The 223,342-nt window shown below is 53.4% G+C and overlaps 6 protein-coding genes and 1 long non-coding RNA gene across 15 annotated transcripts; 2 read left to right on the forward strand and 5 right to left on the reverse strand.

Annotated features, from left to right (window-relative positions):
• Nucleotides 1–16,888: 16,888 nt before the first annotated feature.
• On the reverse strand, nt 16,889–174,010 carry UBR4 (ubiquitin protein ligase E3 component n-recognin 4). 8 transcript variants are annotated; one of them, XM_064172123.1, is made up of 107 exons: nt 173,868–174,010; nt 166,120–166,217; nt 165,345–165,448; nt 163,696–163,825; nt 163,451–163,590; nt 163,150–163,252; nt 161,818–161,959; nt 159,870–159,994; nt 157,880–158,004; nt 156,489–156,548; nt 156,129–156,319; nt 155,574–155,673; nt 155,350–155,487; nt 154,455–154,572; nt 153,268–153,455; nt 151,484–151,643; nt 151,285–151,370; nt 149,151–149,320; nt 147,576–147,858; nt 145,061–145,193; nt 143,700–143,779; nt 142,699–142,827; nt 140,912–141,094; nt 140,096–140,218; nt 139,775–140,004; nt 139,034–139,158; nt 137,214–137,311; nt 136,939–137,096; nt 135,642–135,851; nt 132,647–132,748; nt 131,443–131,543; nt 130,710–130,908; nt 130,320–130,508; nt 129,244–129,307; nt 128,344–128,535; nt 127,523–127,593; nt 126,484–126,631; nt 124,768–124,995; nt 123,282–123,452; nt 122,412–122,594; nt 120,561–120,719; nt 119,243–119,395; nt 117,592–117,819; nt 116,040–116,197; nt 114,373–114,544; nt 114,007–114,208; nt 111,959–112,122; nt 110,633–110,849; nt 109,298–109,514; nt 107,839–107,871; nt 105,665–105,728; nt 105,064–105,198; nt 104,008–104,182; nt 102,982–103,119; nt 102,671–102,792; nt 101,413–101,524; nt 100,760–100,890; nt 100,447–100,624; nt 99,436–99,540; nt 98,210–98,341; nt 95,975–96,143; nt 94,977–95,073; nt 93,774–93,881; nt 93,170–93,286; nt 88,968–89,177; nt 87,036–87,185; nt 85,304–85,531; nt 85,124–85,202; nt 83,517–83,759; nt 80,957–81,125; nt 80,030–80,174; nt 79,044–79,129; nt 77,812–77,899; nt 77,497–77,690; nt 74,639–74,878; nt 70,416–70,554; nt 68,496–68,621; nt 67,577–67,735; nt 66,091–66,434; nt 64,674–64,764; nt 64,230–64,314; nt 61,696–61,823; nt 60,121–60,253; nt 59,066–59,223; nt 58,057–58,166; nt 55,928–56,069; nt 55,121–55,202; nt 53,394–53,567; nt 52,880–53,001; nt 51,385–51,582; nt 51,203–51,283; nt 45,424–45,511; nt 43,522–43,649; nt 42,255–42,362; nt 41,912–42,031; nt 39,926–40,116; nt 39,392–39,565; nt 38,678–38,777; nt 36,448–36,666; nt 36,071–36,184; nt 35,690–35,832; nt 35,022–35,147; nt 34,619–34,813; nt 31,699–31,923; nt 24,331–24,421; nt 21,767–21,929; nt 16,889–19,446 (listed from the first exon to the last, which is right to left on the reverse strand). In XM_064172123.1, exons 1-107 carry the CDS (start codon nt 173,996–173,998, stop codon nt 19,382–19,384), a joined length of 15,549 nt encoding a protein of 5,182 aa, XP_064028193.1. In that variant the 5' UTR covers nt 173,999–174,010; the 3' UTR covers nt 16,889–19,381. The 8 variants fall into 8 exon arrangements, with proteins under 8 accessions (XP_064028193.1, XP_064028192.1, XP_064028195.1 ...); XM_064172122.1 differs by having other exon boundaries at nt 98,210–98,347; XM_064172125.1 differs by having other exon boundaries at nt 60,124–60,253; nt 67,577–67,705; nt 98,210–98,365.
• A 136-nt stretch (nt 174,011–174,146) lies between these two features.
• LOC135190400 (nascent polypeptide-associated complex subunit alpha, muscle-specific form-like) lies at nt 174,147–175,679 on the reverse strand. Its single transcript, XM_064171752.1, has one exon. It carries the CDS (start codon nt 175,677–175,679, stop codon nt 174,147–174,149), a length of 1,533 nt encoding a protein of 510 aa, XP_064027822.1.
• Nucleotides 175,680–176,524: 845 nt separating this feature from the next.
• Nucleotides 176,525–199,911, reverse strand: EMC1 (ER membrane protein complex subunit 1). 2 transcript variants are annotated; one of them, XM_064171908.1, is made up of 23 exons: nt 199,798–199,911; nt 199,523–199,647; nt 199,208–199,273; nt 198,229–198,322; nt 197,674–197,802; nt 196,404–196,530; nt 195,595–195,744; nt 194,357–194,524; nt 193,507–193,578; nt 190,841–190,900; nt 190,125–190,247; nt 189,805–189,901; nt 189,291–189,407; nt 186,626–186,825; nt 185,974–186,123; nt 184,208–184,369; nt 183,409–183,528; nt 182,837–182,974; nt 181,554–181,727; nt 180,190–180,400; nt 179,279–179,363; nt 177,666–177,795; nt 176,525–177,047 (listed from the first exon to the last, which is right to left on the reverse strand). In XM_064171908.1, exons 1-23 carry the CDS (start codon nt 199,881–199,883, stop codon nt 176,868–176,870), a joined length of 2,964 nt encoding a protein of 987 aa, XP_064027978.1. In that variant the 5' UTR covers nt 199,884–199,911; the 3' UTR covers nt 176,525–176,867. The 2 variants fall into 2 exon arrangements, with proteins under 2 accessions (XP_064027978.1, XP_064027979.1); XM_064171909.1 differs by lacking the exon at nt 190,841–190,900.
• A 78-nt stretch (nt 199,912–199,989) lies between these two features.
• MRTO4 (MRT4 homolog, ribosome maturation factor) lies at nt 199,990–204,402 on the forward strand. Its single transcript, XM_064172025.1, has 8 exons — nt 199,990–200,072; nt 200,170–200,228; nt 200,308–200,411; nt 200,500–200,581; nt 201,421–201,488; nt 201,709–201,860; nt 202,706–202,782; nt 204,072–204,402. Exons 1-8 carry the CDS (start codon nt 200,045–200,047, stop codon nt 204,234–204,236), a joined length of 735 nt encoding a protein of 244 aa, XP_064028095.1. The 5' UTR covers nt 199,990–200,044; the 3' UTR covers nt 204,237–204,402.
• AKR7A2 (aldo-keto reductase family 7 member A2) lies at nt 204,243–214,296 on the reverse strand. The gene is made up of 7 exons (XM_064172027.1): nt 214,071–214,296; nt 208,227–208,414; nt 207,643–207,747; nt 206,629–206,725; nt 206,430–206,526; nt 205,981–206,110; nt 204,243–205,124 (listed from the first exon to the last, which is right to left on the reverse strand). Exons 1-7 carry the CDS (start codon nt 214,285–214,287, stop codon nt 204,963–204,965), a joined length of 996 nt encoding a protein of 331 aa, XP_064028097.1. The 5' UTR covers nt 214,288–214,296; the 3' UTR covers nt 204,243–204,962.
• Nucleotides 214,297–214,837: 541 nt separating this feature from the next.
• Nucleotides 214,838–220,381, forward strand: SLC66A1 (solute carrier family 66 member 1). The gene is made up of 8 exons (XM_064172028.1): nt 214,838–214,918; nt 215,630–215,867; nt 216,508–216,637; nt 216,844–216,928; nt 218,589–218,743; nt 218,928–219,020; nt 219,375–219,560; nt 220,087–220,381. The coding sequence occupies exons 2-8, from the start codon at nt 215,698–215,700 to the stop codon at nt 220,162–220,164; spliced, it is 897 nt and encodes a 298-aa protein (XP_064028098.1). The 5' UTR covers nt 214,838–214,918; nt 215,630–215,697; the 3' UTR covers nt 220,165–220,381.
• On the reverse strand, nt 215,951–217,307 carry LOC135190563 (uncharacterized). Its single transcript, XR_010308564.1, has 2 exons — nt 217,220–217,307; nt 215,951–216,397 (listed from the first exon to the last, which is right to left on the reverse strand). It is a non-coding gene; the product is annotated as an uncharacterized LOC135190563 (long non-coding RNA).
• Nucleotides 220,382–223,342: the final 2,961 nt, after the last annotated feature.

Consider the following 223,342-nt stretch of genomic DNA (forward strand, 5'->3'; position numbering starts at 1 on the left):
GGGATCCCCGGCGGTGGCTGGGGACATTCCTGCAGGGATTCCTCCAATTCCTGCCGTGGAAAGCTCTCTGCTGCCTGCCAATTGAAGATATAAATAATGAGGCACTGATCAGCCCTTTCCTATTTGGAGAGGCAGGAAAAGGGATGGGAAATGAGGCTATTTCTGACCTCAGGAGCCAGCCGGCGGTCGAATAAGAGTGTCCCACCCCCAGCCATGGCTGCAATAAAGCAGCTGGATTTATTTTGGCTCTCAGTTGCTTCCCCCAAATGCAGGCTGAGGAATCTGGACCCTCGGAGTTGATTTTTCATAGGGTGATCAAATGGGTTGGGGTGGAAGCGACCTTAAAGCTCATCCAGTTCCAACCCTCCCATCACGAGCAGGGACACCTCCTGCCAGCCCAGGTTGCTCAGGGCCTCATCCAACCTGGCATGGAACACCTCCAGGGAGGGGGCAGCCACAACCTCCATGGGCATCCTGGGCCAGTGTCTCACCACCCTCACTGGAGAGAATTTCTTCCTTGTCTCGTCTCAATCTCCCCTCTCCAGCTACATAGAATCACAGAATCAGCCAGGCTGGCACAGAGCTCCAAGCTCATCCAGCCCAACCTAGCACCCAGCCCTGCCCAGCCAACCAGACCCTGGCACTCAGTGCCCCAGCCAGCCTTGGCTGCAACACCTCCAGCCACACAGACTCCACCACCTCCCTGGGCAGCCCATTCCAATGCCAATCACACTCTGACAACAACTTCCTCCTAACACCCAGCCTCAACCTGCCCTGCCACAACTTGAGGCTGTGTCCCCTTGTTCTGTTGCTGGCTGCCTGGCAGCAGAGCCCAACCCCACCTGGCTACAGCCTCCCTGCAGGTAGCTGCAGACAGCAATGAGCTCTGCCCTGAGCCTCCTCTTCTGCACCCCTTGCCCCTCACCCTGTCACCACACAATTAACAAGTTTCACCCATTTTCACCCTCACTCTCAGCCCTCAGTGGCTATTTTCCTGCAGAGCTTGCTTTAATATTCACTTTCCTGGATTTTGGTTATAAATAGTGAAGCTTTTTTTTTTCCCCCTCCAATCTGGCACTCATGGAAAGTTCTTCTTTGTTTTTTTCCCTTCTAAAGAATCACTGCCCAGCCAAACCAAACCAAACTCCACACCCTCATCAGTAAAAAACAGTGCTGGGTTGAGTAGTTGATGCTCTCCAGGGCTGGAATGCATCACCCCTGTGTTATGGTTTGTGTGGTTGAAGCACATCATTGCCCCCCACTCACCCTAAACCAAGCCAGCAAAAAAATCCTTTGGCTTAACATCCCTGGAATTCCCCAGCCCTCTGAAATGCCACACTGGGGAATCTCAGTGGGAAGAGGGAACCCCCTCCTTGGCTCTGACTTTCCAGCATCACCTCCAAAGCTCTCAGGGACCCCAGCATCATAGAATCAAGCAGGTTGGCAGAGAGCTCCAAACTCAGCCAGTCCAACCTAGCACCCAGCCCTGCCCAACCAACCAGACCATGGCACTAAGTGCCTCATCCAGGCTCCAGGCACGGTGACTCCACCACCTCCCTGGGCAGCCCATTCCAATGCCAATCACTCTCTCTGACAACAACTTCCTCCTAACATCCAGCCTCAACCTGCCCTGCCACAACTTGAGGCTCTGTCCCCTTGTTCTGTCCCTGGCTGCCTGGGAAAAGAAACCAACCCCACCTGGCTACAGCCTCATCCTTCCCTCATCCTCCTTCCTGCTCCTTTGGGCTGTGGTAACACCAGAGCCTGATCTTCACTGACCTCAGAGATGGCAAAGTGGGGCTGAAAGGGGATTTGCCCACCCCCAAACTCTGCAGCAACAAGAAGCAGCTTCTTGCTGAGGCTGCCACTTCACAACCAGTGGTTAAACTGGGATTAGTGTCACTCAGCTGCGGCTCTTCCCCTGGCACTGCCTGAAGTGAGGCTTTGTGCAACCCAAAAGCTGCTGAAAGAAGCAGAATTTCTCACAGTGCCTGCCCCAGAACGCTTGGGTTTTAACCTAGAGCTGTGTGATGGTGCCTGAGCAGCAGCAGGGTGATAGGATCAGCAGCTGAGCAGCTGCTGCAGTCTGCCTCACCAGCTCTTGGGCTGCAGTTTTGTTCAGCAAAGTGTCTCCAGCTCTGGTCAAGCCTTTCCCCCTGTTTGCTTTCACCTCTGCACCAGCACTGGGGCTTGCCCTTGAGAGTTTAGAACAGAATCATCTCTGTGCCCAGTAAGATCATGGAGCAGATCCTCCTGGAGGCATTACTGAGAGAGGAGAATAGTGAAGAGGTGATTGGGTACAACCAGCATGGCTGCACCAAGGGCACATCCTGCCTGACAAACCTGGTGGCCTTCTAGGAACAGATCACACCATGAAGAGATGAAGGGAGAGCAACTGGTGGCATTGACCTGGCCCTGAGCAAGGCCTTGGACACTGTCCTGCACCACATCCTGCTCTCCAAGCTCAATCTCCCCTCTTCCAGCTTCATAGAATCATGGAATCAAGCAGGTTGGAAGAGAGCTCTAAGCTCAGCCAGCCCAACCTAGCACCCAGCCCTGCCCAACCAACCAGACCATGGCACTCAGTGCCCCAGCACATGGGTTTGAGGGTTAGACCACAGGATGGATACAGAACTGGCTTGATGACTGCCCCCAAAGAGTGGCTGCCAATGGCTCCATGTCCAAGTGGAGGCCAGTGACAAGTGGAGTCCCTCAGGGATCAGTCCTGGGACCAGTCTTTGTGGGTGCCATGGACACAATTACAGGCTAAGAGGAGATCTCATTGCTCTCTGTAAGTACCTGAAAGGTGCTAGAATCATAGAATCAGGCAGGTTGCAAGAGACCTCTAAGCTCATCCAGTCCCACCTAGCACCCAGCCCTGTCCAATCATAGAATGAAGCAGGTTGGAAGAGAGCTCCAAGCTCAGCCAGCCCAACCTAGCACCCAGCTCTGCCCAACCAACCAGACCATGGCACTCAGTGCCCCAGCCAGCCTTGGCTGCAACACCTCCAGCCACACAGACTCCACCACCTCCCTGGGCAGCCCATTCCAATGCCAATCACTCTCTCTGACAACAACTTCCTCCTAACACCAAGCCTCAACCTGCCCTGGCACAACTTGAGGCTGTGTCCCCTTGTTCTGGTGCTGGGTGCCTGGCAGCAGAGCCCAACCCCACCTGGCTACAGCCTCCCTGCAGGCAGCTGCAGCCAGCAATGAGTCAGAACAAGAGGGAATGGCCTCAAACTGCAACAGGGTAGGTTTTGACTGTAGATAAACAGTTTTTTCACAGCAGGAGTGGTCAGGCATTGGAATGAGCTGCCCAGGGAGGTGATTGAGTCACCAACCCTGGATGCATGTAAAAGTCATTTAGATGTGGTGCTTGGGCATGTGGTTCAGGGGTGAACTTCGTAGAGCAGGGTCAAAGGTTGGGCTTGATGACCCCAGGGGTCCTTTCCAAGGTGAGTGCTTGTGTGATTGTACTGTACAAACCACCTCTGGAATCACAGAGGCATTTGGGTTGGAGAAGCCCTCCAAGCTCACCCAGCCCAACACCACCATGCCCACTAAACCATGGCCCCAAGTGCCATCTCCACCCCCAGGGATGGGGACTCCACCACCTCCCTGGGCAGCCTGTGCCAAGCCCTGACCACTCCTTCAGGCAAGAAATTTCTTCTGCTATCCAACCCAAACCTCCCCTGTTGCATTTTGAGGCTGTTACCTCTCACTCTATCACTTGCTCCTAGGCAGAAGGCAGGCACCAAGGCAGGCAAGAAGCCTTCGGCTGCCCTGGTGACTCCCGGCGGTGACTCAGACCCCACCAAAGTGCCCCCGTGGGTGGCTGAGGACACACAAAGGCTGCACCTCTGCACATCACCCAGGTGTTGCCCGGTGGAGAAAGGGTTGGGTTAGTCAGCAGGGGGTTGTGTCCTTCCCAGCCCTGTAAGGGAAGCCTTTGGAGCCCCTGGGGGATTGCATCACTGGGAGCCTGCCGGTGGGGAGGCAGAAAAGCTTTGGCAGGTTGGGCTGCTGTTGATAATGTGAGAGGAATGAGTGACATCAGTGCTTACAAAAGCAGCAGCTCTCCCTCCCTGCAGGTTCCTCCTCGCCTTTAAAGGAAGTTTCTCCTTCTCAAACTGCAGAGTTTTCCCCGCTCTGTGTTTTCTATGCTTTGGCCACAACAACCCCAAGCAGCACTGCAGGCTGGGGACGGAGTGGCTGAGAGCAGCCAGGCAGAGAGGGAGCTGGGGGTGCTGGTAGAGAGGAGCTGAAGAGGAAGCAGCAGTGCCCAGGTGGGCAGCAGAGCCAATGGCATCCTGGGCTGGCTGAGGAGCAGTGTGGGCAGCAGGACAAGGGAGGTTCTTGTGCCCCTGTGCTCAGCACTGCTCAGGACGCCCCTGCAGTGCTGTGTCCAGTTCTGGGCTCCTGAATTGCAGAGAGATGTTGAGGTGCTGGAAGGTGTTTGGAGAATGGCAGCAAGGCTGGGGGGGGCCTGGAGCACAGAGTTAGAGGGTGGTTGGTCCCCATGATCTTAAAGGTCTTCCAAGCAAAGTGACTCTACCATCCATGCCATGCCCAAGAGCTCCATTTGTCCCCATCCCACCAGCAGAGCAGTGTGGATGCAGAGGATGGCCCCAGGCTGGCTGTCTCCAAGACATCCTCACCCCCTCTCACCCAAGCTGGGCATGATTCTCTAGGAGAAACCAACAATATTTTGGAAACAAAACCTTCTGCACCAGGTCCAGCCCAAAAAGGTGGGAGGTGAGAGGTGGGAGAGCTCAGGAGATGCAGCAGGAGATAAAGATGCTGTGAAGCAGCCATCCCCTAAGCTGGAGCAGTTGAGACCTGCCCCAGCATTTCCTTGGAGACTGTGGCAATGCTCTCTGCTTCCTTAGCAACCAAATATTTGCATCTGTATGGAGTAGTGCAGCAAATATGCATCGACAAACCCCTGCAGGCCACCGCAGCTGTGTTCCAGGACAGGGTGGCTGCTTTGGCAGCTCCAGGAGGGTAATTGCAGGCTGCTCCAGCGCTGCTGCTGAACTGCTCTGCTGAGTTCATCCAGGACTACTGTGCCCAGGTCTGGTGCCCCCAGCATAAGAAGGGCATTGAACTGCTGGAGCAGGTCCAGAGGAGGGCAGGAAGATGGGCAGAGGACTGCAGCATCTCTGCTATGGGCATAGGCTGAGAGAGTTGGGGCTGTTCAGCCTGGAGAAGGCTCCAGGGAGACCTTGGAGCAGGTTTCCAATACCTGAAGGAGCTACAGGAGAGCTGGGGAGGGACTTCTGACAAGGGCTGGGAGTGACAGGATGAGGATTAATGGCTTTGAGCTGGGAGAGGGGAGATGGAGACTGGAGATGAGGAAGAAATTCTTCACAGTGAGGGTGGGGGGACACTGGCACAGGTTGCTCAGAGAGCTTGTTGCTGCCCCCTCCATGGTTCAAGGTGAGGTTGGATGAGGCCTTGAGCCACCTGGGCTCAAGAGAGGTGTCCCTGCCCATGGCAGAAGGTTGGGACTAGTCCCATCTTTGAAGTCCCTTCCAACCCAAACCATTCTGTGATTCTATGAGCTCAAAGTCCTTCTCCAGCCAAACCAATTCTGTGCTCTGTGCCCAGCTCCAGCCCCACCAGGGGTGAAGGTTTTCACCCTGCAGACTGCTTTGCTGCCAGTGCTGCCCTCAACAGCAGTCACAGCTCGGGGAGGGGGAACTGGGAGATACTTTCAGCTCCCTACCTAAATCTCTCTTCCAGAAGCCATTCACTTGAGTATTTCCCTAGAATCATCAAGTGCTGCAGCTGGAAAAGGCTTCTAAGATCACCCAGCCCAACACCACCATGGCCACTAAACCATGTCCCCAAGTGCCACCTCCACATGCTTCTTGAACACCTCCAGGGCTGGGGACTCCACCACCACCACCACCTCCCTGGGCAGCCTGCTCCAGTGCCTGAGCACTCTTGCAGGGAAAAAATTATTCCTCTTACCCAAACTAAACCTCCCCTGCTGCAGCTTGAGGTTGTTTTCTCTTGTCCCATCACTTGTTCCTGGGGAGAAGAGACCAACCCCTACCTCCCTCCAGCCTCCTTTCAAGGCAGTTGTAGAGGCAGAAAGTCTCTCCTCAGCCTCCTCTTCTCCAGAGTGAGCGACCCCAGGTCCCTCAGCTGCTCCTTTCATTCCTTGCACTGCAATATTTTCAGTCCCTGAGATGCTTTGCACAACACAGGGTGAAGAAAAGCTGGGGGGAGCTGCTGGAGGGTGCTGCTGGGGGGAGCTGCTGGGGGTGCTGCTGGAGGTGCTGCTGGGGGGTGCTGCTGGAGGGGGTGCTGCTGGGGGGAGCTGCTGGGGGTGCTGCTGGGGGGTGCTGCTGGGAGGTGCTGCTGGTGAGAGCTGCTGGGGGGTGCTGCTGGGAGGTGCTGCTGGGGGTGCTGCTGGGGGTGCTGCTGGGGGGTGCTGCTGGGGGGTGCTGCTGGGAGGTGCTGCTGGTGAGAGCTGCTGGGGGGTGCTGCTGGGGGGAGCTGCTGGGGGTGCTGCTGGGAGGTGCTGCTGGGGGGAGCTGCTGTGGGTGCTGCTGGGGGGTGCTGCTGGGGGTGCTGCTGGGGGTGCTGCTGGGGGGTGCTGCTGGGGGGTGCCGCTGGGGGTGCTGCTGGGGGTGCTGCTGGGGGGTGCTGCTGGGAGGTGCTGCTGGGAGGTGCTGCTGGGGGGAGCTGCTGGGGGGTGCTGCTGGGGGGAGCTGCTGGGGGTGCTGCTGGGAGGTGCTGCTGGGGGGAGCTGCTGTGGGTGCTGCTGGGGGGTGCTGCTGGGGGTGCTGCTGGGGGGTGCTGCTGGGGGGTGCTGCTGGGGGTGCTGCTGGGGGTGCTGCTGGGGGGAGCTGCTGGGAGGTGCTGCTGGGGGTGCTGCTGGTAGGAGCTGCTGGGGGGAGCTGCTGGGGGGAGCTGCTGATAGGAGCTGCTGGGGGGAGCTGCTGGGGGTGCTGCTGGGGGGTGCTGCTGGGGGGTGCTGCTGGGAGGAGTTGCTGGGGGTTGCTGCTGGGGGTGCTGCTGGGGGTGCTGCTGGGGGGAGCTGCTGGGGGTGCTGCTGGGAGGTGCTGCTGGGGGTGCTGCTGGGGGGTGCTGCTGGAGGGAGCTGCTGGGGGTGCTGCTGGGGGTGCTGCTGGGGGTGCTGCTGGGGGTGCTGCTGGGGGTGCTGCTGGGGGGTGCTGCTGGAGGGAGCTGCTGGAGGGAGCTGCTGGGGGGTGCTGCTGGGAGGAGTTGCTGGGGGTTGCTGCTGGGGGTGCTGCTGGGGGTGCTGCTGGTGAGAGCTGCTGGGGGGTGCTGCTGGGGGGAGCTGCTGGGAGGTGCTGCTGGGAGGTGCTGCTGGGGGGAGCTGCTGGGGGGAGCTGCTGGTAGGAGCTGCTGGGGGGTGCTGCTGGGGGAGCTGCTGGTGAGAGCTGCTGGGGGGATCCCTGGACCACTGCTTCCTCCCCTGCTGAACGCAGAGGGATGCTGATGGCACCAGCCAGAAGAGCTGGTGTCAGCAGAGCGAGGGGATGAGCTGAAGCTGTCAGAACAGCTCCCGTTTTGGATTTCCCAACGTCCTGGGGTGTTTCCGAGGGAGAGGTGCTCGGGTGGAGCACCCTGGCAGCCAGACGCCCAGTTTGCACTGGTTCCCAGCCCATACCACGAGCTGGTGGCCTCTGGCTGGTGAATGCCTTTGCTCTGTGCCAGCTGATGCAGTCACCCAGCTCCTTGCATCAAAAGTGCTTAGAGCAGGCAGAAAATGGGCTGGGAGGAGAGCGATGCCCTGAGCCAGCAGGCAGGAGATGTGCCTTTCATGGCTGATGTCACCAGCTGGGAATGGGTTCGGTGTCATCAAACACCAGGAGTAATTAAAGGCTGGTTCCTGGGTGAAGAGCAGCAGGCTCCTGTGTGCTCGTTAAAGGAGATGAGAACCCAGCAGCCTGGGAGATGCTGCGGGCATCAAACGCCCCACGGAGCGCTTGTGGGAGGTGTCCTGACATGCAGGGGCTCAGCTGCGGGGGGGCTGTGGCAAGATCCGAGGTCAGCACCACAGGGAACCAGAGGCACCAGGACCAGAGGGAAGCAGATAGCACCAAAGGGGACACAGACACCAGCCCCACGGGGGACACAGACACCAGCCCCACGGGGGACACAGACACCAGCCCCACGGGGGACACAGACACCAGCCCCACAGGGAGCACAGACACCAGCCCCACAGGGGACAGAGACACCAGCCCCACAGGGGACAGAGACACCAGCCCCACAGGGGACACAGACACCAGCCCCACAGGGAGCACAGACACCAGCCCCACAGGGGACACAGACACCAGCCCCACAGGGGACACAGACACCAGCCCCACAGGGGACACAGACACCAGCCCCACAGGGAGCACAGACACCAGCCCCACAGGGAGCACAGGCACCAGCCCCACAGGGGACACAGGCACCAGCCCCACAGGGGACACAGACACCAGCCCCACAGGGAGCACAGACACCAGCCCCACAGGGGACACAGACACCAGCCCCACAGGGAGCACAGGCACCAGCCCCACGGGGAGCACAGACACCAGCCCCACAGGGAGCACAGGCACCAGCCCCACAGGGGACACAGACACCAGCCCCACAGGGAGCACAGACACCAGCCCCACGGGGAGCACAGACACCAGCCCCACAGGGAGCACAGGCACCAGCCCCACAGGGGACACAGACACCAGCCCCACAGGGAGCACAGACACCAGCCCCACGGGGAGCACAGACACCAGCCCCACAGGGAGCACAGACACCAGCCCCACAGGGAGCACAGACACCAGCCCCACGGGGGACACAGACACCAGCCCCACGGGGGACACAGGCACCAGCCCCACAGGGGACACAGGCACCAGCCCCACAGGGAAGCAGATAGCACCAGAGACAAGCAGATAGCACCAGAGACAAGCAGATAGCACCAGAGACAAGCAGATAGCACCAGAGACAAGCAGATAGCACCAGAGGGAAGCAGATAGCACCAGAGGGAAGCAGATAGCACCAGAGGGAAGCAGATAGCACCAGAGAGAAGCAGATAGCACCAGAGAGAAGCAGATAGCACCAGAGACAAGCAGATAGCACCAGAGACAAGCAGATAGCACCAGAGAGAAGCAGATAGCACCAGAGAGAAGCAGACAGCACCAGAGAGAAGCAGATAGCACCAGAGACAAGCAGATAGCACCAGAGAGAAGCAGATAGCACCAGAGAGAAGCAGATAGCACCACAGGGAAGCAGATAGCACCAGAGAGAAGCAGATAGCACCAGAGAGAAGCAGATAGCACCAGAGAGAAGCAGATAGCACCAGAGAGAAGCAGATAGCACCAGAGAGAAGCAGATAGCACCAGAGAGAAGCAGATAGCACCACAGGGAAGCAGATAGCACCACAGGGAAGCAGATAGCACCACAGGGAAGCAGATAGCACCAGAGAGAAGCAGATAGCACCAGAGAGAAGCAGATAGCACCAGAGAGAAGCAGATAGCACCAGAGGGAAGCAGATAGCACCAGAGAGAAGCAGATAGCACCAGAGAGAAGCAGACAGCACCACAGGGAAGCAGATAGCACCAGAGAGAAGCAGATAGCACCAGAGGGAAGCAGATAGCACCAGAGAGAAGCAGATAGCACCAGAGGGAAGCAGACAGCACCAGAGAGAAGCAGATAGCACCAGAGACAAGCAGATAGCACCACAGGGAAGCAGATAGCACCAGAGAGAAGCAGATAGCACCAGAGAGAAGCAGATAGCACCAGAGAGAAGCAGATAGCACCACAGGGAAGCAGATAGCACCACAGGGAAGCAGATAGCACCAGAGAGAAGCAGATAGCACCAGAGAGAAGCAGATAGCACCAGAGAGAAGCAGATAGCACCACAGGGAAGCAGATAGCACCACAGAGACCAAAGTCACCACTTCTGCTAAGCCACTGCCACCAACCCACAGCCCTCAGCACCACATCCACGCAGCTTTCCAACACCTCACAGCTGGGCACTCCACCACCTCCCTGGGCAGTCTGTTCCAGTGCCTGAGAACCCTTTCTGGGAAGAACTTTTTTCCCCATTATCCAACCTGAACCTTCCTTGACACGAGTGGGATCAGCATCACAGGTAACCAGGGGGATCAGCACCACAGGTAACAAGGGGGATCAGCACCACAGGTAACCAGGGGGATCAGCACCACAGGTAACCAGGGGGATCAGCATCACAGGTAACCAGGGGGATCAGCACCACAGGTGACCAGGGGGATCAGCACCACAGGGAAGCAGTGGGATCAGCACCACAGGTGACCAGGGGGATCAGCACCACAGGGAAGCAGAGGCTCCCACCCCAGGGAGCCACAGACACCCCTTAGGGGCTGCAAGGGGATTTCATGGGCCGGGCACACGTTGCTGCCCTGGGCACCTGGGTTTGGCTTCCACTGCTACCCAGGTCCTGACCTCCCTTCCAGCCCCAGAGCACTTCCACCTTTGCAGGAGCATCCTCAGCCCTTTCCCACCCCAGTTTCCCCATCCCGCGGTGAGGACAGCACTCGCTGGCCCCAGGGGCAGGAGGGTGACTGAGGTCTTGTTGCCACAACGCTTGGGAAAGCACCGAGTGGGATTATCGTTAATGAGAGTGATTAGTGGCGTTGCCCCCAAGCCCTTGAAGCTGTTTTGCACTGAATCCATCCCAGCAGCTTTTCCAGCAGTCCCTGGAAGCTGCAGAGTTTGTTTTTCCCTGGCTCTGTAGCTGTGAATCATCCCAGCCTGGGCTGATAACGTGGCCAGGCTGTGCCCCAGCCACGTGCAGCAAACAAGTCAAGGCCAATCTCGAGTTTCTCCTCTGGAGTTGGGCAAGGAACCAGCAGGACCCAGAGATGACTTCTAAATAAGCTCACACAGCCCACGGGAGGGCTCCTGGGATGTGCTGGCAGGCTGGTTGTGCTCCAGAGCAGCTGAAAAGTGTGCCAGGCTTCACTTGTGAGTTGAAAGACACTTGGAGAGCCTGAACTTGATGCTGCCTGCACTTATTTACATCCCTTACCTGCCCAGAGAAGGTCCAGCCTGCTCCTCCAGCTTGGTGGGGCATCAGTTGGGGAGGATCGAGTCCTGAAGTGAAAACAGGGCAAGGCTGGGGCAGGGAGGGCATCTCCCAGAAGATTTGCTTTACTGTGCTCAAGGTAAGAAAAAGAAGCATTGAAGTTCACTGCCAGCAGCTTTCTAACCTGAGCAACCATCCAGTGAGGAGCCTGATGTGCTCTGAGATCCCCTCTGTAGGGAGGTTGGACTGGGTTGACCTTCCCAGGTCCCTTCCAGCCCCTGACAGGCTGTGGTGGTGTGACAGTGTCAGCAGCAGATGGCAAGAGCAGCCTGGCAGTGCCTGCTGCCTGCACAGCGAGGGCTGTGCTCAGCGCCTGCTGAGGGTGCTTATTGCTCTGATGGGGAAGCAAAAGGCTGGGCTGGTGGAGGAAAAGCTGCTCAGCAGGCAAAGGAAGCCTGTGGGGCTTGAGGGACAAGCAGCTGAGACTCATCCCAGGCGAGGGATGGTGCTGGCAGCAGCCAAGAGCAAGGTGGGAGAAGATCACAGAATCGTTTGGGTGGAAGAGTTCCTTAAGCTCATCCAGTCCAAGGGCACCAAGGCTGGGGCTGAATCATGGCTCCCAGCACCACATCTCTGCAGCTTTTGAACACCTGATGAGGTCTGCACAGCCACAAGGTGAGGAGGGGCAGCAGTAGCTCAGGAAGCTGCAGCAGCAGGGACCAGCCAGCCCTGTGCTATGCCCTTCGAGATGAGCAAACCTGGGGGGGGTCCTTGGGTCTTTCCCTGGGAATTAGCCACCCAGCATGGAGAGAAGCATCTGTGCTTCCCACAGCCAGCACTTTGGGCACCTCAGGAGACATTTTGCTGACATTAGATCCTGTTTCAGCAAACATTTCTGCCAGGGTAAGCTCCAGTCTGGCCCAAGGAGCTGTTTTGAGTGGCCAGTGGCACACATCTGGAGTCTGCTCTCTTTGCTGTAGGCTCCTTGGGCAACAGCTCAATGTTCTCTTGGCATACACTGGAGGTGGCTTTTGTATCAAAGGGGTCCTTGCTGCTCAGTACCAAGGTGCCAGCTGTGTTCACACAGCTATAGCTCCCCCACAGCTTGGGAGCAAGGCAGAAGAGGCTCTTGCTGCAAAGGGAGCAAGGCAGAAGAGGCTCTTGTTGCAAAGTGAGCAAGGCAGAAGAGGCTCTTGCTGCAAAGGGAGCAAGGCAGAAGAGGCTCCTGCTGCAAAGGGAGCAAGGCAGAAGAGGCTCCTGCTGCAAAGGGAGCAAGGCAGAAGAGGCTCTTGCTGCAAAGGGAGCAAGGCAGAAGAGGCTCCTGATGAAAAGGGACCAAGGCAGAAGAGGCTCTTGCTGCAGAGGGAGCAAGGCAGAAGAGGCTCCTGCTGCAAAGGGAGCAAGGCAGAAGAGGCTCTTGCTGCAAAGGGAGCAAGGCAGAAGAGGCTCCTGCTGCAAAGGGACCAAGGCAGAAGAGGCTCCGGCTGCAAAGGGAACAAGGCAGAAGAGGCTCCTGCTGCAAAGGGACCAAGGCAGAAGAGGCTCTTGCTGCAAAGGGAACAAGGCAGAAGAGGCTCCGGCTGCAAAGGGAACAAGGCAGAAGAGGCTCCTGCTGCAAAGGGAGCAAGGCAGAAGAGGCTCTGGCTGCAAAGGGAGCAAGGCAGAAGAGGCTCTGGCTGCAAAGGGAGCAAGGCAGAAGAGGCTCTTGTTGCAAAGGGAACAAGGCAGAAGAGGCTCTGGCTGCAAAGGGACCAAGGCAGAAGAGGCTCTTGCTGCAAAGGGAGCAAGGCAGAAGAGGCTCTTGCTGCAAAGGGAGCAAGGCAGAAGAGGCTCTGGCTGCAAAGGGAGCAAGGCAGAAGAGGCTCTTGCTGCAAAGGGAGCAAGGCAGAAGAGGCTCTTGCTGCAAAGGGAGCAAGGCAGAAGAGGCTCTGGCTGCAAAGGGAGCAAGGCAGAAGAGGTTCCTGCTGCAAAGGGAGCAAGGCAGAAGAGGCTCTGGCTGCAAAGGGAGCAAGGCAGAAGAGGTTCCTGCTGCAAAGGGACCAAGGCAGAAGAGGCTCCTGCTGCAAAGGGAGCAAGGCAGAAGAGGCTCTGGCTGCAAAGGGAGCAAGGCAGAAGAGGTTCCTGCTGCAAATTTCTGCACTGAAGGCTGCAAGCCCCAGAAGATGAAGCCACATTGAAGCTCCACCACGGTCCCACTGGACACACATGAGCCATGTGGCCTTCCCCAGGCTGTGTGGAGCTGTCCAGGGAGATAAATCACTTCTTCCTGCCTCAGAAAAAGTCCAGGGAGTCTCCTCTGGCAGCTCAGCCTGTGCTTGTGCTCAGCAGCCCTAACCCACTGCCGCTTTGGAAACGCTCCAGCTGCTTGCAGAGACAAACACAGAGGAGAGAAACTTGGATGGAGAGATGGTAGCAGGGCAGGGAGGAGCAGGAGGAAGGCTTCCCACTGCAGCAGGGCTGCTGCTGGGTAGAGCAAGCAACGTGCAGAGAGCTTCCAGAAGGGCTTGGAAAAGGACTGCAAAGGAAACAGGGATCGAGTCAGTCATCAGCAAGTGTGCAGGTGACACCAAGCTGAGGGCAGATGTGGCTGGGTTGGAGGGCAGAAGGGCTCTGCAGCAGGACCTTGACCGCCTGCACAGATGGGCACAGTCCAAGGGGATGGCTTCAATAGCTCCAAGTGCAGGGTGCTGCACTTTGGCCACAGCAACCCCATGCAGAGATACAGGCTGGGGTGGGAGTGGCTGAGAGCAGCCAAACAGAGAGGGATCTGGGGGTGCTGATTGATACCTGCCTGAACATGAGCCAGCAGTGTGCCCAGGTGGCCAAGAGAGCCAGTGGCATCCTGGCCTGCATCAGGAATGGTGTGGCCAGCAGGAGCAGGGAGGTCATTCTGCCCCTGGACTCTGCACTGGTTAGACCTCACCTTGAGTGCTGTGTTCAGTTCTGGGCCCCCCAGTTTAGGAGGGACATTGAGATGCTTGAGTGTGTCCAGAGAAGGGCGACGAGGCTGGGGAGAGGCCTTGAGCACAGCCCTACGAGGAGAGGCTGAGGGAGCTGGGATTGGTTAGCCTGGAGAAGAGGAGGCTCAGGGCAGACCTTATTGCTGTCTACAACTACCTGAGGGGAGGTTGTGGCCAGGAGGAGGTTGCTCTCTTCTCTCAGGTGGCCAGCACCAGAACAAGAGGACACAGCCTCAGGCTGTGCCAGGGGAGATTTAGGCTGGAGGTGAGGAGAAAGTTCTTCCCTGAGAGAGTCATTGGGCACTGGAATGGGCTGCCTGGGGAGGTGGTGGAGTCGCCGTCCCTGGAGCTGTTCAAGGCAGGACTGGACGTGGCACTTGGTGCCATGGTCTGGCCTTGAGCTCTGTGCTAAAGGGTTGGACTTGATGAGCTGTGAGGTCTCTTCCAACCTTGGTGATACTGTGAGACTGTGATACTGTGAGACTGTGATGCTGTGACACTGTGATGCTGTGACACTGTGATACTGTGATACTGTGATCAGGACAAAGGAAAGAGCTGGAAGGGATCGTGGAGTCTCAGCTTCCCCGGGCAGGTCACACAGGAGCACAACCAGGCAAGGTCTGGGATGCTTCCACAGCCTGCTCCAGCTCTCCAGCACCCTCACACCAAACAAGTTCCTCCTCCCGCTGAGGTGACACTGCCCGTGGGGAGCTATGGTCCCCCAGGGGCCTGCAGCACGCCTCGGCAGGGCTGCTTTGTGCCTGGGCTGCAGCAGGAGGGGGCTGGGGCGCGGAGCTGCAGCACATGGGCGAGGGGCACAGACCTTGCCCGCGCCCCCACGGCCCTCTGCAGGGCAACTGACAGGCTCGCTCCAAAGCGGCGCCTCCCGTGGCCCCGTGGGGGCTGTGCAGAGGCTCCATTGTCCCCGTGGGGGCTGTGCAGCGGCTCCCATGTCCCCGTGGGGGCTGTGCAGCGGCTCCCATGTCCCCGTGGGGGCTGTGCAGCAGCTGTGATGTCCCCGTGGGGGCTGTGCAGAGGCTCCACTGTCCCCGTGGGTGCTGTGCAGTGGCTCCACTGTCCCCGTGGGTGCTGTGCAGAGGCTCCGATGTCCCCGTGGGTGCTGTGCAGAGGCTCCACTGTCCCCGTGGGTGCTGTGCAGTGGCTCCACTGTCCCCGTGGGTGCTGTGCAGAGGCTCCGATGTCCCCGTGGGTGCTGTGCAGAGGCTCCGATGTCCCCGTGGGTGCTGTGCAGCAGCTCCATTGTCCCCGTGGGTGCTGTGCAGCAGCTCCATTGTCCCCGTGGGTGCTGTGCAGAGGCTCTGATGTCCCCGTGGGTGCTGTGCAGCAGCTCCATTGTCCCCGTGGGTGCTGTGCAGCGGCTCCATTGTCCCCGTGGGTGCTGTGCAGCAGCTCCATTGTCCCCGTGGGTGCTGTGCAGAGGCTCCCATGTCCCCGTGGGTGCTGTGCAGAGGCTCCATTGTCCCCGTGGGTGCTGTGCAGCGGCTCCATTGTCCCCGTGGGTGCTGTGCAGAGGCTCTGATGTCCCCGTGGGGGCTGTGCAGCGGCTCCATTGTCCCCGTGGGTGCTGTGCAGCGGCTCCATTGTCCCCGTGGGTGCTGTGCAGAGGCTCCCATGTCCCCGTGGGTGCTGTGCAGAGGCTCCATTGTCCCCGTGGGTGCTGTGCAGCGGCTCCATTGTCCCCGTGGGTGCTGTGCAGCAGCTCCATTGTCCCCGTGGGTGCTGTGCAGCGGCTCCATTGTCCCCGTGGGTGCTGTGCAGAGGCTCTGATGTCCCCGTGGGTGCTGTGCGGCAGCTATGATGTCCCCGTGGGGGCTGTGCAGCAGCTCCATTGTCCCCGTGGGTGCTGTGCAGAGGCTCCATTGTCCCCGTGGGGGCTGTGCAGTGGCTCCATTGTCCCCGTGGGGGCTGTGCAGCGGCTCCATTGTCCCCGTGGGTGCTGTGCAGAGGCTCCAATGGCCCCGTGGGTGCTGTGCAGAGGCTCCAATGGCCCCGTGGGTGCTGTGCAGAGGCTCCATTGTCCCCGTGGGTGCTGTGTAGAGGCTCCATTGTCCCCGTGGGTGCTGTGCAGCAGCTATGATGTCCCCATGGGTGCTGTGCAGAGGCTCCATTGTCCCCGTGGGTGCTGCGGGGTGGCTATGATGCCCCCGTGGGTGCTGCGCAGCAGCTTGGGAGGGGATCCATAGCTGCACAGATTCTCCCCCACCATTCATTCTGGGACTCTCAGGGTGGTTTTCTCGTCCATGCTGCTCCCTAGAGCCACAAACCACTGTGCCTCCAGCCAGCTGCTAAGCGCCAACTCCTCAGCAGCAGGAAGCCAGTGGGGTTGTCTGGTTAGGGAATGACAGAACCTTAGAGGTTGGAAGAGACCTCCAGAGATCACTGAGTCCAACCTCCCTGCCAAGGCAGCATCACCCAGGGCAGTTCACACAGGAATGCATCCAGGTGGGTTTGGAAAGCCTCCAGAGGAGGAGACTCCACAGCCTCTCTGGGCAGCCTGCTCCAGGGCTCTGTCAGCCTCACCTTAAAGAAGTTCCTCCTCATGTTGAGCTGAAACCTTCTCTGTTCTAGTTTGTAGCTGTTGCTCCTTGGCTTACTGCTGACGACCACCAGAAGGAGCTTGGCCCCAGGCACTTGACCCCCACCCCTCATTGACAGACATTGATCAGATCCCCTCTCAGCCTTCTCTTCTCCAGACTAAACAGCCCCAGGGCTCTCAGTCTCACTCCACAGGGGAGCACTCAAGTCCCCCAGTCACCTTCGTGGCTCTCCACTGGACTCCCTCCAGCAGGTCCCTGTCTCTGCAAGAACTCAGCCTCTGAAAGAATGATGCTTTGTGGGATAGGAACTGCGTCAGGGTTGTGGAAATTCAAGTCCAAACAGAACCGAGGAGGACAGGGAAAGCTTTATTAGATTCCAGCTTCAGGAGGTGTCAGCTGGCTTACAGGACAAGAGGAGTGGTGGGAAAGGTAAGCAACCAGCATGCACGACTGGGAGAGAAGAGGCAAGGCTGTATTCGAAGCAGGTCCTTGGCTTCAGCTTTGGGGCATGCACACCGAAATGGAAGCTATGGAAAGGGCTCAGGATGTGTGCAGTGCCTGTTTGTTTCCCATGCAGTTTGCTGAAGCTGGATTTTTTCCCAGAGAGAGAGAAAGAGAGAGAGAGAAGTGGGATGTCAGCAGCACCCCTCTGGGAGCTAAGGTGGCCAACATGCGCCCGCGCTTCGGATACAGCCTCAGAGAGTCAGCTCAGGAGAGGCAGCGTGCCTGGGAGAGGGGGAGCAGGAGAAGGGGCCAGCTGCCCGCACCCAGCTGGAGAAGGGGTGAAGGAAAGGCTGTCCTGGCAGCCACAACTGCCTACAGCTCAGGGCCCAGGAGTGGGGACCTGCTCTGCGTGTCCAGTCAGTGAGGGTGGCACCGCTCCGCGTCCTGGCTGCTGCCAGCCTTTGGTGTCCTGCCTCCTCCTGCAGGCTGCGGGGCCAGGAGCAGCAGCAGCAGCTCTGAGCCCCCAACAAGGAGCTCAGGGAACGCAGGAGAAGGAACTTGGGTGGTCAGGCTGCTGCGTGGGCAGAGGACTAGTCAAGCCCTGGGCAAAGGGCTAGGTGGGCACATGAGTAAAGGACTAGTCAGCCCCCTAAGGAAAGGCCAGTCAGAGCCCCGAGTTCACACCTGGGCAAAGGACTAGTCAAACCCCTGGGCAAAGGACTAGTTAAACCTATAGGGAAAGAACTAATCAAACCCATGAGTAAAGGACTAGTCAAACCCCTGGGTAAAGGACTAGTTAAACCTATAGGGAAAGAACTAATCAAACCCATGAGTAAAGGACTAGTCAAACCCCTGGGTAAAGGACTAGTTAAACCTATAGGGGAAGAACTAATCAAACCCATGAGTAAAGGACTAGTCAAACCCCTAGGCAAAGGACTAGTCAAACCCATGACTAGTCAAACCCCTAGGCAAAGGACTAGTCAAACCCATGGGCAAAGGAGTAGTCAGACCCATAAGTAAAGACCAGTCAGATCCATGAGTAAATGACTGTTCAGACCTGGGCAAAGGACTAGTCAAATCCCTGGGTAAAGGGCTAGGTAAACCCATGAGTAAAGGACAAGTGAACCCCTGGGTAAAGGACTAGTTAAACCTATAGGCAAAGAACTAGTCAACCCCATGAGTAAAGGACTAGTCAACTCCCTGGGCACAGGACTGGTCAGACCCTTGGGCACAGGACTGGCCAAGCCCCCTGGGCACAGAACTGGTCAAGCCCCCTGGGCACAGAACTGGTCAGACCCCTTGGCACAGGACTGGTCAGACCCCTTGGGGACAGGACTGGTCAGCCCCCTGGGCACAGGACTGGTCAGCCCCCTTGGGGACAGGACTGGTCAGCCCCCTGGGCACAGGACTGGTCAGCCCCCTTGGGGACAGGACTGGTCAGCCCCCTGGGCACAGGACTGGTCAGACACCTTGGGGACAGAACTGGTCAGCCCCCTAGGCATAGGACTGGCCAAGCTCCCTGGGCACAGGACTGGCCAAGCCCCCTGGGCACAGGACTGGCCAAGCTCCCTGGGCACAGGACTGGTCAGCCCCCTTGGGCACAGGACTGGTCAGTCCCCTTGGGCATAGGACTGGTCAGCCCCCTGGGCACAGGACTGGCCAGGCTCCCTGGGCACAGGACTGGCCAAGCTCCCTGGGCACAGGACTGGTCAGCCCCCTTGGGCACAGGACTGGTCAGCCCCCTGGGCATAGGACTGGTCAGACCCCTTGGGGACAGGACTGGTCAGCCCCCTGGGCACAGGACTGGTCAGCCCCCTGGGCACAGGACTGGCCAAGCCCCCTGGGCACAGGACTGGCCAAGCCCCCTGGGCACAGGACTGGCCAAGCTCCCTGGGCACAGGACTGGTCATCCCCCTTGGGGACAGGACTGGTCAGCCCCCTTGGGCACAGGACTGGCCAAGCCCCCTGGGCACAGGACTGGCCAAGCCCACCTTACCCATCAGTTGGGCTGCATTTCACTTCCAAGAGCTGCACACTTAAAGCATTTCAGATTTACTGGTTTGGACTCCTCTCTGCCCAAGCCCTTGCCCCCAGCTGGCACACACAGAAGGCTTTACAGACAGAAGCACTGAAATACAGGATAAAACAAACCTAAACTTCAAATCACTCCAAAGAAGGTAGTGGTGGTGGTGGTGGTGGGGGGGGGGAAATGGTAGAAAATAAAAACCCCAAACAACAAAAAAAAGTCTCCTCCTTCCCCCCCACCCCCCCCCAAAAAAAAATAACCCCAACTGCAGCACTCCTCAGGGAAGGGACAGACTGCACAAGGAGGTACACGAAGGGGTGGAAGGCAAACTAAGTGGAGTCTCTGCCCGGTGCTCCTCTGTGCTGCTGGCTCAGGGGATGGAGTTCAAAAGATCCTTGAGGAAGCTGTCAGGATCGTTGATTTCCGACAAGAGGCCTTTAAAGAGGAGGAGAGAAGAGAGAACAATCAGCCCCCAGGGCATCACAGAGTGGCAGGGGCTGGAAGGGACCTCCAAAGCTCAGCCAGTCCAACCCAGCCCAACCCCCCTGCCAGAGCAGCATCACCCAGAGCAGGTCACACAGAACACATCCAGGCAGCTCTTGAGTATCTCCAGAGAGGGAGACTGCACAGCCCCCCTGGGCAGCCTGTGCCAGGGCTCTGGCACCCTCACAGGGGAAAAATTCCTCCTCATGTTTAAATGAAGCTTCCTATGGCTCAGCTTCCACCCAGTGCCCCTTGTGCTGTCCCTGGGCATCACCCAGCAGAGCCTGGCCCCAGCCTCCTGCCACTCACCTTTACCTCCTTAAACCATTGCTGAGGTCACCTCTCAGTCTCCTCTCCCAGCAGCAGAGCTCAGCTCCCTCAGGCTCTCCTCGCAGCAGAGCTGTTCCATTCCCTTCAGCACCTTTGTGGCTCACTGCTGGACTCTCTCCAGCAGTTCTATGTCCCTCCTGACCTGGGGGGCCCACAACTGGAGCTAGAGGGCTCAGAACTGGACTGTTCCTGCTGCCCACATTCATGATGGGCCACATGCAGTGCCTGCTGACAGTCATGGTGCTATTGTCACACAATCACACAACATCAGGGGCTGGGACCTCCAAAGCTCAGCCAGTCCAACCCCCCTGCCAGAGCAGCATCACCCAGAGCAGATCACACAGAACACATCCAGGTGGGGTTTGAATATCTCCAGAGAGGGAGACCCCACAGCCCCCCTGGGCAGCCTGTGCCAGGGCTCTGCCACCCTCACAGGGAAAAAATTCCTCCTCATGTTAAAATGAAGCTTCCTATGGCTCAGCTTCCACCCAGTGCCCCTTGTGCTGTCCCTGGGCATCACCCAGCAGAGCCTGGCTTCATCCAGGCTGTGGAGGCAAATGTCCATTCCCAGCTAGCTGGGGGTAAAAATCCAGCAATGATTTTGGTCAGTTTTGGCTCCTGAGGGAGCACATCAAGCTCAGTGCCCTGAGAACCACCAAGCAAAGCTAAAGCTGAGCTGTTCTGGAGGAGCTGTGTCCTTGTCACCAGCCTGGAGTATTCTTTCCCTCCACAGTTCAACTCTTGACTGTGTGCATGGAGACCTCTCCTCTGCCTCAGCTTCCACCCAGTGCCCCTGGTGCTGTCCCTGGGCATCACCCAGCAGAGCCTGGCTGCAGCCTCCTGGCACTCACCTTTACGTCTTTATAACCACTGATGAGGTCACCCCTCAGTCTCCTCCAAGCTAAAGAGCCCAGCTCCCTTAGGTGTGGACAAGAGCAGGATAAGCCCCCACTGGGTGCAGGTCCCTGCTCTGGACTAGATGACCTTCAGAGGTCCCTTCCAACCCATTCTGTGATTCCAAGCACGCAGGGAGCAAAGCATCTGCATGAGCTCTGCAGGGCTCCCATGCAACAGAGCTAGCAGAGAGAGCCTGCTTGGCAGCTCTGTGCCCTGGACAGGGAGCTGTGCCCCAAGGCCAGGCTCTGACGTGTGCCAGGAGTCAGAGTGGTTCTCTGCATGGTAACTGTCAGCATCTCCTGGGGAGAGCAAAATGCCTACAGCAGCAGCTCTCTGCCTGCGCTGCTGCCACATCCACTTAGCATCACAGAACGGGCTGGGGTAGAAGGGACCTTCAAGATCATCCAGTTCCAACTCTCTGCCACAGGCAGGGACAGCTCCCACAAGAGCAGGTGAACCTGGCCTTGAACACCTCCAGGGAGGAGGCATCCACAACATACCTGGGCAACCTGGGCCAGTCTCTCCCCACCCTCACTGGAAAGAATTTCTTCCTCATCTCCAGCCCCAACCTCTCCTCTCCCAGCCCAAAGCAATTCCTGCTCATTCTGCCACTATCAGCCCTTCTCCAAAGTCCCTCCCCAGCTCTCCTCTAGACTTCAGGTACTGGAAGGCAGCTCTTCAAGCCACACATACCCCAACCCACCCCTCAGCTGCCACGTTTAAGAGAGCTGGAGGAGGCTGCCCAAGATGTGGTTGGGTCTCCATCCCTGGAGACATTCAAGGTCAAACTCGACGGGAGCCCTGAGCAACCTGATCTAGCAGGAGACATCTCTGCTCACTGCAGATGGGTTGGACAAGATGACCTCTGAGGGTCCCTCCTTCTGTGAGCATCCAGAGGAGCAGGTGAGAGAAGTTTTGCTGCCAGGGGAGGTTCAGTGTTCCGGAGCACACCAGGAGGGCGCCGAGGGCTGGCGCAAGCAAGCGGCGTCAGGAATGCTGCTGTCTGCCACCAGGCAGCCTACAAAAGGGAAAGCAAAGCACTTACCAGCCACATCCAGAAACTCAGCAAAGGTTTCCACTGGCATGAACTCCTCCTGGAAGGTTTTCAGGGCCTTGTCGGCCACCTCGTGTATCGGCATGTCGTTGTGGCGGATGAACTCGGCCAGAGAGTAGGACCAGCCCCCCTCGGTGTTACTGGTAGGCACCTTCTGGCAGAGGGGAAAAGAGGAGCACATCAGCCCCCAGACCTGACTGTTCTGGTTGGAAAACAGGCTCACAGGAGGTTAGGGGTTGGAAGGGACCTCCACAGATCACAGGAGGTTAGGGGTTGGAAGGGACCTCCACAGATCACAGGAGGTTAGGGGTTGGAAGGGACCTTCACAGACCACAGGAGGTTAGGGGTTGGAAGGGACCTCCACAGATCACAGGAGGTTAGGGGTTGGAAGGGACCTCCACAGATCACAGGAGGTTAGGGGTTGGAAGGGACCTTCACAGACCACAGGAGGTTAGGGGTTGGAAGGGACCTCCACAGACCACAGGAGGTTAGGGGCTGGAAGGGACCTCCACAGATCACAGGAGGTTAGGGGTTGGAAGGGACCTCCACAGACCACAGGAGGTTAGGGGCTGGAAGGGACCTCCACAGACCACAGGAGGTTAGGGGTTGGAAGGGACCTCCACAGACCACAGGAGGTTAGGGGTTGGAAGGGACCTCCACAGATCACAGGAGGTTAGGGGTTGGAAGGGACCTCCACAGACCACAGGAGGTTAGGGGTTGGAAGGGACCTCCACAGATCACAGGAGGTTAGGGGTTGGAAGGGACCTCCACAGACCACAGGAGGTTAGGGGCTGGAAGGGACCTCCACAGGCCACAGGCTCACAGGATGTTGGGGGCCATGTTGAGGTGGAACCTCCTGGGTTCCAGATTGCAGCCATTATTCCCTGTCCCAGCACCAAAGAGAGCCTGGCACATGCATCTTGACACCCACCCCTGAGGTATTGATAGCCATTGATCAGATGCCCTCTCAGGTTGCTCCTCTCCAGAGGAGCCCCAGGTCTCTCAGCCCTTCTTCACAGGAGAGATGACCAAGCTCACAGGCTCACAGATGTCAGGGGTTGGAAGGCACCCAAAGAGATCATCCAGTCCAACCCCTCTGCCAGAGCAGGACCACACAATCCAGCTCAGGGCACACAGGAACACATCCAGACAGGGCTGGAAAGGCTCCAGGGAAGGAGACTCCACAACCTCTCTGGGCAGCCTGTGCCAGGGCTCTAGGAGCCTTCCAGCAAAGAAGTTCCCCCTTGTGCTGAGCTGGAACCTCCTGTGCTGCAGCTTCCATCCACTGCTGCTTGTCCTGTGCCAGGGAGCAGTGAGCAGAGCCTGTCCCCCCCTCCTGACCCCCAGCCCTCAGATACTTATAAACATTGATTCAATCCCCTCTCAGTCTTCTCTTCTCCAGACTAAGCAGCCCCAGGGCCCTCAGCCTCTCCTCACCAGGCACTGCTCCAGTCCCCTCAGCATCCTCATAGCTCTCTGCGGGACTCTCTCCAGCAGATCCCTGTCCCTCTGCAACTGGGGAGCCCCAAACTGAAGGCAATGCTCAAGATGAGGTCTCAGCAGGGCAGAGTAGAGAGGCAGGAGAACCTCCCTTGATCTGCTGCACACACTCAGCTTAATGCCCCCCAGGACCCCATTGCCCCTCTTGGCCCCCAGGGCACATTGCTGCCCCATGGATGCTCTCCCCCAGCACTCCCAGCTCCCTCTCCACAGAGCTGCTCTCCAGCAGTCACCTCCCAGCCTGAACTGCTGCAGTTTATTATCCCTCCCCAGGTGCAGGACTCTGCACTGTCCTTGTTGAACCTCATCTGGTTCCTCTGTGCCCAGCTCTGCCTGTCCAGGTCTCTCTGGATGGCAGCACAGCCTGCAGCTGTCTCAGCCAAGCCTCTCAGTTTGGTGTTAACAGCAAACCTGCCGAGCAGACTCTGTCTGTCTGTGCCCTTATCAGTGTCACTGATGAAGATGTTGAAGAGCACCAGACCCAGCACTGATCCCTAGGGGACTCCACTGGTTACAGCTCTCCAGCTGGCCCACCCTGGCCATTAAACCATGCCCCACAGTGCCATGCCCACACATTTCATGAACACCTCCAGGGATGCTGCCCAGGGAGGGAGGCTCCATCACCACTTTGGGCAGCCTGTTCCAGTCCCTGACCACTCTTGCAGCAAAGAAAATGCTTCTAATCTCCAACCTAAACCTCCCCTGGCATGGACGTGGCACTTGGTGCCATGGTCTAGCCTTGAGCTCTGTGGTAAAGGGTTGGACTTGATGATCTGTGAGGTCTCTTCCAACCCTGATAATACTGTGATATCCTCTCTTCTACCACCTGATATCAGGGAGAAGAGACCAACCCCACCTCACTCAGACCTCCTTTCAGGGAGCTGTAGAACAGCAGCGACGCATTTTGATCCCCACCTCGCTCCAAGCTGCATGACAGCCCCAAGAAAGCAAAGGCTTGCTACAGAGGGGACCTCAAAGCCCATCAGGCTCCTCATTGGATGGTTGCTCAGGTTAGAAAGCTGCTGGCAGTGAACTTCAACGTTTGTTTTTCTTACCTTGAACATGCTGTAAATGAGATCTACCAGGGCCCAGAAGAGAAGACCGGAGCGGTACGTGGCGTAATCCTTCACTGCCTTATCTGCCAGTCTGGGAAGAGAATGAAATCAACCTTGGAGTTAAACCACTGCACTCTGTGTGTGTGAGCAGCTTGATGAATAGCCTGAGAGCTGCAAGAGCCAGAAAGCCCATCAAGAATACACATGGGGAAGGGCTGGGTGTAAGCTTTGGGCACAACAGCCTTGATCTCTCCGCTGGGATTCCTGCGGCTGGGAGGTTGCTTTAGCAGCTCTGCTCAAAGGGAAGCCAAAGCAGTTCAGGCAATGAAGTCACAGAATCAGTCAGGGTTGGAAGGGACCACAAGGATCATCTAGTTCCAACCCTCTGCCATGGGCAGGGACACCTCACACTAGATCAGGCTGGCCAGAGCCTGATCCAGCCTGGCCTTAAACTCTTGCAGCAATGAAACTGTTCCTCATGTCCAAGCTAAGCCTCCCCTGGCACAATCCCAGGCCATTTCCTCTCCTCCTGTCATACACTCACAGAATTGTCAGGGCTGGAAGGGACCTCGAGGCTCATCCAGTTCCAACCTCCCTGCCATGGGCAGGGACACTTCACACTAGATCAGGCTGCTCAGAGCCTCACCCAGCCTGGCTTTAAAACATCCTCCAGGGATGAGGCTTCCACCACCTCCCTGGGCAACCCATTCCAGACTCTCACCACCCTCATGCTGAAGAACTTCTTCCCAGTATCCAATCTGCATCTCCCCATTTCCAGCTTTGTTCCATCCCCCTCAGTCCTATCCCTACCTGGCAGCCTAGAAACTCCCTCCCCAGCTTTCTTGTAGCCCCCTTCAGATACTGAATCTTCTTTCTCAGGAGGAAAAACCTGCTGAGAGGTAAGTGGGCTGCTAAGGTGAGGCAGGGAGTCAACAGCAAAGGGGGAACAAAGAAGGGAAAGCTCCTGCTGGAACACTGAGTGCTGGGAGAGCAGCAGGTGCCTGGAGCAACACCTCAAGGCTCACAGGACACAGTTTTGTTTCTAACTCCCAAAAGCATTACTGAAAGCTCCTGAGGGACACTGCTCAGAGCCTGTCAGAGGATCCTCTCTTCTTCCAGAAGCTCCAAGAAGATCCTGTCCTTGAAGGAATTTCACAGAACCACAGGCAAGTGAGAAGTACCCAAAAAAGCAGCTACAAATGAAGCCAATTCCACAGCTGCTTTCACTCACAGAATGGGAAGGGTTGGAAGTGACCTCTGAAGATCACTGAGTCCATCTCCCCCCCTTGCCAAGGCAGGGGCACCTAGAGGTCACACAGGTGGGTTCTCAATGTCTCCAGAGATGGAGACTCCTCCAACCTCTCTGGCAGTCTGCTCCAGTGCTCCACTACTCTTAGATTAAAGAAGTTCCTCCTCATGTTTATGCTCCAGTTTGTGCCCATTACCCCTTGTCCTGTCACTGGGCACCACTGAAAAAAGCCTGATCCCAGCCTGCTGACACTCACCCTTGAAGTACTGATCAGCACTGATGAGCTCCCTCCTCAGTCTGCTCTCTTCCAGACTAAGAAGCCCAAATTCTCTCAGCCTCTCTTCATAAGAGATGTTCCAATGCCCTGAGCACCTTCCACAGCTTCACAGATTGTACTGAGTTGAAAGGGACCCTCAGAGGTCTTCCTGTCCAATCCCCCTGCACTCAGCAAGGACACCTCCAATGAGATCAGGCTGCACAGGGCCACATCAAAGCTGATCTTGAACCTCTCCAGGGATGGGGCCTCAACCACAGCCCTGAGCAGCCTGTTCCAGTGTCTCATTGTGCAGAACTCACTCCTTAGTCCAGCCCTGACTTCCCCTGCTCCTGTTTCAAACCACTGCCCGTTGTCCTATCCTCACAGGCCCTTCTGAACAGCCCCTCCCCAGCCTGCCTGGAGGTGTCCTTTGTACATTGAAATGCTGCTCTAAGGTCTCCCTGAAGCCTTCTCCTCTCCAGGCTGAACCATAGAATCCCAGAATGTCAGGGGCTGGAAGGGACCTCCAAAGCTCATCCAGTCAATCCCCCTGCCAGAGCAGGACCAGCTACACCAGAGCACACAGGAACCTCACTTTGTCAGCCTGTCCCCATAGCAGAGGTTCTCCAGCAGCTTTGTGGCCTCCTCTGGACCCTCTTCAGCAGGAGATTCTGTCTTGAGTTGGACACAGCAGTGCAGGTGAGGTCTCAGCAGAGCAGAGCAGAGGGGCAGAATCCCCTCTCTCCCTCTGCTGACCTTTTCCTTTCCATATCATCTTGCTCACTCTAGCACCATCCAAGGACTTCCTTGGGCAACTCAGCACCTGGCTGAAGCTCTGCTCTAAACCCCAAAGCTCTCAGCTGTGCTGGGATAACAGCTCCCAAAGTTTACAGGATTAATCACCAACAGGTTCTGGCAAGGCACAACCTCCTGCCAGCAACTCTAATGGCATTGGAATTTTCTTGCCTGTGTTTCTCAGGTACATCTGCTTCCATCACATGCTGCTTCCTGCTCACCACTTAAAAGCTTTGGGAAGAAAGGAAGGAAAAAACCAAACCCAAACAAAGCCCTTTTATGGAACAAGCTCAGCTGCCACTGCTGCAAGTCAGCAAGACAAGAGGGAATGGTGTGGTCATGGCCCCAAGTCAGCAAGACAAGAGGGAATGGAGTGATGATGGCCCCAAGTCAGCAAGACAAGAGAGAATGGAGTGATGATGGCCCCAAGTCAGCAAGACGAGGGAATGGTGTGGTCATGGCCCCAAGTCAGCAAGACAAGAGGGAATGGTGTGGTCATGGCCCCAGGTGAGCAAGACAAGAGGGAATGGAGTGATGATGGCCCCAGGTGAGCAAGACAAGAGGGAATGGAGTGATGATGGCCCCAGGTGAGCAAGACAAGAGGGAATGGAGTGATGATGGCCCCAAGTCAGCAAGACAAGAGGGAATGGAGTGATGATGGCCCCAAGTCAGCAAGACAAGAGGGAATGGAGTGATGATGGCCCCAAGTCAGCAAGACAAGAGAGAATGGAGTGATGATGGCCCCAAGTCAGCAAGACAAGAGGGAATGGAGTGATGATGGCCCCAAGTCAGCAAGACAAGAAGGAATGGAGTGATGATGGCCCCAAGTCAGCAAGACAAGAGGGAATGGAGTGATGATGGCCCCAGGTGAGCAAGACAAGAGGGAATGGAGTGATGATGGCCCCAAGTCAGCAAGACAAGAGGGAATGGAGTGATGATGGCCCCAAGTCAGCAAGACAAGAGGGAATGGAGTGATGATGGCCCCAAGTCAGCAAGACAAGAGGGAATGGAGTGATGATGGCCCCAGGTGAGCAAGACAAGAGGGAATGGAGTGATGATGGCCCCAAGTCAGCAAGACAAGAGGGAATGGAGTGATGATGGCCCCAAGTCAGCAAGACAAGAGGGAATGGAGTGATGATGGCCCCAAGTCAGCAAGACAAGAGGGAATGGAGTGGTCATGGCCTCAACATCAACCTGCCACAAGCTGGGGTTTCTTTGGGGGGTGACAGTGACCATTTTGTCCCTCTCCTAAAAGGCTACATTGGTGTCTCTGCCCTTAGAGCAGCCAGCTTGGCAGGTGGCAGCATGCTTGGGCACCTGGGCTTAATTACTAGAGGAAAACCAATTAGTGAAGGTGACTGAACTTGGTCAGGAGGAAGAGCAAGCTAAGAGCCAGGCTAATTGCAGCCTCCCAACTACTGCAGAGGCAGAGTTGCCTTTGAGTTCTTATTGGGAGTATGTAAGTGGGTTTGATCTAATTGGAGTCTGCTCCTTTAATTGAAAACTAAAAGGCCCTTGTGGGTTAAGGCTGGTAGCTACCTTCTGGAACAGCTACTTCCTTGTCTTGAGTGGAAGCTGCTGCAGGCTCATCAGCCAGGCCTGGGCTGCCAGCAGAAGGTTGGACAGGAACACTCCAGGAGCTTTTAGGAAGGTCACAGCCAGCAGCAAAGGGGGAAAGCATGAAAACCAAAAGGATGTTTTCCTCCCAAACTCCAGGTGAAAGCTGCACTGCAAGGCTTTGGCAGTGTTTTGGGGAACCAATGTGGTTTGGATTTCCTGGGGTTGAAATCCATGGGAATAAATTCATGACCAGCAAGTGAGGGTTTGTGCAGCCCTGAGGAACAGGACCTGGGGGTCTGGGGTGATGCAAAGCTCGAGATGCTGAGGAACAGGACTTGGGGGGCTGGGGGGATGAGAAGCTCAACATGAGCCTGCAGACAGCAACCCTGTGCTGGGCTGCAGCCAGAGCAGTGTGGGCACAGGGCAAAGGAGGGGATTCTGCCCCTTGGCTCTGCTCTCCTCAGACCCCACCTGCACTCCTGGGGGCAGTTCTGGAGCCCCCAGCACAAGCAGGACATGGAAGTGTTGGAGCCAGTCCAGAGGAGGCCACCAAGATGCTGAGAGGGCTGCAGCAGCTCTGCTCTGAGCACAGGCTGAGAGAGCTGGGGCTGTGCAGCCTGGAGAGGAGAAGGCTTGGAGGAGAGCTTGGAGTGGCCTTGCAGGGTCTGAAGTGGGCTCCAGGAGGGCTGGGGAGGGACTATTGACAAGGTCTAGTACTGACAGGAGGAGGAGGAATGAAACTGGATGTTAGGAAAGGGATTTTTACAGTCAGGGTGGTGAGACACTGGCACAGGTTGAAGGTGGTGAGACACTGGCACAGGTTGCCCAGGAAGGTTGTGGAGCACAGAATCACCCAATGTGATCTTTGACCTAACATCCAGCCTAGACCTCCCCTGGCACAGCTTGAGGCTGTGTCCCCTTCTTCTGTCCCTGGCTGCCTGGCAGCAGAGCCCAACCCCACCTGGCTACAGCCTCCCTGCAGGCAGCTGCAGGCAGCAATGAGCTCTGCCCTGAGCCTCCTCTGCTGCAGGCTGCACCCCCCCAGCTCCCTCAGCCTCTCCTCACAGGGCTGTGCTCCAGTGTGTCTCTAACCTCCACTCCAGTGCACTCTGCTAACACCCTTGTAGTGCACCCAACCTGGAATGCTGACTTCCACCCTCTGTTTGCAGACAGATCACTGTTGTGAGAGGCTCTGCCTCCCTCTTTGCCATACCCTACCAACGCCAGGCAGTGACCTGCAGAGTGCCTCCCTCACCCTGCTCCTGTTTGTCCACAAGCCCTTGGCAACAAAGCACTGCCACACTGCTGGTGCTGAGAGCTTTGTCAGCAGAGGCCTTTGTGCTCTCTTAGGGATTAAAGAAAGCCCTGGAATAAACCTTGACAGGACTCCTGAGGACTATTTCTTGAGTGCTTTCCCTTCCCATTCCACAGATTGGAAGTTTCTGGCTCCAGCTCCATGAGTTGGGAAGGAAACAGAATCGTTTGCTCAGGGTTTTAAACCCCACCCAAGACTCACAGCAAACCCACTCAGGGGCTTTGCTTGTTTATCCCCCTGCCCTCCAGGATGTGTCTCCTGTAACTCCTTTTCCCAGAGCTCAGGCAGGGTGGTGGAAACAGGAGACAGGAAGCCAAGAGCAAGCTGAGCTCAAACAGCAAAAGCAAGCAGAGAAATCAATCCAGGAGCCCCTTTCAGGCCTCTCTCCCCTTTTGATGCCTCTAATAGCACTTGGTGCATGCTGTGGTGTGTGTTACCACAACGTGATGACTTTATCAGACACATAATTAATGTCATCAGACCCAGAATGCTCCTGAAGGAGACTTAAGACTCATAATGAATCTATTCCTAATTATGACAGCTATTTAAAATCATCTTTTCAGGAGCTGGAATTTCCCTTTCCCTCTCTGGCAATTTGTGCCTTTGTCAGGCAGGCAGAGCCATTTATTCTGGTGCCTCAAGTGCCTGACAGCTGCTATTGATCTCCCTCTTTTAAAAGCATTTGATTTCTATTTCTATTTCTCTATTTCAGGAAGCTGCTGCACTGATCAGGAGAGCACAGAAGCAGCCTGCTTCAGACAGGCAGGCAGAGAGCACAGCACCAGCTCCCAAACAGCATGCTAAGAAGTTACTACAGCTTTTCACTGCAGAAGCTGAGAGAGGAATAAAGGAGATGCTTTAATTTCATGGCATATCAGGATCACATCATAGAATCATATCATAGAATCAATCAGGTTGGAAGAGACCTCCAAGATCATCCAGTCCAACCTAGCACCCAGCCCTAGCCAGTCAACCAGACCAGGATCAGTTTGATTGGAAAAGACCTTTAAGATCATTTGAGTCCAACCATGAGGCTGGAATCCAATCTTCCCCATTTGGGAAAGGGATCACAGAATCAAGCAGGATTCCTCCAAGCTCAGCCAGCCCAACCTAGCACCCAGCCCTGCCCAACCAACCACACCATGGCACTCAGTGCCCCAGCCAGCCTTGGCTGCAACACCTCCAGCCACACAGACTCCACCACCTCCCTGGGCAGCCCATTCCAATGCCAATCACTCTCTCTGACAACAACTTCCTCCTAAGGAAGCCTCTTCCCCCTTGCTGCTTGAGCTGTGCTCTCAGGAAAAGCTTTGTCTCCACGGAGCAGCTCATGGATCTGCTCCAAAAAACATCCAGGATGGAATCAGAGAATGGCTCAGGTCGAAAGGGACCTCAGAGATTATCTGCTCCAACCTCCTTGCTACAGGCAGGGACAGCTCTCAACTCGAATTGGTTGCCCAGGGCCTCATCCAGCCTGGCCCTGAGCAGCCCCAGGAAGGAGGCATCCTGCTCATCACAGAGCCACAGCCTGGTGGGGGTTGGAAGGGACCTCTGGAATCATCCAGTCCAACCCCCCCCGCTAGAGCAGGATCACCTGGAGTACATCACCTGGGATCACAGCATCCAGCTGCATTTGGGATGCCTCTGGCAATGGAGCCTCCACAGCCTGCCTGGGCAGCCTGATCAGCTCACACAGCCTCAGCTGGGCACAGAGCTGCCCGGGAGGGTTAATGCCTGCTGCCCAACAGGGACACCTCTCCTCTGTGTCCCAAAGGCTCTGTGTCGCCCTGTCTGCTCTGGCACTGCCCTGGCTGCTCTGGCACTGCTCTGGCACAGCCATGACTTCCGTGGCATGGCCATGACTGCTGTGGCAGTGCCCTGACTGCTGTGGCATGGCTCTGACTGCTGTGGCATGGCTCTGACTGCTGTGGCATGGCCATGACTGCTCTGCCAGCGCCCTGACTGCCGTGGCAGGGCCCTGACTGCTGTGGCACTGCCCTGACTGCTGTGGCAGGGCCACGACTGGTGTGGCAGGGCTCTGATTGCCGTGGCAGGGCTCTGACTGCTGTGGCATGGCCATGACTGCTCTGCCAGTGCCCTGACTGCCATGGCAGGGCCCTGACTGCCGTGGCACTGCCCTGACTCCCGCAGTGCCAGCAGCAAGCTGGCAGCAGCAGCGGGGTGGTGACCAACCTGCTGGCTCCCCCTGGCGCCACCACTCGTGCGTGGGAGGTGACGAGGAGCCTCTTGAGGATCTCCACTCGCATGGTTTTCCACTTCTCGGGGGGAGAGATGTGCAGTGCCAGCACGGTGTAGTAGTGGGGCCCATCCACCTCGTAGGCACTCTCCACCCACTTCTCTTTGGGGTGCTCCATGAAGCTCTGGAGGTTCTTCTCCTCTCTCGACGTCGCTCGAGTTCTGAAACACAAGGACAGCTCCAGTGGCTCTCCTGCCTCCTGCACGCTGATGTGCTGCAGCTCAGCAGCTCTCAGCTGCTGCACCACACACTTCTACCTGGGCAAAAGCAGGCCTTAGCTTGGCCCTTCCCAAAGTCAGCCCCTGGGTTTGTGTCTCTGCTGGCAGCAAAGCACACAGGCCTGGCAAACTCACTTCTCCTGGGAGCTGGGTGGGCTGCTCAGGGGTCTGCAAGGCAGCTGGCACTGCCCCAGCAGGGGACAGGAGGTGTAGAACTATTTCCCTCTTCTTTCAGACAACCCAGTCCAGGCTCTCACCACTCTCCTGCTCAACAACTTCCTCCTCACATCCAGCCTCACTCTCCCCACCTCCAGCTTGGATCCATTCCCCCCACACCTGCCACTCCCTCACAGTCTCAAAAGTCCCTCCCTAGCTTTTTTGATGGCCCCTTCAGATGCTGTCAGGCCACAAGAAGGTCACCTGGGAGCCTCCTCTGCTCCAGCCTGCACAGCCCCAACTCTTTCAGGCTGTTCTCACAGCAGAGCTGCTGCAGCCTCTGAGCATCCTCCTGGCTCTGCTCTGGACACTCTCCAGCATCTCCACAGCCCTCTTGTCCCAGGGGCTCCAGAGATGGATGCAGGATTCCAGGCGGGGTCTCAGCAGAGCAGAGCAGAGCAGAGCAGAGCAAAGCAGAGCAAAGCAGAGCAAAGCAGAGCAAAGCAGAGCAAAGCAGAGCAAAGCAGAGCAAAGCAGAGCAAAGCAGAGCAAAGCAGAGCAAAGCAGAGCAAAGCAGGAGAATCCCCTCCCTGGCCCTGCTGCCCACACTTCTGCTGCTGCAGCCCAGGCTCTGCTTGGCTTTCTGGGCTGCAGGTGCACACTGCTGGCTCCTGCTGAGCTTCTCCTCCAGCAGCACCCCCAGGTCCCTCTGCTCAGGGCTGCTCTCCAGCCTGGCACTGCCCAGCCTGCATTTGTGCTTGGCATTGCCTCCACCCAGCTGCAGGACCTTGCCCTTGCTCTTGTTGAACCTCCTGAGCTTGGCTTGTGCCCACCTCTGCAGCCTGCCCAGCTCCCTCTGGATAGATTCTGCCCTCCAGCCTGGCTGCTGCACCACACAGCTTGGTGTGGGCAGCAAACCTGCTGAGGCTGCACTCAGTGCCTCTGCCCATGGCACCCACAAGAAGAGTACAGGAGAATTCCAGTGTGGCAAAACTGGGCACAGAAAGGGATTGTGCAATTCTAGCATCAGATAACCAGGGCTGAGTTTTCAGCTCACAACAATTGCTTCATCCTAATGTTCCTCTCCTGTCTGTTCCAGAGAAAACGAAGCTGGCAGTGCTTCTTAAAAACCTAATAACCCTGTTGCTCATCCCAGAGGTAATAATTACATCTAGAATGGAAAGAAAAGCTAATTCCCAATTGTTTTTCCTCAATAGGTTCCCTCTTATCCTGCGTGTTCAGGCGGCAGCACCTTAACTCCAAACGATGTGAACCTCTGGCAGGCTGCTTCAGAGAGGCAAGTTGGTTCCTCCTAAAACTTTGCTGTGATTTCACAGACTCACAGGAAGGGACATCTGGAGATTATCTAGTTCAACCCTGCTGCCAAAGCAGCATCACCTAGGGCAGGTCACACAGGATCAGAGGCTATTAGGGGTTGGAAGGGACCAAAGGAGATCATCGAGTCCAACTCCCCTGCCAGAGCAGGACAATCCTAACACAGATCACACAGGAACACATCCAGACAGGCCTGGAAAGGCTCCAGAGAAGGAGACTCCACAGCCTCTCTGGGCAGCCTGTGCCAGGGCTCTGGGACCCTTCCAGCAAAGAAGTTCCCCCTTGTGTTGAGCTGGAACCTCCTGTGCTGCAGCTTCCATCCACTGCTGCTTGTCCTATCCCAGGGAGCAGTGAGCAGAGCCTGTCCCACCCCTCCTGACCCCCAGCCCTCAGATATGTATAGACATTGATTCAATCCCCTCTCAGTCTTCTCTTCTCCAGGCTAAACAGCCCCAGGGCCCTCAGCCTTTCTTCACAGAAGAGATGTTCAAGCTCTCTTCATCACCCTCACAGCCCTCTGCTGGACGTTTCCCCACTAGATCCCTACCCCTCTTGAATTAGGGAGCTCAAAACTGCACACAGCATCGCAGGTGTGGTCTCAGCAGGGCCACAAAGATCAGACTTCAGCCTTTCTACACCTTTTGGGGAGCAAGTGAAAGGCAGAGGCAGGAAGGTACTGACTGAAGAGGGCCAACAGGAAGGCTGGGGAGGGACTATGGGCAAGGTCTTGTAATAACAGGACAAGGGTTTGAAGTGGCAGAGGGGAGATTGAAACTGGATGTTAGGAAAGGGTTCTTTGCAGTGAGGGTGGTGAGACACTGGCACAGGTTGAGGGTGCTGAGACACTGGCACAGGTTGAGGGTGGTGAGACACTGGCACACGTTTCCCAGGGAGGTTGTGGAGCACAGAATCACCCAATGTGATCAAAGATCACATTGGGTGATTCTGTGCTCCACAACCTCCCTGGAGGTGTTCCAAGGCCAGGTTGGCTGAGGCCTTGAGCAACCTGTTCTACTGGGAGGTGTCCCTGCCTATGGCAGTGGAGTTGGAACTGGCTGAGCTTTGAGGTCCCTTCCAACCTAAACCATTCTATGATGTGCTGGGGCCAGAGAGCACCACAGGGGTAACATGAGAGGAAGGTACTGACGTGTTGAGGACATAGAGCACTGTGTGGATGATGTATGGGATGAGATGGATGTTGCTCTCCCTCCCTCCTCCTCCAGTATCGACGCTGAACGACTGCTCCATGGCGAAGCGGAGGAAGAGCAGTTTGATGTCATGGACATTCAGCTGGTAGGTAGGTTCCCTCTGTCCTGTGCACTCCTGGAGGTATGTGTTGTGTCTGAAACAAAAGAGCAGCTCAGAGTCAGTTGATTATAAAGCCTTTCAGAACTGCAAGGTGGTTTCTTCTTCCACACCACCACAACTATCTCAGATTTGGCTCCCATCAGCATTGATTCCAGGGTTTGAAGCTTGGATGCCTCTGTGCTAACCTAATGACTCACCTACCCAGATGCAAAACAGCTCAAGGAGTAGCATTATCTACTCACCTTGCTAAGCAAGTAGCAAAAGCAGACTCTGGCACATGAGGTCCCCAGACTGGCAGGAGCCCATTACACTTGGTGTTGGCATTCTGCAGGGCTGCACTCTCCCATTCTTCACGGCCGCGAGCAAGCCTGGGTTGAGAAAGCAAACCACACCCAGGCAAGTTAGAAGCATCCAAGCTTGTGCCTAAGAAACCAGCAAAAAGCCCCAGACAATTCCACAGCTTCTCTACATCACAGAATGGTAGGGCTTGGAAGGGACCTCTGCAGATCACTGAGTCCCATCCCCTTGTCAAAGCTGGATCACCCAGGGCAGGTCACACAGGAACACATCCAGGTGGCTCCTGAAAGCCTCCAGACAAGGACACTCTACAGCCTCTCTGGGCAGCCTGCTCCAGGCCTCCAGCAGCCTCACAGCAGAGTTTCTCCTCATGCTGAGGTGGAACCTCCTGTGTTCTGTCCTGGTAGACTTCACTGCTCAGTGTCCAGGCCCTGAGCTCTAGCTGGGACATGCCAGCAAAGCTCAACAGAGAAGCCTGTGGCTGTCTGCAGGCTGCAAAGTGATCACCTCACAAGCAAACCCACCATGGGTTAGGAGGCCAAGTGCTGCCCTCACAAAGGCCCTTGGAAGGTGGCACTGAGGCAGCACTGTGCAGTGTGTGAGCAGGACTCACCTGACAGCTGCCAGGTGGCAGTCGTAGTGGACGATGTTGAAGTGGGAGACGGTGCTGTAGCCCTGCTGCTTGCGGGGCTTGTTCTCAAACTCCTCCAGTGCCACACGCTTGGTGAAGGTGTAAATGCCCAGCACCTTGGTGGGCTGCAAGCAGACAACAGCTCCCCTCAGGATCATTCATGCTGTGCCACCCCCTCTGTGCCCCTGCTCTGCCATGCCACCTCTCCCGCTCCCAACATCGAACTTACGCTGAGCTTCCGCTGAAACAAAACACTTCCCCTTCCCAGCTGCCTCTGGAACTGCTGACCCCAGGAACCAAACCTGACACTTCCTAACCTCCTGATCCTCCTTGTGCCAGGTGCCCTCAGCTCTCTCACTGTACCTGAAACTTGTATCCTTCCCGGCAGATGCAGCAGGTCAGCCCTGGCTCTTCTATAAGCTCCTCCATCTGTTTAAGCAGCGCTGTCTTGGTCACTACCTGACCCTTCTCGTTTGTCTGAAAGAGAGAAGACCTCAAGCAGCTTAAAACCACCACGATGGGCACAGCACCAACCCCACCACTCCAACAGCAATGCCCAACCCATTTCCCAGGCTGGTATTAACAACCACATTTACTCCCCCCAGCAGCAGCAGCGGGCAAAGCGTGGGCCCGAGCTCGGCGCTGTTCATCCCTAAAGCATCTGCACACAATTCCTCAGGTGCCACCAAGAGAAAAAGGGAGGGGACCAGAGGTGTGCTGTGAGGGCAAGCAGCCATTACCGTCATGCCCAGGGTGCCCAAGGCTTTCTGCCTCATGGCCATGGCCATTCTCTTCTTCTCTGCCCGGGTCTCCTTGCGGGCAGCGTCGATCTTCTTGTTCACCTCTGGGTGTTCCCTCAGCGCCTCCAGCAGGTTCTCTGCCAGTGTCCCGATCCCCTCATCGCTAGACACCTGCTCCAGTTTGTGCAGGTTGGTGATGGAGTCTGTGCCTATCAGCACCTAAGAGGGAGTGGAAGACAGCACCTTCCTCAAAGGCTGCCCGTGACAGTGACTGTCCCCTCCGAGCCTGCCCGCGACAGCCCTGCGACAACTGCTGCCAGCTGCCTTCTCTGATGCTCTACCACATGCAGCCTGCAGCCCAGCTCACGCTGGATCACCCAGGGCAGGTCACACAGGAACACATCCAGGTGGCTCCTGAAAGCCTCCAGACAAGGACACTCCACAGCCTCTCTGGGCAGCCTGCACCATGGCTCCAGCAGCCTCACAGCAGAGTTTCTCCTCATGTTGAGGTGGAACCTCCTGTGTTCTGTCCTGGTAGACTTCACTGCTCAGTGTCCAGGCCCTGACCTCTAGTTGGGACATGCCAGCAAAGCTCAACAGAGAAGCCTGTGGCTGTCTGCAGGCTGCAAAGTGATCACCTCACAAGCAAACCCACCATGGGTTAGGAGGCCAAGTGCTGCCCTCACAAAGGCCCTTGGAAGGTGGCACTGAGGCAGTACTGTGCAGTGTGTGAGCAGGACTCACCTGACAGCTGCCAGGTGACAACTGTAGTGGTAATTCTCCCCCACAGACCATCACCAAGATGTGCATGTTGGATAAAAAGCTTGCTCAAAACAACATTCATGTCCTGAGAAGCCTACCCACAGCACAGAGTTCAGTCCTGAAGTACCTTCACCTCACCTGGGTGTGTAAATCCCACACCATAAAGAGTGAGAAGATATCCAAGTCAAAAATCTCTGCTCTCCAAGCTTTCTCCAGGCACTACCTGAAGCTGCTGTGTCCCTCCTAGCCCAAGAAAACCAGCACAGAACGAACTGCTACAGAAATAACTGCTTCTTATTAACTGAAAGGCAGCAAAGCTGGGGAAGAATTTGGGGAGGAGCAGCTGAGGGACCTGGGGTTGTGCAGCCTGAGAAAGGGAGGCTGAGGGGAGACCACCTGGCTCTCTACAGCTCCCTGAATGGAGGCTGAAGCCAGGTGGGAGTTGTCTCCTCCCCAGTAACAAGTGATAGGATGAGAGAAAACTGCCTCAGGTTGCACCAGGGGAAGTCCAGGTTGGATATTAGAAGAAAGTTCTTGACTGAAAGGATTCTTAAAGACAACACCAGGCTGCCCAGGGAGGTGGTTTAATCTCCATGCCTGGAGGGGTTAAAAGCCAGAGATGTGGTGCTGAGGGCCATGGTTTAGCCCCAGGCTTGGCAGAGTTAGAGAGTGGTTGGAGTGGCTGAGCTTACAGGTCCTGTTACAGGGGCTGGAAGGGACCTCGAAAGATCATCTGGTCCAGCCCCCCTGCCAGAGCAGCACCACACTGGAACAGAATCACAGATCACAGAACTGCTTAGGCAGGAAAAGAGCTTCAAGCTCACTGAGTCCAATCCTTAGTTTCACACTGACAGGTCCTTGACTCAACCAAATCCCTCAGCACAACATCTCATCACTGTGAATTGCTGTGGTTGCAAAGGACCACCAGGATCAGCCAGTCCAACCTTCATCCCAGCAGCCTTCATCACCAGACCATAGCCTCAAGCACCACATCCACTCTCCTCTTAAACACCTCCAGGCATGGTGACTCCACCACCTCCCAGGGCAGCCTGTTCCAGTGCCTGACCACCTGCTCAGCAAAGAACTTCCAACATCCAACCTAAACCTGCCCTGATGCAACTTGAGGCCATTTCCTCTTGTCCTATCATTAGTAACTGGGGAGAAGAGACAGCTCCAGCCTCACTACAACCTCCTTTTAGGTAGCTGTAGAGGGCACTAAGGTCCCCTCTCAGCCTCCCCTTCTCCAGACTAAACACCCCCAGCTCCCTCAGCTGCTCCTCACAGGCCATGTTCTCCAGACCTCTCCCCAGCCTCATCGCCCTCCTCTGCACCTGCTCCAGCACCTCAGTGTCCCTCCTGTACTGTGGTGAATGCATCCAACCCAAAGATTCTGTGATCCACAGCCCCAGAAAAGCAGCATTAAGGAAGGCAGCCAGGTGCTGCTTGGCTCTCAGGCCAGTCTCCTTACCTGTGTGGCAGGGTGCTGGGTGGCAAGGCCTCGGAGCAGGCGCAGGATAAAAGGAAGTGCAGGTCGGGACAAGAACTTCTTCCATATGTCTGCATCCAAACTGCACAGCAAACACAAGAGGCAGCAGCTGAAGGGCAGTAGCCCATTCCCAAAGGACACCTGGCAGCCAGCAGCACAGCTTGCAGGCTGCAGGCACGACCAGCACCCTTCTCCACCCTGTCCCTCCTCCTTTAATTAAGTGATGTTCACACCCCCACTGCCATGCTGTGAGCTACAGTGGCAGCTCTCAGCCCTGGGCTTTGCTTTGTGCTCCTGAGCTCTGTGACAGTGCAGCAGGTAAGGAACAGCTTGGAAGAACAAGCACCCTGATATCATAGAATCAAGCAGGTTGGAAGAGACCTCCAAGCTCATCCAGTCCAACCCTGGCCAATCAACCAGACCATGGCACTAAGTGCCCCAGCCAGGCTTGGCTTCAACACCTCCAGGGATGGCAACTCCACCACATACCCAAGAAATCAGCTCAGATGGGTATCAAATGGGAAGATTCCAGGCTTTGCAGCCCATCCCAGTCTCACCCCTCTGTTACCACAGCTGTAGCAAGTCTAAATGCTCCTGCACACAGACTTGTGAGCAGCTTTCTTGGGAGGCTGTGCTGGTGATGAGATGAGAGAAGGATGATCAGGATTACAGCAGCCATTAAGCAGAGACTCTTACTTCTTTGCACTGGGAATGTGCTTTTTCATGTAGTCAAGGGCATTCTGTGTAATTCCTTTCTGAAGGATGAGATCTTTCAGCTGATGGCCATTGCTGTTGTTCTTTATTCCTGCTGCTATCTTACAGAAGCAGTCTAGGAAGACTTTATCATCTCCACTGTGCTCCTCATCGTACCTGAAGGAAGAGAAGAAAGGCTGACACCAAAGCTCTCCGCGCAGCTGCCTCTAATTCCCGCCGCATTATCATGGAATCCACATCCCTGACTCCAGCTCACAGCCTCAGCAAAGCTGTTCAGGCCCTTGTCACCTCAGAATACACTCCAAAGCCCTATTTCTCCAGCTACAAGCTCACATATTTCTTTTCTTCTTCCTTTTTAAATGGCTTAGAAGCGAAATGGGAAACTAAGCTTCTGCCTCGGGAATCTCTGAAGCTTTGCATCGCATCAATGAGGAAGGGGGAGGGGGGAAGAAGGTGATAAAGGCTTGTCAGGGCAACTGATTTCATGTGCTTGTAGCTGGAATGAAGGCAACTCACTTATCAAAGTTACAGTAGGGCTTGAATCGCTCCACCAGGATCTGCATCTTCTCCATCTCCCCGAAGGACAGGTAAGGGATGATGCGCAGCAGGCCCTGCAGGACGCTGAGGTTGGAACGCACAAAGGTGCTGTTGATCTGATCCAGCAGCATCATCAGCTGGTCTTTGTCACCAGTGAGGAGGAGGTTACCCTGCAGAGAGGAAGGAGAGCTTGCATTGATGATCAAGCATGGTGGGTTAGGAACTCTTCCCACCTCGCTGCTGGACATGTCCCAGACTAGATCTGGCGGTAAGATGAAGTTGCGAAGGGCCACAAAGATGCTCAGGGGGCTGCAGCACCTCTCCCATGAGGACAGGCTGCCAGAGTTGGGGGTTTCAGCCTGGAGAAGGCTTCCAGGAGGTTTTGTAGTAGCCTTCCACTATCTGAGGGGGGCCTACAGGAGGGCTGGGGAGGAACTATTTCATATATACAGAATCACAGAATCAAGCAGGTTGGAAGAGAGCTCCAAGCTCAGCCAGCCCAACCTAGCACCCAGCCCTGCCCAACCAACCAGACCATGGCACTCAGTGCCCCAGCCAGCCTTGGCTGCAACACCTCCAGGCACACAGACTCCACCACCTCCCTGGGCAGCCCATTCCAATGCTAAGCACTCTCTCTGGGAACAACTTCCTAACAACATCCAGCCTCAACCTGTCCTGACACAGCTTCAGCCTCTGTCCCCTTGTTCAGTTGGTGGGTGCCTGGCAGCAGAGCCCAACCCCACCTGGCTACAGCCTCCCTGCAGGCAGCTGCAGACAGCAATGAGCTCTGCCCTCAGCCTCCTCTGCTGCAGGCTGCACCCCCACAGCTCCCTCAGCCTCTCCTCACAGGGCTGTGCTCCAGGCCCCTCCCCAGCCTTGCTGCCCTTCTCTCAACACCTTCCAGCACCTCAACATCTCTCTTCAATTCAGGAGCCCAGAACTGGACACAGCACTCAAGGTGTGGCCTGAGCAGTGCTGAATACTGGAAATCATAGAATCAACCAGGTTGGAAGAGACCTCCAAGCTCATCCAGCCCAACCTAGCACCTAGCCCTAGCCAGTCAACTAGACCATGGCACCAAGTGCCTCATGCAGTCCTTTCTTGAACACCTCCAGGGATGGTGACTCCACCACCTCCCTGGGCAGCTCATTCCAATGGCAAATGACTCTCTCTGTGGCAGAGGTGGTTTAGGCTGGAGATTAGGAACAATTCCTGTACTGCAAGAGTGGTCAGGCACTGCAATAGGCTGCCCAGGGAGGTGATAGAGATGCCATCTCTGGAGGTGTTCAAGAAATATGTGGACATGGCACTTTGGTTTCATGGCCATGGTGGTGTTGGGTTGATGGTTGGACTGGATGACCTTAGAGGGCTTTTCCAACCCAAACAGTTCTATGGTTCCATGGTTCTAACTCCTCTAGCTGACAACTGACTTCTTCCATTTACTATTAAATGACTTTTTTTAGCCCAAAGTTCTAACAATTCTGGCCCCAAGGACCTCAGATTCCCATACAGCAGCAGCTGTAAGATGACCAAGAAACTCTTCTCGTTCTCAGCATAGCTGAGATGTTGTTTTCACCCTCAATTAGCTGGGGAAAAAATAAATCAATCATGTTTTCAACATGTACCAAAACCACTCCAAAAACAAAGGCAGAGCTGTGCCTTTTCTTGTCTCTCTCTGGCCTGTGGCCCACAGCAGCAAGGAAAGGATCCAAGCAGTGCCTAATAACCCCCACCCCGACTGTGCGAGATCATCCCAAAGAAGCCTCACAGTGCTTTTGGTGCAAGGCACTCCTCTTGCTCTGCCTCCAGAGCCTGCCAAGACATGCCAGCCAGCGTAACAAGGGTTAGACTGTCACTTAGCACAGCCCTGCAGCTCCTGGAGCTCAGCACCACTGCAAGGAGACATCTGCAAGCCTTGAACACCAGTCAGCATTTCCATCGGCGCGCCGAGCCCCCGGCACTCACCTTGTCCTCGCTCAGAGGTTCTGCATTGGACTCATCCAGGATGATCTCCATGATACTCAGCACTTGTTCTGCCACTGCTGCTCCTCCACTGTCTTTACTTTCCTGCTCAGCCACCAGAGCCTGCATAAGATGGCAGCAGTTATTGTAAGCCCAGCAGCAAGCGGCTGAACCGATCCCCACGCTCCCGCTCGCTAACAGCTAGGGAATGGCCAACACTTTGCAGTGCCAGGCCAGCAGCACCTCAGAGCTCCTGCAGTGTCACAAGGCAGTCTGACAGGAAGAAGCAATTTCAAGTCATTGGAATTCATGGGTACCATTTGAGTTGAGTCCAGGTTCTCCTTACCAAGTTCAGAGTTCCCAGCATGACGTTCAAAGTGTTCATCTCTGGCTTGACCAGCTGCTGGCGATTTACTTTCACCTTCACACAGTAGCTGAACAGCTTCAGCAGCACCTACAACACACAGAGAATGTCTCCTCTGCAGGGCCCTCACCATCAGCAGGAGGAGTTTCATAGAGTCACAGAATCAAGCAGGTTGGAAGAGAGCTCCAAGCTCAGCCAGCCCAACCTAGCACCCAGCCCTAACCAACCAACCAGACCATGGCACTCAGTGCCCCAGCCAGCCTTGGCTGCAACACCTCCAGCCACACAGACTCCACCACCTCCCTGGGCAGCCCATTCCAGTGCCAAGCACTCTCTCTGACAACAACTTCCAAACAACAGCCAGACTGAACCTGCCCTGCAACAGCTTCAGGCTGTGTCCCCTTGTTCTGTTGCTGGTTGCCTGGCAGCAGAGCCCAACCCCACCTGGCTACAGCCTCCCTGCAGGCAGCTGCAGACAGCAATGAGCTCTGCCCTCAGCCTCCTCTGCTGCAGGCTGCACCCCCCCAGCTCCCTCAGCCTCTCCTCACAGGGCTGTGCTCCAGGCCCCTCCCCAGCCTTGCAGCCCTTCTCTCAACACCTTCCAGCACCTCAACATCTCTCTTGAGTTGAGAAGCCCAGAACTGGACACAGCACTCCAGGGGTGGCCTGAGCAGTGCTGAGCACAGGGGCAGAACATCCTCCCTTGTCTTACTGCTTGCTGAAACTAAAAGCACCTGAGATAACAAAGGGTAATTTGCAGAGTTCTGGGGTAAAGCACAAACTGGCTTTTCAGACCAATATTGAGGGAGTGGACTACATGGCCTTTAAAGGTCCTTTCCAGCCCAAACCAGTCTGGAATCCTACGATTAGGGCAGCTTTGGTTTTCACAGTAAGGTCAAGGCAGCAAACAATCACTGCAGGAAGGCAGAATTTAGTCTTACCACCTCCTCAGCTTCTTCAAAGCCTTTGTAAGGAACTGTTAACCATGAAGGATGAGAGAGGGAGAGAATCATAGAATCAAGGAGGTTGGAAGAGAGCTCCAAGCTCATCCAGTCCAACCTAGCACCCAGCCCTAGCCAATTAACCAGTGTGCACTAAGAAGGAATTACTCAGCTTTTATTCAATCACTGAACTGAAACCTCTGCTCCAACCTTGCAACACAAGGAGGCAGACAACTAAGTATCAGTAGCAGCTGGGGCATTGCCCATCCCATAACTCCTGATCCCAAGGAAGTGAAGCTGAGACTCACAGTTAGGAGGTGCCGGCCTTGTTTGAAGTCCTTGATTCCAGTCAGCCTGTTGAGCATGCACTCGAGGCCTCCACACTGGGCCATGACACCTGCCATCTTGTAAACCTCCTCCTCATCCTCCTCTTCATCTACAGGGCAGAGACAGATGGTGAGGAGAGGGAGGAACCACAATGTGGCAAGGTGACAAAGCAGTGAAGGGAAATGGAGGGTAGAGTGGGATACAGGATGCCAGGACGTTAGGGGTTGGAAGGGACCTCTGGAGGTCTTCAAAGTCCATCCCCCCTGCCAGAGCAGGACCACACAATCTAGCTCAGGGCACACAGGAACACATCCAGACAGGCACTGAAAGGCTCCAGAGAAGGAGACTCCACAACCTCTCTGGGCAGCCTGCTCCAGGGCTCTGAGACCCTTACAGTAAAGAGGTTCTTGCTCATGTTGAGGTGGAACTTCCTGTGCTGTAGTTTCCATCTATTGCTCCTTGACCTGTGCCAGGGCACAAGTGAGCAGAGCCTGTCCCTGTCCCTTCCTGCCTCACCCCCAGCCCTCAGATATTGATAGACATTGATTAGAGCCCCTCTCAGCCTTCTCCTCTCCAAAGAGCCCCATGTTGCTCAGCCTCTCCTCATCAGGCAGTGCTCCAGCCCCTGCAGCTCTCTCTGTCCCTCTTGGGATCCCAGAACTGGAGGCAATATTCCAGGTGGGGCCTCACTAGGGCAGAGTAGAGGGGGAAGAGAACCTCCCTCCATCTGCTGGCCACACTCTTCCTGATGCACCCCAGGAGACCTACTGACCACAAGGACACATTTCTGTGCCATGGAGAACTTGGGCACCAGCACTCCCAGGTCCTTCTTCACTGAGCTGTTCTCTAGCAGACCAGCTCCTGACCTCTACATATTTTCCATCAGCTCAAATCACTTCAGCTGTGCTGAATAGGAGAAGAATTCTGAGCAGGAACAGGGAGAAGGGGCAGGCAGAATGGTCCCTGTGGCATCTGAGCAGGAACAGGGAGAAGGGGCAGGCAGAATGGTGCCTGTGCCACCTGAGCAGGAACAGGGAGAAGGGGCAGGCAGAATGATGCCTGTGCCACCTGAGCAGGAACAAGGAGAAGGGGCAGGCAGAATGATGCCTGTGCCACCTGAGCAGGAACAGGGAGAAGGGGCAGGCAGAATGGTCCCTGTGCCACCTGAGCAGGAACAGGGAGAAGGGGCAGGCAGAATGGTGCCTGTGCCACCTGAGCAGGAACAGGGAGAAGGGGCAGGCAGAATGGTCCCTGTGGCATCTGAGCAGGAACAAGGAGAAGGGGCAGGCAGAATGGTCCCTGTGGCATCTGAGCAGGAACACGGAGAAGGGGCAGGCAGAATGGTGCCTGTGCCACCTGAGCAGGAACAGGGAGAAGGGGCAAGCAGAATGGTGCCTGTGCCACTTGAGCAGGAACAGGGAGAAGGGGCAGGCAGAATGGTGCCTGTGCCACCTGAGCAGGAACAGGGAGAAGGGGCAGGCAGAATGGTGCCTGTGCCACCTGAGCAGGAACAGGGAGAAGGGGCAGGCAGAATGGTGCCTGTGCCACCTGAGCAGGAACAGGGAGAAGGGGCAGGCAGAATGGTGCCTGTGCCACCTGAGCAGGAACAGGGAGAAGGGGCAGGCAGAATGGTGCCTGTGCCACCTGAGCAGGAACAGGGAGAAGGGGCAGGCAGAATAGTCCCTGTGCCATGCCAGCATTGCCAGACTTAAAGGGCTGTGAAAATCCTCCTCCTCCTCCACTCTAGGTGAAGCAGGCAAAGGTAGCAAAAGCAAAGTCAATCAAGTTTAAGCTCCCTGTTGTCAGGATAATGGTGGCAGGGCTCTGCTCAAAGCTCAGATCTCCAATCTAATCCCACTTTCAGCAGCCAAAGGCATCCTCACCAGTGGTGGAGTCGAGAGATTCGATGAACTCCTCGGTGGCATCTCCCAGTAACCCTCGCATGCGGTAAATGATCCTCATGGGCTCCCCCTGCAAGAGAGCAAAGCACTTCATGGTCTCCACCTCTGTGGGCACCTCCAGCCCAGCCCAGCTCATGGTACAGTGTGTAACAGCCAACTCCAGCCTCAGTTCTCCTCTAGGCTGTCCAGCTGCAGACGGTACCACAGAGAAATCTTTGGCTCCTTCATTCTCCCCTTCCTGAGATGAATAAACAGCAGCAGTGAAGCCACCACCTGCAGAAACATCAGCAGCTCATCCTCTGGGCTGGCACCTTGTGCTGGCACTGCTCTCTAGATGGGCAGGCTGGTAAGAGAGTCTCTTCCTCCTTACATCTCTTCCCCCACTGAAAGAGGTAGCCAAGGAATCCTGCAATGCCTCAGGTTGGAAGAGACCTCAGAGATCATCCAGCGCCAACCTCCCTGCCATGGGCAGGGACACCTCTCAACTAGACTCAGCTGCTCAAGGCCTCACCCAACTTGCCCCTGAACACCTCCAGGGAGGGGACATCCACAACCTCTCTGAGCAGCCTGTTCCAGTGTCTCACCACCCTCCTACTGAAGAACTTCTTCCTCAGCTCCAGTTTAACCCTGCTCTCCCTCAGCTCCAAACCATTCCCCCCTGTCCTCTCTCCAGACACCCTCAGCAGAAGTCTCTCCACAGCCTTCCTGCAGGATCCCTTCAGGTATTGGAAGGCAGCTCCAAGGTCCCCTCAGGAGCCTGCTCTACTCCAGGCTGCACACCCCCAGCTCCCTCAGCCTGTGCTCACAGCAGAGCTGCTCCAGCCCTTGGATGATCTTCCTGGCCTCTCTCCACCAGCTCTGGGTCACAGGCTCACAGGATGCCAGGGGCTGGAAGGGACCAAAGGAGGTCATCGAGTTCAACCCCCCTGCCAGAGCAGGACCACACAATCTAGCTCAGATCACAGAGGAGCACATCCAGGCAGGCCTGGAAAGGCTCCAGAGAAGGAGACTCCACAACCTCTCTGGGCAGCCTGTGCCAGGGCTCTGGGACCCTTCCAGTCAAGAAGTTCCCCCTCGTGTCCTTATGCTGGGGACACCAGAACTGGACTCAGTGTCCATGCTGGAAAGCACATCCACCTTGCCTTCCCCAGCAGCCCTTCCCTCTGGGGCCACTGCACACTGTTCCCAAGGGATACAGGGAGCAGGCACAAGCCAGGAGAAGGAGCAGGAGAGGCCAAGTGGCTGAGTGCTCTCAAACAGATTAGATGCAGAGTGATGGCAAGGGGGGAAGGAGGAGCAGAAGGCAGCTCATGAGCTTTCAGTAAGCCTCTGCAGGACTACCACGATGGAGCCAAACCCAGGGGAAAGCCAAACCCAGGGAAAGGCCAAACCCAGGCAAAAGCCAAACCCAGGCAAAAGCCAAACCCAAGGAAAGACCAAACCCAGGGAAAGGCCAAACCCAGGCAAAAGCCAAACCCAGGCAAAAGCCAAATCCAGGGGAAAGCCAAACCCAAGGAAAGCCAAACCCAGGGAAAAGCCAAACCCAGGGAAAGGCCAAACCCAGGGAAAGGCCAAACCCAGGGAAAGGCCAAACCCAAGGAAAAGCCAAACCCAGGGAAAAGCCAAATCCAGGGGAAAGCCAAACCCAAGGAAAGCCAAACCCAAGGAAAGCCAAACCCAAGGAAAGCCAAACCCAGGGGAAAGGCCAAAGCCAGGGAAAAGCCAAACCTAGGGAAAGGCTAAACATAGGCAAAAGCCAAACCCAGGGAAAGGCCAAACCCAGGGAAAGGCTAAACACATGGAAAAGCTAAACACGTGGAAAGACCAAGCCCATGGAAAGGCCAAACCCCTGGACAAGCCAAACCCACCTGTGCTTTCCCCCCCCTCCCTCCCAGGGGAAAAGGTGACTTTTCCAGACGTGTTTCCAAGTGGCAAATCCTGCCAGCTCATCACTAAACTTTCCATTTTAATCCATGGGTTTGCATAATAATGACATGGAAAAAAAAAAAAAGGCAAAAAAAAATCCCAGATTTGGGAGCAGGAGACCTTGGGAGAGAAAACCTGTCAGGGAGCTCGCTAAGCCTAACGTGCACTAAGCAGTGCTTAATGTCACAGCAAAGAGAGAAGCAGAGGGAAAGCCCCCGGGGGAAGAGCTGCTCAAAGGCCACGCTAGAGCCCAGCAATTAACACCACAGGGGCCCTGGTAAAACGGCAGATGAACAAAGCACAGACAAGGGACACAAAAAGGGGCCTGAGGTTGCTTTCTTGTGAGCCTGTCTATTTCCCAGGGAACGCTGAGCTGCAGCTTCAGGAGAGCTTCGCCGAGGTGCAGACAAAAGGAGAGAGATGAAAGCTGCTCAGAGGCAGAATGCTGAGCGAGCTCTGCCTTCCAGCCTCGGCTCTGCAGCTGCAAGGGCTGGAAGTGACAGGAGCAGAGGAGCAGACAATCAGGCAGGGCTGCACCAGAAGGAGCAGGCAGTTCCAACCCCCCCTGCCATGCCCAGGGACACCCTACCCTAGAATAGCCTGCCCAGAGCCTAGAATCATAGAATCAGGCAGGGTTGCACCACAAGAAGCAGCCAGTTCCAACCCCCCCTGCCATTCCCAGGGACAACCAGAGCCTAGAATCATAGAATCAGTCAGAGTTGGAAGGGAGCACAAGGAGCAGCCAGTGCCAACCCCCTGCCATGCCCAGGGACACCCTACCCTAGAGCAGGCTGCACACAGCCTCAGCCAGCCTGGCCTCAAACACCTCCAGCCATGGGGCCTCAACCCCCTCCCTGGGCAACCCATTCCAGCCTCTCACCACTCTCCTGCTCAACAACTTCCTCCTCACCTCCAGCCTCACTCTCCCCACCTCCAGCTTGGATCCATCCCCCCCCCGGTCCTGCCACTCCCTCACAGTCTCAGAAGTCCCTCCCCAGCTTTTTTTAGGCCCCCTTCAGATCCTGGAAGGCCACAATGAGGTTGAGGGAATGGATGGAAGGGAGAAATTCTTTAGAGTGAAGGTGGTGAGATACTGGCACAGGTTGCCCAGGGAGGCTGTGGATGCTCCTTCCCTGGAGGTGTTTGAGGCCAAGCTGGATGAGGCCTTGAGCAAGCTGGGTTAGTGGGAGGTGTCCCTGCCTATGGCAGAGGGTTGGAACTGGATGATCTCAAAGGTCTCTTCCAATCCAACCCATTCTCTGAATGTCACAGGACTGGCACCTTGCTGCTCCAAGCAGGCAGGGGCAGCACTTACCACCACGTCCCTCAGTACTGTCCTCAGAGTTCAAATCAGAGGGCACAGACTCAGGTCAGTACCTCACTTCTCCTACCTAGGTTGCTACCCTGCTGAAGAACAATCTCTGCCACCTAGCTCTGGGCTTGATTTGGCAGTGCAGAAGGCTTCCTGGACTTGGAAGCTTGAGAAGAAGCACTCCTCATATCACAGCCCACTGGCAAGAGACACTGCTTGAATCCCTCCCTGCAAGCACAGCAAGCAAACGGCTCCAGGAAACTGAAGCATCACTCAAAGGTCACCACAACCCCATGGGAAATGAGGAGATGGGCAGGGGGGTCTGGAAGTAGATGATCCTGAAGGTCCTTTCCAGCTCAAGCCATTCCATGATGCCATGAAATCAGTGTTCATTTGGGATCTCAAGTGCTGCTTGCTGTGCCTTTGGAGAGTGTGTTTGTCACACACGAGGCTCAGCCTGATGTTTGGACTTGAGGAACCACTTTTAACCCAAAAGGGTTATCAAGCCTTGGAGAAGCCTGCCCAGGGGAGTGTCTGGGTCATCACAGAAGCATGGAATCAAGCAGGTTGGAAGAGACCTCCAAGCTCATCCAGTCCAACTATCACTCAGCCCTATCCAATTGACTAGACCATGGCACTAAGCCCCTGGAGAGGTTTAAGAGCCATGCAGATGTGGAGCTGAGGAACATGGTTTAGGACCAGATGTGTTATTGTTGGGCTAATGGTTGGATCTTGAAGGCCTTCCCCAGCCTAAAGGGTTCTATGACTGTCAATGAGAATTTATTTTGGTGGCTAGAAGAAAACGAAGGGGAAAGCTTGGTCTGGACCACATCCCACTCTGGAACAAACTCACTGTGATGTGGTGGATGAGAATCACAGAATCAAGCAGGTTGGCAGAGAGCTCCAAGCTCAGCCAGCCCAGCCTAGCACCCAGCCCTGCCCAACCAACCAGACCATGGCACTCAGTGCCCCAGCCAGCCTTGGCTGCAACACCTCCAGCCACACAGACTCCACCACCTCCCTGGGCAGCCCATTCCAGTGCCAATCACTCTCTCTGACAACAACTTCCTAACAACAGCCAGCCTCAACCTGCCCTGACACAGCTTCAGCCTGGGTCCCCTTCTTCTGGTGCTGGCTGCCTGGCAGCAGAGCCCAACCCCACCTGGCCACAGCCTCCCTTCAGGTAGCTGCAGACAGCAATGAGCTCTGCCCTGAGCCTCCTCTGCTGCAGGCTGCACCCCCCCAGCTCCCTCAGCCTCTCCTCACAGGGCTGTGCTCCAGGTCCCTCACCACCAGTCCCTTAATTTCATCATCTCAAACCCAGGCAATAGGTGACCCTGCTTTAGCAGGGGATTTGGACTAGATGACCTCCAGAGGTCCAACCCCCCAGCAGTCTGTGCTTCTGTAGCACACAGGATTAAAAGCAGAGTGGGAAGTTGAAATCTGTCAGGCTCTGAAGAGTCCTACAGGAAAAGCAGAGGAACAGAAGAACAGTGAAAAGGAGAAGTGCTGGATACTGATGCAGGGAGAGCAGCTTGGGTTCCTCTCTGGAGCACAGACTGCTGCAGCCAATGTGGTGTCCCTGTCTGTACAGCACTCACCTAAGTGGCACATGCCACTGTGTGAAATGTGTTCTGAAAGCAGAGCCATGAGGCTCAGCTCTATCCCCAGAGGAATGGAAGAAGGTTTGGTGCTCAAGAAAGCAGCTCAGGTTATCTTGGTGACTACACAGCTAACTCAAACACACTCACCTGGGACACCAGGATGTGCTTTTCAACCCTTTGTGTCACAGAACTGAGCAAAGATCTGCTCTAAGAGAGCACAAAAAGGTCCTCAGCAATTGTATGCCAGAAAATAAACCCTGACCTGGGTGACATTTTCAGTCTCTTGTCTTTGCTGCTGTTAAGGGCAGGTGCTTTGTGCTGCCCACACCTCTGAAGGTGAGGGGGAGGTGATTCTGCCTTTCTGCTTCACTCTGGTGAGACCCCAGCTGCAGTATCACATCTAGTTTTGGAGTCCCTCTTACAGGAAGGATGTGGACATGCTGGAATGTGGCCAGAGAAGGGCCACAAGGATGATGAGAGGGTTGGAGCTGCTCTGCTATGAGGACAGGCTGAGAGAGTTGGGGCTGCTCAGTCTGGAGAAGAGAAGGCTCCAAGGAGACCTCATTATGGCCTTGCAGTATCTGAAGGGGGTTACAAGAAAGATGGGGAGGGACTTTTTAGGGTGTTGGGTAGTGATAAGACCAGGAGGAATGGACCTAAAGTAGAAGTGGGGAGATTCAGATTGGATGTTAGGAAGGAGTTCTTCACCATGAGGGTGGTGAGACACTGGAACAGGTTTGCCCAGGGAGGTGGTGGAAGCTTCATCCATGGAGGTGTTTAAGGCCAGGCTGGATGTGGCTGTGAGCAACCTGCTCTAGTGTGAGGTGTCCCTGCCCACGGCAGGGGGGTTGGGACTGGCTGATCCTTGTGGTCCCTTCCAGCCCTGACAACTCTATGATTCTGTGAAGGTCACACCTACCTCATTGGTGGGACACCAGACCTTCTTGTAGACCTCAGCCACAGGCAGATCCAAACTGATGATCTTATTGTTCACCAAAAGCTGAAAGGGAGAATACAAAAGGTCAAGAACAAGCTCAGGTTGCATCACCACTCCAGCTACCATCAGCTACCTGCTGTGCTGCCACACTCGTGCATTCTCACCTCCATGCCACTGTCATCCTCCAGCAGAGCCACCAGGTCACAGTCCTGGCAGATCTTGTTCTTGATGTCCCTCATGAGTGGCCCAATGCCAGGCTCGTTACTGCTGTAGGGATTTCCTGGCATCCTGCCCTGTAAGAAGTCCTCCTGCTGGGGATCTTTCTCCAGAGTCACAAAGAACTCAGTCACTTCGTTCTCCTCCTAAAGAACAGCAGCACAAACACTGTCAGCTCTTCCCCAGCCACGCTCCCAGCCCTGCACTTGTACTGTGGCAAGTGACAAGATGGCCCTAAGCACTCAGTCCTCTCCTCACTGGTGCATTCTGCTGCTCAGAGGATCCTAGAATGGAAGGAACCTCAGAGATCATCCAGTCCAACCCCCTCTGCCATGGGCCAACACCTCTTGGGTGCTCAAGGTCTCATCCAGCCTGGCCTCGAACACTTCCAGGGAGGGGACACCCACAACCTTCCTGGGCAACACATTCCAGAATCTCACCACCCTCACACTGCATTTCTTCCTGAATAACTTCTTTCCTGCTCTCCCTGAGCTCCAAACCACTCCCCCTTGTCCTGTCTCCAGACACTCTCAGCAAAAGTCCCTCTGCAGCCTCCCTGCAGGATCCCTTCACGTATTGGAAGGCAGCTCCCAGGTCCCCCCAGCAGCCTTCTCCTACCCAGGCTGCACCCCCCCAGCTCCCTCAGCCTCTCCTCACAGGGCTCTGCTCCAGGGCCCTCCCCAGCCTTGCTGCCATTCTCTCAACACCTTCCAGCACCTCAACAGCTCTCTCAAATTCAGGAGCCCAGACCTGGACACAGCACTCAAGGGGTGGCCTGAGCAGTGCTGAGCACAGGGGCACAAGAACCTCCCTTGTCCTGCTGCCCACACTGCTCCTGAGCCAGCCCAGGATGCCATTGGCTCTGCTGCCCACCTGGGCACTGCTGCCTCCTCTGCAGCTCCTCTCTCCCAGCACCCCCAGCTCCCTCTCTGCCTGGCTGCTCTCAGCCACTCTGGCCCCAGCCTGTAGTGCTGCTTGGGGTTGTTGTGGCCAAAGTGCAGAACCCTGTACTTGGCCTTGTTCAATCTCATCCCCTTGGTCTCTGCCCACCCATCCAGCCTGGCCAGGTCCCTCTGCAGGGCTCTCCTACCCTCCAGCAGCTCCACAGCTGCTCCTAGCTTGGTGTCATCTGCAAACTTTACTGCTGCTGGACTCAATGCCCTGCTCCAGATCATCAATAAAGACACTGAACAGGACTGTGCCCAGCACTGATCCCTGGGGCACACCACCAGTGCCAGCTGGATGTGGCACCATTCACCAGCACTCTCTGGGCTCAGCCCTCCAGCCACTTCTTGACCCATACCAGAGTTTCAGACAGGGCTGGGTGCTAGGTTGGACTGGATGATCTTGGAGGTCTCCTCCAACCTGGTTGATTCCATGATTCTTGGAGCCTGCTGGAGAATTGAGCTCCACAGACCATGCTACAGCCCCCTCTGTACTCACAGGGTAGATGATGCTGCAGAGTCTCTCAAAGATGAAGACTGGAGTCCTGTAGTCATCAAGGCTGTAACGTTTAGCAGTCTCTATACACACTGCCATAAAGGCTTTGGTTTCAGACTCTGTGCCTGCCAAGAAACAGAAGGATTAAACTAAAAGGACAAGAGTCACTTTTCCAGGTTCCACTTTGAACTCAGGAGCACAACAAATCCCTCACAGCAAGCAGCACACTTTGGTGCCTTCTTCTTTTGCCTATTCTCTACTTAAAAGATGAAAGGCTGCTTAATGTTGTGCTTCTAGGGAGAAGCCTTAAGCAATTCCCTAAAAAGAGAGGGTTTAAATTCCTGGGAGACAGAGACAGCTCCAGGAATGTCATTGACCTTCTCTGTGGCAAATGGAAACACCGAAAGGTCCAAGCCACACAAAAAACCTCTTCAGCCCTTTCCAAGCAGCTCTACCTATCTGCTTTTCACCTTGGCTCAGCCAGACTCTAATTCAATGGCACCAAAGTGGTTTTTACCTGTGGTCATATCCTCCAGCATCTCCAGCAGCATGTCCTGGGTTTCATCAATCAGCTTTGTTCTCTGTACCACCAACTTCCTCAAGCAGAGGTAACCATTCAGGACCGTACCCACCAGGCGGCTCTTGAAGTGCCGCTTGATGGACTCCACCTCCACGAAGGAAGAGAGCAGACCTAGAAAGCAAGGAGACAGTCAGGGAGAGAGTCTGAGTTGTCAGCTCTGAACTTCATGTGGCCAGCAGGCAGGGCACACTGACATCAAAGCAGCACTCATTTGGAGAAGCTCATGGAAGAAGCTCACTTCTAGGAGCTGAAAGGTTGGAAGCAAAACCTCTTCATAGCATCAGAGAGTCGAGCAGGTGGGAAGAGAGCTCCAAGCTCAGCCAGCCCAACCTAGCACCCAGCCCTGCCCAACCAACCACACCATGGCACTCAGTGCCCCAGCCAGCCTTGGCTGCAACACCTCCAGCCACACAGACTCCACCACCTCCCTGGGCAGCCCATTCCAATGCCAAGCACTCTCTCTGACAACAACTTCCTAACAACATCCAGCCTCAACCTGCCCTGACACAGCTTCAGCCTGGGGCCCCTTGTTCTGTTGCTGGCTGCCTGGCAGCAGAGCCCAACCCCACCTGGCTACAGCCTCCCTGCAGGCAGCTGCAGGCAGCAATGAGCTCTGCCCTCAGCCTCCTCTGCTGCAGGCTGCACCCCCCCAGCTCCCTCAGCCTCTCCTCACAGGGCTGTGCTCCAGGCCCCTCCCCAGCCTTGCTGCCCTTCTCTCAACACCTTCCAGCACCTCAACATCTCCCTGGAATTCAGGAGCCCAGAACTGGACACAGCACTCCAAGGGGTGGCCTGAGCAGTGCTGAGCACAGGGGCACAAGAACCTCCCTTGTCCTGTTGCCCACACTGCTCCTCAGCCAGCCCAGGATGCCATTGGCTCTGCTGCCCACCTGGGCACTGCTGCCTCCTCTTCAGCTCCTCTCTCCCAGCACCCCCAGCTCCCTCTCTGCCTGGCTGCTCTCAGCCACTCTGGCCCCAGCCTGTAGTGCTGCTTGGGGTTGTTGTGGCCAAAGTGTAAAACTCTGCACTTGGCCTTGTTCAATCTCATCCCATTGGCCCCTGCCCACCCATCCAGCCTGGCCAGGTCCCTCTGGGCCCTCTGGAGAGCTCTCCTACCCTCCTTGAATTTAACCATGGCATTGTGGTGAGGGGACAAGGAAAGGTACAAGTTGCTTTCTAAGCACTTGACCCTTTTCCAGGATGCACCTCTCAGGATGCTTTTTCCTGTAAAAAGCCAGGCTGTAGGAACTTGGGAATGTGGAAGAGGCTACAGAAGGGAACATCCCAGCTAATGATCTGCTTCCCTGCCAGAGCAGGACCACACAATCTAGCTCAGGGCACACAGGAACACATCCAGACAGGGCTGGAAAGGCTCCAGGGAAGGAGACTCCACAACCTCTCTGGGCAGCCTGTGCCAGGGCTCTGGGACCCTCACAGTAAATAAGTTCTCCCTTGTGCTGAGCTGGAACCTCCTGTGCTGCAGCTTCCATCCACTGCTGCTTGTCCTGTCCCAGGGAGCAGTGAGCAGAGCCTGTCCCCCCCTCCTGGCAGCCCTCAGACACTTATAAACATTTATCAAATCCCCTCTCAGTCCTCTCTTCTCCAGACTAAGCAGGGCCCTCAGCCTCTCCACATATGGGACTTCAGTTGATGCCACCCAGTACCTGTGAGACTCTTCAAGGCATATCCCTGCTGCAGATCAGTGCTGAGTGTGGCCTCCTCCAGGGCAAGCAAACGAGCTATTTCCTGGAAGTAATGAACAGGCCTATTAGGACAAGAAACTGCAATGCCAGTGGCTGGTGTCTGCCACAGGCTGCAAAGGGACACAGCAAAGAAACAAGAGAAAGCAGAATTGCAATGCAGCAGCTTGGAAGAAGGAGGGAAAAGAGAGAACTGCTCCAAATTCCTCCTTGTTTTCTCCCCACACCTACACCTATCACCACAGCTCTGCTCTGGTAGCCCTCCACAATGGATTCAAGGCCACCATTAACATGGGAGAGTCTCACCTGCCTCTTTGGAGTGCAGCAGGGACCACTACAAAACACTCCTAAGTCCTAACACTCCAAAGATTGCAACTTCAACGTGGTGCTTCTGCAACAGGCTGCAGTTCCCACTCAAGCAGTGGTAGCAAACCTAATCCTCCCTTGGCATTAAGGGCCTTGGGAGTTCAGCTTGGCAGCTTCCAACTTGGAGCTGGTGCCAAGTCAGCATAGTAGCACTTCTACCCCTGAGCATAGCTGCCCCCAGAGCAGTTCACTGATGTGTACCAGGCAGTTTGCACCGAGGAATGCTACTGCTGGGGCTAAAACCACTGTAGCTGCTTCTGCTCAGAGATGACAGAGCAGAAGAGTGAACTTCATAAAGCTGCCAAAGGTCAGCAGTGAGGCAAAGAGATAAAGATTCCAAGGCAGAACACTGGCAGGTGAGGGATAAGCTCTCTGCTGACCCTGAGCTCCTCCAGACACCCATACCTTGGTGATGAGGCTGCCAACGTAGGGCAGAACCCCCCGGGCTGCCAGGTAGACCTTCCAGTGGGCTGGTTTGATGAGCTTCTGATACAGTGCCAGGTACTCTGCAGCACACTCTCCAGCAATGCTCAGCTCATCCAGGTAGCTGGTGAAGAGAGGCACAAGCTGACAAGCACTTCAGTGACAAGAGGGGTTCACAGCTTAGAGATGCCATGGGAAGAGAGAAGAGAGGACAAAAGGAGGGAAGGAAAGAGAAGAGAGGAGAGAGGGCAAAAGGAGGAAAGAGAAGAGAGAGGGCAAAAGGAGGAGAGAGAGGAGAGAGGCCAAAAGGAGGAGAGAGGGGAGAGAGGGCAAAAGGAGGAAAGAGGGGAGAGAGGGGAAAAGGAGGAGAGAGAGGAGAGGGCAAAAGGAGGAAAGGAAAGGGAAGACAGGAGAAAAAGGAGGAAAGGAGAGAGGACAAAAGGAGAGAGGACAAAAGGAGAGAGGACAAAAGGAGAGAGGACAAAAGGAGAGAGGACAAAAGGAGAGAGGACAAAAGGAGAGAGGACAAAAGGAGAGAGGACAAAAGGAGAGAGGACGAGAGAGGAGGAGAGAGGAGGAGAGAGGAGGAGAGAGGAGGAGAGAGGAGGAGAGAGGAGGAGAGAGGAGGAGAGAGGAGGAGAGAGGAGGAGAGAGGAGGAGAGAGGAGGAGAGAGGAGGAGAGAGGAGGAGAGAGGAGGAGAGAGGAGGAGAGAGGAGGAGAGAGGAGGAGAGAGGAGGAGAGAGGAGGAGAGAGGAGGAGAGAGGAGGAGAGAGGAGGAGAGAGGAGGAGAGAGGAGGAGAGAGGAGGAGAGAGGAGGAGAGAGGAGGAGAGAGGAGGAGAGAGGAGAAGAGAGAGAGGAGAAGAGAGAGAGGAGAAGAGAGAGAGGAGAAGAGAGAGAGGAGAAGAGAGAGAGGAGAAGAGAGAGAGGAGAAGAGAGAGAGGAGAAGAGAGAGAGGAGAAGAGAGAGAGGAGAAGAGAGGAGAAGAGAGGAGAAGAGAGGAGAAGAGAGGAGAAGAGAGGAGAAGAGAGGAGGAGAGAGGAGGAGAGAGGAGAAGAGAGAGAGGAGAAGAGAGGAGAAGAGAGAGAGGAGAAGAGAGGAGAAGAGAGGAGAAGAGAGGAGAAGAGAGGAGAAGAGAGAGAGGAGAAGAGAAGAGAGGAGAAGAGAAGAGAGGCGAAGAGAGGCGAAGAGAGGCGAAGAGAGGCGAAGAGAGGCGAAGAGAGGCGAAGAGAGGCGAAGAGAGGCGAAGAGAGGCGAAGAGAGGCGAAGAGAGGCGAAGAGAGGCGAAGAGAGGCGAAGAGAGGCGAAGAGAGGCGAAGAGAGGCGAAGAGAAGAGAAGAGAGGCGAAGAGAAGAGAAGAGAAGAGAAGAGAAGAGAAGAGAAGAGAAGAGAAGAGAAGAGAAGAGAAGAGAAGAGAAGAGAAGAGAAGAGAAGAGAAGAGAAGAGAAGAGAAGAGAAGAGAAGAGAAGAGAAGAGAAGAGAAGAGAAAAAAAAGAAAGGAAAGAGAAAAGAGAGGGCAAAAGGAGGAAAGGAAAGAGAAAAAAGGAGAGAGCACAAAAGGGGGAAAGAGAAAAGAGGGCAAAAGGGGGAAAGGGAAGAGAGGAGAGAGGGGAAAAGGGGGAAGGAAAGAGAGGAAAGAGGAAGGGGGAAATGAAAGAGGAGAGAGAGAAGAGAAGGAGGAAAGAAAAGACAAACTCTCCAGAAGTCTCCCTGTTATTCTTCACCCAATGGCTGAAGTGGGGGTTAGTCCCAAAAACGAGGTCCCTAACTGTGCTGCTAGTGTCAGCTGGGGTTAAGCTATGTCAGAGGTGTTGGAAGAAGGTTCACACTGGTGGATTCTGCTGTCTAAGAGAAAGGCAAAACGTCCTCACAGCTGAGCATTATCTGCTTACCTCTGGGCAAAGAACAGAACTGCAATTACTGCTAGGCAGTAAAAAGAAAGGTCTCCCTAAATCTACACCACCCCAGCCGATTAAGTTTGAGAATCCAGCCCCAAAAGCCCTGTGAATCAGAGGTCTAGAAGGGAGAGGTGTGAGAAACTCTGCAAGAAGGGAGAGATTCTCATGGGAATGAAAGGGAAAACAATTGCCAAGTGTGGCAACACAGAAATACCTTGTCAGGAGATCAAGGACCTGCTGCTTGCGGCTGGGGATGGTAGTCAGAGCTTCCACGATGGTACAGGCAGCTTGTCTGGCAGCTTGAGTGGCAGGAGTAAAGAGCACCTAGGGCAAGAGCAGGCAAAGATGCAGCACTTGATGTGCACAGATAAAGCAATGATGTAACTCTGATGGCTGAAGTTCAGCAAGACCAAGTGCGAGGTCCTGCAGCTGGGTCGAGGCAATGCCAAGCACCTGATATAGGCTGGGCAGTGCCTGGCTGGAAAGCAGCCCTGAGGGGTGGCATCTGGGGGTGCTGCTGGATGAGAAGCTCAAAAAGAGCTGTTAGTGTGGTCTTGCAGTCCAGAGAGCCAAGCAGAGCCTGGGCTGTAGCAGCAGAAGTGTGGCCAGCAGGGCCAGGGAAGTGATCCTGCCTCTCTGCTTTGCACTGCTGAGACCCCACCTGGAGTCCTGCATCCAGCTCTGGAGCCCCTGGGACAAGAGGGATGTGGAGGTGCTGGAAGGTGTCCAAGCAGGGCCAGGAGGATGAGCAGAGTGCTGGAGCTGCTCTGCTGTGAGCACAGACTGAAAGAGTTGGGGCTGTGCAGGCTGGAGAGGAGAAAGCTCCCAGGTGACCTTCTCGTGGCCCTTCAGTATCTTAAGAGGCCTATGAGAAAGCTGGGGAGGGACTTTTGAAGCTGTCAGGTAGGGATAGGACTGGAGGGGATGGAGCAAAGCTGGAAATGGGGAGATTCAGACTGAGTGTTAGGAAGAACACTCAGTCTGAATCAGCATGAGAGTGGTGAGAGGCTGGAATGGGTTGCCCAGGGAGGTGGTTCAGGCCTCATCCCTGGAGGTGCTTAAGGCCAGGCTGGCTGAGGCTGTGTGCAGCCTGCTCTAGTGTGAGGTGTCCTTGCCCATGGCAGGGGGGTTGGGACTGGCTGATCCTTGTGTTCCCTTCCAACCCTGCCTGCTTCTATGCCTCTGCCCCACTGCACCCCACTGGAGTTTTCAGGCAGGGTTACCTGTCTCAGCCAATTGTTGTGTCCCAGCTTGAGGTCCAGGGGGCAGGTCCTCTTCCCTCGGCGACTCAGGAACTGCTTCCACTTCCAGACATACTTTTCTGACAAGTAGAGCTGGTGAATCTCAGCTTTGCTGAGGGATTTACCACTGGCATCTATACCTGCAGTGTTGACCAGAGAGAACCATCAGCAGCTATTAGCTGCCAGCTGCCACTGTAGGGTTTTTGTCTCCAGCTGAGAAGCTGAGCAGCTTCCCATTCCTTTCTGCTGCCGTTTTCACTCTGTGAAGCAATGTTCACTTCCTTTCCAATGTTCACTTTCCTTTCCAATCACCTTTTCAGTTGGCTGAAAGTTGGCAGCAAGTCTCATTTGTTACATCTCCCCCCCTGGATATCTACAGGCACAGAGTATTTTCTGCTCACCACTCAGCAACACAGCCTAGAAAAGGCAGAGCTACAGGGACTATGCAGCTGGTGAAGAGGGACATCAGCTGGCAACCACTTCACAGTGACAAGAGGTATTCAGAGCTTAAGGGCTCCATAGGGAGAGAGAAGGAAGGGAGGGAGAGAGAAGGAAGGAAGGGAGGGAGAGAGAAGGAAGGAAGGGAGGGAGAGAGAAGGAAGGAAGGGAGGGAGAGAGAAGGAAGGAAGGGAGGGAGAGAGAAGGAAGGAAGGGAGGGAGGGAGAGAGAAGGAAGGAAGGGAGGGAGGGAGAGAGAAGGAAGGAAGGGAGGGAGAGAGAGAGGGAGGGAGGGAGGGAGGGAGGGAGGGAGGGAGGGAGGGAGGGAGGAAGGGAGAGAAAAGGAAGGAAGGAAGGGAGAGAAAAGGAAGGAAGGAAGGGAGAGAAAAGGAAGGAAGGAAGGGAGAGAGAAGGAAGGGAAAGAGAAGGAGGGAAGGAAGGGAGAGAGAAGGAAGGGAGTAACTTTTCTCTAAGGACTCTGCAGCTGGCTGGGAAGATCACAGAACCATCCAGGTAGGAGAAGACATCCCAGGCCAGAAGCCAACACAACTCTGGAGAGTACATTCCTTAGTCAACCCTGGAGGGAAGCAAGCACAGGACTACCTCTGGCAGGGAGGCACTTTTTCCAAGCTTCATAGGATGCTTTGGGGTCCCTCTTGAGCCACAGCTGAGCTTGTGCATGGATTTCGTTGCTGTAAGGCTTCACAGTGGTGAGAGCATCCAGAGGCACATCCTAAGACACAAAAAAAAGCTCTGTGACTCTTCAGAAAGCAGCAGCCTGTTCCCTTGGAGTAACTCCTGCAGGCCAATCACGGGTTACAGCTGCTCCATCGGCTGCTACCTGCAGCTCTACGAGAGCATAGAATCAGTCAGGGCTGGAAGGGAGCACAAGGAGCAGCCAGTGCCAACCCCCCTGCCATACCCAGGCACACCTTACCCTAGAGCAGGCTGCACACAGCCTCAGCCAGCCTGGCCTCAAACACCTCCAGCCATGGGGCCTCAACCCCCTCCCTGGGCAACCCATTCCAGCCTCTCACCACTCTCCTGCTCAACAACTTCCTCCTCACCTCCAGCCTCACTCTCCCCACCTCCAGCTTTGCTCCATCCCCCCCGGTCCTGCCACTCCCTCACAGCCTCAAAAGTCCCTCCACAGCTTTTTTGGAGCCCCCTTCAGATCCTGGCAGGCCACAAGAAGGTCACCTGGGAGCCTCCTCTGCTCCAGCCTGCACAGCCCCAACTCTTTCACTCTGTGTTCACAGCAGAGCTGCTGCAGCCCTCTCAGCATCCTCCTGGCCCTGCTCTGGACACTCTCCAGCATCTCCACATCCCTCTTGTCCCAGGGGCTCCAGAACTGGATGCAGGACTCCAGGTGGGGTCTCAGTAGAGCAGAGCAGAGAATCCCCTCCCTGGCCCTGCTGGCCACACTGCTGCTGCTGCAGCCTAGGCTCTGCTTGGCTTTCTGGGCTGCAAGTGCACACTGCTGGCTCCTGCTGAGCTTCTCCTCCACCAGCACCCCCAAGTCCCTCTCCTCAGGGCAGCTCTCCAGCCTGGCACTGCCCAGCCTGCATTTGTGCTTGGCCTTGCCTCGACCCAGCTGCAGGTTAAACAGTTTGTGTTCATGAGGAGCTGAGAGAGCTGCCCTGTTCCAGGTGCTACTGAGATATCAGTAAACCCATCTCTGACATCCACCTATGATTAGATCAAAGCAGAAGCTGTCTTCCCTCTTGCAAATGCCATCCTTAATTACCATAAAGGAGCAGCTAATTAATACCTCTGCATTTAAAGTGGGAGCTCTGCATTTAAAAATGGGAGCCAGAAGTGCTCGATTCCTCGAAGCTGATGAAAGCAGCAAAAGCCTACCCAAATTAACCAAGCTGTAGCTCTGCTGCACCTCTTTCCCCAAGCCTCAAATCTGAGAGGACCCAAACCAAAACCCAGAAGCAAAGCCCTGTGCTGAACAGCAGAGGTCAAAGCCACCAAAGGGCAGCAGAACACGGGAAGTGGTTTGCAGCCTGCAGAGCCAAGAGCGAGGGGACTGGACTTGCACCTGCCCAGCTGTTGTGAGCAGGAAAAGCAAGGCCTGGCTTCCACACAGAGTTATTTGTGACTGAGATCAGCGTGGCAGGCTTGAAGCAGCAGGTTTTGAGTTGCTTTGCTCAGCATCCAAGGCACTACCTTGTTTTTCTTGCTGGTTGGAGCAGGAGGCTTGATGAGCTTTTGAAGGATGCGCAGGCACATGAGGGTGATGTTCTCAACAACCACTGGAGTCTTGATGTTCACTGCCATCAGGAAGAGGCTGAGAGCTGAAAGAGAGCAGACAGAAATCTTCATGCCACTGTAAGGTATGCAGGCAGGACACCTCCACAGCTCCACACAGCACATGAGAAGTGTTTAGAGTCAGGCAAGACCTCACGCTCTCAAGGCAACCTATCAAGTTCTACTGCAGCCGTGGATGGTGCAGGATTGCTTTCAACTGCTGCTCAGTCTGGAGAGGAGAAGGCTTCCAGGGGACCTTACTGTGGCCTGCCAGGATCTGAAGGGGCTTACAAGAAAGCTGGGGAGGGACTTTTGAGGCTGTGAGGGAGTGGCAGGACTGGGGGGGATGGAGCAAAGCTGGAGGTGGGGAGGAAGTTGTTGAGTAGGAGAGTGGTGAGATGCTGGAATGGGTTGCCCAGGGAGGGGGTTGAGGCTCCATGGCTGGAGGTGTTTGAGGCCAGGCTGGCTGAGGCTGTGTGCAGCCTGCTCTAGGGTAGGGTGTCCCTGGGCATGGCAGGGAGGTTGGAACTGGCTGCTCCTTGTGGTGCCTTCCAACCCTGACTGATTCTATGAATTACCTTCCACAGGACAAGGGGCAATGGGTGCAAGCTGCAGCAGAGGAGGTTCTACATGAAGATAAGGATAAACTTTTTCACTGTGAGGGTGACAGAACCCTGCAGCAGGCTGCCCAGAGAGGTTGTGAAGTCTCCTTCTCTGGAGACATTCAAAATCCACCTGGATGTGTTCCTGTGTGACCTGCCCTGGGTGATCCTGCTCTGGTAGAGCAGTTGGACTCAGTGACCTCCAGAAGTTCTTTCCAACCCCTAACATTCTGTGATTCCAGCAGGAGAGTGCTGCCAAACTTCCCTTTCCATCTCCATGTTTCTATTTCTCAGCATGGATTCTTGATACAATACTCCCAACACAAAAGGGTAGGCCACAAACATGAGCAGAGTGCTGGAGCATCCCTGCTATGGGGACAGGCAGGGAGAGTTTGGGCTGCTCAGCCTGGAGAAGACTCCAAGGAGACCTTAGAGCAGCATTTCAGTATCTGAAAGATGCTACAGGAGAGCTGGGGATGGACTGTTCAGAAGGGTCTCTGGGGACAGGATTAGGAGGAATGGTTTGACACTGGAGCAGGAGAGGTTTAGGGTGGACATCAGGAGGAAGTTCTGCACAGGGAGGGTGGGGAGACACTGGAACAGGCTACCCAGGGCTGTGCTTGAGGCCTCATCCCTGGAGATATTCAAGTTCAGGATTGCTGTGTCCCTGTGTAGCCTGCTCTGGTTAGAGGTGTCCCTGCTGAGCGCAAGGGGAGTTGGCCAAGATGACCTTTGAGAGTCCTTTCCAACCCCAATGCAGTCTGTGAAATGCACCACTCCAAGACAAAGCCACCAGGGGCTAACTCCACTTGGGGCTCTCATCAGAATCACAGAATCAACCAGGTTGGAAGAGAGCTCCAAGCTCATCCACCCCAACCTATAACCAACCCTATCCAATCAACCAGACCATGGCACTAAGTGCCTCATCCAGTCTTTTCACAGTATCACCACCAAGGTTGGAAGAGACCTCACAGATCATCAAGTCCAACCCTTTAGCACAGAGCTCAAGGCCAGACCATGGCACCAAGTGCCACGTCCAGTCCTGCCTTGAACAGCTCCAGGGACGGCGACTCCACCACCTCCCCGGGCAGCCCATTCCAGTGTCCAATGACTCTCTCAGGGAAGAACTTTCTCCTCACCTCCAGCCTAAATCTCCCCTGGCACAGCCTGAGGCTGTGTCCTCTCGTTCTGGTGCTGGCCACCTGAGAGAAGAGAGCAACCTCCTCCTGGCCACAACCTCCCCTCAGGTAGTTGTAGACAGCAATAAGGTCTGCCCTGAGCCTCCTCTTCTCCAGGCTAACCAATCCCAGCTCCCTCAGCCTCTCCTCGTAGGGCTGTGCTCAAGGCCTCTCCCCAGCCTCGTTGCCCTTCTCTGGACACGCTCAAGCATCTCAATGTCCCTCCTAAACTGGGGGGCCCAGAACTGAACACAGCACTCAAGGTGAGGTCTAACCAGTGCAGAGTACAAGGGCAGGATGACCTCCCTGCTCCTGCTGGCCACACCATTCCTGATGCAGGCCAGGATGCCACTGGCTCCCTTGGCCACCTGGGCACACTGCTGGCTCATGTTCAGGCAGGTATCAATCAGTACCCCCAGATCCCTCTCTGTTTGGCTGCTCTCAGCCACTCCGACCCCAGCCTGTATCTCTGCATGGGGTTGTTGTGGCCAAAGTGCAGCACCCTGCACTTGGAGCTATTGAATGCCATCCTATTGGCCTCTGCCCATCTGCCCATCTGTCCAGATGGGGACTCCACCAGCTCCCTGGGCAGCCCATTCCAATGGCAAAGGCAGCTCCTCTCCACAGAACCTGAGTGAAGTGCATGGAGCTGGGCAGAGCACTCTGAACTCACCGCAGCGCAGCCTCAGCTCCCAGCAGCTGTCTTCTTTGGAGATGGAATCTGTGAGCAGCAGCATTTCATACTGGAGGCTGCTGGCCTGTAACACACAGACAGGTTCAAAGCCTTCACAAGTCTTGGTGATGGCAGCAGTGGGCTTATATTTTTTTTTCTCTTGCCTTCTGACATTACAAAAACACAGGTTGAAAACAGCAATCTAAGTAAACTGAGTCCCACACTCTGGAGAGAGCTGCAAGCAACACTCAGCAGAGGCAGAAGTGCCTGAGGAGACTTAGGCAGTGACCTCACCACATCACTCTGTGCTTTACTCTTGATGTTTTTCTGCTGCATGGCACCTTCCAGATTACGATGGCAGAGAAGATGCCAGGATTAGAACACAGCAAGAGCTGCAAAGGAGCAACAGAAAGAAAAAAACAGGAGAACACTGAAGTCTCTCACCAAGTCTGGATTTGCCCAGTGGCCCTTCAGAGCTGCAGACACCTTCCCAATGATTAAGTCATTCATTTGCTGTGTGGCCTCTGGATTGTCCCTGGTTGCAGAGAAGAAAAAGAGACCTCTGTTATTCACAGAGCTGCTTAGATTGGAAAAGAGCTTCAAGCTCACAGAGTCCAATCCTTAGTTTCACACTGACAAGTCCTTGACTAACCCAAATCCCTCATCACTGTGAATCGCTCTGGTTGGAAAGGACCACCAGGATCAGCCAGTCCAACCTTCATCCCAGCAGCCTTCATCACCAGACCACAGCCTCATGCACCACAGCCACTCTCCTCTTAAACACCTCCAGGGATGGTGACTCCACCACCTCCCGGGGCAGCCTGTGCCAGTGCCTGACCATCTGCTCAGGAAACAACTTCCAACATCCAACCTAAACCTCCCCTGATGCAACTTGAGGCCATTTCCTCTCGTCCTAGCATTAGTAACTGGGGAGAAGAGACAGCTCCAGCCTCACTACAACCTCCTTTTAGGTACTTTCTTCTTCCCTTTCCACTCTTTCTTCCTCCCTTTCTACTCTTTCTTCATAGGATCATAGGACATTAGTGGTTGGAAGGGACCCAAAGAGATCATCCAGTCCAACCTCCCCTGCCAGAGCAGGACAATCCTATCTAACACAGATCACACAGGAACACATCCAGACAGGCCTTGAAAGGCTCCACAGAAGGAGACTCCACAGCCTCTCTGGGCAGCCTGTGCCAGGGCTCTGGGACCCTTCCAGCAAAGAAGTTCACCCTTGTGTTGAGGCAGAAACTCTTCTTCCTCCCTTTCTTCCTCCCTTTCTCCTCTTTCTTCCTCCCTTTCTCCTCTTTCTTCCTTTTCTTCTCTTTCTTCCTCCTTTTCTCCTCTTTCCTCCCTTTCTTCCTCCTTTTCTCCTCTTTCTTCCTCCTTTTCTCCTCTCTCCTCCCTTTCTTCCTCCTTTTCTCCTCTTTCTTCCTCCTTTTCTCCTCTTTCTTCCTCCTTTTCTCCTCTCTCCTCCCTTTCTTCCTCCTTTTCTCCTCTTTCTTCCTCCTTTTCTCCTCTTTCCTCCCTTTCTTCCTCCTTTTCTCTACTTTCTTCCTCCCTTTCTCCACTTTCTTCCTCCCTTTCTCCTCTTTCTTCCTCCCTTTCTCCCTCCCTTTCTCCTCTTTCTTCCTCCCTTTCTCCTCTTTCTTCCTCCTTTTCTCCTCCTTCTTCCTCCCTTTCTCCTCTTTCCTCCTCCCTTTCCATCCTTGCCTCCTTTCCAAAGCGGGTAGAGGGGAAGGCATCCTCTCACTGTACTGCTCCTGCCAGCTGTATTTTGATTCTCTGGGGAGCTTAACCCAGCAGCAGTAGGAGCAGTAGGAGCAGGAGCAGCAGGAGCAGCAGCAGCAGCAGCGCTCACCTGGTCAGAAGGCACATGAGCTGCCGCACCTCCTCCCGCATGCTGGCTGCGCCGCGCCGCAGGTTGTAGTCGAAGAGCTCTCGGATGAGCCCCTGGGCCACCAGGATGTGCCTGATGGCAGAGTTGGTGGCCAAAGCTCGCAGCAGGGTGATGCAGTGCTCGGTGACGGCCGAGGCGCAGCCGTAGCACTTGGTGGAGGAAGTGTGGCCGCAGCCCAGCACGGAGAGGGCGCGGTACTGGCTGGCGGTGAAGGTCGGCTGCGCCGCGCTGCGCGACGACTTGGTCGCTGCCTCTCTCTGCTGCAGGTCATATTCCAGCAGCTCCTTCCGAGAGGCAAACACTTTCTGGAATGACAGGACAGGAGAAATCAAGAAGAGAAGAGGAGGCTGAGGGGTGACCTCACTGCTGTCTACAGCTACCTGAAGGGAGGTTGTAGCCAGGTGGGGTTGGGCTCTGCTGCCAGGCAAGCAGCAACAGAAGAAGGGGACACAGTCTCAAGCTGTGCTGGGGGAAGTCTAGGCTGGATGTTAGGAGGAAGTTCTTCCCAGAGAGAGTGATTGGCATTGGAATGGGCTGCCCAGGGAGGTGGTGGAGTCACCATCCCTGGAGGTGTTCAAGAAAGGACTTAGTGCCATGGTCTAGTTGAGTGGATAGGGCTGGGTGCTAGGTTGGATTGGATGATCTTGGAGGTCTCTTCCAACCTGGTTGATTCTATGATTCAGATTCATAGAAGAGGTTGGGTTAGAAGGGATTTTAAAGAGCATCCAGTTCTAAGCCCCCTGCTATGAGCAAGGACACCTCACACCAGCCCAGGCTGCTCAAGGCTTCATCCAACTTGGCGCTGAACATCTCCAGGGTGAGTAGAGCAAAGAGGAAGAATCACTTCTCTTAAAGCTTCCCCTGCTCTTCATGATGGTTCTCACAGAATGGGTTAGGTTGGAAGGGACCACAAAGCTCAGCCAGTTCCAACCCCCCTGCCACAGGCAGGGACACCTCTCACTAGAACAGGTCTAACAAGGTCTCGTCCAACCTGGCCTTGAACACCTCCAGGGAGGTTGTGGAGCACAGAAGCACCCAATGTGATCTTTGATCACATTCTGTGCTTCTGTGCCCCACAGCCTCCCTGGGAAACCTATGCCAGTGTCTCACCACCCTCAGCCTGTGCCAGTGTCTCACCACCCTCCCTGCAAACAACTTCTTCCTAACACCCAGCTTCAATGTCCCCTCTGTCAGTTTAAACCCATTCCTCCTCCTCCTGTCATTACCAGACCTTGTCAATAGTCCCTCCCCAGCCCTCCTGTAGCCCCTTCAGATACAGGGAGACCACTCCAAGGTCTCCTGGAAGCCTTCCCCTGCAAACAAACATCAACTGATGACTGGCTCCTGATCTCACTGAAGGCAGAGTGGCTACACCTCACTTGTTTCTGATGTGCACTGCTATCAACCACATCACCCAAACCCAAAGCAAAGCACAATCATAACATACCTGGATGATTTTAGAAAGCTCATCAAAAGAGTTCTTGCAGTCCCCACAGTACTCTTGGGCCAACTGGAGGATGTATCTATTCACACTGGCTGAGGTAGAACTGATCCCTCCACCGCTCCCAGATTCATCCTGGAACAGAGGGGAAAACAAAAAGGAATCCTGTGTGGAGGGTACAGACAAGTTAAAGAGTGCAGAGCAGAATCTGAAGCAAGGATCAGAGAATCACAGAATCATTTTGCTTGGAACAGACTTTTAAGCTCATCCAATCCAACCATTCTCTAACTCTACCAAGGCTGGGGCTAAACCATGGCCCTCAGCACCACATCTGAAGCTTTCACACCTCCAGGGATGGGGATTCAACCACCTCCCTGAGCAGCCTGTTCCAGTCTTTCAGACCCAAACAGCCCTTTGAGCACAGCCTCAACGAACTTCCCAAGGCTTCAGAAGCAAGAGGCCTTCCCTTCCCACACCTTAGGTTAGCAGATTTAGGCAGAACTCTGGGCAAAATCCACCTGGAAGTGTGAAGTCCCAAAGGAAACTCCCTCAGCTGTCTTCTCATGGCCACACTCTGCCTCTATCTACTTGCTTCTACTGTGAGACCATCTCAGAGCATGGAGATCCAAGCTTCAGGATGGTCCCCACTCTGTGCCTATCTCCTTGATGTCCATGCCCAGAGCTGTCCAGGGAACCATCTGGATCTTTATCTGGTTTGGGTGGTATAAAAGCTCAGTGTCTCCTCCCCAGCCTGGGGTTCTGTGCAAGACCACAGGATCATAGAATGGGTTGGGTTGGAAGAGACCTTAAAGATCATCTAGTTCCAACCCTCTTGCTATGGGCAGCTCCCACTAGCCCAAGTTGCCCAAGGTCCCATCCAATCTAGCCTTGAACACTTCCAGGGGGTGGAATCCATCCTTGTTACCTGTGGTTTTTCAGGAGCTGCCTCATTGACTTTACAGAGAAGGTTCTCCAGCTGGGGTCGGTGTCCCATGAGCTGGTGGTAGACTCTGTCAGCCTTGTCCAGCAGGGTGTTGATATTTGTCACTGCCTGAGAAGAGCAAAGGAAAGGAAAATGTCTTCTGTCCAGCCAAGATGTTTAATTCTACAACTCCCAACCTCCAAGCCTTCAGCCTCTTCTGTAAATGATGTCTTCTGAAGAGTTACTCATTTGGTGGAGCAAGAAAGGAAGTGACAGTCACTGAGAAGCCTTGACTGAGCCCTGCCTGTCATGTTACTCCCAAGGAGGGAATTCTGATGTCTCTGTTGACCTGGCCAAGAGAGTCACAGATTGCATTGGGTTGGAAGGTCTGAACTCTCAAAGTTTATCTTGTCCAACCCCATCCCTGCACTCAGCAAAGACATCTCCAACGAGATCAGGCTGCACAGGGACACATCAAAGCTGATCTGGAATGTCTTCCAGGCATGGGGCCTCAACCACATCCCTGGGCAACCTCTCCCAGCATTTCACCACTCTCACTGTGCAGAACTTCCTCCTGGTGCCCAATCTAAATCTGCCCTGCTCCAGTTTCACACCTGCCTCTCATCCTGGCACTACAAGGCCTTGCAAAACTACCTCCTCAGCTCTCCTGTAGCCCCCTTCAGACACTGAAATACTGCTCTAGGATCTCCCTGGAGCTTTCTCTTCTCCAGGCTGAACAGCCCCAGGTCTCCCAACCACATCCCTGGGCAACCTCTTCCAACATTTCACCACTCTCACTGTGCAGAACTTCCTCCTGGTGCCCAACCTAAATCTGCCCTGCTCCAGTTTCACACCTGCCTCTTGTCCTAGCACTATAAGCTCTTGCAAAACTACCTCCCCAGCTCTCCTGTAGATCCTTTAGGTACTGAAATACTGCTCTAGGGTCTCCCTGGAGCTTTCTCTTCTCCAGGCTGAACAGCCCCAGGTCTCCCAACCACATCCCTGGGCAACCTCTTCCAGTATTTCACCACTCTCATTGTGCAGAACTTCCTCCTGATGCCCAACCTAAATCTGCTCTGCTCCACTTTCACAGCCATCTCTCGTCCTACCACTAAAAGCCCTTCTAAAACTACCTCTCCAGCTCTCCTGTAACCCCTTTAGGTACTAAATGCTGCTCTCAGAGCAGCTGGCTCCCGGCATGCTGCCCTGGAACCTTCTCTTCTCCAAGCTGAACAGCCCAAACTCTCTCAGCCACATCCCTGGGCAACCTCTCCCAGCATTTCACCACTCTCATTGTGCAGAACTTCCTCCTGGTGCCCAACCTAAATCTGCCCTGCTCCAGTTTCACACCTGCCTCTTGTCCTAGCACTACAAGCTCTTGCAAAACTACCTCCCCAGCTCTCCTGTAGCTCCTTCAGGTACTGAAATACTGTTCTAGGTTCTCCCTGGAGCTTTCTCTTCTCCAGGCTGAACAGCCCCAGGTCTCCCAACCACATCCCTGGGCAACCTCTTCCAACATTTCACCACTCTCATTGTGCAGAACTTCCTCCTGATGCCCAACATAAATCTGCCCTGCTCCAGTTTCACACCTGCCTCTTGCCCTACCACTAAAAGCCCTTCTAAAACTACCTCCCCAGCTCTCCTGTAACCCCTTTAGGTACTGAAATGCTGCTCCAGGAGCAGCTGACTCCTGCCATGCTACCCTGGAGCCTTCTCTTCTCCAAGCTGCACAGCCCCAACTCTCTCAGCCTGTCCTTCGTAAGAGAAGTTCTCCACCCCTCTGACCATGGTTGTGACCTCCTCTGCACCCGCTCCACCAGGTCCACGTCCCTCTTGTGCTGGGAGTGCCATAGCTGGATGCAGCAGTGCAGGTGAGGCCTGTGTGGAGGAGCATGTGAGGGGTGCAGCTGCTGCTGGCCTCACCTTCTTGCGGTCCTCCTCGTTCTCGATGGGGTCGACGGCGCAGCAGGGCTTGGCGTAGAGCATGAAGTCGAAGCGAGCGTACTTGCAGAAGCCGCAGGCGTTGCACAGGAAAGGATCCTTCTCGTCGTAGTTGATGGACCTGAAGGGCAAGCCAGAGAGGTCAAAGAGTGCAGCTCAGCTTCAGCAAGGAGACTGAGGCTGTGTGCAGAGCAGGAGAAGGAGAAGGGAGGCCTCTTTAGGAACCTAACCTACCGCTGCCGCCTTCTAAGCTGCCTGCTGCGCCACACTGTGAGCTTTAGGCCAGGAGCAGATGCAATGAGAGCAGTGCTCTGGAGCCCCTGGGGCAAGAGGGATGTGGAGATGCTGGAGAGTGTCCAGAGCAGGGCCAGGAGGATGCTGAGAGGGCTGCAGCAGCTCTGCTGTGAGCACAGACTGAAAGAGTTGGGGCTGTGCAGGCTGGAGCAGAGGAGGCTCCCAGGGGACCTTCTTGTGGCCTGCCAGGAGCTGAAGAGGGATACAAAAAAGCTGGGGAGGGACTTCTGAGGCTGTGAGGGAGTGGCAGGAGGGGGGGGAATGGAGCAGAGCTGGAGGTGGGGAGAGTGAAGCTGGAGGTGAGGAGGAAGTTGTTGAGCAGGAGAGTGGTGAGAGGCTGGAATGGGTTGCCCAGGGAGGGGGTTGAGGCCCCATGGCTGGAGGTGTTTGAGGCCAGGCTGGCTGAGGCTGTGTGCAGCCTGCTCTAGGGTAGGGTGTCCCTGGGCATGGCAGGGGGGTTGGAACTGGCTGCTCCTTGTGGTCCCTTCCACCTCTTACTGATTCTATGATTCTACAGTTGCCTCTGGAAGCAGCTCAGCCCTACTCAAACCTCTCAGCTGTGTCCCCTTTCTCTCTGGTGTGATTCCCCATCTGGGAACTGCTGATTCAAACCATGACACAGACACACAGAATGCTCTGGGTTGAAGGAGACCTTAAAAACCATCCAGCTCCAACCCCCTGCCATGGGCAGGGACACCTCTCACTAGCCCAGACTGACCAAGGCCTGATCCAACCTGGCACTGAACACCAACCACATCCCTGGGCAACTTGTTCCAGTGTCTCTCCACTCTCACTCTATAGAATTTCTTCCTCACCTCCAGTCTCAATCTCCCCTCTTCCAGCTCAAAGCCATTGTTCCTCATTGAAATTCCCTCCCCAGCTCTCCTGGAACTCTTTTGGGTACTGTAAGGCTGCTGTAAGCTCAGACTGGAGCCTTCTCTTCTCCAGGCTGATCAGCCCCAACTCTCCCAGCCTGTCCCCACAGGTGAGGTGCTGCAGCTCCTCATATTCTTGACCCACTGCAGCAGTGCCAAGTCTGTCTTGTGCTGAGAATCAAACCTGAAACTGGCAACCACAATAAAATCCTTACAGACATGATGCCACAGTCTGGCTTGGGAAAAGCCAGAGATGGGAATTTGTCCCTCACAACTCCACTTCAACTCCAGCAGAACCTCAGAGAGGACACTGTGCCCTTTCCAAGCAGGCAGAGAAAAGGGAAGCATTTGGTTTGCTAAGGTCCAGGCTCTCAATAGCTCTCATTCCTTCCCCAGGTGCAGTGGCACTCCCTTACAGCATACTTATTAACCACCTGCAGAGTGATGCAGCAGAACACAAACGTTTCCAGCTCCCCTAATTCAAAAGGAGCTGTGGAAACCTTTCCATCTGATCTGGGGAAAGAATCTGCTAAACGTCTGGAATGACAAAGGGATTAGAGAGGAATATGAGAGAAAAAGGGGAGAAGAGAGTCATAGAATCAAGCAGGTTGGCAGAGAGCTCCAAGCTCAGCCAGCACAACCTAGCACCCAGCCCTGCCCAACCAACCAGACCATGGCACTCAGTGCCCCAGCCAGGCTTGGCTTCAACACCTCCAGCCACACAGACTCCACCACCTCCCTGGGCAGCCCATTCCAGTGCCAATCACTCTCTCTGACAACAACTTCCTAACAACATCCAGCCTCAACCTGCCCTGACACAGCTGCAGCCTGGGGCCCCTTCTTCTCTTGCTGGCTGCCTGGCAGCAGAGCCCAACCCCACCTGGCTACAGCCTCCCTGCAGGCAGCTGCAGACAGCAATGAGCTCTGCCCTGAGCCTCCTCTGCTGCAAGATGCACCCCCCCAGCTCCCTCAGCCTCTCCTCACAGGGCTGTGCTCCAGGACCCTCCCCAGCCTTGCTGCCCTTCTCCAAACACCTTCCAGCACCTCAACCTCTCTCTTGAATTGAGGAGCCCAGAGCTGGACACAACTCTCAAGCTGTGGGCAGTGTTGAGTACAATGAAGAATAACCTCCCTGGTCCTGCTGCCCACACTGCTCCTGAGCCAGCCCAGGATGCCATTGGCTCTGCTGCCCACCTGGGCACTGCTGCCTCAGCTTCAGCTCCTCTCTCCCAGCACCCCCAGCTCCCTCTCTGCCTGGCTGCTCTCAGCCACTCTGGCCCCAGCATGTAGTGCTGCTTGGGGTTGCTGTGGCCAAAGTGTAGCACCCTGCACTTGGCCTTGTTCAATCTCACCCCGTTGGCCTCTGCAGAGACAAAGCTCACAAAGGAACAGGATTTACAGCAGTGCAGAGCAAGCCTGAATAGCACACAGTAAATTGCACCCTGAGCCCTGCTCTGAATGAGGAGAGCACAACAAAAGCTCCCACAGACAAGCAGGCAGTGTTGAGCCAGGGGGCTGAGGGCTGTGAGGAAACTCCTCCCCACTTTGCCATCCCCAAACTGAACTCCAGCCTCATGCCCTTCAGCAGGCAGCCCAAAAACAACCTCCCCCCCTGGGAATTGGCTCTTGTTGAAACTTCAGAGGGCTTGATCTGAGAGTTGAGTGTTGTGGGATCAGGTTTCCTTTGTGAGGCTGCATTAACTGCAAATCCCTGTAAGCCTGTTTTATACTTCCTGCCTAATTTGATTGTGTGCTTGTAGGAACCACAATCAGGGATTTTCAAGAGCAGGCTGTTTTGGTGAGCATCCAACATGGGCAACAGCACAAGGGCTCTGTAAACCCCCACTGCTGGCTCTGCAGGGAGGAAGCAGAGGATTGTTTGGGTTGAAAAACAGCTCAAGGCAACGACCCAACACCACCATGGCCATTAAAACATGTCCCAGAGTGTCACAGCCATATGCTTCCTGCACAGCTCCAGGGATGGGGACTCCACCACCTCCCTGGGCAGCCTGATCAAATGCCTCATCACTCTTGCAGCAATGAAATTGTTCCTCGTGTCCAACCCAAGCCTACCCTGGCAGATTTCAGGCCATTTCCTCTCCTCCTGTCACAGACTCATTGAAGTGTCAGGACTGGAAGGGACCTCAAGGATCATCCAGTTCCAACCTCCCTAACATGGGCAGGGACACCTCACACTCGATCAGGCTGGCCAGAGCCTGATCCAGTCTGGCCTTAAACTCTTGCAGCAATGAAACTGTTCCTCATGTCCAATCTAAGCCTCCCCCAGCACAATTCCAGGCCATTTCCTCTCCTCCTGTCATACACTCAAAGAATTGTCAGGGCTGGAAGGCACCCCAAAAATCATCCATCTCCAACACCCTGCCAAGGGCAGGGACACCTCACACTAGACCAGGTCGCTCAGAGCCACATCCAGCCTGGCCTTGAAGGCTGCCAGGGATGAGGCTTCCATACCTGCACTTGTGGCACTGGGAGACATTTTCCCCACAGTTAGTGCAGACCCCCAGGTTGGCTCAGCCAGCCCAACCTAGCACCCAGCCCAACCTAGCACCCAGCCCTATCCATTTAACCAGACCATAGAATCAAGCAGGTTGGAAGAGAGCTCCAAGCTCTGCCAGAACAACCTAGCACCCAGCCCTGCCCAACCAACCAGACCATGGCACTCAGTGCCCCAGCCAGCCTTGGCTGCAACACCTCCAGCCACACAGACTCCACCACCTCCCTGGGCAGCCCATTCCAATGCCAATCACTCTCTCTGACAACAACTTCCTAACAACATCCAGCCTCAACCTGCCCTGACACAGCTTCAGCCTGGGGCCCCTTCTTCTGGCCCTGGCTGCCTGGCAGCAGAGCCCAACCCCACCTGGCTACAGCCTCCCTGCAGACAGCTGCAGACAGCAATGAGCTCTGCCCTCAGCTTCCTCTGCTGCAGGCTGCACCCCCCCAGCTCCCTCAGCCTCTCCTCACAGGGCTGTGCTCCAGGCCCCCCCAGCCCCCTGCAGCCCTGGGCTGCCATACCTGCACTTGTGGCACTGGTAGACGTTCTCCCCGCAGTTGCCGCAGACGCCAGGGTTGGCAGGGACGGAGGCGCTGCAGCGAGGGCACTGCAGGGTCTCGGTGGAGGCTTGGTAGTTCTCATAGAAGTCTGCAAACTCAATCATCAGGTTGGAGGCCACGATGGGCAGGGGCAGATCAATCTTCACCTCCGTCTGGCCCGGGGTCAGTTGGACTTTCTTAGCTTTGTGCCAACGAGCTGGCCTGGGGAGGGGAAAGAATCATAGAATCAGGCAGGGCTGGAAGGGAGCACAAGGAGCAGGCAGTGCCAACCCCCCTGCCATGCCCAGGGACACCCTACCCTAGAGCAGCCTGACCACAGCCTCAGCCAGCCTGGCCTCAAACACCTCCAGCCATGGGGCCTCAACCCCCTCCCTGGGCAACCCATTCCAGCCTCTCACCACTCTCCTGCTCAACAACTTCCTCCTCACCTCCAGCCTCACTCCCCCCACCTCCAGCTTTGCTCCATTCCCTCCAGTCCTGGCACTTCCTGACAGCCTCAAAAGTCCCTCCCCAGCTTTTTGAAAGCCCCCTTCAGACCCTGAAAGGCCACAGAAGGGAAGGGAAGGGAAGTAGGGGTGGTTATCTCCAGCAGGGGAGCACCCTCCCTGCCCACGCAGCTCCCAGCTCCAAATCCACTTGAAGCAGGCTGCCTGGAAAGCAGTTGCAGGCTTGGCTTCCTTAGCTTCTGCACTGACATGATATGTAGCCAGAAATACATTTTAAGCCTTTATCCTCTTCATAAGAGAGAGACTGTTTGGGATTAAAGAGCTGTTGATGCCTCATGGTAAAAAAAAGAAAACCCCAACCCAACTTGAATTCCACAGACATTTTCCAGGGATTTTCCCCCTCCATTCTGGAGGTTTTTAGTCAGTGAGGACATCTGCATGACAAGAGGATATTGACTGCTAAAGATCTCATCTGCTCCCACTGCTTCTTCTCAACCTGAAGTCAGAATCCTCTCTTTGTGACATCATAATCCTCTCCCCAGCAGCCACTTGTGATGTCACACAGTTGATTAAGACTTCAAATAAGCAATAAGCAGGCAGAGATTAATCCTTAAGGCAAAGAGATCTGATTCTGGTGTGAACATCTCAAGGAGTAAGAGGGGGGAAAACATAGTAAGAGGACTGGCTCCAGACTGAGCTCTTTTTCATAGGCAGGAGCTGGACCATCCAACTTCTAATGGTGCTGTGGCTTCAAACAAGCCCTGTTAACACTTGCTGCATTTCTGGAAGTGCTGTGAGCTCCAAACCCCTTCCAAGATCCAAACCTCCAGGAGGTGTTTTGGTGTTGATGTTGGTTCCCACATAATTAAAGTTAGGTGCTTAAAAACTGAGCCTGCACAAAGTTGGCACACAAGGATTTGACAGGAGCCTTTTTAAGAGCCAGGTGGAATTTGGATCTTCATTCAGCTGTTCCTTGGAGGAGATTCAGAACAATCTCTCCTCTCAGCATGGGATGGTAGCCATGAGGAACAGTCCAAGAAGGAATGTTGGCTAAAAGAAGCAGTCAAACACCTCAGGAGAAATCCACACTGTGAAATTCACAGAAGCACAGAACTGGTTTGGTTGGAAAAGAGCTTTCATGGTCAGGAGGAAGTTTGCCCACAGTTGGTGGTGTCCTCATGAGAGCTAAGCTCCCTCTTCATGTCCATGTCACAGAGTAGAAACACAGAAGTGTTTGGGTTGGCAAAGGCCTTTGAGCTCATCCAGACCATTCTCTAACTCTACTGAGCCTGGGGCTAAACCATGGCCCTCAGCACCACATCTCTGTGGCTCTGAAACACCTCCAGGGATGAGGATTCAATCACCTCCCTGGGCAGCCTGCTCCAGTCTTTGAGAACCCTTCCAAGGGAAGAATTGTCTTCTATTCATAGAACCATAGAATCAGGCAGGTTGGCAGAGAGCTCCAAGCTCAGCCAGCCCAACCTAGCACCCAGCCCTGCCCAACCAACCAGACCATGGCACTCAGTGCCCCAGCCAGCCTTGGCTGCAACACCTCCAGCCACACAGACTCCACCATCTCCCTGGGCAGCCCATTCCAATGCCAATCACTCTCTCTGACAACAACTTCCTAACAACATCCAGCCTCAACCTGCCCTGCCACAGCTTCAGACTGGGGCCCCTTCTTCTCTTGCTGGCTGCCTGGCAGCAGAGCCCAACCCCACCTGGCTACAGCCTCCTGCAGGCAGCTGCAGGCAGCAATGAGCTCTGCCCTCAGCCTCCTCTGCTGCAGGCTGCACACCCCCAGCTCCCTCAGCCTCTCCTCACAGGGCTGTGCTCCAGGCCCCTCCCCAGCCTTGCTGCCCTTCTCTCAACACCTTCCAGCACCTCAACAGCTCTCTCAAATTCAGGAGCCCAGAACTGGACACAGCACTCCAGGGGTGGCCTGAGCAGTGCTGAGCACAGGGGCACAAGAACCTCCCTTGTCCTGCTGCCCACACTGCTCCTGAGCCAGCCCAGGATGCCATTGGCTCTGCTGCCCACCTGGGCACTGCTGCCTCAGCTTCAGCTCCTCTCTCCCAGCACCCCCAGCTCCCTCTCTGCCTGGCTGCTCTCAGCCACTTAGTTCCCAGCCTGTAGCACTGCTTGGTGTTGTGGCCAAAGTGCAGAACCCTGCACTCAGCCTTCCCTACAGAACCCTCAACCTTTTAACTACATTAATTTGCCACTGCCTCAGACCTTCCCTCACCCACAAACCCTACTCCCATAGTACCAGGATACCTAAACCTCCCCTGATTCAACTTGAGGCCACTTCCTCTTGTCCTATCCCCTGTTGCTACAGAGGTTTGCCCACACAAGCCCCCTGGCCATGCTTACTTGTTTTTCAGCTCCACTATGGCTTGCACTGTCCTGTTGTTGTAGTAGAGGTTGATGGTTCGGACCATTTTGGTTCGTTTCAGGTCTCCTATCTTCACTGTCACCTTGCTGATGGTGTGGCTGCCAATCAGCTTCACCACCTGCTGGGTGGTAGTGTACCTCGTGTCCACTTTGATGGAGGAGAGCTTGATGTACTGAGGACACAAACAAGGACACAGCTCCTAGATAATGACATCCCCAAACCTCAGAAGCACAGCAAGCTGTGCTGCTGGGATCCCTGTAACTGCAAAGGGTGCAGGAGCTGCTGTTACTTACACAGAAGGGCACCTCTGGATTGTTGCAGACAAGACAAGGATCACTCTCCAGGTAATAGCCATCAAATTCCACCAGGCCAGACAATGTGCTGCAATCACAGAATCAAGAGAATTGGTTGGCTGAAGAACACCTCCAAGCTCAGCCAGTCCAAGCAGCACCACTATGGCCACTAAACCATGGCCCCATAGCCACAGGTTTCTTAACACCTCCCGGCACAGTGACTCCACCACCTCCCTGGGCAGCCCATTCCAATGCCAAGCACTCTCTCTGGGAACAGCTTCCTAACAACATCCAGCCTCAACCTCCCCTGGCACAGCTTGAGGCTGTGTCCCCTTCTTCTGGTGCTGGCTGCCTGGCAGCAGAGCCCAACCCCACCTGGCTACAGCCTCCCTGCAGGCAGCTGCAGACAGCAATGAGCTCTGCCCTGAGCCTCCTCTGCTGCAGGCTGCACACCCCCAGCTCCTTCAGCCTCTCCTCACAGGGCTGTGCTCCAGGCCCCTCCCCAGCCTTGCTGCCCTTCTCTCAACACCTTCCACCGCCTCAACATCTCTCTGCTATTCAGGAACCCAGAACTGGACACAGCACTCCAGATGTGGCCTGAGCAGTGCTGAGCACAGGGGCAGAAGGACTCCCCTTGGACCAGGCAGGCATAACAGCTGGGGACAGCAAGGGAAAGTGCTCTCCATCCCAGATGACACACTAGGAGACAAGGGCAGCACAAGCAAGACAACCCAGATCTCCTCTTCTCCAGACTAAGCAATCCCAGAGCCCTCAGCTGCTCCTCATTCTCCACACCCCTCCCCAGCCTTGCTGCCCTTAACAGATGAGTGAAGACCACTGACATATCAAGCTGGGCATTCACTGCTCATTCTCCAAGTCTCCACTCTCTAAGTAGTCCTAATATTTTTTAACAGGGATCAAAAAGGAAAAGGTAAAAAAGCCAAATCCAAGCTGCTGCTGACAGCAGAGAGAATCATAGAATCAACCAGGTTGGAAGAGACCTCCAAGATCATCCAGTCCAACCTGGCACCCAGCCCCATCCAGTCAACCAGACCATGGCACTAAGAGTGTCCTCTTTCTGGGATGGCAGAACTGAATTCTGCTCTTCTGCCCAGAGCAGCTGCAGCAAGCAGAGACTCTCAGTAGGGTCCTTCCTCCATCACCATTTTATTAGAGTGGATTGCAGCTGCAGAGCTCTTCAGTGAAACAGCTGCAAGCCAGGAGTAACTCACTTGTAAATGTTGGAGTTGGGGTGGTTGGTCAGAATGTGGTTCTGGGTCCTGAGGATCTCCACAGCCTTTTGGGAATATTCCTTCAGCTGAAATACAATGAGGAAAACATTGTCTTCTCAAGGCTCCTCATCTTAGAGTCACAGCATCAAGCAGGTTGGCAGAGAGCTCCAAGCTCAGCCAGCACAACCTAGCACCCAGCCCTGCCCAACCAACCACACCATGGCACTCAGTGCCCCAGCCAGCCTTGGCTGCAACACCTCCAGCCACACAGACTCCACCACCTCCCTGGGCAGCCCATTCCAATGCCAAGCACTCTCTCTGACAACAACTTCCTAACAACATCCAGCCTGGATCTCCCCTGCCACAGCTTCAGACTGGGTCCCTTCTTCTGGTGCTGGCTGCCTGGCAGCAGAGCCCAACCCCACCTGGCTGCAGCCTCCCTGCAGGCAGCTGCAGGCAGCAATGAGCTCTGCCCTGAGCCTCCTCTGCTGCAGGCTGCACACCCCCAGCTCCCTCAGCCTCTCCTCACAGGGCTCTGCTCCAGGCCCCTCCCCAACCTCGCTGCCCTTCTCTCAACACCTTCTAGCACCTCAACATCTCTCTGCAATTCAGGAGCCCACAGCTGGACACAGCACTCCAGGGGTGTCCTGAGCAGTGCTGAGCATGGGGAGTTCCTTGTCCTGCTGGCCACATTGCTTCTGAAATCAAAAAACCCAACAACCCCCAACCCCCAACAGCCTCCCACTGAAATAAAACCACCCAAACCCCTTAAATATTGAAACAAAAAAAACAAATCCACACTGCCCAGATGTTTAAGGACCCTTTTAGGAACCTCTGTTTGCATTTCAAATTTAGGACCAAAAGACATTTCCACCAGAAACTCTTCTGCCATAAATCCTGTCCCAGCTGTACCACCAAGGAGCAGTGACCCAGCTGAGAGGCAGCAGCAGGATGCTGTTACCTCCTGTCCACAATGACACTGTTACCTTTTTCTCAGTCTGCTGGGTTTTCAGAGAGAAGTATCCCAGGAGATCTACAAACTGGGCAGCCTTTCTTCCATAAGCTGGAAGTTCTGGCCAGATTGACCACATGAGATCCAACAGCAATTCCTGCTGAGACTTGTTGGAGTTCCTGTGGAATGGATTACAGATCACAGGTTTGTGTTGGAAAGGACTCTAAAGATCACAGGATCAAAGGGGTTGGAAGAGACCCAATGAGGTCATCCAGTCCAACCTCCTGCCAGAGCAGGACCATACAAACTAGCTCAGGTCACACAGGAACACATCCAGACAGGTCTTGAGAGGCTCCAGAGAAGGAACCTTCCAGCACCTCAACATCTCCCTTGAATGGAGGAGCCCAGAACTGGACACAGCACTCCAGGGGTGGCCTGAGCAGTGCTGAGCACAGGGGCACAAGAACCTCCCTTGTCCTGCTGCCCACACTGCTCCTCAGCCAGCCCAGGATGCCATTGGCTCTGCTGCCCACCTGGGCACTGCTGCCTCCTCTTCAGCTCCTCTCTACCAGCACTCCCAGGACCCTCTCTGCCTGGCTGCTCTCAGCCACTTTGTTCCCAGCCTGTAGTGCTGCTTGGGGTTGTTGTGGCCAAAGTGCAGAACCCTGCACTGAGCCTTCCCTACACAACTCTCAACCTTTTAACTACATTAATTTGCCTCTGCCTCAGACCTTCCCTCACCCACAGACCCTACTCCCATATTATCAGGAGCCAGATTCTGCAGTCAGAGCTCAAATGCTCCTTGAAGATAACAATGAGTTAAGTCACAACTTCTCCCTCCAGCCCAAAGAGCTGCAGCAGTGTGTCAGTGACTGAGGGGGATGCAGCCTGCAGGACAGAGGCTGCTGCACAGCCTCTTAGCTCCCCATCACTGAGGTGAGGGTGGCTCAGAGCAGCTCACCTGTAGATGTGGAGGGCGAGGCAGTGAGCCTGCCACCTGACAGAGGACGAGTTGGACTCCAGCAGGAAGCAACGCAGGAACTGAATGAGGGTCTCCTTATCAGCAAACTTGTTCAGCTGGTTCACCAGAGCTGTGCACAGCTGATCCTCCTGACTGCCCAGACTCTCACCTAAGGCACAGCAGGAGGTAGAAGAAGAGACTTGAGAAAGCAGATTACATGGAGCACCTCAGAGCTTTCCAGTTCAGGTCAGGATAATGGGGACAGATTGGTGTGTTCCAGGCAAGTTTACCACTCCTTTGTCTTTCACATCCTGAGTACTACTGGTTAACACTCCTTTGTAAGTACTCCTGGTTAGCATTCCTTTGTCTTTCACATCCTGAGTGCTCCTGATTAACACTCCTTTGTAAGTACTCCTGGTTAGCATTCCTTTGTCTTTCACATCCTGAGTGCTCCTGATTAACACTCCTTTGTAAGTACTCCTGGTTAACACTCCTTTGTAAGTACTCCTGGTTAGCATTCCTTTGTCTTTCACATCCTGAGTGCTCCTGATTAACACTCCTTTGTAAGTACTCCTGATTAACACTCCTTTGTAAGTATTCCTGGTTAGCATTCCTTTGTCTTTCACATCCTGAGTGCTCCTGATTAACACTCCTTTGTAAGTACTCCTGGTTAACACTCCTTTGTAAGTACTCCTGGTTAGCATTCCTTTGTCTTTCACATCCTAAGTACTCCTGATTAACACTCCTTTGTAAGTACTCCTGGTTAACACTCCTTTCTCTTTCACATCCTAAGTACCCCTGATTAACACTCCTTTCCCTTTCACACCCTAAGTACTCCTGGTTAACACTCCTTTGTAAGTACTCCTGATTAACACTCCTTTGTAAGTTCTCCTGATTAACACTCCTTTTCTTTCACATCCTAAGTACTCCTGGTTAACACTCCTTTGTAAGTACTCCTGATTAACACTCCTTTCTCTTTCACATCCTAAGTACTCCTGATTAACACTTCTTTCCCTTTCACAACCTAAGTACTCCTGACTAACACTCCTTTGTAAGTACATCTGGTTAACACTCATTTGTAAGTACCCCTGATTAACACTCCTTTCCATTTCACATCCTAAGTACTCCTGGTTAACAGTCCTTTGTAAGTATTCCTGATTAACACTTCTTTCCCTTTCACATCCTAAGTACTCCTGGTTAACACTCCTTTGTAAGTACTCCTGGTTAACACTCCTTTGTAAGTACTCCTGATTAACACTCCTTTGTAAGTACTCCTGATTAACACTCCTTTCCCTTTCACAGCCTAAGTACTCCTGATTAACACTCCTTTGTAAGTACTCCTGGTTAATACTCCTTTGTAAGTATTCCTGATTAACACTCCTTTCCCTTTCACATCCTAACTACTCCTGATTAACACAGGGTGGGGGGAAGTTACTGGAATGCCTGCCAGCATGGACATGAGAAAATATGCTGCACAGCCTGGCTGAGAGAAAAGGATCAACCAGTGGGCAGTGGAAAGAGTCCCAGAGAATCATCTGACAGAGAAAGCCAAATGGGTTCCTTGAAGAAAAGCCAAGAGGGAATTCATGCCCATGACTTCCAGAGGAAAGCTTGGGTAGTTTCCCAGGCCTTTGGACAGCCACTACGCAGCAGCTCTGCCTCCAACCCTGCTCACAAGTCAGGCAGAGAAAAACAAGTCTGGATACCCAACTGGGTGTGCACCTTCAGTGCTCGTTTGGATCTCTGCGACCCTTCCAACCTCCTACAACCCAAAAATGGGCAGGTCATGTAGGAGCTTCTTCACTCTGAGAAGAGATCACTTCCATCAGACAACTCACAGCACACTCCAGTGGATAAATGCAGTGGGTTTGGGATGTACTCAGCATTTTATTCCAGCCCCAGCTCTCAAGATTTTGTCCCCTCCACTCCCTGCTCTCAGGATTTCAGACCCAACTCAGGGTTTTGGCTTCAGCTCTTAGGATTTTGGTTCCAGCTCTTAGGATTTTGGTTCCAGCTCTTAGGATTTCAGACCCAGCTCAGGATTTTGACCCCAGCTCGTAGGATTTTGGCTCCAACTTTTAGGATTTCAGACCCAGCTCAGGGATTTTGGCCCCAGCCTTTAGGATTTCAGACCCAGTTCAGGATTTTGGTTTCAGCTCTTAGGATTTCAGACCCAACTCTTAGAATTTCAGACCCAACTCTTAGGATTTCAGACCCAACTCACTCAGGATTTTGGCTCCAGCTTTAAGGACTTTGTCCTCAGCTCTTAGGTCATATTGCTTCACAGAACCACAGAAGGTTTTGGGTTGGAAGGGATCTTTGAAGGTCTTTTTAAGGTCATCTCTTCCATCTTTGCCCCTTTCCAACCTGCCAAATTGCTCTTCTCTCCTAGCTGCTGCTGTAGCCTGCAAGTGCCCTTGCCAGGATCCACAACCCTTTCACAGGAGTGGTGTTTATCACCCAAGCAACAAACAGTTCTCTCTAAACAGAGTAAGAAAGGCTAAGAGGAGAAGACTTCATTCCTAAACCCAGCACAGAACAGGGCACAACCACAGCTCACCCTCTCTCTCCTTCTCCTTTTCTTCTTTCTTGCTCTTCTTAGTGGAGGATTTGCTCTGTGTTGTTGGCTGCCCAGAGCCTGATGCTGCAGGAGCAGAGGTGGAAGAGGTGCTTGAAGATCCAGAGGAGGAGGCCACAGATAGCACTTTGCTGCCACACAGAGCACAGGAGAGCAGCTGCAGGAGAACTGGTGACACTCCTTCATCCACCAGGAAGCTGACTTGCAGGAGGAAATAGAGAACAGCTGCAGAGAGAAGAGGGAAAACCTTTGAAGCCTGAATGGAAAAAAACAAAACACACCAAAAACAACCCCCAAAATCCAACCAACCTCAGCTTAGATAAAACATACACTTTGAATGTGACAGGGATCATCCCCCAAGCTCACAGAACCTTCCAGCTCTATGCTACAGAAGGGTAACATTTGGCTATGCCAGGCAGGACATTTGGGCATACAGAATCAGCCAGGTTGGAAGAGACCTCCAGGATCAGAGTCCAACCTAGCAACTAACCCTTCTAATTAACTAACCCCTGGCACTAAGTGCCTCATGCAGCCTCCTCTTCAACACCTCCAGGCACACAGACTCTACCACCTCCCTGGGCAGCCCATTCCAATGCCAATCACTCTCTCTGACAACAACTTCCTAACAACAGCCAGCCTAGACCTGCCCTGGCACAGCTTGAGGCTGTGTCCCCTTCTTCTGGTGCTGGCTGCCTGGCAGCAGAGTCCAACCCCACCTGGCTACAGCCTCCCTGCAGGCAGCTGCAGACAGCAATCAGCTCTGCCCTGAGCCTCCTCTGCTGCAGGCTGCACCCCCCCCAGCTCCCTCAGCCTCTCCTCACAGGGCTCTGCTCCAGGCCCCTCCCCAGCCTTGCTGCCCTGCTCTTAACACCTTCCAGCACCTCAACATCTCTCTGCAATTCAGGAGCCCAGAACTGGACACAGCACCCAAGGGGTGGCCTGAGCAGTGCTGAGCACAGGGGCAGAAGGACTCCCCTTGGACCAGGCATAACAGCTGGGGACAGCAAGGGAAAGTGCTCTCCATCCCAGATGACACACTAGGAGACAAGGGTAGCACAAGCAAGACAACTCAGATCTCCTCTTCTCCAGACTAAGCAGTTCAGTCCTACTCAAAGCTCTCAGCTGTGTCCCCTTCTTCTCTGCTGAGCTTCCCCATCTGAGGAGTCTTGATTCAAACCATGGCACACAGAATGCTTTGGGTTGGAAGGGACCTTCAAGATCATCCAGTTCCAATCCCCTGCTGCAGGCAGGGACACTTTCCACTAGCCCAGCTTGCTCAAGGTCTTACCCATCCTGGCCATCAACACCTCCAGTGAGAGGGCCTGAACCACATCCTTGGGCAACCTTCTCCAGTGTCTCCCCACCCTCACTGGATAGAATTTCTTCCTCATCTCCAGTCTCAATCTGCCCTCCTCCAAGCTTCACACCATTCCCTCTCATTCTGTCACTCCAAGCACTTGACAGAAGCCCCTCCCCAGCTCTCCTGTAGCCCACTTCAGGTACTGGCAGGCTGCTCTAAGGTGTCTCTGGAGCCTCCTCCTCCAGGCTGAGCAGCCTCTCTGCTCCTTCCAAATGCTCTCAGAACTCACAGTCATCTTTGATGCAGAACTTCTGCCAGTTGACTGTCCTCTGTGTGGCAATCTCTGCACAAGCCTTCAGATGTTCCATCTGAAAGGGACAAGGGGAGAAGAGCAAGCACCAGGTGAGTATTGCTCTTACTGACAGCTCACATCCACACCACACACACACACTTTGCTCCTCATCCTTACCAAGCTGATCAAGGTATCATACTGCAGGGCAGAGCCTGAGCTTGCTGTGACCACACTGGCACGAAGGAAGATGCCTTGTTCCTCCAGGAGCTTTTTGATGCCACGGACGTGGGAGTCCAGGGTGTGGAGGTCTCTCAGCTGCCTGTATTTGTCCTTTGAGCCACAGATGAAGAGCAGCAGCTTGCGGACTTGGCGGCGCACGAACGGCGTCTGCTGGATCATCAGGTACTAGGCAGAGAAAAGCCTGTGAGGTCAGCACCCTGAGCCCACCAGCAGGCATCCTGCAGCCACTGAAAATGGGGTTTCTTCCAAGAAAATAGATGTGATCACAGGGTCACAGAGTGGCAGGGGCTGGAAGGGACCTCCAAAGCTCAGCCAGTCCAACCCCTCTGCCAGAGCAGCATCACCCAGAGCAGATCACACAGAACACATCCAGGTGAGGTTTGAGTATCCCCAGAGAGGGAAACTCCACAGCCCCCCTGGGCAGCCTGTGCCAGGGCTCTGGCACCCTCACAGGGAAAAAATTCCTCCTCATGTTTCCATGGAACTTACTCTGCCTCAGCTTCCACCCAGTGCCCCTTGTGCTGTCCCTGGGCATCACCCAGCAGAGCCTGGCCCCAGCCTCCTGGCACTCACCTTTACCTACTTAAACCATTGCTGAGGTCACCTCTCAGTCTCCTCTCCCAGCAGCACAGCCCAGCTCCCTCAGGCTCTCCTCCCAACAGAGCTGTTCCATTCCCTTCAGCATCTTTGTGGCTCTGTGCTGGACTCTCCCAAGCAGTTCTATGTCCCTCTTGAATTGGAGGGCCCAGAACTGGACATAATGCTCCAAATGTGGTTTCAGCAGGGCAGAGTAGAGGGGCAGGAGAACCTCTCTCTACCTACTAACCACAGCCCTTCTAATCCACCCCAGAATGGCACTGGCCCTGCTGGCCACAAGAGCACACTGCTGGCTCAGGGAGATGCATCCAGGCAGCTGGCACCCATGGCAGTAAGGCACTTGTTAAGTCAAGCAGGGAGCTCTACAATCAAAGCAACTGAAAAGAAATGCTCCAACATCTTATTGACTTCTGAAGGAGTAAATTAAGGACCAACAGCCCAGAACCATCTGAGAGAACCACAGAAAAGACCTTTAAGATCATCCAATCCAACCACTAACCCAGCACCACTGAGTCTGCTGCTAGGCCATGTCCCTCAGCACCACATCTACACAACTTCCATCTCCCTCCAGGGATGGGGATTCCACCACAGCCTTGGGCAGCCTGGGCCAGGTCTTGCCAACCCTTTCAAAGGAGAAACTGCTCTTTGTGTGCAGCCTGAACCTCCCCTGGGGCAACTTGAGGCTGCTTTCTCTTGTCCTCCCTTGAGAGGAAAGACCAAGCCCCAGCTGGCTCCAAGCTCCTTTCAGGGAGCTGTAGAGAGCCAAGAGGTCTACATGTCCCTCAGCACCACATCTACACAACTTCCATCTCTCTCCAGGGATGGGGATTCCACCACAGCCTTGGGCAGCCTGGGCCAGGCCCTGCCAACCCTTTCAAAGGAGAAACTGCTCTTTGTGTGCGGCCTGAACCTCCCCTGGGGCAACTTGAGGCTGTTTTCTCTTGTCCTTCCTTGAGAGGAAAAGACCAACCCAAACTTGGCTCCAAGCTCCTTTGATGGAGCTGTAGAGAGCCAAGAGGGCTGCCCTCAGCCTCCTCTTCTCCAGATGAAGCAATCTGAGGTTCTCACTCACCTCAGACAAGAAGTAGAACCAGGAGTGATCAAAGATGGGAGGTGGGATGCGGGAGTTGGTGTCTGCAATCTTCTTGATCTGGTAGGGCAGCCTCAGCACCATCTCTGTCAGGAGCTGAGTGTAGGCCTCAAACACATCTGCAGCATGGCCCTGAGAGGAAGAGCAATCAGTCAGGCTCTGGCAGCAAGGAGTGTGGCTCTGCCTGGGCAGTGTGGCAGCATGGCAAGCCCCAGGGTGCATCTCTTGACTGCCTAAACCCCAAACACTTCCTCTGCAGCTCTGCAGCCATAAATCCAGCTGCTGAACAAGAAGATGTCTTCAAACCTGCAGGAGGGCTTCAGCTAGATTCAGAGAGGCACAGAATGGTTTGGGTTGGAAGGGACCTTTGATATCATCCCCTCCCAGCTGCCTCCCACCAGCCCAGGTTGCTCAAGGCTTCATCCAGCCTGGCCTTAAACACCTCCAGGCAGGGGCAGCCACAACCCCCCTGGGCAACCTGGAAAGAATTCCTTCCTAATCTCCAGTCTAAATCTCCCCTCCTCAAGCTTCAACTTGATGTCAACCAGATGGCAACTATGAGGATGCTGTGAGTTAACCTGGAGTAGTAAAGCATCTAAACATTGGAGCTCTCATCTCAGGAGACATCCTTACTCATCTGTGAGGATGCAGTGAGTTAACCTGGAGTAGTAAAGCATCTAAACATTGGAGCTCTCATCTCAGGAGACATTCTTACTCAGCTATGAGGATGCAATGAGTTAACCTGGAGTAGTAAAGCATCTAAACATTGGAGCTCTCATCTCAGGAGACATCCTTACTCATCTGTGAGGATGCAGTGAGTTAACCTGGAGTAGTAAAGCATCTAAACATTGGAGCTCTCATCTCAGGAGACATCCTTACTCAGCTATGAGGATGCAGTGAGTTAACCTGGAGTAGTAAAGCATCTAAACGTTGGAGCTCTCATCTCAGGAGACATCCTTACTTTGCACAGGGCTTTTTTCACTGCACCTCTGCATACATCAAAGCCATCCCTGCCCCAGCAGCATCTTAGCATAAAGGCACCATTGGTGGTTGAACAAGTGCAGGATTTAGGGTGGAAATCTCCATCAACTCCTTGCCAGAGCAAGGAGCTGTGGCTCAGAAGTCCTACCTGCCAAGCCACAGGAGTCAGGAGCTGCTGGAGCAGCTCCCCTTCAAGATTCAACAGCTCAGCCACAACACAGTGAGAGCAGCTCTGCAGAGCGGCCTGGCTGAGGAGTGCACTGATGGGAACAGCTGCTCTGGGGGACCTCAGAGCAATCACAGAATCAGGCAGGGTTGGAAGGCATTGCAAGGAGCAGCCAGTCCCAACCCCCCTGCCATGCCCAGGGACACCTCACACTAGAGCAGGCTGCACACAGCCTCAGCCAGCCTGGCCTCAAACACCTCCAGGGAAGGGGCTTCAACCACCTCCCTGGGCAACCCATTCCAGCCTCTCACCACTCTCCTGCTCAACAACTTTCTCCTCACCTCCAGCCTCACTCTCCTCACCTCCAGCTTTGCTCCATTCCCCCCACTCCTGTCACTCCCTCACAGCCTCAAAAGTCCCTCCCCAGCTTTCTTGTAGCCCCCTTCCCTTCAGATTCTGGAAGGTCACAAGAAGGTCACCTGGGAGCCTTCTCCTCTCCAGACTGCACAGCCCCAACTCCCTCAGTCTGTGCTCACAGCAGAGCAGCTCCAGCCCCCTGCTCATCCTCCTGGCCCTGCTCTGGACACCCCCCAAGCCCTCTTGTACCAGGGGCTATCACAATCCTAGCTGCAGCTAGGTGCTAAGGGAAGGGATTTTAACTGCTCTGCTAAAGGCAAAGCAGTTGTGCAAGGAGGTTTCCACTCCCTTCTGCACAGCAGCCTCTAGTGCAGGTGGTGCAAAGCTACCAAGCACAGGGTGGGACTCACCTTCACGTACTGGCGGAGGAAGAAAGGGCTCATGTCAGGTGGAGATGAAGTAGTGTGAGGCTTCAGGAGCTGGCTGGTGGCTACAGGCTCCTCATCATTCTGCTGGCTTTTCCAGTACTCTAGCAAAGACTTCAGCACATGCAGACAGTAGTCAACAGCACCAGAGCTCAGCAGTGCAGCGGCGGTGGCACTAGAGATGAGGGAGGAAGACTGAAACAAAGAGGAGATGAATTACTAAAGCATCTGAGAACCAGAAGGAAGAGCAGGGGAAGCTGTGAGAGAGGTGATTCTTCCCTTAGCTCTGCTCTGCTGAGACCTCACCACTAAAGCACCTGAGAACCAGCAGGGGAAGCTGTGAGAGAGGTGATTCTTCCCCTAGCTCTGCTCTGCTGAGACCTCACCACTAAGGCACCTGAGAACCAGCAGGGGAAGCTGTGAGAGAGGTGATTCTTCCCTTAGCTCTGCTCTGCTGAGACCTCACCACTAAAGCACCTGAGAACCAGCAGGGGAAGCTGTGAGAGAGGTGATTCTTCCCCTAGCTCTGCTCTGCTGAGACCTCACCACTAAGGCACCTGAGAACCAGCAGGGGAAGCTGTGAGAGAGGTGATTCTTCCCCTAGCTCTGCTCTGCTGAGACCTCACCACTAAGGCACCTGAGAACCAGCAGGGGAAGCTATGAGAGAGGTGATTCTTCCCTTTGCTCTGCTCCGCTGAGACCTCACCACTAAAGCACCTGAGAACCAGCAGGGGAAGCTGTGAGAGAGGTGATTCTTCCCCTAGCTCTGCTCTGCTGAGACCTCACCACTAAGGCACCTGAGAACCAGCAGGGGAAGCTGTGAGAGAGGTGATTCTTCCCCTAGCTCTGCTCTGCTGAGACCTCACCACTAAGGCACCTGAGAACCAGCAGGGGAAGCTGTGAGAGAGGTGATTCTTCCCTTTGCTCTGCTCCGCTGAGACCTCACCACTAAAGCACCTGAGATCCACGAGGAAGAGCAAGGGAAGCTGTGAGAGAGGTGATGCTTCTCCTTTGCTCTTGTGGTCCCCACCATTACAGCACCTGAGAACTCATGTGCTGACTGTCAACTGCTACCCCCAGGTTCTTGCTTGAATTGGAGAATCCTTCTGACCCCCTGTCCTGGTTTGAGCTGGGACAGGAAGTGTTTTACCCAAAGGAGTAACCAAACACATCTGCACAGAGTTGGAGGTTAAGTAGAAATGCTGCCCACCAAGATGCTGAGAGGGCTGCAGCAGCTCTGCTCTGAGGACAGGCTGAGAAAGTTGGGGCTGTGCAGCCTGGAGAAGAGAAGGAAACCTTGGAGTGGCCTTCCAGGATCTGAAGAGGGTTCCAGAAGGGCTGGGGAGGGACTACTGACAAGGTCTGGTACTGACAGGAGGAGGAGGAATGGGTTTGAAGTGGCAGAGGGGAGATTGAAAGTGGATGTTAGGAAAGAGTTCTTGACAGTGAGAGTGGTGAGACACTGGCACAGGCTGCCCAGGGAGCATTCTGTGCTCCTGTGATCCACAGCCTCCCTGGAGGTGTTCAAGGCCAGGCTGGATGAGGCCTTGAGCAACCTGTTCTAGTGAGAGGTGTCCCTGCCTATGGCAGGGGGGTTGGAACTGGATGAGCTTTGAGGTCCCTTCTAACCTACACCATTCTGTGATTCTATGAGAAGCAGCATGGAGAGCAGGGGAAGCTGGGAAAGAGCTGATTCTTCCCTTTGCTCTACTCTGATGAGACCCCCACCACCAAGGCACCTGAGATCCAGCACCCTGTGGAAGCTGTGACCATCAAGAGATACCAGGATGGATAGCAGAGAGCAGGTCTGGGATGCAGCTCCCACCAAGACAGCAGCTGGCACCAGGATGGATAGCAGGTCTGGGATGCAGCACCCTGTGGGATGGGAGCTGTGACCATCAAGACAGCAGCTGGTACCAGCATGGAGAGCAGAGAGCAGGTCTGGGATGCAGCACCGACCAGGACAGCAGCTGGTACCAGCATGGAGAGCAGAGAGCAGGTCTGGGATGCAGCACCCTGTGGGAGCTGTGACCATCAGGACAGCAGCTGGTACCAGCATGGATAGCAGAGAGCAGGTCTGGGATGCAGCTCCCACCAAGACAGCAGCTGGTACCAGGATGGATAGCATAGAGCAGGTCTGGGATGCAGCTCCCACCAAGACAGCAGCTGGCACCAGGATGGATAGCAGAGAGCAGGTCTGGGATGCAGCACCCTGTGGGAGCTGTGACCATCAGGACAGCAGCTGGTACCAGCATGGATAGCAGAGAGCAGGTCTGGGATGCAGCACCGATCAGGACAGCAGCTGGTACCAGCATGGAGAGCAGAGAGCAGGTCTGGGATGCAGCTCCCACCAAGACAGCAGCTGGTACCAGGATGGATAGCAGAGAGCAGGTCTGGGATGCAGCTCCCACCAAGACAGCAGCTGGCACCAGGATGGATAGCAGAGAGCAGGTCTGGGATGCAGCTCCCACCAAGACAGCAGCTGGTACCAGGATAGATAGCAGAGAGCAGGTCTGGGATGCAGCTCCCACCAAGACAGCAGCTGGTACCAGCATGGATAGCAGAGAGGAGGTCTGGGATGCAGCACCCTGTGGGAGCTGTGACCATCAGGACAGCAGCTGGTACCAGGATGGGTAGCAGAGAGCAGGTCTGAGTTTGGTTTTGGGTTGTCTTTTTTCCACTCTGGAAACTTTCCAGGCAGCTTTTAAGTTTGGGGTTTCTTTGAGGTTGGGTTTTTTTGGGGGGAGTTGATGAAAAGCAACTCCAATATTTACAGAGACTTCTTTTGAACAAGGGCTTAGTAAAGGGAAACAAATAAAATCTCCTCTTAAGTCTAATCTCCCCTCGACACATGTGCCAGAGGCCACTCTGCTGTGGATTAGCCAACTAGGGGCTTTTTTTTTCCCCCCTCTTCCCTTTCCCCCCCTCCCTCCCTTAAAACTAAAAAAGAGTTGGGATTTCTCTTTGTTTCTCTGGGGATTTGGCCAGCTGGGAGTGAATCCTGGTAGAGAAAGAGTCCCTGTTTGCAGACACCCCCGAGAGGCTCTGCTCCACCCAGGTATTGCTCCACCTGCGTTCTGCAAGAGGATGAAGCTTTGATTTTCTGTGGGAAGCTCAAGTGAATAACAAAGGCTGGAGAAGGGATAGGGGGGGGGGGGGGGGGGAAGAAAAGCAGCAGCTACTGTAAATAAAACTATTAAAGCAGGGCTGTAAATCCAAACAAACCCCACAGCTCATAAGCTCATTAAAATTTGATGCAGTTCAGACTAAATTTTTTAACCTCTATGCTTTTTTTTATTAATCTCCTTCCCACCACACAGGCTGCTTTTTATGCCTTATTACTGCACCTTTTAGCCACAAATATCTAAGGAATCCTCTTAGCGACTTTTGGGTTGACACAGCAGCATATTGCTTTCCAATAATCACATTACACATCCTCTGTAACCCCTTCAGCACCAGGGAGGTGCTCAAGGGGTTGAAGTTAGCATCGTTCGGGTGCTGCTCAGGCAGCAGCCAGGAGCTAAACCAAGCGAAGCCACTTGTCCTCACCAGAGAACCAGGCAGGGTTGGAAGGGACCACAAGGAGCAGCCAGTGCCAACCCCCCTGCCATGCCCAGGGACACCCTACCCTAGAGCAGGCTGCACACAGCCTCAGCCAGCCTGGCCTCAAACACCTCCAGCCATGGGGCCTCAACCCCCTCCCTGGGCAACCCATTCCAGCCTCTCACCACTCTCACGAATGAGGTCACCTCTCAGTCTCCTGCTCTCCAAGCAGCACAGCCCCAGCTCCCTCAGGCTCTCCTCCTAAGGAAGATTTCCACTCCCTTAAGAGTGCTGGACTCTCTCAAGCACTTCTCTGAGGTCCTTCCTGAGCTGAGTGGCCCAGAAGCAGACACACTGGAATGGGCTGCCCGGGGAGGTGGTGGAGTCGCCGTCCCTGGAGCTGTTCAAGGCAGGACTGGACGTGGCACTTGGTGCCATGGTCTGGCCTTGAGCTCTGTGGTAAAGGGTTGGACTTGATGATCTGTGAGGTCTCTTCCAACCCTGATGATGCTGTGATACAATATTCCACAGGCAGCCTCACCAGGGCCAGCTACTTCCGTTGGCAGCTTTTTTAGACCATCTCCAATGAACAACCCCCCCCAACCCACACCCTCTCCCTTGACAAAGCAGTGTGAAGAATGTACCTCACAAATGGAAGACTTGGATCCTGACTTAGTTCTGGACATGAACACACTCAGCAGCCTCATGACCACCAGGTGCACTTCATTGACCGGAGAGCGCTCGTTTTTCTTAGACACATCCTGCAAGGAGACAGCTTCCTTGTTACAGAGCTGAGCACAAGGTCCTAAGCATCTCAGGTCTGTGCTCTGCTCCTCCTGAAGCATTTCTAACTGAAGCTCAAGCAGTAATGCAGCACAAATTCCTCAATGGCAGGGTAGAAAGTGGCCTGGATGCCAGGGAAGAGCCTGCCACACGTGCCAAGCTGTGTCTATCATGCATTAACTGATCCTGGCTGGGTTAAGCTGTGTCAATCATGCATTAACTGATCCTGGCTGGGTTAGGAGTTGAGTTCAAGCAGAACAAGCTGCCATGCTCACACGTGGATGCTAGACCCAGGGAACAGCAACAGCTCCACTCACGTCACTTTTCACCCTATGTGAAGTGAAGCAAGAGCAATAAACTGCCTTGGACACATCCCCACAGCGATGTGTGGATGTGACTCACCCATGGGAAGAAGCTCTGCCTAGGAGGAGCCACCCCAAATGTGTGCACACACTGCAGCTTTACCTTTTTGTCCATGCAGAGCTCTGCAATCAGCTGGGACAGGAGGTTATCTAAAGCTCCTTTATCTTTCTCATCATCTCCATCCAGGTCTGTTGTAAGCATCAGGATAACCTGGGAAGAGAAGTCAGAGGATTAACAGAAGGCAGGTTCCATGTTTTCAAGAGAAACAGAGATTATCTTTCACAAAACATCACAGATTTGATCTTGATTAAGCTCTGTTCTTGCCCAAATTCTTCCTGTGCCATCAAATCCTACTATGAACATTCAGTATAAACCCAAGAGAAGGCAAACAGTATCCTAGGCTGTGTCCCAGGGCAGCAGGGCAAAAGAGGGGATTCTACTCTGCTCTGCTGAGACCTCCCCTCCAATCCTGCCTCCAGTTCTGCTGTCCCCAGCACAAGAAGGACACAGATGCTGGAGTGAGGCCAGAGGAGGGTCACAAAGATAACCCAAGGGCTGGAGCAGCTCTGCTGTGAGGATAGGCTGAAGGAGCTGGAGAGGAGATAACTCTGGAGGGGACCTTAGAGCTGCCTTCCAATACCTGAAGAGATCCTGCAGGAAGGCTGCAGAGGGACTTTTCATGAGGGTGTCTGGAGACAGGACAAGGGGGAATGGTTTGAAGTTGAGGCAGAGCAGGGCCAGACTGGAGCTGAGGAGGAAGTTCTTCAGTATGAGAGTGGTGAGACTCTGAAATAGGCTGCTCAGGAAGGTTGTGGATGCCTCCTCTCTGGAGGTGTTCAAGGCCAGCTTGGAAGAGTCCTTGAGCACCCAAGTCCAGCTGAGAGGTGTCCCTGCCCATGACAAGGGCATTGGAGCAGATATCCCTGAGGTCCCTTCCAATCTAAGCCATTCTAGGATTTCCAAATACATCAGAGCTGAAGCATTTTACCCCTGCAGCTCAGCAGCCAGACTCAGGGTACAATACATCAGAGCTGAAGCATTTTACCCCTGCAGCTCAGCAGCCAGACTCAGGGTACAATACATCAGAGCTGAAGCATTTTACCCCTGCAGCTCAGCAGCCAGACTCAGGGTACAGGCCCAGCAGAAATCTAGGTGCAGGGAATGCTGTGCAACAGATCAAACACTTAGAGATGGACCCACAGACTGTGACTGGGCAGGAAAGGGAAAGGGAGAAGCCTGTGCAAAGAGAAAGCAGTAGCAGCAGTGATTAGTGTTTGCTTAAGCTCCTGAGCCACCCTCCCTCACCTGCATGTAAGGGATGGCTCGGACTCCTCCCACATTCCTCAGCTGAGGTAAGTTCTGCAGCAGCCTCTCCAGCAACATCAGCCTGACCATGTGCAGCCTGGAAGTCAGAAGCCAAGAATCAGACACAGAGGACTTCAGACACACCACAAAAGAACACCAGAGCCAGCAGGATCACTGTGATTCACCACGGATGTTCCAAGCATGAGGAAATCCTGAGGGCATCAAACCTGCACAGACTCCCTGAGACCTCACAGTGAGATGCAGAGCAGCTCTGAGAACAGCTGAGTCCTCAACTCCAGACCTACCCTGCCCAGCACAACCACCTGCAGGATTCAGCTGTCTAGAAACTGATCCTACAAAGCAGTTCCTAAGTGCTCTGTAAAAGAGACTGAGCAGAATGAAACCCAAACCTTTCCCCAGGTGCTCAGCACTCCTGCAGATGCTTCTTTCCTAACACTGCAATTCCCAAACTCCCCAGCTGGAGATTTTAGTGATTCTTGCTCTTGTTTGCCAGACTCACATAAGGTTTTTTCAGCACTTGGCATGGGCAGCAGATTTGGAGGACACACATTAGGTGTGTGGGAGGTGTTAGATGCTGACTGCACAGAGGGAGGCATTTTGCACTGCCACTTTGCTGTGTTTTGTGTTCCTGGCTTTTGATTGTTACTATCCAAGGGTCACAAACTGTGCTCCATGAAGTGAGGAGGAAGTTGTTGAGCAGGAGAGTGGTGAGAGGCTGGACTGGGTTGCCCAGGGAGGGGGTTGAGGCCCCATGGCTGGAGGTGTTTGAGGCCAGGCTGGCTGAGGCTGTGTGCAGCCTGCTCTAGGGTAGGGTGTCCCTGGGCATGGCAGGGGGGTTGGAACTGGCTGCTCCTTGTGATCCCTTCCAACCCTGCCTGATTCTCTGCTTCTAAGTTCAGCAGGCATAGTCCCTCCCACCTCTGACCACTGAGTAACACAAATAGGCTACTCCTGAAGAGTGAAACAAAGCCCCTTGCCTGTTGCTGGTGTGGACATCTCCCTCTGCTTCTCCTTCTCCTTCTGAACCATCTCCCTCTTGCTGGCCTGTGGTAGTGCTGATGGCTCCTGTGCTGGAGCTGACGCTGCCCGGGCCGGCAGGGTGCCCCTCAGCCGCTGTGTCCCCATAGGCGCTGCTGCGGCCAGACACTGCAGGAGGAAACACAGCAAGGGTCAGGCAATGGCAGCACAACTCAACAGTGTCACTTAACTGGCTGGCTGGGGCTGGACTCAGCCAGTCCAACCACTCTAACTCTACCAAGGCTGGGGCTAAGTCATGGCCCTCAGCACCACACCTCTCCGTGGCTTTTAAGGCACTCAAGACGCAAGGATCCAACCACCTCCCTGAGCAGCCTGGTCCAATCTCTGGGAGTCCTTTCAGTGAAGAAGTTTCTCCTCAGGTCAAACCTAAGCCTTCCCTGGTACAACCTGAGGATAGTTATCCTTGTCCTGTCCCTTGTTTCTTGGGAGAAGAGACCAACCCCAACCTAGATCCAGTCTCTTTTCAGGTAGTTGGAGAGAGTCAGAAGGTCTCCCCTCAGTTTGCCCTTCTCTGCACTGAACAACCAGAGGTCCCTCAGCTGCCTCTCACCAGCCCTGTTCTCCAGAGCCTCAACCAGATTGGTTGCCCTTCTCTGGCTCTGCTCCAGCCCCTCAATGTCCTTAGAGTGAGAGACCCAAAACTTAGCCCAGGACTCAAGGTGTGGCCTTATCAGCGCCCAGTACAGTGGAGTCAAGCACTGCCCTCCTCCTGCTGGCCACACTCTTGCTGATCCAGGCCAGGATGCTGGTGGCCTTCATGATCACCTGTGCACACACTGGCTCACCTTCAACATGCAGACATTCACTCTGCACAGCACTTTGGCAGCAACCACCAAACGAGGCACAGCATCACCAAAAGACTGAGAGACCTGAGGCTGCTCAGCCTGGAGAGGAGAAGGCTGAGAGGGGAGATCTGATCAACGTCTATGAAGACCTGAAGGTCAGGAAGGAAGGGACAGGGACAGGCTCTGCTCACTTGTGCCCTGGGCTAGGACAAGGAGCAATGGATGGAAACTACAGCACAGGAGGTTCCAGCTCAACACGAGGAAGCACTTCTTTGCTGTTAGGGACCCAGAGCACTGAAACAGGCTCCTGGGGGGCATTAAGAAGAGTGGGGCCAGCAGATCAAAGGAGGCTCTGCTCCCCCTCTACTCTGCCCTGGTGAGGCCACATCTGGAATGTTGCATTCAGTTCTGTGATCCCCAGTTCAAGAGGGACAGGGATCTGCTGGAGAGAGTCCAAGGGAGTGCTGCAAGGATGATGAAGGGACTGGAGCACTGCCTGATGAGGAAAGCCTGAGAGCCCTGGGGCTCTTTGGAGAGGAGAAGGCTGAGAGGGGCTCTAATCAATGTCTACCAATATCTGAGGGTTGGGGGTGAGGAAGGAAGGGACAGGGACAGGCTTTGCTTACTTGTGCCCTGGCACAGGACAAGGAGCAATAGATGGAAACTACAGCACAGGAAGTTCCACCTCAACATGAGCAAGAACCTCTTTACTGTAAGAGTCTTAGAGCCCTGGAGCAGGCTGCCCAGAGAGGTTGTGGAGTCTCCTTCTCTGGAGCCTTTCCAGCACTGTCCAGATGTGTTCCTGTGTGCCCTGACATAGATTGGATGGTCCTTCTGTGGCAGGAGGGTTGGACTTGATCATCAATTTGGGTCCCTTCCAACCCCTGTGATCCTGAGGTCTTTTCCAACACAAACCTAGGTTCTGTGATCCTGCTGTGGCAAGGGGGGAGGTGGACTCAATGATCTCCAGAGGTCCCTTCCTGTGGTTTTTAGAGTCTTCTCCAACACAAACCTACATTCTATGATCCTGCTGTAGGAAAGGGGGAGTTGAACTCAGTGATCTTCAGAGGTCCCTTCCTGTGGTTTTTAGAGTCTTCTCCAACACAAACCTACATTCTATGATCCTGCTGTAGCAAAGAGGGGGTTGAACTCAGTGATCTCCAGAGGACCCTTCCTGTGATTTTGTGATCTTTGGAGTCTTTTCCAACACAAACCTAAGTTCTATGATCCTGCTGTAGCAAGGGGGGAGTTGGACTCAGTGATCTCCAGAGGTCCCTTCCTGTGATGCTGTGACTCCAACCTGCGACTCCTCCCTCGCCAGGCATCACTCAAGAGCACAAACCAGAGGTGACCAGAGGTGGAGCCCCCGCTGCAGGCAGAGCTACTCACCGCTGTGCTCGCCAGCTACCGAGTCCACGGCGCTGCCTCCGCTCTCCGAGCCCACGCTGCCGCCGTGCTCCGCGGGGGAGGTCCGCAGGGTGGAGCCGTCGGTCGCGGCCGTGCTGCCCTCGTCGTCAGACGCTGGAGCTAAGAGAATGAAGAGAGCTGTTACAAGTAAAAACACTGCCTTGAAGGAACCTCAAAAGGCACATGTCAAAACAAACCCAACCCAAAAGCCTCAAATCGTCGGGGTTTGAGTCAGTTCTCCACTACAAGTCAGAAGGGAACAGAACAGGTTGCCCAGGGAGGATGCTTCATCCCTGGAGCTGTTCATGGCCAGGTTGGATGAGGCCTTGGGAAAAATGGGCTAGTGGAAGGTGTCCTTGCCCATGGTAGGGAGTTGGAACTGGATGATTTCTCAGCTCTCTTCCCACACAACCCATTCTATGACACTTAGAAATATCCATCAATACTCTGAAGCCTGCTAACAGCAGCTGAGGGGAGATACCCCAAGAAGGAAACCTTCAAAGCCAGGTTGGATGAGGCCTTGAGCAAAATGGGCTAGTGGAAGGTGTCCTTGCCCATGGTAGGGGGTTGGAACTGGATGATTTCTCAGCTCTCTTCCAACCCAACCCATTCTATGACACTTAGAAATATCCATCAATACTCTGAGGTCTGCTAACAGCAGCTGAGGGCAGATACCTCAAGAAGGAAACCTTCAAGGCCAGGTTGGATGAGGCCTTGAGCAAAATGGGGTAGTGGGAGGTGTCCCTGCCCATGGTAGGGGGTTGGAACTGGATGATTTCTCAGCTCTCTTCCCACCCAACCCATTCTATGACACTTAGCAATATCCATCAATACTCTGAAGCCTGCTAACAGCAGCTGAGGGGAGATAACCCTGAGAAAGAAACCTTCTCATCAAGCAGTCATGCAAGTTACTTGAAGAACAATGTCAGGTTGGGTATAAATACCCAAGAGAAGCTGTGTATGGTTTCTTTTATCAGCAGATTAGATTTTATCTTATCTTTAACTTATTTTATCATTTTAAGGAAAGAACTCCCTCAGAAGCCTACAGGGAAAGCCTATCAAAGCAAGAAAAGCCCATAAACACACTGCCAAAACCACATCAAGCCAACAGCACTAATTGGGTCTTCAAGGCCATCTCTCCAAACAAGTGCTGTGCCATTATTTAGGTCAGAAGGAGAAGAGAGTGAGAGCTTGCAGTGAACAGTTACCTGATGCTGTCGTATCCGAGAGCGTGCCGGCATCGAGGGAGGAGGAGCTGGGTGCTTGGCCAGACAGCCCTAAGCTCTGGAGTCCAAGGGCACTGCTGCTGCTCCCTGCAGGAAGAACACAAACTCTGAGTGTCCTACAGAGAGTGACTTCAGCTCTGGCCTCGTCTGTGCTTCAGCACCTCCAGCCACACAGACTCCACCACCTCCCTGGGCAGCCCATTCCAATGCCAATCACTCTCTCTGACCACAACTTCCTAACAACATCCAGCCAAGACCTGCCCTGACACAGCTTCAGCCTGGGGCCCCTTCTTCTGGCCCTGGGGGCCTGGCAGCAGAGCCCAACCCCACCTGGCTACAGCCTCCCTGCAGGCAGCTGCAGGCAGCAATGAGCTCTGCCCTGAGCCTCCTCTGCTGCAGGCTGCACCCCCCCAGCTCCCTCAGCCTCTCCTCACAGGGCTGTGCTCCAGGCCCCTCCCCAGCCTTGCTGCCCTTCTCTCAATACCTCCCAGCACCTCAACAGCTCTCTGCAATTCAGGAGCCCACAACTGGACACAGCACTCAAGGGGTGGCCTGAGCAGTGCTGAGCACAGGGGCACAAGAACCTCCCTTGTCCTGCTGCCCACACTGCTCCTCAGCCAGCCCAGGATGCCATTGGCTCTGCTGCCCACCTGGGCACTGCTGCCTCCTCTTCAGCAACTCTCTCCCAGCACCCCCAGCTCCTTCTCTGCCTGGCTGCTCTCAGCCACTCTGGCCCCAGCCTGTAGTACTCTTTGGGGTTGTTATGGCCAAAGTGCAGAACCCTGCACTTGGCCTTGTTCAGTCTCATCCCCTTGGCCTCTGCCTACCCATCCAGCCTGGCCAGGTCCCTCTGCAGGGCTCTCCTACCCTCCAACAGCTCCACAGCTGCTCCTAGCTTGGTGTCATCTGCAAACTCACTGCTGCTGGACTCAATCCATTCTTATCATCCCATTCTATTTACCTTTTTGCCCATCAGCAACGCCTACGTCTTACCTTGCTGATCTTGTTGCAGGCTCAGGGCAATAGCCAATTCCACCATTGTTTCATCATCTGCATCTGGAGGAATATCCAGCATAGGAGGGAATCCCTCTGCTCCAGCCAGAAGAGCCTCCAAGGGAGAAGGGTTCCCATTATTCACATTCTCAGAAGTTTCCAGAACCATGGATTCAGACTATGGAGAGGGAACACAGTGAGAGCTTACACCAAACCACCACCAGCTGATGGAGCACTACAACTTGATTCATCACAACTAAATCATTAAACCCAAGTACTTGGAAGGCTCCAAAGAGAAGCAGCTTGGACTTACCACCATCTCAAAGTCCCCATGATCAACTTCACTCTGCTCCTGGCTCTCCTGCCGGATGTGCTCCCCATTGGCTATCCCAGAGCTCTGCAGCTTGTCTTCCGCATCGTCATCATCATCATCATCCTTATCTCCTGAGGCAGAAAGGATTCATTCACAAATCCACTCATTCCTCATCACAACCATAAGTAATTAATGCTGGAAACCCCCTGAGCTATCCTCAGTTTCTGCTCCCTCCCCTCCAGCCACTAGGAGATTCCACAACAACTACAACTCAGTGCTAAGGATCTCTCGGATGGAGATCTGATACCCTAATTGTGGCTGCACAGATATTTAGGGCTGATTTATGAGGATTTGGAAGTAGCTACAGAAATCCTAAGGCAGTCTGGATTACTACAGACAATAATCAGATTTCCCTGCCCCTGAAAGGAGAGAGTATCTCAGAGAGATCTCTTTCCACTCCAGAATATCAAAGGTGAACGCTTGTCTGAAAAAAAAGGGGTTAGGAGGACAAGAGAAGAGCAAAAGGAATGAGAAAGAGTAGGATTAGTCTTTTTAAAGTCCCCACTTAGAAGGCTGCCTTCTTTTCTTGTCTTTTGTGCCAAAGAAAGGAGGTGGTGCTCATTGGAAGGTAAAGCTGAGTGGATGTTGCATACCCATAGGGGTGTTGCTGCGGGGGGAGGATGGCAAGGTGACATGGCGCCGCTTGTTCCTCGGCCTCAGCACTCTGATCAGAGCTTGCTTGCAAGAAAAGCTCACTGCAGGATCCTAAAGGGTTAAGAGTGAATCAGCAAACTTCTGAAGCTTGGCCAGTATTTGGAAAGACAGCTAAAAATCATAGAATCAAGCAGGTTCAAGAGAGCTCCAAGCTCAGCCAGTCCAATCTAGCACCCAGCCCTGGTCAATCAACCAGACCATGGCACTCAGTGCCCCAGCCAGCCTTGGCTGCAACACCTCCAGCCACACAGACTCCACCACCTCCCTGGGCAAATAGCCTTACAATCTTCTGCTGGATGTGATTCAAGTAAGGCATATGGCACTGCCTAGATCCCAGACTCCCTCTTGCCTCCCCCAGCCATAAAGCAAGACCTAGCACTGCACATACAGAACATGATGAACGTTGCTGAAACACAACAGAGAGAAACTTCTCCTTCATAGAATTATAGAACCAAGCAGGCTGAAAGAGAACTCCAAGCTCAGCCAGCACAACCTAGCACCCAGCCCTGCCCAACCAACCACACCATGGCACTCAGTGCCCCAGCCAGCCTTGGCTGCAACACCTCCAGCCACACAGACTCCACCACCTCCCTGGGCAGCCCATTCCAGTGCCAATCACTCTCTCTGACAACAACTTCCTAACAACATCCAGCCTCAACCTGCTCTGCCACAGCTTCAGCCTGGGGCCCCTGGTTCTGTTGCTGCTTGCCTGGCAGCAGAGCCCAACCCCACCTGGCTACAGCCTCCCTGCAGGCAGCTGCAGACAGCAATGAGCTCTGCCCTGAGCCTCCTCTGCTGCAGGCTGCACCCCCGCAGCTCCCTCAGCCTCTCCTCACAGGGCTGTGCTCCAGGTCCCTCGCCAGCTTCATTCACTTCTGGCTGAGTGATTTTGCCTGTCTGCCTCTCTTTTATAGCTGTGCCTGTGTTTAATTCTCTCTACATTATAGAACCATGGAAAAGACCTTTAAGGTCATCAAGTCCAAACATTATCGCAGCACTGCCAGGTCACCACTAAAGCATGTCCCTCAGTGTCACATCAACACAGCTCTTCAATCCCTGCAGGAATGGGGACTCCACCACTGCCCTGGGCAGCCTGATTTAGGCCTTGACAACCCTACCAGTGAAGAAATTGTTTCTCATGTCCAACCTAAACCTCCCTTGTCAGAGGCTGAAGCAGAGCAAAGCCAGACGACCTACCGGGCAAAGCAACATCTGCATGTAGATCTTGGATGCTGTATGGATACAATCCAGCTCACACGTGCAGTATCCATGGATAATATCCACCAAAGCATTGACTGTGGCTTCAACATGAGTGAGACCTAAGGAGGAACAAAAGCAGGAACACAGTCAGCCATTTTAGCACAGAGTGAGACCCTGTGGGAAGCCTCTTTAGTTTGTAGACTTCAAAGCGCAATCTTAGCACCGCAAACATGTCAAAGTTTCTCCTTTCCCTGTTTCCAAGGTTAAAAGAGAACCCTTCAAACCAGAGAAGTGAAGAGCTAGCACACCTGGCAGGCAGGCAGGGGCAAGGAAGGCATTCTTGGGCTTTGATGCATGCAGCTTCCAGAAGTGGTTAACCAGCTGGGTAATGAAGGTGCAGCCCTCTCCTTCGGTGTGCTTCTGGGCCTCCTGCCCTTCTTCACCCTCTGCAGAGATTCAACCACAGTGGTCAGGCAGGGAAAGATCACAGAAACATTCTGGTTGGAAAACCCCCTCGAGATCACCAACCAAGAACCCTACTCTGCAAGGTTCACCTTAAACCATATTGAGCACTGCCTTCAGTTTTGGGCTCCCCAGTTTCACAGGGACAGGGGATCTGCTGGACAGAGTCCAGCAGAGGGCTACGAGGTTGATGAGGGGATTGGAGCACTGCCTGGTGAGGAGAGGCTGAGAGACCTGGGGCTGAGAGTCTGGAGAAGACTGAGAGGGGATTGAATCAATGTTTATAAACATCTGAGAGATGGGGGTCAGGAGCAGAGGGACAGGCTCTGCTCACTGCTCCCTGGGACAGGACAAGGAGCAATGGAAGCTGCAGCACAGGAGGTTCCAGCTCAACACAAGGGGGAACTTCTCTCCTGGAAGGATCCCAGAGCACTGGCACAGGCTGCCCAGAGAGGTTGTGGAGTCTCCTTCTCTGGAGCCTTTCAAGGCCTGTTTGGGTATGTTCCTGTGTGCCCTGAGCTAGACTGTGTGGTCCTGCTCTGGCAGGGGGGGGTTGGTCTCGTTGAGCTCCTCGGATCCTTTCCAACCCCTGTGGTCTCTCTAAGCACCACATCCAAACGACTTTTAAACACATGTAGGGTTGGTGACTCAACCACCTCCCTGAGCACTCATTTCAGTACCTGACCACTCTTACTGGGGAAAAAGAAATCCTGATGTAGATGGAACAAGAAGGATGACACCAGGCTTTTGTCACAGGCTCCCATGTGTCTACAAGTGTGTCAGACACAGCTCCTGCCACCCAGAACCAGATATCCCCAAGAGATCTTCAATTATCAGAGCAGGAAGGTGAAGTAAATAACAGACTCCTCTACCTGCTTCCAACTGTGGCAGTTTAGATTCTGTGTAATGGACCAGATTGTTTGGTCTCATAATAGCAATGGATCTAGCAGTGATGACCAGCCTCTGAAACACTTCAGGATCAAGATCCTTTCCTTCTTTGGTTGAGGAACTCAGGTACTGAATGGCTTTACTTAGCAATGCTTGATCCTGTGAAGTGAAAGATTAACATAGGCAATAAAAACCAACAGACAGCAGCACAACAAAGCAGCTGAAGCAGAACTGCAGGGACAGGTCCTGGGGAAATGTGGCATCTGCTGCTTTAAATCTCACACAAAGTCATCTAGGAAGGACCACTAATGTTAAAAAGTCAACCTGGAGCAGAAGAAATCAGGCTCAGGAATGGATTTTCACATTTAAACACAGTATATAAACACAACACAACCCTCAAGGGGTTAGCAAAGGCTCTCTGCAGGCATCTTGTGCACCTACTGCAACCATGTCAGCGTTGGGCTAACCACTGCTGGATTCTCCTAGCACCCTGAGCCAGAAGTCTGTGGAGATGCAAACCACAGCTACAGTTTGCAGACAACCTTCCTATGTTTCCAGACCTTGATTTCTTCAGGTTAACTGCCATCATTTCCCCCTCCCTCCCCCAAAATAGTCAAGAAGCATTTTGAGTAGCTAAGTTCTGGTGAAACACAGAAGGTAGCAATGCAGGCAGCAGGAGCTGAAGGACACTCAGCCAGCAGGTTTATGTGGTGTGGAGGAAAAGCTTTCTAGGGGCATGTTGACCCTCAACCACGACCTGGCAAGTTAGGAGGAGACACTGAAATCATCACAGAATGGGTTGAGTTGGAAGAGATCCTCAAGATCATCCAAGTTCCAACTCCCCTGCCATGGGTAGGGACACCTCCCACCAGCCCGGGCTGCTCAAGGCCTCATGCAACTTTGGTGCTGAACACTTCCAGGGAGGGAGCACTCACAGCCTCCCTGGACAACCTGTTCCAGTGTCTCACCCCCCTCACTATCAAGGATTTCTTCCTCATCTGCAGTGTAGCTCTGCCCCCTGCCAGCCTGCAGTGCGTTACCTTGTGGTTGTGGTAGGCGGAGCGGCTGGTGTGCAAGCTGGCCAGGAGGCTCTTGGTTTGCTGCTGGACACTGGAAGGAGCTGGCATGGAGAGCAGCATAGTGGCCAGTTCCTGAGCTGCCACCTTATTCTTCTCCTGCTCCCAAGAACAGACAAAGAGGATTCTTCAGTATTAAGGTGAGGCATGAGATTCATTTCTCAGTGTACCTGCGGCTCCCTCCCCTCCTTGCACTGCTCCTGCCTTTCTCTCCAGCACCGCTTCGACAGCCTCCTCCGTTCACTACGTGACATTTAAAGAGCATTCCCCAGGTCTACAGAAGAAAAGTCCTTTTCTGGAGATCTGTGGGTTTCTTCCACCCTGCTGTTTTAGTAAACGAGGTCAGTCTGCAGCACTCAAATCCCAGCAGCGCTAAATGCAAATGCCAATTGTCATTCCAAACTACTTTGGGCTCTTCTTTGCTAAGTCAACTTCCAGATCAGCGCCCAGAGCCAAAGGGATGCGGCTCTCTCTCTTCGGTATCAGGCCCCCGGGGCTGCAGGAGGTGCTTGCTGATCTCACCCCTCCTCCTCCAGCTCAAGAATGTATTCAGAAAGTTACTTGCCTTCTCGTTGACTGGTCCTACAGCAAAGCAGCTTTCCAGCGCTTCTAAAGAACTCACTACTAGCCTGGAGGGAGGAAAGGAAAGCAGGCTTGAGTACAGCAACCCTTCTCCCTCCTTAGCACTTTGCTTTATGCAGGCTCCAGTCATGAGTAGCTCAGAGACAGCTAACGAATGCCAAGTACAAAATCAAAGCATGATAAAACCTGCCACAGGCACCATGCATATCATTTCATTGTGTTACAGACCAGAGTTAAACCTGGCTCACGCTCACAGACAAACTTAGGACTGCTTTAATAATCCACAGCTGAAAGACAGGGGCTTTTCTCTCCCAAAGAGGATAAAACACTTCCTCACGCAGCCTGCAGCAGGGATAACTTGGATTGTCTTGACAGTACCAATTCACCATGGCCCACAGACGTGCAGATGACTGCAGATCAAGGCTGGGGATGACACATGGGGGAAAAAGCGGAACCGACTTCTCCAAGGGAGCAAGATTCTACTCACTTGCTCTCTTTTCACACACACACACACAGGTTGCTTCTTTCCAATTTGGTGGAGTTTCAACTCCAAAAATATGCCAGAGGGAAAAAAACAATTAACCCAAGGCAGAGATGCTGAGGTGCAAACAGGGGGTAAAGGTAGGTTAAGTGAAATACTTGCCCCGAGGGGAAAAAGTTATTGATAGCTTCTGGGTAAAGTGCTGAGCTTGCCCTGCAGCACCAATTCGTGCCTTGTGAGCTCCTGGAGTGTGTCTGGGGAAGGGCACCGAGGATGATGAGGGGTCTGGAGTGCAGTGAGGCTGGTGAAGGGTCTAGAGGATGTCTGGAGCAGCTGAGGGAACTGGGGTGGATTAGTTGGGAGAAGAGGAGGCTGAGAGGAGACTTCATTGCTCTCTACAGCTCCCTGAAAGGAGGCTGGAGTGAGGTAGGAGTTGGTCTCTTCTCCCAAGGAACCAGTGATAGGAGGAGAGGAAATGGAATGAAATGGAGTGAGGTAGGAGTTGGTCTCTTCTCCCAAGGAATCAGTGATAGGATGAAGGGAAATGGCCTGAAATGGAGTGAGGTAGGAGTTGGTCTCTTCTCCCAAGGAACCAGTGTTAGGATGAGGGGAAATGGCCTGAAATGGAGTGAGGTAGGAGTTGGTCTCTTCTCCCAAGGAACCAGTGATAGGATGAAGGGAAATGGGCTGAAATGGAGTGAGGTAGGAGTTGGTCTCTTCTCCCAAGGAACCAGAGATAAAGGAGAGGAAATGGCCTGAAATGGAGTGAGGTAGGAGTTGGTCTCTTCTCCCAAGGAACCAGAGATAAAGGAGAGGAAATGGCCTGAAATGGAGTGAGGTAGGAGTTGGTCTCTTCTCCCAGAAAACCAGAGATAGGAGGAGAGGAAATGGCCTGAAACTGTGCCAGAGGAGGTTTAGGTTGGCCACGAGGAACAATTTAATCCCTGCAAGAGTGGTTACAGATTGGAGCAGGCTGCCTCAGGGAGTGCTGGAGTCACCTGGAGGTGCTCGAGAAACAAGCAGATGTGGTGCTTCGGGATAGACTTCAGTGGTCATGGTAGTTGGGTTATGGTTGGACTCCATCATCTTAGAGGTCTTTTTCCAACCTCGATTCTCTGACTCTATGAAATGCCACCTGACACACCAGAGGAGCAGTGCAAGAAGAACAGAGGGAAAAGGAGGGAGCAGAGAGCATTAAGGGGAGAAATAACAGCACAGGATTGGATGTGAGGTAAGAGAAACAACACTTGTCTGGTCTGGCGGTGGAGGTAAGTAACAAGACATTCCCCTCTACCCACAGCCACCCTCCTTAAAGCTGGTAGGGGAATAAAAGAGGGAGAAAAGAGAGGCAAGGAAGGAACAAAGCCAAACGAGGAGCCTGTCAAACAAGCAACAGTTACACAGTGTGCAGCAGGAAGCCACAAACCAACTCATCTTGACATCTCTTTACACCATCTGCCATGCAACGACCAGAATGCAAAGAAGCAAAATGGCACTTGGAAAACAACAGCAACACCACCAACACTAAAAAACCAAACAACTCAACCCCCTCCCCCCCCCCAAAGAAAAAAAGCCACCAACATAAGAAGGAAAACAGTCAGCAAAAGCCACACATCATCTCTTCTGGCTCTCTGACACACACTCACTCGTGCAGAGAAAAAGGATGCCATACTAACCGGTCCAGGGTGGTTAAGGACTCAGTTTCAGAACTTTGGAAGGAGCAAAGGAAAAGAAAAAAAAAGAAACAAAACAAAAACAAAACAAACAAAAGAAAGAAAAAAAAAAAAAATGTGTAAAGCTCACAGAGAGGAAAAAAAAAAAACAGAACCAACAACAAAACCAAAACCAAACCAAACTCCCTGGAAACGCAATTCTAAGCGACAGGCAAATTAAATGGGGGAGATCAGGAGGGTGGCAGAGAGCTGGGATCTGAGCGTGGTTCTTGCTACCTTGGGCAGCAGGCACTTGCCTAAAAGCACAACAAAGAAAGGAGAACCAGGCCACCCAGCACAGAGAAGCCAAGCACACTGCTTAAAGCACCACTGAAAGGGAAATCTGAAGTGCAGACACCGAACTGCTTCTTGCCTGCTGTTAGTTGTTGCTACTCAAGAGCCCTTTCTAAGGTGCTGCATTCTTTGACACTTCCATCCAAATCCAATCAATCATTTTGTTGCTTCTGAGTTTTTAATCTGCTCTAATCCTCCTGCTTTGGGAAACCAGACAGGATGTCTGTGCAGAGAGGGACATCTTGTGGAGATGGCACAGTAGAGGAAGGGTGAATAGAGAAAATAAGGACAGGGGGAAAATGTCCCAGGAACTGCTAGACAAAGGACTAAAAGATGGGCAAAAGGGGGCCTGCAGCTGGACTTCACTGCCACTTCAAGCCCTGAGCCTTTCACTAAGACAAAACCATCATTTACTCACAGCCAAGCAGCCTACCCTTTAACATGCTCATTTTTCAGCAGTTCTAGGTCCTCTGTGATCTATTTCTGTGCTGTCCTCGCTAGCTTGAGAGGCTTTCTACACTCCTGCAGGCTGGATGAGCTCAGAGAAAGAACACAGGGTGGATGTAACACCAACAAAGTTCTCTCTCTCTCCTGCTAAATACTCACCCTTGTGGTTAGATTCTCTCTCCTGCCCATCTCACCCTTGTGGTTAGATTCTTACTAGGGATATGGGGCCCAAAAAAACCCAACACTTTCTCCACCACAGCAGTTAAACCTGAGACAAGTTGGGGGGAACCAGCTGGCCTACAGCAAGGTCACACACAAAGACCTTCTAACAACACTGAGTTTAACTTCAGAAAGGTCTGACTTTGTGAGCTCTGGAGGATGAAAGAAAGACCAGCTTGAAATGAGGAAATGTACCAAGGAAGCAGAAATCTTTTAGCTCTTCAAGACTGCTGTCACAAATGAACTTGGCAAGACAAAGCATGCACACAGATCTACCCAGCTACTCCAGCAGGTCAACCACGAGTCAGCGCAAAGCCCTCCTTAGAAGCCCATTGGTGACTTGTTACTAGCTTGTGTGGCAGTGACAGGGACTCACCACTCCCAGTTAGCAAAGCCACACAAGGGTACTTAGGTCCCCTCTGGCCAGTGGCAAGGAGAAACAAAAGCAAGGCTGCAGAAATACCTCTCCAGGACGGTGCCGCTGGCAGCAGTGGGGGCAGCAGACTCGGTGTCCCCAGCGCCGTTCCCTTGGTTCAGGTTTGGGGGACAAACGTTGCTGACTGAGGCAGATGGGAAGTCCTCAGGGGGCTCATCAGGCCATCCAAACTGCTCCTTGGTTTTGCCATAGATTTTGATGGAATCCATCATGGTGACTCCAGCAGGATCCACAGAAGCTCCAACTGCAGTGGGGAGAGAATGGTCTTAAAAACCAACAGAGCAGCTTCCTCTGCATGCAAACAAGCAGCACCTCACAAGGTCAGGAGAGCCACCATGCTGCAGCCACTCTGAGAGCTCCAGTTCCCTTTCAAGGCCACTTTAGTCTCCCATTAGCTCACCACAAAACTCTTAGCTGTGTTGGAAGGAAGGAGGAAGATCCTTACAATGAGAGTGGTGAAACACTGGAGCAGGTTGCTCAGGGATGTGATTGAGGTCTCAGCCCTGGAGACATTAAAGGTTAAACTTGATAGGGTCACGAGCAAGCAGTCCAGCTGGAGATGTCCCTGCTTGCTGCAGGAGGGGTTGGATAAGAAGGCTCTGAGGACACCATAGAGTGGCCTTCCAGTACCTGAGAGGCCTACATGAAAGCTAGGAAGAGACTTTTTACAAGGGCTTGTTGTGATGGGACAAGAGGGAATGGATTAAAGCTTGAGGAGGGCAGATTGGAGTGGAGATTAGGAACAAGTTCTTTCCAGCAAGGGTGGTCATAGAACGAGTCATAGAATGATTAAGGTTGGAAGGGACCTCAAAGCTCAGCCAGTTCCAACCCCCTGCCATAGGCAGTGACACCTCCCACCAGAACAGGTCGCTCAAGGCCTCATCCAAGCTGGCCTTGAACACCTCCAGGGAGGTGAGACACTGGCATAGGTTGCCCAAGAAGGATGTGGATGCCACTTCCCTGGAGGTGTTCAAGACCAGGTCGGATGAGGTCTTGAGCAATCTGGGCTAGTGGGAGGTGTCCCTGCCCATGGCAGGAGGTTTAGAACTAGAGGATCTTCCAACCCAAACCATTCTGTGACGCTATGAATCCATGACCCTGCTGACTGCAGGGCCAAGATGACCTTTTGAGGGTCCCTTCCAGCCTGATGCACTCATTGCACATTCATCCACTGCAGCAAGAAACTGAGCCACAAGTGAAGTTCTTAAACGCTCCAGATCTGCCCCTGAAGCTATTTCCACAGCTGGCTCAAGCAAGCAGATTACGGCAACCTTGACGGCGAGGTGGAACCTCCTTGCTGCGAGCTTCAACCCACCCAAGCAAAAACCAAGCAGGCAAAGCCAACAGCTAACAAAGACTCACTGAAGATGGTCAGTTTCTTGTCAGCCTGCAAGGCTTCCTCACGGGTGAAGGGGAAGTCAAACCAGCGAGCTCTGGTCATGTTGAGCTGCATGGTGCGGCCGAAGATCTCCAGGTAGGAGGGGGCGCGCTCGATCGCCTGCGTCCCGATCTGGATCCTCATGCCTGTCATCACCATCGTGCTGTTGTTGTTGGTCACTTCGATGGTGAAACCTCCAGGCTGCAGAACAGACACCCCAGAGGTCAGGAAAATCAAGTCAGTGTTCTGCTCCTAAGCTGTGAATTCATTGCTTGAGGGCTGGAGCATCTCTCCTACAAGGACAGGCTGGGGTTGTTCAGAGTGCACAAGAGGAAGCTCCTGGGAGACTTTCTTGTGGCCTTTCAGTGCTTAAAGGGGTAGGAAGTTCTCCACAGAGAGAGTGATTGGCATTGGAATGGGCTGCCCAGGGAGGTGGTGGAGTTGCCATGCCTGGAGGTGTTGAAGCAAAGCCTGGCTGGGGCACTTAGTGCCATGGTCTGGTTGGTTGGCCAGGGCTGGGTGCTAGGTTGGACTGGATGAGCTTGGAGGTCTCCTCCAGCCTGGGTGATTCTATGATTCCATGATAAGAAAGATGGGAACAGACCTTTTAACAGGGCCTGTTATAACAGGACAAGGGGTGATGGTCTGAAACTAAAAGAAGACTTTTAGACTACATAAAAGGAACAATTTTTTGATGCTGAGGGTGGTGAGATCCTGTCCCAGGTTGCCCAGAGAGGTGGCAGACATCTCAATCCTGGAATCATTCCAGGTCAGGTTGTATGGGTGTAAGTTGCAGCACAAGAGGTTCCACCTCAACACAAGGGGGAACTTCTTTACTGTAAGGGTCCCAGAGCCCTGGCACAGGCTGTCCAGAAAGGCTGTGAAGTCTCCTTCTCTGGAGCCTTTCAAGGCCTGCCTGGATGCATTCCTCTGTGATCTGTGTTAGGTAGCATTGTCCTGCTCTGGCAGGGGGGTTGGACTTGATGATCGCCTTAGGTCTCTTCCAACCCCTAACAGGTGTTATCCTGTTTGAGGCTCTGAGCAACCTGCTTTGGTTGCAGATGTCTGCTGACTGCAGGAGGAGCTGGACTGGATGAGCTCTACAGGTCCCTTCCCACCCAAACTGTTCCCTGACTCTAAGCTAAGACACCGAAGTCTGCACGCAGGTACCCCCCCAGTTACCTACCAGTGTCACAGGACTTGTACAGGACCAGTGGGACAAAGCAGACATCTGAGCCAAGACATGCAGCCAACCCAGACAATAATGTCACTAAGAAGCCCAAGAGAAGCCCCCCAGCTGCCCCATTTACCTTTGTGTTGGCCACATACATGCCGGTGGAATTGAGGCGGTGCTTGATCTGCTGAGCGTTGTACACCTGCAGCAGGTCGTTGCCTCCAAACTCCACATCTGTGAGCTGCTGGTTGTGCTCAAAGAAGTCAATGGGGAAGTTCACCTGGCTGGATGTGCGAGTTGCTGGAGGAGGAGGAGAGGCATGGCTTTAACAAAAGGCATTCTGAAGGGGCAAAGCTTTGGTGCAAAAGCTGCAGGATGAGCTTCCTTCCCTTGGCAATGCCTGCGTGAGCCAGGCAGGGCTGGATTTAGACACACATCTATGGCTCAGCCAGCAGCCAGCACTCAGGTCAGCACTGCCACAAGTGAGCAGCTCAAGTATCTCCCCAGTGCTGATCAAACCCTTCTAGCTCCATTTGCCACCTGGCACTCCATGAGGGCACTGAGGCAGTGAACCAGTTGCACAAAGAAGTTGTAGAGGCTCCAAGCCTGGAGGTGTTCAAAGCCAGGCTGGATGAGGCCTTGAGCAACCTGGGCTAGTGGGAGGGGTTCCTGCCTATGGCAAGGGGCTGGAACTAGATGACCTGTAAGGTCCCTTCTTCCAACCTCTTCCATGACCTGTGTGCTTCAATGCTGTAGGCCAGTCTCACCTGGAGCTCACAAAACAACTCCTGAGGGTCACCTTCTCAACTATGTGGTGCAGGCTGGGGTAAAAACACCAGGTTAAATGTGAACAGGTTTTAAACTCGCCCCCAAGCCTGCAGAGCTGCTACTGAGCAGAAAACAAAGGCTCACTCTACCCCTGCAGCCTCCCCAGCAGTGCTAAGTAGTGTTGCCCACTCTGCTTGCTGCACCTCTGCAGCACCTTGCTCTGAGACCAGCATCATCCTGAAGCCATCTCCCTGCTGAGAGATGCTGCTGGGCACAACTCCAGGCCAGGCAGGGCAAGCATGTTCCAGCCTCTAGGTGAAAGGGGTTTAATGTGCACCCCACCTCCCTTCACTGTGAGGTTGGTTCTCTTTAGGGAGTGGCCAGGCACACATATAGACGGTGCAACCTTTGCATCCCCATCTGCCACCTCAAGCAATCTTGGCATCCCCATTTGCATCATTTACAACATTTGCACCCTCATCTGCCACCTTGAACAACCTTGGCATCTCCACCTGCCACCCTGATCAACCTTTGCACCCCTATTTGCCATCTCGATCAACCTTTGCATCCCATCTGCCACCTCAATCAACCTTGCATCTCCATCTGCCACCCTGATCAACCTTGGCATCCCCTTTTGCCACCCTGATCAACCTTTGCATCCCATCTGCCACCTCAATCAACCTTTGCATGCCCATTTGCCACCTCAATCAACCTTTGCACGCCCATCTGCCACCTCAATCAACCTTTGCACGCCCATCTGCCACCTCAATCAATCTTTGCATGCCCATTTGCCACCTCAATCAACCTCTGCATGCCCATCTGTCACCTCAATCAACCTTTGCACGCCCATCTGCCACCTCAATCAACCTTTGCATGCCCATTTGCCACCTCAATCAACCTTTGCATGCCCATTTGCCACCTCAACCAACCTTTCCATGCCCATCTGCCACCTCAATCAACCTTTGCATGCCCATTTGCCACCTCAATCAACCTTTGCATGCCCATTTGCCACCTCAACCAACCTTTCCATGCCCATCTGCCACCTCAATCAACCTTTGCATGCCCATTTGCCACCTCAATCAACCTCTGCATGCCCATCTGCCACCTCAATCAACCTTTGCATGCCCATCTGCCACCTCAATCAACCTTTGCATGCCCATTTGCCACCTCAATCAACCTTAGCATGCCCATTTGCCACCTCAATCAACCTTAGCATGCCCATTTGCCACCTCAATCAACCTTTGCATGCCCATTTGCCACCTCAACCAACCTTTCCATGCCCATCTGCCACCTCAATCAATCTTTGCATGCCCATTTGCCACCTCAATCAACCTCTGCATGCCCATCTGCCACCTCAATCAACCTTAGCATGCCCATTTGCCACCCTGCAGAAGACAGCTGTGAGCAGCCCCTTACTGATAGCAGCTGCCTTGCGCTTCCGGACCGGCTTCATGATGCTGATGACGCTGCTGGGCTGGAGGGAGGGCTGGAGCCAGTAGGATGTATTCTCTACATTGGCCATGTAGATCCTCAGGCTGCCATCTTCACACAGCAGGATCATGGTGGTCCTCTGCTGCTCATTGCAGGCTGTGTGACGGATGGCAACCATGTCCTGGATCTGCAAAGGTGAGCAAATGCCAAGTGAAGGAACTGCTGCTCAAAGAAGCAACCTCTCTGAATCAGCAAAGCCCAGAGAACTTGTGGATGGAAACAACACATTTAAGGGCCAAAACCAGAGGGGATTAACTTCTTAGTGAGTTATATACTACCTGGCAGACTAACCTTTGCTTTAGCTGGCAAGGTTTTTATCTCCTGGATGAGAAAGGTGTCTGGCTTCACCATCACAACCAGTGGGACGCCTGTGGTCTGCTGCACACAGCACACCAAGCCAGGATGGTTCATCACCTCAGACCACTGGCAGAGTGCTGGTGAAGTCTTACTGCCACCATTTGAGCTGCAAGAAATGAAAGGCAGAAAGGCACTCAGGCATTCCTTTCAGAGGGAACACAAGCAAAAACCACTCTGAATTCCTCACAGTGGTTGAAGGGACAGGGAACTGCTGGAAAGAGTCCAGCAGAGGGCTACGAGGATGATGAGGGGACTGGAGGGCATGGCTGATGAGAGGCTGAGACTTAGGACTTTTTAGTCTGGAGAAGGCTTAGAGGGAAGTTGATAGATGTTTGTAAGTATCTGAAAGCTGGCCAGGAGGTGTGGGACAGGATCTGCTCACTGCTCCCTGGGATAGGACAAGGAGCAGTGGGTGTAAATTGCAGCAAAAGAGGTTCTGCCTCAGCACAAGAGGGAGCTTCCTTCCTGGAAGGGTCACAGAGCACTGGCACAGGCTCCCCAGAGAGGTTGTGGAGTCTCCTTCTCTGGAGCCTTTCCAGGCCTGTCTGGATGTGTTCCACTGTGATCTGTGTTAGGTAGCATTGTCCTGCTCTGGCAGGGGGGCTGGACTCAATGATCTCCTTGGGTCCCTTCCAACCCCTAACATCCTCTGAGCCTGTGAGCAGCCAGGAAAAGATCAGTGCTTAGTAGACAGCTAAACAGCTTAATTAACAGCTGAGGCACCTGGGACAGTCACTTGAGTGGGCAGAAGGCACAAGAAGCCCAATTCACAGCCTTGACAACTTCAGGAATGAGACTTCCTTATTAGTATTTTATACCCTAAACCAGGGAAGTGATTTTAAAATGGCTTTCAGCTCTCTTTTTATCTGACCAGATGCACAGTTCCACATTTTAACACACCCAGCAGCACCAGCCAAGGCCACTGGAGGTGAATCTCTGTGGCTCTGCTCACACAGACTCTGGAACTAAACAATAAAGCTGTAAAAAGGCAAAACCAAACTCAGCTCTTGGAACCTGACTCTTCTACAGAGCCTACTCACAGGGGAGGCTTTGTGGCAGGTGAGTGAAGAGTCTGGGGCCTAAATGCCCAGTTCTGCTTGTCAGAATATGACAGAACATCTCTTTTGGTTGCCACATTCATAGCATAAGAGATTGGTTTCCCTAAGGGAGTCTGAAAATAAGCCTCCAGATGCACAACGCACAAAGTCCACTGCAGTACTGGTGGCGAAAGGAAACAAAGACTTCCTGCTCTGCAGCCTCCATCAGGGTGGGATAATCTCATCAGTTCCAGCTGCTGCACCAGCAGCAGCTCTGCACTGTGCAGCAAGGCTGCTCTGAAACCACCTTTCTGTTGTCAAAGCCTAGTGGCAAGGGAAACAAAAAAATGCATGCCAGGTTCAGGGCTGAACCAACCAGCAGTGGCTGGGAATTATTCTGTTGTTAGGGCAAAAAGCATCACAGGAAGAAATCATCATTCAAAATGGGGATCTTCACCTCAAGTTTCAGCTGTGCAGAGCTGAGGTGTGAAGGACAATTAGGAATATTTACTAGCAAGGAACAGAAACAGAAACTGCAGGGGGAGTCTTCCAGGGGAGGCTCACCTCTTGATGTTAATGGGGAACAGCCGCTGCACCTCCAGGCTGGCCCTGCTAATGGTGGCTGCAAAGGATTTGCCCTGGCAGTAACTGAAGAACAACATCTGCAGCACGTGGGAGTAATACACTGACACTCCACCTCCTGCCACTTGGCCATTGCTGTCCTGCAGGGGCAGAGAGCAAAACAGCAGCGTTTCAGACGAGCAGACCCTCCAAAACACTGCCAGGCTTTTCATCACCTCAGGAGGGAATGGTTCCTGCCCCCTCCCCACCACTGAGAGGACACAGCCCTAAATGACAGCTTCCTAAGCTCAGCTCCTTGGTAAACTCCTCCAGCAGCTGATTCAAAGGCTCCTGAAGGGGGTGCTGAGATTGCATCCCCTGGGCTGCAGGTAGTGCCCTCAGATACTGCAATGTGTGATCGCAGCCCATCCCCAAGCACATCCTGGGCTGATCCCCAGCAGTGTGGGCAGCAGAGGCAGGGAGGGGATTCTGTCCTGCTGGACTCTGCTGAGACTCTCCTGCAGTGCTGGGGCCAGCCCTGGAGTCCTCAGCACAGACAGGGACCTGTTGGAAAGTGATCAGAGGAGGCCACAGCAATGCTGGCAGGGCTGGAAGGCATCTGCTAGGAGGCCAGGCTGAGAGAGTTGGGGTTGTTCATCCTGGAGAAGAGAAGGCTCCAGGAAGACCTTAGAGCAGCCTGCCAGTGTTAGAAGAGGGCTACAGGAGATCAGGAGAGGAACACCTGACTAAGCTGGGGAGTGACAGGAGGAGGTATGATGGCTTCAAACTGGAAGAAGTGAGATTTAGATGAGACATGAGAAATTCATCCTTCTCCATGAGGGCAGTGAGGCAGTGAACCAGTTGCACAAAGAAGTTGTAGAGGCTCCAAGCCTGGAGGTGTTCAGATGAGGCCTTGAGCAACCTGGGCTAGTGGGAGGGGTTCCTGCCTATGGCAGGGGGCTGGAACTAGATGACCTGTAAGGTCCCTTCCAACCCCTTCCATGACCTGTGTGCTTGAATGCTGTAGGCCAGTCTCACCTGGAGCTCACAAAACAACTCCTGAGGGTCACCTTCTCAACTATTTGGTGCAGGCTGGGGTAAAAACACCAGGTTGAATGTGAACAGGTTTTAAAACTCACCCCCAAGCCTACAGAGCTGCTACTGAGCAGAAAACAAAGGCTCACTCCACCCCTGCAGCCTCCCCAGCAGTGCTCAGTGATATTGCCCACTCTGCTTGCTGCACCTCTGCAGCACCTTGCTCTGAGACCAGCATCATCCTGAAGCCATCTCCCTGCTGAGAGATGCTGCTGGGCACAACTCCAGGCCAGGCAGGGCAAGCATGTTCCAGCCTCTAGGTGAAAGGGGTTTAATTTGCACCCCACCTCCCTTCACTGTGAGGTTGGTTCTCTTTAGGGAGTGGCAGCAAACTCACTGACCTAGATCTGAGGGGCTTAAAAGGAGGGAAAAAAGGAAACTTTTGCCTTCAAATGTAAGACACAAAACAAGAGAGAAAACCACTTCAAGCCCTGCTACAAGAGCAAGCAGTCAATGGTACCTTCAAGTCCTCATGGTTGACTTCAAGCACATTGGTGACGTAGAATGGTCCATGCTGGGCACTGCTGGCTTCTTCCATGAGCTGTGTGTAGATGTAGCCAGCAGAGGACATGATCACTATGATGTTCTTCCCCTCCTCGTTGAAAAGGAAAGTGACATCCCTGATTTTGGAACTTGGCAGAAGGAAATAGAAGGTTGGACTCAAGGCATCTACAGAGAGGTCGTAAATCTGTGGGAAGCAGCAAGGAAATCATTAAGTAATTACAGCAATCAAAACCAGGGCAGAAGGCCAAGTGTAGAGACAATGGAAGCCTTGTCAGATGTTGCAGCTCATTAGTTTGTCCTTTGGGTTTGCTTTCTGTTGTAACAGCAGCCAAAGACTCCAAAAGACCTGGCCCTGAGCAAGGCCTTTGACACTGTCCCACACCACATCCTGGTCTCCAAGCTGGTGACAGATGGGTTTGAGGGATGGAGCATGAGATGGATACAGAACTGGCTTGATGGCTGCGCCCAAAGAGTGGCTGTCAGTGGCTCCATGGCCAAGTGGAGGCCAGTGACAAGTGGAGACCCTCAGGGATCAGTCCTGGGACCAGTCTTGTTCAACATCTCTGTGGGTGCCATGGACAGAGGCACTGAGTGCAGCCTCAGCAAGTTTGCTGCCCACACCAAGCTGTGTGCTGCAGCAGCCAGGCTGGAGGGCAGGATCCATGCAGATGGAGCTGGGCAGGCTGCAGAGGTGGGCACAAGCCAAGCTCAGGAGGTTCAACAAGAGCAAGGACAAGGTCCTGCAGCTGGGTGGAGGCAATGCCAAGCACAAATGCAGGCTGGGCAGTGCCAGACTGGAGAGCAGCCCTGAGGAGAGGGACTTGGGGGTGCTGGTGGAGGAGAAGCTCAGCAGGAGCCAGCAGTGTGCATTTGCAGCCCAGAAAGCCAAGCAGAGCCTGGGCTGCAGCAGCAGCAGTGTGGCCAGCAGGGCCAGGGAGGGAATTCTCCCCCTCTGCTCTGCTCTGACTCCACCTGGAGTCCTGCATCCAGTTCTGGAGCCCCTGGGACAAGAGGGCTGTGGAGATGCTCGAGAGTGTCCAGAGCAGGGCCAGGAGGATGCTCAGAGGCTGCAGCAGCTCTGCTGTGAGCACAGACTGAAAGAGTTGAGGCTGTGCAGGCTGGAGCAGAGGAGGCTCCCAGGGGACCTTCTTGTGGCCTGCCAGCATCTGAAGGAGGCTACAAGAAAGCTGGGGAGGGACTTCTGAGGCTGTGAGGGAGTGTCAGGAGTGGGGGGAATGGAGCAAAGCTGGAGGTGAGGAGAGTGAGGCTGGAGGTGAGGAAGTTGTTGAGCAGAAGAGTGGTGAGAGGCTGGAATGGGTTGCCCAGGGAGGGGGTTGAGGCCCCATGGCTGGAGGTGTTTGAGGCCAGGCTGGCTGAGGCTGTGTGCAGCCTGCTCTAGGGTAGGGTGTCCCTGGGCATGGCAGGGGGGTTGGAACTGGATGATCCTTGTGGTCCTTTCCAACCCTGCCTGATTCTCTGACTCTAAATGTGTATCTGCAACTTAACCCTAAGAATATTACCAAATTCTTCCTTATGCAACTCCACAAAGCTCCAGGCTCTAATGTCTGAAAGAACAGAGATCACCAAGAGTTTAGGACCAAACTTACCTTCACAAAATCTGCAGTCACAATAGCAAGCTCTGTTTGAGATCCTGGCAGCCACACAGCTTTAATGATGAAATTGCCAGTGGCTAGCTGGGGATGAAGCACCAAATGATCTGAGACTGAGCCAGAGCTGCTGAAGGTCAACACGTGGCAGTCCTGCAGCAAGGAAAACAACTGCTAAACACTACAACTAAATGCTTAGAAACATTTCAAGCCAAGGATGGGTTCAACCCCAGGACTCCTTAGTGCCAACAGTGATTTGTAAGGTTCAGGATCAAAATTTCCTCTGTTTAAGATGAGAAATATCAAAGTGTGTGGGAAAAAAACCCTCAACCCCAGACTAATCCCAAAGCACAACCACAGAGTCCAGCTGCTTCTCAACTACACACCAGATGCATGCATTCTGCACTCTGACAGCTGACAGACAAGATCTGCCACACTCAGGTGACTGCAATGGCAGTGAGTGAGGTGATTCTGCCCCTCTGCTCTCATGAGACCACATCTGCAGCACCATGTCCAGTTCTGGAGCCCCCAGCACATGGAACTGTTGGGTTGGGGTCCAGAGGAGGCCATGAAGATGATCAGAGGGCTGGAGAACCTGCACTATGGGGACAGGATGGAGAGTTGGGGCTGTACAGTCTAGAGAAGAAAAGGCTCCAGGGAGACCTTAGAGCAGTCTTTCAGTACCTGAAGGAGGCTACAGGAGAGCTGGGGAGGGACTTTCCACGAGGGCTTGGAGTGAGAGGATGAGGAGGAATGGCTTTGAGCTGGGATAGGGGGGATTGAGATTGGAGATGAAGAAGAAATTCTTGAGGGCTTGGAGTGAGAGGATGAGGGGGAATGGCTTTGAGCTGGGATAGGGGGGATTGAGATTGGAGATGAAGAAGAAATTCTATAGAGTGAGGGTGGGGAGACACTGGCACAGGTTGCCCAGGGAGGTTGTGGATGCTCCCTCCCTGGAGGTGTTCCAGGCCAGGCTGGATGAAGCCTTGAGCAAGCTGGGCTGGTGAGAGGTGTCCCTGCCCATGGCTGATCTTGAAGGTCCTTTCCAACCCAACCCATTCTAGGATTCCATAATACCTTGACTGATCTGAAAAGAAAATTGCCTTAAGGACTCTTTTGAGGCACTCTCTCATTTCTTACACTCTTCCTCTAGGTCCTGATTCTTTTACTTCATGAATCCATCAGGAAAGCAACTGATGAGCTAAAGGCAGCGACAGAGCCTGCAGCCAGCTCTGTGCTAGCTCCTCAGAGGCAAGGAACACAGCTGGTTTGAACTGATGCTTCCAACTGCCCAGAAGAGGGTTTGTCAGGCACTTACTTTCAGCCCACACACAGCCAGGTAGTCTTCCTTGCAGGGATTTCCAGTCAGGCTCAGCACCGTGAAGGGGACAGGCGCAGAGGCGAGGCGAGTGAGGGTCAGCTTCCTTTTGCTGGAGTCTGCTTGTTTCAGCAGTGCTGAAAGCTGGAGGACTGTGATCTGCAGAGCAAAATCAACTTAAGACACCCAGCCTGAGGAGTCAGGTGAAAAAGGCATTTCTGGTTCATGTCTATGAAATCTAGAAGGGTTGGACCAGGTGGCCCTGGAGCAGCAGATGGGCTGCAGCACCTCTCCTATGACAACAGGCTGAAAGAGTTGGGGTTGTTCAGCCTGGACAGGCTCCAAGGAGACCTTAGAGCTGCATTTCAATATCTGAAGGGGGCTACAGGCACAGGACGAGGGCAATGGTTTGGAACTGAAGCAGAGGAGATTTAGGTTGGACACTGGGAGGAAATTCTGCACAGTGAGGGTGGAACAGGTTGCCCAGGGCTGTGGCTGAAGAACCACCTCTGGAGACATTCAAGGTCAGACTCGATGTGGCAGTAGGCAGCCTGACCTAATTGGAAGTGTCCCTGCTGAGTGCAGAGGGGTTGGATATGATGAGCTTTGGGGGTCCCTTCCAACTCAGTGCAATCTGTGCAGCTGATTTTTTCCCCTGTGAGATTGACAGAGCCCTGGCACAGGCTGCCCAGAGGGGTTGTGGAGTCTCCCTCTCTGGAGATATTCAAAACCCACCTGGATGTGTTCTGTGTGATCTGCTCTGGGTGATGCTGCTCTGGCAGGGGGGTTGGACTGGCTGAGCTTTAGAGGTCCCTTCCAGCCCCTCACATTCTGTGATTCTATGAACCTCTTCCAGTGTCTCCCCACACTCACTGGAAAGAATTTCTTCCTAATCTCAAGACTCAGCCTTCCCTCTTCCAGCTTCTCTCCACTCCCCCTCATCCTATCCCCCTCTACAACTACCTGAAAGGAGCTTCTCTCCCTTCCAACTCTACAACTACCTTAAAGGAGGTTGTAGGCAGGTGGGGGTTGGTTGGTCCAAGAAAGTCCTTCTGCCCCTGTATTCGGTGCTGCTCAGGCCACACCTTGAGTACCGTGTCCAGGTCTGGGCCCCTCAATGTAACAAAGGTGCTAATGTGCTTGAACATGTCCTGAGAAGGGCAGCAAGGCTGGGGAGGGGCCTGGAGCACAGCCCTGTGAGGAGAGGCTGAGGGAGCTGGGGAGGTGCAGCCTGCAGCAGAGGAGGCTCAGGACAGAGCTCATTGCTGTCTGCAGCTGCCTGCAGGGAGGCTGTAGCCAGGTGGGGTTGGGCTCTGCTGCCAGGCACCCAGCAACAGAACCAGAGGACACAGCCTCAAGCTGTGGCAGGGCAGGTTGAGGCTGGATGTTGTTAGGAAGTTGTTGTCAGAGAGAGTGCTTGGCATTGGAATGGGCTGCCCAGGGAGGTGGTGGAGTCTGTGTGGCTGGAGGTGTTGCAGCCAAGGCTGGCTGGGGCACTGAGTGCCATGGTCTGGTTGGTTGGGCAGGGCTGGGTGCTAGGTTGGGCTGGATGAGCTTGGAGCTCTCTTCCAACCTGCTTGATTCTATCATTCTAAGCTGTGCCAGAAAGAGAGACTGGCATTGGAATGGACTGCCCAGGGAGGTGGTGACATCCCCATCCCTGGAGGTGTTTAAAGGAGGCTGCATGAGGCACTTGGTGCCATGGGTCAGTGAATGAGGAGGCTCAGGTGAGGAGTTGGATTCAACGACCTTAGAGATCTTTTCTAACCTGCTTAATTCTGTCACAAGCCCTTAGGAAAAGTCCCTCTCCAGGTTACCTGCAGGCCCCTTCTGGAGAGTTTAAGGGCTCACCTTGCCCTTCTCGTGGCTGACAGCCAGGTGCTGGCGCCGGCCGTGGGGGGAGGACAGCACACACATGGCCACCCTGCGCAGCACATGGGCGCTGATCAGCTGCCGGATGGTCTGGCCCTGGTCACCGCTGTAGTTCATGCGGACGTTCTCAAAAGCACCTTCCTGAGAGCCCAGAGTTGGCACCTGAGAAGCAGACAAAAGTGAGTGCTGTGCCCAGTGCTGGGCCCCTCAATTTAAGAAGGACATTGAGATGCTTGAGCGTGTCCAGAGAAGGGCAACGAGGCTGGGGAGAGGCCTTGAGCACAGCCCTACGAGGAGAGGCTGAGGGAGCTGGGATTGGTTAGCCTGGAGAAGAGGAGGCTCAGGGCAGACCTCATTGCTGTCTGCAACTACCTGAAGGGAGGTTGTGGCCAGGAGGAGGTTGCTCTCTTCTCTCAGGTGGCCAGCACCAGAACAAGAGGACACAGCCTCAGGCTGTGCCAGGGGAGATTTAGGCTGGAGGTGAGGAGAAAGTTCTTCCCTGAGAGAGTCATTGGACACTGGAATGGGCTGCCCGGGGAGGTGGTGGAGTCGCCGTCCCTGGAGCTGTTCAAGGCAGGACTGGACGTGGCACTTGGTGCCATGGTCTGGCCTTGAGCTCTGTGCTAAAGGGTTGGACGTGATGATCTGTGAGGTCTCTTCCAACCCTGATGATACTGTGAGACTGTGATACTGACGTGGCACTTGGTGCCATGGTCTAGCCTTGAGCTCTGTGGTAAAGGGTTGGACTTGATGATCTATGAGGTCTCTTCCAACCTTGGTGATACTGTGAAATGCCTCTGTTTGAAAGGGATCCCCTCCCACCCTCCAAGCACTGCTCTAGGACCATACCATCAACTGATCTGTCATCTCGACCGACTTGTCCAAAGTGTGGAGCTCGTTGAGCGCTTGCTGCGCGCGGCTGCTGCTGCCCATGGCTGAAGCTTGCTGGAAGTTGATCTGAATGGCATCCATCAGGAAATTCAGCATCTCCAGTACCAAAGGGGCAAAGGAGAAGTTGGCCTACAAAGAAATACAGAAGGCAATTGAGATATGAGATGCTCCTGCTGGGGAGTTTTAGAATCATAGAATGGTTTAGGTTGGAAGGGAGCTCAAAGCTCAGCCAGTTCCAACCTCCTGACGTAGGCAGGGACACCTCCCATTAGAACACATCACTCAAGGCCTCATCCAACCTGGTCCTGAACACCTCCAGGGAGGTTGTGGAGCACAGAAGCACCCAATGTGATCAAAGATCACATTGGGTGCTTCTGTGCTCCACAACCTCCCTGGGCAACCTGTGCCAGTGTCTCACCACCCTCACTGCAAAGAACCCTTTCCTAACATCCACTTTCAATCTCCCCTCTGCCACTTCAAACCCATTCCTCTTCCTCCTCTCATTACCACACCTTGTCAATAGTCCCTCCCCAGCCCTCTTGTAGCCTCCTGCAGATACTGCAAGGCCACTCCAAGGTCTCCTCCAAGCCTTCTCTTCTCCAGCCTGCACAGCCCCAACTCTCTCAGCCTGTGCTCAGAGCAGAGCTGCTGCAGCCCTCTCAGCATCTTGGTGGTCTCCTCTGCACTGCCTCCAGCACTTCCATGTCCTGCTTGTGCTGAGGGCTCCAGAACTGTACACAGCACTCCAGGTCTTCACAAAAGCTGCATGTCAACTGCTTCTCAAAGCCTGACATCACCATGACAAACCCTCTTAGCACAAAGAAGAGCACAAAATACCAAGTAACTTGGTTGATAACTTGTCAGCTCAGCACTGGTGAGGCCACACCTTAAGCACTGGGTTCAGTTTTGGATCCCTTGCTCCAAGAAGGACATTGAAGGGCTGCAGCATGTCCAAAGAAAGGCTGGTGAAGGCTCTGGAGAACAGAGCTGGTGAGGAGCAGCTGAAGGACCTTTGGTTATTTAGTCTGGAGAAAAGGAGCCTGAGAGGAGACCTTCTGGCTCTCTACAACTGAGAGCAGGCTGCAGCCAGGTGGGGGTTGGTCTCTTCTGCCAAGGAACAGGTGATAGGATGAGAGAAAATGACCTCATGTTGCAGCAGGGAAGGTTTAGGTTGGGTATCAGAAGCATCTTCTTCCCTCAAAGGTTGGAGCAGGCTGCCCAGGGAGGTGTTCAAATCCCCATGCCTGAGATGTTTAAAAGCCAGGGAGATGTGATGCTGAGGGCCATGGCTCAGCCCCAGCCTCAGCAGAGTTAGAGAACAGTTGGACTCCACGACCTTAAAGGCCTTTTCCAACCAAAAATCCAACCATCCTATGACCAGCACAATCTGCCCAGGCCTTCCTCACCACCCACCTCCCTCTAGCAGCCTCCCTGATGGACATACCTGGGACTGCAGCTCCTCTCGACACCCCTCGACGTTCCTACACAGGCTGCTCTTCTTGGGCTTCTCTTCATCAGGGCCCTTGCCCTCACTGATGGTCACCTTGGCTTTCTCTGCAGGAGAGGTGCTTGCATGCCTAATGACACTCTCAGGCACTCTGGGCTCGCTCTGGAAGGCAGATTCTTTCATGGTAGAGCTCATACCACTGCTGGGAGTTCTCTTCACCAAAGCCTAGCAACGAGAAAGTGTGCTGGTTTGAGCCTAGCTGGGATGCTGTGGTGAGAAGGGTTAGATGCTGGGCTGTGAAAAGGACACAATGCTGATGGCTACTGCAAGAACAAGAACACAAACATAGGTAACAGAGTCCCCCTAGGCTTTTGGGCTGCATGCACTTCCCTAACCTGCCTGACTCATCCTTCTGCTTCCTAACCCCCCTGGCTGACCCTCCAGACTCACCTTGAACATAAGGTAAAGTCTGGGCTAAGGTAGAGGGGTGGGGAGAAGGTGGAAGGGTGGTTGGGAGCCCCTCCTGGGGGCTGTTGTGTTTTTGGATTACTTTTAACTTGTCTATTGCTGTCTACAGCTGTAGAGATTGTAAATATCTGCTTGGATCCTGTGCTAAGCTGTAAACATAAAGCTTCATTCTTCCAATTTCCAGATCCACTGAGTCCAGTCTGAGTGAGATTCTTCAGTGGGAAGAGGACAGGGAACACCCAAACCATCACAGTCTGAGTGAGATTCTTCAGTGGGAAGGGGGCAGGGAACACCCAAACCATCACAGTCTGAGTGAGATTCTTCAGTGGGAAGGGGGCAGGGAACACACAAACCATCACAGTCTGAGCTTCTTCAGTGGGAAGGGGACAGGGAACACACAAACCATCACAGTCTGAGCTTCTTCAGTGGGAAGGGGACAGGGAACACCCAAACCATCACAGTCTGAGTTTCTTCAGTGGGAAGGGGGCAGGGAACACACAAACCATCACAGTCTGAGCTTCTTCAGTGGGAAGGGGGCAGGGAACACCCAAACCATCACAGTCTGAGTTTCTTCAGTGGGAAGGGGGCAGGGAACACACAAACCATCACAGTCTGAGCTTCTTCAGTGGGAAGGGGGCAGGGAACACACAAACCATCACAGTCTGAGTGAGATTCCTCAGTGGGAAGGGGGCAGGGAACACCCAAACCATCACAGTCTGAGTGAGATTCTTCAGTGGGAAGGGGACAGGAAACACCCAAACCATCACAGAAGCAATGCTGAAAGCTCAAAACCAACTCTATTTCACCACTGACTGAATGCAGACTGCACCAGCAGCAAGATTAAGTTCAAAGCAAGCCTGCCCTCCTCTTCAGCTGCATTTTCAAGCTGTGCTCAGCATGCCACTCTCCACTCAAGGATCAGAAAAGCTTCCATATTTCAGCCAAGGTGGAAAAGATGGGCAAAGGTAACATCTACCTGCTCTATAGCTTCCAGGTCTCCTGCAAAATCTGAAAGGTGGAATCCCAGCACAAGCTGGGACACAGATTTGACTTATTTGCTGCAAAGCTAACAAAGCTCCAAGCAAGCTGTGAATGAAGAGGCTCATTAGAGAGCCAAGGCCTTCAAGCCTTAGGATTCTTGTGCCCTCTCATCATGCCAAGCACTCACTGCAGAACAGAAACCTCTGTCAAAGACTTGAACAGCTCAGGAAAGCACAGCTGTGTGCTGAAAGGGAGACACTTTACCAGGCAACTGCCATCTTCCTTGGCTCCACAGTCACAGAAGAATGATCCATATTTGGCATAGGAGATCTCATGATCCTTGTGACAGACTTTAGCACAAACTGTGCAAACACCAACCCCGTCCACCATCTTGCAAGTGTGGCAGTGATACCTGCACAAAACAAACCACAATGGGTTGGGTTGCAAAGCACCTCAAAGATCAGCCAGTTCCAAACCCACCCCCCCTGCCATGAGCAGGGACACCTCCCACCAGCCCAGGTTGTTCAAGATCTCATCCAAACTGGCTTTGAACACCTCCAGGCAGGGGGCAGTCACAAGCTCCCTGGGCAACCTGTGCCAGTGTCTCACCACTCTCACTGTGAAGAGTTCCTTCCTCATCTTCAGTCTAAATCTCCCCTCCTCAAGCTTCAATCTATTTCCCCCTCCTCCTATCACTCCAAGCCCCAAGGGCCACGAGGATGAGCAGAGAGGTGGAGCATCTCCTCCTATGAGGAGGGACTGAGGAGTTGGGGCTGTGCAGTCTGGAGAGGAGAAAGCTCTGAGGTGAGTTTACTGAGGCCTTTCAGTATCTCAAGAGAGCTACAAGAAAGCTGGGGAGGGACTTTTTAGGCTGTCAGGTAGGGATAGGACTGGGGGGAATGGAATTAAGCTAGAAATGGGGAGATTCAGACTGGGTGTTGGGAAGAAGTTCTTCAGCATGAGGGTGGTGAGAGGCTGGAATGGGTTGCCCAGAGAGGTGGTGGAAGCCTCATCCCTAGAGGTGTTTAAGGCCAGGCTGGATGAGGCTCTGGGTAGCCTGATCTAATGTGAGGTGTCCCTGCCCATGGCAAGGGGGTTGGAACTGGCTGCTCCTTGTGGTCCCTTCCAACCCTGACTGATTCTATCATTTTCTGATTCCATGAAAAAACTCCTCCCCATCTTTCTTGCAGACTCCCTTCATGTCCTGGCAAGGCTCATGTACTGCACTCCATGGACTGTTTCCTTCTCAATGCCCAGAACCATGGTTCTGCAATCCTGACCCCAAGTTTGATGAGATTCTTACCAGTGCTGATTCATGAATTCCTTCTGTGTGATGGTGAAGGTACAGAGTTTATTACAAAGAGAATCTTCATCCTGTCAAGAAGAAAGTTGTTTTGGAAAGGTGTTAGCACTGGAGGTCCTCTGGAGGTCACCTCCAACCCCTAACATTCAGTGAACTGCAGCTACAGTAAAGCCACAGGGTACAGAGCATGGTCCTCAGGGTACAGAGCATGGTCCTCAGGGTACAGAGCATGACCCTCAGGGTACAGAGCATGACCCTCAGGGTACAGAGCATGACCCTCAGGGTACAGAGCATGATCCTCAGGGTACAGAGCATGACCCTCAGCCATGAAATGGTTATTTGGAGGCAGCAGCTCACTATAAAAGAAGGCAGCTGCTATCTAAGAACAAGGGAAGAGGGAATGGTGACATTTAATAACCACTCAAGAGACTGAATCAAGAAGGCAGCAGCAGAAAGAATGCACTGGGATGATAGATTTTGAAGAGTGCTTTAGCAACAGCTTCAATTTCCTACTTTAAAGCATGATGTGAGCTGCAGGTTGATATGAAAGCCAGCACTAGACAAACAAACCAGTAGGAGCAAACCAATCTTAGTTCATTACTTCCTTTTTGCTGTCTAAACAAACACCCAAGCCACTTTTTGTTGACATCACAAAGTCACCAGCCCTGCACACAAACGACAGAGCTGCCAACCAGGGCTCCTCACTCAAGTCCCACACCAGGAATAAATCCCAACAGCAAAAGCTTTTGTTTATAACCTGAGCAGTTCTCATTTGGAAGCTCCAAAATGGATCTGCAGCACAAACTGAGATCGTTGCCTACCGAATCTTCAGCCTGAGAGTCCTCCTCCTCCACTGCCAACTCTTCAACCCAGTCAGAATCCACCTCGATGGCTCGTTCCTCTCCATCAACAGAAAGGTGACTTGGTCCTTGGCCACTGCTCTGGCTCAGGGCATTAGTGACATCAGCCAGGTATGAGACAATGTGGCAGGTACACTCCAGGATAGTCACATGCTGTGGAGTTGAGATGAAGGAAAATGAGAGGCAATAAAGGTCCCCAAACAGCCTCTGGAAGGCAAGGAAATAGATCAACTCCTGCTTAAAACCTCCTGCTGAGAAAGCAAGCCAGGAATGCTGACACAGCTCAGGCCTGAGATCTTCTCCAGCAGCAGCCACACAGAATCAACCAGCGTGGAAGAGAGCTCCAAGCTCAGCCAGCACAACCTAGCACCCAGCCCTGCCCAACCAACCACACCATGGCACTCAGTGCCCCAGCCAGCCTTGGCTGCAACACCTCCAGCCACACAGACTCCACCACCTCCCTGGGCAGCCCATTCCAATGCCAATCACTCTCTCTGACAACAACTTCCTAACAACATCCAGCCTCAACCTGCCCTGCCACAGCTTCAGGCTGTGTCCCCTTCTTCTGTTGCTGGCTGCCTGGCAGCAGAGCCCAACCCCACCTGGCTACAGCCTCCCTGCAGGCAGCTGCAGGCAGCAATGAGCTCTGCCCTGAGCCTCCTCTGCTGCAGGCTGCACCCCCCCAGCTCCCTCAGCCTCTCCTCACAGGGCTGTGGCTCCAGGCCCCTCCCCAGCCTTGCTGCCCTTCTCTCAACACCTTCCAGCACCTCAACATCTCTTTTGAGTTGAGGAGCCCAGAACTGGACACAGCACTCAAGGGGTGGCCTGAGCAGTGCTGAGCACAGGGGCAGAATGTCCTACCTTCCCTTGCATCACGTTGGCATTCATCTTTTCCACCACATTCTTCTGGGACAGGTATTTCTTGCTGCAACACAAAGCAGTGGAGAAGAGCATCACACCTTTGGCAAGTGGAAACTCAGTCCTCACCAACCAATCTCCTCCCCAACAATCTCAAGCGTGTAGCTTGCTTAAGATGAACGACAGGAAAGGTATAAATGCAATGATGAAACCAGGGAGAATGGAGGACTTGTGGCTGCTCTGAACAGGGGGGACACAGAGCAGCTTCTCTCAGACAGTTTATCTTCCAAACAACAAATTAAAACCCCAACATCTAACAGCAAACATCAGATCAGAATCATAAATCAGAGAGTGACAGGGGTTGAGAGGGATCTCTAGTGACTGTCAAGTCCAAGCCCCCTCTCAAAGCAGGATCACCCAGGATGGGTCACATAGGAACACATCCAGGTGGGCTTGGAATCTCTCCACAGGAGATTCCACAACCTCTCTGGGCAGCCTGCTCCAGGCCTGCAGCACCCCCACAGTAAAGAAGTTTCTTCTCATGTTGAGGTGGAACTTCCTGGGTTCCAGCTTATAGCCACTGTCCTATGACAGGGCACCAGTGAAATGAGCTTGGCACCTTTGTCTTGGCACCCACCCTCAGGTATTTATAGGCATAGAATCATAGAATCAGGCAAGGTTGGAAGGGACCACAAGGAGCAGCCAGTTCCAACCCCCCTGCCATGCCCAGGGACACCCTACCCTGCACACAGCCTCAACCAGCCTGGCCTCAAATACCTCCAGCCATGGGGCCTCAACCCCCTCCCTGGGCACCCCATTCCAGCCTCTCACCACTCTCCTGCTCAACAACTTCCTCCTCATGTCCAGGCTGACTCTCCCCACTTCCAGCTTTGCTCCACTCCCTCCAATCCTGTCACTACCTGAATTGATCGGTTCCCTCTCAGCCTTCTCTTCTCCAGTCTAAACTGCCCCAGGGTCCAGCTCTTCCTCACAGCAGAGATGTTCAACAGGAACAACAACCAAGTAATTCAGTCCAAGTGATGCAGACGAGCAAGCAGCAGCACAGAGCTGTCTCTTACCATCTGCCAAGCCAGTCGACAGCAGCACCGTGGAGCTGGAGGTGTCCTGCACCTTGTCCTGCACTAGCCAAGGTTGCCATTACCACCATCAGCTCAGGGAAGCCTGTGCCATCACCGTTGGCCAGCATTTCAGTTGCCATGGGTATCAGAGTGCTCAGCAGGACGGTGCAGACACCTTCTCCGACTTGGCTAAACAAATGGAAAGGAGCTTCAGAGAACAAACACAGCTGAGCCCCACCGGGGAAGAGCAGGGACACAGCAACGCCTCCCAAACACACAACCACATCCTCATCACTTCATCTGAAAGCTGAAGACCAGAAGCCATCAGCAACTCATCCAGAGAACAAAAGGAGCATCACAAAGGGCTTGGTAAGGAGCAGGCTGCGGTACCTGTTTTCCCGAACAATGTAGGTGGTCAAGAGCTGCAGCAGCTGCCTGTTCTCCTGCACCACCTCCAGCTGGTCTGAATCTTTGGGTGGGGACATGGTCATCCTGGTTAACCAGGCCTGCAGACGTACAGGCTCCACACAAGCCAGCTGAGCCAGAGAGCCACAAAGTCTCAAGAGGCTGGGGTTGGGACTCTTCTCAGCTGGGGGAGAAAACGTCCAGTGAGTGAGAGAAGCTACAGGGAAGGTCTTGGGAGGTGGTTTTCTATCAGAAGTGTCAAGCTGTCACTCCACCTCCCCTTACAGCTTTTCTGATCACAGGGGTTGGAAGGGAACCAAAGAGATCATCCAATCCAACCCCTCTGCCAGAGCAGGACCACACAATCTAGCTCAGCTCACACAGGAACACATCCAGACAGGCCTGGAAAGGCTCCAGAGAAGGAGACTCCACAACCTCTCTGGGCAGCCTGTGCCAGGGCTCTGGGACCTTTCCAGGAAAGAAGTTCCCCCTTGTGTTGAGCTGGAACCTCCTGTGCTGCAGCTTCCATCCATTGCTGCTTGTCCTGTCCCAGGGAGCAGTGAGCAGAGCCTGTCCCCCCCTCCTGACCCCCAGCCCTCAGATAGTTATAGACATTGATTCATTCCCCTCTCAGTCTTCTGCATCTTTCCATCACAGTGACCCCAGAGCAGCCCCAGGGGGAGAAAGGCAGTGCAGAGGAGATTCAGCAGGCACTCACTCAGCTGGAAGAGCTTGGTGAAGAACTTGAGCACCCTGTTGCAGAACTTGGCCGACAGGCTTTCGTTGGCTGTTGCCATCATGATCTGGACCAGCTCTCCACTAGTGGAAAGAGGCAAATCAAATCAGCTTTGTAAAAGGCCACCCCCATTCCTCTTTTGCACTTGCACTCAGACCTGCCCTCAGGATCAGCAATGGTTTGCATCTACACCGCTCGGCAGCCAGAGGCCACCCAAATTGCTTCCAGGCAACCAGCAGCAAACTCTGAGCTCAAACTCCTGGCTCCCAGGAGCTGCTGAACGTGAGATTTCTTGAGCTATCACCATGCTCCACATCCCTGCTGGTTTCCAACCCACAGTTCAAGATTTTCTGGCCTGTTTTCCCCATCCATGCCAACAAAGCACAGCCAGCAAACTGCTTCCATTCTGAACGAGTAAAGCCTTGAGAATCTGGGTTCTAAGAGAGAAAAGCCTTCCTCCACATCACCCTCCTACCTCTTCTGACCACTCTTCTTGTGCTGTTTCCATCACAATTTGCCTTCCCAACTCTGCCAGCCCAAAACCTTTCCTCCACCCTTGAAATTATCAACCCCAAGGAATCACAGAATGGTTTGGGTTGGAAGGGACCTCCAAAAGTCATCCAGTCCAAGCCCCCTGCAGTCAGCAGGGACATCCTCCACTAGAGCAGTTGCTCAGAGCCCTGTCAAGCCTCACCTTGAATATCTCCCCAGGGATGAGGCCTCAACTACCTCTCTGAGCAACCTGTTGCAGTGTTCCAGCACCCATAGGGTGCAGAACTTGTTCCTCACATCCAATCTTAAGCTGCTCTGCTCTAATTTCAAACCATTGCTCCTCATCCTCTCACTGCAAGGCCTTTGGAAACAGTCCCTCTGCAGCCTTCTTTTGGCTCCCTTCAGAGAGAACCTGGGATTCTGCAGCTTGATCTGTAACTGCCTTCTCTATCAGTGGTCTCTTTGGCCAAACTCTCCACTGATGACCATTATGAGGATGGGTTGAATATTTTGAGTGCTAAAGACCTAAGTCCTCTCCCACCCTTGAGTCTTTTCACACTCCTGTGTTGCACGAAGGGTTCTGTGTTTTCCCTTATGGTGGCTTTAGCATCCAGGAGGTGCTGACAGTGACAAGGTAAGAGATAAAGGAAGCAAAACAAAAGTTCTTGGGCTACCATTTTCAGGATGACTTCACCTCTCTGAGAAGAATTCCTCCATGGCTTTTCGTGCCTGGCTGCTCTCCAGCTGTTTCTCCAGATGCTGCAAGCATTCCTCCAAGATAGACTCATCTAGGCCACTGAGGACCAAAAGAAGCACATTCAGTTAAGGCTATACAGGACTAATTGCAACAGTTTCAGCAACTCTGAGAGCTAAAAAATGATTCATTTTGCCTGTAAAATTCTAACCAGCTTTCTCTTAGCTGAAAGCAAACCTCCCTCCAAGAGAGGAGAAAAACCCTTAATGAACACCAACATTAAGTGTCCAGAACAGGAACCAAAGAATGACAGAGGTTGGAAGGGACCTGTGGAGATCACTGAGTCCAAGCTCTTTGCCAAAGTAGGTCACACAGGAAACACATTCAAGTGGGATTGGAATCTCTGCAGAGAAGGAGACTCCAACACAGCAAACACATCCAAGTGGGACTGGAATCTCTGCAGAGAAGGAGACTCCAACACAGCAAACACATCCAAGTGGCATTGGAATCTCTGCAGAGAAGGAGACTCCAACACAGCAAACACATCCAAGAGGGACTGGAATCTCTGCAGAGAAGGAGACTCCAACACAGCAAACACATCCAAGTGGGACTGGAATCTCTGCAGAGAAGGAGACTCCAACACAGCAAACACATTCAAGTGGGATTGGAATCTCTGCAGAGAAGGAGACTCCAACACAGCAAACACATTCAAGTGGGACTGGAATCTCTGCAGAGAAGGAGACTCCAACACAGCAAACACATTCAAGTGGGATTAGAATCTCTGCAGAGAAGGAGACTCCAACACAGCAAACACATCCAAGTGGGATTGGAATCTCTGCAGAGAAGGAGACTCCAACACAGCAAACACATTCAAGTGGGACTGGAATCTCTGCAGAGAAGGACACTCCAACACAGCAAACACATCCAAGTGGGACTGGAATCTCTGCAGAGAAGGAGACTCCAACACAGCAAACACATTCAAGTGGGATTAGAATCTCTGCAGAGAAGGAGACTCCAACACAGCAAACACATCCAAGTGGGACTGGAATCTCTGCAGAGAAGGACACTCCAACACAGCAAACACATCCAAGTGGGACTGGAATCTCTGCAGAGAAGGAGACTCCAACACAGCAAACACATTCAAGTGGGACTGGAATCTCTGCAGAGAAGGAGACTCCAACACAGCAAACACATTCAAGTGGGACTGGAATCTCTGCAGAGAAGGAGACTCCAACACAGCAAACACATTCAAGTGGGATTAGAATCTCTGCAGAGAAGGAGACTCCAACACAGCAAACACATCCAAGAGGGACTGGAATCTCTGCAGAGAAGGACACTCCAACACAGCAAACACATCCAAGTGGGACTGGAATCTCTGCAGAGAAGGAGACTCCACAACCTCTCTGGGCAGCCTGCTCCAGGGCTCCAGCACCCTCACCCCAAGAAGTGACACTCAATGCTGCAGGCAAGGTCCACTCAGACATCCACGTTCATCTCCAGCTTTCAGATACCTCCCATCACAAATGCCTCAACACAGCTGCTCTTTTTACACTCCAAGTCTCCTGCAGTGTTAACTCCTCATTCTCTCCTCTGCTCATCCCCACTCCACAAGCTCCCTGCTTGCAAAATCCAATTACATTTACACTCTCTACCAGAAGGCTCAGTAGATCTCTCTCTGAATGCTTTCCATCCAGACAGGATCAGCCTTAAAAAGATGCAACATCATCATGCCTAATGGTTTTATGTCTCAGATGGGTATAGAACCAACATCTGCTCAAGGAGCTTATTCCCTCTACACACAGGGAGTAAAGGGTGGGAAGCCAAAATCTGGCTAGTTTGCTGTGCTAAAGGAGGGATTAACCATCCTTACAAACAGCAACAACAGAGACAAAGGAACATAAAGCAAGATAGGTCAGCATCTCCAGATTTGATTTTGGGCTTCTATGGACATCATTTTCCTGTTGCAGAGTTCTGCACCTGGGAAGGAATAACAAACTCACCCAGTACAGGTTGGAAGGTGATCTGCTGGAAAGCAGCCCTGTGGAGAGGGAGCTGGGGGTGCTGGTGGGCAACAAGTTACCCATGGCACAGCAATGTGCCCTGCTAGCCAAGAAGGCCAATGGAATCCTGGGGTGCATTAGGAGGAGTGTGTTCAGCAGGTCAAGGGAGGTTCTCCTCCCCCTCTACTCTGACCTGCTGAGACCTCATCTTGAATATTGTGTTCAGTTTTGGGCTCCCCAGTTGAAGTGGGACAGGGATCTGCTGGAGAGGGTCCAGTGGAGGGCTGCAAGCATGATGAGGGCACTGGAGGGCATGGCTGATGAGGAGAGGCTGAGGGACCTGGGGCTGAGAGTCTGGAGAAGGGAAGACTGAGAGGGGATTGAATCAATGTCTATAACTGAGGGCTGGGGGTCAGGAGGGGGGGGACAGGCTCTGCTCACTGCTCCCTGGGACAGGACAAGGAGCAATGGATGGAAGCTGCAGCACAGGAGGTTCCATCTCAACACAAGGGGGAACTTCTCTCCTGGAAGGGCCCCAGAGCCCTGGCACAGGCTGCCCAGAGAGGTTGTGGAGTCTCCTTCCCTGGAGCCTTTCCAGGCCTGTCTGGATGTGTTCCTGTGTGAGCTGAGCTAGATTGTGTGGTCCTGCTCTGACAGAGGGGTTGGACTGGACTGGATGATCTCTTTGGATCCCTTCCAACCCCTAACATCCTCTGAGCCTGTGATGGAAAAAAATACAAAGCAACTACCCAGCCATCCAGATGCTCCATCCAGAGAGACTGAAACCCACTCTGCCTGAATGGCAGTGCTGAATATTCTGGGAATGGGAATAAACCAGTTCCTGTTTTCAGTCCACAACAGATAAAAATAAGCTGGTTTTGGTTTGGTTTGGTTTTTTGCCTTTCTGTTGCACTGTTCAAGACCTGACACTGATGTTTAAAGCTACTGTAGTAACTCTTTGTGGGAGGAGAATTACAAGGCAGACAAGGTGTTACCTGTTTGGATCTGAGTGGTGGGCCAGGATGTTATAGCATCCTGTGATCAGCTTCTCATAAACACGTGCCAGGAATTCATCAGATTCTGAAGGGCCCAAAATCCTTTCCAGGGAGTTGCTGCTTATTTCTGCCACACTCTCAGTGCTGGTCTCCAAAAGGAGAGGCAACAGGGAGTGAATCACCTGGGGTGGGTTCAAATCGTCAGACCAGCTGGAAAAGGAAAGCAAAGAAGTGAATTCTGTGTGATGCATCTGGAGAAATCACAAGTCAGAAAATCCTAGCATTGGTTTGGCTGGAAATGACCTCTAAGACCTCATTTACCAGGAAAAAGGTTTTTTTTTCCCCAGCAAGACTTGGACTTGAGGCATTGGAATGAGCTGCCCAGGGAGGTGGCTGAGCTGTCAAGCCTGGATGTGTTTAAAAGTCATTTGGATGTGGTGCTTAGGGATATGGTTTAGGGTGAACCTTGTAGAGTATTGGTTGGACTTGGTGATCCTGAGGGGGCTTTTCCAACCTGAATGTTTCTGTGATTCTGGGATCACTGAGTCCAACCTCCCTGGGCAACTTGTTGCAGTGTCTCACCACCCTCACTGGAAATAATTTCTTTCTAATCTGCAGTCTAAATCTACCCCCCTGAAACTTCAATCAGTTTAAGGAAGGTAGATCAGAGTACCCTCCTGAAACTTCAATCAGTTTCAGGCTCATCCTCTCACTTCAAACCTCTGTAAAAAGTCCCTCCCTAGCCTTTCTGTAGGCCCCCTTCAAGTACTGGACTGATATTGTCTCAGTTTATATCCCAGCTCCTTCAGGTCTCTGTTTGGCAAAGAGGTTTCTCCCAGCGAGTCTGAACAGATGCATACAGGAAGTCTCTCTTTCAATTCAGAAGTGTAAACTGAAGTCCCTGTGCTGAACCTCACAATGTTAGGGGTTGGAAAGGAACCTCCAGAGAGCATCCAGTTCAATCACCCTGCCAAAGCAGCACCACTTAGGGCAGGCTAAAGGCTTAGTTCAGGACACAGTCCCAGCTCATAAAATCACAGAATGGTTTAGGTTAGAAGAGACCTCAAGGATCATGCAGTTCTACCCCTGCCTATGGCAGGGACACCTCCCACTAGAACAGGTCACTCAGGGCCTCATCCAACCTGGCCTTGAACACTTCCAGGGAGGGAGCAGCCACCACCTCCCTGGGCAGCCTGTGCCAGTGTTTCACCATGCGTTTCACCCCAACAGCCTGATGAAGGCAGTCGTTCAGAAGGGCAAGGAGATCTCCACAGCAAGCATAAAGCCCATCACTTACACAATGAGATCCCCAGTGAGCCTGACCAGAGAGAGAAGGCTGTGTTTGAGGGATGCTGCAAGAGGTAGGCTCTGGCTGCAGAGGGTACCGAGGTGGGCAGCCTGAACCGCGCTGATGTAGCTCTCGGCAGGGATCGTGTCGTTGGCAAAGGCATTGCGCTGCAGGGTGGAGACACCAAGGTCAGAACCATGCATCCAAGACACACACTGCCCACCATTCCCAGACAGTTATGGAGGTGAGGATCACACCAGATCAACCCAAGAGGCCAGACTCACCCAGGAGCCAATGTTGGGAAACTCATTTGTATGGATGTTGTTCCATGACTCACATAAAGACTGCACAGCTGACGGCAAGTTCTGAACGAGGGTTGGACCTGCAGAGGAGACAGAATCACAGCTCACTGAGTCACCACCAAGGTAAAAAGCTCTCTGAGCATGGCCTAACAGCTGTCTGCAGGGAGATGTTGGTTATCATAGTACAGTATCATAGAATCAACCAGCTTGGAAGAGAGCTCCAAGATCGTGCAGCCCAACCTAGCACCCAGCCCTGCCCAACCAACCAGACCATGGCACTCAGTGCCCCAGCCAGCCTTGGCTGCAACACCTCCAGCCACACAGACTCCACCACCTCCCTGGGCAGCCCATTCCAATGCCAAACACTCTCTCTGACAACAACTTCCTAACAACATCCACCCTCAACCTGCCCTGCCACAGCTTCAGCCTGGGGCCCCTTCTTCTGTCCCCGGCCTCCTGGCTGCAGAGCCCAACCCCACCTGGCTACAGCCTCCCTGCAGGCACCTACAGGCAGCAATGAGCTCTGCCCTCAGCCTCCTCTGCTGCAGGCTGAACCCCCCCAGCTCCCTCAGCCTCTCCTCACAGGGCTGTGCTCCAGGCCCTTCCCCAGCCTTGCTGCCCTTCTCTCAACACCTTCCAGCACCTCAACAGCTCTCTGCAATTCAGAAGCCCACAACTGGACACATCACTCAAGGTGTGGCCTGAGCAGTGCTGAGCACAGGGGCACAAGAACCTCCCTTGTCCTACTGGCCACACTGACATTGCTGAGGCCATGTTTGGAGTCCTGGGTCCAGTTCTGGGCTCCCTAGTTCTACAGAGACAGGAACACAGGTTGGACTTAATCATTTTGAAGTCTTTTCCAACTAGGAGGTTCTATGATGATGATTTCAGGGGTCCTACTGAAAACTGCAATGATTTGACACCACTGTTTGAAACTAATCATTACTTAATGGCACAGTTTTAGCTGAACTGAGCTGAAATACTGATGGGGACTGGTTTAAAGCCTTTCTGTAAGTCAAAATCTCCCCCAGACTTGGAAGAGCTTCCAAGCCTCTTTCACTTCATTAAAGCAATTTGCAGCAGTCTTCAACAAAGACTCATAGGATGGTTTGGGTTGGAAGGGACCTTAAAGGCTACCTAGTTCCAAACCTCCTCCATGGGCAGGGACACCTCCCACTAGCCCAGGCCACTCAAGGTCTCATCCAACCTGGCCTTGAACACCTCCAGGGAGGGAGCAGCAACAAGCTCTTTGGACAACCTGTGCCAGTGTCTCACTATTCTCACTGTAAAGAAAGGAACTACATGGACAATGATGCCAGTGTCTGAAGGGGGCTACAGGAAAGCTGGGGAGGGACTTTTTAAGGTGGCAGGTAGTGATAGAACCAGGGGGAATGGAGCAAAACTAGAAGTGGGGAGATGCAGATTGGATGTTAGGAAGAAGCTCTTCACTGTGAGGGTGGTGAGACACTGGAGCAGGTTGCCCAGGGAAGTGGTGGAGGTCCCATGCCTGGAGTTTGTAAGGCCAGGCTGAATGGGGCTCTGAGCAACCTGATGTAGTAGTTTGAGGTGTCCTTGCCAATGGCAGTGGGGTTGGAACTGGATGATCCTTGAGGTTCTTTCCAGCCCCAGCAATTCTAAGAGTCTATAACTTCCCAGTCCACTGCTGCCAGGATGAGCCACTCATTAGAACAAAGTGGTCAAGGACACTTTAAGCAGCACACAGCTTTGACATGGGAGATTTGCAGCACTGCAGAAAGCTTCACTCCTGCAGAGAAGGAAATGAGGACTCTCTGTAGCCTCACCTAGAGTGTTTGACTTGCAGCGACTGGAGCCAATGGCCAGGACAGCAGCATAACCTCGCAGCTTCTCCTCAGAGGGTTTGTTCTCAGGGGAGCCTTCCTCAGAGAGGCTTCTCAGCAAGTAAGATCTGCAGTTTGGGATGGAAAAGAACTCCTTCAGGAACCAGCTCTGCACTTCAGAACCAAGTGTGGCAACACAGTGACAGGGAAGAAGGCAACCTTCTGAAGTTGTGCCCCGGATCTTGTGCTACACCACTAAGGGAGCTGTGGGCTTTGATCTTCTCTAAGCTACTCACCAGCAAAAGCACCCAGAGCAAATTAAGCACTGATTGACTTTTGCTTTCTTCTACACAGCTACTAAGGAGAGTTTAGAAGAGTTCAGACTCTTAGTGGAAGAATTCAAAGCCCTCTCTTTCTTTAGTTCAGTGAAATAACCTTAAGTAGCACTGCCCTGGGGCGCCGTAAGAGGCGGTTTCATCTCTGGAGGAAAAGCTGGTTTGGCAAGCTTGCAAGAAAGCCCTCACAGATCAGACAAGAAGGCTGCTTAGAAGCAACAACTTCATGTACAGGGCTTGAGAAGCTACTTTTTGTTCTTCTTTTAAAACAATGGACACTTTAGGGAGCTATGTTAGAACAGTTATTAAGTGGACTATTAAAAACAAGGCAAGAAACCAACCAAAAAGCAAGGAAAGCCTCATGCCCAGGAGAAGATCATGTTCCTGCTGCTGACCCTAAGGATACTACCTGGTAAATGTAGCATAAGTGTCAATTAGCTGTAGAGTAGCAGGCAGCAGGTTCTTGGTGATCTCTGAAGACTTATGTGGATCAGTTTCTGCAGCCAGCTTGGAAAAGTGCTCGTCCAGAGAAACCTGAATCTTGGAAATGGCAGCATCCAGGGTGTAAATAGATTGTAAACTGGGAACTTCGTGCAGCTGGAGGATAGTTGTGCAGTCAACACCACAGAAAGAAGATATCTTGAAGTAGAAAAGGATGAGACAGTGAGTAAAAAAATCATTCCACAAGCCCAGGAGCTCCTCCTGCCCAGTTCCAGCCTCATCACCTCACCTGGCGAGCGAAGTACTCTTCGGCTATCTCCACGTCGTACTTCACTGAGCTGCACTTGCTGGAGGCCAGCTCGGTGAGAGAAGCAGCATGCTCAGCCTTCATGCCCTGCTTGGTGAGGTGATCCTGCAGAGGCCCCCCAAAAAAACACCTGTCACATTCTGAAAGTGGAATTAACCACTCTGCCAACCCCCAGGCTACAACACTTGAGCCAACAGAGGCACAAGCTCCCGTTCCTCACCACCGCACCCACAGGACAAACCCCACAGGCACTGAGTGTGGAGGAGCAAAATACTGCTCAGCTTCTGTGCTCCCTCAACTCAGGAGAGACAGAGATCTGCTGGATAGAGTCCCAGAGAGAGCTGTGAGGATGATAGGGGGATTTGAACATCTCTCCCATGACAAAAAGGCTGAAAGACCCAGGTCTGGAGAAGGCTGAGAGGGGATCTGATCAGTGTCTATCACTAGCTGAGGGGTGGGTGTCCAAAGGAAGGTACCAGGCTCTTTTTGGTGGTACCCAGTGATAGGACAGGGAACAAGGAGTATAATCTGGAACCCAGGAGGTTCCAACTCAACATGAGGAGAAGCTTCTTTACAGTGAGGGTGAGGGAGCCCTGGACAGGCTGTCCAGAGAGGTTGTGGAGTCTCCTTCTCTGGAGGCTTTCAAAACCTGCCTGGACGCATTCCTGTGTGACCCACCCTAGGTCATCCTGCTCTGGCAGGGGACTGGACTGGATGATCTCCAGAGGTCCCTTTCAACCTACTGTGATTCTTCCTAGCAACATGACAAGAGGCCCCTAAAAGAAGAGGAGGCTGCACCTTGATCCAGGTGACATAGGAGGTGATTCTCAGGCGAGAGGACCAGCGCAAGGTGTGCAGGATGTCACATTCACTCATCTCTGGGCTGTTTGTAGCCAACTGATTCATGTAGTTCTTGGAAGGAGGTAAAATGCCCAGAATCCTCCACAGGATCAAGAAGTAGTACTGAAGTGCACAGGCTTCCTAAACAACACAGCAATTAGACAAGTCAATAAAGACAGATTGCAGTTTCCATCATCAGAGCTGCTGAAATGGCCTCACCAGAGCCTCCAGACTCCTCTGGGTGTGCTGAAGCACAACACTGCCAGGAGGGTTTGTCACATCAGACAACAGAGAGGAGGGAGGAATGAAAAAGGAATGAGGATACAAACTGGTTTCTGCTTCAACAGATCAAGGGAGGTTCTTCTTCCCCTCTACTCTGCCCTGCTGAGACCTCATCTTGAGCACTGCCTTCAGTTTTGGGCTCTCCAGTTTCAGAGAGACAGGGATCTGCTGGAGAGGGTCCAGCACAGGGCTAAGAGGATGATGAGGGGACTGGAGCAGTGCCTGGTGAGGAGAGGCTGAGGGCCCTGGGGCTGCTTAGTCTGGAGAAGACTGAGAGGGGATTTAATAAGTGTTTATAAACATCTGAGGGCTGGGGTCAGGAGGGGGGGACAGGCTCTGCTCACTGCTCCCTGGCACAGGACAAGCAGCAGTGGATGGAAGCTGCAGCACAGGAGGTTCCAGCTCAGCACAAGGGGGAACTTCTCTCCTGGAAAGGTCCCAGAGCCCTGGCACAGGCTGCCCAGAGAGGTTGTGGAGTCTCCTTCTGTAAAGCCTTTCCAGGCCTGTCTGGATGTGTTCCTGTGTGCCCTGAGCTAGCTTGGATGGTCCTGCTCTGACACAGGGGGTTGGACTGGATCATCTCTTTGGGTCATTTCCAATCCTTGACATCCTCTGAGCCTCTGATCAGCACTTTATCATATTCTAGCCAGACCTCCTGGGATAATCAGAGGCATGCAACAAGTCTGAAACATGCTATGAATTTCAAAACTCTTCAGTCTGGAGAAGAGAAGGCTCCAAAGAGACCTTATTGTGGCCTTCTAGTAACTGAAGAGAGCTAAAAGAAAGCTAGAGAGGCACTTTTTAGTGTGTCAGATAGTGACAGGACTGGGGGGAATGATCCAAGCTAGAGGAGATTGACATTAGATGTTAGGAAGAAGTTCTTCCTAACATCCTGAGGGTGGTGAGACACTGGCACAGGTTGCCCAGGGAGATGGTGAACGTCTCAGCCCTGGAGATGTTTAAGGTCAGGCTAGATGTGGCTCTGAGCAACGTGATTTAGTGTGAGGTGTCCCTGCCCATGGCAGGGGGTTGGAGCTGGCTGAGCTTTGAGATCCTTTCCAGCCCTGACAATTCTATGATGAGGCTGGAGTGAGGTGGGGGTTGGTCTCTTCTCCCTTGTTCAGGTGACAGAACAAGAGGAGATAGTCTGAAACTGTGCCTGGGGAAGTTTAGGTGGGACACAAGGAACAATTTCTTTGCTGCAAGAGTGGTCAGGGATTGGAACAGGTTGCCCAGGGAGGTGTTCAAGAAATGTATGGACTTGGGAACATGGTTTAGTGGCCACAGTGGTTTCAGGTTGAAAGCTGCACTCAATGATCTTATCTAACCTTAATGATTCCATGATCAGCCATGGGATTTTTACAAGCCACATCACTCCACTGCCCACACCACTTTGGTTAATTACTTTGCTTCAACCTACAAAGTCTGAACACTCCACACAGACAAGACAGCAACATTCTTACCAGTGCAGTGACATTTTTGTTCTCTTTCCTCCTGAGTGTATCAAACTGTGACCCAGCAGCAAGCAGTGAAGTCAGGGCTGTGTACAGCTCATCATACTTCATAGTCCTGGAGAAAAGGACCTCACAGACCTGCAAGAGATGACAAGTCAGGGCTGTGCCTTTGCCAAGGGGCGACAAAGATGGTCAGAGGACTGGAACAGCTCTGCTGTGAGCACAGACTGAAAGATTGGGGCTGTTCAGTTTGGAGCAGAGGAGGTTCCCAGGTGACCTTCTTGTGGCCTTCCAGGATCTGAAGGGGCCTACAAAAAAGCTGGGGAGGGACTTTTGAGGCCGTCAGGGAGTGACAGGAGTGGGGGGAATGGAGCAAAGATGGAGGTGGGGAGAGTGAGGCTGGAGGTGAGGAAGAAGTTGTTCAGCATGAGAGTGGTGAGGATCATCCAGTGCCAACCCCCTGCCATGCCCAGGGACACCCTACCCTAGAGCAGGCTGCACACAGCCTCAGCCAGCCTGGCCTCAAACACCTCCAGCCATGGGGCCTCAACCCCCTCCCTGGGCAACCCATTCCAGCCTCTCACCACTCTCCTGCTCAACAACTTCCTCCTCACCTCCAGCCTCACTCTCCCCACCTCCAGCTTTGCTCCATCCCCCCAAGTCGTGGCACTCCCCCACAGCCTCAAAAGTCCCTCCCCAGCTATTTTGTAGTCCCCTTCAGATCCTGGCAGGCCACAAGAAGGTCACCTGGGAGCCTCCTCTGCTCCAGCCTGCACAGCCCCAACTCTTTCACTCTGTGCTCACAGCAGAGCTGCTGCAGCCCTCTCAGCATGCTCCTGGCCCTGCTCTGGGCACATTCCAGCATCTCCACATTTTCCACTTAGCCCAATATTTTTGGTCTCTCTCTGCTTCATCAAATTTTCCCTTCTTGTCTCTTTTCCCTGGCATTGCTCAAATCAACACAGCCCTCAAGGCTTGCAGACAGCTCTGCACAGCAGCAACCCCAGTACCGTGCTATCCAGGCGGTTCAGATCGTCCTCAGAAGCTTCTGGAGACAGGATGCAGTAGAACCTGGGCTGTGGAACTGCATCTGGAATGCCAGAACACAAAACAACTTTCAAAGTGACAGCTTTAATTAGGCAGAATGGTTTTTTATCCTCTCTCCTCCATCTCCACGTCCTTCCACATTTGAAAATCAATGCCAGATTCTCCTAAGCTTGCCCCATGACACACATGGGAAGGGATCCATCCAGAGGGACCTGGGCAGGCTGCAGAGTTGTGCCCAGGCCAACCTCATGACATTCAACAAGGCCAAGTTAAGGTACTGCACCTGGGTGGGTGCAATCCCAAGCACAGCTCCAGGCTGGGTGGGGAATGGCTGAGAGCAGTCCTGAGGAACAGGCCCTGGGGGTCTGGGATGAGGAAAAGCTCAACAGGAGCTTGCAGTGTGAGTGCAGCCCAGAGAGCAACCCTGTGCTGGGCTGCAGCCAGAGCAGTGTGGGCACAGGGCAAGGGAGGGGATTCTGCCCCTTGGCTCTGCTCTCCTCACCCCACCTGCAGTCCTGGGGGGCAGTTCTGGAGCCCCCAGCACAAGCAGGACATGGAAGTGTTGGAGCCAGCCCAGAGGAGGCCACCAAGATGCTGAGAGGGCTGCAGCAGCTCTGCTCTGAGCACAGGCTGAGAGAGTTGGGGCTCTGCAGGCTGGAGAGGAGAAGGCTTGGAGGAGAGCTTAGAGTGGCCTTGCAGGATCTGAAGGGGGCTGCAGGAGGGCTGGGGAGAGACTATTGACAAGGTCTGGGAATAAGAGGAGGAGGAGGAATGGGTTTGAAGTGGCAGAGAGGAGACCGAAATTGGATGTTAGGAAGACGTGAGGGTGGTGAGACACTGGCACAGGTTGCCCAGGGAGGTTGTAGAGCACAGAATCACCGAACGTGATCTTTGATCACGTTCGGTGATTCTGTGCTCCACAATCTCCCTGGAGGTGTTCAATGTCAGGTTGGATGAGGCCTTGAGTGACCTGTTCTAGTGGGAGGTGTCCCTGCCTACGTCGGGAGGCTGGAACTGGCTGAGCTTTGAGGTCCCTTCCAACCTAAACCATTCCCTGATGTGCTTCAACCTATGGTCTATGCATGCAGCCAAGGTCTTCCTGCTCCTATAGCTCTGACACAATCAATGATATCATTCATTACCTGTAGCATATTCCCAGCTGACAGCAACCAGGCTTAATTTGGCTTTTCTTGCATTACAGACAGTTCTCTGGCTAACTATTCCCATTAAGAGAGGACAAAGTGACCCATCCCAGAGCACAGGAAGAGTGCTCTGTGAAAGCAAAAGTTGGGAATAAAGAATTCCTTTTCATTTGCTTTCTTACCTGATGAACAGTGCTTGGCCCAGTTTTCTTCCACTTCTTTAAAGCCATGATAAAGTGGGACAGATGCTCTTCTGCTGCTGTCCTGGGATCCACTCACCCAGCCAATGGGGGGAGTTAGCAAATTGTATTGCACCTAAGAAAGGAAAGCAATAAAAACCCACCCATGACCAGCCAGGAAGGGTGGGGAGAAAGAAACCACCCACCAGCAGCAAAGGAAGCATGAAACACAAACAGCTCTGTTGCTGTTCAGCTTCTGAGGGCAGCCCTGCACCCTGCTTGGTGATTTTTGCTCTGGAGTGAGAGGTTTAAATCAATTTACAGATAAAAAAGCCACACACAAACCAGCAGCATCCCATTTCCAGGGAGGGTGCTGAGACACTGGAACAGGTTGTCCAGGGAGGGTGTGGATTTTCTCTCCCTAGAGGTGTTCAAGGCTAGGTTGGAGGAGCAACCTGGGCTGGTGGAAACTGTTGGAGAGAGTCCAGAGGAGGCCACAAAGGTGGTCCAAAGGTGGTTGTGGATTTTCCCTCCCTAGAGGTGTTCAAGGCTAGGTTGGAGGAGCAACCACCCTTGGACCACCTTTGTGGCCTCCTCTTGACTCTCTCTATCAGTTTCCACCTGCCCAGGTTGCTCCCCAACCTGGCCTTGAACAGCTCCAGGCAGGGAAAATCCACAACCACCCTTGGACCATCTTTGTGGTCTCCTCTGGACTCACTCCAACAGTTTCCACCAGCCCAAGTTGCTCCTCCAACCTAGTCTGTGGATTTCCCCTCCCTGGAGGTGTTCAAGGCTAGGGTGGAGGAGCAACTTGGGCTGGTGGAAACTGTTGGAGAGAGTCCAGAGGAGGCCACAAAGGTGGTCCAAAGGTGTTAGTGGATTTCCCCTACCTGGAAATACTCAAGGTCAGGTTGGAAGAGGAGGCCTTGAGCAACCTGGGCTAGTGGAAACTGGTAGAGAGAGTCCAGAGGAGGCCACAAAGGTGGTCCAAGGGTGGTTGTGGATTTCCCCTACCTGGAGGTGTTCAAGGCTAGGGTGGAGGAGAAACTTGGGCTGCTGGAAACTGTTGGAGTGAGTCCAGAGGAGGCCACAAAGGTGGTCCAAAGGTGTTTGTGGATTTCCCCTCCCTGGAAATACTCAAGGTCAGGTTGGAAGAGGAGGCTTTGAGCAACCTGGGCTAGTGGAAACTGGTAGAGAGAGTCCAGAGGAGGCCACAAAGGTGGTCCAAGGGTGGTTGTGGATTTCCCCTACCTGGAAATACTCAAGGTCAGGTTGGAGGAGGAGGCATTGAGCAACCTGGGGTAGTGAGAGGTGTCCCTGCCCATGGCAGGGAGAGTGGAACTGGATGAGCTTTAAGGTCTCTTCCAGCCCAACCCATTCTGTGATTCAATGAGTTAATGAGAACTGTGCTCAAAATCTCCATGCTGAAAAGCTGAAGCAAGGGTGTGGTGTGCAAGGTGTCTGTGAGATGGTGCCCAAACAGCTAAACACTCCAGACTCTGAAAGATGAGACACTGCTCCTGACCTTCCCAGGGGTTATTAGGACAGCTCTCCCACAAGGAATTTACTCTCTGCTGCTAGGAATCAGCACCTACAGTTAATCAACACATTGCAACTACAGAGGCTGGGGGTAGCATCCAAACTCTTCACCCCTAAAGGTCATGAAAAGACCAGAACACCCCAGATGATTATTTCCAGAAGAGTGTCTATTGATAGGACAAGGGAGAATGGTTTGAAGCTGGAGGGCAGTAGACTGGATCCAAGGAAGTTCTTCAGTATGAGGGTGGTGACAGACTGGAATGGGTTGCCCAAGGAGGCTGTGGATGCCCTCTCCCTGGTAGTGTTTGTGGCCAGGCTGGATGAGGCCTTGAGCACCCAGCTCTAGCTGAGAGGTGCCCCTGCCCATGGGGGGTTGCCCTTCCAACCTAAGCCATTCTAGGACTGCCTGTTACAAATTCCTTGCTGATGACCCCATGCAATATCCAGGATGTGCTCCCAAAGCCCTGACCTGTTCAAAGAGGTAAGTTCCACAGTATGAGGGCAAGGAGGCTGTGGCTGTCCCCTCCCTGGTAGAGTTTGAGGCCAGGTTGGATGAGGCCCTGAGCAGCCAGCTCTAGCTGAGAGGTGTCCCTACTCACAGCAGAAGGGTTGGTGTGGCTCCCTTCCAACCTAAGCCATTCTAGGACTGCCTGTTACAGATTCCTTGCTGGTGACCCCATGCAATATCCAGGATGTGCTCCCAAACACCTGACCTGTTCAAACAACCTGGTTGATTCTATGATTCTTCAGTATGAGGGCAAGGAGGCTGTGGATGCCCCCTCCCTGATAGTGTCTGAGGCCAGGTTGGATGAGGCCCTGAGCAGCCAGCTCTAGCTGAGAGGTGTCCCTGCTCACAGCAGAAGGGTTGGTGTAGATGATCTCCAAGCTCCCTCCCAACCTAAGCCATTCCAGCACTGCCTGTTACAGATCCTTGCTGGTGACCCCATGCAATATCCAGGATGCTCTCCCAGACCCTTACCTGTTCAAAGAGGTACACAGGAGCCTTGGAATACTGATGGAGCAGGTAGTCAAACACCAAGAGCAGTCGTGCCACGAGGAGGGGCACAGAAGCCTGCTGGGTCTCCATGCTGCCTGTCAGCTCCACCACGGTCTGGATGCAGAGCATCAGGATGGACCTGCGGCCCCGTTCGGAGAAGTTGTGAAAGATGAGCAGCAGCAGCTGGAGGTGTTCAACGTTCAGGTCCTCTGTGTCACTGGGAAGAGTCCCCTGCAGGGCATTCTGCTTCAGAGTGCCCACAAACCTGGCACAGAGAGAGGAAGCTGATCAAGTTTACCTCACTCCTTGCTTATATCCCTCTCCAAAATCTCTTCAGCTAGAGAAGAGCATTTTCAGGACCATATTCTTCTGCTGACTTTTCCAATGCTGGCAATCCCACAGCATTCCAGCATGGGGAGGATGGAAGGCACCTCTGCAGCTCATCCAGTCCAACGCCCCTGCTAAAGCAGGGGAAACCACAGCAGCTTGCCCAGGAGCACAACAGCCAGCTGAGGCTGGAATCTCTCCAGAGAAGGAGACTCCACATGCTCTCTGGGCAGCCTGCTCCAGGCCTCCAGCACTCTCACATCAAAGAAGCCTCCCTTCATGTTGAGGTGGAAGCTCCTGGGCTCCAGCTTATAGCCATTGTTGCTAGTCCTGGCCCTGGGCACAACTGAAAAGAGGCTGGCACCTGCATCTCGCCTCCCACCTGTTAGCTGTTCCAGAGCACTGATCAGATCCCCTCTGGGGCTGCTCTTCTGCAGGCTCAACAGCCCCAGGGTAATCAGCCTTTGCTCCTCACAGAGCTGCTCCAGGTCTCTCAGCATCTTTGTAGCCTCCACTGGACTCTCTCCAGCAGTTCCCTGTCTATGTAAAACTGGGAAGCCCAGAGCTGGACCCAGGACTCCAAACATGGCCTCAGCAATGTCACTGTGGCCAGCAGGACAAGGGAGGTTCTTCTGCCCCTATGCTCAGCACTGCTCAGGACACCCCTGGAGTGCTGTGTCCAGCTCTGGGCTCCTGAATTGCAGAGAGATGTTGAGGTGCTGGAAGGTGTTGAGAGAAGGGCAGCAAGGCTGGGGAGGGGCCTGGAGCACAGCCCTGTGAGGAGAGGCTGAGGGAGCTGGGGGGGTGCAGCCTGCAGAAGAGGAGGCTCAGGGCAGAGCTCATTGCTGTCTGCAGCTGCCTGCAGGGAGGTGGTAGCCAGGTGGGGTTGGGCTCTGCTGCCAGGCAGCCAGGGCCAGAAGAAGGGGCCCCAGGCTGAAGCTGTGGCAGGGCAGGTTGAGTCTGGATGTTGTTAGGAAGTTGTTGTCAGAGAGAGTGATTGGCATTGGAATGGGCTGCCCAGGGAGGTGGTGGAGTCTGTGTGGCTGGAGGTGTTGCAGCCAAGGCTGGCTGGGGCACTGAGTGCCATGGTGTGGTTGGTTGGGCAGGGCTGGGTGCTAGGTTGGGCTAGGTTGTTGTGGCCAAAGAGCAGAACCCTGCACTTGGCCTGGTTCAATCTCAGCCCATTGGCCTCTGCCCACCCATGCATGTGCAAAAGCAAAGTGACCTCACCTTTCCCACACTTTAAGGCATTCAGGAACATCAGGATCTCCCTGGGCACTGGCTTTATGCTGCCAAATCAGGAGAAGTCTTGAGAGCACAGACAGACTTTGAGGGTGGATGTAGAGAGGCCAGGGACCTTCAGAGAAAGGAGCAACTCCCAGCTGCTGCAGAAGTGTGTTCTGGAACAAAAGAGAGAGCTGGTGAACAGGGGCAAGCAATGAGAAATGTGTGTTTGCTGTGACAGGACAAGGGCTGAGGGTTTAAACTAAAACAGGGAGACTGAAGGCTAGAGAGAAGGAAGGAATTCTGACAGTGAGGGTGTTGAGACCCTGGTCCAGCTTGCCCAGAGCAGTTGGACATGCCCCATCCCTGGAACCACCCCAGGTCAGCTTGCCTGGGGGTATGAGCAACCTGCTCTGGTTGCAGATGTCCCTGCTTGCTTCCTGCAGGTGCTTGGACTGGATAAGCTTTGCAGGCCCCTTCCAATCCAAGCAATTGTAGGGTTCCATATCTCTACCTGTGTGAGGCTGAACAAAAGGGATGCCTGCTTTAGGCTGGCAGAGGGCAGATTCAGACTGGAGGTTAGGAAGAAGTTCTTTAGAGTGAGGATGGGGAGACACTGGCACAGGTTGCCCAGGGAGGTTGTGGATGTCCACTCCCTGGAGGTGTTCAGGGCCAAGTTGGATGAGGCCCTGAGCAAGCTGGGCTAGTGGGAGGTGTCCCTGCCCATGGCAGGGGGTTGGAACTGGATGGTTTTAGAGGTTCCTTCCACCCCAAACCATTCTATGAATCTGATGATCTTTAAGGTCCCTTCCAACCCCATCCATTCTAGGGTTCCATGAGTAAATAGAAGCTACTAACTGAGGGCTGTCAGAGCTTGTTCACACAGCAGCAGCTCTCCTATCTCACACACAAGGCATAGCTACACTGGCACTCTGCCATCTAAAACACTACAAGCTGCCAACTTCAACCTCAAGACACAAAACATGTAAGAGCTCTCCTCACCTGCTGCTATATCACAGCAGGAGGAGATTATGCTACTCCCTGCAGTACCTGACATGGAAGATGACCTCTTTGAGCCCAGCCAATAGTTGCTCCATTTCAGAGAGAGTAAAAAGGCCTGGAAAGTCTGACTGGCTTTTTAAAGAGGCTGTTTGCAGTGTAGTAGGGAAGAGCTGACACCAAGCAGAGGGATTGAATTCAGTGATGGGTAAGCAGATTTACAAGCCCTACTCAGAGTGTTAAATCAGGTCAGCCCATGACCTGGCACAGATACCCAGAGGCTACAAAGTTAGCACATGAAAGCAGGAGGATTCATGTGATTCTCTCCTGAGAGAATGAATTCCAAGGCCTTTTGGCATCAGCCCTGACAGCACAGCACACCTGCAGGACTGACTCCTGATAAATACCCAGACAGAGGAGACTCACCCAAACAAAATGCCCAAACCCATTTCTTTTTCACCTGTCAGCACCTTCAAACTTCACTGGATTCATCTGAACTCCAGATGTTAAACCTGCAGGCTGTTTCATACTGGATGACTGCAAAGGTCATCCAAAGGATTGGATCCAAAGTGTTCCAAGCTCTGTTAGGTGTGGAGACTCCACACAGAGACACCAACAGACCCCAACACTTCCATGTCATTCATACATGCAATCAGATTCACAGACTCACAGAAGGCATCAGGGTGGAAGAGACCCTCAAAGGTCATCTTGTCCAACCGCCCCTGCAGACAGCAGGGACCTCCAACTAAAGCAGGCTGATCCAGGGTCACATCAAAGCTGATCTTGAATGTCTCTAGGGATGAGGCCTCACCCACAGCCCTGGGCAGCCGCTTCTAGCGTCTCACCACCCTCACTGTGCAGAACTTCCTCTGGATGTCCAACATAAATCTCTCCTGCTGCAGTTTCAAACCATTGCCCCTTGTCCTATCACCACAGGCCCTTTTAAACAGTCCCTCTCCATCCTTCCTGCAAGGCCCCTTCAGACACTGAAATGCAGCTTTGCAGTCTCCCCACAGCTGAACAGCCACAACTGTCTCAGCCCACCCTTATCAGAGAGCTGCTCCAGCCCTTTGATCATCTTTGTAGCCCTTCTCTGGACCTACTCCAGCAGATCCACATCTCTTCTGTGCTGGACACTAACCTGCAAGGCAGGAGACTGAAGATCTGAGGTCACCAAGGAATGGTTGAAGTGATAGAGCGCAGCAGCAAACTCCTCATCCGATGTACCTGCAAGAAAGGGATCAGGCTGCTTACTACCACTGCTCTCTTGGGTGTAAGATTTCCACCTGGAGCTAAGAAAACATCTCTCTGTAAATCCTACAGAGCTTCTGCTCACTCACCCTTCAGCCCATCCTTATCCACCTCTTTGATGATGCTGGCCAGGGTAGCCATGTGCTGCTCTGTGAGAGAGACGCTCAGGTAGTTGCGGATGAAGTTATTCCTGGAGTTGAGCATGGAGGAAGTGAGGAAGTTCAAAATGTTGGAAGCTAGGCTCAAAAACTGAAAAGAAGGGAAAAAGAGAGACACACTGGAGAAGTCACAGAAGCAAAGGGCTTAGAAATCAACCTTAAACAAACAAAAAAAACCACACCAGCAAAATAAATACTCTAACAGGTTGCCCAGAGAGGTGGTGGAGTCCCCAGGCCTGGAGGTGGTCAAACAACAGGTGGACATGGCACCTGGGACAAAGGGATGAGACTGAACAAGGCCAAGGGCAGGGTTCTGCCACAACAACCCCAAGCAGCACTACAGGCTGGGGCCAGAGTGGCTGAGAGCAGCCAGGCAGAGAGGGAGCTGGGGGTGCTGGGAGAGAGGAGCTGAAGAGGAGGCAGCAGTGCCCAGGTGGGCAGCAGAGCCAATGGCATCCTGGGCTGGCTCAGGAGCAGTGTGGGCAGCAGGACAAGGGAGGTTCTTGTGCCCCTGTGCTCAGCACTGCTCAGGCCACCCCTTGATTGATGTGTTCAGTTCTGGGCTCCTCAGTTCAGGAGAGTTGTTGAGGTGCTGGGAGGTGTTGAGAGAAGGGCAGCAAGGCTGGGGAGGGGCCTGGAGCACAGCCCTGTGAGGAGAGGTTGAGGGAGCTGGGGGGGTGCAGCCTGCAGAAGAGGAGGCTCAGGGCAGAGCTCATTGCTGTCTGCAGCTGCCTGCAGGGAGGCTGTAGCCAGGTGGGGTTGGGCTCTGCTGCCAGGCAGCCAGCAACAGAACAAGGGGAGCCAGGCTGAAGCTGTGTCAGGGCAGGTTGAGTCTGGATGTTGTTAGGAAGTTGTTGTCAGAGAGAGTGATTGGCATTGGAATGGGCTGCCCAGGGAGGTGGTGGAGTCTGTGTGGCTGGAGGTGTTGCAGCCAAGGCTGTCTGGGGCACTGAGTGCCATGGTCTGGTTGGTTGGGTGCCAATTTGGGTGCTAGGTTGGGCTGGCTGAGCTTGGAGCTCTCTTCCAACCTGGCTGATTCTATGGTTTAGTGGGCATGGTGGTGTTGGGATGATGGTTGGACTTGATGATCTTGGAGATCTTTTCCAACCTTAATGACTCCAGGAACTCCACCCCCAGCCATGGAGTTAGAGGTTTGTTCACCACAACCCAGCTCACTGTGCTCTGTGTTGTGTCTCAGGACCAGTTTTACTTCTCTGAGAAGGCTGCAAGTCTGCAAGCCCTCCATGCAGGATTGACTTTTGTCTTTACCCCATGGATTTGGAGAGAAATCATGCCATCAGAAAGTCATTCTGCTTACAGATCTGTCCTCTTTTTCCCTCTCCCTCAGTAACCTAAATGGATTTTACCCTTCCTTGGCACTAACAAATACTCTTATGCAGGAAGGCTGTGAATGTCCCCTCCATGGAGGTGTTCAAGGCCAGACTGGATGAGGCCCTGAGCAACCTGGGCTAGTGGGAGGTATCCATACCCACGGCAGGAGGTTCAAGCTGGATGATCTCAAAGGTCCCTTCCAACCCAACCCATTCTAGGATTCTATGTTCCATGTGAGGGCAGAGAAAACTTCTCCAAGCCACTCAGCCATTCTCCATCATCAATTCACTGAAGCTACCTGTCTGCCAAGGCAGCTGGCACTGCCAGTTAAGCCCTGCTATGGCACACCAGGCCTTTCATGAAGCCTGAAGAGCTTCCCATACCAGCTCCGGGTCTTTGCGGCTGGCCAGGATGTTCCCATTCTCCCCTGTGCTCTGTTTGTTTGGGCTCTTCACTCTAGGGGAGCTCTCCAAAGGGGGTGGTGGAGGAGGTGGTGGTGGAGCCACTTTTTCTTTGCTGGGAGAGATTGTCTCTTCAAACCATTGCCCAAGGATTGGTTCACTGTCATCATCTAAAGCAGCAGGCAGGAAAAAACAGGAGTGTTAGGAAGAAAGACCTCGTGTGGAGTGCTCAGCTTAGAGAGGAGCTTCAGTGAGCAGAGTTAAGGGCTCTGCTGTCTCCCTTTTTGCCTTCCCAAATTGCTTTTACACAAGTCCAACAGGAATTCACAACAAGGAATCATTTTCACTCTCCTCTTAAGCAAAGACAGCTCAGTCCCAGCCACTCAGCCTCCTGTCTACATGAACACCACACAGCCAGCACTAAAGCTGCCCAACGGATCTGGAGCACAGCCAGAGGGCCATGAAGATGCTGAGAAGGCTGCAGCAGCTCTGCTATGAGGACAGGCTGAGAGAATTGGGGCTTTGCAGGCTGGAGAGGAGAAGGGTTTGAGGAGACCTTGGAGCAGCCTTCCAGTAGCTGAAGTGAGCTACAGGAAGGCTGGGGAGGGACTATTGACAAGGTCTGGTCACGAGAGGAGGAGGAGGAGGAATGAGTTTGAACTGGCAGAGGAGAGATTGAAACTGGATGTGAGGAAGAAGTTCTCTGCAGTGAGGATGGTGAAGACACTGGCACAGGTTGAGGGTGGTGAGACACTGGCACAGGCTGAGGGTGGTGAGACACTGGCAAAGGTTGCCCAGGGAGGTTGTGGAGCACAGAATCACAGAATGTGATCTTTGATCACGTTCGGTGATTCTGTGCTCCACAACCTCCCTGGAGGTGCTCATCCTGTGCTCCACAACCTCCCTGGAGGTATCCAAGACCAGGCTGGATGAGGCCTTGAGCGACCTGTTCTAGTGGGAGGTGTCTCTGTCTATGACAGGGGGTTGGAAATGGATGATCTTTGAGGTCCCTTCCAACCTAACCCATTCTATGATTCTATGACCTTCCAAACTGGCTGCACTTTTAAGCACTTTCAGTCACTCCAGCCCAAAAAAGGACACACAGCCCAGCAGCCAGCTTTGCCCTGAATCTGAAAGGCAGTGTAAAGTCCTGCTGCAGACTCCATTACCTTGGCTGCTGTCCTCCTCTGTGCTGCTGAAGTCATCCTCATAGTAAGTATTGGAGTCCGTGGAGGCGCTGGCGTCGCTGCTCATGGAGCCCTTCCTCTGACGCTGCAAGACACAAGCCTGGGAAGAACAACAGGAAAAGTTCAGCCTGGGGATAAAGGAGGAAGAGGAACTTGAAAGTTGTGCTGGGAGAGGTATAGGCTTGGTATTAGGAGGAAGTTCCTCACAGAGAGCGTGATTTGCCTCTCATTTCCTCTGCACTCATCACTGCTCAGGCCACACCTTGAGTGCTGTGTCCAGTTCTGGGCTCCTCAACTCAAGAGAGATGTTGAGGTGCTGGAAGGTGTTGAGAGAAGGGCAGCAAGGCTGGGGAGGGGCCCAGAGCACAGCCCTGTGAGGAGAGGCTGAGGGAGCTGGGGGGGTGCAGCCTGCAGCAGAGGAGGCTCAGGGCAGAGCTCATTGCTGTCTGCAGCTGCCTGTAGCCAGGTGGGGTTGGGCCCTGCTGCCAGGCAGCCAGCAACAAAGCAAGGGGACCCAGGCTGAAGCTGTGCCAGGGCAGGTTGAGGCTGGCTGTTGTTAGGAAGTTGTTGTCAGAGAGAGTGATTGGCATTGGAATGGGCTGCCCAGGGAGGTGGTGGAGTCTGTGTGCCTGGAGGTGTTGCAGCCAAGCCTGGCTGGGGCACTGAGTGCCATGGTCTGGTTGGTTGGGCAGGGCTGGGTGCTAGGTTGGGCTGCCTGAGCTTGGAGCTCTCTTCCAACCTGGCTGATTCTGTGACCCTATGAAAGCAAGAAGAACTTCCTAGCCCGTTTGCATTTTCTTCTAACAGATCTGTCTCAGCTGATTTTCTAACAGCTTTCTGAGGCTTCTCACTCCTAAGCTGCAGTAGAAGTTCCTACCTTTCTGTAGGAAGTAGACAGCAAAGTCAGGAGCAAATTAGTGAGTGGCACAGAATCAATCAGCCGCTGAATCCTCTGGATGGATGTGCTCTGAGCCATGATGTCCAGCACTGCTGGTGGACCATCAGTCTCCCAGCCCTGGAGAAGAGCATGGAGAAGAGGATTTAAAGTGTCTTTCAGTGGAGAAGGGAAAAATGTTTCACAGCAGAATGCTACCTACAGACCTTGTGCAATGCCTCCACTTGCAGATCTTGAAAGAGGGAGGACAGCAGTTTGATGGCATGGTTTGCTAGCACCACTGACAGGACACCAAAGCCTTGATGCCTACAGGAGCACAAAAGCACAAGAGTGTCATTTCAGGGGCAAAAAATGCACAGATAGATCACAGGGGTTGGAAGGGACCCAAAGAGATGATCGAGTCCAACCTCCCTGCTAGAGCAGGTGAGCTCAGCTCACACAGGAACACATCCAGACAGGCCTGGAAAGTCTCCAGAGAAGGAAACTCCACAACCCCTCTGGGCAGCCTGTGCCAGGGCTCTGGGACTCTTGCAGGGAAGAAGTTCCCCCTTGTGTTGAGCTGGAACCTGCTGTGCTGCAGCTCAACTCAACTGAGCAAAGTGACTGCTTTGCCATGGCGCAGAGGACAACTTCCTCTCAAGGATCAAGACCTGAACTACAAATGTTCCAATGGCAAGAGCCCATCAAGCCCCCATGGCAGCTGCTTGCTGGGCATGGTTGGACAGGTGGCCAATGGTCCCTTCAGTGAGGTAGCTACATACCCTTTCCCAGGTCCTAGTTTGGGAGACCCAACGCCCTCCTTGGTACGAGCAATAATGTCTCTGACCCGAAGAGCAGCCAAAGGATCTTTCTCCTTCCCCTTATCAGCCAAGGCCGTGGGGCTGAGGTTCAAGATGAGGAAGAGGCTGTTTAGCAGACACCAAGCCCCGAGCAGCTGGAAGTTCTGATAATGCTATCACCCCAAAAAGTGAAAGGGATGGTGGAAGGGAGAAAACAAACAAACAAACAAATGCATGAAGGAGACAAAAAAGCAGAGATGTCAATCCCCAAAACAAAACCCCACAGCAGCATCAAAACCATGAACACAAAGAAAGAAAGATTCCTCCAGACCCAACTCTTACCTCGCCCCCTGCCCGCCGGGAGTTGCTGATGGCTTGGCCAATCATTTCATAGATTTCAAGCTGCAAAGAAAGCCAAAGCCAAGGCAATGGTTAACCACCCCAGCAGGCAAGGAGAAAACCTCCAAATGCAATCTGACTTTGCCCTCTGCAACTCAACACCTCAGTAGTTTCTTTCCTTCCAGGCCTGATGCCTAAAGAAGGACAGAGAGAGACTGCAACAATGCGGATTGCACTGCACTTGCTGAGAATCAGTCATTGAATGGTTTCAGTTGGAAAAGCTCTCCTTAGAGAGAGCTTCAAGCCCAACCATCTCTCCTTAGAGAGAGCTTCAAGTCCAACCACCCCTCCTTAGACAGAGCTTCAAGTCCAACCACCCCTCCTTAGACAGAGCTTCAAGTCCAACCACCCCTCCTTAGACAGAGCTTCAAGTCCAACCACCCCTCCTTAGACAGAGCTTCAAGTCCAACGATCTCTCCTTAGACAGAGCTTCAAGTCCAACCACCCCTCCTTAGAGAGAGCTTCAAGTCCAACCACCCCTCCTTAGACAGAGCTTCAAGTCCAACCACCCCTCCTTAGTGAGAGCTTCGAGTCCAACCATCAACCCAACACCACCATGGCCACTAAATCATGTCTCCAGGTGCCATGGCCACACATTTCTTCAACACCTCCAGGGATGGGAACTCCATCACCTCCCTGGGAAGCCTCTGCCAATCCCTGACCACTGCTGCAGCAAAGAAATTATACTCGTAGAATCAGGCAGGGCTGGAAGGGAGCACAAGGAGCAGCCAGTTCCAACCCCCTGCCATGCCCAGGGACACCCTACCCTAGAGCAGGCTGCACACAGCCTCAGCCAGCCTGGCCTCAAATACCTCCAGCCATGGGGCCTCAACCCCCTCCCTGGGCAACCCATTCCAGCCTCTCACCACTCTCCTGCTCAACAACTTCCTCCTCACATCCAGCCTCACTCTCCCCACCTCCAGCTTTGCTCCATTCCCCCCAGTCCTGTCACTGCCTGATATCCTGAAAAGTCCCTCCCCAGCTTTTTTGTAGCCTCCTTCAGATCCTGGCAGGCCACAAGAAGGTCACCTGGGAGCCTCCTCTGCTCCAGACTGAACAGCCCCAAATTCTTCCTGATGTCTAACTTAAACCTCCCCTGGTGCATCTTGAGGCCATTTCCTCTCATGCTATCACCCATTACTAGAGAGAAGAGACCAACCCCACCTCACCCCAACCTCCTTTTAGGGAGTTGTAGAGAGCAAGGTGGTCTCTCCTCAGCCTTCTCTCCAGGCTGAACAACCCTCAGCAGCTCCCTCAGCTGCTCCTCCCAAGCCCTGCTCTCCAGCTCCCTTCCCCAGCTTTGCTGCCCCCCAACCCCTCTCCTGTTCACTTACACATTTCTGCACAATAGTAGCAGCATCATTCTCATAATCTTCTTCTTTGGAACTCGTGGACCCAGTTCGTACCTGCTGAGTGCTCCCCACGTGCAGGATGGCCATGCAGGTTGCCACACTCACACCTGAGGGGAAACAAGCAAAGGAGACATCTTTGTTAAGAGCTGAGCCTTGGGATTTGATGTTCCTCCTCAGCACATGAAATCAAGCTGTATGAAGCACACCCAGAGACTGGATGGAGCTGAGAACACTGACAGATGACAAAAGCACCCCCAAAAGAGTCAAGTTTTGTCCTACAGAAAGCTAAGAAGAATGAAAGGAGGCAAAGTGTCACCCTCTAATCCAATATCACTTTGAGAAAGGAGCACAAAGAAGGCTTCAGCTCTTTAACTTCTTACCCAAACCAATTAAACCCTCCAGATCCTGCTGTACTTAAAAGCACTCCTGGGAAATGAGGTTGATATGGGAAGTGAAACCAATTAAGCTGAAGCCATCAGTGCTGCTAAATGGTATTACCATCAAAAACCCAGAGCAGAAGTCACAGCCTGAGGGACTAAACACCCTCCTTCTCTCAGATACTGACAAGAACATCTGCAGAATGGATTTGACTTCCAGTGTCACCAGAACAACTCTGACATGAACTCAGCCCCAGACTATGCAGGATGCTGCACACCCTCCAACTCCATGAGAAATGAAGTTATGGGCTGAGCCTCCAAAGTGAAGGGAGAAAGCAGAGCATAAATGACTTGAAGCTCCAAAGAATCACAGAACTGTTTGGGTTGGAAAAGATCTCTGAGATCATTGAGGCCAACCATCAACCCAACCCCACCATGGCCTTTAAACCATGTCCCAGAGTGGCACATGCAGACACTTCTTGAACAGTGTGGCCACTAGGATGAGGGAGGTTATTCTTCCCCTGTGCTCAGCACTGGGAGCAGCCAGGCAGAGAGGGACCTGGGGGTGCTGGCAGAGAGGAGCTGCAGAGGAGGCAGCAGTGCCCAGGTGGGCAGCAGAGCCAATGGCATCCTGGGCTGGCTCAGGAGCAGTGTGGGCAGCAGGATGAGGGAGGCTCTTGTGCCCCTGTGCTCAGAACTGCTCAGGACACCCCTGCAGTGCTGTGTCCAATTCTGGGCTCCTGAACACAAGAGAGAGGTTGAGGTGCTGGAAGGCGTCCAGAGAAGGGCAGCAAGGCTGGGGAGGGTCCTGGAGCACAGCCCTGTGAGGAGAGGCTGAGGGAGCTGGGGGGGTGCAGCCTGCAGCAGAGGAGGCACAGGGCAGAGCTCATTGCTGTCTGCAGCTGCCTGCAGGGAGGCTGTAGCCAGGTGGGGTTGGGCTCTGCTGCCAGGCAGCCAGAGCCAGAATAAGGGGACCCAGGCTGCAGCTGTGGCAGGGCAGGTCTTGGCTGGATGTTGTTAGGAAGTTGTTCCCAGAGAGAGTGATTGGCATTGGAATGGGCTGCCCAGGGAGGTGGTGGAGTCTGTGTGCGTGGAGATGTTGCAGTCAAGGCTGGCTGGGGCACTTAGTGCCATGGTCTGGTTGGTTGGGCAGGGCTGGGTGCTAGGTTGGGCTGGCTGAGCTTGCAGCTCTCTTCCAGCCTGGCTGATTCTATTCTATGAATCTGCTACAGAATAATGCATATTTAACTAAGGAATATTTAACCTCCAGGGATGAGGACTCCACCACCTCCCTGGGCAGCCTGTTCCAATGCCTGACCACTCCTGTAGCAAACAAATTGTTCCTAATCTCCAACATAAGCCTCTCCTGGCTCAATTTCAGGCCATTTCTCTCACCTTCTCACCTGATAGTAGAGAGAAGAGACCAACCCCACCTCACTCCAGCCTCCTTTCAGGGAGCTGTAGAGAGCAGCAAGATCTCAACATCAGCCAAGGCCACAGAGGGATGACAGCAGAGCTCCCACTGAACCCACCTCTCCTAGAGACCAGCAACCCTCAGCCCCACAGCAGCACACAGCACAGGAAATCCATTTTACCTGCATAGAGACAGCTGAGAGCAAGCACAGTGACATCCTGGAGACGTGTGGGTGTCAGAGGCTCCAGCACAGGCAGGGACAGAGTATCCAGTGCCATGGTCACATCTATGACCAGCGAATGAAACCTGTGGGGGTGACACATGTGGGGGGGATCAGCAACGTGACACACACAGGGGAAAAGCAGCTCAGAGGCTCATCCTGCACAGCTGGCACAGCTCTTTTCCCTCCTGTAGCCAGAACAGTGGTCACAGATCACAGGATGGTAGGGGCTGGAAGGGATAACAGAATCATAGAATGGTTTAGCTTGGAAGGGATCTCAAAGCTCAGCCAGTTCCAACCCTCTGCCATAGGCAGGGACACCTCTCACTGGAACAGGTTGCTCAAGGCCTCATCCAGCCTGGCCTTGAGCACCTCCAGGGAGAGAGCAGACACAACCTCCCTGGGCAACCTGTGCCAGTGTCTCACCACCCTCACTGCAAACAACTTCTTCCTATCATCCAGTTTCAATCTCCCCTCTGTCAGTTCAAACCCAGTCCTCATCCTGTCATTACAAGACTCTGTCAATAGTCCTGCAGCCCCCTTCAGATCCTGCAAGGCCACTCCAAGCTCTCCTCCAAGCTTTCTCTTCTCCAGGCTGCACAGCCCCAACTCTCTCAGCCTGTGCTCAGAGCAGAGCTGCTGCAGCCCTCTCAGCATCTTGGTAGCCTCCTCAGCACTGGCTCCAACACTTCCATGTCCTGCTTGTTTTGGGGGCTCCAGAACTGTCCCCAGGACTGCAGGTGGGGTCTGAGGAGAGCAGAGCCAAGGGGCAGAATCCCCTCCCTTGCCCTGCTGCCCACACTGCTCTTGCTGCAGCCCAGCACAGGGTTGCTGTCTGGGCTGCACTCACACACTGCCAACCTCTCTTCGAGTCCAACCCCCTGCCAGAGTAAGACCACACAATCTAGCTCAGGACACACAGGAACACATCCAGACAGGCCTTCTCCAGAGAAGGAGACTCCACAGCCTCTCTGGGCAGCCTGTGCCAGTGCTTTGTGACTCTTACAATCTCATCCTCATGTTCTGGAGCCCCTATTCCAAAAGGGTTAGAGAGATGCTGAAGGTGGCTAGAGAAGGGCCACGAGGATGAGCAGAGGGTTGGAGCACCTCTCCTATAAGGAGAGACTGAGGGAGTTGGGGCTGTTCAGTTTAGAGAGAAGGCTCTGAGGTGACTTTATTGTGGCCTTGCAGTATCTTAAGGGAGCCTACAAGAAAGATGGGGAGGGACTTTATAGGCTGTCATGCAGTGATAGGACTGGAGGGAATGGAACAAAGCTGGAAATGGGGTGATTCAGACTGGATGTTAGGAAGAAGTTCTTCAGCATGAGAGGGGTGAGACATTGGAACAGGTTGCCTAGGGAGATGCTGAGGTGCTGGAAGGTGTTGAGAGAAGGGCAGCAAGGCTGGGGAGGGGCCTGGAGCACAGCCCTGTGAGGAGAGACTGAGGGAGCTGGGGGGGTGCAGCCTGCAGAAGAGGAGGCTCAGGGCAGAGCTCATTGCTGTCTACAACTACCTGAAGGGAGGCTGTGGCCAGGTAGGGTTGGGCTCTGCTGCCAGGCAGCCAGCAATAGAACAAGGGGACACAGCCTCAAGTTGTGCCGGGGGAAGTATAGGCTGGATATTAGAAGGAAGTTGTTGTCAGAGAGAGTGATTGGCATTGGAATGGGCTGCCCAGGGAGGTGGTAGAGTCACCATCCCTGGAGGTGCTCAAGAACAGACTGGATGAGGCACTTAGTGCCATGGTCTGGTTGACTGGATAGGGCTGGGTGCTCGGTTGGACTGGATGAGCTTGGAGGTCTCTTCCAACCTTCTTGATTCTATGATTTATTAGATCCCCTCTCAGTCTTCTCCTCTCCAGACTGAAAAGGCCTCCCTTCCTCCCCCAGAAAAGGTGGTGGCAGGCTCTTACCCGTTGCGGACAGCAGTGGCATCAGCCACTGTGGCTGGCATGATGAAGAAGGAGTTGGCCGAGACCGCGTCCTGGAAGCGGTTGATGTAGCGCAGGAAGTATGGCAGGTTCAGGCAGACTCTCAGCAGCTTCTCAGAGCCACCTAACAAAGCAAAAGCAAAGTAAAGCAAAGCAGTTCAGCAGTGCTGTTCTCTGCTGTGCCATGGCAGAGCTGCTCAGCAGAACAGATCTAAGACTCGTGGGGCATTGACTTCATTCTTCTTGCTTGGGGTCTGCGCAGTGGGAAAACGTCGCAGGATCATTTGGGTTGGCAATGACCTTTAAGCTCATCCAGTCCAAGCATTCTCCCACTCTGACACATCTGGGGCTAAACCATGGCCCTCAGCATCATATCTCTGTGGCTTTTAAACACCTCTAGAGTTAGGGACTCAAGCATCTCCCTGGGCAGCCTGTTCCTGTCTTTGAGAACCCTTTCAGTGAAGTGAAGAAGTTTCTTCTCAAGTCCAACCTAAACCTCCCCTGGGGCAACTTGAGGCCATTGTCTGATCTCTTGTTCCTTGGGAGAAGAGACCAACCCCTACTTCACTCCAGTCTCCTTTCAGGGAGCTATAGAGAGCCAGAAGGAGTCTCCTAACTCTGTGAAGAACTTCCTCCTAACATCCACCTCCTCCCCTGGCACAGCTTGAGGCTGTGTCCCCTTCTTCTGTTGTTGGGTGCCTGGCAGCAGAGCCCAACCCCACCTGGCCACAAAGATGGTCCAAGGGCTGGAGCAGCTCTGCTGTGAGGATAGGATGAGGGAGCTGGAGGTGTGCAGCCTGGAGAGGAGAAGACTCCAGGGGGACCTTAGAGCTGCCTGCCAGTACCTGAAGGGATCCTGCAGGAAGGCTGCAGAGGGTCTTCTGCTGAGGGTGTCTGGAGACAGGACAAGGAGGAACAGACTGAAGCTGAGGGAGAGCAGGGTTAGACTGGAGCTGAGGAAGAAGTTCTTCAGCATGAGGGTGGTGAGACACTGGAACAGGCTGCTCAAAGTGGTTGTGGATTTCTCCTCCCTGAAGGTACTCAAGGCCAGGCCAGATGAGACCCTGAACAACCTGGGCTAGTGGGAGGTGTCCCTCCCCATGGCAGAGGGGTTGGAACTGGATGATCTTGAAGGTCCCTTCCAAGCCAAACCCTTCTAGGATTCTATGAGCCTTCCTTGCTTACATCAATATGCAACCCAGTACACCCTTAGGGTCAGAATGTTTATTCCCATCCCAGGTTGTAACAGTGCAGAGACATTTGCTCCACCATGCTTTCCTCCCCCTCCCCCAACACTAGGAAGCTAATTCTCACCAAGTTCTTGCAGGCTGGCTACATTCTGAGCAATGAAAATGCTTTTTGTCTTTGTTGCAGAGCTTTGATCAGTGGAAGCTTGATCCTCATTTTCTCCTTCCACCTAAAAGGAAGCACATACCCAACGTCTTATGGAAGCATTAGAAACACAAAGTGTCACAGAGAAGCCTCTGCACAGAGCTCTAAATACTTCAGAAAGGTTTTCTTGACACTTGTAGCTCAAACCCCCACCAGTTCCTGCCCTCTGTTCCTTCCCTGCAGCAGGTTATGAATGCTAAAATGCAGACTGCTGCTTCTTTACCTGTGTCTCTGTCATGATAGATGGTGATGATGAGACTCTAGGGTTAAAGACTGATGTCAACTGATTGAGGAAGTTCATCTGCACTTCCTTCTGCCTCAGCTCCGGGCTCACTGGGGAGGCCAGCTCCTTCTGATCCTCTACTGCAGGGGAAACAGCAAAACATCATTTTCACACACCCAACCCGGGTGGTTTGCTATGCCTAACTCATGTGCTGCAGGAACAAAAGGAGAACTCAAAGCACCAACCATCAGAGAGGGTTTTGACAGTCTGAGGCAGCTTGGCTGACTTCATCATGGCTGTGAAGGTGATGATTTCGGTGCGGTCCAGGCGGCTGCAGCCCGTGCAGAGCCCCTTTATCAGCAGAATGAGGTGCTTCTGCACAGGGAAAGACAGCAAGCACAGCTTCAGCTCTCTTCACTCCCTTTAGCCCCTGAGATCCTTTATTCTCACCTGCTGCATTAAGAGCACTGCAAACTTCAAATTAGTCAAGCTGCTGCAGCATGGCAGATCCTACAACGGGCAGGGCTGGAAGGGACCTCAAGGCTCAGCCAGCTCCAAACCCCCCTGCCATGGGCAGGGCACATCACACTAGATCAGGCTGCTCACAGCCACATCCAGCCTGGCCTTAAACACTTCCAGAGATGAGGCTTCCATCACCCCCTCTGGGCATTCTGTTCCAGTGTCTCACCACTCTCATGCTGAAGAACTTCTTCCTAACATCCAGTCTGGATCACTCCACTCCTACTTTTGCTCCATTCCCCCCAGGCCTATCACTACCTGACATCCTAATAAGTCCCTCTCCAGCTTTCCTGTAGCCCCCTTCAGATACTGCAAGGCCACAATAAGGTCTCCTTGGAGCCTTTTCTTCTTCAGACTGAACAGCCCCAACTGTCTCAGCCTGTCCCCACAGCAGAGCAGCTCCAGCCCTCTGCTCAGCCTCGTGGCCCTTCTCTAGCCACGTTCCAGCATGTCCTGATCTTTCTTCTAACAGAGGCTCCAGAACTAGGAGCCTCCAGGTAGGGTCTCACCAGAGTGGAGCAGAGGGGGAGAATCCCCTCCCTCAACCTGCTGGCCACACTTCTTCTGCTGCAGCCCAGACTCTGGTTGGCTCTCTGGGCTGCAAGTGCGCATTGCTGGCTGATGTGGAGCTTCTCATCCACCAGCACCCCCAGGTCTCTCTCCCTAGGGTGGCTCTCAAGATCCACTCTGATCTCAGCCCAAAGGTCATGATGGTTTATTATCTGCAGGTTACTAACACTGTCCCATGTGCTTGCTGTGGAAAAACAGCTGGAAAAGCTCTCCTACAACACACTAAGGCTTAGAGCCAGCCCTATTAGAAGCTACACTATGAAGTGAACACTTCTCCCACGCTTCTCCTTTTGGAAATGGATTTGAGACTAAAATACAACTGGGGGAAGAATCTATCTTTAAAAACTCAACAATCAGGCAACAGAAGAATTTTGCTGCAGGTTGTTACACAAAACCAGATCAGGCTGCATGAAGCTGCAGGAGATTCAGCTGAGATCTGCTCACGCGAGGCTTCAGGCCACCTTGATTTTGGCTCACTCACAAGCTGAAATCTTGAGTAAGGAATGTAGGAGGGAAGAGGCAGTTGAGGCCCCATCCCTAGAGGTGTTTGAGGCCAGGCTGGATGAGGCTGTGAGCAGCCTGATCTAGGGTATGGTGTCCCTGCCCATGGCAGGGGGGTTGGAACTGGCTGCTCCTTGTGGTCCCTTCCAACCCTGACTGATTCTACGATTCTAAGATCCAGCAGGTATCAGGCTCTACTGAGCCACTTAAGATCTTCACCCATTTTAGTTTATGCAACATTAGAACAAATATTTCAAGAATTAGAGGTCAAAGCCCATTTCTGCTTGCCCCCAGCTGTGCTCACCTGTGATACAGCACAAGCTTCGTCAGGGTTCTCCAGGCGCAGCAGCGAGAATTCGATCAGGACTTTGCAAGCTGCTGCCACCGACTGCAGCTGGTTCCTTGGTACTGCAAAAAAGCAAACAGCTCTGCTCAGTGCAGGCTTTAAAAGCCTTCAGAGTGAGATGTTCTTCATGCTTTCAATGGAACAGAGCTCAGGCTCATTAAAATGTAACCCCAGAGATGTCAGGAAGGCAAGGATGACACTTTGTACCCAGACAAGGCAATTTGGATACAATGGCTTCCCCAACAACAGCATCTGACAGCGACAGAATCACTGGAGAACAAGAAACAAGTTGACTAACCCCTCTTTTTCTGCTGCAGTTGCCAAATCCTGTCAGTCAGCAGGACATAAAATATTCTGAGTCACAATGTTTTGATCCTTAATTCCAACATAGTCACAGAAGCTGCCGAAGAAGAATCTAAACATCCTTGGAAGCAGATTTCAACTCATTTGGTCAAACACTGATTTCCCTAAGTGGATTCAGGCCCATGAATATGCAGTCAAAGTGGCAGTGCTGCCCAAAATGTGGTGACCAAACACAGCTACTGCCAGGTCTCCTTCTCCATCTTGAGCTGACATTCAGCCAGAACAAAAGGCAGCAGTGCTGGCACCCTGTGCTGGGCCTTAAAGTCACCCAGAGAGAGACAACTAAGAAAGGAGATCAGTTCTGGGTCACTTTTACTATGTGCTAGCAATAACTCTAGAGTAAGAGAAGTAAAGGGTGGGGAACACTTACTCAGACCACACACAGTAGTGATGTAATGTGTAGAAAGTGCAACAAAGGAAGAGTAGAAGGGCTCATATTGTTTGTCGTGGTGCAGGATCTCCGACTCGCTGCAAGAGGAGAACAAGAGATGCGTCAGTTGCACACAGCAGGACAGAACACCTCACACTTAGCAAGGGATGCAAGACAAGGTCGTTAAAAACACAGGTTCTGCCCAAATCAAAGCTTTGAGGAGGGAATCTTCTTCCCTCGTGTCCTTAGGGGCTGAGCTCTCCAGCACGGCCATGCACACAGGGAAGTGAGGGAGGTTAATTCCCCACACTGTAAATGCTTCTCCTCCACACTACCCACAGGTCAGCTCCTTTACAATCACTCTCCCAGCCAGAGGTTCATTAACCTTTAAAGTTACTCTAAACTTGGCTGCCCATAAAGCTTGGACTGTTTGTTCTTCTAGGGCCAGACAGGCTGTGCCAGGGCTGGAGCACAGACACTGCCTTTCTGCCCAGGTACCCAGACAACTGCTTGTAAACTCCTGCAAAACGACTGCATAACAACAACAAACACACAACAGCAGCATCTGCAGTGAGCTGGGCAGCAATGGAGAGCTCTGGCAGGTAACACACAGAAGAGAAAAAACACATCCACTGTAGTTAGCTTCCTGGGTAGAGACTTCAGAGGTCTGCATCCTTCCACCCTGCAGGCAAAGCTCAGAGCCAGTGAAGGTTTAATGCCAACTCAAGCCACAAGTTAAGGTTGTAAAGCAACAGACAGAAAAGTCAGACAGGTTGTCCCCAACAGATAGAAATCAATCTCTGTGAGGCTTTCTGGCCATGGAGAGCCATAGAAACAACTAGGTTGGAAGAGATGTCCAAGCTCATCCAGTCCAACCTATCAACCAGACCACTGATTCCAGTGTCTAACTGTGCTGATGGTGAAGAGGTTTCTTCTTGCACACAATGCCACCAGCTTTGGCAGGGTGGGAGGAGGAAAAGAACCTCCTGTTCCCTGCTGACCTGAGCAGCACCCAATTTGTGCCCAGTGCTACCCCAAGTCATCCTTCCTAGTTGTAACAGCTGTGACTGAAACAAGAGGAAAGCACAAAGCATAATCCTTTCTCCTGGAAAAGAATCAACTGCAAGAAAGACTCAACAGCTCTGCAGCTTTCATTGCAATGTACTGAGACTTCTTAGTCCAAAAAGCTGAAATAGTTAAGTGGCTGCCACAGAGAGGCTTTACTTGAAGATCCTCAGCAGTGTCACACCAGGCTGCCCCTCACCATCTCCTGCCAGAAGCTGCACTGCTGAGTAATGAGCCCAAGAGGTTGAATGTGAATTCCAACACCAGTTGTGTCTCTCTGCCCCTCCTGATCATATGGACCAGGAGACTGAATCCAGCATCAGTAAGTTTGCAGATGACACCAAGCTAGGAGCAGCTGTGGAGCTGCTGGAGGGTAGGAGAGCCCTGCAGAGGGACCTGGCCAGGCTGGATGGGTGGGCAGAGGCCAAGGGGATGAGACTGAACAAGGCCAAGGGCAGGGTTCTGCACTTTGGCCAAAACAACACCAAGCAGCACCACAGGCTGGGGCCAGAGTGGCTGAGAGCAGCCAGGCAGAGAGGGACCTGGGGGTGCTGGGAGAGAGGAGCTGCAGAGGAGGCAGCAGTGCCCAGGTGGGCAGCAGAGCCAATGGCATCCTGGGCTGGCTCAGGAGCAGTGTGGGCAGCAGGACAAGGGAGGTTCTTGTGCCCCTGTGCTCAGCACTGCTCAGGCCACCCCTGCAGTGCTGTGTCCAGTTCTGGGCTCCTGAATTGCAGAGAGCTGTTGAGGTGCTGGAAGGTGTTGAGAGAAGGGCAGCAAGGCTGGGGAGGGGCCTGGAGCACAGCCCTGTGAGGAGAGGCTGAGGGAGCTGGGGGGGTGCAGCCTGCAGCAGAGGAGGCTGAGGGCAGAGCTCATTGCTGTCTGCAGCTGCCTGCAGGGAGGCTGTAGCCAGGTGGGGTTGGGCTCTGCTGCCAGGCAGCCAGCAACAGAAGAAGGGGCCCCAGGCTGAAGCTGTGTCAGGGCAGGTTGAGGCTGGATGTTGTTAGGAAGTTGTTGTCAGAGAGAGTGATTGGCATTGGAATGGGCTGCCCAGGGAGGTGGTGGAGTCTGTGTGGCTGGAGGTGTTGCAGCCAAGGCTGGCTGGGGCACTTAGTGCCATGGTCTGGTGGGTTGGGCAGGGCTGGGTGCTAGGTTGTGCTGGCTGAGCTTGGAGCTCTCTGCCAACCTGCTATGATTCTATAAATGGCAGCTGCAGGGATGCAATGGATTTTAGCAGAATAAAAGAGGACAGGAGAAAACAGCAGCTCCTCAGTTACCATTCTGCTGTACAAGACACAACACTCAGGAGGTGTAAGAAGACAAAGGTGCAGAAATAAGAAGCCAGGGAATTTTATCTGGGTTGGGCATTAAGAGGCTTGAGTTTTATTAAGACAAGTCTTGAGGGACTTCTTACAGCAGTGAGAAGCAGAAGGCATTTGTCAGCTATGAATCACAGAATCAAAGGATTGCTTAGATTGGAAAAGAGCTTCAAGCTCACAGAGTCCAATCCTTAGTTTCACACTGACAAGTCCTTGACTAACCCAAATCCCTCAGCACATCTCAGCACTGTGAATTGCTATGGTTGCAAAGGACCACCAGCATCAGCCAGTCCAACCTTCATCCCAGCAGCCTTCATCACCAGACCAGAGCCTCATGCACCACAGCCACTCTCCTCTTAAACACCTCCAGGCATGGTGACTCCACCACCTCCCTGGGCAGCCTGTGCCAGTGCCTGACCACCTGCTCAGCAAAGAACTTCCAACATCCAACCTAACCCTCCCCTGATGCAACTTGAGGCCATTTCCTCTTGTCCTAGCATTAGTAACTGGGGAGAAGAGACAGCTCCAGCCTCACCACAACCTCCTTTTAGGTAGCTGTAGAGGGCACTAAGGTCCCCTCTCAGCCTCCTCTTCTCCAGACTAAACACAGCTCCCTCACCCACTCCTCACAGGCCATGTTCTCCAGACCTCTCCCCAGCCTCATCACCCTCCTCTGCACCTGCTCCAGCACCTCAGTGTCCCTCCTGTACTGTGGTGACCCAAACTGGACACAGCACTCAAGGTGTGGGTTCACGAGCACTGAGTACAGGGCCATGAGCACCTCCCTGCTCCTGCTGGCCACACCATCTCTGATCCAGGCCAGGATGCTGTTGGCCTTCTGGGCCACCTGGGCACACTGCTGGCTCATGTTCAGCTGCTGGCCACCAACACCCCCAAGTCCTTGCCAGGCAGCTCTCCAGCCACTCCTGCCCCAGCCTGTAGGGCTGCTGGGGGTTGTTGTGGGCAAAGTGCATGACCTGGCACTTGGCCTTGTTACACCTCATGCAGTTGGCCTCAGCCCATGGCTCCAGCCTGTCCAAATGCCTCTGCAGGGCCTTCCTACCCTCCAGCAGATAGACACTTCTGCTTCAGTTGGTGTCATCTGCAGACTTGCTGAGGGTTCATTCGATCATTGATGAAGAGATTAAACAAGACTGGCCCCAAAACTGAGCCCTGAGGGACTGCACCTGTGAGCAGCCATCATCAAATTCTTGGCTGTCAGGAACAGGTTCTGCACCACGAGGGTGCTGAAACACTACAACAGGTTGCTCTGGGAGCTGGCTGGGGCCCCAGCCCTGGAGAAATTCAAGGTGAGGCTTGACAGGGCTCTGAGAAACCTGAGAGAAGAGGAGGCTCAGCGGAGACCTTATTGCTGTCTACAACTACCTGAGGGGAGGTTGTGGCCAGGAGGAGGTTGCTCTCTTCTCTCAGGTGGCCAGCACCAGAACGAGAGGACACAGCCTCAAACTGTGCCAGGGGAAATTTAGGCTGGAGGTGAGGAGAAAGTTCTTCCCTGAGAGAGTCATTGGACACTGGAATGGGCTGCCCGGGGAGGTGGTGGAGTCGCCGTCCCTGGAGCTGTTCAAGGCAGGACTGGACGTGGCACTTGGTGCCATGGTCTGGCCTTGAGCTCTGTGGTAAAGGGTTGGACTTGATGAGCTGTGAGGTCTCTTCCAACCTTGGTGATACTGTGATAGTTTGGGATGCCCCTGCTGAGTGCAGGTGAAGTGGATGACCTTGAAGGTCCCTTCTGACCCAGCCCAATCTGTGATTCTGTGCTAGATAAATGTTACAAGAAGGAAGAGTTTGGTCTGTGGTGTGCTGGAGCATTACTCTGTGCTGCAGCTTTGGCACTGTGGCTTATTGCTACAGCAACATTTGCTTCCCAAGGAAACTCATCACCCACACCAAGTGAGAAGCCTCCACGGCAGTATCAAATACAACACCTCAGCAGCAACCACCACCTCCTGTCTCAGCTCTGCTTCCACATCCCAAACAGGCTCAAAATAGACCTTTTATGTAAGGCAGCAGCACAAAGGCAGCCTCCTCCCTGATGAGGCACAGCAGCTGGGGAAGTTCACAGGCTCACAGATGCCAGGGGTTGGAAAGGACCAAAGAGATCACCCAGTCCAACCCCCCTGGACCAGACAATCTCAGGTCACACAGGAACACATCCAGACAGGCCTGGAAAGGCTCCAGGGAAGGAGACTCCACAACCTCTCTGGGCAGCCTGTGCCAGGACTCTGGGAGCCTTCCAGTCAAGAAGTTCCCCTTGTGCTGAGCTGGAACCTCCTGTGCTGCAGCTTCCATCCACTGCTGCTTGTTCTAGCCCAGGGAGCAGTGAGCAGAGCCTGTCCCCCCTCCTGACCCCCAGCCCTCAGCTATTTATAAGCACTTATTAAATCCCCTCTCAGGCTTCTCCAGACTAAAAGTTCTCCCCTTGTTGAAAACCCTCCCCTGAAAACCACTCTCCCAGACTGTGCAACTTGTGCCCCCTCCCCCCTTCAGCTGTGTCTTCCCACATCAGCATTTCCATCGTTTCTGTCACACCAGAGGCCCAGGTCTAGCACTTTTTGGATAGAGCCAGGAGCAGGGAATCCCAGCAGCTTGATGATGATGCTTACACTTCAGAAGTAAGGATCAGAGTTAAGAAGTGAAATCAAAGAATCCTAGAATGGCTCAGGTTGGAAGAGACCTCAGAGATCATCTACTGCCTGGGACTATTTGGCTATTTAGTTTCACAAACATTTTGGCCTCTACAACCCTGCTTTAGCTTTTCAGCCCTTAGGTTTTGGGCACTGTCCTCATTGATTCATACACTCACAGAATGGGTTGAGTTGGAAGGGACCTTCAGGATCATCCAGCTCCAACCCCCTGCCATGGGCAGGGACACCTCTCACTAGCCCAGGCTGTTCAAGGCCTCATCCAACCTGGCCTTGAACACATCCACAGCTTCCCTGGGCAGCCTATTCCAGAGTCTCACCACCATCATACTCAAGAACTTCTTCCTCAGCTCCACTCTAACCCTGCTCTCCCTCAGTTTCAAACCATTCTTCCTTGTTCTGTCTCCAGACACCCACAGGACAAATGCCTCTGCAGCCTTCCTGCAGGATCAGGCAGCTGTGAGGTCCCCATGGAGTCTTCTCCAGTCTGCACACTCTGAGCTCCCTCATCCTGTCCTCGCAGCAGAGCAGCTCCAGCCCTTGGACCACCTTTGTGGCCTTCTCTGGCTTCCAGGAGGCCTTGTAGTAGCCTTCCACTATCTGAGGGGGGCCTACAGGAGGGCTGGGAGGAACTATTTCGTATATATTGAATCACAGAATCAAGCAGGTTGGCAGAGAGCTCCAAGCTCAGCCAGCACAACCTAGCACCCAGCCCTGCCCAACCAACCACACCATGGCACTCAGTGCCCCAGCCAGCCTTGGCTGCAACACCTCCAGCCACACAGACTCCACCACCTCCCTGGGCAGCCCATTCCAATGCCAATCACTCTCTCTGACAACAACATCCTAATAACATCCAGCCTCAACCTGCCCTGCCACAGCTTCAGGCTGTGGCCCCTTCTTCTGTCCCTGGCTGCCTGTTCTAAGTGAAACTCTAATTAATTACATTCTAATTAAGTTCTAAGTCAAATTCAACAGCTTTAGTGCCAGCTCTAATGCTCCCAAGTCTAACCTTGCCAGTCAAGGAAAAGCAGAGTCAATTTGCTTTGGCTTTGTTTCTCCTTTCAAACGTGAGCTGCATTTCAGCGGTAGAAACCTAAAAGGAAGTCACTGCCACCCAATGCCCACCCTGGGACTCACAGAATCAACCAGGTTGGAAAAGAGCTCCAAGCTCAAACAGCCCAACCTAGCACCCAGCCCTATCCAGTCAACCAGACCATAGCACTAAGTGCCTCATCCAGGCTTTTCTTGAATACCTCCAGGGATAGAGCCTCCACCACCTCCCTGGGCAGCCCATTCCAATGCCAATCACTCTCTCTGACAATAACTTCCTAACAACATCCAGCCTAGACTTCCCCCAGCACAACTTGAGACTGTGTCCCCTTGTTCTGTTGCTGATTGCCTGGCAGAAGAGGCCACCCCCCAGCTGGCTACAGCCTCCCTGCAGGCAGCTGCAGACAGCAATGAGCTCTGCCCTGAGCCTCCTCACATGCAGGCTGCACACCCCCAGCTCCCTCAGCCTCTCCTCATAGGGTTTGTGTTCCAGGCCCCTCCCCAGCTTTGTTACCCTTCTCTGGATACCTTCCAGCACCTCAACATCTCTCTTGAATTGAGGGGCCCAGAACTGGACACAGCACTGCAGGGGTGGCCTGAGCAGTGCTGAGCACAGGGGCACAAGAACCTCCCTTGTCCTGCTGCCCACACTGCTCCTCAGCCAGCCCAGGATGCCATTGGCTCTGCTGCCCACCTGGGCACTGCTGCCTCCTCTTCAGCTCCTCTCTCCCAGCACCCCCAGGTCCCTCTCTGCCTGGCTGCTCTCAGCCACTCTGGCCCCAGCCTGCAGTGCTGCTTGGGGATGTTGTGGCCTAAATGCAGAACCCTGCCCTTGGCCTTGTTCAGTCTCATCCCCTTGGCCTCTGCCCACCCATGCAGCCTGGCCAGGTCCCTCTGCAGGGCTCTCTACCCTCCAACAGCTCCACAGCTGCTCCTAGCTTGGTGTCATCTGCAAACTTACTGAAGCTGGACTCAATCCCCTGCTCCAGATCATCAATAAAGATACTGAACAGGACTGTGCCCAGCACTGACCCTTGGGGAACACCATTCGGTCACCGGAGGAGCCAGGCCAAGCGAGACAACAACTTCCCCTGCGGCGCCGGAACAAAGGCAAAGGGGCAGGAACCGTCCCGAAGCCTCTGCGCGGGGTTAACTGTCACAGGTGCTGCTGCTGTGGCTTGCGGCGGCCACCGCTCACCGCCGGCTGCGCATCCCCCACCCCGCTTATGGTCCCGAGGGCACCCCCCCGAGAGGCTCCCGGTCCCCAGGCAAGCGGGAAGCGGCCGTGCGGGAGTAAGTACCCGGGACGCTGCTCGGGGCTCCCTTTTCCCCAGCAAGCGCCGCTCACCAGCCCGGCCCCTCGGCTGTGCCCTGCCCCTCGGCTGTGCCCTGCCCGGCGCCGAGCGGCCACGCTGCTACCGCGGGAGCGAGGGGGAGCGAGGGGCAGCAGCGAGGGGCAGCAAGGGGCAGCAAAGGGCAGCAAGGGGGAGCAAGGGGCAGCAAGGGGGAGCAGCAAGGGGCAGCAAGGGGGAGCTCCCTTCGCAGCGCTCGTTCTAACGGGCTCCGCGCCGCCGCTCACCCGCCCTAGAGGAACGGCGGTTAAGGCAGGCGGCAAGGGCCCGGGTGCCGCCCCGGGCAGGTGAACTCTCACCTCTCGATAACCGAGGCGAGCAGCTGCGGGAGCTCCTTCATCTCGAAGGCCGAGTAGGAGGCGGAGAGCAGCGGCCGCACCGCCACCTCCCAGCCCGGCTCCGCCGCGCCGCCGCCCGCCGCCGCCGCCATCTTGCCGCTGCGCTGAGGGGGAGCCGCGGCGGGGGGGGGCGGGGGGGGCCGGAAGCGCGAGGAAGTGACCTCAGGGGCCACGCGCGCACAGCGGCTCCTGATTGGAGGAGAGGAAGGGCGCGGCCCGGGCGCGTGCGCAGTCCATGAGTCAGCAAGTTTGCAGGCGGCGCATGCGCAGTGAGGGAGCCTCGCCGGGCAGCAGGCGGCGCATGCGCAGCGAGGGAGCCTCGCCGGGCTGCAGGGCGATGCAGGCGCAGCGAGGGAGCCTCGCCGGGCAGCAGGCAGCGCAGGCGCACTGAGGGAGCCTCGCCGGGCTGCAGGGCGATGCAGGCGCAGCGAGGGAGCCTCGCCGGGCAGCAGGCGGCGCATGCGCAGTGAGGGAGCCTCGCCGGGCTGCAGGGCGATGCAGGCGCAGCGAGGGAGCCTCGCCGGGCAGCAGGCAGCGCAGGCGCACTGAGGGAGCCTCGCCGGGCTGCAGGGCGATGCAGGCGCAGCGAGGGAGCCTCGCCGGGCAGCAGGCAGCGCAGGCGCACTGAGGGAGCCTCGCCGGGCAGCAGGGCGATGCAGGCGCAGCGAGGGAGCCTCGCCGGGCAGCAGGCAGCGCATGCGCAGTGAGGGAGCCTCGCCGGGCTGCAGGGCGATGCAGGCGCAGCGAGGGAGCCTCGCCGGGCAGCAGGCAGCGCATGCGCAGCGAGGGAGCCTCGCCGGGCTGCAGGGCGATGCAGGCGCAGCGAGGGAGCCTCGCCGGGCTGCAGGGCGATGCAGGCGCAGCGAGGGAGCCTCGCCGGGCAGCAGGGCGATGCAGGCGCAGTGAGGGAGCCTCGCCGGGCTGCAGGGCGATGCAGGCGCAGTGAGGGAGCCTCGCCGGGCAGCAGGCAGCGCATGCGCAGCGAGGGAGCCTCGCCGGGCTGCAGGGCGATGCAGGCGCAGCGAGGGAGCCTCGCCGGGCAGCGTGGCGATGCAGGCGCAGTGAGGGAGCCTCGCCGGGCAGCAGGCGGCGCATGCGCAGCGAGGGAGCCTCGCCGGGCTGCAGGGCGATGCAGGCGCAGCGAGGGAGCCTCGCCGGGCTGCAGGGCGATGCAGGCGCAGTGAGGGAGCCTCGCCGGGCAGCAGGCGGCGCATGCGCAGCGAGGGAGCCTCGCCGGGCTGCAGGGCGATGCAGGCGCAGCGAGGGAGCCTCGCCGGGCAGCGTGGCGATGCAGGCGCAGCGAGGGAGCCTCGCCGGGCAGCGTGGCGATGCAGGCGCAGCGAGGGAGCCTCGCCGGGCAGCGTGGCGATGCAGGCGCAGCGAGGGAGCCTCGCCGGGCAGCAGGGCGATGCAGGCGCAGCGAGGGAGCCTCACCGGGCAGCAGGCAGCGCATGCGCAGTGAGGGAGCCTCGCCGGGCTGCAGGGCGATGCAGGCGCAGCGAGGGAGCCTCGCCGGGCGGCAGGGCGATGCAGGCGCAGTGAGGGAGCCTCGCCGGGCAGCAGGGCGATGCAGGCGCAGCGAGGGAGCCTCGCCGGGCAGCGTGGCGATGCAGGCGCAGCGAGGGAGCCTCGCCGGGCAGCAGGCAGCGCAGGCGCAGCGAGGGAGCCTCGCCGGGCGGCAGGGCGATGCAGGCGCAGCGAGGGAGCCTCGCCGGGCGGCAGGGCGATGCAGGCGCAGCGAGGGAGCCTCGCCTGGGCGGCAGAGTGATGCATGCGCAGTGAGGGAGCATCCCCTGGCAGCAGGGCGATGCATGCGCAGTGCCCACGCCCTGGGAGGTGCCGCTGGGACTCGGCTTCGAGTGCCCTAAAAGGACCAAAAAAGCAGCCCCAGAAGAGTCGCAGCTCCGCAGCAGGAGGCTGCTGTTGAGGCGAACTGCAGGGGCGGGAGGCGGCTGATGGGACGCGGCCTCTAACGGGGCGTATCAAGCGCTGAGACGCTTCCTTGTGACAACCCCAATGCCCTCCACCAGCTGTTCAAAGGCCAGCGGCGGGGGCCGGGATCTTCGCTCCCGAATCGGGACAAGCCCAACTCGTGCGTTGCATACAGGTGTGTTTTCAAACAGTCACATTACCCTCAGGATAAATCACAGAATCAGCCAGGTTGGAAGAGACCTCCAAGCTCATCCAGTCCAACCTAGCACCCAGCCCTATCCAGTCACCCAGAGCCTGGCACTAAGTGCCCCAGCCAGGCTTTGCTTGAACACCTCCAGGCACGGTGCCTCCACCACCGCCCTGGGCAGCCCATTCCAAGGGGAAATCACTCTCTCTGTGAAGAGAAGAATGAAGAAGAGGGGAGAGACTTGCCATTCAAATTCCTCCCCCAGCCTTGCAATGGAATAAAGAGAACCCAGGAGGCTGTTTCTCACCAACACCCACCCACTCGTTAAACTTCTTCCCAGGGCTATGACCCCACAGCTCCTTCTCTTCCCAGGCCCTGCATACAGTAGCTCACTCATTACCCAGCCTAGCAGTCACAGCCCAGCAGATGCCAACCCCTCCATCCTCCCCTCACCAAGAAGCTCATCCTGGCTGGCACTGAGCAGTGAGGAGAAAGAGGCCACATGTCCTTACTTTTATCTGCAGTGACATTGGGGAGAGGGCAGATTTCAGGGCTTTAACAGAGGTCTGAGAGAGTTCTTTTCAAGCCATAACAGACTGATGTCCCTTTTCCACCTCCTCTCACTGGCAGACACGAGGAGCTCTATCATTTGATGGGGTAGCAGCTTTTCCTCCTTCAAGTCTTCCAGCAAAAATATTCTTTCTCTAGGTGTTTGCACTCATCAGTCACCCAAGGTGGAATTTCTAACCAAACCCAGCAGGCAGGTGGGGTGGTGGCAGATCTTCAAGCCTGTCCAGATCTCAGATACGCTGCCCAGCCTTGGCCTTCCAGCACTGGCAGCCTTACCGCCAGGCTCGGTTGAGCAGCTTCACCTGAGCCAGCCTCTTTGTGATCATGGTGGCAAAAACCAGCCCGAAGAGGACACTGCTGATCAGCACATAGTCGTAGTCATCTTTCAGCACATCAAACTGCTTTGATGGGTACACTCGGGTCTGGTAGATGTCCAAGCCATAGGCAACAACCTGAAGAGATAAGAGCAGCAGCAATGAATGAAGCTTTGAGGTCTAAGGAGGTTGCAGTGAGGTGGGTGTTGGTCTCTTCTCCCAAGTAACTAGGGTTAGGACAAGAAGAAATGGCCTCAAGTTGTGCCAGGGGCAGATTAATTCAGAGAACCAAGCAGGTTGGAAGAGAGCTCCAAGCTCATCCAGCCCAACCTAGCACCCAGCCCTATCCAGTCAACCAGACCATGGCACTAAGTGTCTTACCCTGTCTTTTCTTGAACACCTCCAGGGATGGTGACTCCACCACCTCCCTGGGCAGCCCATTCCAATGCCAATCACTCAATCATGAGGTTGGCCTGGGCACACCTCTGCAGCCTGTCCAGGTCCCTCTGGATGGATCACTCCTCCCTAGCAAGTCAACTGTGCCACAGCTTGGTGCCATTTGCACACTTACTGAGGGTGCACTGATTCCTCTGCCAGACTGACTCAGGTTTGTAGTTGTGACTAACAGCAGTAACACTGAAGTGGTAAACAGCTACATTATGAGGTTACAAACCTCCCTGGCACATGCTACAGCATCATGCTGCTCCACCAACAAACCCCACAGGTCACACATTGAAGCCACCACCCTGTACTCACCAAACAAGTGGACTCGAGGCCAGAGGGGGCTGTATAAATCCCTCTCATTCGGGATATGGTTTGATTGTAGTTGATAAACCTCTCAGCATGGATCTGCACATCAGGGGAGTATGGAATCAGGTTCTCTTCCCTGAAAGGTATTTGAAGAGAAATTAAAACCCAATCAAAGAGTACACAGAGGACATAATCTATGTGTGGCCAGCAGGTGGAGAGAAAGGATTCTCCCCTTCTACACTGCTCTCCTGAGCCCCCAGCTGGAGTATTGCATTCAGTTCTGCAGCTCTTGGAACATGACCAGAGAAGGGCCATGAGGATAAGCAGAGTGCTGGAGCACCTCTCCTACAGAGGCAGACTGAGGGAGCTGTTCAGTCTGGAGAGGAGAAGGCTTCAAGGAGACCTTATTGTGACCTTCCAGTATCTGAAGGGGGCTAAAAGAAAGCTGGGGAGGAACTTTTTAGGATGTCAGGTAGTGATAGGCCTGGGGGGAATGGAGCAAAACCAGAAGTGGGGAGATTCAGACTGGATGTTAGGAAGTTCTTCACCATGAGGGTGGTGAGACACTGGAATAGGTTGTCCAGGGAGGTGGTGGAAGCCTCATCCTCGGAGATTTTTAAGGCTGAATGTAGCTCTGAGCAACCTGATCTAGCGTGAGGTGTCTCTGCCCATGGCAGGAGGGTTGGAACTGGCTGAGCCTTGATGTGTCTTCCAACTCCAACAATTCTTTGATTCTGTCATCATCAAATGCTGACCTAAACTAGCAAACTGTGCCTAGCACCCAGCCCTGCCCAACCAACCACACCATGGCATTAAGTGCCCCAGCCAGGCTTGGCTGCAACACCTCCAGCCACACAGACTCCACCACCTCCCTGGGCAGCCCATTCCAATGCCAATCACTCTCTCTGACAACAACTTCCTAACAACAGCCAGCCTCAACCTGCCCTGACACAGCTTCAGCCTGGGGCCCCTTCTTCTGGCCCTGCCTGCCTGGCAGCAGAGCCCAACCCCACCTGGCTACAGCCTCCCTGCAGGCAGCTGCAGGCAGCAATCAGCTCTGCCCTCAGCCTCCTCTGCTGCAGGCTGCACACCCCCAGCTCCCTCAGCCTCTTCTCACAGGGCTGTGCTCCAGGCCCCTCACCAGCTTCATCGCCCTTCTCCACACACATTCCAGTATCTCAACATCTCTCTTGAACTGAGGAGCCCAGAACTGGACACAGCACTGAAGGGGTGGCCTGAGCAGTGCTGAGCACAGGGGCACAAGAACCTCCCTTGTCCTGCTGCCCACACTGCTCCTCAGCCAGCCCAGGATGCCATTGGCTCTGATGCCTCCTCTTCAGCTCCTCTCTGCCAGCACCCCCAGCTCCCTCTCTGCCTGGCTGCTCTCAGCCACTCTGGCCCCAGCCTGTAGTGCTGCTTGGGGTTGTTGTGGCCCAAGTGTAGAACCCTGCACTTGGCCTTGTTCAGTCTCATCTCATTGGCCTCTGCCCACCCATCCAGCCTGGGATGGATGGAATCTCCTAGGATGAGCTGTTCTGCTTCAACATTCCCCTGCTCCAGACAAAAATCCATCCCTCTTCCAAGCCTGCCAGGAACAGCTGTTGCAGAGCATTCCTTACCTGCTTTGTTCCGTGGGGATCTCTGGGCGCCGAGGATCCAGCAGAGCCTTTGGAAGGGAGAGGATGGCCCCAGAGGGAAGCCCAACTGTGGGTTGAAAGAGACACAGCTTCAAAATGGCCATTTCTGACAGCATTTTTGAACACCTAACATAAACACTCTCCTGCTGCTTATCTCTGAACTTGCCAGGAGGTCCAAGGCAGGATTTTCGGTGGCCAATTGCTTTTTCAGTGCCAAACCTGGCTGGTGGATGTGACAAAGGCATTCATAAGCACCTCTGCTCTAAGGATAGGCTGAGGGAGCTGGGAGCGTTCAGCCTGGACAAGAGAAGACTTCAGGAGGGCCTCAGAGCTTCCTTCCAACACCTGAAGGGATCCTACAGGAGGGTTGCAGAAGGAATTTTCATAAGGGTGTCTAGAGACAGGACAAGGGAGAATGGTTGGAAGCTGCAGCACAGCACAGGAGGTTCCACCTCAACACAAAGGGCAACTTCTTTCCTGGAAGGGTCCCAGAGCACTGGCACAGGGTGCCCAGAGGTTGTGGAGTCTCCTTCTCTGGAGCCTTAAGGCCTGTCTGGATGTGTTCCTGCGTGATCTGAGCTAGATTGCATGGTCCTGCTCTGGCAGGAAGGGCTGAGTTGTTGGACTTGATCTCTTTGGGTCCCTTCCAACCCCTGGCATCCTATGATCCTGACAGACAGCAGGCTTAGACTGGATCTGAGGAAGAAGTTCATCGGTATGAGGGTGGTGAGACTCTAGAGCAGACTGCCCAGGAAGGTTGCGAATGCCTCCTCCTGGAGGTGACTCAAGGCCAGGCTGGATGAAGTCTGGCTGAGAGATGTCCCTGCCCACAGCAGAGGGGTTGATGATCTCTGAGGCACTGCAGGTCCGTGGCTGGAGCAGCAGGGCCTTACCGAGCAGGTGGCGGCTGGTGATGCCTCGCTCGGTGATGGTGGCCTCCATGGCACTGATGGCAGAAGGGAAGATGTAAGACTGCTGCAGCACCTGAGGCAGGATGGGGCGGTCCAGGGAGCTGAAGGCTGTGGCGTTGTACTGCTCTGTGCCCTCGTACAGCTCCAGCACCGTGAACTCGTTGCGCCGAGCCTTGGTGTTCCAGTACTGGTACTGAGAGGGAGAAGCAGAGGCAACAGGTAGCAGGAGAACACAGGGAATGGTCTCGAGTTACCTGGCAGAAAAGGACCTGGGTGGCTGCTTGACGTGTGCCAGCTGTGTGCTTAGATAGCCAAGAGGGCCTGGGTGAACAGTGGTGGGGCCAGCAGAAGCAGGGAGGTGATCCTGCCCCTCTACTGGACACCGGTTCAGTTTTGGGCCTCTCACTCCAAGAAGGACATAGGCACAGTTACAGAGAAAGACAACAAAGCTGGGGAGGAGCAGCTGAGGAAAGTGAGGTTGTTCAGCCTGGAGAGAAGGCTGAGGAGAGACCTCCTTGTGCTCTACAACTCCCTGAAAGGAGGTTGGAGCCAGGTGAGGGTTGGTCTCTTCTCCTTTGGATCAGATGATGAACAAGAGGAAACGCCCTGAAGGTGCACCAGGGGAGGTTCAAGTTGCACATGAGGAACAATTTCTTTACTGGCAGAGTGGTCAGACATTGGAACAGGCTACCCAGGGAGGTGCTGGAGTTCTACTGGCAGAGTGGTCAGACATTGGAACAGGCTACCCAGGGAGGTGCTGGAGTTCTACTGGCAGAGTGGTCAGACATTGGAACAGGCTCCCCAGGGAGGTGTTGGGAGTTCTACTGGCAGAGTGGTCAGACATTGGAACAGGCTACCCAGGAAGGTGTCAGAGTTCTACTGGCAGAGTGCTCAGACATTGGAACAGGCTCCCCAGGGAGGTGTCAGAGTTCTACTGGCAGAGTGCTCAGACATTGGAACAGGCTACCCAGGGAGGTGTCAGAGTTCTACTGGCAGAGTGCTCAGACATTGGAACAGGCTCCCCAGGGAGGTGTTGGAGTTCTACTGGCAGAGTGCTCAGACATTGGAACAGGCTCCCCAGGGAGGTGTTGGAGTTCTACTGGCAGAGTGCTCAGACATTGGAACAGGCTACTCAGGGAGATGTTGGAGTCCCCATCTCTGGAGGTGTTCAAGAAACCTGTGGCCATGGCACTTGAGGCCATGGTTTAGTGGTGTTGGGTCGATGGTTGGACTCTGTCCTAGAGGGCTCTTGCAACCCAACCAAGTCTAGGATTCTATGAAAAGTCTCCTCCACACAGGTTCAGCCTCCCAACTCCTCGACACAAAGGAGGCCAGAATAAACTCACCACCACCCAGTTCTCTGAATGAACCATGTGGACAGGTCCCTTTGCCTTCTTCTGCACCGAGGAGTGGATGATCCTGCCTGTGACTCCGTCGATCAGGTAGATCCCGATGAAGGTGCGCTCGTGGTGCGTGTCGGTGCTCTCGGTCACCACAGCAAGCAGGTTGGGGTTCAAGGACTAGGGGGAAAACAAGAAAGAGAGAAAAATCTCAACTGAGATCCCTTCTTTAGTACCACAGGCACCTCATTTATCACCTGAGGAAACAAAGCAGCTCTTTCCTCATTATCACAGAATCAATCAAGTTGGAAGAGATGTCCCAAGCTCATCCAGTCCAACCTAACACCCAGCCCTAGCCAGTCAACCAGACTATGGCACTAAGTGCCTCAGCCAGGCTTTGATGAACTCTATAAGATGAGCTTTTCATCAACCAAGACCACAACATCAGCCTGCAGTGTGAGTACAGCCCAGAGAGCAGCCCTGTGCAGGGCTGCAGCAAGAGCAATGTGGGCACAGGGCAAGGGAGGGGATTCTGCCCCTTGGCTCTGCTCTCCTCACACCCCACCTGCAGTCCTGGGTGCAGTTCTGCAGCCCCCAACACAAGCAGGACATGGAAGTGTTGGAGCCAGTCCAGAGGAGACCACCAAGATGCTGAGAGGGCTGCAGCAGGTCTGCTCTGAGCACAGGCTGAGAGAGTTGGGGCTGTGCAGGCTGGAGAAGAGAAGGCTTGGAGGAGACCTTGGAGTGGCCTTGCAGTATCTGAAGGAGGCTCCAGAAGGACTGGGGAGGGACTATTTACAGGAGGAGGAGGAATGGGTTTGAAGTGGCAGAGGGGAGATTGAAAGTGGATGTTAGGAAAGGGTTCTTTGCAGTGAGGGTGGTGAGACACTGGCACAGGTTGAGGGTGCTGAGACACTGGCACAGGTTGCCCAGGGAGGTTGTGTGATCTTTGATCACATTGGGTGCTTCTGTGCTCCACAACCTCCCTGGAAGTGTTCAGGGCCAGGCTGGATGAGGCCCTGAGCAACCTGCTCCAGAGGGAGGTGTCCCTGCCTATGGCAGGGGGTTAGAACTGGCTATGCTCTGAGGTCCTTTCCAACCTAAACCATTCTATGATTCTCTAAGACACCTCCACCAAAATGAGACTTTTCACCTAAGGGTTCCAAACACTGATGCACACAGAGAGCAGAAATAAAAACAGCACTACAGGGCAGCACATCTCAGGTGCTGAGATCTTCCTGGGAGGTTAAATGAAGCACCCAAAATCCAACTGGAAGTTCCCAGGGCACCTTATAGAGGACGCTGCGGTCTCCCATCACACGGCCCTGGGAGTGCACATGCTCGTTGGACCTCTTCCCTTTCACTGCCACTATCCTCTGCACCTCAGTGGGGATGATCACCTCCCAGCTCTCCTCTGTTGTCAGGTCCTGCAAGAAAAGAAAAGATTAAAAATAGAGTGCAATAGGAGTTTTAGCTTGCCCTCAAAAGACATCAACTGCACCAATAAGACATTAGAAGCAGTCCCTGCCTTTCAGTGTTCAAAGCTCCTCAGGCACATTTGGAGGCTGAAGTGTTCCTGTTCTGAGCTAAACCCTGTGAATCAGAGATTTGCTCCTTGACTGAAAGGGTTCTCAGACTAGAGCAGGCTGTCCAGGGAGGTGGCTGAATCCTCATCCCTGGAAATGTTTCAAAGGCACAGAGATGTGGTGCTGAGGGCCATGCTTTAGCTCCAGGCTTGGCAGAGTTAGAGAATGGCTGGGCTGGATGAGCTTAAAGATCCTTCCCAAGGATCCTGTGGTTCTCTAATCATCCAGAGCACACCTAGGAAAGTGTCACTTAGACTGTGCTGAGTTTTCCATACCTTTTTCAGTCTGAATCCAGAGAGTTTTCCCTGCTCAGCATCCACTAGATAGAAAAAGATAGAGTGGGCTATTTCTTCTAGCTGGCGAAGGACATTCTTAGTTGCTGGGAAAGGAGTAACCTGGAAAAGAAAAATTCAAACACCAACTGCAATCCCATTCACACACAACAGGAGGGGAAAAATCCTCCAAACCAACACAGAAGCATAGAATCAAGCAGGTTGGAAGAGAGCTCCAAGCTCAGCCAGCCCAACCTACCACACAGCACTGCCCAACCAACCAGACCATGGCACTCAGTGCCCCAGGCAGCCTTGGCTGCAACACCTCCAGCCACACAGACTCCACCACCTCCCTGGGCAGCCCATTCCAATGCCAATCACTCTCTCTGACAACAACTTCCTAACAACAGCCAGCCTCAACCTGCCCTGCCACAGCTTCAGCCTGGGGCCCCTTCTTCTGTCCCTGGCTGCCTGGCAGCAGAGCCCAACCCCACCTGGCTACAGCCTCCCTGCAGGCAGCTGCAGGCAGCAATGAGCTCTGCCCTGAGCCTCCTCTGCTGCAGGCTGCACCCCCCCAGCTCCCTCAGCCTCTCCTCACAGGGCTGAGCTCCAGGCCTCTCACCAGAAAGATGACTTCAAACACATTTAGCAGGATGAGGTTTGCCCTAACCAGAACAACCTCATTGTTTTGTTTGAAATGTGACATGTGACTCAAAAACATTTTTCCCCCACCTTGCTCCAAAAGGGAGGGGAATAGTTAATGAGATGCTGAAGAAAGCTGCCTCCAGGCAAAGCAATTTACCTTGTACTCATCATCGATTAAGAGTAGCACTTTGGCATAGTCTTGATCCATGATTGGCAGAAGCAAAGTCTGAAGAATTGGACGCTTCAAAACAGGGGGAGCTACTTGGCTTCTCTTCCCAAAGATGGGGTTAAAGACATACAGGAAGCTCATTTTGGTCTCCTAAAAGCAAAGAGAAGATGCAAAACTGTTCCTGAGTTGAAAATGAGATGGTTTCCTACCTGCTACTTGCTGGCTTTTACAATATTGACAAAAAAAGACCCAAGAGACATCTTTAACTTAACCTAAAAAACAACCTTGGTGAAAAAATCTCTCAAGTAGTCTTTAAAGAATCAGTCAGGGTTGGAAGGGACCACAAGGAGCAGCCAGTGCCAACCCCCCTGCCATGCCCAGGGACACCCTACCCTAGAGCAGGCTGCACACAGCCTCAGCCAGCCTGGCCTCAAACACCTCCAGCCATGGGGCCTCAACCACCTCCCTGGGCAACCCATTCCAGCCTCTCACCACTCTCCTGCTCAACAACTTCCTCCTCGCCTCCAGCCTGACTCTCCCCACCTCCACCTTTGCTCCATTCCCCCCACTCCTGCCACTCCCTCACAGCCTCAGAAGTCCCTCCCCAGCTTTTTCGTAGGTCCCCTTCAGATCCTGGCAGGCCACAAGAAGGTCTCCTGGGAGCCTCCTCTGCTCCAGCCTGCACAGCCCCAACTTTTTCAGTCTGTGCTCACAGCAGAGCTGCTGCAGCCCTCTCAGCATCCTCCTGGCCCTGCTCTGGACACTCTCCAGCATCTTCACAGCCCTCTTGTCCCAGGGGCTCCACAACTGGATGCAGGACTCCAGGTGGGGTCAGAGCAGAGCAGAGCAGAGGGGGAGAATCACCTCCCTGGCCCTGCTGGCCACACTTCTGCTGCTGCAGCCCAGGCTCTGCTTGGCTCTCTGGGCTGCAAGTGCACACTGCTGGCTCCTGTTGGGCTCCTCATCCACCAGCATCCCATCTTTCTTTTGCTGGTTTAGGTCTGAAGCTGAAGAAGGTAGAAATGGCTTTCATCCCAGTTTTGGCCAGAGCCTCCTGTGCTGCAGACATCTTGATGTTTGCTTTTTTTTGGTTTTCAGATTGGTGCTGTTAATCTTAGTATAAATCTTGTCCTGCTTCCACAAGGACATCTGACACTCCCTTTTCTTCACTGCAGGCTCTGCTACTGGGTTTTTAAGTTCTGGAAGCCCTAAGTACTTTAACAACTCCTTACTCAGACCTCCAGGAATATATAATACAATCATATCAACCAGGGTGTGCCCTGGATTCAGCCTATCCATCCTCAAAAGATTCTTTGGACAGGCATAGACTCCATCCCCCAATTCTCTATCAAAGCCATTCTGTGGCACAGACACAGTGCTTAGGGCTTTAAATCCCATTTGCCACCTGCTGAGGCAGTCTGAACACATAATAACATCTCCTCCTCACCCGCGGAGCACAAAACATCCTGCAGCTAGCTAAAGGGCAGCCACTGTCACCTAGCTAATGGGGACAGCACAGGATTTAACTCACAAGAGCAAAGAAATTGGATGAAATTGTTTCCTGTGCTTCAATAAATGGCTTCAAGATGAGCAGCTTTAAAACTTCCAGGGGGTTTGTGTCTGTCTCCCTTCAGCTCTGCCTCTCCAATGTGGTAATCAGATGACACACCCAAGATCTTTATTCCTTCACCCCTTCAAAGGGCAGATTTCCACACCAAGCAGGTTCAAGAGAGGGACAGAGGCAAGGGACTCACCTTGTCCTTAATAAGCAAAGTACACTGGGGAGGGTGTGGAAAATGGGCTGTTGTTCTTTGGACCATCAGCTTGAAGGAGGAACCTGGTCTCACATTCCTCAGATATTGCTTCCACAGGATGGTGCCAGAGCTGCTCTCAATACCAAAAAGCTGAGGAGGAAGAGGCAGTAAAGCTCAGAACAACACATCTCCCACATTCAGAGAATCACAGGATGGTTTGGCTTGGAAGGGACCTTCAAGATCATCCAGGTCCGAGCTCCTGCTGTGGACAAGGACACCTCCCACCAGCCCAGGCTGCTCAAAGCCTCATCCTGGAACACCTCCAGGGAGGGGGAATCCACAACCTTCCTGGGTAACCTGTTCCAGTGTCTCACCACCCTCACTGAAAAGAATTTCTTCCTCACCTCCAGTCTGAATCTCCCCTCTGCCAGCTTCAACCCATTCCCTCTTCTCCTGCTACCACACTCATTGTTCTTTGGGATGTGACAAAGCAAGAAGAGTCTTAGCTCCTCTCCAAAACATTTCCTACCACAAAACATTCTGCACATCTCCTCACAACATTCTGCCCAAAGCCTGGCTGAAAACAGGGGTGGGAAGGAATTCAGAGCAGAGACTATGCTACAGGAACAGATTCCTGCCCTGCCCACCTCACCTTTCCTGAAGCAGTGACCATCACCATCATCTTCTGGAGGTTGAATTCATCCCTGGCCAAGTTATCAATGTTAATCTCATTTTTAATCTGGCTCCTGGGTTTTCTGGCATCGTAGAACATCTTCCAAAGATGAGCAGTCCAGGCTTGCAGCAGGATAAGCTGGGAGGACAGCCTCTTCAGAAACATGCCCAGCAGGCCATCTGCAGATGGACCAAGGGTGGTAATGAAAGGGGGAAACAAACCATTCTGGCCCACTCCACAACTGAAATGATAATCTCAGCCAGCAGGAAACACACTGCCATGCATGACCTCAAGCTAATTCCTTGCTTCTGTCTCCCACTCCAGAACAGCAGAGCTTCAGTTACCTGTTCTATGACAGACTCTGGCCTTCACCAACCTTTCCCTACTTCAAGTTGGTACACAGCTCCTTCCAAAAGATCACAGAATCATAGAATCAACGAGGCTAGAAGAGAGCTCCAAGCTCAGCCAGTCCAACCTATCACCCAGCCCTATCCAATCAACCAGACCATGGCACTAAGTGCCTCAGCCAGGCTTTTCTGGAACACCTCCAGGGATGGTGACTCCTCCATCTCCCTGGGCAGCCCATTCCAATGGCAAATGACCCTAACCATCAAAACAAACCTTCTAGGAGAGCACACAACCTTCACATTTACAGTCACAGAATCCTTTTGGTTGGCAAAGACCTTTAAGATCATTGAGTCATAGAATGGTTTAGGTTGGAAAGGACCTCAAAGCTCAGCCAGTTCCAACCCTCTGTCATAGGCAGGGACACCTCCCACTAGAACAGGTCACTCAAGGCCTCATCCAACCTGATCCTGAACACCTCCCTGGGCAACCTGTGCCAGTGTCTCACCACCCTCACTGTACAGAACTCTTTCATAACATCCAGTTTCAACCTCCTCTCTTCCACTTTAAACCCTTTACCTCTCATCCTGTCACTACAAGACCTTGTAAATAGTCAGTCTTCAGAGTTCAACCATTCTATAACTCTACCAAGGCTGGTTTCTGATCTGAGAATCAGTCCTTTAGGCTGGAAAGGACCTTTAAGATCATCCACTCCAACCACCACCAAAGCTGGAGTTAAACCATGTCCCTCAGCACCACACCTCTGTGGTTTTGAAACACCACTAAGAATAAGGATTCAGCATCTCCCTGGGGAGCCTGCTCCAGCCTTTGAGAACCCTTCCAGTCAAAGAGCAAATCTCTTTGTTTGCTTTAGAGAGGTTTGCTCAGAAGAGGAAGAGTTCAACCTCCCAATGTGCCCAAGGAACTTTTAACACAGAGAAGCAGAGAAAGCTCCCAATATTGGGAGAGATGTTGAGGTACCACAAGGTGTCCAGAGAAGGGCAGCAAGGCTGGGGAGGGGCCTGGAGCACAGCCCTGTGAGGAGAGGCTGAGGGAGCTGGGGGGGTGCAGCCTGCAGAAGAGGAGGCTCAGGGCAGAGCTCATTGCTGTCTGCAGCTGCCTGCAGGGAGGCTGTAGCCAGGTGGGGTTGGGCTCTGCTGCCAGGCAGCCAGGGACAGAAGAAGGGACCCAGGCTGAAGCTGTGGCAGGGCAGGTTGAGGCTGGCTGTTGTTAGGAAGTTGTTGTCATAGAGAGTGATTGGCATTGGAATGGGCTGCCCAGGGAGGTGGTGGAGTCTGTGTGGCTGGAGGTGTTGCAGCCAAGGCTGGCTGGGGCACTGAGTGCCATGGTGTGGTTGGTTGGGCAGGGCTGGGTGCTAGGTTGGATAGGTTGGACAAGCTGGGCTAGGAGGATAGGTTGGACTGGATGATCTTGGATAGGTTGGACAAATTGGACTGGATTATCTTGGTTGGCCAGGTTGGACTGGATGATCTTGGAGGTCTCTTCCAACCTGGTTGATTCTATGACTGTATAAGATGGTGTCTTTTGAGGGCAAGATAGAACTCCTCCATCACTCCTTTTTCTTGCAGGACCCTTCTTTCTCACTGCTGTACTGTGCCTGAAGGAGGATAGGGATCTAAAGCTTAAAGCTTACTCACCCATCAGGTCTGTATTTCCCCTCACACTCACTACCCAAAGCAAAAGAAGCCCTTGAAGCAGAACTGAAACACTGAGTCCTGCCCACTCATTAATCAGAGCAAAGGAAGCCTTTAAAGGGAAAAAAACTAACCCAGTGAATTCTGCCCAACTAGGGTTTATGTTCAGCTTCTCACAATAAGCAAAACATCAGACTTCAAGCAGCTGTCACCACGGAGGAAAGCAAGCAGAGGAGCTCAAGTTCCACTAGGAAGCATTAGTGGGAATGAGAAAACACTGCATGCAGTCTGAAGTTACCTTGAATGGCTGCATCCAGGAGAGCAAGAAATAAAACAAAAGAAAGCAAAAAACAAAAGCTGTTGCAAGTGAAGTCTTTCAGAAAGGAGTCAAAGGGAAATGGGAGACGTGGCCAAAACCCCTCCTACTGCTGCTGGGTTTACTAATGACAATGTCACCCACTCAGGCCACCTGCATTTGGCATTGGGCTTCAAAGGTTTAGAGAGAAATGGGTTTCTTTTCTGCTCAGTTTAATTGTCATCAGTGAAATGCAACTCCTGACTGTCAGCTCGGAGGACAGAGAGCACAATGATCACATTTGTTCAGGAGAAAACCAAATCCACAAAGAGCTCAATTTATGGCTTACCTGCTTTCTTTCCAAACTCTCCTTCCAACTCAGCCTGGGCACCTGTCAGGGGTAGATCCACCATCTCCAGGCTCACCACTTCTGCTAGAGACTCCTCTCTACTCCAGACAACTTTTCCTGGAAAGAGGTGAGTAGAATATTGGAAAACTGAAGACCTTCCTCCTCACCTCCAGCCTCACTCTCCCCACCTCCACCTTTGCTCCATTCCCCCCACTCCTGACACTCCCTCACAGCCTCAAAAGTCCCTCCCCAGCATTTTGTAGGCCCCCTTCAGATCCTGGAAGGCCACAAGAAGATCCCCTGGGAGCCTCCTCTGCTCCAGCCTGCACAGCCTCAACTCTTTCAGGCTGTGCTTACAGCAGAGCTGCTCCAGCCTCTGAGCATCTGACTTAGTTCAATTTCATTTGGTCATTCCCAAAGGGAAACAATGATTAAATAATAATCATTTGGGAGTTTCTTCTAGTCCTACATTGCCAAGGTGTGTGCTGATTAACAGGGTGTCTGTGCCAGTCACCTGGCTGCTGGAGGAACACCAGCATGTGGTCTTCTGTTTGCACCAAGGCTCGATAGCCCACTGAGTCATCCTTCTTCAGGAAAACTTGGATGTATAGCTGGGAAAAGAGAGGAAAAACAGAGAGGTTAATGATCACAACATCTCCTTGGAGGACACAGAACTCCAGGGTGAAAGAAGGGCAAAGAGAGGGGTTGGATGTAGTCATCTGGTGTGTCTGCTGAATGCTTTTTCACTTTGTCTGAAGGTGAAATGGAATCAGAGCAGGGAGGGCTCTGCAGGTCTGCTGCACCACAGGACTGAAATAATCCCTCTCTGCTCACCTGCTGTGGCTTGGCCCCACTCTGCTCCAAGGTAAAGGTAATTGTGGTATCCAACAACCTTTGTCCAGTTTCAACCAGGTAGAGATTGATGTTGTAGGTTTGATTGGAACAGGTTAAGGAGTCCTGTAACGACAGGCAGAAAAGAGCTGAGTTAAACATATCTGCCAAACCAAATCCTTGCTTCATAGAATCAACCAGGTTGGAAGAGACCTCCAAGATCATCCAGTCCAACCTATCCCCCAGCCCTATCCAATCAACCACACCATGGCACCAAGTGCATCATCCAGTCCCCTCCTGAACACCTCCAGGGATGGCAACTCCACCACCTCCCTGGGCAGCCCATTCCAATGCCAATTTCCCACATAGCAAAAGATATGGCTTCAAGGTGCTTTCAGACCACATAGATCACAGAATGGTTTAGGTTGGAAGGGACCTCAAAGCTCAGCCAGTTCCAACCCCCTGCCACAGGCACCAACACCTCCCACTAGAACAGGTCACTCAGGTCCTTATCCGACCTGGCCTTGAACACTTCCCAGGAGGAAGCAGCCACAACCTCCCTGGGCAATCTGTGCCAGTGTCTCACCACCCTCAGTGCTACCAAACATCAGTCACTACAAAGATGGTGCAACAGCTTTCTCATGCTGTTCCTGCACACAGAGAAATGAAATGGACTGTCAGGAGCTTCTACAGTTCTTGGGAAGAAGAGCACTTTATACCTGCTTCCGAGCCTCCTCCAGAGTGCCTGCAGCATGAAGGCCTTCAGCACTCCCAGGTTTCTGAAATGAAAGAAGAGGGAACATGGCTGCAGACCCCAGGAAGCATACAACAACCTTTAGTTTTTTTCTGAGTGACTGATAAACCTCAGTAGAACTCTGAAAACAGGCAGGAAAAAGTTCTGCTCTACTCTGCTCCTCTTCAAAATGAAACCTTCCTAAGTTTGGCATCCTCCAAGAGCTGAACTCCACTAGAGATCAGGAAAGGTGACAGACCCATCTTACAAGAGGCTGTGCACAGGACAGCAGAGAATCACTGAACTCTTTTATTGCAAGAGACCTTTAAGATCAGAGTCCAACCATGCACCCAGCACTGCCAGAGCACCACTAAACCATGGCCCTCAGCACCACATCTCCACAGCTTTGAAACTCCTCCAGGGATGGGGACTTCACCACTGCCCTGGGCAGCCTTTTCCAGAGCTTGGCAACCCAAGAGGAACTGTTCCTTGTGTTCAGCTTAAACCTCCTGTGCTAGTTTGAGGCCAACTGAAATGTTTTAATGAGAAAAAGTAGATTACAGGTTAGGAAAAGAGTGCTGATGTCCACTGCACTCATAGGCTTGCTGAGATGTACAGAAACAAGAACACAAAACAGATAAGACAGAGCAGGAGTGTCAGTGTGTGTGTCTCTGTCACTGGGGCTGCCCTGGGCTGCTTCTGTGTAACTAATCCTTCTGCTTTCTAACTCCCCCTGGCCAGTCCTCTAAACTCACCTTGCATGCAAGGCAAACTCTGAGATAAGGCAGAGGGGTGGAAAGGAGGTGGAAGGGTGGTTGGGAGACCCTTCTGGGAACTCTGATGTCTGGGAGGGCATCAGGAATGGTGTGGTCAGCAGGAGCAGGGAGGTCATTCTGCCCCTGTACTCTGCACTGGTTAGACCACACCTTGAGCACTGTGTTCAGTTCTGGGCCCCCCAGTTTAGGAGGGACATTGAGATGCTTGAGCGTGTCCAGAGAAGGGCAACGAGGCTGGGGAGAGGCCTTGAGCACAGCCCTACGAGGAGAGGCTGAGGGAGCTGGGATTGGTTAGCCTGGAGAAGAGGAGGCTCAGGGCAGACCTCATTGCTGTCTACAGCTACCTGAGGGGTGGTTGTGGCCAGGAGGAGGTTGCTCTCTTCTCTCAGGTGGCCAGCACCAGAACGAGAGGACACAGCCTCAGGCTGTGCCAGGGGAGATTTAGGCTGGAGGTGAGGAGAAAGTTCTTCCCTGAGAGAGTCATTGGACACTGGAATGGGCTGCCCGGGGAGGTGGTGGAGTCGCCGTCCCTGGAGCTGTTCAAGGCAGGACTGGACGTGGCACTTGGTGCCATGGTCTGGCCTTGAGCTCTGTGCTAAAGGGTTGGACTTGATGATCTGTGAGGTCTCTTCCAACCTTGGTGATACTGTGATTACTTTTTGTGATGTTTTGGGTGTTCCCTGCCCCCCACACACACTTAGGAAAATCACCCAGACTAGACTCAGCTGCTGGAAATGGAATGAAGCTTTGTATTTACAGCTTAGCACAAGACACAAGCAGAGATTTGTAACACATACAGCAATAGATAAGTTAAAAAGGTAACACAGAAACACAACAGCCCTCCCAGAAAGCAGAGTCCCCAGGAGGGGCTCCCAACCACCCTTCCACCTTCTCCCCACTCCTCTACCTTACCCCAGACTTTGCCTTATGCTTAAGATGAGTTTGGAGGGTTGGCCAAGGGGGTTAGCAAGCAGAGAGATTAGTCAGGCAGCAAGTTAGGGAGAGAAGTGCATGCAGCCCACAAAGCCCAGAGAGAGACTCCCTTATCTGTCTGTGTTCTTGTTCTTCTACATCTCAGCAAGCCTATGAGTGCAGTAGCCATCAGCATTGTTTCCTTTTCACAGCCTAGCATCTAATTCTTCTCACCACAGCATCCCAGCTAGGCTCAAACCAGTACACTTTTTAACTTGCCTATTGCTGTCTATAGCTGTAAATCTCTGCTTGTATCTTGTGCTAAGCTGTAAATAGAAAGTTTCATTCCTTAACTTCCAGCTGGCTGAGTCTAGTCTGGGTGATGTCATAAGTACTGGGGGGCAGGTAAATTGCAGCAAAAGAGGTTCTGCCTCAACACAAGGGAGAACTTCTTTCCTGTGAGGGTCCCAGAGCACTGCAATAGGCTTCCCAGAGAGGTTGTGGGGTCTCCTTCTGTGGAGGCTTCCAAGGCCTCTCTGGATGTGTTCCTGTGTGATCTGTGTTAGATAGGACTGTCCTGCTCTGGCAGAGGGGTTGGACTGGATGATCTCCTTGGGTCCTTCCAACCCCTAACATCCTGTGAACTTCCAAACCATCACACTTCCTCTGGAACAACTTGAGTGCATTTGTCCTTGTCCTAATTCTTGCTGCCTGGGAGAAGAGACCAACATCCACCTGGCTCCAACCTCCTTTCAGGGAGTTGTAGAGACAGAAGATCTCCCCTGGGTCTCAGCAGAGGAAGCCTGAGCTGAAGATAATCAAACTGCTTCACATGTCTTAGAAGGTAATCACAATTTCCTGTCACTCCTCATGCCTGGATTGTGAAGGAAAAAACCCTTGTGGAACCCATCCCCATCCCTACTAAAGCTGAACTGGACACAACAAGCAAGCAAATTGTCCTCACCAGTTCACTTCTGCAGGTCAGGACAGCAGCCACAGTTTTTTCTCCTGTTGTTGCAAAACTCACCAGAGCTGCCTGAAAAGAGGGGAAAAAAATCATCATCAGGAAATCATGAAACAAGAAATTCCCCAAATCCCTTCCAAAAACAAACCCACAAAACCCAGCTCTGGAATTTAAACCAGGTCATCTTTCACTTTAGATGTGTTAGCAACTAAGAAAACAACCTCTTGTAAGAGTCTAGCAGATGTTGTGTCTCTAATGATAAAAAACTTGACTGGTGTGAGGGTGCAGGAGGCCTGGAGCAGGCTGCCCAGAGAGGTTGTGGAGTCTCCTTCTCTGCAGAGACTCCAAACCTCCCCCTGGCCACAGTGATCCTGGGCAAGCTGCTGTGGGTGCCCTGCTTAAGCAGGAGGGTTGGGCTGGATGATGTCCAGAGGTCCATTCCAACTCTACCATGCTGGGGTTCTGTGAAGAGTGAAATCACTTCTGATAAAGATGGAAACTGTTGACCTGCCACAGGTTCTGGAACTATCATGTCCAGTGTTACTGAGCTCTTTAGAGCTTGTTTGCTGTTAAAAATCTCTCTGCACTGACAGGCATCTCTCTGCCCACATCAAAACCAGGAAACTACCCCAAGACTGACAGTTGTTGGCACCAAAAATACACCTCCAGGGCACCTTATTTCAGCAGCTACTACAAAAGAAATCAAACACTTGTAAGTTCTGCAGCCAGGAGCACAATGGAAAGGAGGCAGCTCAGCAGCTTGTTCAGAACACTTTGTCTTGAGGGGTTGGTTTTAAAGCACTTTAAGCTGTAGTTGGCCCTCTCACATGAGTGCATTTCTCTTGGTTACCTGCTGGAAGTCCCGAAGGTGACTGAGCAGCCCCTGCTTGTACTGCAGCAGGAAGAAGTGGCTTGGAGAGAGCTGCAGAAAGAACTGAGTCCTGGAAGCTCCAATGACACTGGGTTGAGTGGCCAATATCCTGGGCTGGAAGTCATCAGCAAACTCCAGGTCAAGTGACTGTGAAAGACAGACAGGTTTATGTGCTGGGGTCATGCAAGAGGAATAGAGGAACTGGTTACAAGCTGCACCAGGGGAGGTTCAGGATGGATATTAGGAAATACTTCTTCACTGAAAAGGTTGGAATCGTCTGCCCAGGGCAGTGCTGGAGTCACCATCCCTGGAGTGTTTAAGCAGTGTGCCTAGGGACATGGTGCTTTAAGCTGGTGTTTAGATCATAGAATCAGTCAGGGTTGGAAGGGACCACAAGGAGCAGCCAGTTCCAACCTCCCTGCCATGCCCCAGGGACACCCTACCCTAGAGCAGGCTGCACACAGCCTCAGCCAGCCTGGCCTCAAACACCTCCAGCCATGGGCCCACAACCACCTCACTGGGCAACCCATTCCAGCCTCTCACCACTCTCCTGCTCAACAACTTCCTCCTCACCTCCAGCCTCACTCTCCCCACCTCCAGCTTTCTTCCATTGCCCCCAGTCCTGTCACTCCCTGACAACCTAAAAAGTCTCTCCCCAGCCTTTTTGTAGCCCACTTCAGATCCTGGCAGGCCACAAGAAGGTCACCTGGGAGCTTCCTCTTCTCCAGACTGCACAGCCCCAACTCTTTCAGTCTGTCCTCATAGGAGAGGTGCCCCAGCCCTCTGAGCATCCTCCTGGTCCTGTTCTGGACATGCTCTGTGCTTAGGGACATGGTTTAGCATTGACCCTTCAGTGCTGGGTTGAAGGCTGTAGTGGATGATCTTTGAGGTCTTTTCCACAAGATGTACTCTGTGATTCTATTGTGCTTCACTGAAACCAATCCCTCCCTTTTATCAGCAGCAACCTAAGCTTTAAGAAAAGGTTCCCCATGTCAGGATTAAGAAAGCAGAAGCAAAGATGTCCAGGCTGTCACTGGAGCAAAACTCATCCAGAAGGCATCTCTTCTTTCCCTCAATCCATGGATTGTTCTCTTCACACACCTCTAATCATTCTTTAGATCTAGCAAGAGGAGAAGCCCCTGTGCTGCCAGGCTCAGTCTGACACCAAACCAGTTGGGAGAATGAACTCTGTACAGTGCTCTTGCAGCACTTCTCACCTGCAGTGGGATCTGCTTCATCTCCTGCTCTGTCTCCAAGGAGCAAACGTAGAGCGACTGCGTGTCCACGTCCACACAGACCAGCACTGCCTTCCCCACCACACCACACAGCCCACCTAAGCTCTTCAGCCACGGAGCTGCCACTCTCATCTGCCAAGAGACACAAACTGATGAAGCTGTCAGTACAATAAAGTCATCAAAGAAACAGCCTGGACACAAGCAAGAGTTTAAATCAGCATTATCTCTGCCCAGGACCCTGGGAGAAGCTACCTGCCAGCTGGGGACTTCCAGGGTTCACAGAACTATAGAATGGTTTGGGTTAGGAAGGGACATTCAGTTCCAACCTCCCCTGCTCTGGGGCAGGAACACCTTCCACCAGCCCAGCTTGCTAAAAGCCCCATCCAATGTGACCTAACAGCTCCAAGGAGGGGGCATTCACAACCTCCCTGGGCAACCTGTTCCAGTGTCTCACCAGCCTCACTGCCAAGAATTTCTTCCTAATCTCCAGTCTGAGTCTGCCCTCCTCAAGCCTCAATCCAATCTATTCCCCCTTGTCCTATCACTTGTAATAATCACTTGGCTTTCTTTCAGGCCCCTTCAGATACTGGAATGGTACTGGATAGTCTTGACCAACAGTTCCAAGTCCAATTCTGGTTTGCTCTCAGGGCATTCAGCAGTGAAGTCGACTTATTGGCCCACAGGCAACACCACAGCAAAAGCAAAGCTTATCTGTACAAGAGCAATTAACTACTTTGCATACCACAGCACAACCCACCTAGCTGTTAACATCAAACACAATCAAACATTACCTGCTTTGTGACTTCTCCATCTTCTACACTCAACGTCAAAACAGTCAAGTGGCTCTGGGGAACGATTCCAAGCACGTGGATCACTCCAGTGCCATGGGAATACAGCAGCTGGTACTGAGTAGTCTCACTGCAAGAGAGGCAGTGACAATGAAGTGCTGTCTTCTCACACTGTGCTGGTTTGAGGCTAACTGGAATTATTTTAATGAGAGAAATGAGATGATAGGCTGTGAAAAGGAAACAAAGGTGATGGCTACTTCACTCATAGGCTTGCTGAGATGGGTAAACACAAGGACACAAACATAGCTAAGACAGTGTCTCTGTCTGTTAGACTGGGTGTCTGTGTTGTCTCTCAGGGCTTCTGCTGCTCTGCCTGGATCTGTGTAACCCAACTGATTATTCTGCTTCTAACCCTCCTTGCCAATCCTCCCAGCTCATCTTACAATCATAGAATCAAGCTCTGCTGCCCACCTGGGCACTGCTGCCTCCTCTTCAGCTCCTCTCTCCCAGCACCCCCAGGCCCCTCTCTGCCTGGCTGCTCTCAGCCACTCTGACCCCAGCCTGTAGTGCTGCTTGGGGTTGTTGTGGCCAAAGTGCAGAACCCTTCTCTTGGTCTTGTTCAATCTCATCCCATTGGCCTCTGCCCACCCATCCAACATGGCCAGGTCCCCCTGCAGGGCTCTCCTACCCTCCAACAGCTTCACACCTGCTCCTAGCTTGGTGTCATCTTCAAACTCACTGATGCTGGACTCAATCCCCTCATCTAGATCATCAATAAAGATATTGATCAGGACTGGGACCAGCACTGATCCTTGGGGAACACCACTAGTAACAGCTGCCAACTCTATGTGGCACCTTGCATATAAGGCAGACTCTGGGATAAGGTAGAGGGGTGGAAAGAAAGCAGAAGGGTGGTTGGGAGCCCCTCCTGGGAACTCTGATTTCTGGGAGGGCTGCTGTGTTTCTGTATTACTTTTAACTTGTCTATTGCTATAGACTATTTAACTTGTCTACAGCTCTGTATAGAGCTGTAAACATCTGTAATGTATGATGAATATCTGCTTGTGTATTATGCTAAGCTATGAATATAAAGCTTCATTCCTTAACCTCCAGCCAGCTGAGTTTAGTCTGGGTGAATCCATTGTGTGTGGGGGGCAGGTAACTCCCAAACCATCACACACTGCTCTTTTCAGAAGCCAAAGGCATCCTTTCCTCTCCAAGGCAGCAAGCACACTGTCAGAAGTTTACAACTCTACTCCAAACCTGCTCTCACCTCTCTGGTAAGTGTTCCATCCATTTCTGGTGCCCGTTGGAGAGGTAATGAAGAGAGATGGCTGCCTTCTTCAGCACTGCCACGTATTTCACCACATCCTGCAGCCCCACCAAACTAGCCACCTGGAAACTAAGAATCAGGCCAGAAACTCTAAGTTAGAAACTTCTTTTCTTCCAGGAAAAATAAAACCCTCCACTGTCTGAAGATCTTCAAACGTCTAACATCAGGCCTGAAGTACAATTTGCAGCCTCCTTTAACCTTTCTGATTTCAAGTGACCTCAAACCAAATGTGGGTTGAGGGTGCTGTGTATTTAAAGAGGAAACCCATCAGGATAAAAAGAAAAGCATCTCTCTTTTCCTCTTACTGGTTGCTAAGAAACAGAAGCAGGATTAGATTTAACTGCAAGGTTCAGACATTCTTAAGGATTTCAGCCAAATGTTGTTTCAAAGTTCTTACATCTAACTTCTTTTGCCTTATACTGCAAGTTCAGACGAGGTCAAGAATCTGCTCCTTTCCTCCTAGAGGCAGGAGACAGTGCAAACACAACAGCCTACCTGCCAGTGTCCAGGGATGTCTCCCAGTTCAAGCCACCAATGTTGGTCTCCCAGGAACGCAGAATACGTCCAGCGTTGGACACAGTGATGGCATCTGCCCAGGGAATGAAGAGAGGGAGATGAAGGCAGAACTTGTATCAGCCACATACCACCAGAGCAAATCCAACTTCTTGTGCAACACGTGGTTGAGATCCCTCACACAGGGATAACTGCTAGCCCCACCACATCACCAGCATGCTCATGAAAGGCCACGGAGGTGATTAGAGGGCTGAAGCACCTCCCCTGTGGGGACAGGTTGGAGCTGTTCAGCTTGGAGAAGAGAAGGCTCCAGAGTGACCTTCCAGTACCTGAAGGCAGCTACAGGAGAGCTGGGGAGGGACTTGTTACACAGGTTTGTGCTGACAGGACAAGGGGCTATGGCTTTAAGCAGGCAGTGCAGATTTAGACTGGAGATGAAGAAGAAATGCTTTCCAGTGAGGGTGGTGAGACACGGGAACAGGTTGCCCAGGGAGGTCATGGATGTCCCCTTCCTGTAGGTATCACAGTATCATCAGGGTTGGAAGAGACCTCACAGATCATCAAGTCCAACCCTTTACCACAGAGCTCAAGGCCAGACCATGGCACCAAGTGCCACGTCCAGTCCTGCCTTGAACAGCTCCAGGGACGGCGACTCCACCACCTCCCCGGGCAGCCCATTCCAGTGTCCAATGACTCTCTCAGGGAAGAACTTTCTCCTCACCTCCAGCCTAAATTTCCCCTGGTGCAGCCTGAGGCTGTGTCCTCTCGTTCTGGTGCTGGCCACCTGAGAGAAGAGAGCAACCTCCTCCTGGCCACAACCACCCTTCAGGTAGTTGTAGACAGCAATGAGGCCTTGAGCAACCTGGGCTAGGGGGAGGTGTCCTCGCCCACAGCAGGGAAGCTGAAACTGGATGATCTTGAAGGTCCCTCCCAAGCCAAACCATTCTGTGACTCTCCTTACCTTGCCCATGGATCAGCATTGCATCTATCACTCCTTCAGGGGTGCCCTTGTCCACATGGCGCCACACTGAAGGAAAGAAGGACAAATTCGGTCCCTTTAAAGGCATCTGCTCATTGTAAGTTCTACACCTACGGCAGTGAGGCTGTGCACAGCACAGTTTGCCTGTCTCAAGCAAGAGCTGACTGAACCCTCCCAGTCTCACAACACAACGCAAGCGGTGTTAAGTCAGCAGAAGGAAGAAACGGCGCAGCTCGACTGACACATCAGCTCCAGGGCAACAGGCACCTTCCCCGCCACACAACTTCACTCACTCACAGATGTCGCCGCTCCTGGAATTCAGGGCGGCCACAACATTCTTTTCTGTGGCCACGATGAGCTTCTTCGAACCCTGGGAGGCCTCCAAGGAGGCGAACTTGAGCTTCCCCACATACTGCTGCCTCCTGCGAGGGGAAAAGCGAGAGGCGGTGAAGCGGCGCGCCGAGGCCAAGGCCTGCCGAGCTGCTGCGGCCAGAGGCAGCACGGCAGGCCCTGGGTGTGCCGGCAGGCGCTCGGCTCGGCGGGGACGCCCCAGCTTTGCCCGCGTTGCTCACCAGTCGAACTTGCCCACTTGGTCCTCATAGACGGCGGTCGCCAGGGGCAGGAGCAGCAGCAGCAGCGCCCACAGCCTCGCCGCCATGGCGCCCTCGGGGCCTCAACGCGCTGGGGCTGCCCTGGCCGCCGCCTGCGCCGCAAACGCGCCCGAGCAGCGGCCGCTGGGAGCAGGCACTGCGCGGGGCAGCCGCGGACGGTCCCGGCAGCCCGCACGCCGCCGCGGGGGCCTCGAAGCGCGGCGCAGCCATGCCGAAGTCGAAACGGGACCGCAAAGGTGAGCGCCCTCCTCCTCCTCCTCCTTCTTCTCCTTCTCCTTCGCTCCTCAGCCCCGCCCGCGCTCTAACGCGGCTCATCTGCTCTTCTCCCGGCAGTCTCCCTGACGCGGACACCCAGGAAGGGGTTGGAAGCCAAGCAGGCGCTGATTACCGAGGTAAGTGCGGCACGGCCCGGCCCGGTCCGGCCCTACCCCGCGCTCCGCTCCCCGGTCCCGGCTAACCCCTGCCTTGCAGCTGCGGCGATGTGTGGACACCTACAAGTACATCTTTATCTTCTCCGTTGCCAACATGAGGAACAACAAGCTGAAGGACGTGCGGAACGCCTGGAAGCATAGCAGGTGAGCTGAGATGACGGCGGGCGGCGGCTGCTGCCCTAGCGGCGATGGCGGCCCGGGGGCTGATTGCAGTCTCCTTCTCCTGGCCCAGGATCTTCTTCGGGAAGAACAAAGTGATGATGGTGGCGCTGGGACGTGAGCCGAGCAGCGAGTACAAGGAAAATCTACATAAGGTAGGGGCTGGGGGTTAGTCTGTGTGTCCTAAAGCTCTGCCTCACGGAAAACAGAGTTGTTTTAGAATCGTAGAATCAGTCAGGGGTGGAAGGGAGCACAAGGAGCAGCCAGTTCCAACTCCCCTGTCGTGGGCAGGGACATCCTACCCTAGATCAAGCTGGCCAGAGCCTCAAACACCCCTAGAGATGGGGCCACAACCACTTCCCTGGGCAACCCACTCCAGCCTCTCACCACTGTCATGCTCAACAACTTCCTCCCCATCTCCAGTCTGACTCTCCCCACCTCCAGCTTTGCTCCATTCCCCCCTGCCCTGCCACTCCCTGATAGCCTAAAAAGTCCCTCATCAGCTTTTTTGTAGCCCCCTTCAGATACTAAAAGGCCACAAGAAGGTCACCTGGGAGCCTCCTCTTCTCCAGCCTGCACAGCCCCAACTCTTTCAGTCTGTGCTCATAGAAGAGGTGCTGCAGCCCTCTGAGCATCCTCGTGGCCTTTAGGACCACAGAGTTCCAACCATTAACCCAGCACTGCCAGAGCACCACTAAACCATGGCCTTCAGCACCACATCTCCACAGCTTTGAAACTACTCCAGGGATGGAGACTCCACCACTGCCTTGAGCAGACTCTTCTAGGTCTTGACAACCGTTTGGGAAAGAAACTGTTCTTTGTATTCAACCTAACTCTCCCCTAGGGCAACTTGAAGCCATTTCCTTTTGTCCTGTGAGTTATTCCTTGAGAGAAGAGACCAACCCCACCTGGCTGTAAGAGAGCCAGAAGGTCTTCCTTCAGCCTCCTTTTCTCCTGTGTTGCTAGTGTGCCACAGATAGGCTCTTTCTTGCAGGTCAGCAAGCACCTGAGAGGTGAAGTTGGCCTCCTCTTCACTAACCGCACCAAGGATGAGGTGGATGAGTAAGTACCCATCTGTCACACTTCTGGGTTCAGACTTCAAACTGCTGAGCAGCCTTTCTGCTCAACTACTTCACTTGCTGTTCCTCTTAAAACACTGATCTTGTTCTGTTGGGTCTTTCTCTTGCCACCCTCCAGAGACAGTTTGAAACTTCCTGCAGGCTCCCTGTCTTAGCCCACAGGCTGTTGGTTCTACATCTAAAGCCTTTGTTAACCTTCTCAGGTGGTTCTCCAAATTCAGAGAGGTGGACTTTGCCCGTGCAGGGAACAAGGCAACATACACAGTGAGCCTGGACATGGGGCCCTTGGAGCAGTTCCCCCACTCCATGGAGCCTCAGCTACGGCAGCTGGGATTGCCTACAGCCTTAAAGAAAGGTATGTGCAGGGGCCACAGAGGAACACTTGCTGGGTCTTGTCCGTGCAGATGAGATCTCTTACTGTGATTGTTAAATAGTGGAGGAGAATTTAGCCTAGGAGAAGACACAGTAGACAGCATTCTCCTTCTTCAGTATATGCTTTTAGGATCAGAGAATTGCTTCAGTTGAAAAGATCAAGTTAAATCATTCTCTGTCTCTGCCAGGGCTGGGATTAAACCATGGCCCTCAGCACTATATCTCTATGGCTTTGAAGCTCCTCCAGGGATGAATATTCAACCAGCTCCCTGGGCAGCCTGTTGCAGTCTTTGAGAAACCTTTTAGTGAAGATGTTTCTTCTAATGTCCAACCTAAACCTCCCCAGGTGCAGTTTGAGGCTATTTCCTCTCATCCTACTACTTGTTATTTGAGAGAAGACACCAACCCCCACTTGGCTCCAGCCTCCTTTCAGGGAGTTGTAGAGAGCCAGAAGGTCTCCCCTCAGCTTCCTCTTTTCCAGACTAAACAACCTCATTGCACCATTCTTCCCAAACTGCTGTTAAAAGCCAAGTAAACAACCAGCTTTGTACATGGTCTGGTTGATTGGAGAGGGCTGGATGATAGGTTGGAGCGGATGAGCTTGGAGGTCTCTTCCAACCTGCTTGATTCTGTGATAAGATTCCAGCCTTGCTCAGTGTAAACACTGAGGTCCAGCCTCACCTGGAGCAGAAACCTGTCACTTCTGAATGCTCTCACCCAGCTTCTTGGGGTGCACACTAATACTGGCCCTTGGTAGCTGATGTTTGAGGGAGTCTGAGCTCAGGCTTATCTACTGTCAGCCTATTCCAAGAGCTTCTGTTCCCGCAGGAGTGGTGACGCTGCTTTCCGATTACCAAGTGTGTAAAGAAGGAGATGTTCTCACCCCTGAGCAAGCTCGTGTCCTGGTGAGTAATCTTGTGATGCAGCACCTCTGCGAGCTCCTCTTTCCCCTGAGACAAATCAATTAACTGCTGGGTTTAATGAGGCTGGAGGGGACAAGTTCTCAGTGAAGGTGAGCAGTCAGTGGGGTGCAGCAAACACCCTTGCATGTCCCTAAATATATGGACAGGCTGAAGCATGTCCAGAGAAGGGCCCCCTCAATTCAGGAGAGATGTTGAGGTGCTGGAGCGTGTCCAGAGAAGGGCAACAAAGCTGGTGAGGGGCCTGGAACACAAACCCTATGAGGAGAGGCTGAGGGAGCTGGGGGTGTGCAGCCTGCAGCAGAGGAGGCTCAGGGGTGACCTCATTGCTGTCTACAACTACCTGAAGGGACATTTTAGCCAGGTAGGGGGTGGCCTCTTCTCCCAAGCAACCAGCAATAGAACAAGGGGACACAGTCTCAAGCTGTGCTAGGGGAGGTCTAGGCTGGATGTTAGGAGGAACTTCTTCACAGAGGGAGTGATTGGCATTGGAATGGGATGCCCAGGGAGGTGGTGGAGGCACCGTCCCTGGAAGTCTTCAAGAGGAGACTGGATGAGGCACTTAGTGCCATGGTCTAGTTGACTGGATAGGGCTGGGTGCTAGGTTGGACTGGATGAGCTTGGAGGTCTCTTCCAACCTGGTTGATTCTATGATTCTATGAGCAGAAGGCTGGAGCACCTCTCCTACAAAGACAGACTGAGGGAGTTGGGGCTGTTCAGTCTGGAGAGAAGAAGGCTCCAAGGAGACCTTATTATGGCCTTGCAGTATCTGAAGGGGGCTACAAGAAGGCTGGGGAGGGACTTTTTAGGGTGCCAGGTAGCAATAAGATAAATGGGAACGGAGCAAAACTAAAAGTGGGGAGATTCAGATTGGATGTTAGTAAGAAGTTCTTCACCATGAGGGTAGGGAGACACTAGAACAGGCTGTAGAAGCCTCATCCTTGGAGGTTAAGGCCAGACTGGATCTGGCTCTGAGCAACCTGATCTAGTGTGAGGTGTCCCTGCTCATTGCAGAGGGGCTGGAACTGGATGATCCTTGAGGTCCCTTCAAGCCCTGACAATTCTGTGATTCTAAGGCGAGTGCTGAAACTGGAGCAGTTATTTTCACTCTTGCTTTGCTGCAGTCCCCAGCTGGAAGTGATATTTACCAAATACCTGGAAATTACTAGAAATCTGGAAGTAATATTTACACCAAAAAAAAACAAGGGGCTGCCAGGCTGGCTGTGGAGGGAGAGAGTGAAGCAGGAATGATGGATTTGGGTCCTTTTTCCTAGAAACTCTTTGGCTATGAGATGGCAGAGTTTAAAGTCACCATCAAATTTCTATGGAATTCCGAGACTGGAGACTTCCAGAAGCTTGTGGGAGGCAAAAAGGAGGAGGAAGAGGACGAGGAGGAGGAAGAAGAGGACAACGATGACGACGACAGCAATGAGGACTAGCAGCAGTCCCTGTGCTTGGACACCAGTTTACTTTAGAGACAAACTGAGGAGGAGGTTTCCCTTCTCCATTTGCACCAGGATAAGGACCATCAGCCCCTGACAGCTTTTCAGAAGATGAGCTAATGCTGGGATTTGTTTTATACATAAATCTAGCTGTAAAATGTCAGATGGTTGTCATTGCTGCCTGTTGCTGTTTGAGAACCCTGGGATCTGAGGAAGTGCCACCTCAAACATGACAGCTAAGCAGAAATGTGTGTCAGTGTAACAAAATAACCCTGACCCTGGGGAAGGTGCTGAAGGTTTGGGTCTTCTCTTCTGATAGCAGCTTCAGAAGGAGCTCATAACTACCCATAAACTGGCTGGCCTCTCTCTGCACAGTTAAAAGGCAGGGTCTGTGCTAGGAGGTACTTTATTTGAGATCATACTGAAGCACAACTGGTGCCTTCACTCAGTGCTGATTTAATGGTGTGGACACATTACCTAAGTGTGCTATCTAGAGCTGATGGCCCATGAGGGGTAGAGGAGTAAGGCAGGGTCCAGCACAGCAAGTGCTGACAGCTGTAGTGGATCCTACAAAGCTTCATTAATACAGGGCTGGGGGGAGGAAATCACAATCCTATTTGTACAGGAATGAAGGGGACAGTAGGGTGAGTGCTTCTCCCATGCTTGGAGATAATGTGCTCCATTGCTCACCCCATACCTCTTTGCTCACCCCTGCCCCAGGCTCTAGCGGAAGTAGTTGGGGCAGTCATGTGCAGTCAGGTTCCAGGCTTTGTCAAATGCCTCCACCACAGCTGGCAGCAGGGGACCCTCCTCACTGCAGTCAAGGTTCTGCTCTAGCTGCTCCAGGTTGGACATCCCAACGATCACTGCATCTCCAAGAGAACCCTGCAAAGCATAAGAGGAGTCGCTGAGCCTAAAAGAAAAGCAGTTCAGCTCCCCAGCTTGCACAGGCTAAGCTTTGAATGTTACTTTGCAGTAAAGGACACCAGTAACTCATGGATGTTTGGGCAAAGTTCTGCTCACACAAACATCTCCCAAGTCATGCTAAGCTCCTCAAAAAGCTGCCAATTCCTGCTTTGCTAGGGGCTACAGGAATGGTTCTGGTGAGATAGGGAACAGAAGCATTCATTTCTCAGTCAGATGAAAAGAGAAGCCATCAGCTTGCAGGGAAGTTGTCTGAGAAACCAAGAGCCCAGCACCTGAAGAGCACCTACAAGAAAGCCAGGAAGGGACCTTTTACAAGGGCTTGTATTGAGAGGATGAGAAGGAATGGATGAAAGGTGGAAGGGGGGAGATTTAAACTGGAGATAAGGAAGAAATTCTTTAGAGTGAGGATGGGGAGACACTGAAACAGGTTGCCCAGGGAAGCTGTGGATGCCCCCTCTCTGGAGGTGTTCAAGGCCAGGTTAGATGAGATCTTGAGCAACCTGGGCTAGCAGAAGGTGTCCCTGGCAGAGGGTTGGAACTCAATATTTTTAAAGCCCCTTCTATAGTTCTCACTGGCACTTAAAATCTTTCACTGCTTCCAGTCCTGTGAACTCAGGATACCATGGGTCAAACGCAGAGCTGACTTGCTCGGACAGTCTGGCAGAGTGCACAGCAACACTCATTCTGGAAGGTCACGAGCCCATTGGACATGCAGATTAAACAACCACTTGTACACAGCTATTTCCCTCTGTGTGCCACCACAGCTGCCCAGTTCTTGTGCAGGCTGCTGGCTGTGGGCACGCTGGGCTCTCACCTGCAGTTTGGAGTGATGGTACAGCCAACGCAAAGCAGCAGAGGTCAGGCTCGGTGCACTGGAGCCATAAGCATCTTTCAGAGCTCTTTCTACTAAGTCGATGCCTTGGAAATTGTGTTTTTTCCAGTACCTGCAAGAAGAGAAATCACTCTCATTGCTTTGGGACTCCCAGTGAAGCATACATCTACATTCCAGTCAAGTACAGAAGTCTTTCAGTGACAGCTTTTCGTGACCTCTGAGGACTTCTGTCATCCCCCACTGTCAGCCGAGAGGAAGCTGAGCCTGCAAAGCTCAGTCACAAGCCACAGACTCAGTCACATGAGCAGACATCATCACTGCCCAAGCTCTGGTCAGTTTTGCTTCCCCTTAACCCATTATTAGTGTGTGCTTTTTTATTCATCCATCCCTACCACATCTCCCTGCTCATCTTCCACCTCCTGTTTCTGTACCTGTTTCTGTAGGCTTGAGCCCAGTCGTTCCCAAAAAACCTTCCTGTGGGCTGTGTCTCTTTGTCTTCATACTTGTACTTGCCAGTCAACAGCCCTCCTGCAAAGAGCCAGCAGCACCATCAGCAATGGGGTGGCTCTGCTACAGCCTCCAATTGGCATGGTTTTGCCTCCAAAATCTCACCCTTGCTCCCTCCCATACCTGCCAGTGGGTTGTAGGCATAGAAGCGCAGTCCATAGTACCTCAGGCATGGGAAGAGCTCAGCTTCGACCTGGCGAGTGGTGGCATTGTACATGCCCTGCAGAGAGGTGAGACACAAAGGGTGTCACAGAATGGTAGGGGCTGGAAGGGACCTCTGGAGATCATTGAGACCAATCCATCTGTGCCAAGGCAGAGTCACCTAGAGAAGGTCACACAGGAACACATCCAGGCGGGTTTTGAATGTCTCCAGAGATGGAGACTCCACCACTCTACCTCTCTGGGCAGCCTGTTCCAGTGCTCCACCACCCTCAAATTAAAAGTCTCTCCTCATGTTTAGATGGAACTTGCTGTAGTCAAGTTTGTGTCCATTGCCTCTTGTCCTGTCACTGGACACCACTGACTAAGACCAGTGCTAGCCTGCTGACAACCACCCATTAAGTATTGATCAGCACTGATGAGATCTTCCCTTAGTCTGCTCTTCTCCAGGTTAAAAAGCTTCAATTCTCTCAGCGTTTCCTCATCAGAGAGATGTTCCAGTCCCCTGAGCATCTTCATAGCCCTTTGTCAAACACCAGCTTGTGACAGCAAGCAGGAGCACCTGGAACAGCCTTTTCCCCCAGCCTTCTCAACAATTCTATCCATGAAAGTGGCCTCAGGTCACAAAAGGTTATCAGCTGCTTAGGAACAGACTTCCTAAAGAATTGCACATGCTGCAAAAACTTGGAAGTTCCATGGCAAGGGAGTCACTAACTCAAGCACCAAACACAGATTCAGCTGTTTCTGAGAAGTGACCTCACACTTCTAATCATATGTGTCCTGAAAGGGCTTCCCAGACTTCCCACAGCAGCTTCCCCTTCTCTATCCAGCACGCAGGAGGCCGATTCAAGATTGGGAGCTCCCAGATCCTTCCCCACAGTGCCTGTCCACTGCTGCTCTGATCTGAACCCTCACATTCTTTGGATTTGATTCATGTCACCCTTCACAAAAGCCTTGCCAGACCATGCCAACCCTCACCTGGTAAACAGTTGGCATCACCCAGTTGTTGTATTTGCAGATGGTGCAGATTTCTGCCACCTCCCATGCCGCATAGTTTGATAGACCAAGTTCTTTAAACTTTCCCTGCAGAAGAATAAAAGGCTGTTCAGTTCCAGGTATTTAATTTGTACTTAGTGCAAGATGCAGGTGGTGAAAAGGTTATTCACTGAATATTAGTTGAGTTCTCTGCTCTCCTCTTCTAGGTGGCTGTGAATTCCAAGACCTGACTCAAGGAAATATTTCCCCTGGTTTATGTTAAGTGGCACCACTGAGTGGATGCCATTCAGGAATGCTTCACCCATTACCACCACTGATCTTAGTCACTTATCACAGCTGAAAGCAAAGTTCACATGTTCCCATGTTTGCAAGAGCTTTTGAGAACAAAGTGCACCACGTGAACACACAACAGAGTCCCAGCTCCATGGCTCTACTTTGGTCATCTCTGTCCCCTCTTCCTAGTGTTGAGCAAACCCAGTGCTGCACAAGGGCACAAGCAGCCCTGCTTTAAAAAGGTGGTGGGGAGGAGATCAAGAGATGGTCTAGGCTTGGATTTCCCACTTTACTTCTTTGTGCAGCTCGTTGCAGGCACGCAGTGTCTCCTCCACTGGGGTGTCATGGTCAGGGGCATGGAGGTAGAAGAGCTCCACACTCTTCCTCTTCAGCCTCTCCAAGGATGTGTGCAGCTGCGATCGCACACTGTCGGGCTTCAGCGTCTTCCCGTCCCAGGGGTTGGCTTTAGTGGCAACTTCCACTGGCAATGAGAAAGAAAGAATGAGCAGGGACATTTCCAGTTTCAGGAAGGGAAAGGGGATAAGGAGCATAGAATCATAGAATGGTTTGGGTTGGAAGAGACCTCAAAGCTCAGCCAGTTCCAACCCCCTGCCATAGGCAGGGACACCGCCCACGAGAACAGGTCACTCAAGGCCTCATCCAACCTGGTACTGAACACCTCCAGGGAGGTTGTGGAGCACAGAATGTGATCAAAGATAACAATCTGTGCTTCTGTGCTCCACAACATCCCTGGGGAACCTGTGCCAGTGTCTCACCACCCTCTGTAAAGAACTCTTTCCTAACATCCAGCTTGAATCTCCCCTCTGCCAGTTTAAACCCATTACCCTACATCCTGTCATTACCAGACCTTGTCAAGAGTCCCTCCCCAGCCTTCAAATACTAGAAGGCCACTATAAGGTCCCCTAAAACCTCCTCTTCTCCAGGCTGCAGAGCCCCAGCTCTGTCTGAGCTGTTCCAGGCAGAGCCCTTCTCAGCAACCATGTCAGCCTTGTGCTTAGGGACTGTGGGTCTGCCCTGGAGAGCCCTTCTCCTCAAGGCACTAGCATGGGACTGCCTTCCCCTCAGGGCTGCTGTCAGACTGGTCAGGAAGACCTTTTTTCCCCCTCAGGAAAGAGACCTAGAGACTATCTTTCTCCTCAGGGAACAGACTTAGGGGAAAGCTCTTTTCCATAGGGGCAATGTCAGCACAGCAGGGAAGACCTCCTCGGGGAATAGGTCTAGAGGAAGTCCCTTCTCCTGGACCTGCTGGGGAAGATCCTTCTCAGACAGTGGGCCTGGGGAAAAAACCTTTTCCTCAGGGACCTTGCCAGCCTGGCAGGAAAGACTTTTTCTTTTCTCCCATGGAAGCAACATAGGGAAGACCTTTCTCCTCAGGGATGAAGCTTGAGAGGGAGCCCTTCTGCTCAGGGACAGTGTCAGCAGCCTGGCAGGGAAAAGCCTTCTCCACAGAAGACCCTTCTCAGGAAACAGACCCAGGGAAGCCTCTTCTCCCTATGGAACAGCCCCAGGGACACCCCTTCTCCTCATGGAACAGACCCAAGGAAGCCTCTTCTCCCTGTGGAACAGACACGGAGAAGCCTCTCCTCCTCATGGAACAGGCCCAGGGAAGCCTCTTCTCCCTAAGGAACAAACCCAGGGAAGCCTCTCCTCCTCATGGAACAGGCCCAGGGAAGCCTCTTCTCCCTAAGGAACAGACCCAAGGAAGCCTCTCCTTCCTAGGGAACAGACCCGGGGAAGCCTCTTCTCCCTAAGGAACAAACCCAGGGAAGCCTCTTCTCCCTATGGAACAGACATGGGGAAGCCTCTTCTCCTCATGGAACAGGCCCCGGGAAGCCTCCCTATGGAACAGACCCAGGGAAGCTTCTCCTCATGGAACAGACCCAGGGAAGCCTCTCCTCATGGAACAGACCCAGGGAAGCCTCTCCTCATGGAACAGACCCAGGGAAGTCTCTCCTCATGGAACAGCCCCAGGGAAGTCTCTTCTCCCTATGGAACAGACCCAGGGAAGCCTCTCCTCATGGAACAGCCCTGGGGAAGCCTCTTCTCCCTATGGAACAGACCCAGGGAAGCCTCTCCTCATGGAACAGCCCCGGGGAAGCCTCTTCTCCCTATGGAACAGACCCAGGGAAGCCTCTCCTCATGGAACAGGCCCAGGGAAGCCTCTTCTCCCTATGGAACAGACCCAGGGAAGCCTCTCCTCATGGAACAGACCCAGGGAAGCCTCTCCTCCTGTGCTAGTTTGAAGCAAGCTGGAATGTTTTGGTAACAGAACTAGATAACGGGCAGTGAAATGAAAAACAATTGTGTCTACTTCTCTCACAGTTATGCTGAGAACTCTGGGAAGAAGAAAGTCTTATTCTCCATTTTGTTTCTCACTCTTGCTTTTGCCTTAGACCTAGTCACATCTCATTAACCCTGCTCCTACTAACCTTGCTCCCTAACCTCTTGGCTGCACCTCTTTTCTTCCTGAGAACTGGGGTAAGGTTGAGAGGGCCGGGGGGAGGTGTTGGGGTGGTTTGAGAGCCCCTCCTGGGGACTCAGGTTTCTGGGAGGGGAGTTGTGCTTTTGTATTGTTTATCCTTTGTATATTTCTGTATATAATTGTATATAACTGTATATATTGTAAATAGCTGCTTGTAAATTCTGCTTGCTGTAAATAAATTGCTTCATCTATATTCCCAGGATCCGTCTGAGTTAGCTGGGGCAAATTCAAAGTGTGGGGGGGGGCGGGGTAACCCCCAAACCATCACATTTTTTAATTGGCGCCCAACGTGGGGCCAAACTGCTAAGGAAGTCTTCGAGAAAGGTAACAAAATCATTGACATTCTGTTGCAAGCAGGTTTTGCCATTAAGAGAGACAAGGTCAAAGGACCTGCCAGAGAAATTCAGTTTCTGGGAGTGCGGTGGCAGGATGGTCGCCGTTACATCCCTCAGGATGTGATCAACAAAGTCTCTACCATGGCAGTTCCCACCAGTAAGAAGGACACACTTTCTTTTCTTGGTGTGGTGGGATTTTGGAGACTGCACATTCCTGGTTTCAGTCAGATTGTCAAACCTCTGCATGATGTGACTCGTAAGAGAAACAATTTCGAGTGGGGACCTGAACAACAAGCAGCCTTTGATCAAATTAAGCGAGAAGTAGTCCATGCAGTGGGCTTAGGACCTGTGAGATCTGGTCCAGACATTAAAAACATTCTGTACACGGCTGCCAGTGACAATGGTCCAACTTGGAGTCTTTGGCAGAGAGCTCCAAATGAGACTCGTGGTCGTCCACTTGGTTTCTGGGGACGTTGTTACAGAGGTTCAGAGACAAATTACACTGCAACTGAGAAAGAGATTCTAGCAGCCTATGAGGGAGTGAAAGCAGCTTCTGAAGTGATTGGAACTGAGTCACAATTGCTTTTAGCTCCTAGACTGCCAGTTCTTAACTGGATGTTCAAGGGCAAAGGTTCATCACTACATCATGCCACAGATGCAACCTGGTCTAAATGGATGGCTTTGATAACCCAACGAGCACGAATGGGTAATCTTGACCGACCTGGTCTGGTGGAGGTGATCACCAACTGGCCGGAAGGACCAGACTGTTCCAAACCTCCGGAGGAGAAAATAACTCGTGCTGAGGAAGCTCCTCCCTATGGTGATCTCTCTGATGAGGAAAAGAACTATGCTTTGTTCACAGATGGTTCCTGTCGTCTTGTTGGGAACAAGCGAATATGGAAGTCAGCGGTTTGGAGTCCAACCAGGAGAGTTACCGAAACGAAAGATGGAGAAGGAGAATCCAGTCAGTTCGCTGAGGTAAAAGCTGTTCAACTTGCTCTTGATGTGGCTGAACGTGAGAATTGGCCTATCCTTTACCTCTACACCGACTCGTGGATGGTAGCCAATGCTCTATGGGGTTGGCTAAAGGACTGGAAGAAGAATGGTTGGCAGAGGAAAGGAAAGCCTATTTGGTGTGCTGATCTATGGCAGGACATTGATGCACGGCTGGAGAGAACTCCAGTGAAGGTGCGGCACGTAGACGCACACATGCCTAAGAGCAGAGCCAATGAGGAACATCACCACAATCAGAAGGCAGATCAAGCTGCTAAGATTGATCAAGTTGATACCAACTCTGAACTTGACATTGACCTTGATTGGAAACACCGAGGTGAGCTGTTCTTAGCTCGGTGGGCCCATGACTCATCTGGACATCAAGGCAGAGATGGAACATACCGATGGGCTCGTGATAGGTCAATTGACTTGTCCATGGACGCTATCACCCAAGTCATCTATGACTGTGACATTTGTGCTGCTATTAAGCAGGCTAAGCGAATCAAGCCCTTATGGTATGGTGAGAGATGGTCAAAGTACAAGTATGGTGAAGCCTGGCAGATTGACTACATCACTTTACCTCGATCTCGTTCTGGCAAGCAGTATGTGCTGACGATGGTAGAAGCCAGCACTGGATGGTTGGAAACCTATCCAGTTCCACATGCTACTGCACGTAACACCATTGTTGGTTTGGAGAGACAGATCTTGTGGAGACATGGAACTCCAGAAAGAATCGAGTCAGACAATGGTACTCATTTCAAGAACAATCTTGTGAAAAACTGGGCCAAAGAGCATGGTATTGAATGGATCTATCACATACCCTACTATGCACCAGCTTCAGGGAAGATTGAACGCTACAACGGTTTGCTGAAAACCACCCTAAAAGCCATGGGGGGTGGAACTCTGAAAAACTGGGACAAACATTTAGCACAAGCTACTTGGTTGGTAAATAGTAGAGGTTCAGTAAACAGAGCAGGACCTGCACAATCAGATTTAGTCCAAACAGTAGACGGTGATAAAGTTCCTGTTGTACGTGAGAAGAATCTGTTAGGGAAAACTGTTTGGGTATTTTCTCCTTTGGGCGAAGAGAAACCTGTCCGAGGGGTGGTTTCTGCTGAAGGTCCTGGTCATACATACTGGGTAATGCAGGAGAATGGTGAAATCCAGTGTATTCCACAGAGAAATTTAACCTTAGCTGAGAGAGTTTAAATTCAAGCTGTTAGGAGTTTTCTGTTCTAGGTAACATCGGCGCCCAACACTGAGAAAAATCTACAGTATGTGAGCACGAACCCAATATCACCTGGGAGTCCCTGTTCTGAGCTTTTGAATCACCTACATCTGATTGAAGTGTGAACTGAACTTGTATATATTGTTTTAGATGTAAATATTGGTTTAGATTAGATTGGATAATTCTCAGCGATACTCTGAGCGAAGTAGACAAGGGGTGGATTGTGCTAGTTTGAAGCAAGCTGGAATGTTTTGGTAACAGAACTAGATAACGGGCAGTGAAATGAAAAACAATTGTGTCTACTTCTCTCACAGTTATGCTGAGAACTCTGGGAAGAAGAAAGTCTTATTCTCCATTTTGTTTCTCACTCTTGCTTTTGCCTTAGACCTAGTCACATCTCATTAACCCTGCTCCTACTAACCTTGCTCCCTAACCTCTTGGCTGCACCTCTTTTCTTCCTGAGAACTGGGGTAAGGTTGAGAGGGCCGGGGGGAGGTGTTGGGGTGGTTTGAGAGCCCCTCCTGGGGACTCAGGTTTCTGGGAGGGGAGTTGTGCTTTTGTATTGTTTATCCTTTGTATATTTCTGTATATAATTGTATATAACTGTATATATTGTAAATAGCTGCTTGTAAATTCTGCTTGCTGTAAATAAATTGCTTCATCTATATTCCCAGGATCCGTCTGAGTTAGCTGGGGCAAATTCAAAGTGTGGGGGGGGCGGGGTAACCCCCAAACCATCACACCTCCCTATGGAACAGACACGGGGAAGTCTCTCCTCCCTGTGGAACAGACCCAGGGAAGCTTCTCCTCATGGAACAGGCCCAGGGAAGCCTCTCCTCATGGAACAGACCCAGGGAAGCCTCTCCTCATGGAACAGACCCAGGGAAGCCTCTCCTCCCTATGGAACAGACACGGGGAAGCCTCTCCTCATGGAACAGCCCCGGGGAAGCCCCTTCTCCTCAAGGCCCAGGTCTGAGCAAACTCCTTTCCCCTCATTCCCGCCGTCAACCTGACAAAGCTCCTTCCCACCCCCCCCCCCCCCCCCCACCCCCCACACCCCCAGCTCCCAGGGTCGTACCGGGCTCGGTGCCAGCAGCCAGCAGCGCGCCCAGGATTTTCTCGGACTCTCCCCCCGCGTACATATAAGCGGTGTCGAGGAGGCGATAGCCACGCCGGAGGAAAGCGCGGAGAAGGGCGGCGCTGGCCTCAGGCCCTGCCCGGCGACCCATTTCCATCGTCCCCAGCACCACACCGGGACGGACTCCCCCCGGTACCGCCATCGCCGCTGCCGCCATCGCCGCTGCCGCCGCCGGCTCTGCGCATGCGTAGAACACGGGGGGGGGGAAGCGCCCTGTGGGCGCTTCCCCCCCCCCGCGTTCTGCGCATGCGCAGAGCCGGCGGCAACGGTTCCGTCCTGTACCCTCCGCAGTCGGCTCCCTACAACAGGCAAGTTTGAGGTAAAAACGGCAAGTTTGAGGTAAAAACAAGAAGTTTCGGGGAAAAGCAGATCAGTTAACGCCCGAAAAGGAACTTGCCGAAGGAGCGGCTCGTTTCGTCGTTCCTCCCTCAGAAGCCAAACGCCGCCAACCCCTCCCGACTCGGCCGCCGGGAACGGAGGGGGGGGGGGGAAGGAAAGCGGCGAAGTTTTCTGACAGAACAAGTCGGGGTTCGGGAGGAAAAGAGCCAAGCTGCTGGGCGAACGGTTGGTTTTGAGCAGGAAAAGAGGCGAGTTTGTGAGAAAAGTGATTTTGGGGGGGGAGGAAAACTGCCGAGCTGCTGAGCGAACGCAGCCGATCTGCGGAGGCGACTTGGGGGCGGCTTTTTGGGAGCTGCGAGGTAAAAAACCCCCACCGAAAACAAAGGCGGTTTGTGGAAAAGTGGATTTGCAAAGCCGAAGACGAAGCTCCGAAAGGCTGCCAGCGAGAGGTGAGTCGCTGATCTGGGAGGCTGGGTTTGAATTTTGGTTATTTTCTTTCTTTCTTTCTTCGAGGGAAAGGATTCTGCCTGGCTGCCAGGCTTCCTGCGCGGCTTATCACAGTATCTATCACAGTATCATCAGGGTTGGAAGAGACCTCACAGATCATCAAGTCCAACCCTTTAGCACAGAGCTCAAGGCCAGACCATGGCACCAAGTGCCACGTCCAGTCCTGCCTTGAACAGCTCCAGGGACGGCGACTCCACCACCTCCCCGGGCAGCCCACTCCAGTGCCCAATGACTCTCTCAGGGAAGAACTTTCTCCTCACCTCCAGCCTAAATCTCCCCTGGCACAGCCTGAGGCTGTGTCCTCTCGTTCTGGTGCTGGCCACCTGAGAGAAGAGAGCAACCTCCTCCTGGCCACAACCTCCCCTCAGGTAGTTGCAGACAGCAATAAGGTCTGCCCTGAGCCTCCTCTTCTCCAGGCTAACCAATCCCAGCTCCCTCAGCCCCTCCTCGTAGGGCTGTGCTCAAGGCCTCTCCCCAGCCTTGTCGCCCTTCTCTGGACACGCTCAAGCATCCCACACCGCAGGCAAAATTAAGGTCTGTTGCCCGATGATGAGGGGTTTTTAACACCAGCCAGGGGGGCCATGAGTCTGTTGCTAATATAGATCTGTTTTCCCTCGCCTTTACATCGTTCCTGTGTTTTTTTCCCCCTCCAGTGTTCTCCCAACAGTTTGCCTGCCGGACGCTGACAGACATTCCTCGCTGGAGCCAAGCGCCAGAGGCCATGGGCACAGGGAGCTGGAGGCGTCTTCCCCCTGGGAATCTTTTTGACTGTCCCAATGGATCCCAATGGGTGATGGATACGTTCCATGAGTGTGCCCAGGACGGCCGGGACATGGCCAGCATCATCCTGGGTCTGCTTTCCATCCTCTGCTTTGCAGCTGCATCTTTTCCGTAAGGATCTCTCCCCAAACACTTCCCCTGAGACAAGTCAAATTCCAAGCACAAGCTTGGTTGAATCCTCCCAGTGAAAGCAATCTGGGCTTGGAAAAATTGGGTTTAACTGGAAGGAGAGGGAGCAGGCAGTCCAACCCCGGCACCTTGCTTGTTAATACATTGTTATTGTTGAGCTTGGCAGCTGTAATAGCCCACGTACGCCAACTGCAATGCAGTCAGTGCAGGTCAGACACGCAGAAAGAATGTTTCCAGCAGCCCTGGGCTTCTTGGAAGTGCTGGGACAGCAGTGGCAGAGGGAGACATGGAGGGGTGGTGCATTTCGTAACCAGAGAGGTGGTTTCTGCAAGTGCTGTTTCTCCTCGCTGCTTTCTGTCCCCAGCACGAGGGACAGATCACAAGGGCTTGAGCCAAAGGGGTTGCTGCAAGCAGCCAGTGGGTCACAGGAGTTCCTGCAGGGGTCAGTTTGCAGCGGAGCAGGTGGCTTTGCCAAAGCAGGTCTCTGCTTTTCCAGCCCTCTCGGGTGGAGACTGTGAAATGATCCAGGCAAGAGTGTCAGGGGAAGCTGGGAGTGACTCCCAGGTAGCACTGAACCATCAAGGATTTATGTCTCTGCCCAATTCTCTCGCTCTCTCTGCAGGCAGTTTTACCAAGCCTGCAAAACAGGCATTATGGACCAGGCTCTCTCCATATACTTCCTACTGGGATGGCTGGGTGGAGACCTCCTAAACCTCATTGGTTCCTTTCTGGCTGATCAGCTGCCTCTGCAGGTACTGACTGAAGTCATGGGGCTGGGTCAGCTCTCAAATACTCCCAACTCCAGGGCAGGAGGATGGGATGGGTGCTGCTTAATTCAGCACTGGGATCCAGTGACTTAGCCCTGGAATGCTCCCTTCTCTCTCAGGGGTGTTGCCTCATCTCAGCCATCAGCTGGAGCTGTGCTGCAGGCAGGACTGATCTGTCCTTCTCCCCACAGGTTTACACAGCTATTTACTACGTGCTGGCAGACCTGGTGATGCTCTCTCTCTACTGCTACTACAAAGTGAAGAACAGGGGTGGATGTGAGTTGGGGTTACGTAAGCAGTGTGCTCCCCTTGGTGTATCTTTGGAGCTGGCTTGTTCTTGGCTGTGCAGCCAGGAGGGGAAGGAATCCCTGAGGGATATGCCTTGGGGCAGAGATGCTTTGCTGCAGCTGTTAGATGCCTCTTACTGCTTGATGGGTTCTTAGGTAATCTGAGCATCTAAGATAGCTACTAGGCATGCCTTCAGCATCTGCAAACTGCCATTTGCAGTGCTGAGATTGAAAATAAACCCCTTGGGAGCTGCATAAAGGGCAGAAAGAAATTTCTTACCAGAATTTGTGAGGTGACTCCATCTTGGAGCTGGAAACCACAACTCAGGCCACAGCTTTAAGGGCTGTTTTGAGGTCTGCACTCCTCTTGCAATTACTGGAGAAGTTTCTCCCAATTCACATGGAGTGGAAAGAGGAATCAAATGTTGTGGAAAGAGGAATCTGAGCAGTTCTTGCAAGGCTGAAACAGCAAGAGGAAATCCACCTTTTTAACATTGAAGCTTTCTGTGAGCTACAAGCAAGGAATCCCTCAGGACCTCGATAGCTATGGAACTTATTAAAGGCCTTTGAAGGTATTGAGCCAGCTGACACTTGGCCCATTGACTACAAACAGTTCTGTTGGTGCTGGAGAGCTTCTTTATACCACATAACACAGGTCTTGCTTGGCCTGGCAGGGATTTGAACATGCTCTGTCTTGAGTTGGGATGGTCAAAAGCTTTTAGACAGGATTTTTCAGAGCTCTAAACCCAAGGAAACTGGAGTGCTTTCATTTGCTGAGATAGGGGCAGCTTCCTCCCTGATAGCTCACAATTGCCCTTATCACTGCCAGATAAAACGCCCACAGCATAGCCCCAGTCACTTCTGCTGGCTATCCCACCACAGAGATAAGAGACAACTCAAAGATCTCAGTACTCAGAGGGGATCCTGGCACTCACATGATCCTTTTCTTGTCCAGCTGGCTGAATATCACCCGTTGTATGCTCAAGTGGCCAAGAAGGCCACCAGCAGCCTGGTCTGCATCAGCAGTGGTATGGCAATCAGCAGTGGTATGGCCAGCAGCACTGGGGCAGGGATTATCCCCCTCCCTGTACTGATGAGGACACACCTTGAGTTCAGGCTTGGGCCTCTTACTCCGAGAAAGACACCGAGGGGCTGGAGCAATTCCAGAGAAGAGTGAGGAATCTGGTGAAAGGTCTGGAGAACAGGGCTGGGGAGAAGCAGCTGAGGGACCTGAGGTTGTTGCGCCTGAGGGGAGATCTCACTGCTCTCTACAACTCACTGAAAGGAGTTTGGAGTGAGGCAGGGGTTGGTCTCATCTCTCTTCTCCTTAGTGTCAAGCGATAGAGCAAGAGGAAATGGCCTGAAATTGTGGCAAGGGAGAGTTAGGTTGGACAGGAAGAATTTCTTCGCTGCAAGAGTGGTCATGGATTGGAACAGGCTGCCCAGGGAGGTGGTGGAGTCCCCATCCCTGGAAGTGTTCAAGAAATGTGCAGCCATGGCACGTGGGGATATGTTTCCATGGCCATGGTGGGACTGGATGATCTTGGAAGGCTTTTCCAACCTGAGCAATTGCCTGATTCTGTGGTTCAAAGCTGCTGGGCTGTGCTGCAGGAGCCCTCCCTCACCAAGCTCTGCTTGATTCCCTGCAGCCACGGCCCCGATCAATGCAGCCTTCGGCTTCCTTTCCCTGGGCACGCTGTCGACTGTCTCCTTCCTGGGCAGAGGTGGTGCCGTGGCACAGGACTCACTAACGTTTAAAGGGAGGTCTCTTCTGTCTGCCCACGCAGACGAGCTGGGGTTGAAGGTGAGCTGGTTCCTAAATCTGGGTGATGAGGGAAGAGAAGATGAAGCAACCAGCAGAGTAGGCATATCCTGCTGGACCAGTGCTCAGTGGGGTGAGGGACAGATGAGGAGATCAGAGGCTGGGCTTGGCCCTGCTGTTGCTCTGCACAGAGCTGAGCACCTGCAAGCACCTCCTTGCCTTGCAGCCTTTTAACAGGAGTGAGATCATCGGCTTCACCATCGGCTCCATCTCCTCTGTGCTGTACCTCTGCTCCAGACTGCCCCAGATCTACACCAACGTGAGTGTCACAGCAGAGCGGGGCAGCATGGGGATCCCTGGGGCCCTGACCTTTCAAACCAGGGGATCATCTGTGCCTCTTTGCACAGACTTGCCAGGTCTCCACCTCTGATCATCTGTTTTTCTGCTCCAAAACCTGATTCCATTTTCTCCCCTCCCTGTAACAGGCCAGCGTTTGGAGGGTGAAGGCTTTTGTTTTGTCGTTCTTTACGAGCACAAGGGGAACTAAAAGGCTCTGAGCTTTGAGTCACCACCTCCATTCTTTATTTGGGGAGATGGGTGACTAATGACTGCTTACTAGTGACACTTTGGAGAGCTGCACCCAAGCTCCCCTCTGTGGCCCCTCTTCTTCTAGTACAAGAGGAAATCCACCGTTGGAGTCTCCTACTCCCTCTTTGCCCTGGTGATGTTGGGGAACTTACTTTATGGCCTCAGCGTCCTCCTGAAGAACCCTGAACCAGGGCAAGGTGAAGGTGACTACGTCCTGCACCACTTGCCCTGGCTGGTGGGCAGCCTGGGGGTCCTGTCCCTCGATGTGGTTGTATCCTTTCCCTCCAGGATCCAGTCCCAGCAGCAGGAGTTTGCAGGGAGTCATCCTTTCTTGGGGCACAAGTGGGTGGGTTGATGCTACTCAGCAGTTGCTTCTGAGCTGTGCTTGCCAGGGAGTAATTTATTGGCTGTTTCAAGGGGCTTTTTTTCTACAAGGGGCAACAGACACAGGAGGTTCCAGCTCAATGTGAGCAAAAACTTCTTTACTGGGAGGGTGCTGGAGCCGTGGAGCAGGCTGCCCAGAGAGACTGTGGAGTCTCCTTCCCTGGAGACTTTCAAGACCCATCTGGATATATTCCTGTGTGACCTGCCCTTGGTCATCCTGTTTTGGCAGGGGGATTGGACACAATCTCCAGAGATCCCTTCCTACCATTCTGTAATTGGTCCAGACCCTTGGTTGCCTTCAGCTCTTTACCTTGCTCCCACCCCTCCTGGCACAAGCAGCCTTTTGCCAGGTGCTGAGGCCAAACACCTCAGAGATCTGCTGTTGCTTGCATGAAGCCTTAACTTCTGCTCAGATCTCCTTCCAGTTCCTTGCTTATCGGAGAGGAAGCCACAGCAGCCATGAAGAGAGGGAAGCTCTCCTGGAGAGCTGACCAAGCAGAGAGGGCAGGGTGAAGCAGACAAGAAACCTGGGCTTAATGCCAGGCAAGCCAGCCCCTCCATCCTGCTGGCCCCAGGGAGAAGTGGGCAGCATGTTGTGCTGCTGAGACACCGAGGTGGCAGAAGATGCTGCTGAGACCCCTCCTGCCTCTTTGGTATTATCCCAGTGATGCTATTGGGATAAACACAGAATTATTGGATACCTCAGAAGCTGCTCTTTGCTGCTCTTGCACCCCACAACTGAGCTTCATCAGCTTCACCTGTGTCTCTCAAGTGTGACCTGGAGCTTCCTCGGTGCTATCAGATGTGGGAAGAGCCTGAGGAGCTGCAGGCAGGGGACAGAGGTGACCAACCTGCCAAAACCACAAGCATTCATTTCTGTGGGCCTCATGTCCCCACTACTGAGCTGTTGCTGGAAGGTATAGCAGTGCCTGGAACTAGTTCAGAAAAGGAGCAGCCTAACCAAAGAACTGTTTAATTAGCACAGCTCACACCTATAAAACAAGTCCTTGTCCCACCTGCCTCCTTTGGGTTTATGTTGGATGGCAGGAGCTCCTGCCTCATCCTTGATGCAGCTCACAATCCCCACTTCTCTGGCTGCTTTTTTGCCTCACACCTTTTAACTTTCTGGCCCTCTAGGAAAAGTGGCTCTGTGCCTCTCAGAGTCCCCCAGGCAGAAGGCACTGCCTCTGCTTGCTCTGGTTTTCAGTCCTGCTCCCTCTCTCATTGATGAATTTATCTCCAGCACTGATGAATTTATCTCCAGCACTGATGAATTCATCCTCCTCACAGCCCTGGCACAGTGTTTCCTTGATGGCAGAAGGAGCAGGAGCAGCAGTGGTTTGGGACAAGTCCTACTCCAAGTTTGTGGGTGGGCAGGGGAGCACTGTGGTGTACCCACAACTTGGCTGCTTCAGCCCAGCATGTGCTAAGCTACTTCTGCTGGGGAGAAGCAATTGAATCTGACTGGGACAGCAAGAAGAAAGTCAGCAAAAGCTTGGAGGTCCCTCAGGAAGTGCTGACACAACTTGTCCTTTAAAAACAAGAAGCTGCTCTTCCCTGCAGTCATCCTTAAGCTCTTTCTGCTCCCCTTTTCCTCACTGCCCCCCAACACAGCACCCTGCTCTGTGCCCTTTTGGCTTTAGCTGTGTCATCACTCATTTACAGCTCCTCAGCCACTTCCATTTCCCAGTCTTTGTTGCTAAGCCATTTCTTTCCTGAAAGAAAAATTCAGGCTCTTTGACCCCCTCACTCACTTGGTTGCCTTTTTCTCTCCTTTAATTCCCAGCTTTCATGGTGGATGAGGCTGCTTACCTCTTTCCCTGTTCTCAAGCCAGCAGGATGTCCTCTTTCCTTAGGAATCACAGAAAGACAATCCATAGCCAGTGCTAATCCATGAGAGATTCCTCACAAGGCAGAGAGCACAGCTCCTTAGCCCTCAACACCCAGGGGCTGGGGTTTACTAAAGTGGGGAGGGCAGGGGGATGGGATTGGATTGGGCACAGCTGCCTTGAGGAAAATAAGGCTCAGGACACAACTGTCAGCAGCTTTTCTTAAAGCAACAGAAACAGCTTCTAGTATAAGGAGATGTAGGTAGGTAGATAGTGTGCCAGCAGCCAGCTAGGTGGTGGTAGATGGAAATTGGTGTTGCAAAGAGGCTCTTGCTGAGATGACCACCCCCACCAAGGCTGTAACAGCCCTGTCCCCAGAAGAACCCCCAAAGGAAGCTTTTACCGAGGTGTTAAACCAGAAAAGGCACCATTTGTCCCTAAATGTGACTCAGTGCTGCTGGAGTGGCATTCATCAGGCAGCTACTCCCTGCTGGGAAAGGCAGAGCCCTGCACACCCCAGTGCATTAAATTCATCATAGACACTTCTGGGTTTGAGCTGAGAATGAGTCCTTTTGGCTGGAGAAGACCTTTAAGATCATCCACTCCAACCATTATCTAACCCCACTAAAGCTGGGGCTAAACCATGGTCCTCAGCACCACTTCTCTGTGGCTTTGAAACCACTCGAGATGGGGATTCACCCACACCCCTGGGGAGCCTGTTCCATACTATTGCTGAGCCAAGCCAGGATGCTGGTGGCCTTCTTGGCCACCTGGGCACACACTGACTGATAGCGTTGACCAACACCCCCAGGCCTCTCTACTGGGCAGTTACCAGCCACTCTGCCCCGAGCCTGGAGCAGTCGTGGGGTTGCTGTGACCTAAAGTCACAACACTCCACATGTGAAGGTCACCTCCTCTTTAAAACAAATTGAAGCTAAAAAAAAGAAGCAAGCAAAACAAAAGCTTCTTTTGTTGCTTTCTGGGGCCACACAGCAGCAGCTGGACCAGAGATATGCTTGGTGAGTCCTCCAGCACACAGCTACAGCTGGCAGTCACCATCAGTTCATAGTAGATTCAGAGAATGGTTTAGGCTGGGAAGAACCTCTTAAGATCATCCAATTCCAACCCCTTGCCATGGGCAGGGACACCTCCCACTAGCCCAGGTTGCTCAAAGCTTCTTCCAGCCTGGCCTTGAACACCTCCAGGTAGAGGAAGCAGCCACAACCTTCCTGGGCAACCTGTGCCAGCATCTCCCCACCCTCACTGTGAAGAATTTCTTAATCTTCTAAATCTGCCTTCCTCAAGCTTCAATCCATTCTCATCCTATCACTCCAAGCCCTTGTAAAAAAACCCTTCCTGGCTTTCTTGTAGCCTCTTTCAAGTACTAGACGGCTGCTGTCTCCCTGAAGTCTCCCTGGAGCCTTCTCCAGTGAAAACATCCCAAGCCCAGTGCCTCTGCCAGGAAGGGAGAGCGCAGTAAGGATCACACCAACCACACAAAACTGCTCCTGGGATTTACTTTTTTATTTCTTTTTTTTTTTTTCATTTTAATCTTTTTTTTTCTTTCTTTTTTTTAATCTTTTTTGTTGTTGTCTTTTTATTTTCTCTTAGCATGGAGGCTCAAGTATCAGATGTAGATTCGATTTAAGCTTTACAAAACAAAACCCAACCAAACGAAAACCAAAAAGGGGAGGGGGAGGGAGGGGGGGGGAAAAAAAAAATTTCCAACCAAAGCCCAATTTTTGTTTTGTTTTGGTTTTGTTTCTTTGCATTCCATAAAAATCGACAGGAAAAAAAAAAGGCAAAAAAAAAGCTCCCTTGGAACCAGGCTGGAGAAGAG

The sequence above is a fragment of the Pogoniulus pusillus genome, chromosome 36 (assembly GCF_015220805.1).
Source record: "Pogoniulus pusillus isolate bPogPus1 chromosome 36, bPogPus1.pri, whole genome shotgun sequence".
NCBI classification, from domain to species: domain Eukaryota; kingdom Metazoa; phylum Chordata; class Aves; order Piciformes; family Lybiidae; genus Pogoniulus; species Pogoniulus pusillus.

What these genes read in the sequence shown, in the direction of transcription:
- UBR4 (XM_064172120.1), bottom strand. Translation starts at nt 173,998, where the DNA reads ATGGCGGCGGCGGCGGGCGGCGGCGCGGCGGAGCCGGGCTGGGAGGTG. An exon ending in GAGGAATTCTTCTCAGAGAG is followed by an intron (nt 131,544 to 132,646) that starts GTGAAGTCATCC and finishes TCTTTCCACTAG; the next exon opens with TGGAGAGCTGGTCCAGATCA. An exon ending in TGACTGCAGATTTTGTGAAG is followed by an intron (nt 117,820 to 119,242) that starts GTAAGTTTGGTC and finishes TGCTTCCCACAG; the next exon opens with ATTTACGACCTCTCTGTAGA.
- LOC135190400 (XM_064171752.1), bottom strand. Translation starts at nt 175,679, where the DNA reads ATGCATCACTCTGCCGCCCAGGCGAGGCTCCCTCGCTGCGCCTGCATC.
- EMC1 (XM_064171908.1), bottom strand. Translation starts at nt 199,883, where the DNA reads ATGGCGGCGAGGCTGTGGGCGCTGCTGCTGCTGCTCCTGCCCCTGGCG. An exon ending in CACCAGCCGCCACCTGCTCG is followed by an intron (nt 179,364 to 180,189) that starts GTAAGGCCCTGC and finishes TTCAACCCACAG; the next exon opens with TTGGGCTTCCCTCTGGGGCC. An exon ending in GCCTCGAGTCCACTTGTTTG is followed by an intron (nt 177,048 to 177,665) that starts GTGAGTACAGGG and finishes TTATCTCTTCAG; the next exon opens with GTTGTTGCCTATGGCTTGGA.
- MRTO4 (XM_064172025.1), top strand. Translation starts at nt 200,045, where the DNA reads ATGCCGAAGTCGAAACGGGACCGCAAAG. An exon ending in AGCAGGCGCTGATTACCGAG is followed by an intron (nt 200,229 to 200,307) that starts GTAAGTGCGGCA and finishes CCTGCCTTGCAG; the next exon opens with CTGCGGCGATGTGTGGACAC. An exon ending in CTGAGCAAGCTCGTGTCCTG is followed by an intron (nt 202,783 to 204,071) that starts GTGAGTAATCTT and finishes CCTTTTTCCTAG; the next exon opens with AAACTCTTTGGCTATGAGAT.
- AKR7A2 (XM_064172027.1), bottom strand. Translation starts at nt 214,287, where the DNA reads ATGGCGGCAGCGGCGATGGCGGTACCGGGGGGAGTCCGTCCCGGTGTG. An exon ending in GCAACGAGCTGCACAAAGAA is followed by an intron (nt 207,748 to 208,226) that starts GTAAAGTGGGAA and finishes ATTCTTCTGCAG; the next exon opens with GGAAAGTTTAAAGAACTTGG. An exon ending in TGATGCCAACTGTTTACCAG is followed by an intron (nt 206,726 to 207,642) that starts GTGAGGGTTGGC and finishes ACCTCTCTGCAG; the next exon opens with GGCATGTACAATGCCACCAC.
- SLC66A1 (XM_064172028.1), top strand. Translation starts at nt 215,698, where the DNA reads ATGGGCACAGGGAGCTGGAGGCGTCTTCCCCCTGGGAATCTTTTTGAC. An exon ending in AGTGAAGAACAGGGGTGGAT is followed by an intron (nt 216,929 to 218,588) that starts GTGAGTTGGGGT and finishes GATTCCCTGCAG; the next exon opens with CCACGGCCCCGATCAATGCA. An exon ending in TCCTGTCCCTCGATGTGGTT is followed by an intron (nt 219,561 to 220,086) that starts GTATCCTTTCCC and finishes ACTTCTGCTCAG; the next exon opens with ATCTCCTTCCAGTTCCTTGC.